General features: G+C 38.0%; 2 protein-coding genes and 1 long non-coding RNA gene across 4 annotated transcripts; 1 reads left to right on the top strand and 2 right to left on the bottom strand.

Annotated features, from left to right (window-relative positions):
* Window positions 1-60333: 60333 nt before the first annotated feature.
* On the bottom strand, window positions 60334-62965 carry LOC134491482 (uncharacterized). Its single transcript, XR_010067336.1, has 2 exons — window positions 62451-62965; window positions 60334-60631 (listed from the first exon to the last, which is right to left on the bottom strand). It is a non-coding gene; the product is annotated as an uncharacterized LOC134491482 (long non-coding RNA).
* A 27-nt stretch (window positions 62966-62992) lies between these two features.
* On the top strand, window positions 62993-127844 carry SLC12A2 (solute carrier family 12 member 2). Of its 2 annotated transcripts, XM_063295265.1 has the most exons (28): window positions 62993-63661; window positions 64007-64831; window positions 72904-73023; window positions 75598-75673; window positions 77889-77984; window positions 82249-82388; window positions 83386-83496; window positions 86549-86657; window positions 88646-88773; window positions 88854-88938; window positions 92657-92808; window positions 101525-101632; window positions 101982-102105; window positions 103180-103281; window positions 103634-103789; window positions 104994-105093; window positions 106047-106158; window positions 107342-107482; window positions 108883-108989; window positions 110940-111019; window positions 117263-117388; window positions 118307-118354; window positions 118950-119072; window positions 119176-119287; window positions 120060-120146; window positions 121384-121519; window positions 121638-121705; window positions 125267-127844. In XM_063295265.1, exons 2-28 carry the CDS (start codon window positions 64094-64096, stop codon window positions 125400-125402), a joined length of 3621 nt encoding a protein of 1206 aa, XP_063151335.1. In that variant the 5' UTR covers window positions 62993-63661; window positions 64007-64093; the 3' UTR covers window positions 125403-127844. The 2 variants fall into 2 exon arrangements, with proteins under 2 accessions (XP_063151335.1, XP_063151336.1); XM_063295266.1 differs by lacking the exon at window positions 62993-63661 and having other exon boundaries at window positions 64715-64841.
* Window positions 127845-133675: 5831 nt separating this feature from the next.
* Window positions 133676-281284, bottom strand: FBN2 (fibrillin 2). Its single transcript, XM_063295264.1, has 65 exons — window positions 281061-281284; window positions 278513-278595; window positions 274470-274568; window positions 272193-272288; window positions 262517-262612; window positions 255118-255315; window positions 249590-249715; window positions 240396-240521; window positions 238097-238249; window positions 236857-237084; window positions 234486-234623; window positions 227422-227541; window positions 225778-225903; window positions 225287-225409; window positions 224140-224262; window positions 223409-223561; window positions 221509-221562; window positions 221053-221178; window positions 218616-218741; window positions 211665-211784; window positions 209175-209312; window positions 207517-207567; window positions 205628-205753; window positions 203455-203682; window positions 200923-201048; window positions 197630-197758; window positions 196708-196833; window positions 193254-193379; window positions 192746-192868; window positions 190682-190807; window positions 189027-189152; window positions 183761-183883; window positions 182365-182487; window positions 181426-181551; window positions 180382-180504; window positions 178513-178635; window positions 176816-176977; window positions 176508-176576; window positions 175514-175639; window positions 174409-174534; window positions 172997-173149; window positions 171505-171573; window positions 170762-170887; window positions 169637-169762; window positions 169179-169304; window positions 165952-166068; window positions 163829-163957; window positions 162565-162684; window positions 160376-160501; window positions 158350-158502; window positions 157870-157935; window positions 156992-157117; window positions 156754-156873; window positions 153992-154114; window positions 153462-153593; window positions 149429-149554; window positions 148808-149014; window positions 146810-146935; window positions 145703-145825; window positions 144145-144261; window positions 143006-143134; window positions 140438-140557; window positions 138071-138302; window positions 135571-135736; window positions 133676-134569 (listed from the first exon to the last, which is right to left on the bottom strand). The coding sequence occupies exons 1-65, from the start codon at window positions 281282-281284 to the stop codon at window positions 134204-134206; spliced, it is 8688 nt and encodes a 2895-aa protein (XP_063151334.1). The 3' UTR covers window positions 133676-134203.
* Between the last annotated feature and the right edge of the window lie 7074 nt (window positions 281285-288358).

Raw genomic sequence — 288358 nt, 5'->3', positions numbered from 1 at the left:
CAACAATTTACTGTATTAAACTTGTATGCCACCCAACTCCCAATGAGTCTGGGTGGCTCACAATAATCAAACAAAGAGATTACAATAAAACCAATAAAAAATAAAAGATGGCAAGTATGACAGACCAGATGGAATGGAGCGAGGGGACTCACTCTCCCTCACCAAAGGCCTGGGTGAAGAACCAGGTCTTCACAGCTCTTCTAAACAACAGCAAAGTGGGGACCATCCAGATCCCAGGACATATGGACTTTATATAATATATAATACAGACTGTTATGTATCAAAGAAAAGCTGGTGTACTAGACAAAGGCACTAATAACCATAGCAGTTGGCCTTAAAAAGAAGTGCTGGATCCAAAACATCTACAATCTACCTTGTTCTTCAAGAAAAAAAAAGGCCTTTATCCTTTATGGATTGGCTTGTTCTCATGCCCATGAAAGTTTGAGACTCAAGCTGTTCATCAACTCTATCAAGGCAATTGTTCAGGACTAATGCAGCCTTATGACTACCAAGGATATAAGTTACAACTGGCTGAGCAATCCTAGTACTACAAATCTGATGTACCAAAGATCAAGGGGCTGAGTAGTAGTCCTTCAGTATCACCTTCTCAGAAAATTTGGCCAAACATCACTAGAAACATGATAAGATGGCATCTTTAATTCCCATATCACCTAAGCTTTTGAGAAAGATACCATGGCTAATGGTATAAACTGTCATTAAGAGGCAGTTCTGTCCAGAATGAGTGGAAATAGTATTTCTAAGAGAAGTGGCTGATTTGGGAAGAGGTTTTCTGCACATGTTCTATGAAGTTACATGCCTACTAAATGAGCTTGAGCTTAGATAATCAAGCTGTGGCAACTAATGTCTTTCCTGACTTTGCACTAGGTGTGGCATCCTGGAAAAAGCTGGCCTTGCCCAACCCTGCATATTAGATTTTGTAATGTATTCTGTGTAAGACTGCCCTCGAAAATTTCAACTATTGTATGAAGTGGAAGACTGCTGATAGACCTGCATTAGTTACAATAGCATCCTTTTTATGGCTCAAAGCATTGCAAGATTGTGAGAAAGTCCAGCATCCTAGAACCAACTGCATGATAGACTTCAGGAATAATTGGAGATGGACTACAGGTTGAGAGTTCAACAATTTCAAGAAGATGGACTCCAGACCCTTGGGTACCCAGTATGAAAGGGGCTGAACAACAATCTGAAGCTTCAGATTGTTTGCAGCAAGAAAATGCCTCCAACGCCCCTTTATACTGATGAGAGAGGTGACTCCTTCACTGATGCGATTATGTGTGCTTATGTGCCAGCAGAATGATCACAGGTTCTGCCAGATCTCTCTTTTCAGTATAGACCATGCCTTACAGGCTACATGTTCAAGGCCTTCAGTTTCTAGGATCTGGGGAAAAGGCTCCACAAGATCATCTTCTGCTGTATTGTCCACATACGCTTATGGACCTCCTGAACCTAAGATTTATCGTCTCCACTCTTTTCCTTCTTCTGATGAGAAATCCTCCAAGAAGGCATGACACTTGGCCCTCTATTAATTTTGGGGTATAATATTCTGTGCTGGATCTCCTTTTTTAAAGCCAGCTAAGTTATCTGAAGGACTGTTTCTTTTCACTATGAGATACTACACATTGTACACAGTGTGTACATTCTGCGCTGTATAGAACTGGGGACAACCCTTTTTGGTTGCCTAGGATATGGAACTTTTTTCCTATCTAGATATTTAGGCAGCAGATCAAAGCATATCTCTTTAGAAAAGCTTTCAGTGAATGGCAGTTCTGATCTAAACTCATTTTTTAAAAATTACTATGCTGCTGTTGATTTCTTGTTTTCTTAATTTGCATTCTTATTCATGCCTTATCTTTCCATTGAATTATGGATTATTCGTGTTAGCGCGAATCCTTAAAAAGCTCCCAGGACACTCTTCTTGGAAAATAATTAGAAAGATATATTCTGAGTCACCCTTCCAAGCGCTGTGACAGACTGTGACAGAGCAACTGGAATGAAACTCTAAGTAAACGCAGTAGTTAAAGCAAGAATAAATACCAGTCAGCCAGCTTATACTGTCCGAAGTTAAAAGGAACAGAATAACCCCTTCTTCCAAATACAAAAAAAATGTCATGAAAATAGACCATGAAAATGTCACTCCTCCTACACCTCATAGGGGGAGGAGAATTGATGGGTCAATTTCTTATTGTGTCTCTCTCCATGGGAAAGCCTTGGGAAAAAGCCTGACAAAATTATCAGCATGGCCATAATTTAAATTTAGGTTCCATTAAGCTCTCTCATATTTTTTTCAGGCTGCCTCCCACCCCCCAAGAAATTTCAGTTCTTCTGTCTGAGCAGGTTTTCAGAAATGCTGTTCTAATACATTTATGCTGCAGACATTTCTGTTCGCAATTTCTCAGGAACATGTGTACACTATGTTTTAATAATTAAAAGTGGAACAGCTTGAGATACTGAAAGCCCGCCAAGAGTACACCATAAAGTTCACTTTCTTCTTTTGCAAATACTGAAGAGGGAACAAGGACAGGACAGCTCAGTATACTGTATAGATCAGAGTTTCTCAACCCTGGGAGCTTCAAGAGATCTGGACTTTGCTGGGTGGGGAATTCTGGGAGTTGAAGTCCAGACCTCTTAAGGTTGCCAAGGTTGAGAAACATGATATAGATACTACACAAACTGCATAAAATGCTGCTTGTTTCCTATAGAACTCACACTTTTGCCCCCCACCCCCCAAAAAAGAAAAGAAATTCTGCTAAAAATCCTGGCAAGGACAAGTCCTCTTATAAAACAGTTTTCAGCTGTAACTCAAGTTTCCTTCACGCAGCTTCACTACAGTAAACAAAATAAATTCCCAAATTCTCAGGCAAGACCAATATTCCTTACTGGCAAGTTGAACCGGAAATCAGCTGGGAGCAAAAAAATGGAACTACTGGAGAAAGGCAAAAAAGCATGACAAGATGTTGAAGCAGAAGAGAGAGCAGGGCAGCTTGGCTTTCACTCAGCACCAACCTGTAGAGTCCCAACAGTAGCCCTTTCTTCTGGAAAGAGGGCTTTACAGACATTCAAGTCATGCCCCTTTCTCAGGAGGATAGAAGATTAAGAGAGGGTGCTTTACCTCAGCTTTGCCTATTCTTACTGGAAATAAAAATATGTCTGCTTAAACTCCCATGTTGTGTTTCCTTTATCTATCAGAATGGTACATACTGTACAGCCCACATTCCCTTACGCACTCAGAGCAGAGAGATACAGATGTTACTTTATGTCATGCCCTCATGTATGGGGTTTTACATGACTTACACACACACACCGTTCGGGGAGGAGGAAATTTCTCTTTTTACACAGTGAATATCCTGCATGGTATTTTCAGTTGCAGGCTCAATGTGACCAATTTCATTCTATTTCGGACTCACCAGATGTGGGTAGCCAGATGTTATTCTACAGAATAGAGATGTTATTCTATACCATACTAATTTTTGAGCAGTTCAACTTCTCTTAGTATACAAATTAGTCTTATTCAGATAGTTATTGAAAATTCTGTTTAGGCATTTTTGGATGGTTAAATTGCTGTAATAATCATAACTCTTCTTAGATCACTCCTCTTTATTTTCCTTGGTTTGTTGCAGGATTGGACCTTTACTACCATGAAGGACAGGCAAGCATGCCAGATATGTAATAACACATGGAAGTCTGCACCCATGTATTTTAACAATCTGGAGAGACTGGCCCCTGTTATCTGTCTTTCAGTTTCCTGAATATTTTCTTTCCCTGAGAAACAGGCCTTTGTTTTTCTACTCTTTCTCAAAGTGCTTTATTTTTATTTGATTGTGGTTTTGAGCTTACTGTACTCTATTTCTGTGAGGTGTTTTGACAATGAGATTTTGATCGTCCGTAGCCTCTCCCACTGCCTATACATTTGCACACATCTCCTGGCCATTTCACAACTAAGGCAGGTGCAAAACCCTATACCTCTCCCAAGATAATATTATCAAAAGTTTAAGCTTCTTTGGAAAAAGAAAGAAGTTGCTTTTCCATTACATTGGAGGAAAATGGTTCCCAAAATACCACAGTCCAAAAAATCAACCACCTTAACATAACACTAGAACTAGTTTTTAAAAAAATCTGAAGAAGCTTCAGTCCTAAAATCCAGCATCAAGGAATACAAACTGAAATAATAAAAAGAGAAATGATATAAAGCTGAATGTGAGGTGGCTGCCCTAGCAAGCAGGTTGGAAAAGCAGAAGCAGATATGGGCTTGGCCTGAATTCACTACCCATCCTAGTCCATTGCTTGAAGTTTCTTCTTCATATCTCTTTGATGAAAGACAGACTAGGGGTGAACCCCAGCTAACCAGACATTAGAGAGAGGGGCTCTACTATTGTGGCATAGGAAGGGTGTATGAATTTGTACGTAGGTGGTTTGTAGTTTAGGATGTGAGGGGCTCACATGAATGGTTTTCAATAGCAGGCCTGAATTATTGGATTGGTTGGTGATATGGAGCTGTCTTTGCAGCTTCCTTTAGGGTGCAAACCCTGGCAGGAGGAGTGCATGAGTAGTTACATCCCTGTAGTATTGGGATGAGGGAAATAGGGCGTGGTGGTTGTTTTACAGAGGAAGGGAGATATCCAGTTTGGTAGTGATCTTAACTTCCAACCTGATTGGCTTCATTCTGGGGGCTAAGTGTTGGGTTGCTGGAGATCTTGGCCTCAAAGTGCTGATAGTTAATCCCATGTCTGTTTGCAACAAGATCACCTTCATTCACAATTCACAACTTGGTGGTGGGTGAGGCAGCAAACCTGGCATGCATTATTGAAACCAGGCAGAAGTGATGATGTTGTCTTGTTCATTCACCTGGATGTCAGATCCTTTATCAGGCTCAATGCCAAAATAAGGGTGGCCTTGATTGTGAGAGATACCTAATCTGTGATCAAGGATTCTGTGTTAGCAGATTGCTAGGAAAGCCTTTGGCCCAGGAGAGATCAGAAAAGTCACACACCAGGCATTTCTATAAAAATAATTTTATTTACGGAAAACAAACATATTTAAAGGCTGTTTGCTGAGAGGAGAGATTTCTCTCAGCTGCATATTCTCTGCAAGCCTACACAGAAGGGAAACTGAAACTAAAACAAGTCCAGGCAAGTTCTTCCCCTTAGGCAATGCAACCATTAACACGTGAAAAGGGGACAATTAAATTCAACCTCTTCACCGGGCCAAAATGATTAGTTACCATAGTAACCTTAATCTGTAATAAAAAACATATTAACACTCCCCTTGTTATACTACAGAATAAGATGCAAACCAATTTGCTTTGTTAACTCTTTGTGTCTTGGTACAGCAAGAGGTTTGGTTAAAATATCAGCAATCATGTCTTTTGATTCACAATATTTCAACATTATTTCTCCTTTGCTTATCATATCTTTGGTATATTGATATCTGATATCGATATGTTTTGTCCTATTTTTGCAGGCTTCAGATTTTGCCATAGCAATGCAAGCTTGATTATCCTCATAAACAGTTATAGGCTGGTTCACTTCCATGCCTATGTCTTTTAACAAATGTTTAAACCACATAACCTCATTACAGGTTTGTGTTAGAGAATAAAACTCTGCTTCTGTAGTGGAAAGACCAACAAGTGTTTGCTTTCTAGAATGCCAGCCTAAGCTAGACTCAGCAAATTGAATTAAAATCCCAGAAGTGGATTTCCTGTCACTGACATCTGCTCTCCAGTTAGAATAGGCAAAAGCCTGCAATTTCTCGGTTCCAGAGGCATTTAGCTTCAGGCAATAATTCTTTGTTCCTTGCAAATACCTCATTAACTTCTTCAATGCTGCTTTTCCAGTAGATGTAGGCTTCTCTACCTGTCTACTTAAAATGGCCACAGAATTTGAGATATCTGGGCAAGAGTGATTTGCAATGTACAGTAAACTTTCAATTGCAGATCTATATTTCTCTGCCTCAGTTAATTGAATTTCTCCTATATCTTTCTGAAAATCTGTTATCATCGGAGTAGAGACTGGTTTACAGTCTTGCATATTAAAATCCTCTAGGAGCTTTTGAACTTTACTATGTTGGTTTAACAGAAAGCTCCCATCCTTCTCCCTGTGTATTTCCAAACCTAGGTAATTTGTTACAGTTCCAAGGCTTTTTAATGTGAAATGGCTTTTCATGCAGGCTTCAAAATCAAGCCTTTGTTTTTCTGTTGATGTGAACAGCGGCAAATCATCAACATAAATGCAGAGATACATACAGCCTTGTTTGTCTTTCTTCATATATACACATGGATCTGCTTTTCCTTTTTCAAAACCAAAATTCTGCAGTTTTTCATCTAATTTTTGGTTCCAGGATCTAGCAGCTTGTTTTAACCCATAGATTGACTTCTGCAGTTCACAGACTAGATTCTCCCCTTTTTCATAGCCAGGGGGTTGCTGCATGTATAATTTGTGGTCTAAATCACCATAGAGAAATGCAGTTTGAATGTCATAGTGGTGAACTGACATTCCTTGGAATGCAGCAATTTTTAACAGTAATCTAATTGATTCACCTTTAGTAACTGGTGCAAAAGTCTTGTCAAAGTCTAAATTTTTCCTTTGAGTGAACCCTTTTGCAACTAACCTTGCTTTACATTTTTGGATTTTGCCATCAGCATCCCTTTTCAGTTTGAAAACCCACCTGCAACCTAGACAGTGTTCATTGGGAGGTAGATTTACCAGTTTCCATGTTTTATTTTCTTTCAAGGATGCTAACTCCTGTTGCATGGCAGAATGCCAATTTTGTGCAATCTCAGGTGGTAAAGCATTCACTTGTTCTAAAGACTCAGGTTCTGTGAATATGTGAAATGCCTTTACTGTTTCAGCCTGAAAACGTGATGGAGGAACGCCTTTATCACTCCTCTGAGATCTGCAAGATAATACAGGGCTTAAATTTTGACTCCTATCACTTTCCTGAGAAGCATCTGTCTCATCAGACAGATCTTCAGTTTGCTTTTCTGGTTTAATGTCCTCATCAGGCAAAAGATCACCATCAGCAAGTCCTTGCTGTTCTCTTGTGGTGGTCAGATCAACTGGAGAGCTAGAATTTAATCTCCCCCAGTTTTGTTCAGCAAAAGAAGCGCTTTTGCTAATTACTAATTTCTCCCTCATTATGAACCTGTAGCTCCTTTGGCTTTGTTCATAGCCAACAAAGATGGCTTTCTTTGTTGTGGGGCCTTCTTTCCTTCTCTGTTGTTTTGGAATATGAACCCATGCAGTGCTACCAAACACTCTAAGATGGTTTACCTTTGGTTTCACACCATAAAACAAATGGAATGGAGTGTCCTGAATCACAGAGTTATATAATCTGTTTTGTACATGACAGGCAGTAGATATGGCCTCTCCCCAATACTTAAAAGATAAATGTGAATCTTTAAGCATGCATTCCATCGCATTTTGCAAGGTTCTGCCCTTTCTTTCAGCAACACCATTTTGCTGAGGGGTGTAAGGGTTAGAAAGAATTTGTTCTATCCCCTTTTCGGCTAGGAACCTTTTGAAATTGTGAGAAAGGTACTCTCCTCCTCTATCACATTGGAGTGCAGATACAGGCCTAGGGAATTTTCCATTTGCCCATGTCACAAAACTTTGAAATTTCTCAAATGCCTCATCTTTATGTTTTAAGATGTAGATAAATGTGTATCTTGAGAAATCATCAATGATGGTCATTGCATACCTCGCTTGTCCAAGACTTGGAGCAAAAGGACCAATAATGTCAGAGTGTACAATTTCCAAAGGTCTAGTTGTAACTCTGTCACTGTGCTTACTCACAGGAGCTTTTAGTGTTTTGCATTCTTTGCAAACTACACAATCTAAGTATTTGTCACAGGGTTTTATCTTTAGGTCAGCACACAGCTGTGGCATTTGTGCTATAAACTTGAAATTAGCATGACCAAATTTTCTATGCATCAGGTGTACACATTGGTCATGATATGGAGTGTTGCCAACTGCAGCCTTGCAGCTTGGCTTCCTTGCATTTTGAACAATGTACAAGGAGTCTTTTAATATACCAGCAGCACACAATTTTCCATGTTTACGTATCTCACAACCATTTTTCTTAAATGTTATGACATATCCTGTTGCAGCCAATTGTGCCACAGATAAAAGGTTTGATTGTAAATTTGGCTCATACAACACACCTTTTACAGTTTCTCCCAAGCAGGATAAATACAAGTCACCTTGTCCCATAATTTTGGTCACAGACCCATCAGCCAAAGATACACTTTGTCTTTCAGTTTTAGACAGTGACACAAAAGAGCTTTTACAATTACATAAATGACAATTGGCCCCAGAATCTAACACCCATACATCAGAATTACCCTTCTCAGCAACCTGTGCAATTTGGCTTGTCTGAAGAGCCTTCTTCTGTGTTGCCCTTGTGTTCTTCTTCTCTGTCTTTCTACTTTTGGGTCTCAAGGCACAGTCTTTCTGCAAATGTCCCGCTGAACCACAGGTGAAGCATCGCTGGCTGGCTAGCGCTGTGGCCTCAGCTTCCTTTCCCTTCTTTTCCCTTCTTTTCTGGTATTGCAGCTTTCCAGAAGAGATGGGGGGGGGGGAGATCTTTCCTCTCTCTTCTCCCATTCAGCGAGTAAGCGCTGTGTAACATACGATGGGGTGAGGTCTGCTTCAGCCATAGCCTCCAGGGTACAAATCAGTGTGTCCCACGTTTCATTCAGTGAGGACAGGATATAGGATTTTGTGAGAGGTGTAAATTCCATTCCTCTCTCCTGCAACTCAACAAACAGCTGCTGAATATGATGCAGGTGCTCAGGAAGGCTATCTCCTTCTGCAAGGTAGGCTTTGTACAGCTTTTTTGTCAGGGTAACTTTACTCCCTGCTGTTGCCTTTACATACAAGTCTCTCAAAGCATCCCAAAGTTGCTTTGCAGACTGCATACCTCGCATGTGGACTAGCTGATTGTCCTCAACTCCCAGGATAATGGTGGCTCTAGCCCGCTCATCCTGTCTAAGCCATTCAGAGCTGGGATTTTGGGGGGTTTGCTCACCCATTGGCAGCCAAAGATTCTCTCTGCGAAGATACATCTCCATCTTCAGGGCCCAATTCAAATAGTTGGTCTCTGATAGGCACTCCAGAGGCATTGCTGAGGGCTGGGAGGTAGCCATGGCTTCTTCCTTCTTTTGCAAGTCACCTCAGCTGGCTTCTTTGTCCTGTAGACTGGCAGTTGCTGGAAAATCTCCAGGTGGCTCCAAAGAAAATCTTCACAGGTCTTTGCTACCTGCCTTTAAATTGTGCATGAGTGTGGAGCTGATCTCTCTATTCTCTCTGGGGTTTTACTGGGCTGCTTACTGGGCCCATAACCTGTTAGCAGATTGCTAGGAAAGCCTTTGGCCCAGGAGAGATCAGAAAAGTCACACACCAGGCATTTCTATAAAAATAATTTTATTTACAGAAAACAAACATATTTAAAGGCTGTTTGCTGAGAGGAGAGATTTCTCTCAGCTGCATATTCTCTGCAAGCCTACACAGAAGGGAAACTGAAACTGAAACAAGTCCAGGCAAGTTCTGCCCCTTAGGCAATGCAACCATAACACGTGAAAAGGAGACAATTAAATTCAACCTGGCCAAAATGATTAGTTACCATAGTAACTTTAATCTGTAGTAGAAAACATATTAACATTCTGCTCATTAGATACTGGGTGGAGTATACATTATGTTAAGCTGAAAAACAAGCTTGGGATCTTACTGATATACCAGTCACTCTTGCTGCCCAACAAGATCTCTCTCCAGACTTTTGCAGCTGATCTCCAGGCATTGGGGGACTTCAATTTCCATGGTCCGGGATGGACTGACATAAAGCCCTAGTGTACATGATTACTATGGCAATCATGGGCTTGTGTAAGGTAATCTCAGGCCTGTCACATGTAGAGAGTCATATATTAGACTTTGATTTCTCTTGGAGTAGCTATTGCATGATCTGAAGATGGAGGACAATTCTACCACCCCATTGTCATGGTCAGACCACAAGGTGATTTTATTGTGATTGAGAGTCATCCATGACTTCTATGGGGCAATGAGAGTTGTTTAGATAGTCTGCTCCAAGTGCCTAATATCCATTACTGGTTTCCAGAGGCACCTGGGGAACTTCCCAACTCTCTGGAGAACAGCAGGTTCAGTTCCTGGTAAACAACTGGCAATTTGGGCACTGGAGTTAATTGTCCCCAACCACCTTTTTTGGAAGACAATTTGGGTTGGTGTCATGGTTAACTGAGACCTTTTGGGAACTGAAGTGCCAGAAAGAACACCTGGAGGACAAAGTCTAAAAGCAAATCTGACCAAGCACAACCTATGCAATTGCAATAAGGAAAGCAAAAAGGGCTCACTTCTCCCCCCTTATTCAGTTGATGGACTCTTGTCCAGCAACCTTGTTTAGGGTGACCAACTCCCTTTTAGAGCGGAGTCATTATAGAGGTCTCTCACCAGCCACTGTAATCAATTGCACAGCATGTTGCCAACAAAGTCACTCAGATTCATCTGTCTTGATTCCTCATGGGCAAAGTCTTTGATGGTGACTATGGCACCATCTTGCCATATTATATAGAGCACCTTTGGCCTGTGACTTCTGAGGAAGCAGTTATGGTGCTGTCTAGATTGTTTACTACCACATATAATTTAAAACCTTCCCCATCCTGGCTATTGTAAGGAACCAGTGGAAAAGTGACCACCTGGAACCACAAGATTGTTAATGCCTCCCTGCATGAGGGGGAGCTGCCAGCAACCCTGAAGGAGGCTGTGGTGTACCCTTTCTTGAAGAAGTCATCTCTGAATCCTGTAGTCCTAGATAACGACCAGCAGTCTCCAACCTTCCCTTTTGCAGGAAGGTTGTTGAGACAATGGTGGCAGATCAACCACATGATACTCTAGAAGTGGATTATTTGGAGCCTTTTCAATCAAGGTTCAGGCCAGGGTAAGGGACTGAGATGGCTTTTGTCACTGTCCTGAATGCCCTTTGTCAAGATCTGGATAGGGGTAGTGTGACTCTCCTGGTCCTTTTAGCCATCTTGGCAGCTTTTGATAGGTTGACCATGGTATCTTATTGGGCTACTTAAGGGGGTTGGGGATAGCAGATAATGGTTTCCCTCTTTTGTTATTGGACAGTTGTAGTCTGTTGTGGTGGGATATAAAAGATTGGCCCTGTGGCCCCTCATTTAGGGGGTACTGCAGGGGTCAGTTCTCTCTTCCATACTTTTTACCCTATCAAACTCACAATAATCTAAAACTAATATGCTGCACTAATACTAAAATAAGAACTATTTTTTCAAGATTTAATATGTATACAGTAAAATCAAATTTTGCATCAGTTCACTCCTGTTTGTTAATAGTATGTTCACTTTTATTTCCATTCATTTAAATGCATTTTCAGATTCATAAAAAAATCCAGTTAATTCTTGAAAATATATTAAAGTTCATCTATATTTCTTTCAGCTTACATACAGGAAAAAAAGATGCATTCTATATATACATAAGCTATTCTCAATATAATAGACATTGTAAGGAATTCATAAGTGAAAGATACAAGTGCTCTGCAAATGTTCTAAGTCTTCATTGGCTTTATTTGAGAGCCATTTGATGTAGTGGTTAAGGCATCAGGCTAGAAACCGGGAGATCGATGTCCAATTCTCAGAGACTGCCTGGACTAGTCCCTGCAGTTTTCTTGGCAAGACTTTTCAGAAGCAGTTTGCCATTGCCTCCTTCCTAGGGCTGAGAGAGAGTGACTGGCCTAAGGTCACCCAGCTGGCTTTGTGCCTAAGGCAGGACTAGAACTCACAGTCTCCCAGTTTCTAGCCTGGTGCCTTAATTACTACACCAGACTAGCTCTAGATTGATGATATTGCATCTCAGACTGTCAGACAACCTTCCCCGGTGGTTTCATATGAATGTTAACAGTTAAAACAGAACTGTTTTAACAGTTCTCTCTTTCCTGCTTTACACAGGGTAAAGGGTATCACTGCAGCATATTATTTTTAGATTATTGTGAATTGGTCATGGGATTAATTTTTTTTTGTTAGCTTTGAACTGAGACATATAAATATATAAACACAGATTTTAAGAAAAGGGATTGAAAATCAATCTGCCAGGTTCATATTTATATAATTGAACAAATAAAGTGAGATTATAAGTGAGGCATTCATGATACCATCACTTTAGTTTTACCATTTAGTATTCCTGTACTGGAAAAAAAAAAAAAGGCAGAATTTTGGCAAAGCAGACTTGATTCTGGAGCTTAAACATGTATATTCCAAGAATGAAAAGTCTCTTGATTGTGTATACACTGCATATATCTTCTAACTTTATGGGATATGGGCAAGTATGTTGACTTGCAAAGTAGTTTCTAGATTATAGATGCCAGATTACATAAGTGGAACAAAAGAGTATGACCATGCTAGGGATAAAACTAGGCTTTGGTTGCCTTTGTGGCATACTGCCCCGAAGTAGCCAAACTGACCGGTACATTCGTTATTGTTAACAGTGGATGCTGTATGAAGCATATGTACAATTAAGGTTGGTAACCTAGTTTACATCTTCTGTAGCTTACCAAAAAGCATTATGGAAAAGCATCATTTGATCAAAGCCTGGATGAATGTGGAAGTCAAATCCATAGGCCCATCTATTGACAACTATGACATATGGAACATTATGACTTGCATGTTAAGTAGAATAAATGGCAAATAGCCTGAGTTAACATATAGAGTGAAGGAAAGGAAAATAGATATGCTGTATGTCTGTAAAACTAAGAGACAGGGAAATGAGATAATGGACTTGAAAGAAGGATATCTGTTCCTGGGAAGTGGTTTATGTATGGTATACCTGTGCACATCATTTGAGGGCTGTGTATGAAAACTGCATCCGTGCCTGATAACTAGAAGAACACCATGATTATTCCTCTATACAAAGGGAAAGGTAGAGTGGATATGAAAACTGCAGCACCATTAATTGGTTAAGTGTGTCTGGGAAAGTGTTTGGCACAATTCTGATTCAAAGGACATAAGAAGTGACAATGACCAACATCTGGGAAGTGCAATGTGGCTTTATGCTGTGCAGGTGCTATGCAGATCAGATTTTTGCCTTTTAGTAGGCCTCTGGATGTATGAATATGAAAAAGTAAGTTTATTGTTTGTTAATGTAGAGAAAGCATATGATAATGTGGATAGGCTTAAATTATTAAAATGGTTCTCTTGAATATGGAACTAAAAGCTGGATGTAGAATGTGTCGAGAGCAGTATATGATGGAAGTAAAGCCTGTACAAGAATTAATAGACTGTATAGTGAATAGTTCAACACTGAGCAGGAAGTAAGAATAGGATGTGTGATGGCCTCTTGATTATTTAAAGTATTTTTGGATAATGCTTATGGTAATGTTAGAAATGTGCATACATGAGGGTATGTGCACTTTTATATGCAGATGATGCCACGTTGTTGCTTGAGAATGATTTGCAGCAAATGTTAGGGTACAACAAGATGTATGGATCTGAAAATCAATAAAATCAATGGATCAAAGAGCAAAATAATTGTGTTTAAGAAGAAAAGAGTGAAAACTTGCAAGTTAATGGCAAAAAAACTAGTGTGAGTAGATGGATTTGTGTATTTTGGTAGGATATTTATTAAATATGGGAAAATTAATAGACAAATTCCAAGACGTGAAATACTGATAAAAAGTTAGTGGACAGTATTTGGTGTATTGCAAAGAAAAAATGTCAAAAGAAACACAAATGGATGTTCATAAGAAATTGCTTCTGCTCATTTTGTTCTGTAGAAGTGAAAGGTGAGTATGTCAGGAGAAAGATGAAAATGGAATGGATTATTTAAAATGTGGTTGTGATAAAAGAAGTGATAAGTTGTTGAATAGATGTGGATTGAATATAAAAGTGACTGACCAATACAAAAGAAGTACTTTGAAATAATGGAGGATTGAATTGCAAAACAAGTAACAGTAAATGATAGGAAAAGGTTAAGGTTAAGAGGCCAAGAAAGTTGTAATTGGATGGAGTTGATAAGATTCTGAAAAAGGAAGCAGTGAGAAGTTTAAAGAACAAAAGGTAGTTTATGATTGTGATAGAAACAGGTATCGTTTGCAATATAGAAAAGTATGGAGTGATACAGTGAATGGTTTTGAACTAAACTAATTTTAGTTTACTTTCCTTCTGTTTAGTATTTCTTAATTCTCTTCTGTTCTCTACATAATGTGATGAGCATCCATGCATGAATGTATGCCAAGAATTGGCTAGATTATTAGCATACTTTATTTTAGCAACATGACAACCAGAGAACAGTTAAGATGTCAGTTGCGTTTGGCAAATTTTGCAGACATTCTAAAAGTGTCTTTAAATGCAGGCCACATAAGACTGAGAAATGACTAAACATAGAAAAGTCAAAACACCTGGTTAGACTTTACCAACTTTTCACAATCTGATTTGTTTTGCAAAGATGGGTGACTGACTGACCACATCAAATGCGAACCCATATGCATGAATTGAGTAAAGCAATTTGCTGTGATAATGTAGCTAAAGGCATAGGTGTTATTATATTAAATGTTTGAGATTCTTTAGTAAATAGTTTTGGTTTTTTTAAATTCCAAACTTACCTTTGACCCATTTGTTTAATATGTATACTCTTAGGACAGGAAATTCAGTTAGAATTAAGTTAAGAAGACTGTGAGTGCTCTTTATTTTAAATGTTAATCCTGCTGAAAGAACACTTCTCTAGCAATGAAGCATTTTGTTTATTAGCATTTTAGGCACAATAAAGAACATTTTACACAGAGTTCCATTGTTAAAATGTTCCATAGAGACTGAGGCAAAACCCAGGGATGTATAGTGTTCAAAGCTGGGGTCTCTGTCTCTTTTTCTACTAGTGGTAAGAAATTCTTATAGGAATTAATTCAACACCTCTAAACAGCTAAAAATCTTTGAACATTATTCCAGAATTGTTATTTTGCCTTTCAAAATAGACTTCAACTTGCTCTGAAAGCTTGCTTCAGTTGCCTGAAAATAAACTCCCTGATTTGCAAGTTCTTATCTGAAATAAATATATTTAATTTCACAGTCTAACAAGTAGTATCTAAATAGTGGAGACTAAATTCACAGAAAATTATTGAACATAATTGATAATTGTTTGTTATATTCAACTTCATCCATTACCTGGCTGAACCTGTAATGGAAGCAAGGGGGTCTATTCAAAGACAATCATAAGTGTTGTGGTTGCACATTTTCTCTCTCGTTACATTTTCTCTTTTTATGATGTCATTTGCACACAACTCTCTTAGCCATGTCACACAGGCTTATGACATTATCTGCCTTTACTAACTCAGGGAATCCATCTTATACTTTTCAACCTTACACCTTCCATTTTATGCTTTCCCACCAAACTCTCCACAATCTGGGGAATCAGCCCATCTCTACCATGGTGTCCACAGCAAACAGAGCTTTTGTCAAATAACAACACATGCTTTCTTATGCAGTAACAGAAGCTCTACCCCTTGTATTCTTGTGTGCAGTGTCATGTTACAAGAACAAAAGGCCCAGAATTTGCATTGCACTGCACTCCTACCCCCTCAGGACATACCCGTGGTCCCTGCCTTTGTTTAAGAACATAAATCCACATAAAGTTTGATCACATCAGGAAAATGGAGCTCCATTTAATTCTGAGCAACTGATATTTAGTGACATAGTATTCTTAGCCCAATAATTCCATAGCATTGTCAGGATTAGCAGCCCTATAGCTAGATCCTCATATTAATCAACTTAACTTCCTTTTAAAATTGGTTAAAGTAGTGGCTGTTGTCATAGTATTTACCTTTGCTTGATGTTGTCAATGGACTAAATGCCATTATAGGCCAGAGAAATAAGATGGTTATCAATATTTGTGCAAGAATCTGGACAAATGAACTGCTGCTTATTTTTCTTCTCTCTTAGATTAAAGTTCTAATATGAAGTGTATTCTGAAGCCTCATACAGCTTTATAAAAATACAGTCTGGTTGTATTGTTTTGCTATCAGCAGTGTCAGACAGAAAAATCTGTATTGGGAACAATTCATCTCAATTTTTTGCAATTATTATTCAAGCCTTTGAAAACTACTGCAGTACAACATGAATAGTCATTCTGTGTGTGTTGCTGTACCATCAGAGACTCTCAGTGTACCTATATTTATCAAATTTTATCACCGCTCATCCCCCCCCAAAGGAGGGACTCTGGACGGTTATTTTATTTATTTATCAAATGTTATCACCGCCTATCCCCCCCCCAAGGAGGGACTCTGGACGGTTATTTTATTTATTTATCAAATTTTGTCACCGCCCATCTCCCCCCCAAAGGAGGGACTCTGGATGGTTATTTTATTTATTTATCAAATTTTATCACCGCCCATCCCCCCCCAAAGGAGGGACTCTGGATGGTTATTTTATTTATTTATCAAATTTTGTCACCGGCCATCTCCCCCCCAAAGGAGGGACTCTGGACGGTTATTTTATTTATTTATCAAATGTTATCACCGCCCATCCCCCCCCAAAGGAGGGACTCTGGACGGTTATTTTATTTATTTATCAAATGTTATCACCGCCCATCCCCCCCCCAAGCAGGGACTCTGGACGGTTATTTTATTTATCAAATTTTGTCACCGGCCATCTCCCCCCCAAAGGAGGGACTCTGGACGGTTATTTTATTTATTTATCAAATTTTATCACCGCCCATCCCCCCCCCAAAGGAGGGACTCTGGATGGTTATTTTATTTATCAAATTTTGTCACCGGCCATCTCCCCCCCAAAGGAGGGACTCTGGACAGTTATTTTATTTATTTATCAAATTTTGTCACCGGCCATCTCCCCCCCAAAGGAGGGACTCTGGACAGTTATTTTATTTATTTATCAAATTTTATCACCGCCCATCCCCCCCCAAAGGAGGGACTCTGGACGGTTATTTTATTTATTTATCAAATTTTGTCACCGGCCATCTCCCCCCCAAAGGAGGGACTCTGGACAGTTATTTTATTTATTTATCAAATTTTGTCACCGGCCATCTCCCCCCCAAAGGAGGGACTCTGGACGGTTATTTTATTTATTTATCAAATTTTATCACCGCCCATCCCCCCCCCAAAGGAGGGACTCTGGATGGTTATTTTATTTATCAAATTTTGTCACCGGCCATCTCCCCCCCAAAGGAGGGACTCTGGACAGTTATTTTATTTATTTATCAAATTTTGTCACCGGCCATCTCCCCCCCAAAGGAGGGACTCTGGACGGTTATTTTATTTATTTATCAAATGTTATCACCGCCCATCCCCCCCCCAAGCAGGGACTCTGGACGGTTATTTTATTTATTTATCAAATTTTATCACCGCCCATCTCCCCCCCAAAGGAGGGACTCTGGACGGTTATTTTATTTATCAAATTTTGTCACCGGCCATCTCCCCCCCAAAGGAGGGACTCTGGACGGTTATTTTATTTATTTATCAAATGTTATCACCGCCCATCCCCCCCCCAAGCAGGGACTCTGGACGGTTATTTTATTTATTTATCAAATTTTGTCACCGCCCATCTCCCCCCCAAAGGAGGGACTCTGGATGGTTATTTTATTTGTTTATCAAATTTTATCACCGCCCATCTCCCCCCCAAAGGAGGGACTCTGGACGGTTATTTTATTTGTTTATCAAATTTTATCACCGGCCATCTCCCCCCCAAAGGAGGGACTCTGGACAGTTATTTTATTTATTTATCAAGTTTAGGCCTTATGCTCATTACACTATAAGGCCTAAACAAATCAAGGTTGTTGACTTAAAGCCAATGCGCACTCAACTTAAAGTCAGTTATTGAGTTCATATAGCACATTAAGCAAAAGTTTGTTTTATCCATGATTTGTTGAAGAAACCATCATACAGGATCTGGGTTCATACATAATGTAAGCTACAAACCACATTTTGGCTTAGTGCAATGTGAGAACACAACCTGTGCATCTTATTTCAAGGAAGCATTTAAGATTATTCTCTCTGTCAGATTTCCTACTAAAAGATCTAGTTTCTACTCAGTTATGTTAAGCCCAAATTCAACAAAGCTCTTAAAAGAATGTGCTATTTGAAACCGCATTTAACATCTGGTTTCGCTCCCATGTAAAAGCTCTAAGAAGGCAGGAAGATTCCTCACACATCACGCCCACAAGAGGTTGTCCAAGACAAATGAACTCTCACCTCTTTCTCTCATGTTACGGAATTAGCAACACAACTACAATCTAATGAAATCATGCATGCATTAAATCTTCTCTGAAACAAAACCTAAGTATGGAAGTGCCCAGAGTAGCACAAAGCACACATACTGCTTTATGTACAAGATTTTTCATACACTCTTTTGTATAAAATGTCAGGGTTTTGTTTTTCTTCTATGGAAATGGCTAGTCGCAAACGCTCTGTCAAGCACACCTCTCGATCTCTGCCGTACTTGCCAGTTCTTAAACTTGGCCTGCTGGTTTCTCTGAACAACGGAACTATGAATCAGTTTCCTACTTGGCGGTGACCTAAATATGAACATTCAAGGTTTTATTTTACCAATTTTCTGTTCTTCTTTTCCACTTGGGCTGTCAGAGCAGTTCATGCTAATTCCATTCATATGTGTGAGAATATACTTTAAAAAAAACCATAGGCTCAGCCTTGGTTCTACCCAAGGCACACTATGCCACAACTGGTGGAGCTATAAATCAATCACATCACAATCCTATATATTCACATTGGCATCTCCAAGCTAAGAGACTGGCTGGTAAACACAGGGGTTGTCCTCCAATGCAAATGCTGCGAAGAGTGCTTTCTCTTCACCTATATACTGAAGTAATTCATCAAGAAGAAATAATGACCAGAAGAAAATAGTATGATAAGATAGCTTTATATCAGAGATGGGCAAAATGTAGTCTCAACACCTCCAGACTGAACCAAGGGTGGAGGTGGGGAGTTGAATTCTTCCAAATGTTAATTGAATTCTAGCTCTTTCGGTGGCCCCGTTGGTTCTTTGCCTGGCAATATCACTCGCCGTTAAGACCATCAAGAGATTGATGGCCTATCTTCCAGGGCTTAGAATTTGCATGCAATAATGCATAAATACTCTTCACTTCATATATTTTACTGTCATCAAAATCTCCCTTATGGTAATTTATATTTACATTCATTATGAATTTATTTATATTTATCAGCTGACTTGAACCAAAAATAAATAAATTTGGTAAACAAATTGTAGCTGTAAAGATTAAACAAAAGTGGAATTAAAATCATTAGATGTGAATTCACACTGTAGTTAATATTAACAATACTTTAAAAAAACAAGCAGGGTCAGAAACCATGATTTGAAGCTAGTTTGTTTCCTTAAGTTAGGATAGTCAATCTTTTTCGGCCAGGGGATGGATTTAATATTTTGGAGAACATAAAACTCTTGGATATGATAGATACATATTAGGTATGAAATGCTACTTTTTTTTCCTATATTGATTCTATTCTTACTGTGATGTGTTTTCTGTTGATTTCTGACTAATGCCACCAGAATTAACTGGTGTGGTCAGATGAGGATATGGGAGTAACAAAAATGGAATTCAGGGTCTATAGGCTGCTCAACATTAAGTTATAGATAAGCATCAACAGTATTTTATTGGCTTCAGAAATTATGACAAAACAATAGTGAAACCTTCTGAATTTAAGACAGTGTGGGAGCATGAGTGAAGGCAGAGCTCAATTCACGGCGTGCACATATAATGCTAAACTTTAATTTAACATTATGTCTACACATGTCTGTTGGCCCAGCAAAGACAGCCATTGGATGAGGATTTACATTTTTTTTATTTTTTTATTTATTTTATTTATTTATCAAATTTGTCACCGCCCATCTCCTCTCACTAGAGGGACTCTGGGCGGTTTACAACAGAATACTCAATAAAACAATAAATATATAAAATCCCTTATAGAATTATATATCATTAATAATATAAATAAAAATAAAGTCCAGATGGCTGTATCTCATTCAGTCTTCATGTGGAAGGGGTACTTCAAGGCACTAGCCAACTCCAGGCATGACTCTTTTCTTCCCTGCCACAGGCCAAGTGGCAGAGCCAGGTCTTCACATTTCTCCAAAAGGCCAGGAGTGATGGGGCTAGCCTCGCCTCCAGGGGCAAGATGTTCTAAAGGGCGGGCGCTACTGCAGAGAAGGCCCGTCTCCTGGACCCCGCCAGATGGAATTCTCTTACCGACGGGGTCCTCAGCATGCCCTCTCTGCAGGATCGGGTTGGGCGGGTAGATGTAACGGGCAAGAGGTGGTCCCTCAGGTAACCTGGCCCCATGCCATGTAGGGCTTTAAAGGTGATAACCAACACCTTGAATTGGACCCAGAAGCAAACTGGTACCCAATGCAGCTTGCAAAGCAACGATGTTATATGCGCCCTCCTAGGGGCGCCAAAAATAGCCCACACAGCTGCATTCTGGACCAGGTGAAGCTTCCGGATACTCTTCAAGGGTAGCCCCATGTAGAGCGCATTGCAGTAGTCAACCTGGGAGATAACAAGGGCATGAGTGACCATTCAAAGGACCTCCCGATCCAGGAAGGGGCGTAACTGGTGCACAACATGAAGCTGCGCAAAGGCCCTTCTGGCCACGGCTGCCACCTGCTCTTCAAGCAGGAGCTGTGAGTCCAAGAGGACCCCCAAGTTATGCACTGGGTCTGTCTGGGGCAGTGCAACCCCATTCAGGACCAAAGATGACAAAGTCCCGGATATGGAAGAGCCTTTAACCCACAGCCACTCTGTCTTATCAGGGTTCAGCTGAGGTCTGTTGTTCCCCATCCAGGCTCCCACAGTCTCCAGGCTCCTGGAGAAGGCAGTCACAGCATCACTTACTTCACCCGGGATGCAGATATACAATTGAGTATTATCAGCATGCTGATGATACCTCATCCCATGGTGACAGATGATCTCACCCAGCGGTTTCATGTAGATGTTGAATAGGAGAGGAGAGAGAACCAAACCCTGCAGCACCCTGCAATGGAGGGGTCGAGGGTTGGATCTCTCATCTCCTATCACCACTAATTGAGACCGGCCCTGGAGGAAGGAGGTGAACCAGCACAGAACCACGCCCCCCACCCCTAACTCCCTGAGCCAACCCAAAAGGATACCATGGTCGATGGTATCGAAAGCTGCTGAGAGATCAAGAAGAGCGAGGATGGATGCACTGCCTCCATCCTGCTCCTGCCAGAGATCATCCATAAGTGTGACCAGTGCCGTTTCTGTCCCATATCCGGGCCTGAAACCTGACTGAAAGGGGTCTAGATAATCCACTTCATCCAGAACCCTCTGGAGCTGTAATGCCACCACTTTCTCAACACTTTCCCCAAAAAGGGGAGGTGGGAGACTGGACGAAAATTGTCCAATACAGTAGAGTCCAGCGATGGCTTCTTGAGGAGGGCTGTACCATAGCCTCCTTAAAGACAGATGGAAACAGTCCCTCTCTCAAGGATGTATTGCAGGATCAGTGCCGCTACATAATGAATTTTGCATGCAAGTTTTTAAATAAGAGTAACTTATTTTCCTATCGGTCACAGATAAATGAACTGTAACAACGTTTGCTAAACTACTCATTTGAAGGTAATCATTGGCTGGATTGTGTATGTCCCATTCAGAATACATATAATACTATATTGATGACATAGCATGGAACAAAATGTGCAGAATTCTAATTCGAAGTTTTTAATACATGATGATACCAATCAGCAATATGTGCTTTAAAGGAAATCAGCATTCTGTTTCAGTGGCTTCCTGTTTTGGATAACTAAGTGCATTTCCAAATTAAAAGTTTTTTAGCACTGGGCATCTGGAAAGACTGCACATTCTTCAAGGTATAACAATACTGCATAGATTTCTGTGCTGATCATTATAAATCCATCTGCCTCCAACTGTCTTGGACTGCAACCATCATTATCAGCCAGCCAGCAAACTAACCTAACCCTGTTTATTATTAATTTATTTAGAAATAGTATTTCTCTACTGCTTTTGATTGCAAATCTTGGATCTCTACAAACACCCACATATGCTTTGTTATAGCTGAAATGAAAGTTCCAATCTCCATTAGCAGCTACGTGAAACCACAATGCAGGGTTCCCCAACCTGATGCATTCCCCAATTCAATTGACAGTGCTGACTGGGAATTTGGAGATTTGATGTCCACACTCAGCTGGAAAATGTCACATTGGGGAAGATTCTATAGTGTGTGTAGCAAGGGCCAACTTGCATTTAAAGAAGTAAAAGTGTGTTTTTTTAAAAAAGGAAATCAATTTAAAATGTGACCCTGTTCCAGCATGACTGCCTCATCCGGTTAGACAGGGGCCATCCAGTCCCTTTGCACCTGAAGAAATTACCAGTAGCTTCCCATTTCTGTGGGGAGAGATCTAAGGCCTGGAAATAGTGTTTTTCAGTGATGGTTCCTATTTAATGGAACAGCCTCTTTCCCAAAGTCAGGCTGGTAGACACTTTGATAACATCCTGGAAATTGATTAAAATGGAGCTTTGTATGGACACTGCCCATACAAAGCAATAAAGATTTTACATACTGCTTCAATAATAAGTCTTTGAAGAGTAACTGGGTTGGCACTGCCTTTGATTGGTGGTGGTGATTACTCTTGTTTGCATAAGTTGTTCTACTGTTATATGTTAATGTTTTTGTAAAATTAACCACTGAGAATCCCTGGTGATTCTGGCAGTATATTTAAAAAAATAAATACATAAATTAAAATAAATAAATTTCCCTGACCAAGGAGTGTTTCTCTCAGTTTAAAAGCAGCAGTGAGAAAGCAAGAACTTTTAAATGAATCTTTCTTCTTTTTTTTTTGTCTTTGCTGGGACAACTAAAAGCTGTTTTTATACCAAACTATAAAGTCACTGAACCAAATAACTGTTTATGAAACCAACAACTGTGGTTTGCAAAAAGTAGAGACTAAAAACTTAGTAGTTGCTTTACCCAGATAATTTTTATAATATACCACATTTAATCAATAAACCATATTTAAACTATAACCATGTTTAAACAAATGGCTTAACCCATGTGTGAAACCAGTCATTGTGGGAATGGGAAACAGAACTGTGCTGAATAACTTCTGCTCAGGTAAAGCCTTTATACATGCTGGGAAGTTAGCAGTGGAATATTGACTAGCATAATTGTTAAATAAAGATTTGTTTAGTAAGCCATAATTGGTAAAGTTTATGCATTGCACCAGAGCTTATAAACACTAATGATTGGGTTCACACATCACGCTCAGATGTCCTGGCTTAGCTTGATGTATGAGGCCAAAGAGGATATGAATATTATTGCCAAATAATAATATTCATAAAAATAAGGATAAATAATGCCTCAATGTCTATTGAAATATAATGAAAACTGGAAATTTGGGGTATCATGAAGAATTCACAGCAGAGTTCTTAGACTGGATATACAATACTAGCTATCGGGCTCCATTTTTATTTTTTATTTCTTTCAATACCTACTTTTATATGTAGTTATGTTTTTATTTGAACAATTTGGGACAGTGTATTGCACTGTATGGTTAATCGATACCGTAGTTCAGTTTTGGCACTGCTGACTAAGGCTCTTACAATAAGGCTAGAGTCATAAGCACCCATTAGGTAACCAAAATGACATTGAAATGATGTAATATATGAAGATATTATACTATATGTAACATCACTTACTCCCTCTTGTCCCCCCCCCCACTGTTACTGTGGCATCTATTGCTAGAGTATAAATTTATGTTGATATAATTGTTTAATAAAAGTGTTATCTTCCAGAAATAAAAAGATAACAACATAAAAGGAATGGGTCAAGACAATGGGTCATTTAGTTCAGTATTCTCTGTCACACAGTGGCCAACAAGATGCATTCATGGAATTTACCACATGAAGCAATAGAACAATAAACTATTTTCCTTGTTTCTTTGAAACAGTTGCTATGTAAAGTTGCTATGATTTTGGACACAATAAGCATCTATCCAGGCTAGTAGGCCAAGCCCCAGTGAATCTGTAAAGTCCCCTTTTAAACTGTTTAAATTGATGACCCCCCTCCCCAACAATTTTATTTAGGAAAATCTATAAATAAAAAAGCAATATTTATCACAAGCACAATACAAGTATCAGTTAATGCAATATTATTATAACCTTAATTTTATACTACAAATGTTCACAAACAGACTTACTGTATCTGTGTAACTTTCATCAACACAGTATCTTCAGAATTAAAACAAAACTCTAAAATGGGAGAGAAGTGGGCCACTAATTGAATCACTTCCATCAAAAGTGAAAAGTTCCTATATTACAGTGATTGATTGGAAGCTAGAACTTGGTTTATAGTTTTCAACATCAGGCTGAAGTCCCTGACCTCAAATGAGATCATCCGAAGAGGTTAACTTATAGCTGCCATGGTTTTCTCTCATGACTACTCAGGGCCAGGGTTTCTGAAATGTGCTCCTGATGAATGGAAAGCCCTCACTGTTAACTTTTAAAAAGATCCTTCAAATACTTCTTTTATCAAGTTTCTAAGTCTAGATTTTACTTTTTATCTTACTTTTTATTGTAAACTGCTGAAAGATGTTAATAGTCCACAGTGTAATAGGCTTCATAAATAAATCAATGCTAAGGAAAATTGAAAACAGGACATTGTGATGGCTTTCAACTATTTGAAACGCAGGTTATGAAGGTCACCCTGTTATTGTATGTATTCCATCTGGAACCAAGTCAAACCAATAGGCAGTAGAACAGAAGATGTGGGAGTTCTTTCATCACCCATTTGATGAACTAGCCTTTACTTGCAAGAGACGTCATGTGCAGTGGCCATCACAAACATAAAACAAGACAAGCCAGATATATAAAAGAATGAAGAGGTTGGGAGTTACTGTACACACCTCAGTACATCTCATATAGAGAAGGAAGCATTTTAGAATCACCAAGAGATGTTTCTGTAGTTGCAGAAATTCAAACTGACATATGAAAGCCTATGCATAAATAAATCCACAAGATTCTTCAGTGCAGATATTCATATCAACATTAAAACCAGTAGCATCATAGCCTTGCCTCCTGATAATCATATGATTAATGCATTATTCATGTAAATCCTGCATGAAAGGGGCTAAAGAATCAGGTTGATTAATTTCTAAAATCAATAATCAACATAGCCTTGCTGATCAGGAGGTATAGGGAGATGACCTTGGAGCAACTATTCAGAAATGGTTACAACAGCGTATGCAAAAGCATGTCTTAAGCTTGGAAACAGGGAAAAAGTTAGGAAGAGATTCAGACAGACTTCTCACTGACTCCTTGAGGGAAGAAGGAAGGAAGGGAAAATGCAACCAGGCTTGCAAGATTCTGTTACAACAGCTTATCTCAATAAAATGTAGTTGTAGTCTTCTTGAGGAGTCTGTTTCCTGATCTGATCGAAGGGTTGGAAGGAGGTGTATAAAGATACTTAGGCTACTTCTACAACAAACAGAACACTTCCAACCTCTGGGAAATGGCACTGGCTGACTACTAGCGTTGTAATAGTAATCCATCTTTTGCTATGATTCTATCACAGGAATAGGCAACTATAACCCCAGGGTTTATGCAATCCCCAAGTCTAGGGCTCCTGTATCTGGTCTACAAAAATCTCCAGACAACCATCAGAAAGCAGAAATGATATGTGATAAGAATTTTCTTATCACTTTGCTGCCTTCCTATGGTTAACTAGATTTTTTCAGGCCTTAAATGGTAGCCCTACCCAAGCCCTTCAAACATACTGATGCAGTGTCTTGTAATTGTAAACTGCTCAGAGTCCCTCTTGGGGGCAAGATGGGTGGTAGCAAATATTTGAGAAATAAATAAATTTTGATGCAAAACCCGTAAAAACCAACCAACTACACCCTGTAATGTACGCTCAAACATAGTTTTAAAAAACTATACAGTACCATAAGCTCTAAACACAAATTATTTTATAAACTCTAAAAGACCAACCCAAAAGAAAATTCTTGGCTCCATTCACAAATATGACATGACCCTTTACCTGATCTACTGTTGCTCTTCCCCCCAAATTAAGCACAAGCCTTGTTCCTCATAATCACAGAAGAGTTGTTACATCTGGCCTACCTTCTGCCTTCCAGATATATTGGGGCAACAATTCCTTTTAACAAAGCTATCTTGGAATACAAAGATATATAGTCCCCAATGCATCAGATTGGGGAAAACTTAAACAGTTGTTTCTTGGCTGCTCCATGTTTGTTTAAGCAGTCAAAGAGTTCATACCCCTGATTGAGGGGAATCCTGGAGCTTAAGGCTAATCTTCAATATTATTTCTCCTGTTTATTCCTAGGCCACAGGAAATTTCAAAAAGGCAGCTGTTGTCAGATATTCTTAAAATTGTATCTATGTCACTGAATGGATGGATTGAAGAGGGGTGGGCATTGCTTAACCCTCCAGATGTTGCTGGATTGTAAGTCCCACCCTCCTTTTCCATCAGTAAAGAGCTGAGTCCAAAAACTGAGCCACTGATCACCAAAAGCTACTGAAGTGAAAACTGAATATAAAGGACCATGGAGTAGACTATAAGCAGGATACCAGAAAAAATAATAATAAGAGCAAATGCTAAGGAAAAATAGGTTAAAATTGAATCAGGGGACTAGTTTGAAGTAGTGTGGTTTGGATCCAGTTGGTCCACAGTTCCGAGGAGGTAAGAAATTCTAGAACTAGCCAGGGCAGACCGTGCTTAGCTTCTAAACCCCATGCAAAGTGAGGCAGGCGTTGCCACCTCCTGAGACTACTACATGCTGTCCGAGTGTTTTAAAAAAATATGTTTTTCCCCTTGAGGAAATGAAGAATGACAGATAGGAGAAGAAGAGATATTTTTTCTTCCTGGAGACACGTTGAGAAGAAAGATAGGATATTTCATTATCCTTCCCTCTTCTATTTACTACAGTGTGGATGGCAGCATCTCTCACCCCACCCACCATTTCTTTTCACAGTGACAGACCACAGTTAAAATCAGAAATGAACACTTCTGCTTTTTTTTGTTTTTTTGCAGTTACATAAAGACAGGAAGGAGAAGGCACATGAATACCCAATTTGTGTATATAATACTAAACTATGATGTAGCATTATGTTTGAATTTGACAGCCAGTTAATTCTTGCTACTGAACTTAAGTGAGACAATCTAATAAAAAATATAAGACTGAAGGTAGCAAACATTTAGCATGAGAAAACTTATTTGGGTTCTTTATTTAACCAGGAAATGCCCTCTTGAGGCGGCTTGTCCTGTTCAAGAACTCTCTTGAAAAATACATTACTGAGTACAGAAATAAATATTTACATTAAATAACTTATGTTTATTAGTACCATTAAAAATCTGTTCCATTAAAATATATTACACACAGCTACAAGGTTGATAAAAAAAAGTGACATTCCTTCACAGTAAGTCTGACATGACATTTACATCAAAATGTAAATGGTAGCTGCTGAAAGAGAAACAGTACAGGTAGTCCTCACTTAACAACCATTCATTTAGTGACAGTTTGGACTTACAACAGTGCTGAAAAAACTGACTTATGACTGTTCCTCTCACTTATGACTGTTGCAGCCTCCCTGCTGTCACATGATCATGATTCAGGGGCTTGGCAACTGGTTCGCATTTATGGCCATCACAGTGTCCTATGGCCACGTGATCGCCATTTTCTACCTTCCTGGCTGACTTCCGGCAGGCAAAATCAATGGGGAACAGCACGATCCGCTTAACGACTACATGGTTCATTTAACGCCCACAGTGATTCGCTTAATGACCAACACAAAAAAGGTTGTGAAATCAGGTTGGATTTGCTTAATGACTGCTTTGCTTAGCAACCAAAATTCCGGTCCCAATTGTGGTCATTAAGCAAGGACTATCTGTAAATATTACTAAACTTTTTGGTACAAGAATCTGAAACCAGAAGTGAAGCTTTCATTGCATTTAGAGGATACAAAACAGAGAGTGGCAATCGCAGTTGTCCATGGAATAACCTGCGCTATTGGATAAATACACTAAAGATGTGATGAATATAACCCTAGATCTGGACCCTAATTTTATGAAGATGCCATTCCTCTAAGAGATTGCTTCCTTTCAAAATAAACACAAAAGAATCTTATGTGTTTTCCCAAACCAGTCTAAACATATTAACTCGGGATCAAACCAATGGTTATTTGAATTGTATGGTTAGTTTTAGTAACTATGCCATTTGGATCTTAGCATTCTTTTCAGTCATGTATTTAAGCAAACGGACATTGCTTCTTGTACCATTTGTCACCCAACCCTATTTTATTTTTCTTTCACTTTCTGTAATTATATACACTGACTTTGTTCTTTAATTTTACACAAAATAAAGCTTTTTATTGCATAGCAGAAAGCACCTCTAAGTCATACTGAATTTCATGTAGATTAGAAATAATCAGGTCTTCTGCTGAAATCATTAAAACTAATAATCTTCTCAGCTTTTTGATAGACATATTAAAGACTCTGTGACCTGATTCAGATATCACACTGAGCCAACTTGTGGTTTGGTTTTGGCTTAGTTTGGTGTGAATCTGGCTAGTGTGAGTTGGTAAAGCACAGTTTATGGCTCAGTTCAGTCTATGAATTCAACCAACTGTAGCCAGGGCAACAAAATAACAAAATCTTGCTTTATTGAAATGTGTGAATTCAGCTACGGGGTCTATTTTCTACTTTCATATTTGTAATACCAAATGGCAAAAAGGACTTCTATAATTAACAAAGCAAAGCAAAGCAAAGCAAAGCAAACAAAGCAAACAAAACAACCAGAAAGTATTTGAATTTAAAGACAAGCAAATATACAGTGCTACAGCCCTCTTTGTTGTTTTTGCTATCAGTAGTTATCGGTTGTGGTTTCTTTTCAGCACTAGCTGCCCTGCTTCACTGAGATGTTGGGAACAGAAATGGTCACCTCTCAAGAAACAAATGAAAAATAAGATAGTGAACTCAATATCTATGCCTCATACACACCCAAAGTACCTATCTGAAGGTACTTCTTTGGTACTGCTTTAACAAGCATGCTCACATTTGCAATTTGGCAGAAAAGTCTGTTGACATCGGTTGTGCTGCCTCCAACCTCAGCTTTTATGTGCCTCAGCAGCAAGGCTGGTGAATAGTGCTATTCTTGCAATTTTAATTTTAATGCAGGACTGTTTCAGGTCAGCAATTGGTGGATTCCATGGATTCTTTTCCCCTTTACCCTAGCATCATCTGCCTGTGGGAAAAAGACAGCAACCAATTGCTCTCCATAACAGGTGGGGTGGGGTTGTTTGTCTTCTTGGTAGTTCCTTGATTAGAATATTGTTTTCTTCTTGTTTGTCTGGTGTTAATCCCTGATTGACAAACAATCAAGCAGACAAACAATCACCCAGAAAACAATACCCAAACAAGGAACTACCAAGGAGAAAACCACACCCCCACCAACACTGGCAGGGCAAGCTACTGCATATAAACAAGGAACAAACCCTACACTCACTAGCACTGATGATGTTACCTAGTCGGGTAATGAAACATCTGCAATCAAACAACCAAGCTCAGAGAGCACCATGGACTCCACATATACAATAATAAAAGAAAAAGACAATAAAACCAAAAATTTGTTATGGGAACATTAGGTATGTATGCTACCTTGAGCTACCTTGAGTTGACCAAAAATAAAACAAAATAAAAGTGGGATAAAAATCCAATAATAAATAAAAAGACAAGTGATCCAGACTCTATGTTTTGCTTAGATTATTGTAACACACTATGTGCAGCAGCCTTTGAAACGTGTTTAGAAAATTCAGCTAGAGTAAAACATGGTAATTCCTCTGCAGCAACATCTGAAGCAAAAATTATGATGCCAAAAGGACATCCTGTGCATGTTGAAGTCATTATGAAAATGCCATCATGTACTAGTGTCCTGACATCAGACAGTACTACTACTACTCAGAATCTCTATGTTAAGAGCTTTATTTTCCTCTAAAATGCCATTGACAATGAGGGAAGAATGTCAAAAATTGTTAAGAGTCACAATTCACTATTGACGACTATTGCCCCAGTGAAACTGTTTTCTTGCTGTAATAAATTCCCTCTTTTTCCAAGATGACTGGACCATGTTTACAACGTTGTCTCATTCAGCATAAAACTTGTGAATTTGGTCCATGCCCTGAGTTGTCCTATTTGATGATATTAGGAATGTGAAAAAAGATACACTGCAGATACACAACAGATTTAGAACAAAACCTTTTGGAACTGAAGAGATCAGCAAGAATTTCTGACTCCTATGTTGTTGTACACTTGCAACAATAACAGCATTCTTCATGCTCTTCCATTCTGATATTAGGAAAGTTCAGGCAGAACACCCAAGGGTGGATTTTTGTGTGGAAGGATGGAGTTCTGTTCAGTTGTAAAATTTCTGGGCTTGGAATTCTTCATTTCCAAGTATATCTTTTTGTACCAGGTTCTCACAGGACAAGTGTATGGGTTATCGTTAAAAAAGAAAAGTAGATCAAAATCTGCTATTCCTGACTGAGGCTACATCTCCTGTGAGTTCAGCAAGCTTACTTTGGGTGTGTTGCATGTGCCTTTTTGTCCATGAGTGCTGATCCTAATCAAACTGCCAAATTCTACATTATGGATTTAATTTATAAAGCTGATTGCAGTCTTCTGGGTTTTTTCTTTTGGAACTGCCAGACTGGAAACTGTGAAAGGGAGTATGTTGTTTTTGAGAATTCCCAGGGTCCAAAAAATCATGAATTCCAGTCTAGTGGTACAGGAACATGCAACAATTCTGTTTATAAAGCTTATGAAATTAACCAGGATGGGTTATAGGATATATCTTCCCTATCATTCCAATTCTGAAGTTCTTGTTTTCAAGAACAGTTGTGTGTACTATGTCTGATTGAGAGAGTCTGGTGCTGCCTATTCAGCAGCTGGTTGTTTACATCAACTCCTCAAGTAAGTATATAGAGTTTTGTCAAATCCCTGTAACAGAAGTGGGTAACCTGTGGCTTTCAAGATAGCACTGAGCAATAACTTTCAGCACTCCTTATCATTGACGGTGCTAACTGGGTCTATTGGAAGACTAATTGAGTAATACCTGAGAGTTATGAGACCCCTCTCCCTTTAGTGGTAAGACTTGATACATCTTTTTTTTCTTTTTATAAAATAATTATTTTGAGTTAACCACTAACTCTCACATCCATGGGATTGCTACTGAATAAGGATCATAGCCTGTGTCCTTCTACTTCTGACGTGGATGTATGCATTAAATATGTTTACAATGCTATTAAAGAATCTTTTGTCAACTGAAAGTTGATAAGACTTTCTGCTGTTATGAAAAGTAGCTTAAATGCCAAACAAACCAACTTAATTTCAAATCCAAACTCTCCTTACAGGAAAATAGGTTTCATCTTGTACCTGAAAGGTAGACCAGAGAAAATCTTACCAAAGAGAGAAGTAAGAAAGAGACCCAGTGTTGGTGACATAAAACTAAGAACATACTGTTCACACTCCCTGGTCAAGCAAATTTAGGGAACATTACTGTGAGCTCATTCAACTGAGCCAGTACAGAAGTAAATATATGATGTTTATTTAAAACACAAATTAAATTTCAAGGAAAATACAGGAAATAAATTGTAATGATTCAGAACTGTTTTCCCCTCAAAGAATAATAAATAGGTTGGTTTGGCACTTTAATACTTTTGCATAGAAACCAGAACTTCAGCAAGAAAAGCAAAAGGTATTAGATGTCAGTTGTATGGGCCCAAAATTCAATCTAAATAGATTGTTCGTTGGCATTATGGGGTTTCCTTCAGATACCAGTATTTTGTAGCATTAGAAGCTGGCACTGATGCTGATATGAATAGAAGCCAGTTTGCATTCGTTAGAACAGGGGAAGCATCTATAACTTTATTAGTAGGAGGAATCTATATACAGAGGATAAAAAGGTACCAACTGAAAAATAATGTGAGACAGTACATTGAATCAGGAAGGTTAGGTTTAAATCTCCCTGGGTGCTTATATATTCTGCCACGAATAGCTTGGAAAGACTGCATTTTTCAGAATGTAACAGAGAGTTTTAGAGGAAAGGGGAGGAGAGGAGGGAGGAAGGGTAAGGTTTGGACCCCATTGGGCATTAGCTTCATGGAACCATTACACAGAAGAAACAAACATGTATACCCTCTATCCTCACCCATTTAACGTGTATATATATGGAGAGATACATAAATGCCACACATACATAAACAAAATCTGATGTGTTTAGGCTAAAAGTATGCCATTCTAGTTTTATATAGGATACTGGAGATGCAATGGCATCACAGGGGAACTGAGAATACCTACATATGCCTGCTCTTCTCCATGTTCTGGGAATCAGCACCATCCAATTGGGTTCCTATTCCCAATGTTTTGATGGTCGTGTTTCTGTGTTACAGAACATATGAATCAGAACTATTGTGATAATAACAATTAATAAGCCCTAATTATAGTTATTTATTAATTGCTAGATTTATATATTTTTCTTTTACCATGCTTTGTTTAATTGCTTTTCTATTTTTACAGTAATTATGATTTCTATGCAAACTTCACTATAGAATACAATAAATATTCTGATGTTGCATCAGAAATTATAGAAGAGTTCTTTGCAATTGTCAAATAATCAAATACTGCCTTGCATGTTATATCATTATCACTTTTAAGAATGGCTACCCCATGGTCCAAAGGTAATGACTGCCTGTGAATCAAAATATACAATGGGGTCATTAGCTGCTTTCAAGAAAGGAGAAATGATAGTCATTGCAATCATCACCCACCATTTATGATACTGTTGTTCATGATGCCCTACTTAAGCATATGCATGGAAAGCATATGTCTACATTCTATCCACAGAATCTTGCTTGTTGCCCTTATTATCTCATCTAGCATAGCTAATGCCATAGTGGGGAAGCAGGGACAGATAACTGATATCTTTAACTTCAAGTGCCAGGACTTGTCTTTGAGAGGGATTTAGATGCATTTTTGACAAAAGAACTATATAAACATAAGCACTGTATTGCTTCAACCCAAAAATAAACGGAAGCAGTCAAGCTCTGCATTGACTTTTATGAACTCCACCTCCTTTGCAAACATGGGTGTTAGCCTTCCCCATGTGGTGCCCTTCAAATGTATCTGAAAGGATGAGGTTTGATGGTGTGCAATATCACTGTGCGAAAATTTTTTGAGAAAGCATAGGATTCCACTTAAGCACCACCATACCTGTTCGGCCTGCAATAGTTAGTTTTACTCCTTGCACTACCGGTTTTTGTCATCAACAGGCCAAAGTTGCCTATTACTGATGTAAAATAATGCTATGCCAAGATATATTCAGACTTTACCAACATAGTGGAATTTTGTAGCAATCCTGTCCATACCCAGCAGGTATAACTCAAGGATAGGATTAGTAAAAACTTTGTTAACGCTAATGAAAAACCTCAGCACAAAGCACAATATTTAGCATTGTTCGGGGTTATTATAATTCTTATCTGCCAACATTTCTTCAGAAGTTACACAAAAGCTAAAGACATTAACATATGAGTATGTGAGATAAGGGTTGAAAGTAAGAAGAAACCATTCTTCCATGTGCCTTCAGGTTCACCTTCTGTTGAGGGCAGCCAGGGCTTTACAGAATCTGACATAGCAAGAACCCAGTGATAAGCTGCCAGGCCAGTAAGACTCACGTTTTTCCTCCTCCTTTTGGAATGAGGTGGTGGCATTCTGTATTCTTGAGCCTTTGCAAATACAGCCTAAGGTGTCTTGTTTAGTAGATTATATTAGGTTATTATGTGTTTTGTAATTCTGTAACCTCTTTAGGTTCTGCCTTAGTATTACCTGCCCATAGAAATACCTAAGTAACTAGTTTTGATATTTATTCAGATTCTTCCTATATTTCTGGGGGAGAAGTGTATACCTTCTAGTACCCTATTTTCAAGCCACATGGCCTAGGGCTGATTTCTCAGGAATAAGGAAAAGAAAAAACAAGGACTGGGGGACTCAGCCTCACAGGAATGAGCCAGCAAAGAACTTCCTTGCACCGAAGGGAACAGGAATGATCAATCAAGGTCTGCAGTGGCGATAACCCATTCTGAGCACCAGTCTGTTCTCACTGCCAAACCATTGCAATCTAGACTGGAATTTTTAATGTTGGCTTCAGGAATAGCCAGGAGCAACAAAGGAGAAGAGCAGCTTAGGTTGCTGTGCAGAATTGCCCTTTGTATACTTTGTAAGTCTTGGCCACAATGGCTGAGGATGGTGGGCTATAGCTTGGGAAGGCGGTTTATCACCATCGTTCACATTTTCAGTTTTGGTTTTTAAGGCAATTATAGTTTTCATGACATTATTTTTAGTAATATGAAATCTCAGACTCAAACTTTGCTTTACTGTTTTGACAGTATAACAGTTCACTCCATAAAGCCACAGTATTGACTTTTTTCCCACAACTAACTCAATTCCAAACTTTTCTTAATCCCCATCCACTGAAGGTGCATCTGATGTATAAATCAATAAAGAAAACACATTAATTTTTTTTTTAAAAAAGACATTTCATATGTCAGGAACAATATTTTGCTGATTTTTTTTCAAATCACATTTTGCTGCCCTTTGGGGAATATATTTAATTAAATATATTTAATTAAACCATTCATTCCCAGCCTGTAGGCAAAGGCTGAAGTGACTGCAGCACATTTGAAGGGCGCTAAATTGGAGAAGGCTAATCTGAAAGAAAAGGACAAGAGAATATGATAATAAATAAGACAGGTAACTCACTCTAATCAGAATATCAAGGATGGTAAAATTCAGGTGTGCAGGCATTTTTCTGCATATGTAGGTGTCATGTTCACTGTTTCAATGTACACTGTACATCGTAGCGTTTCACATGCCATGGCGCTGATGCGCGTTTCTGTTTGGGAGGGAGCTGCTGTGAAACCTTGTACCAAGCTCTGTATCTATGTTCATTTCAATGGAATGTATTTGGGTTATGTTCTCTGTTCAAGGACTTTTCCCGCAGACCATCAGAAGCCGTTAGGAGCACCTGGGATTGTGAACTTGGGAAGATTCTATGGGGGGAGGGATCTCATTTGCACCGAGGGTTTTTAGTTTGCATTTGGCGCACTTTTATCATTCTCAGCTTTCTTGGTGATCCTGCATACTATTCTTTAATGAATCAGATATCTTTGAATTCCTGCTCATGAGTCTGATAGTGTTTTAGAATAGGCATTCATTACATAAAGCTGAGAATCACCAAAGTTGTACTGTTAGCTCCTACCAAGATTAGTTTCTTGTGAGGGAAAATAGTTAATGATGGCTGAGTCCAAGCTAACGACCAGGGGACCTGAGGAGATGGCTAGCTTGATGCCCGAGTCGACAGTCAAGAGTGGAGAACTGAGCCTCACCCCAGAACCTTCAGATTTCCAGCAGGAATCAAGTTCCAGCCCTCAGGTGGAGGAATCTGACGATGGGGGAGAACCAGAGCAACCAGCATCCAGTGAATCACCCGCAGAGTTGATCACCTGGGATGAAATGGGAGAACCCCAGCCAGGGACGTCCCAGGCGTCCTGGAAGTATCAGTTCCTGCTGACTCCAGACATAGAATCTACTACGGTATCAACAGAGAGACAGCCTAACATGCGAGGGAGGGAGGAATCTCAAACCCCTGAAAGGCTAAGAGTGGTGGAGGCCAAAATAGAATCGATGGAGTACATATTAAGAAACCTGTCTCTATCATTGGGGGGGGGGGGCGGGGGAGGCGCAGAGATCCCAGCTTCATGCAACCATCCCCCATCCTCCCACCTGGACCGCCAGTGGAGCAGGGCCGGAGACAGCTCCAGGATGAATCTCCACCCCGCAGAGCTCGACCACCAGTGTCTCCACCCCGAAGCAGGAGAACTACTGTAACCTGGGGCCCAAGCACTCAAGCAGCCGCCGATTCCGCTCCAACAGGAGTGGGGGTGAGAGACTTTTCTGTCAAGTTTGATGGGGAAACAACCAAGTTATCTTTCTTTCTAACCAATGCTAAAAGTTACATGAGGCAGTTTGGAGCATACTTCTGTTCTGAAGAGGCTAAGATAACTGCCATTGCCACCAAGTTGAAGGGTTGAGCGGCTGACTGGTATGTTCAATTAAGTGAGGCTGACTCCCCTGAACTTGAGTATTTCGAGGACTTCATGTGGGCATTAAAGCTGCATTTTGAGGATCCTCTGGCCAAGGCAAGAGCTAAGAAGGTGCTGAAGGATCTTACCCAGGGCCAACTGTCTGTAGCTGATTACACCCTGGAGTTTAAGGCTTTAGCTGGGAAAATCCCCAACTGGTCTCAGTCAACCTTAATAGAACGGTTTAAAGAAGGACTCAACCGGGACATCCTACGGTGGGCGTTGTGTAGGGACGACACAGAGTCATTGTATGAATGGATCTGTCTGGCCAGCAAGGCTGAGCATGCCCAGCATACCTTCATGCAAACCAGATGACCTGAAAAACCACCAGCCACCATGAGGGGACCCTGAAGTGCTGCAACTGCTGCCCGGCCAAGCTATAGAGCCTGGGAAGAGGAGAGAGATCGGCGCTATGCGAGGGGTCAGTGTCTCCAATGTGGAAAGGAAGGGCATCGAGCAGCTGATTGCCCAAAAGCCAAGGCTGGAGATCGAGCGGGCACGCTGCCAGCCAAATCACTCCCCCCTCTCGTGGTGGATGACAGCAGCCAAGGGCGCAGCCGACGCTGAGGAAGTATTCTACTTCTTGGGAGAGGCTGAAAATTACTCTAAGGAGCCGGTGGGAAACGCCAGCCACCTGCCATGAAGAGCACCTGCAGGCAGGTGGAGGAGGATGGGCGCAAGGATGCTATGGTGAGTGCTGACTCTCCCACTTTAGCAGTAAAAGTGAAATTGGGCTCCCGCACAAAAACTACAGAGGTCTGGGCTTTAGTTGACTTTGGGTGTTCCAGGTGTCTAATTCACCCTGATCTGGTTGCTGCTTTGGACCTGCCTAGCTTCCCCCTCCAGCAGCCTTTGATCTTCACACAGTTGGATGGTTCAATGGCGGGGGGGGGGGCAGCAACCCATTGCACTGGAACTGTCGCAGTGCAAATGGGCAGCCACCGTGAGACTTTAAAATTCGTAGTGGCACCTGTTGGCAATCCCTTGGTAATTCTGGGGATCCCCTGGTTGACCTACTGAAACCCATATATAAACTGGGAACAAAGAACTGTGACTTTTAAAGATGAGTTTTACCAAGCTCCTACAGCGGAGAGAGCTTCACGTGTGGGGGTTGGAAGGGCTGCAATCACCACACCACACCCTAACTCGGTATATCTAGAAGGCTTGCCCAATCGATACCAAGACTTTGCAGACATTTTTGGGGAAATGGAAGCAGATCAGCTACCCCCCCCATTGGAAAACTGACTGTGCAATAGAGTTGGTTCCCAATGCTCAATTGCCCAAGCCAAAAATTTATCCAATGACTCAGAAGGAGCTTGAGGCATTGCAGGACTTTATTGACAAAAATCTGTCAAGGGGGTTTATTGAACCTGCAAATTCCCCAGTTGGGGCCCCTGTGCTATTCCAGGAAAAGAAAGATGGCACACTTTGACTCTGTATGGACTATCGAGGGTTAAATTCCATCTCAATTTGCAACAAGTATGCTCTTCCGCTCATGAAGGACATGTTAGCTCATTTGTGTAAGGGCAAGATTTTCTCCAAGCTCGATCTTCATGAAGCCTATTTCCGCATCCGCATACGAGCTGGAGATGAGTGGAAAACTGCTTTTAATTGCCCACTGGGTTCATTTCAGTACAAAGTCCTCCCTTTTGGGTTGGCAGAGGCGCCCGGAGTCTTCATGCAATTGATTAATGAAGTATTACATGATCATTTGTTTAAAGGGGTCCTGGTTTATTTAGATGATGTTCTCATTTACACTGAAACCGAGGAGGAACACGAACGCCTCCTCAAACAGGTGTTAAGAAAGCTTAGAGATGCCAAACTCTATGCCAAACTTTCCAAATGTGAGTTTCACAAAACCCAACTTGACTATCTGGGCTATAGGGTGTCTGACAAGGGCATTGAAATGGACCCTGCAAAAATTCAGGCGATTTTAGGTTGGGAACGTCTCCGCACCCAGAGGCAATTGCAAAGTTTCCTCGGGTTCAGTAATTACTATCGCCAATTTATCCAGGGGTTCGCTGAGATTGCTTTGCCCCTCACTGATTTACTCCATACCAAGGGCTTGGGGGAGATATGCAAAGTAAAAAACCCTGGGGCAGTGTTGAATTGGACGCCTGAATGCCAGGCAGCATTTGAGAAGTTAAAAACCCTCTTCACTGCTGAGCCTATTCTACAGCACCCCGACCCTGAACGCCCCTTTGTGGTCTAAGTTGATGCTTCTGACTCCTCAGTTGGGGCTATATTGTTGCAGAGAGATTCTGAAAATCACTTAAAACCCTGCGCTTATCTGTCCAGAAAATTTTCTGAAACCGAACGCTGGTGGCATGTTTGGGAAAAGGAGGCGTTTGCTGTAAAAGCCGCTTTGGAAGCCTGGCGTCACCTCCTGGAAGGCGCTAAATGCCCTTTTGAGGTTTGGACCGATCACAGGAATTTGGAAGCCCTCCGCACTCCCTGGCATCTCAGTCCTAAACAAATTCTCTGGGCTCAATTTTTCAGTCGCTTTAACTTCCACTTAAAATTTATTTGGGGAAAGAAAAACTTTCTGGCCGATGCTTTGTCACGTTTACCTCAGGACCTTGACCACGTGGCAGATGTGATTGGGACTCTTCTCACTGAACCACAACTGGGCTTAGTTGCTGTCACTTGGAGCCAGACCCATGCGCAGGCAACCCCACCCCCAGCCCAGTCTGGGAAGTGGAAAGTGCAAGTTCCTTGCCAGTTACAGAAAGACTTTCTCCAGGTGCTGAAATCTGACACTTGGTTGCTAGCTAATAAAGACACTGTTTCTTTTGAAAATGGTCTGGCATGGGTGCAACACCGCCTTTATGTAACCGAAACTTTAAGACCTGACATTTTACAGCGTTCCCATGATGATAAACTTATTGGGCATTTTGGTTTTGTTAAAACATTACATTTGGTTGGTCATCAATTCTGGTGGCCTACCTTGAGACGTGATGTAAAAGACTATGTGGCTTCCTGTCCTGTGTGTGCAATGTCAAAACGTAAGGGGGGGAAACCACAGGGGCTTCCACAGCCTGTAGCCAGCCCGTCCCGTCCCTGGGACGAGATTTCTATGGATTTTATTGTGGATCTTCCTCCCAGTCAGAAGAAAACTGTCATTTGGGTTGTAAAAGATTTTTTTTTCCAAGCAGGCACATTTCATTCCATGTGCATCCATCCCATCAGCCCCGCAATTGGCACGCCTATTTCTCGTCCACATCTACCGTCTCCACGGTAGCCCCTCCCGTTTGGTCAGCGACCGCAGGACACAGTTTACTTCCCAGTTTTGGAAATCATTTTTAAAATTGATTGGCACCAAACAAGCGCTGTCCACCTCTTCCCATCCTGAGACTGACAGATCTACTGAGATTTTAAACTCCACCCTTGAACAATTTCATAGAGCATACATTAACTACCATCAGGACGATTGGGTGGAGTTACTGCCTTTTGCTGAAGTGGCTTACAACAATGCTGTCCATCAAAGTACCAGGCAAACCCCTTTTTGTGTGGTTTCTAGTCACGACTTTGTTCCCACCCCTGAACTGCCACAACCCCCTTCTCAGTCATGTTCTGCCTCTGACTGGGCTGTTAAGCTGGCTGATTCCTGGCCGGTGATTCAACAGGCTTTGGCTGATGCCCAGGCTGCTTACAAGTTTCAAGCCGATAAGCATCGTTCCTTGCAACATGACTTCAAGATTGGGGATCAGGTGTATCTATCTACCAAATTTATCAAGTCACCACAACCCTCTAAAAAACTTGCTCCCAAGTTCATTGGTCCATTCTGTATTGTTGGTCTTATCAATCCAGTTACTGTTAAATTGGACCTGCCTCACAATTTGAAACGCTTGCACCCTGTTTTCCATTGCAGCTTGCTCAAGCCTGTCCACCACTCCTCCCACTGGAATCCCCAACCTCCTCCTCCTGCCCCGATCATGATTGACGCCCAACAGCACTTTGAGGTCAAGGAGGTCATTGATACTCCCAAGCTTTGAGGCACCCTCCAATATCTGGTCCGATGGAAACACTTTCCTCATCCTGAATGGGTCTCTGCTCGCCACGTTAATGCTCCTGATTTAGTTTGCCGTTTCCACTTGGCTTACCCTTTGAAGCCTGCTGCTTAGTGTTTTCTTTCTTTTGGGGGGTAGTATGTCATGTTCACTGTTTCAATGTACACTGTACATCGTAATGTTTCACATGCCATGGCGCTGACGCGCGTTTCTGTCTGGGAGGGAGCTGCTGTGAAACCTTGTACCAAGCTCTATATCTGTGTTCATTACAATGGAATGTATTTGGGTTATGTTCTCTGTTCAAGGACTTTTCCCGCAGACCATCAGAAGCCGTTAGGAGCACCTGGGATTGTGAACTTGGGAAGATTCTATGGGGGGAGGGATCTCATTTGCACCGAGGGTTTTTAGTTTGCATTTGGCGCACTTTTATCATTCTCAGCTTTCTTGGTGATCCTGCATACTATTCTTTAATAAATCAGATATCTTTGAATTCCTGCTCATGAGTCTGATAGTGTTTTAGAATAGGCATTCATTACAGTAGGCAATTCCCAATGTCTCCTGGGTTTTTCTTAAACACCCCACTGAAAGGATATCCTGTGATCAATCACTTTTATCTAACAATAATGGGAATACAAAAGTTACATTTAACAATCTAACGTTGATAATGGTATGAAAAAAATCTATTTGAGGATGGGAAAAAGTTAGAGACTTGATCAAGGTGCATACCACTTGAACATAGAAAACATCAGTACATTAGAAAATTCACCCTGTAATTCCTCATTATTTGAGGAACTTCCTTTTATTGCTCTGAATCTCAGTATCATGTTGTTGCTGTGAATCCTATGCATATTTACATGGATGTTCCACTGATTCCAGTGGGGCTAAATTCCAGGTAAATCAGCATAGAAGGAATGAGCAGTCTGTTGCTGCCCTTCATTCAGTTAGGTTGACTCCAACCATTCTTACTATCATTTGACTGGTGAGGTAATGCTTTTCCTTTTCAGCAAAATTAGAAACTCTTGAAGTTCCCTTTGCCAATGACAGTAAGAACAGGAATTCAGATGCTTAAATTGTTGCTTCTGCTCTATCAATGGCAATGGAGTTGGAACAAATATGCCTAACTTCATTGGAAGAAAAAGGAAATCTTATAGCTCCCACTTCCCAGCAAAAAAGGTTTTAAGTTCTATATTCCACTTCTGATAACAATGAAAATGCAGCACTTTTGAACAGTGCATGCCAGGGGAATGCTGCAGGCAGGCAGGCAGGCAGGCATGTGTGTGTGTGTGTATGTATGTGTACACACACACACACACACACAGTGTGTTAATGTACCTCCCAAATATGTGTATATTTTATTTATTTATTTGTCAAATTTATCACCACCCATCTCCCCCTCAAGGAGGGACTCTGGGTGGTTTACAGTAAAAAGCAATTAACCACAATGTAATATACTGCAGGCATACCCAGTGCCTTTTGCAATATATTAATGGGGGGCTTTCCATGGGTAAAATCTACCATAGCAAACCACCCTATTCAATCTCTTGTATGGCAGTATAAAATATGATAAAATATTTCATATTTAAAACAACAGCATGAGACAGCATTTTAGGAACACTTCCATAACCATTCTTAAATATAACTTTTCCTTAGTCACCAAGAGAGAGTCAACTATGCCTTTTTAAGGTGGCAATCTAAAAACTAATAATACAGAAAAGGTACTTGCTGAAAAGGATAAAGAGCTTCCTCTACCAATTGTAAAATACATGGATAGAAATATGGGAAAAGGGCCAGCATCAGTTGTCTATGGAACCAAGAGAGATGGCAGAAAATGAGCATCAGGTTGAAATAACCACTGGGGTTTAAGGCATACAGACATGAATACACCCCAGACATTGAAGGTGTAATGGTTGCCTAACCTAATTGAACCAGACTCACAAGTGTAACTTTATGAAATCTGATTTATTGAAGGATTAGTATGCAACTACAGAGAAAGCTGAGAATGAGCAAAAGCGCGCCAAATACAAATTAAGAACCCTCGGCTCAAAACATAATACCTCCCCTCACCCAGCCGTTCCAACCACCCCCTCCCAGGTGCCAGTAACCGTCTTCACCCATCCTGGGAAAGCAACCTTGAACATTTGAGAAAACCCAAACACATTCCATTCCCTCAGCCCCGAGATAACAGTCCGGGTGTCATGTTCATCGTTCCAATGGTCTGGGTACATCGTAACGTTTCACATGTCAATTTCCTGATCCATGTCTGTCATTTGCTGGGAGGAGAATTTCAGCCGTGCCGGGCTGTAATCTCCTTACTGTTACTGAGGAATGTATGTTTGGGTTATTGCATGTGTTCAAGGTTACGTTCCCAGGCCAATGTGCAACGGTTACCAACACCTGGGAGGGGGTGGTTGCTATGGTGGGGCGAGGGGCAGGATCGGGTTTGAAGCAAGGGTTTTTAGTTTGTATTTGGTGCGCTTTTGGTCATTCTCAGCTTTCTTTGTATTTGCACACTATTCTTTCAATAAATCAGTTTTCATTAAGAACCTGCTTGTGAGGCTGAGTATGTCAGAATAGGCAATCACTACATAAAGCTGAGAATCTTAAAACTCTTACCACTAACATCCTTCCAGTATTACTGTGAGGAAACAAAGTTAGTGATGACTGAACCTACTTCCCGCTCGGGAGAGAGTGAGGATTCCAGCATGGGGGAAATGGATTCCATGGGACAAAGAAGGGAAAGGACCCTCACTCCGGAATCGGAGGAAATGTCGGAGACCTCGGACTCCAGCTCAGCTACTGCAAAAGTGGTAAAGTCCAAGGTGGTCAGGAAGGCAGAGGGAACCCTGTCTGGAACGCTCCAGGCACCTGTGAAGCCAAGGTATCCGCTGTCCCCAAATGTGACCATAATGGAGAAGAGTGGGTCGGACGTCTCCGAGGCCACTGAGAAATCACAGAGGTTGGAAGCCCGGGCAAAGTCTTTAGAAGACATGATGGCGAGGATGTCATTTGCGAGGGGCAGCCTGGACAGAGGAAGAAGGGAACATCACTACAGACGGTCGTCCCCATCTGTTTCTCCCTCTCCCCCCCCCAAGTGTGAGGAGGAAAGACCGGAGGAGGTACTGGGGGGGATCACCACCACGCAGTCCCCGGCGGGCGTCTCCATCGCCCCCGCAGCGGGCTGAGGACAGAGGGAGGGAACGAAGCAGAGATCGGAAGAGAAGTCCCAAAGTCGGGGTTACAAATTCCCGCCCCCCTTGAGAAGAAAGGTCTCCAGAGCCCAGGAGGAGAGAGGGGCGGGAGGAGAGGAAGAGCAGCCCACAAGGGGCCAGGTATAGGGATTTTACTGTCAAGTTTGATGGGGATCCCACGAAGCTGTCATTCTTCCTGACTAATGCAAAAAGTTATATGGAAGAGTTTGGGAGGCTTTTTCCTTCAGAAAGGGCAAAGATAAATGCTGTAGCTACTAAACTGGAGGGGAGGGCAGCTGATTGGTTTGTCCAATTAATCGAGATGGACGCCATGGAGTTGGATGATTTCCGAGACTTTCTGTGGGCGCTAAAAATGCATTTTGCTGACCCGTTAGCAAAGGAGAAAGCTAAGGTGGCTCTGAGGGAACTGATCCAAGGATCAAAGTCCGTGGCTGATTATGCCCTAGAATTCCAAGCCCTAGCTGCAAAGGTCAACGATTGGTCGCCAACTACTCTAATAGAAATGTTCAAAGACGGACTGAGACCCGAGTTACTGAGATGGGCATTGGGAAGGGCAGATCCGATCACCCTATATGACTGGATTCAACTAGCGGGGAATGTCGAGCAAGTCCAGGCTAAGTTCGCACAAAGCAGGAAGGGCCCCAAGCAAATGGCCATGATGAGGACGGCCAAGCCACTGGGCACCACTGGCAGAGCAGGACGTACGGCCTGGCAGGAGGAGAAGGAGAGCCGTTTTGCGAAAGGGCAATGCCTCCGATGTGGGAAGGAGGGGCACCGAGCCGCGGCGTGCCCGCAGAGGAAGACCAAGGAGCATCCGGCAAAGTCGTCAGGGAAATCCCCCTCCGTGCCCAGGAAGATGAAGGCAGCGATGGCTGAAACAGAGGCTGACAACGCCCCTTTCTATGGGGACGAAGGGGAGCTCGAGCTGTCCCAGCCGGCGGGAAACGCCAGCCACCTGCCCTAAGAGGCGCTGCTGGGCAGGTGGTAGAGGAAGGGCGCGACCACGCTTCGGTGAGTGGAAACTTCCCTACACTGACAGCGAAGGTGAAATTAGGGTCCCGGACACGAACTGTTGAAGTGTGGGCAATGGTCGATTCGGGGTGCTCGCGGTGTTTAATGCACCCTGACGTGGTGGCTGCGTTAGAGCTACCCACTTTCCCTTTGAAACAGCCCATGATCTTTACCCAATTGGATGGATCTACGGCGGGGGGGGGAAACCGGTGACTCACTCCACAGGGATGGTGGCATTGCAAATGGGCAGCCACTGGGAGAAACTGCCTTTTGTGGTAGCGCCTGTGGGGGGTCCGTTCGTCATTTTGGGGATGCCTTGGTTCGTCCAACAGAACCCACAGATAAATTGGGTGCACAGGACGGTGACTTTTGCAGATGGGTTCTACAAAGCCCCTGAGGGGGATGACGTGGACAACGGCGCTGTGGGGAGGGCGGCAGCAGCAACTCCGCATTTCCTCACCGGTCCGCTAGACAGGCTGCCGGAACAGTACCAGGACTTTGCAGATGTGTTTGGCGAAAAGGAGGCGGATCAGCTGCCGCCGCACCGCAAAACTGACTGTGCCATAGAGTTTATCCCTAATGCACAATTGCCCAAGCCAAAAATTTATGCCATGACCCAGAAGGAACTGGCAACGCTATGAGAGTTTGTTGACAAAAATCTGGCTAGGGGTTTTATTGAACCAGCCAATTCCCCGGTAGGTGCTCCTGTGCTCTTCAGACCAAAGAAAGATGGAACTTTGCGGCTATGTACAGATTTCCGTGGATTAAATGCAGTATCAATATTGAATAAATATCCCTTACCGTTAATCAAAGACATGTTAGCACATCTGGCGAAGGGGAAAATATTCTCCAAATTAGATCTGAGGGGGGCATATTTCCGCATTCGCATACGGGAGGGGGATGAATGGAAAACTGCTTTCAATTGCCCTCTGGGCTCTTTCCAGTATAAAGTGTTACCTTTTGGGTTGGCGGGAGCGCCTGGGGTCTTTATGCAACTGATCAATGAGGTCTTGCATGACCATTTGTTCAAAGGAGTCCTAGCGTATTTGGATGATGTGTTGATTTATACTGAAACAATGGGGGAACATGAAAAACTGGTGAGGCAAGTGCTCAGCAAGCTGAGAAAGGCTGAACTGTATGCTAAACTATCTAAATGTGCATTTCATAAGTCTCAAATTGACTATCTGGGTTACAGAATTTCTGACAAGGGTATTGAGATGGATCCTGCTAAGGTTCAAGCCATCCTGGAATGGGAGCGGCCACGTACGCGTAGGCAGCTCCAAAGTTTCCTGGGGTTCACTAACTATTATCGGCAGTTTATCCAGGGGTTTGCCGAGATAGCATTGCCTCTCACTGAATTACTCAAAACAAAAGGGTTAGGTGATACCTGAAGGGTAAAGAACCCTGGGGTGTTGCTTAAATGGACGCCTGCATGCCAGGTGGCTTTTGACAAACTTAAACAGCTATTCACTGCTGAACCCATTCTGCAACATCCCGATCCAACCAAGCCTTTTGTGGTTCAAGTGGATGCCTCTGACTTTTCCATTGGAGCACTTCTGCTGCAGGCAGATGAGTCGGGGTGTCTAAAGCCCTGTGCTTACCTATCCTGTAAATTTTCTGAAACAGAAAGGCGGTGGCACGTTTGGGAAAAAGAGGCTTTTGCAGTTAAAGCTGCTTTAGACACTTGGTGCCACTTGCTGGAGGGGGCTACCTACCCTTTCAAGGTTTGGACTGATCACAAGAACCTTGAAGCACTCAGTGCGCCTCGGAAGCTCAGCCCAAAGCAAATTAGATGGGCTCAATTCTTCAGCCGTTTTGATTTCAAATTAAAGTTTATTCCGGGAAAGAAAAACTTTCTAGCTGATGCCCTTTCCTGCTTGCCCCAGGATTCAAGCTCTGTTCCTGACGTGGTGGGTACATTGTGGACTGAACCCCAATTGGGTATGGCAGCTGTAACTCGCAGCCAGACTCGTGCACAGCAGCCCGTTTCACTTTCACCCCGTGCAGGAAGTTTGCCAATTCCCTCTAACTTGCAACAACAGTTTCTCTCCAAATTGAAATCTGACACTTGGTTGCAAGTGAATATGAACAATGTTACTTTTGACCGGGGCTTTGCTTGGAAGCACGACCGTCTCTATGTCCCTGACGATTTGCGCAAGGACATTTTGCTCCGTTCCCATGATGATAAAGTGGCTGGTCACTTTGGGTTTGTAAAAATCCTCCACTTGGTTCGGCACCAGTTCTGGTGGCCCACGCTAAGGCGTGATGTCAAAAACTACATTGCCACCTGCCCGGTGTGCGCCAGGTCCAAAAGGAAGGTTGGCAAGCCCCAAGGGTTATTGCAACCCGTGGCCAGTCCCTCTCACCCCTGGGAGGAAATTTCTATGGACTTTATCGTGGATTTACCTCCGAGTCAGAGGAAGACTGTGATTTGGGTTGTAAAAGACTATTTCTCAAAACAAGCCCATTTCATTCCATGTGCTTCTATTCCCTCCGCTCAACAACTGGCCCGCCTCTTCCTTGTACACGTGTACAGACTCCACAGGAGCCCCACCCGTTTGGTGACTGACAGAGGCACACAATTTACTTCCCAGTTTTGGCGGGCTTTTATGAAATTGGTGGGCACAAAACAAGCATTGTCCACTGCGTTGCATCCTGAGACTGACGGATCTACAGAGGCACTTAATTCCACACTGGAGCAATATTTGCGTGCTTTTGTTAATTATCAGCAAGACAATTGGGTTGATCTCCTGCCCTTTGCTGAGGTCACCTACAACAATGCAGTGCATCAAAGCACCGGGCAAGTCCCTTTCCGTACCGTATTTGGCCGAGATTTTGTTCCCATTCCTGAGCTGCCTCAACCAACGTCTTCTCCCTCGTCCCCTACGGATTGGGCAGCACAGTTGGGGGACTCCTGGCCCAAAATCCAACAGGCTCTGACAGATGCCCAGGCTGCTTACAAACGCCACGTAGATACCAAGCGGGCACCACAGCCAACTTTCAAAGTCAGGGATAAAGTCTATCTCTCCACCAAGTTTATCAAATCCCCTCAACCCTCTAAAAAGTTGGCACCCAAGTTCGTCGGTCCTTTCCCTATTGTGGGCCAAATTAATCCTGTTACAATTAAGTTAGATTTGCCTCATAATCTGAAATGTTTGCACCCCGTTTTTCATTGCAGCCTGCTCAAGCCTTTCCACCAATCGGATCGCTGGCACCTACAGCCTTCACCTCCTGCACCCATTATGATTGATGGTCAGCAACACTTTGAAGTCAAGGAGATTCTTGATTCTCGACAACTCCATTCTACCCTGCAATACCTTGTCTGTTGGAAACATTTCCCTCATCCTGAGTGGGTTGCTGCCCGCGATGTTCACTCCCCTCTTTTAATTGCTCGTTTTCATACTGCCTATCCTGCTAAGCCTGCTCCTTAGTTTAGTTTGTTTAAGGGGGGCAGTATGTCATGTTCATCGTTCCAATGGTCTGGGTACATCGTAACGTTTCGCATGTCAATTTCCTGATCCATGTCTGTCATTTGCTGGGAGGAGAATTTCAGCCGTGCCGGGCTGTAATCTCCTTACTGTTACTGAGGAATGTATGTTTGGGTTATTGCATGTGTTCAAGGTTACGTTCCCAGGCCGATGTGCAACGGTTACCAACACCTGGGAGGGGGTGGTTGCTATGGTGGGGCGAGGGGCGGGATCGGGTTTGAAGCAAGAGTTTTTAGTTTGTATTTGGTGCGCTTTTGGTCATTCTCAGTATTTGCTTTGTATTTGCACACTATTCTTTCAATAAATTAGTTTTCATTAAGAACCTGCTTGTGAGGCTGAGTATGTCAGAATAGGCAATCACTACACCGGGCAATGGAAACCTCCTTTCCCTGTAAATCAAACACGCAATCAGTAAATGACATGCGTCAAAAAAAGCATTAAGGCGCACGTTTCAAAGGATAAGCAGCATGAAAGCGTGTAACTAAAAGGAGAGAGCGCACATCGCGGGCAGCCACCCACTCAGGGTGGGAAAAATGCTTCCATCGGATGAGGTACTGCAGCATGCCACGAAGCCGGCGAGAATCCAGGATCTCTTTCACCTCAAAGTGTTGCTGCCCGTCAATCCTGATTGGCGCGGGAGGAGTAGGCTGGGGATGCCAGCGAGCAGAGTGGGTAACGGGTTTGAGCAAGCTGCAATGAAAAACAGGATGCAAACGTTTAAGATTGTGTGGTAGGTCTAACTTAAATGTGACAGGGTTCACAACACCTATAATGGGAAAGGGACCAACAAATTTAGGGGCCAACGTCTTTGAGGGCTGGGAAGATTTGATGTATTTCGTGGAGAGGTAAACCTTATCCCTCACCTTAAAAGCAGGTTGAGGTGCGTGTTTTTTGTCAGCATGCAGCTTATAAGCTGAGTGAGCGTCAGCCAATGCCTGTTGAATCATTGGCCAGGAATCCGCCAAGTGTGCAGCCCAATCCAAAGGAGATGAAGGTGGAACAGTGGGTTGAGGGAGATCAGGAATGGGTACAAAGTCCCTACCGAACACCGTACTGAAAGGTGTGCGTCCCGTGCTTTGATGAATGGAATTGTTGTATGCCACTTCAGCAAAAGGCAGGAGGTCAACCCAATTGTCTTGTTAGTAGTTCACAAATGAGCGGAGAAACTGCTCAAGGGTGGCATTAAGAGCCTCCGTGGCTCCGTCAGTCTCAGGATGCCACGCAGTGGATAAGGCTTGTTTGGTGCCCACCAGTTTTAGAAATGCCCTCCAGAACTGGGAAGTAAACTGTGTTCCGCGATCTGTGACCAAATGGGAGGGGCTCCCATGGATTCTGTATATGTGGATTAGGAAAAGGCGGGCTAATTGTTGTGCAGACAGAATGGAAGCACATGGAATGAAATGGGCTTGCTTAGAGAAATAGTCTTTTACCACCCAAGTCACAGTCTTTCTCTGGCTGGGAGGCAAATCAACGATAAAATCCACGGAGACCTCCTCCCAAGGGCGGCAGAGACTGGCGACAGCCTGCAGCAAGCCCTGAGGCTTACCCCCCTTTCGTTTCGACATGGCACAAACTGGACAAGAAGCAACATAGTCTTTGACATCACGTCTTAAGGAGGGCCACCAAAATTGCCTGCGGACAAGGTGTAGGGTCTTTACAAAGCCAAAATGACCTGCCAGCTTATCATCATGAGACCCCCTTAAGTTTTCCTTTCGCAAACTGTCAGGCACATAGAGGCGATTTTGCCTCCAAGCGAAGCCTTTGTCAAAAGTAACACTGTCTCTATTCGCTTGCAGCCAGGTGTCAGATTTCAGCTCAGAGAGAAACTTTTGTTGCAATTGCGAAGGAACAGCTGGCGTTCTAGCAGCCGGTGAAACTGACGCTGAGGGCAACTGCCCACGGGTTCGGCTGTGTGTGACAGCTTGCATCCCCAATTGGGGCTCTGTCCAAAGCGTCCCCACGACGGCAGGTGCCTGGGCTGAATCTTGAGGCAAGCGGGAAAGCGCATCAGCCAGGAAGTTTTTCTTTCCTGGGATGAACTTTAACTGAAAATCAAAACGGCTAAAGAACTGAGCCCAACGAACCTGCTTAGGGCTGAGCTTGCGAGGTGTGCGAAGTGCTTCCAAATTCTTATGGTCAGTCCACACTTCAAACGGACATTTAGCCCCCTCTAGAATGTGGCGCCAAGTGTCTAAAGCTGCTTTTACTGCAAAAGCCTCTTTCTCCCAAACATGCCAGCGCCTTTCCGTCTCAGAAAATTTCCAGGACAAGTATGCACAAGGCTTAAGGCAACCGGCATCATCAGCCTGCATCAAGAGAGCCCCAGTGGAAAAATCGGAAGCATCTACCTGAACCACAAAAGGCTTATTGGGATCAGGATGTTGCAGAATAGGTTCAGCAGTGAACAATCCTTTAAGTTTGTCAAACGCTAACTGGCACTGAGGCGTCCAATTGAGCACGGCCCCCGGGTTTTTCACTCTCCGTGTGTCGCCCAGCCCCTTGGTTTTCAATAAATCAGTAAGAGGCAATGCAATTTCAGTGAACCCCTGGATGAACGGGCGATAATAGTTACAGAATCCAAGGAAACTTTGGAGCTGCCTGCGTGTGCGCGGACGCTCCCACTCCAAAATAGCTTGAATTTTGGCAGGGTCCATCTCAACCCCCTTATCAGAAATTCTGTACCCCAAATAGTCAAGTTGTGTCTTATGAAATTCACATTTAGAGAGTTTAGCATATAACTCAGCCTTTCTCAGTTTGCCCAGCACCTGTTTCACCAAACACTCATGTTCTTCCATTGTTTCAGTGTAAATCAACACATCGTCCAGATATACCAAGACCCCCTTGAACAAATGTTCATGTAAAACCTCATTAATTAACTGCATAAACACCCCAGGTGCTCCTGCCAACCCAAACGGCAAAACCTTGTACTGGAAAGAACCCAGCGGGCAATTGAAAGCAGTTTTCCATTCATCCCCTTCCCGTATACGGATACGGAAATAGGCCTCCCTCAAATCCAACTTAGAGAAGATTTTCCCTTTAGACAGATGTGCTAACATGTCTTTTATGATTGGCAGAGGGTATTTGTTTAGTATCGATACTGCATTGAGCCCACGGTAATCCATACAAAGTCTCAAAGTCCCATCCTTCTTTGCTCAGAACAAGACAGGGGCGCCCACTGGCGAATTAGCTGGCTCAATAAAACCCCTCTCTAGGTTTTTGTCTACAAATTCATGCAACGCTGCCAGCTCCTTTTGCTTCATGGCATAGATTTTCGGTTTGGGCAGTTGCGCATTTGGGACCAACTCTATTGCACAACTCAGTTCTCCAGTGAGGAGGGAGCTGGTCCGCCTCCTTCTCCCCAAACACATCTGCAAAACTCTGGTATTGCTCTGGCAGGCCCTCCAGGGGGGCGGCAACGAAATGTGGGGTTGCTGCCGCCAACCTCCCCACCGCAGCCTGCGGAGCATCGTCCTCTATGGGGATTTGATAGAACCCATCCCCAAATGTCAAAGTCCGGTGCACCCAGTTTATGTATGGATTTTGTTGGACCAACCAAGGCATCCCCAGAATGACCAAAGGACCTCCCACAGGCGCCACGACAAACGGCAGCCCTTCCCGGTGGCTGCCCATCTGCATTGCCACCAGCCCCATAAAATGGGTGACTGGCTTCCCCCCCGCCGTAGAACCATCCAGCTGGGTAAAAATCATAGGATGTTTTAGGGGGAACGTGGGTAACTCCAGCGCATCCACCACGTCCGGGTGCATCAAGCAGCGGGAACACCCCGAATCGATCAGCGCCCATGCCTCGACAGTTCTTGTTTGGGAGCCCAACTTAACTTTCACTGACAACGTAGGAAAGTTTCCACTCACCGAGGGGTAGTCGCGCCCTCCCTCTACCAGCTGCCCAGTGGCGCCCTTTAGAGCAGGTGGCTGGCATTTCCCACCGGCTGGAGAAATTCGGGCTCCCCCTCCTCTCCGAAATATGGGACTCCTTCTTCTTCGCCCTCAGCTACAGACGCCTTCATCTTTCTGGGGAAGGAGGGTGACTTTCCCGACGGCTTTCCCTGACACTCCTCAGGTTTCCCTTTCGGGCATGCCGCTGCTCGGTGACCTTCCTTCCCACATTGGAGGCACTGCCCCTTCGCGTAGCGGCTGTCCCTCTCCTCCTGCCACACCGTTCGCCCTGCATGGGCTGCGGTGCCCATGGGCTTGGCAGCTCTCATCATGGCCATTTGCTTGGGACCTCTCTTACTTTGAGCAAACTTCGCATGGGCTTGCTCCACGTTCCCTGCCAGCTGTATCCAGTCATATAGGGTGGTGGGATCTGCTCTCCCCAACGACCACCTCAACAACTCGGGTCGCGGACCATCCTGGAACATCTCTATCAGAGTCGTCTGCGACCAATCGTCCACCTTTGCAGCTAATGCTTGAACTCTAAGGCGTAGTCCGCAACAGACCTTGATCCCTGGATCAACTCCCTCAGGCCCACCTTGGCTTTCTCCTTCGCTAACAGGTCAGCAAAATGCAATTTGAGCACCCACAAGAACTCCTCAAACTCGTCCAATTCTAGGGCCTCCATTTCGGTTAATTGTATGAACCAATCAGCTGCCCTGCCTTCCAGTTTGGTGGCCACAGCATTTATCTTAGCCCTCTCAGAGGGGAACAGCGTCCCAAACTCCTCCATATAGCTCTTAGCATTTGTCAGGAAGAATGACAACTTCGTGGGGTCCCCATCAAACTTGACCGTAAACTCCCTATATCTGGCACCCAGCGGGCTCTTCTTCCTCTCCTTCTGCCCAGCCTTCCTCTTGGACCCCATCGATCTTCCGTCGGGGGGGGGGGAATTTGAAATCCTGACCTTGGGATGTCTCTTCTCCCCTCTTTCTGCTCTTCTTCCTCGGTCCTCTGCATGCCGAAGGGGCGATGGGGACGACCGTCTGGGACTGCCCGATGGTGAACCCGCCTGATGCCTTCTCCGATCTCTCATCCTCACCCCCGGGGAAGGGGGAGGAGAGGGGGACGACTGTCGGGAATGGTGCTCCCTTCTCTCTCTGAGTGGGTCCCACAAAGCCAATGATATTTTCAGCATCATTTCTTCTAGGGATTGTAACCTGGCTTCCCACCCTTGTGCTCTCACAGGGGTTCCAGAGCCCTCCGACCCTCTCTCACCGGCCCTGGTTACATTCGGGGACAACGGGTACCTCAGCTTCCAAGACGTTTTTGATGTGCCTGGTAGGGCTCCCTGCTCCTCATCCCACATCACCTGTTCAGTCGGCGCTTCCTCGGCTTTCTTAACCACTTTGGATTTCACAGCCTTCCCATTCGCAGGACTGGGACTCGAAACCCCTGATAAGTCCTCCGACTCCGGAGTGGGTGCTTTTCCACTTCTCTTGGCCGTGGAATCCGGCCCCCCAGCATCCGAATACTCACTTTCCCCCGAGTAAGGAGTAGGCTCAGTCATCGCTAACTTTAGTTCTTCACAGATTGCTCTGGATAGACGTTAGCGGTAAGATTTAAGGATTCTCAGCTTTATGTAATGGTTGCCTAACCTAATTGAACCAGACTCACAAGTGTAACTTTATGAAATCTGATTTATTGAAGGATTAGTATGCAACTACAGAGAAAGCTGAGAATGAGCAAAAGCGCGCCAAATACAAATTAAGAACCCTCGGCTCAAAACGTAACACCTCCCCCCACCCAGCCGTTCCAACCACCCCCTCCCAGGTGCCAGTAACCGTCTTCACCCATCCTGGGAAAGCAACCTTGAACATTTGGGAAAACCCAAACACATTCCATTCCCTCAGCCCCGAGATAACAGTCCGGGCAATGGAAACCTCCTTCCCTGTAATCAAACACGCAATCAGTAAATGACATGTGAAGTGTTACGATGTACCAGGCACATTGAAACAGTGAACATGACAGAAGGTGCCATAGTTCTCAACCCACTAGTGGTTAGAAAGCAATTCCATACGTTTGTTGAGTCAACAATGAAGAACTTGAGGCAGGACATAAATGAATTTGACAGGACTAATTCTGTAAATGAAAACTTAGGCAATAGTAGCTCAGCTGGTACTAAAGAGAAAGGGAAAGGATATAAATATAGAGGTGGGAAATTCTGGTATGTTTTTTTTTCAGAGACAAATAACAGAACAGGAACTTAAAGTAATACCTATGTAGCATGGCTTGGAATCTTGGCAACAGCTGCAAATTATATCCATTCAACACATATTCTAGACTTTGTTTTATATTTTGTGGAAATGTAGTTTATACTAAGCAAAATTTCATAACCTAGATAAGCTGTCCCCAACCTGGTGCTCTCCAGAGGTGCTGTTATTACATTCTCAGAATATAGGGTGGTTAATGTTAGTTTTATATAAATATCTGGTACACTATCATGAATGTATTAAGGATTATCTTCATGTACATATAGATTGGATTTAGATTTATAATTCCTTTACTAACCCCAACAAATAGGCTTGTGGCTATAGTTTCGTCAGACATTCCAGCCCTAAGTTTGACATTTATTTGGATGCAGCTAACAGTCATAACCTTCTGAGAAGCAAGTTTGCCTGAAAAGACTGAGCAGTAGGTTTGTAGATTTTATATCAATTAATAGCATGGGTTTGGAGCCTAGATATTTCCTTGTTTTCCAGGACAGGAGGCTTCTACAAACTGCAAGTTTTTCAATTTTATAAAGCTATCATCCTCTAGTTAGAGGCAAGCTTACAAGGGGAGCCATGGATCAGTCCCAGATGCTTGGGATTCCTGATTCAAGTCCCACAATGTGTGACAAAAGTATTTACTGTAGTTAGGCCCATTGAAGCATGTAATAATTTAGCTTGCAAGGGATATATGATGATGTGAGAAAATGTAAGATATAAACATCAAGATCTAAAATATATATTTTAAAGAAAAGCTTTTACTTAATAATTGTGGTCCTGACTCAAAACTACAGCATGCAATTAAAAATCAACATTAACAGAACTGGAAAGCAGAAGAAATAGTAGCAATTATAAACATTGCATCATTACATTGAAAAGAGGTTTTTGGCCTCTGAATTAAACAAGCAGTGCAAATTGCTTTAAAGTGTTTCGGCCAGAAAGGATTAATCATGGAATTTGCCTGGCAAAATTTCAGAAGTCTATGTCATTGTAAAAAGCAACATAAATAGTTGTGTTTTACTCTACAAATATAGTATAGTAATGCACAATATTTACCAAATAATTTATCCATTATTCAAGAGGAAACAGCAGCTTCTAAAGCAGGGCTTTTTCTCACACTGAGACAACGACAGCATACTGCCCATCCATGTACAATCATAGTGCAACAAAAGGGAAATAAGTCATCAAAGCAGAGTGAAGTTTTGAATGGAAAATATAAGACTGGGAGTTATTTTCATAAAATGGCACAAATTTTCCTCAAGACTTAAACATTTTATGAAAAGAAATTTAAATTTTGAACATGGCTGAAATGCATAATTATTTGTTGTTTGGAGTGGAAATTTTCACTTTATCTAATGCAAAAGTGGCATAGTATGACCAAATGTATTTACTTTTAAGGGTGCATTCTTATTCACATTTGCACAAAAGGAAATCCTGTTGACCTTAGTGGAAGTTTCTTCAAAAAAGGCACAAAACTGGGTTGCTAGTCTCACTGATTTCAATATTTAAAATATTTAGAGGTGCTCGTTGATCTTTAAAGTGCTTGTTGATTTTAAGATTGTTGTTTATTAGTTTAGTTGCTTCCAACTCTTTGTGACTTCATGGACCAGCCCACGCCAGAGCTTCCTGTCGGTCGTCAACACCCCCAGCTCCCCCAGGGACGAGTCCGTCACCTCTAGAATATCATCTATCCATCTTGCCCTTGGTCGGCCCCTCTTCCTTTTGCCTTCCACTCTCCCTAGCATCAGCATCTTCTCCAGGGTGTCCTGTCTTCTCATTATGTGGCCAAAGTATTTCAGTTTTGCCTTTAATATCATTCCCTCAAGTGAGCAGTCTGGCTTTATTTCCTGGAGGATGGACTGGTTTGATCTTCTTGCAGTCCAAGGCACTCTCAGAACTTTCCTCCAACACCACAGTTCAAAAGCATCGATCTTCCTTCTCTCAGCCTTCCTTATGGTCCAGCTCTCGCAGCCATATGTTACTATGGGGAACACCATTGCTTTAACTATGCGGACCTTTGTTGTCAGTGTGATGTCTCTGCTCTTAACTATTTTATCGAGATTTGTCATTGCTCTTCTCCCAAGGATTAAGCGTCTTCTGATTTCCTGACTGCAGTCAGCATCTGCAGTAATCTTCGCACCTAGAAATACAAAGTCTTTCACTGCTTCTACATTTTCTCCCTCTATTTGCCAGTTATCAATCAAGCTGGTTGCCATAATCTTGGTTTTTTTGAGGTTTAGCTGCAAGCCAGCTTTTGCACTTTCTTCTTTCACCTTCATCATAAGGCTCCTCAGTTTCTCTTCGCTTTCAGCCATCAAAGTGGTATCATCTGCATATCTGAGATTGTTAATGTTTCTTCCAGCAATTTTAACTCCAGCCTTGGATTCCTCAAGCCCAGCATGTTGCATGATGTGTTCTGCATACAAGTTGAATAGGTAGGGTGAGAGTATACAGCCCTGCCGTACTCCTTTCCCAATCTTAAACCAGTCCGTTGTTCCGTGGTCTGTTCTTACTGTTGCGTCTTGGTCGTTATACAGATTCTTCAGGAGGCATACAAGATGACTTGGTATCCCCATACCGCTAAGAACTTGCCACAATTTGTTATGGTCCACACAGTCAAAGGCTTTAGAATAGTCAATAAAACAGAAATAGATATTTTTCTGAAACTGATTTCGGTGTTGTCCATCTGGTGAAGTCCATGTATAAAGCCGTCTCTTAGGTTGTTGGAAGAGAGTGTTTGTTATGCAGAGTGAATTGTCTTGGCAAAATTCTATCAGCCTATGTCCTGCTTCGTTTTGTTCTCCCAGGCCATGCTTACCTGTAATTCCAGGTGTCATTTGATTGCCCACCTTAGCATTCCAGTCTCCTGTGATGAAAATAACATCTCTTTTAGGCGTGTTGTCCAGTAGGTGCTGCAGATCCTCATAGAACTGCTCTACTTCAGCTTCTTCAGCATCTGTGGTTGGGGCGTATATTTGGATCACTGTGATGTTAGATGGCTTGCCCTGAATTCGAATTGAGATCATTCTATCGTTTTTTGGATTGTATCCAAGCACTGCTTTAGCCACTTGACTATTAATTATGAAGGCTACTCCATTTCTTCTGTGGTCCTCTTGTCCACAGTAGTAGATCTGGTGGTCATCTGATGTGAAGTGGCCCATTCCAGTCCATTTCAGTTCACTGATGCCCCAAATGTCTATCTGTAATCTTGACATCTCACCAATAACCACATCCAATTTGCTCTGGCTCATAGATCTTACATTCCAGGTTCCAATGGTGTGTTGATCCTTAGAACATTGGATTCGCCATTCACCACCAGCACCATCGGCTGCTAGCTGTCCTTTCGGCTTTGAGCTAGCTGCGTCATCACGTCTGGGGCTAGTTGAACTCATCCTCTGTTCCTCCCCAGTAGCATTTTGACCATCTTCCGACCTGGGGGTCTCATCTTCCGATGGTATACCGACATATCTCTGATGGTACTGATCCATTTAGTTTTCACAGCAAGAATACTGGGTGAGTTGCCATTACCTTCCCCAGGGATTGCATTTAGTCTGACCTCTCTGTCATGACCTTCCCATCTTGGGTGGCCCTTCACGGTTTAGCTCATGGCATCATTGAGGCGCTCAAGCTCCAGCACCACGACAAGGTAACAATCCTTTGCTGAAGTGATTTTAAGATACAAAAGTCACAATCCATTTTTTAATTGGATTTCTGTGCTCATAACTGAGCTGAGTTATGGCTAAAATTCTGGCGAGATTTAGGGCTGAGCCTGAACATTTGTTTATCTGTGATAATGACTATGGAGCAGGCTTAATATTGAAATTAAGTCTATCTCCCTCTTTCACTCTATTAGCCTATTTTCTATTTCCAGATTGTTTTTATCATGAGGTTCACTAGGAGGTTTGGGGAACTCTGAGCCCTGAGATAGAATGCTCATTTGAACCTTTACTCTCATTTTTTGCCACTGCTTCTTATAACAAGGCAACTTATGTGCTTTTGTCCAAACAGATCAATGGCTCAGTAAAGAGAAATGTGCTGTAAAACCTGATCTGCTGAAATAATTATTGGGGTCAGGATTTAATTTATCTGTTTTATTGCCTTACATGAAAAGAATTTATCAATCCAATCATTTCAGATATTGAACTATACTTTGCATATGGCTCCTTTTATATGTAAAAATTTAAGGCAATTGCCCCACTGCTTCCCCACAGACATGGTTACACAAATCAAAGTTAATGTCAACCTAACAACTGTAATTTGACATTTATGCCAAGAAACAGTTATAGCAAACTATAGTTAGAAAAAAGCAGGAAATAAGACAGGAAATCAGTATCTGAAAGGAAACCAAATATAATCAGGAAAGTTCACAATTCAACCTACAAGTTTTAAAATTGAAAAAAAAAGGTGTTAAGTATCTCAATTAGATTTCACTCATCATTAAATAAAAATCAATCAATCAAAACAAACATATCCATCCATAAAGGAAATCCCTATTTTACAACTATATTTAGTAATGTCCCCTTCCTATGCCAAGCACAATAGTCTTAGATCTGCAGTGCAACCTAAGGTAACAAAATATATAAAAAAACATTATAGCCAGATCCGTAAACCATTAAACCAATGTGTCTGAAGTATTTATTCACAATTGTAGTGTAAAGCACTTCAAATTGTTTGCATTTTCTTGTCAAGAAAATATTAATTTCATCACTTTGGGCTAAATAAGCTCAATTATTTCCAAAACAGTCATTCTTATTAGGCAGCTGTTTTAAATTTTATTTAGATACTAATTAATGTCACTCTCCTTATTATAGCATAAAAGTGCAGTGAGATTACTGTGTTGCTTATTAGTGAAACAGGAATTACCATAAAAAATTGCATTTATATTACATTCAATTTGATCTAAATTTAAATTAGTTTTTGAAAAAGGCATGTACCTGATACTGTTTTCATTTGATACATACATATTAGTTTGCAGAGCTAACATTGCCAGCTGAGACATACTTTCCCTTCAGTCTCTCTCTCATTCCTATCAAAAATATTGTTTTTCCATATTAGTCAGAAACAAGTAAAAATGGAGAATTTTGCACAAACACTTAATATTACTCAGGGTTATTCAGCAATGATTTTCCCCTAATGGTTCTTCTGTAATATCTATTCATTTCCATTTACTAAGATCCTTTCTAATGTATACCATACAAATGGGTTGAACATGGCGAAACAACAGAAAAGACTTTCAACTTTGTTGGAAACTTTCTATTTTCATTCCAAATCCTGACAGGAATAAAACTGTAATGCAAAACACTTACTGTAACCACAGTCCTCTTGTATTCACATTTTCTTCCTTGGATGCTGGTCCAAATATTCTGGTTTATATTTTCCATCTTCTTCACTTCTTCATGTTGTTTTAACTTAATCCATATTATTACTTCAGATCTGGCTTCTCAAATAAATGCTCTATTTCATGTTCAGAAATCTTTTTCAATACATTATAATTATAGAATATGTGATGATATATTGAATAGTTACAGAGATCATAGATTAATGTACCAATCCAAATATCAGCAAATCTAGTAGCAATATACAATAAAATCATAACAAATTTAGAATAAAACTTAATTTGGGATGTTGTACTAACAGAAGCTGCATGTATCTCAGGCTGGCATAAGTTTTTAGTCATGCCAGCTTAGCTTATATTGTTATTAAGGGGGAACATTCTCCATGTCTGTAGGGAGCTTGGCATTGCCAGAAACAATCCAAGCTTTGTGACTGCTTATGTTTTAACAGTGGCAAGAGTTTCTTGAATTGCAACACTCTGATCAACTCTGTAGCCTCTCTATGTTGAACCACTCTTGTTTATACCCAAAACTAAACCTTCATTTGGTAGTGAAGAAGCTACTGAGATGCTTCGGCATAAAAATAATACATATTAGAATAATATAAGAAAATATTTGGTATTTATATTAGCTGAATATTAACAACAGATGAAAGTATGTAATTAATAATGCATTATATACAAATATGCATGCAGGCACGTTGACACAATATGTTGCAAATAAATGCAGCTGTATGACCCATATCACAGCATATTACATCCAATTACATAGATCACACAGCAAAATTTCACACACAAACACATAAAGTTGCCACAGTTCTTTCCTCACTACATACACATATATAAAAACATGCAAAGTCTCAGCCTGGTTCACATAATATGTGGCTTATTTGATTTTAGTTTATTGTAAAAATCCACCCATTGTGATTTGTAAAACAAATCATGACTTAGTATGATCATGGTTATTACAACTTCATCAGTAAATTCCAGTCTGCTTTCTTAATGCCATTTTGTAGTAAGAAAGCAGATTCTGCCACCAAATCTTCAATCTGTCAAAAAGTGTGAGTTATATGACTTAGGTTGTTTCCAGATGACAGGCTTCTGGCTCTACCAGTCAAAAGAAATTGTGCAAATATTCCTTTTACCCGTTCTTCACGAGCATTCTGTAGGAACAGAAAAAACAAAGTTAAAGCAACCTTTGGGCCCCTTGAAAAATTGTGTGAATAAATTAGAACAATTACACACTAAATAAAAGCCTGTCTAAAGAATGTAATATTTGCTATATAAGTATTTTAAAAAGGAGCATTGAAATATAACTAGAAATATGCAACATATTTTTACCAGGTAAAGATAACTTTTGCAGTATTTTTCCATTTTTGCCATAACATTAAATGCCAAAAGGCAAAAGTTAAGATGGACCTAAAAATATTAACAAATGCAAGACAGTTGCTGCACATTAGATTTCTTTAAAAAGCTGTAATTCAGCCAGCTTTTGTGAGAATTTTATGAATTTTAATCTGAATGTTCCTCACAAGATAGATTCTCCATGCCAAAGTTCCTACTAGAACAAATTGTTTTTATCATATAATAAACAGATTCAAGCTAACAGCAATTATGGATTATTTATTTATTGATTTGATTTCTATTGCCATCCATCTCAGAAGTGACTCTGGGAAGCTTACAACAGTAAAACTATAAAACAGTTAAAACAATTACAATTAAAACACAAAATAAATACAAGATAAATATACATGGCTGCTAAGAAGCAATGTATGGATGTTAATATAACCAAGAAACGGGACCATTCACACGCTTGGGGCCCCAGGCCCGGGCACATAGCCAGGTCTTCACGGCCTTATGAAAGGCCAACAGGGTCGGGGACATCTTAATTTCTGGAGAAAGAATGTTCCAGAAGGCAGGCGCTAAGGAAGAGAAGGCACGCCTTCTAGTTCCTGCCAACCGACACTCCCTGGCTGACGGGACCTGTAACATACCCAACCTGCCCGATCAAATTGGATGGGTAGAAACAACTGGGAGAAGATGGTCCCTTAGGTAACCCGGTCCCAAGCCAGGATTAGGTGCCTATCAGTTTGGAAATCCAAACATAAGGAAGTTGTAGATGTCTTTTTCCGATATTTGTTCAATTCATTCTTATACAACTAAGCTAAATTATTTTGAAACTATTTACATGTACACTGTGTTATCTTTCCTTGAACCCACCCCAATTCTCAAATATTTGTGGAGTCCTTAGTGCTCTCTGAGGTTGGTTGTTTGCTTGCAGAAGTTTCATTCCCCAACTAGGTAACATCATCAGTGTGATTGGCTCAATGTGGTATGCAAATCCAGCCAGTATTTCCTCCCATCATCCCTTGGATTTTTTAAAAACGATCTTCCCTACGAGAACAAAGTTGTTTGAAAATCCATGATGGTCCAACTAAGGATGGCAGAGACAGGCAGGAGACCCATTTTCCACAATTTTTATGCTACACGTTGGCACAGAGACAGAAAGTCTAGAAAAGCCTTGGTTTTGTAGAGCTGCTCCAAGTTTCATCTATTTCAGCAGGAAGTTAGCTTGGAGTTAAACCTTTCTTCCATGTTCATGTGACATGGTTGATTTGGAGGTACCCCCTCCACTGAATAGGCTATAGAATTCACATGACATGTTAGCCAACCTTCCTTGACCCAGTTGAAAGTGCAGCAAGAACAGGGCCCTTACGTAGTGTTGTGGTAGAAAGCTCCTGGATGCAAGGATGTAACTCCTTTTCCTGAATGGGAGTTGTTTCTGAACCTTGGGCCTTCAGGGAATAGCTTCCACATTGTTTGTGCGCCATTGGGATTCACATGTGTTTTGAAGGATGCTCAGTTCAAAACAGTGTATTTCCTAGTATGTACCACAGCATTGTCCTATATGATTCAATTAACTCCTGTGCAGTGCCTGCATATTGTATCACTACTTACAACATGCAACAGCCACCAACTTACTTCTCAGAATTGTGGTAAGACCAATGCAAGCAGCTACACTCTTCATTACATTTCTTGTTTGTATTATCTTGTATGGACTATTTTTGTGCGGGGATTGTGTTTTTTTCCCAACGGAGGACATCTTCGACATCATGGAGGTTTGGACCAATAAAAAGCAATATATTTTGATAACTGAGAAGTTCTCAGCTGCTTTTTCCTGGAATCGAATGGATACACCTCCGCAGCAAAAGGAGATCGCTCCTTCCTTCTATAAGCCGCCCGCCTCAGCGTAAAACCTTCCTGGGCTTCTCGCAGCCTCAGTCGCGTCTAAGCGCCTCCTCGCGAGATCTTGAATCTTGGTTTTCTTCCTCCAACAGCAGAAGAGTCGGGGAACTTTCCTAGCCGCCCGCCCACGGGGAAGCAGTTGCTTCGCAGGCCCACCCATCCCCGCTTTGAGCCGAGCGTCAGTTTTATAACCCGCCATCTCCCGCGCGCGCCTTAAAGCTCCTGCTCCGTCGCGAAGAGGCGGGGGCAGGGTGGCGAGGTGAATGCCTCCTTCCTGAGGCGGCGAGAGCAGGACGTTGCTGGCTGGGTCGCCCTGCAGGGGAGAGCGGGCCACGCAGGACCGTGGCCTCGCTGCTTTTCTTTCTCTGGAAGGCGGTTTCGCCAGCTATGGCTCCCGGCGGCAACGCAGCAGGGACCTCTACCTCGAGGCGCGCTTGAACCAGCCCCGGGCCAGCATCCGCGGTCTCTAGAAGCAGAGCCTGAGCGCTGCCCCGCCCTCTCTGGGCCAGATCCCTCCCTGCTCGGGCTTGCCTCCGCCTCCCGCTCCCCTTGCAGCGGATGCTTTAAAGACTCGTCCCCGAGCCGCGCGGCTGTTAGGCGATTGACTGCCGCCGGCCCGCTCTCGTTCGCTCCTTGGCGCCGGCTTCGCTCGCCTCAGGGGAGCCGGGGGATAACGGAGGCCCCAGTGGAAGCTTTGCGGCTGACTGTCAGCGGCCGGCGTGAAGCGCGCACACGTGTCGTAACTGCTTTGGCTTATTCAGACTGAGAAAGGGAAAGTGTAAGTCCGTGTGGGATCGGCCAGCCGGCTTCCTCCTCCCCTCCGCGCTGCCCCAGGGAGCGCCGTCGCCTTGACGGCAGCGAAACGGAGGCGTGTGGCGTTGCTGCTTCCATCCGTCCGAGACTTCGGGAGACGGAGCGAGGGTGGTCCTTGTCTGTGGGGACGTGAGGTAAGAGGAAGCGGGAAGCAAGAGGACGGGGAAGTAGCGGAAACGGGGAGACCTCCTCGCTTCTTCCCTTGTCTCTGGCTTCGAGGAGGGGGATCCCTGCAGACGGAGGGGCGTGAGCGGCCGACAGCGGCGGGAGCATCATCACCTGGCGCGGAGGCGGCGGCGCTACAAGGACGGGCGGAGGGACCAGGAGGGAAGGGCAGGGCGGTTGTCTGCCGAGGCGGTGCGGCGTGTTGCCTTGCTTTTTCTCAAGGGTGGCGTAGTGGAGCCCGGCAGCGGCGGGGCGCCATTTGGTGGTTTAAAGCGCCCCGAGCGGCAGCCGACTGTGTGCTTGCTTGCTTCCAGAAACGGAGGGACTTCACTGACCCAGCCAGAGCCGCAAAAAGGTCTGTTCATCCTCCGACCCGCATTGTCGCCGCCCGAGAAGAAGCCATGGAAGCAAAACCTTTGCAGCAAGCTCCTCGCACGTCGTCCCCGCCGCCCCGCTCCGGCTCGCCGAGGCTCAAAGCTGCGGCAGCAGGGAGAGGAGGAGGAGGAGGAGCTGCTGATGCAGTATCTACAGGCGCGGAGGAAGTATCTCGTTTGCCGGCGAGTGACGGGGATGCGCCGGCTGGCACAGGCGGCTCCTCGTCGGACCCCGTGAGCGGATTGGCTCCTGCCTCTGCAGCCGCCGGAGATGGGCTGTGCAGACCGCTGGGTCCCACGCCCAGCCAGAGCCGCTTTCAGGTGGACCTGGTGGCGGAAAACTTGAGCCGTGCGGCTGTAACTGACGAGGCTAGGACGGCGGAAGCGCCTGTTGAACTCCCTGGTGATGGGTCTGGGAAGAGCAGCGAGGAAGCAAAAGGCCGGTTCCGGGTGAATTTCGTGGATCCCTCTGCTGGGGACGACAGCTCTGGTGAACTCGGAGGTGGGGGCACAGAAGGTTGCAATGTCAGCTTCCAGAACGGGGACACAGTGCTGAGTGAAGGGAGCCTACATTCCGGGGGTGGCTCAGGGGGACACCATCACTACTATTACGACACTCATACCAACACGTACTACCTGCGCACCTTTGGCCACAACACCATCGATGCCGTACCAAGGATAGACTATTATCGGCAAACTGCTGCTGGTCTAGGAGAGAAACTTATTCGGCCCAGTCTCGCAGAGTTGCATGATGAGCTGGACAAGGTGAGTGATGGTGAGCAAATAAAGAACATCTCATAACCCCATTTCGAGTAAAAGATGGGATATCAGGCTGATGTAGTGTTGTGCTGGTAGTATAGAAGTAGAAAAATACTGTGGCTTTCCTGAACTAGATGAGTTTTATCTAGGAACTTCTAAAACTGTTTTCTTTCAGCTTTCTGTCTGTCTTTATGTTACATATTGTCTCACGTTTGTGTATATTTGCATGGAGCAAGTTTACTTATAGGTCTGTAAAAGTTAATGGAACACTAGAACAGTACTTGATGTCTGGTCTAAGGTATTATGACTTCATTTCCCCCTCTCCCACATTTCTTTCTATTTTAGGTTAGGACATGGTTGGGTAGTTGCTGGAGAAACACAGTATAAAGTCTCTACATGGTGTAGGAATCAAAGGCCAGCTTGAGATGGGCCAGAAGAAATGCCTTTATCTGTATTTTATAGCAAGCATCCATATTCCTTTGCTTCTCCCCCAGTTTTCTGCTTTCCTGTGTGCTGAGATTACTTACTAATTCAAAATTCTTTGTTAGTTCTCTGGCAAGACTTACTGGACTATTCATGGATTTATAAGCTCTCTATAGGTAGATAAATAATATATGCTTAGGTTATTTTCAGAATAACATATTTAATGTTATTAAAAGCTAAAAAAGTTAATAGTGCAGGCTGCTTTAAAACTGCCTTCTCAATAGGTCAGAATTAAATATCCATTATGATATAGTATGATGAAAGGAATTTAACCTCAGCGGTTTAGGTTCTTCAACTACATGTACAAAACATATTTAAAGAGTCATCGTTCATTAGGAATTTTATTAGTGCTTATTTATATTATATTAGAAGGTTTTGATACTTTCTGACCTCTGTCTCTTGGAAAAGTGCAACATATTCTTACAGAAGACTACCAGTTGTATGGTGATGCTAGTATTTAAAATGGAATTCTGTTTTGTAAAGGTATGTTAAAGCCACTATTAATATTTCTGATTTTACTAAAGAATGGAGATTTCCCAAAACAGAATTGGGAAAGCTAAGCTATTGAAAAACTGTTTGATAAATTATAAAGATTAGATAGTTGGTTGAAGCAATATATTAAATGCTAAAAATAACTCTGGTTTTGTCTTACTGGAGTTAACAGCCTTTTGAAGATATAAACATCTGTAGCTGATACCAAAGAGATATCTGGCATGATGAATGTTGAATAGGTATTGTAGTACCTTATCCAATAAAAGCTTGCTCCAAAATCTACTTACTGCATAGTGTAGTGTGGAAGAATTATATTAGTAAAAAATAAATGCTCTTTTCCTTTAATTCAAATAGATGGTTAAAGCAAGAATTTGCAGTTAAATGTTATTTGCGTTTTGCTTACAGTACAACTATATTTTACAAATACATGATGTAGCAGCTGTTTTCATCTTATTTCGTAACGAATGGACTATAGAGATAATCAATAGATCAACATGGCATTTGGTACCATGGTTTGTAAACAATTGTTGATAGGTAAATAACAAAAACAGTACAGGTATTTGGGTATTCTGGCTCAGATACATATTCTCCTTGTAAATATCAACTAAGTATCACCATCAGATATCACAGAATGCATAATAATTTAGGTCTCAACAATATTGTTTCTTGTGAAGTTTAAAAATATATCTTGTGTTGGTTAAGTCTTAATCCCATATTTGGCATCTTATATTCTATTAGAACGTTACTACCAATGACTAGAGAGCCAGTGTGGTGTAGTGGTTAAGGCATCAGGCTAGAAACAGGGACACCGTTGAGTTCTAGTCTTGCCTTAGGCACAAAGCCGGCTGGGTGACCTTGGACCAGTCGCTCTCCCTCAGTCCTAGGAAGGAGGCAGTGGCAAAACACTTCTGAAAAAGTTTGCCAAGAAAACTGAAGGGACTTGTCCAGGCAGTCTCTGAGAATGGGACACAATTGAACGGATTAAAATGAAACCCAGTAACAAAACATGCATGTTGTGATGGCTTAAAAGTAGAACCCAAGGTTTATCATGTATGTGCTGCTTTTTCATCCTTCCAAGGAGTGAAGGGTAAGCTGCAATTAAACATCTAGTGCATCTGGAGAAATGTCTTGCTTTGGTAAGAGCAACTGAAGTTTTTGTGGTAGTATAATAATGGCTTTAAAAATGATGTGAAAACAGAATATTAATACTTCAACTTTTGCATGACATATATACTTTGTCCTCTGTTCACTTCAAACTGATTTTTTTTTTAAAAGTGTAATTACAGCATTAAAATAGTGAAATGTTAATAGTAAAGCATTGTGAATATATTTAAAGAAGGTTAGCTTTATGACCATGATATCTGTTACTGATACAAATGATCTAATTAACTCTGTGTCTGTGACTTTATATTTTTTCCACTCACAAGTATATTTCAAATTGCTCCTTTGGGAGCAACCATTAAGATTCAGTCCCATTTCTTACTAGCAATTTACTCTGCAGAATGTCACTTGAAATGTTTTGATGATGTTCCTACCCTTCCAGAATGTTTTTGAATCGAAGTACTTCAAAATTGGTGTTGTTTCAAGACTGCAACACTTTTCATAGGGTCAGAATAGTTGTGAATGTGGAACAGAGCATTTTGACTGCATTTCATGTATCTAATCCTTTATTTTCTTTAGTATCTATTAGTGTCAACTGCTTTACAGATGTGTAAGGAGTCTAAACTGTACAATTACCCTATCTAGATAACAGAATAGTGCTATGATGTGGAGAAGGGATACTTTACTTTATAGAGAGAGATATATCCTGTTCATTTGTTATCAAAGGAAAGGAGCAATGTTTCATTGGAAATGTTTATTTGAAATTCCCAATACCTTTCTTTTTTAGGCCTTGGAAGAACACTGTCAGAAAACCTAAACAGTTAGTACTAAACAGAATTAGTACTAAACCTAAACAGTCCACTGGAGCTGGGTGGCCAATAAATTTAAATTTAAATAATTACTATGTGGTAATTATTGGATTATTGTAGTAGATAGACCAATGGTCTTAATTAGGTATAAGCGTCTTCCGGTATTCTTTTGTAGACTACTTGGACAGCCTTTCTCAGTCCAAGCAAACACCTTGCATAGGTTGCAGTTATATAGGTATAATTTTTAACATGTTGCTTGAGGCAAATGATGGTAAGTAAACATATGGGAAATACTGTATGCTGTCAGTGTTTAATATACATACCATTTTATGTGGTTTAGTTCCTAAGTCTAGTCAAGCTATGAAATCAGGCTGAATTGAATGTTTGTTATACATGCAATAAAACATATGCCACTTTTGCACTGAACACTTCTGTTTGAGGGAAAGCCTGTTCTTTCCTGCTCCTATTGCTATGCAATTCTCAACCACACTTCTTTATTTGAATCTTTTCTTAGGAATTGGACCTAACACTGCCCCAGTCCTATCATTTTAGAGATGATGAGGAAAATATAAATTTTCTTCTATTGAAAATATAAATATTCAAAAATTCAGCTATTAATCTTAAAGATGCAATGTTTTTTTGAAGTTTGTTATTATATAAACTTTGTTGCTGCTGTCATTTAGTTCCAAGAAGCATAGCAGAAACACGCTTAATGTTCAGCTAGAGACATTAAGAACAATATGTCATGTTGTGCAGAGGAATTTATAAATATTGATTTCTGTCTTTAGGTTTCTAACTAGTCTTCAGAAGCCATTGAGTAAGGGACATTTCACAGAGAATAGATAGCAATAGAGTGATAAAGATGAGCATTAACTAAGATCCATAATAAGTAGATAAACTACATGATTCCATTTTTTGTAGATCTGATGGCCAGTTTAGAAAAATGTAGTTTGGAGAAAATGAAGGCCTGTCAATCCTAGGAAAAGCAGGGGCTTTGTGAGCATGCTCTGAAGCAGCTCTTCCCTCCAAATTTCAAGAACTCTGCAACTCTGTTAACTTCAGAATTCATTGAGTTGTCTTAGAGCTTTAACTAGAATTATTAAAATCTATCGGTCTTAAGTATTATCTAAATTAGATCTCAGTTCTTTCAGGAAGTGTATGCTATGTGTGTTTTGTTTGAATCTAAATAAATGGAATGTATTTATGGAAAAAGGGTATTTTTAACAGTCTTGATAGTCTCCTATCTTGAAAGAAATAAATAGGTTAAGGAAATATTATTTTTAGATAATGAACATTGTCCATTAAAAGTGGGCACTTTCAAATTGCTTAAAATTGCTTTTAATATAGTTAGAAAAATAATTTGCTAGACGTTTAGAAACAATCTTAGCAGGTAGCAGTATAGGATATTCTATAAGAATTTAATAAATTATTATTAGATAATAATATCCTGCTTAGAAAGTGGCTGTCTATTAGCATTTCTGTGTGAAAAATTCACATAGCTTTCTCATCAAGAGATCTTGCAGTATTAAGGAAATACTTTGGAGGCAGGGGAATGATTTTTTTTATGTAGCTTAGAAAAAAAGATTCTATTTATAGGTAGAATAGTTGTGGTTATGTTGCTTGTGTGAAGGCAGACTGGCGTACAGAGCTACGTGCAAATGTGGCATGTTTGAGGATTACTGTGAGGTCAAGAACTGAAATGTTAGCTGGATGGCTCATAAAAGCTTTCTTAATCACCTGGCTAATTACTAAGTTATCTAGTAACTTAAGATTGGAAGTAATCAATAGAAAATCTGTTAAAGGGGATAGATAACTAAAGAAATATAGCTAATGAAATCTTAAGCAAAAATGAATTGGTCACATTGGTTCTGCTTTACTTTGATTTTTCTGCTGTTGGAAAAGAAAATCACTGAAATTACTACTGTAGGATAAGTGTGAGAAAGCAAGTTTAAGCTACTGTACTTAACACTAATATACCTAAAACTAAATAACTAAACAGATTAGATTAAAATTATTTTTTCCTCACTTAACTAATGTGCTAAAACTTTATAGCTTTTTAGGGATTGATTGATTGAAGTGATTCCTTGACTGGGGTTCCATGAAACTGGCTATGCATATAGCACTTGTTGAGGTGCTTTATGCTATCAAGTCAGTTGGTGTTATAAGAAGGTTCAACCAAAACTCACTTTCCCTCCCTTGTCCCAGGAACAAATGCATTAATCAACTTGGCATTCATTTAGGCTTTGATATATTATATTGGCTGTGATCCCTTCAGCAACATTTTATATTAAAAGCATGGATTTTCTCATTATTCTTTAGAATATTTTAAAGTAGATCTATATTATTTGGGCAGATGGAGAGGGCTAAGTTTTGATTCAATAGTATACTTACAAGTTTATTTGTGGTTATGTATTGTATAAAACCAGTGAGTATAGTTTATTCAGTGAACCCAGATTAAGAATACAATGGCTTAACATATTGGGTAAACCCAGCTTAAAATTGCTTGCCTTAAACTTTTGGGGAGAGATCAAGTTTACAGCTGAGATAAGAGTTTATTTTGCCTTTCACTGTTAGCTACTAAACTGGATTACTTCTTCCATTTCCTTACAATATAGCATATATAGTTTATTGTATTCTTCTGATTGTAAATACGCTGTGTATTAATCAGATTAGGAAATGAAAAAACATCAAGGTCACTTGAGTAGAGGACATCTCTTCTGCCAGAGAGCATTCTGGCAATAGATGCTTGAAGAAACTATCCTTCAATCTACTAATCTTATAGTATCTAACTTGAGAATTACTAGAATAGCATATGTGAGGTTTTAATGAAAAGTAATGCCTCCAATATCAACAGATGGCATGCGTGATTGAATTTTTGGCTGGTGAAGGATTCCTTCCAGTTGCAGTTCACTGCCAAATGTGGGTTGTTGATGGTGAAGTGGGTGATGTTGATGTGAGTATTGTGCATTGCTGAGCCTAAAAATGGTGAACTGCGAAGTGCTGATTTGTGTGATCAAGAATGAAGTGGACAACCTGTGAGAGCAATTGACAAGTTTCACATGAAAAAGATGGATGAACCTCATTCAGAGGGAAATTGCTGTTTCTGGGATGCAGGTGTTGTTGTTCACACAGATTTCCTTGAATCTGGTACTACTATAATCTCAGAGCACTATACTGCAACACTCAAAGCTTTGGAACAACAAACAAAGTTAAGAAGCAAAAGAAGGAAATTTTGTTGCAACATAACAGTGCCAGATCTCACCTCACAGGCCACCCAAAAGGTAGTTGTGAAGTTGGATCTCACAGTCTTATTCCATCCATCAGATAGTCCAAATGTGGCACTGTGCAAGTTCCACCTTTTCCCAAATTTTGGAATACTTTTGTGGATATATTTTGGACTCAAATGAAGAGGTAGAAAGGTCTGTCAAGTCCTGGTAGAAGAGACAAAGTACGGAGTTCTTTTGTGATGGATTTAAAAAGCTTGTTTGTCATGGCAGAAGTGTGTAGCAAATGGTGGTGATTAATAGAGCTCATTTCAATGATGATTTTTATGTTTCATTTATTAAAATATTCATATGGATATTATGAAGATGAAGGCATTACTTTTCATTAAACCTCTTATAATAATTTTCTGTGCTATTTTAAATATTAACATCTGCAGCAGCCTTTCTCAACTAGGGTTCTGCAAGAGATTGTGATTGAAAAAAAAACCATTGTTTTTTTTAACTTTATAATCATGCCATGCTAGTGCTCACAGTAGTGGAAATGTTATGCACCTGACGTAACTCCTTGCCTGCTGCTTTGCTAATGTTGTAAACATTGTAAACATGGACTGTATAAGCTGGAAGTGAATTATATTGTAAATTTTTACAGTATTTTTTTGTGATTTTTATATAGAGGTCCCCTAAGATCTGAAAATTATTTCAAGGTTCTTCTAGGGTAAAAAGGTATAGAAAGGCTGGTCTAGAACAATGACCCTTTTGACTGACTGTAAAAGTACATTGTACCTATGAATTAGGTATATAGGTAGTCCTTGCTTAACCACAAATGAGATCAGCAACTCTGTCACTAAACAAGCAAGACATCACGTCACTGCGATGGACTTATGACCCCACTTCCGCCATGGTCATTAAGCGAGACATCAAGTGACTGTAACTTGCAATTTTACTGCTAGCTTCCCTATTGACTCTGCTTGTCAGAAGCCAGCTATGAAGTGTACAAATGGCAATCAGGTGATTGCTGGAAGTGCAAATGGCGATCATGTGATCGGTGGATCACCCACCAGTTGTGAAGCACCCAAATCTTGATCATGTGTCCATGGGGACACAGACAGTTGTAAATGTGAAGACTGGTCATAAAGTCTAGTGGTTAAGGTGCTGGCCTAGAAACCAGGAAACACTGAGTTCTAGTCCAGCCTTAGGCATGAAAGCCGGCTGGGTAACCTTGGGCCAGTCTCTCTCAGCCCAATTCATCTCACAGGGTTGTTTTAAGAACTGGCACCCTTAGTTCCAATATTGACCCAACTCATGCACCATAGGTATATGCAGAATTCAGGTTTATTAAAGACAAGTGCACAGAACAAGAGAAAGCTGTGATTGAAAAGTTAAGGCATTGGGCTAGAAACCAGGAGACTGAGAGTTCTAGTCCCACCTTAGGCATGAAAGCCGGCTGGGTGACCTTGGGCCAGTCGCTCACTCTCAGCCCCACTCACCTCACAGGGTGGTTGTTGTGGGGAAAATAGGAGGAAGGAGTAATAGGTATGTTTGCTGCCTTGAGTTATTTATAAAAATAATAAAGGCGGGATAGAAAATAAATAAAATAATACATTTTATTAATGCTTTATATAATTGCTATGGAACTTTCTGTAATCTTTTGTAGAAGTTACTGGTTTAACTATATTCTGTATATCACGCAAAGTATCTTTACATTAAAATCCATTTATTTAATAAATGAAACATATAAAGCATTAAGTTATATAAAGCTTCACTAGCTTTATAACAACAGATGCTATCATACAGTGGTAGACTACTTTTCTCCAAAGCAGAAACATTTTCTGGCTTTCTAATATTAATCAAAGTGTTCTGCTATTTAATCCTTGGTAGGTACAGTGTTATCAACATTAAACAGAAATTCAGTAGTTTAGACTTTTTCTTGTCAACCTCCCTTTCCCTTCTGATTGTTACTGTGTTGTAGGAGCTATTTGAAGATGGCTATGCAAATGGAGAAGAAGGAACTCCGACTGGAGAAGCCACAGCAACATATGCTGCTGATAGTAAAGGGATTGTCAAATTTGGTTGGATTAAAGGTGTATTGGTAAGTAGAACTTGGATATTTCAAGTAATTCTTGTCTTCTCTTTAGTGTTGTTAACAGATGTTTTAAATCAGGGGGTGTGATACTTTCATGAGTGGAAAAAAACCTTAGGACAGAACAGAACTGCTTATGAAATAGTTATTTCACTTTGGTCACTTAGCTCACAGTGTTTTTCACTTACCAGAATACCAATATTTAGTTTTACTACTGGTTTGAAATGTAATTTTTTTTCAAGTTCATATCTAAGGTGAAATAATTTAGGATACCCATCCCACTAAAAGTTGTGCAAATCCTGATTTTTTTAATCTTTTCTTGCTGAACATGAACATCTTTTCTTCAGTCTTTTTCTCATTTGCTGTCACTTCACTTCTCTATTTTTGCCTGGCAGCGTTTTTTCTTCCCCTCTTTGCCTAGCAGAGAGATGTTTTGTTGCTTGCCATGTTTCTCCTTGCCTGGTAGAGAGGGTGTGAGAGCAGGTAGGGATTCTCAGAGAGTGGTGCTGCTCATCACAAGGAGTCTTTCAAGGGCAATGGTATTCCCTATGCCTGAAAAGTATGCCAGTTGGACTGAGGCAAGTTGTGAGGCTGCTGTTTCCAGACTGTTTCTATTCCAGGAGCTTTTCCTGTGGCCCAGCATTCACATCTATAGAGCACTCAGTGCTGTGCCCTTGCTGTTTAGCATCCATGAACTCTTGTTATGGGCCACAGAAAATGGCTTGGAAAGCCAACATTTTGAGACCTCTGTCTGTTTTTCTGGTTATTTTCAGAATTATTACCCAAAATACTCTTTTTTTAAAAGACATTTAAGACATACATTTAAGACATTTAAGACATACATTTAAGAGTAACAGTAGATAGAGAAAACCAAGCTATGAAAATATTTTCATTTGTGCATCTGCATTCTTGATACTCTGTTATGTACCTTTTCTTTTGTTGGTTGGATTACTGTAATCCAAAGAATACGTAGAAAAAACCCAAATCCCATATAACTGATCAGGTCATTCTACTGCAGAAATATTCCTAGAATAGAGCTATATGATTAATAGTGAAAGGCATACAGTTTATATTATTCACTTTAAATATGCAATAAGCAACATTATGCTTAGTCATATATAATTAGCATCTTACTAATTTTTTTAATTATGCTAAATTTGAGGCTTCTGTCTTTATATTTTCTCCTTGCCTGTCCACTTATGTTGGCTTCAAAGACAGTATTGTACCTTTTCAAATGGGTTTCTGTGGTTTAAACACTGCTTACAAAACCGTTTCCAGTTTGGCATCTTGAGAAACTGTGGCTCAATACTCATGCTTTTCTTGTCATACAAAGCAAATGGTTCCAAAACAGTTGTACAGAATACAACAAATAATGCATTTTTTTGGAGTGACATTATTATGTTTGCTTTACTACTATATTTTTGGTTCATAAACACTGATCAGTCTTTTGTTGGTGAATGTAATACTTTTTTCCTACTATTTGAAATCCAGAAATGTAATACATTTGTTTTTTTTAATAATCCATTGATTAGCTGTTAATAATTATAGCTTTAAATACTTGCAGCTAGCTTTAAAAAAATGTCATCTTCTTGTATCTTGTTTTCTAATTAATTATTTTTTTATATGTATATTAGAAACTTTTGCCTGTCTTAGGAATGTCAAATAATGAACAGTATCTTTCTAGTAAGATACCAATATTATATTTATATAAAGCACCCCTTCACAACTCAGAAGACGCTTAATCCTTGGGAGAAGAGCAATGACAAATCTCGATAAAATAGTTAAGAGCAGAGACATCACACTGACAACAAAGGCCCGCATAGTTAAAGCAATGGTGTTCCCTGTAGTAACATATGGCTGCGAGAGCTGGACCATAAGGAAGGCTGAGCGAAGGAAGATCGATGCTTTTGAACTGTGGTGTTGGAGGAAAATTCTGAGAGTGCCTTGGACTGCAAGAAGATCAAACCAGTCCATCCTCCAGGAAATAAAGCCAGACTGCTCACTTGAGGGAATGATATTAAAGGCCAAACTGAAATACTTTGGCCACATAATGAGAAGACAGGACACCCTGGAGAAGATGCTGATGCTAGGGAGAGTGGAAGGCAAAAGGAAGAGGGGCCGACCAAGGGCAAGATGGATGGATGATATTCTAGAGGTGACGGACTCGTCCCTGGGGGAGCTGGGGATGTTGACGACCGACAGGAAGCTCTGGCGTGGGCTGGTCCATGAAGTCACGAAGAGTCGGAAGCGACTAAACGAATAAACAACAACAACCCCTTCACAACTTGTAAGCTATCAAGTATAGTGAGTTGCTCACTGTATAATAAGAAAGGAAGAGATAAAACAATCTCTTCAGCCATCAACCTTGGACTAAAAGAGTAATAATTTTAATGAGTTTTGCTTGCTAAAAACACATTTGTACGTATTGTTAAAGTTAGGTGGGTTCCAAGTTGCATCTTGAAAAGAATGCTTGAAAACCTGAGGTGCTTGGTTCTCCTACAGGAAATGTTTAACTTGAACTGTTACAATTACTTCAAAAATCTAATTTTAATATAAATGTTCTTTACTTTGATGCTGGTATAGGTACGATGTATGTTGAATATCTGGGGTGTGATGCTCTTCATTCGACTATCTTGGATTGTAGGACAAGCTGGCATAGGTAAGTACTTCTGAACGCCACATCTGTATATTATTTTGGCCACTGCTAAAAGCTCTGTGACTTTTAACATCTGACAGGAATCTGAATTATAGAGTTGGGTTGCTGCTAAATGCCCATAGGTTTCTCAAAGAGGGAGAACTGAGAGGTTAAACATGCTTTTTTTTTTGCAGACCTTTCCTATTTTGGGCAGTTGTTTTTGTAGCAAAAAGTGGAGATAAAAAATAACTGAAACAATAGTCCTATATTTGACTCCCAGAGTATTATATAGGCAGCTAGCAATTTTTCCTTTCCTTATTAAAAATTAGTATCTGCTATGGTTTCTACAAAAGCTGAAGTTTACTCTTCACTTGAAAAGAATAGAGAGCAATTGCTGTTCCATTTGCTGTGAACTAGCAATATATTTTATACTCTTTTTCTTAAAGAAATGTTTGCATGTTTGACATTTATGCTACTTCTGTTACTTTTATATATTGAAATCAGTTGTTAACTATGTTCCATCAACTTGGTATCAACACTTACTGACCACATAATTAGACTTTCTTCAGGTTGATCAGTTCCCAGTCTGGATCTTCAGATCTTCCAACAGTGCATCCATTGCTGCTGTAACTGAGTCCTGTCACCTTGCTGCTAGTTACTATCTTCCTTTTCCTTTCACCTTTCCCCGCATTATGGACTTCTCAAGGGAGCTTATCCAAAATATGATAATTTGAGCCTGTTTATTCGTGCCTCAAGTGAGAACTGTTGACTGATTTGTTCCATGTTCGATTTGTTTGTTTTCTTGGCTGTTTATGGTATTCTAAGAGCCTTCTATAACACCTAAGTTCAAAAGCATCAGCATCCTTTTCTATTCTGCTTCAGAGTGCAACTTTCACTTCCATGAGTGTCACATAAAAAAACATTACCTACATAATTCTGATCTTTATAGGTATAAATGTGTCATAGCATCTGACACATTCCAAGGCTTTCATTACTACCCTGCCAAGTGCTAGTCTGCAGCATATTTATTGACTGTTGGATCCTGTACTGCTGGTAGTCAATTCTAAGATGCAGAAGATATCTACCACTTCAATGTATTCAGCTCTAAGGCTGGATCATTGTACTGGTTTCATTTGTTTGGTCTTCTCTATTATACTCCCATTTTTTTTATTGAGGTCTTTGACTTTCGTTACTAGATCTTGCTGGTCATTTGTATTTTCAGCTTTCATAGTAGTGTCATCAACATAGTGCATATTATTGGTGTTTATTTCTCCAGTTTTAAAACCATGTTCATCTTCCAATCCAGCTTCCTTCAGTATATATTTGACAGACTGAATAAATAGGAGAAAGAATTCAGCCTCTGCTGACCTGAGGCCAGTGTGTTTTGCTGTGTTCCATCTGGACTGTGGGTTCCTGTTCTGCATGGCTTTTGCATTTGAGAATGAGATGAGATTCCAATTTTCCTAAAGACATATTACAGCTTGACACAACTGTAGACCTTTCTGTAATCCATCAAGCTCATAGTGATTTATTTTTGGTATTCTTGGGCTTTGTCAATTATCTTCAATAATGTCTCTTGTTTCTAAAACCAGCTTGAACATACAGTGTTTTTCTTTCCATATATAATAATCTGTTCAGCTTTGGATGATCCTAAGCATTATTTTGCTAGCAATGAAATTAAAGATACTGTGCAACAGTCTGAAGACTCTGTTAAGTCTCCTTTCTTAGGTATTGGCATGTAAACCCATCTTTTCCAATCTCTTGGCCATTGTGTCGTTCTCCAGATTTGCTGATATAGGCTAGGAACCTTCAGTAATAATTCTTTTGTTGCTTTGCCATATTTCTATAAACCATCATATCCTGTAGCCTTTCAACTTGATAGTGACTGGACGGTTGACCTAATGTTATCATCTAGTACTAAAGATTCTTGGTTTTTTCTTTTAAATCCATTCAGTTGTGTCTAGTTCTTGGAGACTGGACCAGTCCCTGCAGTTTTCTTGGCAAGGTTTTTCAGAAGTGGTTTGCCATTGCCTGATGCTTTAACCACTATACAAAACCGGCTCTCATAAAGGTTCTTATAAATAGACTTCTAAGGTAAATCGGATGTTGACATTTCAGTACATTCTGTCCATCTCTGTTTGAAATCAGTAGTTAGTTAGCTTTTGTTAAATAATATGCATTTGTTTTAGGAGATTTATAGTTCTTATAAATAATCATAAGTATTATTTTTTCCTTGCAGGACTTGCTGTCTTGGTTATTGCAATGGCCACTGTTGTAACTACTATAACAGGCTTGTCTACATCAGCAATAGCTACCAACGGTTTTGTGAGAGGAGGTAAAACTTCGTTAATACTTACATGATTAGTAGTCTTCAAATGTAGCTGATATAAATGGTTTTTAACCCAATATTTATATCAAGATTTTTTACAATAATAAATGTGATGGTGCCCTATATATGTAAATTCCCTGTTAGAAAGTATTTTCTGTGTAATTTAAAGAAATGTTAAAGACTAGGGAATATATGATGTCCATTCAACAGCAATTCGATACAGCCTGCAACAGCAACAACAAAATATTAAGCTTGCTTGTCAGTGTCAGTTTGTTTCAAAAAGCTTGTTTTTGGTGACTCGTTATAAAAAGCCTCTGTTCATCGTGAATGTTTTGCTTAGCAAGCAGGACAGTTACTTGCGTGCAGTTCTATAGTTCTTTGATTGTGAGGAAAGTTCTAGAAAATACATCAGTACTTTATCCCTTGGTCTTTTTTCCATATAGTTAGTTGCTGTGATTCTGTTCGTCTGTCTGTCTACCTATCTCTAGGACAGAGTTAGGTTTCTGTTAGGTGTTGATCACTTAAGAACTACACAGAGGCAGACTTTTTTTACAAGTGATTAATAATATTGATAATAAAGAGATTAATACTGTGCTTATTTAAGACTTCATTTTTGCACATGAATATCAGAATTGGAATCTGCAAATAGTACCAAAATATATATATTCTAAATACATTTGAATATGGCTTAAATTTCACTGGAATTCATTTAAGCATGAATGGAATTGCAAATTAAGAGGATGATTCATAAGGAACATTTCATGTAAATAGTAGAATTTCACCTTACTAAACTTTTTATAAAAATTGATAAACACTGTTTCAGTAAGTGCTCTTAGTAGTTTTAATAACTTTCTATAGTCAAAGATACTTCGTATAGCAGTACTGGATGATAAATTTATGATCTTTGAAAATGTCTTAAATAAGAATGAATAGACATAGTTTGAATATGGTAAAGCCAATTCTTATAAATATAATATTACATGGTTAATACCTTCTAACAAAAAGAATTTTTATTAATATTGTTTTGCTTAAATTAGCTAACCCAGCTAATGGTGAGGATTCTATATTCCAGCAAGATGAAGCTTTCACAGTTTTTAATTTTTCAGAGTAAAGAAATCATTTAACAATGTTATATACCTAAAGGTGATGAATTTCAAGGAAATATCCATCCATCCATCCAATTTGTCACCGCCCATCTCCTCCCACCAGGGGGACTCTGGGTGGTTAGGAATTGGATTGCTTCTTTTTGTAACTGGGTAGGCCACTGAAGATGTTTCTGTGGCATAAATGCAAAGTCAAAGGCATAAAGGAAAAAGAGTGTACTTTCATGGTTTAAAGGTAGTATGGGATTCTATTCTGCTTTATATTCCTAGGCAGTAGAATTTTGCCTGCTGTAGCTAATTGCCTAATTTTGTTCCAGTATTTATGTCATGTTATACTTGAATGCTCTTCTAGGACAAAGTTTATAACTTCTCCTGTAAGACCATATACAGGAAACCACAAAAGTTGCCAAATTTTTAGCTATAAGTACGGCTATAGGTATACTTGCAGAAGTTAGTTGGTATCCCCTTTTTATTACTAATTATTTCAGGATTGGTTTAACATGTATTTTTTAAGTTCTGTATTTGTTGTGTTTTATTGGTCTAAGACTGTAAATAAATAAAATTCAGAATTCCGCCTTTTCACATTGTGTATTCACAATAATTAAACAAATGAAATCAAAATCTTTGTTACAGTTATAGACCAAAATAAGGAGGGTGGCGTACAATCATTAAAAGCATAGAGGATTCATCAGAATAAAAATCTAGAAAAATTATGAAAAGCTAGAAGATATAAAAGATATATGTATTAAAAACAAAGTATATATAAAAAAACTAAGAGAAGGGGTAGGATCATTAGATGGGTGTAGGGCAGCATAAGAGGTTAGTATATGGAAGACTATATCAAGTTACAGAGCAGTCTAATATAGGTAGTCCACGCTTAACGACTCCCATGTTTAGCAACCTTTTGAAGTTATGACAGCACTGAAAAGCGAACTTTACAATTGGTCCTCGCACTTACAATCATTGCAACATCCCAGTGGTCACGTGATCAAGATTTGGGCGCTTCATAACCAGTGGGCACTTGCAACTCTCACAGTGTCCTGCGGTCAGGTGATTGCTTGTCAGAAGCCAGATGTGAAGTATGCAAATGGCAAAGTCAATGGAGAAGCCAGCAGTAAAATCACAAGTTGCGGTCACGTGATATCTCACTTAATGAATGTGTTGCTTAGTCCCCATTTTGGTCATTAAGTGAGGACTACCTGTATAGCAAACTAGATGCTTATTAAATCTAGTTCATAGAAGAGAACATCATCTGATGAATTTTGAGCACTGCTGCACAGAACCTGGCGACATTGCATGTTGTAGCGGGGTTGGTATCTGATAGCAACAGAGCGGTGTAAAATTGTCCTGTGTGCCCTGGGTGTTTATACAGTAATGGTGAGATGAAGCTAGTACAAATGTCTCTATAGTACAGGCACTGGAAAAGCACATGCTCTGTTGTTTCTGTCTGTCCGGAGTCACAGGGGCATTGTCTCTCTTGGTAAGGAATATTCCTGTCCTAACAGTCAGGAACCACGCTGAGATGAGGAATAAGTCTCTAGTGTTTTATTACTGCTACGTTAGACAGAAAATCCTAACAAACTGAAGAAGCATGAGAAAACCCATACAGATAAACCCCAAAAGTCAAGGTGGGTCTGTTCTGTGTCTCTTTGAATGACTGCTCAACTCCTCACTACTACGCATGCGTTTTCCCCCCTGGATAGGGGCCTCCTCCTGCTCACCATCAGTACTCATGACAATTCCTGTATCAGCCTTTGAGGATAGCTGAGGGGAGGGCATGACTTTGTGCCATAGTAAAGGCTCGTCATTGTTTAGGTACTTCAAGTTTAGTTAGGTATGCCATAGGGGAGGCATAGTACCTGTTGAATTCACTGGCAATGAAGTTTGGGGTCTTGGCTAGATCCAGTTGGTGCTCTGTGTCTTCTACACACTGTTTTTAAGTGCTTTGGCCTGATCATAGCCCATGCTGAGTAGAAGACTGGAGAGAAGCCCAGGGATAAGATTTTAGTTGCTGCTGCCTGTTTCCATGTGGACTGAAAATCATCACTCATAGTTAATGGGCATGGCCAAGGGGGAAAAAGGAAAGTTTGAGCCAATAGTTGAGTATGGTAACCTACATTCTAGCCTACTTTTCATGAAGCCAGTTTCTAGTCACAGGGTAGCATTAGAGACACAATTTGGGTCTTGAAGGGCTGATCTTAGAAATTTGGATTGTACAAGTTCTGATGGTGTAAAATTGAAGAAGGGGCCCAGCTGGGCACCATAAAGAAGTTGTGTTATTGGGCTTGGCTTCGAATAATTTGAGTGCTGCAGGTATATAGTAGCCATCCCTTGTCTTAAGGAATTTAAGGATGGCAAATGAGCTCCTCTCTGCATTTTTAGCAACATAGCCCCCATGGGCTTTCCTACTGCCAGCAGAATGAAGGGCTACCCCGAGGTATTTGAATCAGGAGACCTGCTTAGTCTTGTGGCCATCTATGCTCCAGGAATGGCTTTTGGGTCTTTTGGCAAGTGCCATAATTTTAGTTTTCTGATAGAGTTCTAGCTGGTCTTCCTTGCAGTACTGGGTTAGTGCTCTTTTAGGACCAATAGATGTTCTTGAAAGTATTGTGGGGCTGGTCCAGGTTCTTTTCTTGCCCCTGGATGGTATTTTTAGACTGTAGGGACTCAGCCATATTTAGTTAGCAGCTGCTGTTTGAATTTTTAAAATAGTGTGCATGCCATATGGTTTACTCCTTCATGTGACATTTTTGGAAAATAACTTTTCCAAAGTTATTGGAAGCCCTTGGTGTTTATGTAGACAGATTTAAAGTGTTTCTGTAGATATTAAATGGAATATTTATATATTTATTACCTGCATTGCCAGAACAAGCAATATTTACTATACATCTGTAATTCAGAAGAACATATGCTAGCCATCTAGAATGTAATGCCACTTGACCTCACATAGAAAAGAATGAGGAAAAGTTATTTATTTGTTTATTTGTTTGTTTGTTTGTTTGAAATGTTCAAGTAGGTTGCATGCATATAATTCAGGACATCCTGTCCTTGTAATATCAGTTGGGAATGTTCAACAGTGCTTGTAGGACATAGTCTTAAATTCCGTGTATAAAAATATAATTTGCATCAAAACTTACCCACAGTTTACACTCTCTCTTCTTCTTTAGGAGGTGCATATTATCTTATTTCCAGAAGCTTGGGGCCAGAATTTGGTGGTGCAATAGGATTGATCTTTGCATTTGCTAATGCTGTTGCTGTAGCCATGTATGTAGTTGGTTTTGCAGAGACTGTTGTTGAACTACTTAAGGTAAACTAATTCTTCTAGTGTGTTGTTTTGTTGTCTTTCTATTTCACAGGCTGAACTTTACTACTGTTTTCCTCAGCACAGCTCTACATTGGAATGATTTATAACTGTCAAATATACTGCAAGTGTTGATGGAAGATCTCTTATTGTATAACCAGTAGCTAATTTTTTAAGGGAGTTACAAGTCAGCTTTGATTTGATGGTTTTAGAAGTGCAGTTGACAAATATTTGCTTAGATCAAATGTGTCATTTAATTATGCTTACTGGAAAACCTATGGAGGTCTTTGACTCATCGAAGTAGTTAGGCGGTCCCAATAGAAATGATATTTATGGACCTGTGTAAAGCCTTTGAACCAGTTACCCCATGCCTTTGAGGGATATGCTGCTTCACGGTTCAAGGAGAGATGCTCTGCTCACTCAGCACCACTTTGTGAAGTACTCCTTTTAAGGTTTGAACAATCCTAGAAATAATCATAATCTGGGATTTGATGCTGTGAAGGTTATTCAGTCATTTAACATTTTTCACTTCCTAATTATTAGTGACTGTAGTTTGTGCCCTATATAGTGTGCTTTCCTTCTAAACCAGAATTGGAAACAATCTGAAGTCTGGATTAGAGGGCAGAGGCAAGTCATAGTTCATTAATGGCCTGCCTGAAGGGAAGTTAAGACAACATGAAAAATGGAACATCCATACTGGTGATTTATTTCTAAATCTATGACTTGATTTTTTAAAGTTAGTAATCAATTCAAATACATTGCAGTTAAAAAAGTTTAACATTAATCTCTATGAAGGTAATTCTTACGAAATAGAGTAAAATAAACTTCAACATTTGCACAAGCAGATTTTCTAGAACTCTTTGTATTTGACAGACCAGAATGAAATTCTGTGTTCAAATATTCTTTCTAATCTTTTTTGTCTTTGTTGAAAAATATGATTTCAGCTAGTTGCAGACTTTTTAAAAATATTGTTAACTGTTACAATTGTCTCAATTTTTTGTAGGAACATGATATACTTATGTTGGATCCAACAAATGATATCAGAATTATAGGAGCAATTACAATTGTTGTTTTATTAGGCATCTCATTAGCAGGAATGGAATGGGAAGCTAAAGTAAGTAACTCTGATTTAAAAAATGATATTCTAAAAAGTAAGTAATATATGAAAAAGATGTGCAAAACAGTAAGTATACTTTACAGAAACTGCTAGAACTAATATTCAGCCATCTAGCAATGGAACATTCTTGCAATAATTTGATTTCTTTCCATCATATAGTTATAATATAGAGATTATTTACATTGTCTGTTAACATAGCTTTTCCATTAAGGTAATGGGAGGGAGGATTCTTCAAATACGACTGTTCTGTTCCTCTAGAGCACAATTATCAAAATTTTGTTGTGAATAAATATATGAATAAGCAGCAAGATTTGTGACAGTTCTTACAAAATTGTGCCCCCCAAAAGGAAATGTATAATTCTATTGAAGGGTTTTCAGAAGTAAGTACTGTGCTTTTAATGCTGACGAAACTGCACATAGGACTGCAGCCTCATTGTAATTAAAAAAAACAACAACTTTGGCATGTATCTTTTAAATGGAGAAAAATAAACAGTGAAGATTTGTCTTTTTTGTTGACTGTATGATTGAGCCAGTTGTGAATTCAGCGTGAGTTCCTTGCATGCTAATTGTGTGGAAACTGCAGATCCTGTATGATGTAATATTTGCATAATCCAGTTTTGTAGACTTTAGTAATCTGAGCATGCTTGTTAATGTTCAGGGAGGTAGACATTTTAGCATATCTATAACAATTGTCCCTAAACCTGCTCTGGAGCATAGAAAGATATCGACAACCTGGAAAATAGAAATACAGCCCCAAATCAATATTAATAAAAGTTTAATCGTGTATTATTGTTAGTGGCACAGTCAGCCAGATGTTTTTTAGACTGGATTTGGCATTTATCCACCTATCAAGTGCTTCCCAGGGATCCGGGATAGGCAGATGCTGTTTTTTGATGGTGTTAAAAGTATTGCCACAGAGTGTAAGCTGCTCCAAGTAAAGCTGCCTTTTGCAATTGACTGATGGTGATTTTGTCAATGCTGTTCAAGTGGTGCTCCAGATATTTTGGAATTGCACTCAAGGCACCTATTACTATTGGTACTATCTTTGCTTTCTTTTGCCACAGTCGCTCTACTTCTGTCTGCAGATCTTTGTATTTTGTAATTTTCTCCAGTTCTTTCTCTTCTGTTCTGCTGTCTCCAGGTATTGCAATGTCCACTATCCAGACTTTTCTGTCTGTCTTACCAACAATTGTTAACTCTGGGGTGTTGTATGGCAGGTGCTTGTCTGTTTGAATTCTAAAGTCCCAGAGCACTTTAGCTTCTTCATTTTCTATTATTTTGTCTATTTTGTGGTCCCACCAGTTTTTGCTTGCAGGCAAGTGTATTAATTATTATTATTATTATTATTTAACCAGTTTTTGCTTGCAGTCCAATGTATTAATTAATTATTACTAAGTAATAATAGTCCATCATTATTATTATTTTATCCTGCCTTTTTATATATATAACTCAAGGCGGTGGACATACCTAATACTCCTGCCTCTTATTTTCTCCACAAAAACCTGTGAGATGGGTTGGGCTGGGAGAAAGCAACTGGCCCAAAGTCACCTAGTCATGCTTAAAGGAGGCCTAGAACTCAAGTTTCCTGGTTTCTGGACCACCAACTACACCAAACTGGTTCTAATGCTAAATTATTCTAAACATATATATTTCTGATGTCTATATGTACAGTTCATAGTAAGGTATTGTTGTCAATAAAAGGAATTCTAATATTCTTTGAGCCAGCAATTTTGTAAATCAGTCCCAAGTTCATTTAGCCCAGTTTTCAATGCAGGTCAGCGCATTCATTTTCTGGTAGCAACTGTTTTGTTGCCTACAGAATATGAATTCTTCATCTGTGTATGCTTATGAAGATTTATATCATTTTCACTTTAATCAAATTATTTAAATCAGTTGGATCCAATCACAATCTTTTGAATCCATTAGAAATGTGGTTTAGTTATGTAGTAAAATACAGTATTTTTTCCAAGTTTAAAAGAATGCCATTCAGCAAGCCCTGAAAAGGCACTTTTCTATAAGGATATGTTATTTTCAATCTAAAAATCTAAAAAAATTATCATCCTTATATTCCTTTTTTAACATACTTAAGATCTTTATATGATTTAGTTCACAAAATTACTCCACTTAGGATGCTTTCATCTAATAGAAATAAGAATGCTAGTCATGAAAATGTTTTGTAATAGAGATGACAATTCACCTAGGAATTTGCTCACATAGATGTAACATGTATTACATTTGCATTGCTTACATTAAAAACACTATATTATTGTGTTTTTAATGTGAGCAATGCAAAAGTAATACATGTTACGTCTATGTGAGCAAATTCCTAGGTGAAGACACATTCGTAAGAGCTTTTAAAAACTGGATTTTAGCATAATATAATAGCCATAGAGATTATTTACCAGTGCATTGAAGGGGCGATCATACCTTGAAGCTAATCCATATACACATGGAACAAGTACAACACATGGAACGTTGGAAAAATGTTCATAAACATCTATTCAATTAAAAACAAATCTGGTTCAATTGAAGAGAGACTGACATATCTAAAGAGCTGTATTTGTAATATTTATATGGCTGTCAACTCAGTCAAAGTGATTCTGGGCAGCTTATCCCCCAAAAGCAAAAAAAAAAAACCTAACAAAAAGACTACAAATCTGCAATACACATACCTACAAACAATAATGAAACAATAAAGCAATAAAATGGTGATCCAAATGGCAATAGCACCACCATCTAGTCTCTGAATGATGACTTTAACCTTTTGCTTCTGTTGTTAAAATCTGTCTCTGAGGCAGGGTTTTGACACGTTTGGGTAATTAGATTACTGCAGATAGTGGAAGAAGGTGAGCTATGCTTTTAGATTTGCTCAGGATGAAGGGATATTTTTGATAAGCAAACAGCACTAATTAAAAATAGAAACCACAAACCTTTATCATTTCTATTTCAGTCTTAACTAGTTGACCAATATAACTGCATATAGTGTTGGTTTAATTTGGAAAAAAAAATTGTATTAATGATGTTGATACTGACAATTTCAAAATTATAGGCACAGATTGTTCTGCTGATAATACTACTAGTAGCTATTGCTGACTTCATCATAGGAACATTTATTCCATTTGAGAACAAGAAGCCTAAAGGATTTTTTGGTTACAAAGGTAAGACAAAATTATAAAATAAAAATCTTCCCAAATGTAGTTTAAAACTTGTTATTTCACTTATGTTAGAATTGGCTACACTAGTGTCACATTGTCTTCAACTAAAATACATTATATTCTAAGGAATATATTAACTATTCCTTGTTTTGAAACATTAAGTTTGATATACAACCCAGTTAGGTTTTCTGCAAACCATTGGGACAGATGAATATTGCAACGCATTAGTGCTAAGAAGAATTGCTTTTCAAAGTACGATTTTGAAATGAATTGTGCTGTCAGAAATCCCTTTGCATCTTCCAGCCATGCCAGTACCTACTGCAGATCTCCTGCTGCTAGAAGATCCCTTAAACCTGAGGAGTGGCTTGTTGTAATGTGGATGTGTGAGGAAAGCTTCAGGGTGTGAAGAGACTCCTCATTAATTAATTTCAGTTTTATACCTTGAAAGATGACCTTTTTCAGACCCTGATTGGGAATGTGTGGGTTTTTCCCCCCACAGTGTAGGATGATAACTTACTAGTAGCCTTGGGCCACTCATCTCTCAATTGAGGATTATTGACATAATGATGGTTGTCATAGAACATGTGTGAAATTCATGCCCATTTTCCTCCAGTATAGATGTAAAAGGAATATGTCATTCAACTTCTCCAAGATACAGATATCTTAATGATCCTCACTCCTGAGATTCTTGTAACCAAGATTTACTTATTGTAAGAATACAGGTGGTTGTTGCTTAACAACCCTAATTGGGACCAGCAACTCCGCTGCTAAGGGAAGTGGTTGCTAAATGGAAATCAGAGACAAGACTGCTCAGTTTCACACCTTTGGCTTTTGTCTGTCTTCTAATCGCTTCCCCGCCCTTTGGAATGCTTGAGTGCCTGCTTACTGCCTTGTACTGTTAGGCCCAACCCAAGAATGACAAGAAATCAGTCCAGCCAAACTTCAGTTCTTTATTTGATAACACTGTATAGAAAGAATCTTGCCAGACTAAATTGACTCTTCTTTAACCTGGGAAGCTCTAGGGCAGGACTACTCTGAATCTCTGTCTTCCCACGTTCTAACTCTGGGCTGTGTTGTCTCTTGTCCTGCCCCCCTCCTTGGAATGTGCTCCCTCCTTCCTGAAAACCAGCTGTGTTACTGTAGTCAATCACATCACCTCCCCCTTCATAGACACATTCCATCACATGTACACATCAAAAGCAATGTGATTGTTCCAGTGGTCTGGGGCTGGGAGCTCCAAGCGCACTACTCAAATAGCTTACTCTTTTGAAATCCCTTCCTTTCCATTCTCTCTGGTCTGCAAGATGGAGAGCAAGGGAAGCAAGCAATTTCTGTCCGGAAACTCTCCTTTGCCTGACCCTTTCCCGCTGTCGGCGCAATCACATTGCTTTCAGTGTGCAGAAGAGCAGACAGCTTACTCTCTTGCAATCCCTTCCTCTCCCAATTTCTCTGCTCTGCAAGGTGGGAAAAAAAAAAAAAAAAAAACAGGTCACGCACAGGACGTGTACTGACTGTAATGGTGATCATGTGACAGGGATACTGAGAAGTCTGTAAATGGTTGTTAATAGGCTGTAAAGTTTTTTTTTCAGCACTGTCATAACTTTGAATGGTTACTGAACAAGCGGTCAGTAAACAAGGACTACCTGTATGTTTTTTCCACGCAATATGTCTTGCATAATTCTACAGCAGTTCTTGTGTATTTATAATTGTATTTAGTTTGTATATTTGGTTTAGTTAATGATGGGAGAAAGTTTATAGGCAATATAAGGATATATTGTCTTCATGACTTGGTTGAAGATGCGTTGGGATATGTTGTATTTGTTAAAAAAAAATCACAGCACATCTTAAAAAACCTACTTTTTAGTTTGTTTTTTCAGTTTATATGTAATCTTTCTAGCTTCATTGTAGTTTCTTCAGTGGAATAATAAATATGAACTTTACTGGACGACAGAATGCTAAAATATTCTTTTTAAAATATTTTTTTCTAATAGCTGAAATATTTTCAGAAAATTTTGGACCAGATTTCAGAGAAGATGAAACTTTCTTTTCAGTATTTGCTATATTTTTCCCAGCTGCAACAGGCATTCTAGCTGGTGCAAATATCTCAGGTGATCTTGCGGTGAGTGATGTTTAGTTATTTTGTTGCTATTCTGTCCACTGGAGTGTTCTTGAAATGCATAAATTCCATTTTTTTTCCAGGATCCTCAATCAGCCATACCTAAAGGGACACTGCTAGCCATCTTAATCACTACAGTGGTTTACATGGGAGTAGCAGTATCAGTAGGTAAGCAATTTTCACTTATAAATTATTTGGAGGTGATTTGATATTGTGTATTAAGGTAGAATGCATAGTGAGTTTTTGACATTTTCAGCACAAGTGTGTGTAGTTTTCCTAGGTTGGTTTTTACACTTTAAATTATTGTTTATCCTTCTTATAGAGACAGTCGCCTTATAATTTACCAAATATAAAATCAGTGTCTATATACTATGGGCCACCTTAAACTGATCCTCTATTATACTGCAGTCCAGTTAGTATCACAAAGTGTTTGTACCTCTGTATAGGCAAAAGAATGGAAAGCAAGAATAAACATGATAAATATTGTATATACTTTTAAAGGAGAACAAAATGAACAAGAAAACCCAGGTTGTCGTACAGGTAAAAATGGATTATAGATATTTTGAAGTTCTATCCCTTTTTCCTTACAAAACATAATAGCCATTTAAGTAGTAATTCTCCTCAAAGCCAGACATTGTTTTTGCTTCTTTTACTTTTTATGGTATTTATATCTTACGTTACTTATTTAGATTTTTATACTGCCATATACGTTGATTTACAATGTACCTCATCTAGTTGGATTTATGAGTAGTCCTTACCTTTCCAAAATACCAGATTAGCAGAATAGGATACTACAGCCAAGCATACTAAGTGCCCATCTTTTTGTAGGAAGTTATTAAAAAGTTAAATAAGACAGAAGAAGAAGAAGAATCATTGCTGAAGTCCTATATTCCTCCCCTATATCATATAAGACAAACTTTTATGTAAAAAAAAATTGTAAAATTAGGTAAAAAAACTCCCTAATTTTACTGGTGTTTAGTCAACAATTTTTTTAACACTTGTGGAAAGTGTCGCTTCTCTAAACTTGCTTGAAATTAGATTTATGAAGAACAACGATGTTAATTATTAAGATAATCTGATGCCTATATGTTAGAAAGGTGTTGGTAAAATGTTTCTTCTACCTAGTGCATGAAAAGTTGTGCTTAGTGATGCTTATATGGCATTTAAGAATAATATCATTCAAGAATAAGACATTCTTGGAATTTTGTTTCCCCGATAGAACAGGATAGAAAGTAAGGTGGGAAGATGGAGTCTGCAAAAATTTCCTCCTTCCCCTTTCCATGAATAAAATTGTCTAGTAGATTCAATTGCACTTTTGTGCATAAGGCCATTTCTGGATACCTTTTTAAACAAAAAGCATGTACTATTTCTATTCTGATGTGTATTGCAGCCTCCACAGATGCAGAAGTGTGTGTGTGTGTGTTCACATAATATCACTGGACACCGAGAAGCAAGGGATTTGTCAATTTTCCTTCCCCCTTTCCAGTTCTGAATTTGTATTAATATGTTTTATTTCCTTATTTAAATTTATTAACCATCCAACTCCAGTGTTTTGCATGTATTGTAAAGGCTTACAATTTGTAGTGCTCCAGAGTTAAATATCGGGACGAAAAGACAATTTCCAAATGTACTTATTTTTAAATGGTTTTCTTTTTGTTTAACTTCCATTAACTCTCTTTACCTTCCTATAGCCTTACTATATTGGAACTCTTCAGATGGCTGGGATTCAGCTCTCATAGTTTTCAGAGAAGTTTAGGAGATATAATATACTGTCAGTTGAAGAAAGTAGAAGGCTAGTTTGCAAAGTATTTTTAGTTAGAAAAATCATAATGTAAAAATGTGGGTCTTTACTGGTATTGCAGAAGCTAAATTAGTGTGTAGTGTAATTGGCTGTTATTTTTCCTCTCCTGCCCCTGCCTGTCAGACATTTGGAATTGTTTACTCCCAGGCCTCATTTGTTGCTGTTCCTGGGAAAGGAGCTAATATGTACATCAGCACAAGCTAAGGAGAATTTCCTTGTTTATGTAGCACGACTTACATTTGTGGCCAGAGGCCTTTCATTAAATGTGCAGGGCTAACAGCATTGAATCGTTATTTGGATGCAAATTCAGTGGTGCATGTTGATACATCAGCATGGAGTCACCACCTCAGTAGCCTTCTTATCATGTGTTCTAAACCTGACTTGTTAAATCAAGGAATGACCTAACATCCCAGGACCACATGTAATTGTTTAAACCCTTCAGGGCTCCTTCAACCATAATTGTTAAAAATCAGTATGGTTTTCTGACATTTGGAAGCAGGAAACACAACTCAATTCCAAACACAATTATATGAAAGCTTTTTTTTTTTTTTTTGTAATCAGTAGGATATCTAAAACATTCTTAGATAAATGTCCCTATAGAAATTTATCTTTGAACAATTGAGTCTCAGTAGGTTTAGAATATACATCAGTATATGTTTAAAGTTACCTTTAAAGTCTTAAATACTAATTACAATATTCATAATGGATGAGATGCTTTAGGTTTCTTTTGATCTAGTAGGTCAAGAATTGGAAAGGAAAATATTCAGAGATCTCACTGCACGTAGTACTTTTTTTTTTTCCCCTGGTAAACTTTGTCATATTGGTAGGCAATGATTTGGAATGCTGTCTCTTCACAACAGTTCTTCTACTTGTCAATATGAAATTAATTGAGGAATAGTTGGATTTGGGTATCAATTTGTTGGAGATGTGATGGACAGAAATAATTAAATACAACTTTTCTGAAATACACATTTACCATTTTATCCTCCACATCCTACCTGGGGCTGATGATGTAATTCCAGTAATGTTGTTTGGAGAAGCAGACATATGTAGATTGCTGTGAATAGCTTAGCAGGTTTGTAAAGGAAACGATGGCATGGAAAAGACCATAGTTAGTATAGGCAGTTTATATAAAAAACGGATTCATCCCCAGATGTCCATTGTGGAAAATTTATATAATTGACCCTGATGCTATGTTGGCTACTCTGGAATAGTTTGCAAAATGGGAACCCAGTCAAAAGCAGCAAAACAATAGCACAGTCACAGTGCTGGAAAACTCAAAATGGCTCTCTGAGAAACAAAGTTAAGTTTCATGATAAAGGAGTTTGTTTTGTGCTGATCTCTAAAGAAAATTCTCAGAACACACACGGAACATTCACAGCACCTCTTTTGAAGTCTGAATGTTTCCATTTAAAGTGTTTTGCACAATTCTAGAACATGTGTATGCATACCACTTGTTAAGGAGAAATACAATATTTTAAACATCTGTATTCAATATTCAGAATATTTGTTCAGATGCATGTAATCTGTTAGGAAGCATGTAGCTCATACAGTTAGTTTGAATACATTTATCCTTCATTGTACAGTTTTTAAAATCTTTGTTATGTTGGTTTTTCAACTGATTTCCCACACTTTTTAAATACCACTAAAAGATATTTTATATATTTATTTATTTACTTATTTATTTATCAAATTTGTCACTGCCCATCTCCTCCCACCAGAGGGATTCTGGGCAGTTTACAGTAAATATTTTAGTTTTTCAGTGTTTTGCAATAACAAATCTGGTAGTTTATAATAGGAATTGAGTCAGTTACTTATGTTGCATCAGTGTGTATACCTAATGGCATAAGTGCCATAAACAGGAAGTTCAACAGGGAGTTACATAGCTTTTGTAACAACTACTGGTATTAACTAATGGTGTGTTAAATGCTATATTTAAGATTTAGTTTTAAGCTGTTAATATGATTTATGAAGGTCTTTAACAAAACACAAAAGGATCTTCTTTATAGGAATGTGTTAACATAGCTGTAATGCAGTGTGCTTTTCTGCATAGTAGGTCATCTCTTCTTTATCTACTTGTTCTAGGTGCTTGTGTTGTTCGGGATGCCACTGGGAACCTTAATGACACAATTATTAATGAGCTGACAAACTGTACATCAGCAGCTTGTAAGCTGAATTTTGATTTCTCTTCCTGTGAAACAACAGACTGTTCTTATGGGCTAATGAACAACTTCCAGGTAAAGCACTATTTGTAATCCTGGGAAATCTTTGAATTATTTTCCATACCATAAATAATTTTAGAAATGGTTGTAAACTGTTCATTATTAATGTGGAGAAAGATCCTTTTGTGTTAAAATGACTTGAAATCAAATATTTAAAATGGAAAATGTTTCTCTCCTTGGACCTTTGATTGAAATCCATGCTTATCTCTGTTTTTGTATTGGTGGTTGAATTCTGTTGTCACCTCCTTAACACACATACACACACACACACACAGACACAGAGACATATATGTATGCATGTATTAAAATAGTAAAATCTAATACAAACTAAAAAAAAGTATAGAAAGAATGAGTGAAAGGTGCAAAGGAGAAGAAAAAAGAACATGGAAAATAGAAAAGAAGAAAGAAAAGTAAGAATATTGTGAAGAGAGAAAAAAGAAATATATAAAGTGACTTCCAACCTTCATCACAACAAGTGTAAATGTTTTTGTAACTTCACCCTCTTAGTTTACAATCATTGATATATTCATCCCATATCCCATCTCTTATCTTTAGACAAATCCATAAAGCATCATCTTTTCGGTCCTAGTGTCAGCAGAAAGTCCATTAAGGGTTACCAGGTACAACAACATATTTTAACTTTGATCAAATAATCCAGCTTTATATTCCTTCCTTTTACTTCTAACAGTCTTAATCTTTAGTCTATTCAAATAATGTCATAGAATTTTATTTCTTTTCATTTCTTCTTTGTCCCTTCTCACAAGATTTTTATTCCAAATTTATCTGGACCCTTAATCCATTTATAACTTTCTAGGATCAAAGTGTTATTTAGCTTTTTGCTGTTTATTTCATTTTTAAACTTATGATTAAAATTTTTCTTTCATTAAAGATTGAAGGAAAGCTTACCCGGCATTTTCAGACTTGTCGATCCAAAGGTCTGTAATAGCTTAAAAGTAGTTAACAAGCAATTTCCGAACATGATTAGAAAAGGAAGTTTGCGAACTTAGTGTCCTTTAAAAGGCACTGACACGGTTGTGAGCAATATGACTATTCCAGTGCTCATAACCCGCTGGGAACTGCTGTCTTGAGGTCTCTTTGCAAGGAGCAATTGTTCGGAGTGCATCTATTCACTGGCTCTTCGTTTTTCACCACGGTCATCAGCTCTGCTTTTCATGGAGTCATCTTCAGTCTGCCATTTCTTCCTCCAGAAATCTCCCCTCTTTCATACATTCTTAAGTCAAATGCATATTTTCGTGGGACTGTCTGGCTATCCTGTGACCCAGTAAAAGGCACATCTTCTTTATCAGGTCACCAACAGATGTAGTATGTGCCTCCATGTCTCCTTCAAAGGACCTTTTCCATTTTGGATGTACATAATTGCACATTCCTACTCAATACTTCAATTTAAATTATTTTTCAAATTGTGGACCATTTTCAGTGGCTTGCAAGTAATAACTACCTATTTCTAATCACTGGTTACAGATGGACAAACTTAAGGTTTGAAAATAGTTAAGCAGAACATTGCTTCTTATGGTGCACATTTTTTATTCTCACTGATCAAATCGATTTTGCAGCCTTATATAACAGTGCAAAAATCCTTGCAAAAGTAAGATGAATATAGATGCAAAACGCATCAGTCTCTCTTTCATAACAGCATCTCTCTCTCTCTCTCAAAAGTTTTCTTCTTCAGCTAAATTTAGCCTGAATTCAAATTATTATTACAGTAAAACCTTGGCTTAATTATCTGTTCGTGGATTTCAAATGCAGTGTACATCAATTCCAACAAATATCTTCCTGAAATAATCATTTGGATAAGGCTCATAATTTTCTTAAAATTAAGGTATATTTACATCATAAGACAAATGATGTAAACCTCTCTAGATGACAAACTTTGGGGTTTAATAGATATTTGAGAATAAGACACACCATCTCCCTCTGAATTGTCTGATGAATGAAAGTTTTAATTAAATAAGATTTGAACCGATGACTTATTCATGATTGAAAGCTTGCATGTTGTAACATACATTTCTGTAGCAAAATATTTCTAAGATATATTTTGTCTCTGTTAAAGATGTTTTTATTTGACATGTATTCCTAAATTGATATTAAGCTAATATTATGTATGATAGTAGATATGGCTCATTAAAGCAACTGCCTTTTTTTTATTAAAAATGGAAGTAACATGACCAAGAGTTCATTTAATTTGTTCCAATTTCAAAGGAATTGTTACATATAAACAATTTGTATGAAAAGGTTAGAACTACCAAATACGTGTTTTGAAAGCTTTCTGTCACCCAATTTATCTGGTTTGAAACCACTGAAAGATATATTTCACTCATTTTTTATAAACAAACAGAGAATTATCAAAATACTTAGACTGCTGAAAGGAACTTGAGGTTTTTTTTTCCCCTTGAGCAACAGCTTCTACTCAAGAAATTTCAGAAACAGTTTTATATGGTTGAGATCACCTATTCAGAGAAGCTGCTTAGAATCCTGAGTGAACAAGTGGAAGGTTTTTTTGTCACCTTACACAATTTTTGAACCTTAGTTATCATGTGCAAAGGTGGGGAAAAAAAGGAAGTGATGTCTTTCTACAAGTAAGACATCTATAGCTTGCTAGGAGGTGATAGAGTAAGTTAGCAATAAGAGAATACCTGTAACTGAACGCTGAAATGTGGAGTTCTTGGTGTTCAGTGAGCTTTGTTGTTTGCTTGCAGACCTCAAGTCTCTAAGTTTATCTGATAAAAAGAAGTTCCTTTTTATTCTTAGTTGCTGTGGAAAAGATAATGTTCTTCTTGAATCATATTACAACATGCATGGCTTTCATTTGCTCTTACATTACCCAGCTAGGTAACATCAGTATGAGTGAGTGTGGGGTTTGCTGCCTATTTATATACAGAAGCTTGCCCTTCCAGTTTTGGTGGGGGTGTGGTTTCCTCCTTGGTGGTTCCTTGATTAGAGTATTGTTTTCTGCCTGATGTTTGTCTTGGGTTGATCCCTGCTTATCTGAATGTTGGCTGCTGGAGAGAGCACCAAGAACTCTTAAAGTTAGCATTAACCCAGACCCTCACTATATGTAGGCAGATGTTTTTTCTTTAATATGTAGCCTCATCCTAAACAATAAAAAAATTACTGTACATATTTATAATAATAGCTGATAAAACCAATCGTAAATAAATTTGCATGCCCAGGGATTTTTAACACCTATTCTGATCTTCACCCTGTACAGAAGAGAACTCAACTCTCTAAGTTTATCTGATAAAAAGTTCCTTTTTATTCTTAGTTGCTGTGGAAAAGATAATGTTCTTCTTCTTGAATCATATTATAACTTGCATGGCTTTCATTTGCTCTTCATTGTTTGGTTTTGGTTTGTTATTGTTTTTTGTTCTTCATGGAAAAAAGCTTTATCATGACAGTAGTGTTAAGAAGAGCCAATTATATATTTGTGGTTGAAATTCAGTGTTTTGATCATGCAACAAGACTCCTGTAGCTTTCCTTTTTGGGATGTGTGTTTAAATTGTTCCAAAGGTTTACTGGGCCCTTCAGAACAGGTTTTGAGATTGCATTGGAAAGTGCTTTATAGTTATAGTTACATCATTCTTAGTTGTTATGTATTTTCATTTTTGTATGATTGTTATTTTTTTTAATGTTGTTAGCTACCCAGAGTTATTTGGTGAGATTGGTGACCATACAAATTGAATAAATAAGAATATATGTAAATAAATTAGTCAATGAGAGATTGGATTTGTCATCAGAGACATAGATTCACAACCTATGATTTAGCTGAATTTGATGTAATTCACCTAAGTTGCAATTTTAAAACAAATATAGTTGAAAATAATTATTAGTGATTGCTTAAAAAAAAGTCAACTTATGCTCTGATACAAATATAATAGCAAGACTACCATAATTCATTCAAGGATATTAATACCAGACCTTATTTAGGCAATGATACGTGCATAGAAGCCACAAACTTAGTTACAAAGCTTAAAAAACCTTTTCTTTCTATTTTTTTAAAATAATTATATTAAGCTTTAATAAACATTCTTTAAATTTTTTTTTTAAAGTTATTAGTATGTATAAGCTATAGTTTAAGAGAGCCAGTTTGGTCTAGTGGTTAAGGTTCTGGGCTAGAACCCAGGAGTCTGTGAGTTCTAGTCCCGCCTTAGGCATGAAAGCCAGCTGGTGGCCTTGGGCCAGTCACTTTCTCTCAGGCCAGCTTGGTGCAATGTAGACTAGCCTCCTCATGATGCACCCTGGGCAGTGTGACTTGTCACGGCTAAATAGCCTACACATCTGGCTGCTGGACCTCAGAAGGATTTCCCAGCAAGAAAAAGCAGCATGAACACCGAACTGCTATGCCATATGATAAAACAAACAAACAAACTATTGCTTATATATTCCTATTGTATAAACGGTGATTTAAAGAATAAATATAATTATAATTATATAAAAAGCTAAATTATGTGGGGGGGAACCTTATAGCTAAAGGGCAAAAAAAACCAAAGAAACAAAATACTTAAAAAGGCAGCTGAACAAAACTAATTATAAAAACCCTAAACTATATCAAATTCTAAATATAAAAGGAAAAAATAATATAAAAGGGGGAAAAGTATAAGCTACTAAATTATGACTTCAGTTTGATTTGTTATTATTAAATTTGTTATGGCCACCCACTCCAGAAGACCCTGTGTGGCTGACAAAATCCCCAAAATAATGAAAACAGTTAAAACCCACACAAGCACAAATCCATTAACCCCAGGCCTGGGAATAGAGCCAGGTGTTAAGGGCTTTCCAGAACCGCAGGAGTGTGGGCACCATCTACATTTCTGGGGGGATGCTGTTCCAGATTGTAGGGGCCACAACAGAGAAGGCACACAAGATGGCATAGTTTAATTGAAGGACCTGGAGAACACCTACTCTGTCCAAACGTGCTGGGTGAGCAGAAACAATTGGGGATAGGTGGTCCCTACGGCCCTATGTCATGAAGGGCTTTATAAGAGACAACCAGCGCCTTGAATTGCATCCAGAAACCTACTGGCAAGCAATGCGGCTCACGTAGCAGTGGCAAAACATGGGCAATAATGTGAGGTGCCTGTTATTGCTTGTGCTACTGTGTTTTGTACCAGCTGTTGCTTCCAGATAGTCTTCAAGGGAAGCCTTATGTAGAACACATTGCAGTAGTTCGAACATGAGTAACTGTCTTAAGGGCCTGCTGGTTGAGGAAAGGGTGCAACTACTGCACAAGATGAACTCATGCAAAGGGCTGCCTGGCCATACCTGCCAGATGATCTTCCAGCAAGAGCTGCGAGTCCAGGAGAACTCACAGGCTGCTTACCAGTCTTGCATGGGCAAGTGCAGCCTAATCCAAGACCAACAACGAAAGTTTTCTCCGATCCAAGGCTGTCCTGTTCGGACTAAAGAACGGCCAAGTAGAATACAAAAGGAAGTTTTGTTGTTTTAGTTTACAGTCATCTATTTAGAATAAATAAGAGTCCATAGTTCAGACAATACAATTCACTCAAGTCCACCCAGGCAAAGGATGGAAACAAGGCAAGGCTGCAGGACCAAGAGTAGCAGAAGTTCTTGGCAGTACAGCAAGAACTCAGCTAACCCTCTCAACGAGGCAGCAAGACTAGGTGTGGCTAAGGCATGTGGCAAGGAGGAGGCTTGAGGTTCAAATGCAGGGCTCAGCACAGAGAGGAGGCTAGGCTCAGCAATGGAGGCAAGGCAATGCTCTGCTGGAGAGACGAGGCAAGGCTCAATTCTGGAGACAAGGTTAGACTATGCTGGAGTGGCGGGACAAGGCTTGGATCTGGAGGAAAGGCAGGGCTCAGCTGGAGCGACAAGGCAAGGCTTGGAACTGGAGGCAAGACTGGACTTGGCTGGAACAGCAAGACATGGCTTGGAACTGGAGACAAGATTAGGCTTGATGGAGAAGGCAAGACATGGCTTGGAACTAGAGTCAAGGCTGGGCTTGGGGGAAACGACAAGGCTTGGAACTAGAAGCAAGGCTGGACTCGGCTGGAACAGCAAGCAGAGGAGGTAAGTCCATGTTGATAGGAGGAGCTGGCACTGATTCCGTGTTGGCTACAGGCAAGGCTTTGGGCTCCGGCAAGGACTCTCGAGAAGAAGCTCTTAGTTCAGTGGATCGGTTGTCTCCGGCAGTTTGCTCCCTGCACTGGTGCCTTTTTATCTGATCCCTTTTGTGCTGTTTCTCCTCTGTAGCAAATCGGGTTGCCTTTTGCTTTGCTTACTTTTTAGTTCTCCTCTCGCAGGTGCTGACTGGAGGATTCAAACCTCCCTCTGGTTTTTGCCCAATCAGTATCTGCAAACTTTCCTGCTCTGCTGAGTCACTCCTGGTTTCTAATTCCTCAATTCCTTCCAGATAAGTTTTGTTTTCCCCTTCTGGCTCAGCATCAGTTTCATTTTTGGAGTCAGAGTCAGACTTGAACCTTACACGGGCAATCAAACAGTCACTCAATTCAGTCTTGTTAGGATTGAACCTAAGTTTGTTCCTCCCCATCCCAGGCTCGGGGATGTACACTGGGTCAGTAAATTGACAGTTTTACCTGCACAGTTTTAACTGCACAGCCCAGAGTTGAGATGTAAAGCTGAGTATCAGCATGCTGATGATATGGAACCCCAAACTGGCAGATAACCTCACCCAGCAGTTTCACGTAGATATTAATGGAGTGTCATATTGTGAGACACGCCACAAGTGAGGCACCATGGGTGCAATCTCTCCTCTCCTAACAAGATCAATTGAGACTGACCACTGGGGAAGGAGGTGAACCACTGCAACCTAGTGCCTCCCACTCCCAATCTCAGTAGCTGCTCTCTGGAGCTCCTTGGCGCCTCACAGCCACTGATAGGTGCTCCAACACGCCTAGCATCCAAACAAAAAGGATCTAGCCACCAATGAACCACCACAAACAAAACAACCTCACAAACCAACACCATTACAACTATAAAACACACACAAAAGAATGCAAAACATTTGCGTATAATCCTTTTTTACAAAAGTCCAAGGTTGATATACCCAAAGTTTGTCATAGATTGAACAATACTAGATTTCAAAAATATAGTTGAACAGAACATTAATGTCTTTAACCCTTAACTGCATTCCAAGTACCTGATTCACCATAGGAATACTGTGTAATTATTAAGGAATTATAGATGAGCATGCTGATAACACAAACGTTTTATCTTGGGTTTTATTTGCTTTCTTTGTTTTTTGATGTTCTGATATTATTATTTTTATCATCAGTATTTTGTTTAATGTATGCTATTCAGAGTCAAAGAATTTTAAGTACTGTACTTAGGCAGGTTATGAGTACTCTCAATAAATAATATCTATCAGAGTTCCTTTAAATTTATTATATTTCTAGCCTAGTAAGGCTAAGAGCCAATCTTTTTAAACATGCTTTCAGGGGTTCAGTATACCCAAAAGAAAGATTTTTGCTATATTAATTGTGTTTTTAAGTCATGAGAAATATACTTAACAGTCTTTAAAGCCTTAAGGCATTGATTGGGTAGTGTAAGTTCTCCAGTTCTATATTCCAAATTTCTTATATATTCACCAAATTCAATTCTTTTTTTTCTGTAATAATAATTTGTAGATTTAGTTTCAGTGAACGCTTCTCCATGCTTTTAGGTTTTCAGAGACTATGAGGGGATTGGGGCCAAACAGAGTATGTAAGAAATATTTTAATTGTATGTATTGCCACACAACCTTTTTAGGTAAATTGCATTCCTTTTATAAAATTTTAGAAGTTTTAAAGGTGTAATTACTTAATAGTTCTTTGAGGATAATAATCTCATTAACAGCCCATATATCCCCCCCATCTTACAGCTATTTCAAAATAAGAATTGCTCCACAGTATTAATTTTTCGTGAGAAAAAATAAATACATTTAAATTTTCTGTCCAATAAAGCTCAAGTAAGTCTGACCACCTTCAGTGTTGGAAAATCAACCAAATTTGTATTATAATTGGAACCAAGAGCTTGCCAGGACTACAAGGGTACTGAATAGTAACCCACAATGGTGAATCGGTATCATTCCCATTCCAGTACATGACTGACAAATAATGTTAACAAATAACACAAGAGTATTGTTTAAAATGAGGGACGCGGTGATGCTGCAGGTTAAACCGCTGAGCTGCTGAGCTTGCCGATCAGAAGGTCGACGGTTCTAATCCGCGTGACGGGGTGAGTTCCCGTTGCTAGTCCCAGCTCCTGCCAACCTAGCGGTTCGAAAACATGCAAATGTGAGTAGATTAATAGGTACCGCTTCGGCGGGCAGGTAATGGCATTCCGTTTAGTCATGCCAGCCACACGGAAGTATCTACGGACAAACGCCGGCTCTTCGGCTTTGAAACGGAGATGAGCACCGCCCCCTAGAGTCGGACACGACTGGACTTAATGTCAAGGGAAACCTTTACCTTTACTATTGTTTAAAATAGGAAAATTAAAACCACAATCATAAGAGACATGGCTTTAAAAGGAATATTTCTGTCTATCCATTTGCTATCTCAGTCATTTAATGTAAGTTGAGTTTAGCTCCTTCCATGAAAAATTAACAATTCATTTATGAAACTGTTTAAAATATTTAAGTGCACGCAGCATAGGCATTGCTTTCAAAATATAGATATCAGTCTTGATATAGATTTCATTTTCACAACTTTAATTCTCACCTACAATCTATTTTTATTTTCTATTCATTATACAGGTAATGAGCATGGTAGCAGGATTTGCCCCACTGATAACAGCTGGTATATTTTCTGCAACTCTTTCTTCAGCATTGGCATCTCTTGTCAGCGCACCGAAAATCTTTCAGGTAAGACAGATTGTTTTCATAACTTTGATAACTGAAAATGTCTTTGAACATGTTCCATGTTAAAAAAAATTAAAATATTTTCTCAACTTGCTCATAATTTATGTAGTAAGTGTTTTTATTTAAAAAAACTACAATATATCTAATAATGCTGCCTGCTCCTGTCCATCTACTATAGTCTTCTCATGGCTTTTCAGACTAGATTGAGTTGATGATCTGTACAGTTTCAACATTAGTGAATTGTTTCTTAATGCCTGTACTATATGTGCTCAGCCCTATGTCTTTAAGAGTTGATGCCTTGATTCTTTCTCTATATGTTCCCAGTTTAATTGGTCATCTCTTTTGATCCTAGGCCTTGTGCAAAGACAATATCTATCCTGGTTTCCTGATGTTTGCTAAAGGCTATGGGAAAAATAATGAACCTTTACGAGGGTATCTTCTCACTTTTTTGATTGGTCTTGGATTCATATTAATTGGTTAGTTTAAATCATACTTTTTAAAAAAAAAACTTGTTTTAAAAATCTTCTGAAGCGTTTGGCATGATTTGCCTGTCACCACACTAATCTTTAATAATTGAAACTCAATTACGGCTTGTTGTGAAGTTTGAACTGTCAGCCCATAATTAACCGTTGCAAATAAAATACGACAGTACAATGCCTGAATTGAGCCTTATGTGTTTTATAGATACAGAATAATTTCATCAATCACATTAACTATTTAAACTTCAGAGGTTTGTCACTAGAATTTCTAATTCCCCGAATATTTGAATAATCTTTCTGTGTAATCCAGTGCCTCAACATTAATAAATGCAAAGAAGTAATTTAGCCTTGTAATTACATTATGGAAAAGCAGAATAAGATTCTTGTGTAAATTAACCTGCTTAACGGTCATAATGTGTAAAATAGTTCTTATTAAAAATGGCCTGTTCTAAACTCAAATACTTTGTTTTATGATCAAAAATCCCATTCTGAGTTCAAAGCAGCTGTACAAACACTTACCAGAAATATTCCAATATTATTTTGTCCATTTTAGAAGAATTCTAGTTGTTCCATAAAAACAATTTGGAATGCTTCTAGAAAGCTCAGAATATTTCGAACTTAAAATATTTCTAGTACAAAACATCTTGCATATTCTTAAAGTTTGGGAGGGCCTGTGTAGAACCAGTCTGAGGGACGGAGGAATTATTTATATCTATTTCATAGATATTCTGTGCAGTCATACAACTCACTAGCTATTTTGGTAGGAGATAGTTCAGCTTCATTTCAGTTCTGGAGTCGTCTCATCCTGTTATCTCAGTACAGGAAGCTTTAGCCGAAAAGCACTTTTGCCACCCTAATCTGGATTGTATATTTCTGTACGTGTGAAGAAGGCAGTCCTAATTTGCAGCACCGCTCTTGGAAGTTCTGTCTGTAGTTAATATAAATGCCTCACTTGTTAAAGGCCACAAAGAATACAAAATCAAAAGAACCACCGATACAAGTTAGCAGCTCTGTTTTTCAATAGCTGTCTAATGTAAAAATCAATATAATTATGTGTTTCTGTCTTTGCAGCTGAATTGAATGTAATTGCTCCAATTATCTCCAATTTCTTCTTGGCTTCTTATGCTTTAATTAATTTTTCCGTGTTCCATGCTTCACTGGCAAAATCACCAGGTATGGATTTTCTATTGATTCTAGTGAGGTCACAGAGTCTTTTTAAAAATATTTTTAAACAACACTAATTGTACATTCATTTTTAAAACTATAAATAGCAACAGCAGTAAAAACATAAACTTTCCAGCTTAATCAGATTGCAAATAGCAATCTGCATCACAACTTGAAGTTTTGGGAGAAAAGGCATAGTATTACTATGTATTTCCTTGCTTTCATTTTTCATTTATTGATATTTAAGAGTATGGTAACTGCATATGTGTATGCTGGCAAATTTATGTAACAGGTTTTTTGTTTACACATTGAAGGATAAGTTTTCTGTTTCTGTATTTGATTTTTATTTGCTTTTGAATAGGCTGGCGTCCTGCTTTTAAATACTACAACATGTGGGTATCTCTAGTTGGAGCAATTCTCTGTTGCATAGTGATGTTTGTTATTAACTGGTGGGCCGCACTCCTCACGTATGTCATCGTTCTAGGACTCTACATTTATGTAACTTACAAGAAGCCAGGTGGGTACATATTTTTCAGTCACTGATGGACTGACTTTGCCTGTTGCATATGTGTGATTCTTACCTTTAACACTATTTCACACCAAGTGTTCAGTGAAGTTTAGGTGAAGTAAATTAAAATGAGGATTTGGCTGTATGAAAAAGATTGAAACTGTCACTTTTCAGATTAATAGTTTTGTCAAGGGAATCAGTTACAAAAGGAAAGAAAGCACTACTTTTCAAATAATAAGTTTAAATAACTTAATCATTTTTATACTGTATATTATATGCTTACATAGCAATCTTACTTTGTAGGACTTTCCAGCTAATCTGCTATCAGTAGCTTTTCTTTCAGACCAGAGTTCCTTAATCTCCATCTCAGCAAATTTCACACAGCTTTTAAGAGAGGCAGTACTTCTTGGTTTGCTTCATGGTTATATCTGGGTTTTAGGATCAATTCATTTTCCATAACTTTTTCCTTAAGTTTCTTTTGTGGTAACTCTATTGGAAATCTGATGCTCTACTCCCTGCCTGAAGTTTCATCATTACCTCACAGTACAGCTTTTTCCCATCTCATTCATAGCTTCTGACCTCTAGGACTTTTTCAGATAAGGTTCTCATATCCTTTCCTTATGCTCAGACTAACTCTGACACTGTTACTTATCCGTAATTTTAATCTTCAATCTATATTGTCTAGTTTGGCCAGAAATGCCATTCTAATTCTTTTTACCAGTTAATATTATATTTTAATTTCTTACAGTCATGTTTAAACTCTTAAGTTTTTTTCTAATAACTATACCCATGGCAACTATTGTTAACCACCCTTTATATTAAAATTTGAAGAATCCCCATCCCCACTTTTTTATTTAGCTATTTAAAATATAAAGAGATCTTTAAGTATTAAGAATTTGCATACCTTATTATTCTTGGAGCTTGTTTGACATAAACATATTAAGCCATTGTAAGATACTGTATTTGATTATAAAAACACATTTTAGGATCAAGTAAATTACTTAGTGAAGCTGCCCATGTAGTTTATTATTTTTCTTAATGAGTGCTGAGATAATTAGTCTTAATATAAAAATCTTGAGTCTTATTATCAAACTACTTGGGATGTGGCTTGCATGATAAGGTAGAAGCATGAGGATAATCATTCAGTTGTTTAATTGAAATTAAGATTGCTATAGGGCATTTTCTGTTTCAACATTAAAGCAATCTTTTACAGATGTCAACTGGGGTTCCTCAACTCAAGCCTTGACTTATCTGAATGCTTTGCAGCATGCTGTCCGCCTTACTGGTGTGGAAGACCATGTGAAAAACTTCAGGTAACTTGGAAAAAAAAATAGCATATTGCTGGACTTGAACTATAAGAACAGCGGTCTGGGGGAAAAACTGACATTCTTGAAGTCGGATGTTTGGAAAATTGGGTTCAGCTTTAACACTAAATTGGTGTGCTCAAAATGTGTTGGTAATGCTTTTGGATTATTTCATGCGGAGTGATGTAGCCTTTTGATCTTACAAATTAGTGCCTGTTTACCATTCAGAACTTTTAAAGGGGCTTGATTGGTGATACGGTAAATAAGGTTTGAAATATGCAGAGATTATGGAATTTTATGTACTTTCTTATTGCTGCTTTGGATCAGTGTTCCTCTGACAAAGCATATATAAGTGTCTAGAAGTTCTGTTTCTAGATCCACTATGTTATTTTTTTCTGGAGGGAATAGCAAAACAATTTTGAAACTTGTTCAAAAATGTTTTTTTTTAATTACAGTCTCCCAGAGCTGGTAACATCAAGTACAATATGCAAAGCCAGTATGCAGCGAAGGTTCATAAGTCAGCTTTTATATGCAGCTGGGAATTAGCTATTTTTTTTCCTTGGGGAACTTGCTTAGTTACTGATGACTTAAGGATAATACCAAAATATTATTTAGCTCTCTGATCCCATGACAACCTGTCCTTGGTTTCTCTTTGTTTCCTTTACTTTGATGCTCTTCAGTCTAGCCCCTGACCAATAGATAAGGCCAGAATCCACGTCTTTATTTTAGTAAATGTATATTTGGGGCATTTTTTTTCACTTGGGCCAACATTATTCAAGGCCAATATCATGGTGTCTTGATATTACAACTGAATAACAAGTGGTGATTACAGTCACATGAAAAATGAGGTGCTAATTCCTTATTGTTTTCATGTACAGATACTACTTAATGGCAACATTTTAACAACAGTTCAGTGGATTGCAAAAATGTTCATGTTAACTGTTGTTTGAATCTAAAACTAGGCCACAATGCCTTATCATGAGTGGTGCTCCAAACTCACGTCCAGCTTTGCTTCATCTGGTCCATGCCTTCACCAAAAATGTAGGATTGATGATCTGTGGTCACGTACATATGGTAAGTCTCTGAATAATTGGTTATACTTTTCAAAAAATAATTTCAGTGCCTGCTGTAATTTTCCATTTTTTTTGCTGTTTTATAGAAGACTATCTAAGATAATGCAAACTGCAAATACACAGACATACACATACTGAATTTATTGCAATATTAGCTTTTTGTGGACCAGAGCCTATTTCATCAGATCTTGTAAGGGAAATAATGGGAGTGATTAGATTTAAGAAGGAATGAAAAATAAGAAAATAGTGATACTGTAGTTATCTAAAAAGAAGACTTCTTTACTACTTTTATCTTTAAAACTGATAGTACCGATCTTGATTCTTAAGAATGATAAAGGAGGTAAAGATGCAAGAGGTCATCTTCCTTTCGGATAAATTATTTTTTTTATCTTTATGTAAAATAATTGCAATGACCGTTCAAAGAATCATGTTGGTAAAGATCCTGTCATTCAATGTTACAATTAACATCTGTAGTATGATACAAATCTATCATCTTAATTCAAGGCATGGGCTGAATTCAATTTTTATTTTTAAGTTTCTTTGCTGCTGGGGGTTACAATTGAATAATGTGTCATAAAATACTAAAATGTTGTTACATTTCTGAATGTTGCCCATATTATTTTTTATATCCAGTTATTGCTTGTACAGAAAGTAACATTTGTCTTACGTAAGCTTTATAATGTAGTAATTAGTAGCGTAGAAGCATGCAGATAAGATGGTGTGTTCCTGGAGAATGAGTTCTATTTGTTAGCTACTGGGGAACAATTTGTGACAAGCCTGCCTTATACATTAATTCAAATACCACAGTGCATAGAAATACTTGAAACACAGAAGGTTTTAGGTATGCAGTTTGTGCATGAACTACATAAAGATCAACATAGTGTGTTACTCATTGATAGGGTGTGTGAAATTTCTGAATTGTTTGAGAATAATTCTCAATAGCAGGTACAGAGTTTTTTTAAATTTTGTGGTAAAAGTAATAATTTATGGTTCATAGTTTCTTCTGCTGGCTTCTGGTCTAAATAATTTGTGTTTAGGGCATTTTCTCTATTTTATCTAAGTGATACCATTGTCTTTTGAAAGAGCAGTAGATGGTCCTTAGTGAGGAATGCACATTTAAATATTTCTTCCAAAACTTTTGATAAGGGTTTGTGTGTAGATTACATTCCCCCTTCCTCTTTTAGGGTCCTCGCAGGCAGGCCATGAAGGAATTGTCAGCTGACTTGGCCAGGTACCAGCGGTGGCTTATTAAAAACAAAATGAAAGCTTTTTATGCTCCAGTACATGCAGAAGACCTGAGAGATGGTGCACAGTACTTAATGCAGGTAGGTAGTCATTCTAAAATGGAGGAGTTTTGTCTTTTGTAATTATTTTCTGAGAAATATAATTTCTATTATATACTACGCATTTTGATAGATGGGGAGGCTATATGAAATGTTTAATAAATAAATTCCATTTATAAATAGGTATTATCTATACATGTTTTAGTTACATTATAGTAAAAGTAATGTCCAGAAAATAAAAATGGTCAGGAATAGATTAATACTGTTTCTCATATAGTACATCAGAAATTGAAGCTTGACTGTTTTTCATATGTCAGAGGGTTGAGCTGAGAGATTCCAGGAAGCTCACTGTAAACCCTGCACAAAAGTGCATGATTTCAATAGGAAGACAGGTGGTATTTTCAGAATCTCTTTACAGCTTATTCTGTTTGTGCATACTGTAATTAGGTTAGACTGGGGGAAATGCTACTGTTCTGATGCTAGCCACAGCCATTCTCATGGAATACCTTTGAGTGACATAGTGACTTCAAAAAGTATGAGGGTCTGGATAAAAATATTCATTAAATGTAATGATTCATTCCTAAGGGACGCGGTGGCGCTGCGGGTTAAACTGCTGAGCTTGCCGATCGGAAGGTCGGCGGTTTGAATCCGCGTGACGGGGTGAGCTCCCGTTGCTAGTCCCAGCTCCTGCCAACCTAGCAGTTTGAAAACATGCCAATGTGAGTAGATTAATAGGTACCGCTTCGGCGGCAGGTAACAGCGTTCCGTGTAGTCATGCCGGCCACATGACCACGGAAGCGTCTACGGACAATCGCTGGCTCTTCGGCTTTGAAACGGAGATGAGCACCGCCCCCTAGAGTCGGACACGACTGGACTTAATGTCAAGGGAAACCTTTACCTTTACATTAATGATTCATTACATGTTGGTAGAAGGATTACTTAAGAATTAATAATTTTATGCTGATGTCCTATTAAATACTTTGGGAGAGTTTTGGAGACATTAACCTAAGCTTTGAGGAGATAAATGCTATCTAGGGCCGTAGATTGTACATACCAACATTAATATCTTGCTGTAGATCTTTAGGAGAAAGCAACAAAAGCACTCAAATCAGTGACAAGCAGAAATTGCTTGGAAGAGAGAAGGGCCCTTAGATTCGAGCAGAGGATATGGTGATCCAGATGCCAACCTAGTTGGTGCTGTGATACAGAAAGACACATGTTTGGGCTTACATTTGCTTACAGGGTTAGTTTTCACCTCGTTCCTCATCTTGAGACATATAGAATGCTTCTAAATTACAGCAAGAGTTAAATGATTCCCAGTGACACACAGGTCTGGGTAGGGTAGAAAAATTCCAGTGTTTTTACTTAGTCTGAATAAAGCAAATAAAGTTTAAAGATAGGCATACCATTCCAAAGTGTTGTATATACATTTTTTTTTCTAGGCTGCAGGTTTAGGAAGAATGAGGCCAAATATTCTAGTTCTTGGATTTAAGAAAGATTGGCAATCAGCTGATATGAATGATGTTGACATCTACATCAACTTACTACAGTGAGTAGAAGTAATAGCAATTAAGATGTTGTTTTTGTAACTGAATATCTATACTTGCCTTATCAATTTATGATTGTTTTCAGGAGAATTATAAGCAGCCTTTTCGGCTAATATATACTGAAATTGTCGGTAGTGGCTCAGTACAATACTGACTTACGGACCAATCTTCTAGGCATATTGATGGTTCTGAAGTGGGTAACGTATTTCATTCAGAGTCCTTTTGACCATATGCCAGAAGAGTAGAAGAAAGGGGAGCTTTTCCCCCTCTCTTCATGTTCTGGATGTTCTGGGACTTCAATTAAGTGGGTCCTGAATTGTACTGACAACTGTACATACCTTCAAATGAAAGCAAATAAAGCTCCTTTGGACTATTTACTGAGAGACTCCAAACTCTCCTTTTCAAGGAAGGTTATTGAGGTGAGCACCCTGAATAAAGTAGATTATCTGGAACTTTTTCTCTTGGGTTTCAGGCCAGGATATGGAACTGAGACTAAACTGATCACTTTTGTGGGTGATCTTGGATAGAATTAATGTAGGGGAAATTAGACCCTCCCAGCTGCTTTCAGTACTATCTTTCTAGACGGTCTGTGAAGGTTGAGAGTGGTAGGGACACTGTATAAGTGATCCATCAGTGGAGAAGTCAAGCCCTTGCACTGCCTCTTCTCCAGTTTAATATTGACATGAAGCCATTGAGAGCATTTATCCACTGGCACAGGAAGAGTTGTCATTATCTCAGGTATATAGCTCTACCCTGGGTCAAAGAGGAGATGTAAACAAGGTTCTTTTTCAATGCCTGGAGGCTGTTAGGGTCTGGATGAGGACAAACAGATTTAAACATAATCCCAGCATGACAAGAGTGGCTATGGATCCAGAAATTGACTGATTTCAATAGCATTCTGTCTTTGGTTCTGGGTTGTGCACCCTTTGTAGAGCAAGTCCACAATTTGAGGTCCTATTGTCCTTACAGCTTCTGCTGGAAAAGCAGAGTGGAGGCCATCAGGAGGACCTTCAGCACAGCTCAGTCTTACGTGGCTCGTCCTGGACCAAGAGGCTTTGTTGACCATTAGTCATGCCTTTGCAACCTCACACTTGGATGATTGCAATTAACTCTACATAGACTTACCTTTGAAGACCATTTAGAAGCTACGGATGCTCCAAAGTGCAGTGGATCAAATCAGTTAACCCGGATTACATATCTACTACAAGAGCTGTATTTGTTGTCAGAAGGTGTTTCGGCATAATTCGAGTTAATGGTCATTACTGTTAAAATGTTTATGGATCAGGACTTGGGTATCTCCAGTACCACCTTCTCCAGTGAAATCCAACGAGGACATTTGCTGCAAGTCCCAGTCCCTAGGCAGTGTCAGCATTAGGTTTTCTGAAGGCAAGCTTTCTCTGTGGCGGCTCCCTCCCTCTGGAATAATGTACCCCAGGGAGATAAGAGTGGTCATATCCCTGATACTGTTTTGGAATGTGAACAAGACCTGATTTTTCCAAAAGGCCTTTGAGGATCATGTGGAAGGATAAATTGCTCCTGGAGGAGTGGTGCTGCATGTGTGATTCGATACTGTGATTATGTACTATGGTTTTGCTTTTACGTGTGATAATTGACCGTATGTTGTAATCTGATTGTGGTGAAGAGGAGTTCTGACTAGAACAGCATATAAGCCAAAGCGAAGGGAAGGTAGGGGGGCAGCTCACGTTTTTCCACATGTTCAGGTGAATACATCTGTTGAAAGGAATGATGATTTTGGCAGTGGCTAGTCTTTGAACAAGAAGCTGAATTTAGGGTGAGCCTGCCCTGAAAGGTCAGTATTTTAGTAAGTTTTTTGTTTTGTAGGATGACCCTTGTGTGGTTTTATTGATCAAACTTGCTTGTCCTTTCAAGTTAATTGTACTAAATACCCAATTTTGATGGCTTATTGGTTTCCCCACCTTACTTTATTACAGCGATGCTTTCGACATTCAGTATGGAGTAGTTGTCATCCGTCTGAGGGAAGGTTTGGATATATCTCATCTTCAGGGACAAGGTAATCCTTAATATGAGTTGGGATTCAGAGTATTAGATTTATATCCTTCCTTTACAACAACAGCAATCACCCTTCCAATTTTCCCTGTAATAGTCTTCCTAGATATTATTATAATATTTTTTCTGTAATAGCCAAGATATACAATGTTTAGTTATAAGAAATTGGTTGAATGCATAGGTTTAAGTTATCAGCTCAGTGATGCCATTATCACCTCCATTACACTTAGCCATGAGCATTTATTTATAAGCCAAGTTGATTGATTTCTGATGTGAAAATTGAACTGTTTCATGGTCTCTGTGCATCACATATATGAATTCTGCACATGTATAGGAGTCTGCATCAGACCCTTGTAAAGCTGAGGGGTAAAAAATCAACTCCTAGCAACATTCCGTTGGTAGTATTGTACTTCATCCTGCTCTCTGCCCACGATAGCCTGTGTACTAGAATTGAGTGGGTTAAGTTCTGTTCCATTCTTGAGCCTTCTGTCACAGCCCTTGTTACTGACTTCTTAGTGATTTTACCTTTTTTAAAGCCCAAAAATGATGATAAGATAAATTTTCAAAAGTATCTTTCCTTAATCACACAATTTTTGGCACCAGTGATTTATCAATTCATTGTTTCATAGCCTGGAGCTACTGTTTCTTGCTTTGCATCTTCTCCAGTTACCTATGTACAATTTCTGTTGATTTCATCTCTGCCATCCATCATTGCTAATTTGATAAACTTGGTTCCAAGAATTAAGAACGTTAAATTAGGGATACTGCCCCCGGCAATTATCTCTTGAATTGAAAAAAATGTGCCTCTGTGACATACTAGGTCATAGTAGCCCCAGTTTCAGCATGGAGGTTATTGCATCATATGATCAAAGAATTCATCAGACTTTGGTTACACAATCTTATTGAGGTGTTTTGCATCAAGATATATATCAGTGGTGCTTCTCCCTTTTCCTGTTTTAGAATTGAGAGCAATAGATTTGTTACAAAGCAGCTGGGATGTAACTGTATAAGCGCTGTGGCATCAAGATATGCCCCACTCCTGCTTTCATGAACATGTTGTTGGTTGCCCCATGCAGTTTTTCATCTTTCCTTCACTAGACTTCCTAAGGTACAAGTTACCTTATATAAAGCATTAATGATCATTGCATCTGCATAATCTGCTCAGGTCTAGCAGTTATTCCAGTCTTTGCTTCAAAGCTAGTGGACTCTGTCATTTAATGCTTGATTCCACATACATCAAGACCTTACTTGCCCCAGATTACTAGGTGGATTCTACTAGTAAGCACACTCCTCAATGAATGATCCAGCTGGTATATTCAGAAACATACGTGCCTGTAGCCATTTTGATCTTACCAATATTTCCAAAAAGAGCTAGAGATGCTTGGCAAAGGCCTTCATCAGTTTTACTACAACAAAACAATGTAGTATTTAAGAAAAAGGTGACTGCCAGTTTCTTTTTCAGCACTACTTTATTATTGTAGATAGTGCACAAAGCATGTTTCAGCACCCTAGTGCTCTGATGGGCCAGAAGTCATAAACTAGACACTATGGGAAGCAAGTGCTGTTCTATGGCTTCTTTTTCCATTTGGAGAAAGCATCTGTTTCTTTCATAAGCACATTCTTTTTTAAATTAACAAATTAACACCATCAAGTCTATGGCTGATCATAATTGTAATTTGATATTTGGTTCTTTTTACTTTGGCGACATGTTAGCCTGTCCCATGTATCCTGTGCTTGCACTGAGGATTGCCTCTTTGATGCCAAAATAGTCACAGCACAGAAATGAAAGAAACTTTGGATAGGAATCAGATGATAACACTTTCTCTTAAGTATGTAACTCACCATTCACAATAGTCTTATTCTCAGTATCATTCAGGGTCGCATGCTTCAGCATCCACTTGCATTACTCAAGCATCTCCACTCAAATTGAGAAACAGATGTCTGGCTATTCTGCTAAGTTTTCCTTTGATTCCTTAATGTATGACAAATAGTGATTAACAGATTAGAAAATCACCAGTTCCATTCCCAGTTCATGCCTTATGCTACGATGGTAGACTGTTATTTTGAATCCTGGGTTAGGAACTTACCTCTAAAAGGGATCATAAATCCTTTATCCATGAGATACATGAGACTACAGTATATATGAAGGATGGAGGCATGTGATCTACCTTAGACCTGAGGAATCTAAACATTTATATATGTGCCAAGAAATTCAGCATGGAATTACCATTGCTGTGTCAGGAGAATAAATATGTATCCAACATTCTCAAAAATACATATTTTCAGGTCATGATCTGATTTCAGTGCAAGAACTACCTTCAATTTGGGATAGGAAACTCTTCAAGTTCTACATCCTTTCCACCAAACCAGAAGATTTATAAAATGCATGGCAAATTCATGCATTTCAGGAATTGAGATCCATTCTGATATTGATGATTATTTTTTATTTATTTTGATCCATTATCTCACCTTTGCATAGAGAAGTCATTCCTTAGACTGTCCAAGCATCTCCAGTTTATAGGCATGGAACCTGACATCTGCTCAGGTGAAGGCTTCTTTCCCCCAGAGCATTTTCTTTTCTCCATGATTGCAGAAGACATTCATCAATCTTCTGCCCACTATCACTATTTAGCTGTTTTTTCTCCATACCTAGATCCACCATAGTGCTTTTTTTGGTCCCTTCACTGGTATGCCACTCACTTTTAACTTTACAACTGACTGCCTTTTTTTTCTAGCACTCCTAACTTGCCAGGTCATTTCTAGTGCATTAATTACTATGGGGTTTTAATTACTCATTAATTTTGGCACTCAGTGAAAAATTGTTGCAGTTCCCTTTGAACTGCTTGTAATTTTCAAGGCAGTTTGAACCCATCCTTTGAAACTATTCAGAACTCATCATCATACAATCTTACAGACTAGTTGGGGAAAGTGTGTTTGTTAAAGCCACTGAGGGGCTGACCCAGTGCTCAGAGGCTGTGAAGGTCTGGATGGGAAGGAACAGGTCTGACTTAACCTTAGCAAGATGGACTGGCTTTGAGTTTTGGCCCACTGGAACTGATGGTCTGTCATCTTTGACTGGTACACAGTTTGGGGGTCCTCCTGGACTCATGGCTCCTGCTGAAGGAGCAGGTGGCAGCCATGGCTAGGAGGGACTTTGCACAAATTTGTCTTGTGCACCAATTGCACTCATTCCTGGAGGGGGAAGCCTTGCTCACAATCGCTCATGCCTTGGTCACTTCCTGGTTGGATTACTGCAATGCACTCTACACGGGACTCCTCTTGGAGGCCATCTGAAAATTACAGCTCATACAGAAGTGCACAGTTTTGGGTGCCCCTTAATTTGCTCATATTACACCACTGATGTGTGAGCTGCACTGGCTCCCAATTCTTCTCGGGGTGCAGTTCAAGGTCCTGGTTATCACCTTTAAAGCGCTGCATGACATGGGATCATGTTATTTCCAGGACTGCATCTGCCTGAAGGTATCAGCCTGTTCCACCAGATCCAGATCTCTCCCCTTGATGGTGGTCACCTAGTGAGACCTAGGAACTGTGCCTTTTCTGTAGCATCACTACCTTTCTCCCCATGATCCAGCAAGCCCTCATTCTCTTAGCAGAAGGCCTTAAAAAGCTGGTTGTCCCCTCAAGCATTGGGATAAGGTAAGGTTGGGCCCCAATTGTTAATGGGTTGGAGAGTGCTGTTTATGGTGCTCAAATTTATTTGGGCGGAGGCATTCGTTTTATTGTCTTTGGTTTTTATTGATTTGTGAGACACCCAGAACTGTGACACTTAAGATGGGCAGCTATGCAAGTCTTTTAAATTAAATACATAAGGAATAAGCAAACTGTATCAAAATGAGATTTTGTCCACTGCTTGCAAAGTCTCCTGAATGGGTGTCCATAAAATTTAGATTTTACTCTGCAGTTAACAGCATGACTGTATAACAGGTGTCTGTATAAGCAGAAAGCTAGACCTGATCCTCTGTACTTCAGAATACCTTTCTAATAGTTGTGCACCTCTCTAGTTTTGACAAGAGATTCCTTCAATTGAACCCAAGCCCCTTCATATCAATCGATTCACCTAACCATGGTTTGTGATCTCTTCTGCTTTTGAGAATCCTAGCCAACTACATAATTGTCTCAGCAGTAAACACAGGCCCAGTTACTGCAGCAAAGTAGGCCATGAATAGAGATCATTCAGGGATGTGGATCTGCACAACTGCAATGAGCCACTGTTAATACGTGTTTCCTTCTATATTGTTAACAAACATTTTCAGTATGTTTTATTTATTTTATTTATCAAATTTCTCTGCTGCCCATCTTGTACACGACGACTCTGGGCAGCTTACAAATGAAATAGCAATCAGTAAAAAACAATACAATATGAAATCAATACCGTATAAATAAATAGCAATAAAAATATAAATGTTCTTAGATGCATTGGCTCTTTGTATCCTGATCGCTCCGTCACAGCTGATGCAGCTGTGATTCTCAGTCCTTCTGTCATTCCTGAAGGAACTCGTTGTGCTTACCAGCTAGAAATAGTCCTCTGATACAGAGTAAGGCTAATTGTATCATTTGGATTTGTGTTCTCTTTTTCTGGTAACTTGGTTCATTCCAAGCAGATGTTTTCAATAGATATAAGAAATTTCCTAGAAACAGCATGTAAACCTTCAATTTGAAAAAACCTATGGTTATTAATTGAATTCTTAAGTGGAATTATATACATGCTTAGTAACTTTTACTTAGAAGTTGTTTTCCAGTTTTTAATTACCCTTACATCAAAGTTCTCAACTTCCTTTCGTTAAAGTATGTTTACTGCTGTTTCCACTGTATCTATCTCAGATTGCAGTTCAGTTTCTTTCTCCTCACATCTGAAGTCTTTAAGGACTTTCTAATTGTCTAAATGCTTGTCCCTCATTTTTACATTTCTTACAGGTAATCCTCATTTAGTGACCACAGTTGGGACTGGGAACTTGCTTTTTAAGCAAAGTGATCACTAAGTGAAACCATGACTGTGCTTATGATCTTACTGCTGCTTTCCTTTGCCTTATAGACCTGTGAAGGTTGCAAACACAAGGATTGGTCACAAAGTTACTTTTTCATAACTGTCATAACTGTGAATGAGAACTATCTGTATTTCAAACTGATCACTATGATGCACTTGTGGCAACCACCAGAAAAGCTACCTTCAAACATGGACAGTTGCCTCAGAGTTATAAGCAGGGTCCCTTTGATGTTGGCCATCCTTTCTTTATGTGTTCAGAAGACTAACATAACTGTGATTGATACTACTGTTCTATCTAAGGTAGTTTACAAGTTCTATCTAAACCAACCAATTGTCTTACCCGCCCTTGGACTTTTCTAGGCTATTTCTTAAATGAAAAGTGAACACTAGCCTTTTGTATGAATTGCACTGCCATCTTTTGGCAGTTCTGAAAACTTTATTATACAGATCATTAAAAAGGATTGGCGAGTCTCTAACACTTTCCCAGGTGGATCACAGACTAAGTTGAGCTGTTTTACCAGCTGATAGCCAGGCCACTTCCAACAGAATATTTCTACAAGGGCTAATGCCATATAGATTGTCTTCGGTCATGGGAAACCATTACTGAAACTCTAACGCAGGGTTCTCCAAAGTGGTCAATATCCATTATTGTTGTTATAATTACTATTCATAGTGCTATTAGTTAAAGTAGTATTTATTAAATTACTTTCATATAAAAATGTTTGGGATCGATGAACAATCTGAAACTTCATGCAGGAATCAGTGAGGTGAAGAGTTCAGGGACCCCTGCTCTAATGCCATGACACAGTCATAGCCACCTTTATTGTGCTCATAATTTGATGTTTCTGCATCCTTTGCACACATGCTCTTACATCCATTCTTTTCTAGCCTAGGCCATCACCAGTAATAAGCTTACTAAACACCCATGTATTTAATGTATAGAGACCATGAAGAACAATAACAGATTATTTTTCTGTGATTGTAGCTCTTCAGTTAGTCATCTGCACATTCACATAACCATCCTCCCTTCCCTTTTGCAAATGCTGCCCTGGCAATTATTACTGTGCATTCTGAACATGCTTCTCACTGAAAAACCTTAGTTATAGAAGATTCTAGTGAAACACCTGTACAGATACGGAATTCCTGTGTGTAAAAGCCCAGATGGCTCCTGGAAGAACCGCAGTTTCAAATAGTGGCCTATCCTTGCATAAATGTTCAGTAATGTATTTTTAATGTTTACAGAAGAATTATTGTCATCCCAAGAGAAATCACCAGTAACCAAAGATATTATAGTAAATGTGGACTACAGCAAGAAGACTGATACGGTAACTTCTAAGCCTGTTAGTGAAAAAGGACCTATTCATAAAGGTAACTATGTATTTAGTACATTTATACTTTTTCTAGGAACTCAAGGTAGCATGTGTAGTTCTTCACACATACATGTATGTATGCACACATAAACACACATACTTTATTATCATACCAACCCTATAAGATAGATTTTATTCCAAATAGTAACTGATCAGAATGTCACAGTTTTGTGGGTATTTGAACCTAAGACTCCCTGTTATATAATGGAATTATTGTGCAGATCTTTTTTTTTTTAGTCAGATTTTTTATACAGGGGTGTATGTTGTTAACTCAGTCTTTTCTTTCCTATTACATTGTGTTACATGTTGCAAAGTCTGAAGCTAGTGAGAGTTTTGGAACCAGCAGTATTCAGTTTAGTTGGTACACAGTGTTATTGAAGGTTATTCATAACAATTAAATGAATAAATAAAGCCTTTGGGGCACTGAGGTACTACATCAAAATGGTTGCTGTTACTATTACAGCAAGTTTGTTGATGGTAGTGTGGATTAAACTTAATAGATAAATATATTAGCTCTGCCGCCTAGTGGCATAGCTTGTCTTGAGGCAGATGTGGGACTGATCATGGGTTTTACTCATCCTTTTTCCATCTCAGGCTAATAATGTAGAATTTTAAATTCTATCAATACTTTCTCCCCAGATAAAAAGATTTGTGTGTGTGCGTGCTTACACATGCTGGTGCAAAGAGAAAGGGATATATAGGATATTTATTTCAGCCACTAAAATACGTATTTCTTTTTTTTTAATACTGTAGTGGTATAAAGAAAAGGTGTGAACATGGTAATCAATAACATTCATGATGGCATGTATTAATTCATATTTGATTCTTTCCCATAGAACGGTAAATAGTGATCCATTATCATTAATATTGCAAATAACCTTTTGATTTTTTTTGTTTATTTTTAAAACTTGTCCAGAAGAAGAAGAAGATATCAAGACTCCAACACAGCCACTTTTGAAAAAAGGCAGGCCATTTTCCATCTTTTCTGTTTAATCCATTTTACTTTCAGTGTCCATTTATTATTTCTTTCATACCTCATTTTGTACGTTGCATTGTTTATCACAAGTAGAAGATAATAATTCAGACATATTGGGGCCTTGGGTGTGTGTTTTGGCCATGATAGCTTTAGTAATTTTTTGAATGAATTTCAATAATATGTTTTCATAAATGGTTTCTAATTACAGTATAAAAAATGTAAGGCTAATATTGAAGTGCATATGCTTCATTGCACCAAAATAGCAGATAAAAGTGATACTCAGTATTTCAGGCATAGGTCAATATCTATAGATAGTGGAATCAAAATGTGCTTGACCATTCATTTACACTCCCACTCCTCTCACAGCCACCTGCACTGCATATCAGGAGTTTCAAAGGCATGCAATGTGATGATAGTCCAAAAAAGTCAAGTGTGATGCTAGGTCCATGTATTCTAGAACATATCTTCTTTATCTCTTATTTTTTTTCTATTCCTTGTAAACCAGCTTCTGCATTTGAATGGAGGTGGCTAATCGGTATTTTGGACTTCATTTTCTTCTAAATGTCACTTCTCAATTTTACAGATCCTAAGGGCCTGTCTGTTCCTCTGAACTTGGCTGATCAAAAGCTGCTTGATGCAAGTTCTCAGTTTCAGAAAAAGCAAGGCAAAAATTACATCGATGTTTGGTGGCTTTTTGATGATGGGGGTAAGACGTTTAAAAAATAAAACAAGAAAATAAGAAATGTTATATGGTTTTTCATTTCTGACACTGGCTCCAAACTGAGATTATTGGGTTTTTTTCCCTATAGGCTTGACACTTTTGATTCCTTATCTTCTGACAACCAAGAAAAAATGGACAGACTGCAAGATCAGGGTGTTCATTGGTGGAAAAATAAATAGAATTGATCATGACAGAAGAGCGTGAGTTCCCTTGGCTAAAATGATTTTTTTTTGTATTTTAATTGGTGACTTATCCAATCAGTGCATTGATATATTTATTATATAGTTTATATCAATATTCATACATTGCTTTAGAATAATCATCAATGATGGCAGTACACTGGGTGAAAAGTTTATATATAATGACACCTACGTTTTGCTGATCTTCTTCTAAGCACTTCAGCACTCATAAGGAATTGCTTCTGAAATTAGAGTGGGATGAAGAACTAATGCAAAATTATGTATTTCTTATTAATTTTAGATATAGAAAATACTCAGAAATATATGTCATGCAAAGTATTTTACCCTACTTGTTTCATAGAATGTAAAAGTTAGAAGAAATAATTTACCCTAACCCACACACAGTGCAGGAATCAACTATTAACAGTATCCCTGACAGAGGGCCATCCAGTCACTGTTTAAATGCCTCCTGTGAAAGAGGATCCACTACTTCTCAAGGCAGTATATTCCATTGTTGAATAGTTTTTGCCATTAAGATTTTTTTCCTGATGTCCACCTGAAACTGGGTTCCTTTTAATTTAAAGCTATTGCTTTTCATCCTGTCTTCTGAAACAGTTTATTCTCCAGGCTAACCATGCCAAGTGCCTCTAACCCTTCCTCATAAATTTTTCATTGTGGCTGCTGTCCTCTGGAACACTCCAGCTTATCAGTGTCCTTAAAATATGGTGACCAGAACTGGATGTAATATTCTAGGTTTCCACAGTTAATTATGATGTCCTTCTTTAACTTTCAGGATGGCAACACTGCTCAGCAAATTTCGGATAGACTTTTCAGATATCATGGTCCTTGGTGATATCAATACAAAACCAAAGAAAGAAAAGTAAGTTGCATGCAAATTTCCAATATGAGTTTTTATGGAATTTAAATGAAATATTACATTAATATTTAGATGCTACTGTAACATGATTATACAGTGAGGCTTCATTTATAAAAATAGTTTAAAGGAATTAAGGAAAGTGTAGATACGAATAAGTAGAAATAGCTGTTAGAGAAAATGGACTGAATTGCCATCAAAAACAGAATCATTAAGGACTATACAAATGTCATGCTATTATTTAGATAGAACTTCAGTGCAATACTCATTTTAATTAAAGTTATGACTGCAGTACCTCAGTAATGAAAATAACCACTTAATAAGATTTCTTATTTATACAAATAACTTTAATGTGGTTTTCTCAAACCACAATCTGAAAAAGATGGTGATACAGAAGACTACAGGTAGTCCTCACTTAATGACCACAACTGGGATGGCAACTCCATTGCTAAGAGACATGGTCATTAAGTGAAACATCACATGATTCTGCTGGACTTATGACGTCAGTTGCACTGTTGTCATAAAGCAAATCACCATGGGTTGTTAAGTGTGATGTCACATGACTGCAGCTTGCGGTTTACTGCCTGCTTCCCCATTGACTTTGCTTGTTGGAAGCTGGCTGTGAAGGTTGCAAATGGTAATCAGCTGACTGTAGGATGCTGTGACCATCGTAAATGTGTGCCAGTTGCAAAGCGCCCGAATTGCAATCATGTGACCGCGGGGATGTTGTGATGGCCATTAGTTTAAGAACTAGTCATAAATCTATTTTTTCAGTGCCATTGTAAGTTTGAATGGTCACTGAACGAGGCAATCAGTAACAAGGACTACCTGTAATAATAATCCCCTGCCCTCTAAAGTCTTAACCAGTGAATACTGTCCAGATATAAATAAGCAAGATAAAGTTTTCAGTTAATGAAAAATCCAACCTTACAGTGTACATTATAACAGACAGCAGTTTTATTTTCATTCTCAATCCAGCTCCTACGCTACCTGGGAAGACTTAGTGTCTTTAAATAGAGGTAAATTGCAAAATACATTGTCAGTCTAAGGGCTGGAAAAAATTTGCTAGGAGCTATGAAGCCTCTGTGCGAAGATAAAGTAGCTGTTGGATTCCATTTATTAGGCCTGCAGTTTTTAATGGCATCGTGACATGTGACATGCTAGTCACATGTCTTACTACAGATATTTCAGCTAGCAAACTGAGAATTGACACATTCCAACTCTGTGATCAAATAACTTTCAGCATTGCAGCCTTTGAAGAAATGATTGAGCCATTCAGACTTCATGAAGACGATAAAGAGCAAGACGTTGCGGACAAAATGAAAGAAGATGAACCTTGGAGAATCACAGATAATGAAATTGAGCTATATAAAACCAAGGTATATAGCATTCTTTTCCATACATATGTATACTTGATCTTTGCATCGGTATTCCAAATTAATTTTAAAATGGTTATTAGCCTTTCATACATCAGTAATGCTCTCATTTAACTTGCAGAGCCACCGTCAGATTAGATTAAATGAATTACTGAAAGAACATTCAAGCACAGCTAATCTAATTGTTATGTAAGTACTCTTTTCTGTGGTTCTTGGAGTCCTTTCCAATAAATATTTGAAATAACAAACCACCCAGAAAATACTATACAGGTAGTCCTCGCTTAAAGTCCATTTGCTTAGTGACCATTCAAAGTTATGATGCGTTGAAAAAATGGACTTGTGACCGGTCCTTGAACTTATGACCATCACAACGCCCCCACAATCACATGATGAAAATTTGAGCCAGCCTGCATTTACAATCACCCCCCACTGCTCCTCCATCTGACCTTCATAGTCTTTGCCTGCCTTCCCTCCGCTGGGCTCAGGCGCCATGGCTCTGGGGCTGCTTGCACCCTTGTGCCTCCTCCCCCGCCTAGCAGCACCCAGCCCCGCCATGCCTCCCCCAGCCCCGCTGTACTTGTGCTGCACTTTGCCAGCCACCCATGCACCTTCCCTAGCCCTGCTGCACTTGCCTTGCCAGCCACTTGCGCACCGTCTCCCACCCGACAACAGCCACTTATCTGCCTGCTGGTCTGCTTGTGGGCTGCCTGGAACTTGCAACTGCCTGCCAGCTTCCCCACTGACTTTGGTTGTTGGAAGCCGGCAGGAAGTTGCGAGGAGGTCCTCACTTAATGACCCGTCATCCTCGCTTAACAATGGCAACACAGACTGCGGGGATTACTGTTGCTAGGCGATGCGGTCATGTGACATTGCACTTTATGATCACATCGCTTAGTGACAGAAATTCCAGTCCCAATTGCTGTTGTTAACCAAGGACTACCTGTACTTTTGATATTTAAAAAGAAACTGTGTTCCCAAACAGTCGGATTCAATTTAGTGTCCTATTGCAGGCAGTTTATTCATGATGCATGGTGGGTCTTTTATTCCTAGAACTTGATACATCTGAAACATACAGTTTTGCATTTTCATAGGGTAAATAAAATGCTCCAAAAGAAAAGTGGTATTTCAAATTAATGCTAGAATCTTTAGAGTAACATCAATACTATGTATTTTTTTCATGAAAACATAGGTGGGTACTTGTTTCCAGAAATCTGTTTCTTAAAATGTATTCTGATCCTGCACAAAAGCCAGAATCTTGCTTTTGTCCAGAGGCAATTCACTTATTACATGAAGTCTTGAAGAGTCATTACTTCTTTTAAAAAAAAAAATTCTGTGAATAAAAAGCTGCATGCTCAAAAGTATAAGAAGTTTAGGGAGCTGAGTTTCGACTATATTGTTAGTAAGTTTCTTTCTCAGTACCAAAATAAAGCAGCTAGGAGAAAGGTGAAATTTAAATGTTCATATAGTCAAGATAAGTAGGGGCATTTTCACGCCTAAGCATTCAAAATAAATCCCATAAAAGTAGCCATCACTGAAACAGGCAAAGACGGAGAGAGCCTCAGTAGATTTAGTTTTTTAGAAAAGTTGAAATTGGCACATTCATAAGAACAAGGGACCCTGATTACTAGAAAATTCGAAAACAATGTTTTTACAACTAATAGTCAATGTGTGAAGTAAAAGATAACTATCGTAATAATAACCAAGGCAGAGTAAATCAAACTCTAAAATATATTTGCCATGACATATAGGAACATAGGTCTGAAAATGGTATACTGACAATACCCAGTTGTACATCACCACTAAAGACAAACTGGAATTGCCATTGAAAGCTTGTACAGTGCCTGGAGACTACAGGTAGTCTTTGCTTAACAACCATTCATTTAGTGATGGTTCAGACTTAGGACAGTGCTGGAAAAACTGACAACCGGTCCTCACCCTTGTGATGATTGCAGCATCCCCACAGTCACATGGTCACGATTTGGGCGCTTGGCATCCGGTTCGCATTTATGACCATTGCAGCATCCCATGGTCACATGATTGCCATTTTCGACCTTCCTGGCTGGCTTCTGGCAAGCAAAATCAATGGGGAACTGCGTGATTCACTTAATGACCACATAGTTTGCTTAACACCCATGGTGATTTGCTTAACGCCCACTGCAACAAAGGTCATAAAATTGGGTCGGATTCAGTTAATGACCGCTTCGCTTAGCAACCAAAATGCCAGTCCCAATTGTCATTAAGTGAGGACTACCTGAATTACAGACTGGATGGGATGAAATTAGGCTTAAATTACACTCTACCAATATAGAATCACTATTTGTTAATAAATATCTGCTGTCATTAGTCCTGATATTTATTCTTGACAGGGTTGTATTTCCCCAGAAGGAAGAGGTTTGTTACTTGGGCATCTGTCTGTGTTCACTGCTCCTGTGCAAGCAGCAGGTAGAAACATTGGCCAGGGGGACTTCCTCCCACCTCCACTGTTCTGATCTAACTAGACCTGTCTGTTCTGGTGATCACTACTTGAATGGACTACTGTAATGCGCTCTACTTAGATGCTTTCTGAGATGATTCAAGCTGCATGTGGTACAGAACATGGTAGCTAAATCATTGGCAAGGCAAGCTCATCATTGTAGAATAATACCAATTGTATGGTTGTTGCACTGGTTGCCAATAGGCTTCTGGGCCAAATTCATTTTCTTCAAAACACAATGTGGCACCAGGATACATGATGCAGAGCCTTGCCCAGGTTGAATCCACCTATCCAGTACAAACATCTAGAGATGCCCGCTGTAGTCTCCACTTCTCATGAGGTACCTATGGAACACACTTCTGTGGGAGGTATAGTTGGCTGCATCCCTCCCTCCTTTTCACAGGGCTGTAGAAACTGTTCTTTTCCAGTGTGTCTTTGGCCTGAGTTGACTTTGCGTGCTGTTATTAAGTGTATTTGTAATCTTCGTTTTTATACTGTTCTGTTGTCTCTATTCTTGCTTTCTTTTAAAAAGAAAAATCAGAATTCTTTGGGATTGGGGAAGTCTATAAATATTGCAAGTAAGCAAGTAAATAATTAATTAAAATTACCTTTGCCAATGTATGCCTGAATAGCATAAGAACTTGAGTGATGGTAGAAAGAATATTGTACAGGGGATTGCAGTAAAATTAATAATTCAGTTGTGTGAATTCTTGCTCGAAAATAGGTCTTGCTACTAAATAACTTGGAGGGGGATTAGTAGAAGCGGTGTGTGTGTGTGTGTGTGTGGTGAAAGGTCCCCTGTGCAAGCACCGAGTCATGTCTGACCCTTTGAGGGGATGCTGCTTTCGTGACATTTTCTTGGCAAACTATAGTGGGATGGTTTGCCATTGCCTTCCCTAGTCTCACCTTCCCCAGCAAGCTGGGTACTCATTTTACCGACCTTGGAAGGATGGAAGGCTGAGTTGACCTGAGCCGGCTACCTGAGAATCCAGCTTCCGCTGGGATTGAATTCGGGTTGAGGGGAGAGTTTTCGGTTGCAATACTGCCACCTGCCACTCTGCACCACACGAGGCTGTGTGTGTGTGTGTGTGTGTCAAATTTAAAGACCACTTTCAACAGAAATTGTTTTTGTCAATACTTCTGCTGAGCACTATTGAGTAAAACCACCATTTTATGTCAAAAGTATTTTGGATGGCAGATCAGTTTAAATTAGATTACATATGCAATTCTTATCCTGCCCACCTGTGAATAAAAACATTTTTTCCTCTTTTTTATAGGAGTTTGCCAGTTGCACGAAAAAGTGCAGTATCGAGTGCATTGTACATGGCCTGGATAGAAGCTCTTTCAAAAGACCTACCACCCATTCTCCTTGTCCGTGGAAATCATCAAAGTGTTCTTACCTTCTATTCATAAACTCTCTTGTGCAAGATGCAGCTGGGAAGAAATGGTACTTCAGTGCCTAAAGGAAAGGGACTAGGACATTTGATTAAAATATTAACCTCACACAGAGGCAGAAAGTGACAACTCTCCCACTATTCCCCTGATTCAAAAGCACATAAGGAAAGTCACTATACTCCTAAAGTTGTGGAAGTTCCATTTTTTTTTCCTAATTCTTCTGTAATTTAATCTTGCTTAATGGGGGAGGATTCCTTGGTAAAGAATAAATAAACAGGTTTTTCTTTGCTACTTGAATGGCAGCAATAAAAGTGTTTATTTTTGATCTATGAAAGGGTTATAGATTTATAAAAACCTTTTAGCCTTGAGGTGCCTTCTGAAGTTAACCAAATTTCATCCATATACCGTTTTGTAAATTTATAAAGAAAGTCAGTCTGCCATTGGCTAAAACTTTAGATCAAACTTCCTTTAGTTTCTAGGCTCTTCCATCTTACAATAATAAAGATGCTGCATTCTGGTCTTCCATCAAGGTATTAATTTGGACTGTTGTATGTTTCTTACTGTTTGGAACAGGGTGTTAGTGTGTGTCTGGTGTGTGTGTGTGTCTGTTTAAGATACCGGTTAGACCTGAAAAAGGTAAGTGGGACAACTTGGCTGTTAGAAAAATCGAATTCATGCAGTTAGCGTTGAGGACTTCGTAAGGTTCAATTTTTACTACTGAATATTGTTAAGATGTACTAATTGGGAGGTACTAATTTTCTCCAATTCCTTCCTGTCCTATGTTTTTGTTGGGCTCCTACAACTGAAGATTAACTGGCCAGATTTTATTGTGCAGCTTTGTTGTCAAGGAGCGCTTCTGTCACAGGATGCTGTCAGAGTTAGGGCTGATACTATGTGTGCCCTCTGGTTATGTCACTTTTGAGGGGACCATATAAATAAAAAGCAGTTCTGTGGACCACGTTTTGTCTGAGGCATCCAAGGGCAGCTTATTTAAAATCTGTTAAAGTTTTGCTAAACACTCAGGTTTGGTTCTCTTGAGCTTTGTTTTATTTGATGAGACAGATGTTGTATTCAAGAACTGCCCATTTGTGTGCCCTGTTTGTGGGTGTGTGTTTCAATTGCTTTATATTTTTTTATTCTATGAACTGCTTACTGAAGAATCCCTTGAGGCTTTATACAATGATTAGTAATAATGCTTATTATCTGTTACCTGTAAGTTGCCTAAAAATACTTGGCAACTTCTGGCTTTAATAAAGAGCGCCATATTAGATCAAAGATCTATAATTTCAGAGTTTGTAAGTGAACACACAGCATACTAAAACACAGCTTTCTTGCTAAGTGAGATTTAAAATCTGTGAACAAATAATTCTTTTGGAAGATCTGGTTAATGAGACAATGGGATTCTTGCATATTACGATTTACCTTCAGTAACCTACAGCTCCAAGCTTGATTATGTTTTTTTTCAGAAGTGCAATACAAGTTGGCTGCCACATGGAGTAATTCATTGCCAGGATATATTTTTCAAAGGAAATGGGAAATTTATAATAAGAGTAGTTTATTGTTACTTTAAAAAAATCATATTGCAGATAGAGTGTTGATTACTACAGAGGTTGGTGGTTTGTTGCTGTGACGAGAGAAGATGTAAAATTACTCAGGCTGAATTTCCTTTTCCCTTTCCCTCCCTTTTCCTGTTTTGTTAAGTACAGACTTAGAGATGGGTAGAAAACGGTATTGCCATCCAGGAGAAATGCAGTGGGACACTTAGCAATTTGGTCCATTCAGGACAGCCACTGTTTGTGATGTACAAAAGAAAGGAATTGCATTTCTGTCTGTGCACGGTGGCTGAAATAATTATTTTAACATTTGGATCTGTTGATGGGTACCAAATGTAGTCTGTGGCTTAACATTTTTTATCCAGTGAGAATTTCCAACATTACAAATGCAAAATGCCAAATCACGATTATAACATTATTAAAACTCTCCAGGTAATACAAACTATTAACTTGTTAGTAAATTTAGCCATTCCAATTTCTATTTAATGTAAATTTAAGTTTCTTTTGGCGCTTTTTAAAAGTTTCAATCAGTAATGACTTGAAATAGTTTTCCATTCACACTCAGCAATATCATTTTTATAAATTTAACTTTATTTTATGAAATTTGGAACTGTTTAGAAAGTAGTTGAACAAATTGATTATTTATTGTTTCATTATGTTGTCTTTCCTTTTTACACAATTCTTTTATATGCTATTTTGTTTATTTAAAAATGAGCTATGGTCTTAATTTAAAGCTTGAGCTTTGGTTGGTACTATCCACAGTCTGAAAATGTTACATCATATTTTGATAATGTATTGTAACTGTTACCCACAGTTATGGCTTTTCTAATGTTTTAACAACGTTGAGTATTGCAGTTAATACACTGTACTGAAGAAGGATCACTGCAATAAATGGGAGTGAATTAAATGCTTTTGTCTAAATCATTCTATTTTTATTGACAGTGTTTCCCCTGCACTCTCCCCCTTCCTGTCCCCATGGGCTCTGACCATTTTCTTGTCATGTCATCTGCTTTGGCTATTGCAGGTTTAATATTTCAAGCACTATTTACACTCTTTCTGTTGTTTCCAGATAAAATAACTTTGATCTGTCGTAGTTGGTCCGCTCTGTTCTCCAGGAGAATCTGCCTAAACAGCTGCTTGCTTCTGACTGACTGCACACAGGCCAGATAAGAATTACTTGGCAAGATCAGCCTAGCCTAGCCCAGCAGTATTGGTTGTCAGAGATACGGAAAGTGCACACTTTTTCTTTTTATCTGTGAATGAACTCATTAAGTTTTACAATTGTATATTTAAACTTGAAAGATCTAGCCCCATCCAGGTGATAATTGTGCCATAGGGAGGAAAGTATTCCTGATGATTCATGAATCTATACAGGATTAGGAATAATTGTCTTCTCTGTTCTAGACAGGGTGGTTCCCCTTGGTTTAACAGGTTTCTGGATAGGATATTTTTCCATTCATCAGCTCTGAATCTAACATTGCAAATCCTCCTCCTCCTATCCAAATACTAAGCTGGGCTAGGGAGAAATAGGCTGCTTTTTATTACTGTATATTATTTATTTTATTCCTTTTCCCCCTAAGAAAACAGCAACACGTGCTTAGCAACATTGTCTCTCACTACCTGCATCTTGTTGGAGGTTGAAGCATTGTGTGTACATGTGAGCATTCCACAGGGTGGGAATCTTACTCTCACCAATAATTAGTGAAGCAGGTTTTAAACTCCAGCGGAAAATGCATTATAAGGAGCCTAGCACCGAACTAGCTACATTCCATGCCCGTGTGCCTGAGGAGAAAAGGCAGGAGGAAGTAACCTCACATTAGCCACCTCTTAGACAAAGAGCAGGCAGACTGATAGGGATTTGCTCTGTGTGTACTTTATCTTACTACCCATACTGATACCTTGCGGCAGATGGATCATGAGGTACTAAAACATCAGTGCCATTGGATTTGAACCTTCAACATACATCGGCATCTTCATTTCCCAGACAGCGCATCTGGCCCCAAATGATGGCATTCACAGCAACCTGGAGGTCCTTTGCTGAGTAGCATGCCTGCAATCACTGCAGGGCTGGTTGGTTTGTTTGTGACGTATGTGAGGTATGGGGCTGCAGAGTTGGCTGGATAACCACACTACTGTTACCAGAGTGAGTAATTGGGCGAAAGACGCTGGTAGTCCTCCTCTTCTATTTTGTTTTAGGATAAGAAAGGAGAGGAAGACAGTATGGCAGAAATTGTGATATGATGGCTGGACTCCTATGTCTTGTTCAAGACCTTTGGAAGAATTGAGGTTTATGTCGGATTGGAATTTAGGCCCACAACTTAGCCTTCCATTGCATTTACTTTCCTGCAGGAAAAAGGAGCAGGTATGAACTTGCTCTCTGGACTGTACAAGCTTGCCAATTTTTTGAATATGCAATATTGTTTTATTGTCAATTTATTGCAGTTAGCACTGAGAATATTTCTGGAAAATGATAGGAAAAGTCCTTTTCTTCTCCGTCCAATTTGTTTTCCCTTCCAGCAAGGTTGCTAGAAGCAGTTTAGCTGGCCTCTCCATTCCTGTCGATTCAAGTGTAGGAGTTTGAATGGAACCAGATATGTCAAGTGGGAAAAGAGACTGAGCACATCGGTTGTCAGGTGGAAGTGGCCACCTTGTGGCCAGAATGAAATCCTACAAATTCTGCTTTTGGAGCATGGTGGGAAAGATAAGTTGTTGATGATACATTATTGAGAATTCTGTTTTAGTATCAAACTATGGACTGTACCTGACCCAAAAGACTGTTACACTTGGCATATTTTGTATCTGCCACGCACTGAATAAAACCTCAATACATCAATGCAACAAACCTCTATGTTCAACTACTACCCTTTTGGATTATAACCTGGATAAGGTTTTCAGCAAACGAAGTCATCCAGTCGAAACTGTTCTTTTAGTTCCAGCATTACCTGTACAACATTCAGGAAAATCTCTTCCTAGCATTGAATTTGTTAATTCTACAGACCTGGCAAGATTGTGCTTTCAACAAAACATGCATTGCAATGCAGATGTTTAATGTGTGATGATTTCCCCAAACCTCGGTTTCTAATGCAAAGGTTTTTTGTTTCAGAGGCCCTTACCAAACCCATATGCATGTTTAACAAACCAAGAGCTACAATCGGAACTAAAATAGTCTTATCATTTTATGATGGAGGCACACCATGCATACACACTCATGATGCAAAACATCTGAGAACATGGAAGAGTAGCTTCTGCCAGTGTCACTAGATTAAGAGCCGGGGAGAAGGGTCATTGAAAAAAGCTCTTGATCCAAATAGCGCAACCATTCTCCTGGAACAGAACTTTCAAGAACATCCTTTGCAGTGGATGTTTCTCCAGGCTTTGGGGGAAGATGTTGATGACATTGGCCCTTAAATCCCAAAGCCGGCATTTTTCAACCTACCTTGTACTGCTTTCAGAAGCAAAGGAGGCACACATTTGAATAAAGGTAGGGCCAAGTACAGCCAACTACTTGAGCAGTCTTTGAAGAATGGAAGAATGAAGTAGAACCTGATTCTGCACATTACTGTGTACAAGTTGACAACCATATAGGTTGGCCTGTATTTCCCATTATTTCTAGCTAGCATGATAATTTGTGGGAATTATGGGCCTTGAAGTGCTGCAGATACTGGAAAGTATAGTCAATCTGCTACACTTTCATGTGCAAATGCACACATTCAGGCTTAGTGCAACAGGAACAGGTATAAGAGTTCCAGCAGAGGTGCACAACGGGTGTGGTTGAAATCTGGGATTAATTTTCAAAAGTAGGGTCATTCTGACTAAATTTTAATTTACTTGGAATGGAGCAGATGGTCTGAACCCTGCCAGTCTGGTTCCTGGCCTCTACAAAATTCCAATTCCAATCTTATTTGCCAGAGTAGCTGCACCAAAAGGGGGAAAAAACTTTTAACATCTAGCTAAAAATGCCATATTGGGGAAGGAGAGAGAGGAGCGATACTAAAGTTTCCCCCAAATTAGAGTGATCCTTGCAATCAGGCCTCAAGTCAGAAGAGTTGGTTGAGGAAGTAAAGCCCAGGAATTAAGAGATTATCGTTTGCCTTGTCTCATTCTGATCTATGGAAAGGACTAGTGATTGATTCCTTATGTTGCTTTACTTCCTGATGATCAGCTCATCTGCACTGTTCCTTATAAACCCCCCTCTGGGAAATCGCCTGTCAATTTATCTGTCTCCAACTTGTTATTCGTGGGCTACTATCAGAGCCAGCATCTGGGAGGTGGGGGGTATGCAGGAGCAGAAAGATGGAGGCTGCATCATGCTTTTGACACAAGCACACACCCCATTTTTGTGTGGCGTGATATTGCATGCACCTATGAAAGGGGGCGCTCACAGCACAACAGTGCCACACTACTTTGTCATTTTGACAAAAGCAGCAAGATCCTGTAAACACCCATGACCAGAGTATCTTTGATCATATTCTGTTCCAAACAACAAAACTAGAAGCTCTTTAAAAAAAAAATCAGATATTCAAAAAGCATAGCTTAGAATCTCCAGCACTGATTTCTATGAATTGGTATACTTTGGCCCCTCATAATGAACAGCCTGTAGCAATTTTACCTTTAAATATGGTACATAAATTGGAAGTGTTAATCACTAACAGCTCATTGAATCTGTTAATAATAACTAAGGAAATATTTGCCAAGCTGAGATCACCAGTGTAAGAGGATTGCTGACCTTGAAGCCTGGTGTCTTTCTTCCTCCTCCAGGAGAAGATAGAGGATGTTTTTGTCCAGGGGGAAGCAGGAACGAGGACCCAGTGATGGCTGCTGCTGTGCTAGCCTCAATCCCTTATCGCCATTTTTAAAACAATGAACGTTCGGTCCAGATGACTCATATCCTTCTCCCTGTGATTCTGCTGGCCAAGTGTTAGCAGAAGCTTTATGAATTGTCTAACAATGCTTTGCCAGAAATAGTCATTTATATATTGCCTATTTCCCACAGGACTCTAGGCAGTTTCCTATCCCATGCAATAAAAACAGAAGAGTTGTAAGGAGACCACCAGCACTTGAGTGGACTCAGAATAAAAACCTGTTTTTAAGGTCTTCTCAAAAATCAAGTTGTCAGGGCAGCTACTGAGAAGCCCCCGCGGGGTGGGAATCCTCAACGCCACTCTCTCTGTGTGTGTGTATGGGCTCATGGGAGATCAGAGCTGTCATGACACTGACTGCTGGGGCCAAGGCATGTTGAGACTCAACCCAGGCAGGAAGCCTCCCTTTCTCAGCCCTGCTCCTGCTTTTTCCTCAGTGCTCTGCAGGGGCAGATGGGTCTTGGGGCCTGGAAATTACGATTCCCTTTTGGTCTGCATGGACTGGACATCATTGGTGATTAATTTAGGGGCACCACTTAACACAGTCTGTTAAGGATTACCAAGACATCATTCAGTTTCCCAGTATACTTTGACACACAGTGTGCAAATTGAGCCCTTTCTCATACTTTCCACCTGCCCGATTTTTCACAGTAACCTTTTTCAGTTGTGTCTCAGGAAAGTGCTACAATTTCAATCAGGAAACAATGGTAGTCCCATGAAGGTTCTGCGAAATTGAACACGAGAGAAAAAACATCCTCTCGCCATCGTTCACTCCTAATCTTACAAGGTTGACCAAACCCCATATCAAAACAAAAGAACGCAGCTACCAGAAAATAAGTTTTATTTCAGGGAAAGTGATGCTGTGTTAGTACAAAAACCAACAAAATAATATTGCTTCTTCTCAAAATGTAATTTACAAGGTTTTTTCCTTTTCATAAAAGAAAATACACAGAAAATACAGAATATGAACCAAAACAGTGAGCATAACTTCTTGCTAATTTTTGATCAGCACAGGTTAATTGAAAAAAAAAAAAAAAAAGGAAAAGCAGACATGGAATGTGCTTTGTGTTGGTTCACATGTGAGGTTTTTTTTTTTAATGTATGACCTGTAACGAGTACCAGCTGTCATTTATAGCACCATGGTGACATACACTTACTTATTAAATGGCACATTAAAAAACAATAAAAAATGCTAAGTAAACTAAATGCCAACTCATTGTACAAAGGTAACTCTTATAAAATAGGCTATGATAAAAGGAGACATATTGTGTATAACTACAGCATTAATGAACATTCTTATTTTCCAATATGCATTTTTCCCATGCAGCATGAATCGTGTACACAAATGGCAATTCTGCAGTAGCTCAGTCCTGTTTATTTCAGGATGAATCCAAGCCAGCACCACTTAGAATGAAACATCAAGCGTTCGCTTCTAAGACTATGTGATTTGTAATCAGCTGCCTACAGTAATGCAAGTACGTTGAGCACCTTTTGTTGTAGTGACTGAGGTTTGTGTGATACAGCGAGGTTACCTGAAGGAAATACAGTACGGGTTGGCCTGCGATACTAAGGATATCACAAGCAATCCAGGTATTTTGTTACAGTGGTTGCGCATCATTTCCATGACTAGTCTTCTTTGATAGAAAATCTAGTGTGTGTGGAGCATCAGCACCAAGTTTAAAGTTGAAATTCTGATCATGGTTATTTAAGATAAGGCATAACTTAAATATCTTGCTTAGGAAAAAGAAAGTTCTCAGGAAGTGTATTACCGTGCTCATTCGATCATGTGACATATTGACATTTGTTTTTTATGTTTTATGGACAACAGGCACAATACTGAGAGGAAACTTTTTCAATCTATTAGTTTCTGTTCTTTCCCCCCCCCTAAAATACCTAATACATGTAATAGTTCAAATTCATAAGATCGCAAAGAAAAACAAGTGTTTTCTTTTTCTTTTTAACACAGATTGTTAATTTCTCCATATATTACTGCATTAAAAATAAATAAAATCTCTATTTTTAATTTAGGAACTACAGCAAAATACCCAATATGCTAGACTGCTTATAGGAAAAAAGTAGCTCACATTTTGTGCCATTTAGTGCCATATATGATCTTTTAAGCACCACATTTTCTTTCTTTTTTTAAAGTGTAGTTAAAATTGAGGTTATATAGACAATATAGTAACCATGATTGTTGGCATTATAATCAAAGCTTGGGCCACAGAAAAGTTGAGGTCTATTCTGCAGTCTTGGTCAGGATGGAAGGATGCAGAGGCCATCATTTTTTGCAATTTTTGGTCTTTTGAAAAAGTAAGTCACTGACCCCTTTAAAGCTTTCAAGACCAAAGTATGATATGATATGTGAAGGGAAGGAAATCCTTCACGATGGGGGTGAGGAAGGAAGGTTTTAGTAGAGTTCAATCCAAAGTCTCATTTTAAGAGCTTCTCCAAGTTGTCCTAGGAGGTAGTTGTCCTCATGGCTTTCTTCCAATTTCTTCAGCTCTTCCTTTTTGTACAGAGGAATGCTAACTATTTCCAGTGTGTAAATACCAGCCATGGCTTTTTTCTTAGCAACTTGAAGATAACTGAGCCCGTCTTTCAGATGTATCCGGAAGGTGCTGTTATGATTACCAAAGGAGATAAGGTAGCGGTTGTGATTTGTGAGGGGTTGTATTGCGGGCATGAGATCTAATATATGCTCTTTATTGCCAAGGCCAGATACGCTGAACCTCATCTTCAATGGAAGATCAATGTCCAAACTTTCCAAACTGATCTATTAAACCAGAAATAAAAGGTGAGGGCAAAAGGCATAGGCAAACCTCATGATTTCTGTTTAGGCTTTTTTTTTTTTACCATGGATTATTTATTAATCTAATTTCCCATCATTGCTGCTTCCCTGCTACTTGGTCTAGAATGTTACCAAGAGCTCAGGCCCAGAAGCTGCGTTTCAAGGCATTTTTAAAGGCAAGCAGACATCTGCTATTCTCCCAGAAATAAGTGTAAATACCATCTTTTGTGCTCTGCTAATTTACTGGATGATTTGTTCAATAGGAAAATACAGAATTTGCATAGGGCCTAAGAAATACAGATCACTATACTTTTATCGTATCAGCAAAGCAGCCTTCCCCACACACAGCTCTTCGGATAGACTTGATTTCCTGTTTTGTTGGCCAGTAGGAGCAATGTTCATGGGTGATGAAGTCAGTTTATCTAGAGCAAGGTCAGCATGGAGTAATTCCTACCCCTGATGAGAAAGTCTCAGTTCACTGTTCTTTCATTTTAATAAAACAATTGTGGGGAGAGTGTGTGTGATCCACAAATATCCAGTAAATTGGAAATCATATTGTCATGGAGGTTTACATCATTTGGGTAATCAAATGGCACAAAATCTCATTTTACAATCATTTGTATAATGACCTCATTGTATATGCATAACGAGGTCATTACACATATTAAGACATCATTTGCATAATCACAATTAGGCAAATTACATAAACTGTAGCAAACATTTGGTCCATTGCATGCAAGATCCATTCCATTATGCACTGAAATTTCATTGCAATTATAGTGACTAATTTGTTCTATGCAAACTCATGTAAGAAATTGCTATTGACAGAATACGGTGGACAAAAGGATATTGTTCTTGATGCTAATAATGCAAGATTATTAGTAGTTTCTTTTCAAAGCCCCAATTCTGACAAATTCAGTGGATAACATTTCTTAGATCTGGTTTTGGAACAGCAAGTGCAAATCAGCTATGTAGTTTTTGCTTACCTCTGCAGGCTCAGATTGATTGAGGCTTCTTTTCTTCCTGCTGTCTTTTTGAGAGTATCCATTAATTTTACACTCATAACATGCTTCTGGAGACAAAGCATTCTCTTCACCTTGATCCATTGGTAGATACTGGCCTTTACTGAACCCCATACCTGAGACACAGTGTCTGTTGAATAACGTAATCGTATTAACACCTGAAGAAAGAACACTTTTTGTTGCCATATTGTAGGTCATAAGAGAAATTCATGATTGGTTATGCATCAGATGGAAACCCAAGTTATAATCATTTTGTGTAAACAAATTCCATGCTTTAATTATGTATTTCCTTCTCTCTGTTTTTAAAAAAGTTACTTTTCACCTTTGTCAGTAACTAAGTTTCAGGGAGGGATGTATTCCTTTCTAAACTTTTTAGTATATTCCATATTAAAAAAAATAAAAAGCAGTGGTACTAACACAAATAGAACAAAAGTTTGCAAGACAAAGGAATAAACTTCCATTTCTTTCTGCAGAGTGGCAAGCCACTGATATATATTGTGTATGTATGTGTATGTGTATACACACACACACACACACGCAGTGTGTGTGTGTGTGTGTGTGTGTGTGTAGTAATGTAAATTGAATTAAATATGATATATTTTAATATTATTTGCAAAATGACTAAATTTAGGATTTATGATGCTGCATTCACTGTGATTTTTAAAGGAGATAAAGCAGTTCTTGAGAAAAGGAAATAACTGAGTATACTTCCGGTATTTGATATCCAGATCCATCAGATCTGTAGATACCAGCACTCTAAGGTAGACCAGACTAAGAAACCAGTGTGATACAGGTCTCAAACTACTTTTATTGGATGAACTATAGGAACCGAATCTTGCAAGTCTGAATGCACTTCCCTTCTCCCTTATCATATGTGAACTAGGGAAAGGCCTGAGAGATTTTCTCAAATTAGTTTCTTGGAATGGACTTAAGCTGTGCTTGTCTGATCATTGCCTTGGTAGTGGTTCCTCCTCCTGTCCTTCAAGGCTATTCTCAATGCCTTCTACAGCAATACTGGATTTGACTGTTTTTATAGCACCAGTCTCTGTAACCTGTATGGGTACTCCTTGGGTTATGACAGCGGTTGGGACCAGAATTTCCATCGCTAAGCGATGCAATCATAAAGCACGATGCCACATGACCACTTTGCTTAGCGATGGCAATCCCTGCAGCCCCCGTTGCTGTCGTTAAGCAAGGACTACGCGGGTTTTTAAAGGAGGACCTCATGTGACCATGACATGGGAAGAGGTGCTAATGCTATGTTCCAGGCTGGCAGGGGAGAGCTATGGGTGGGCAGACGGGTGCTACAGAGTGCAGGCAGGTGCCACTGGCAGGCACTACGGAGTTCAAGATCCCCATGCTGCCCAGGGGCTCCTTGGGAGAAAAAGCGGTGGGACCAGGAGCGACTTGCAGGAGCAACTTGTGACGGCTTCCCCACTGACTTTGCTTGTGGAAAGCCAGCAGGGAAGGTCACAAATGGTGATCAAGTGGGATACTGCAACTGTTGAAATTGCGAGCTGGTTGCCAAGCACTGTGGGGACCCTGTGATGGCCACAACTTTGAGGACTGTTTATAAGTCCCCCTCATTCAGTGCCGTCATAACTTTGAATGGTCGCTGAACAAGTGGTCATAACCCGAGGACTACCTGTAGAACAGAAAGTATTCTGTGTGGTTATAAAGACATGAAGAGATGGAATTTTATTCCACCAATGAGACCACGCCAAATTCAGAATGGTTCAACTGGTGGAACAATGGTGGAGAGAAGACACAGGGTACCACAGGAAATAAGAGTATCATCTCTTCCCTAATTTAGGCAGCAGAAAAGCTCTAATGATCAAATATGCTCCTGCTGTAAAGAGCTATTCTGTCAATGGAGGTCTTACCCTGGACTCAGTCCACGGTATTTAATTTTCATCCCATCTGCATTTGTACATTGGAGATTCTGCACAGTTGTAAAGGAAGCAGTACAGCTGCCATATTATTCAGTTTCATAAATAAAGAAATTTTATGTTTAAGCAAAAGATACACGATTTGGCTTAGAAAAACTTAAAATTTGCTGGAATAGCATGCATTCCGTGCAAGCTTGATAAGGGAGAACAGTGAGTCAGTAACTGGCTGGTAGCATTGCTTAAAAAGAAACCTGATGATAATCAGCACTGAGTTGGACTTGAGCTGGACTGATGTTACAGATACATTCCTTTTTTGTGGAGGAATAGATTACAACAAAAAAACCCCCCACAGTTTCTCCGTACTGACTGTTTCAAGGCTGTCTTAAACATTCTACACTCATGAAAGCATAGTATGAAATCACAAAGGTTATTCCGCTGGGAGAAAACTAGTATTTATTAATTAATTGTGATTTGACTCTTCCAAGACAGTAGAAATTGCTTCATGTTAAAATATGTTGGTCACTCCCAGTTTTGTAAAAGAGGCTGTCATGTATCTGTCACAGTCAACTACTCACCCTTGCCCTGCTCTGTAATATCCCGGAGGGCAGCCACAAAGGTATCCACCTTCAGTATTGGAACAGCCGTAATTGCAGGGATTTTTACTAGAGGAGCATTCATTGACATCATGGCATGCGCTTGTGAGCTGATCGTAAGAGAATCCAGAGGGACACCCACATTTGTAGCTTCCAAGAGTGTTGTAGCATGAAGCTGAGCCACAAATACTAGGATTTGAGCATTCATTTTCATCTGTTGAGCAATTGATAACATTCTTTTTTAAGTATACAGATTTTATCAAGGGAGAACTTGCCAAAACAATGACTAATTCCTAATGCTCATAAACATTCCTGGTTTTCTTTTTAAGACTGGCATAGAGAAGTGGGGTTATTTTAAAGAACCCAGAATAATAGACTAAATATATTTCATTTTAATAGTAGGATTGGTATAACACCTAGCAATGCCATGGGGCAACTGAGCGTTTTTTCTCTCTCTCCAGCACAAATATATCACTTGGCAGGCTACAAGTGTCCTTCTGAACACACAGTAGTTCTACATATTGTTCTGAAATGATTTCTACTGCTTTAATGGATGCTTCATTATATAACTTGTAGTTATTATTCCCATTTCCAGAGGATCCTCTTCTCTCCCAGCACAGAATCCTAGGATTATGATCTATTTCAGAATTTTACTGAATCCTGAAATATGATGGATTGTCATGAGTACTGAAGGTGAGCAGGAGGGGGGCCCTATTCAGGGGAAAAAATGCATGCACAGTTTAGAGGCTTTGAACTTTCCTTCAAAGAAACTCAGAGCAGAACTGTCTTGAGTTTTGGGTTTATCTGTGTGGGTTTCCCACACTGTCTTTCAGTTTGGCAGGATTTTCTGTCTACTAGAGTAGTTCAGTAAACACTAGAGACCAAGATACCGTCTCAGCATAGTTCTTCACTCTAAGATAGGACATGGATAAATGAAAGTTTATTTGTTGTTTGTCAGCACTATAATGTGTGCGTGTGTGGTGTTCTGTAATACGTTTCTTCTCTCTAAAAATGACACACAAGATTTCATACTGGAAAGGATAAAGTGTAAATATCCCCAGCTGGAAGGCAAATGTAGTGCATTACTATTGCTTTGAAGAGAAAGATAGTATTGCACCCCTTTATGCAATAGTGTCTTGGGGCAGAATTCTGCCACTGAGGCCATAACACCTAAGCAACACGGAGAGGTTTTGCTATCATCACAAAAATCAACCAAAGGGGGAAGAAAGTGCTATTATTTGACTAGAGAGTGGAAGCTAAAGGTGTGTGCTTCACCTGATGCAACTATTCAAGTAGAGGCAAACACTGTTTCCTGGCTCAAAATCTGATTATTCTGTGCAAGTCCAGCTTTTTCCTTCTTGTGCCAAGGCCAGTCCTTGGGCCTGCTGCAATTTTGGACTATATGATCATGCTTGTTACAGAGTACTATTTTTAGAATTACAGGTAGTCCTTGCTTACTGACTGCCTCATTTACCAACTGTTTGAAGTTACGACTGCGCTGAAAAAGTAACTTTACGACCAATCCTCACATTTATGACTCACGCAGCATTCCCACGGTAATGCAATCAACATTTGGGCACTTTTCAACTGGCGGGCATTTATGACTGCCACGATGTCCCATGCTCATGTGATTGCCATTTGTGTGCTTTACAACTGGCTTGTGACAAGCAGAATCAATGGAGAAGGCGACAGTAAAATTGGAATTCATGGTCACGTGATGTCTTGCTTAACAACTGTGGTGACTCACTAACGACCAAATGGAAAGTGATGTCATACGTCTGTTGTGGTCACGTTATGTTTTGCTTAGTGACTGTGGCTCTTAGTGATGGAGTTGCTGTCCTGATTACCAGGAAACACACTGAGACAATGACTTGGTCTCTAATATGTATTAGTAGTACTTAACAAGAATCCTAACAAACTGAGGAAGCGTGGGAAAAACCCAGCCATATAAACCCCAAAGGTTAAGGCGGTCCCGATCTGTGTCTCTTTGAATGGCTGAACAGTTCCTCAGTGCTACGCATGCGCTTGACAGTCTGGGTGGGAGCCCCCTGCTCGCCATCCTTACTCATGACAGTTGCCAGTCCCAATTGTGGTTGCTAAGCGAGGACTATCTGTAGTATAGTATTATTTAGGCATTGCAGAAGAAAGCAATGGTAAAACATGCTGCTCAGGTTCCCAAGAAAACTTTGTGAAAGTGTCCATCTTGTCACCAACAGTTAATTTCTTCATGGCACATCCCATGAAGGAACAAGTGATACAAAATAAAGTAATTCCAGGTTTCTGCACACCATTTTTCTTTTCCACCTTACATCATTAATTCTGGAACTCTCTATGTAATGAGTTTCTTACCAATACACTGATTCCACTGGTAATGCTGGATATATCCTTGTGGGCAGCTGCATCTATAGCCACCAAGAATATTTTGGCAGCCATGTTGACATCTATGATTTCCTTCACACTCATCCACATCTATAAATAAAGATATTACAGTAAAGAAAAAGAGAAAAGAATGAAATAGCAAATAATCTACTAAATTTGGTATCTATATACTGTATAGAAGAACAATTCCATGTCACTCAATGAGCTTTTGAGTTAATATGCATAGGATTGTATTAAATTTTTTATTAGCAGGAAAGTAGATTCAAGCTGTAAAAATCCTCTGCAACTATTACAAGCCAGGGAAGGTAGAGCTTCAGTTTTTTTCATCCCCCACTTAAGGATAGGAAGGAATCAAAGACCAGGAGACAGCCCTACCCTTTGCTATTCAATTAATAGTAGTTATGAGAAGCAGCTCTTCTCTCTAGGAAGGGAGTAACAGCTGCACATGATTAGCTAGAAAGTTCAGTTTGCTTGCTGGCTGTCGAGAAAAGGAAGAGGACAAGACTCAGGTAAGTGAAAAGGACAGAAGATTTATTAAATATTTTTTACATTTCAGACACACTCCTTTATTTCCTCCCTATCGTTTGTTTATTTATTGAATTTGTAGGCCATCCCATTCCAAGTGACTCTGGAAGGCTTTACGAAATCAAAACAACAGTAAAACACAAACACAGCAATCAAAACAGCATCCATTCAGGGAAAAATGTTCCTCACGATGCTCAGAACTCATCCATCTACTAACCCAAGGCCTGTAGGAAAAGTCAGGTTTTTAAAGCACACTTAAAGATGGGGCAAGGTGGGAGCCATGTTCCAAAGGACAGGAGTTGTGACAGAGAAGGGTCCCATTAAATGACATTGCTTAATTGAGAGGACCTGAAGTAAGCCAACCCGGTTGGAATGCTCAGAATGGGCAGACATTATGGGAGACAGATGTCCTTCAGATAATTAGGCACTATGCCATGTAGGACTTTATAGGTAATGACCAGCCCTTTGAATCGTACCTGGAAGCCAACTGGCAACCAGTGAAACTCATGTAATGGTACTACGTGGCCATAATGAGGCTTGCTCATTGCTGCTTATGTTGCTAACTTCTGCACCAGTGTGGTTTGCAAGTAGCATTTAAGGGCAGCCCCATGTACAGACCATTGCAATACTCAAACCATGAGGTGATCAAGGTGTGAGTAACCATGTGGAAGGCCTCTTGATCCAGGAATGGGCACAATGAGTGCACAAACTGTTTCTATGCAAAGGGCCTTCCTGGCCACAACTGACTCCTGCTCCTTGAGTTGACAGTTAAGGAAGACCCCCAGATTGTGCACTGTCCCAAGCAAGGCAGTGCCACCCAACTCAGGCCTCAAATACCCACAGCCACTTGGTCTTGCTAGGGTTGAGCTTAAACCTATTCCTCCCTATCTACACATTTGCTTTAGGCACAGGGATAAGACCTCAACAGCATCACTTGATCAGCCACAAGTTGACAGGTACAGTTGAGTGCCATTCACAACAGATGACATCCCCTAGTGGTCTCATGTAAATGTTGAACAGGAGAGAGAGCATGACTCTCTGAGTCACTCTGAAAATCAGGGGCTTTGGGCTTGATCTCTCCAACCAACACTAGCTGGAGTTGACTTCAGAGAAAGGAAGAGAACCACCATAACACTATGTATCCTATAACCCTGCAACCGGTCCAGAAGGATACTATCTTTGATGGTATTTGCCCATTCTATTTTTCAGAAAACTGACCAATTCGAAGTATTTTTCTTAAAATATTGTAATCATAACTAGATACAGCAATTGTGGTCTAAGAATAGACCAATATATATCTTATGTTCCACTGCTATATCTGTCAGGATTTTATAGGGTCCAGAAACATTTTTTTTCTAAGAACATAACATGAGCAAGATAAACTGAAATCCAGATATGTTCTTCAATGTATATGGGTCCTTGAATAATTGGATGCACAAAGTATTCTACTATTGTATCCTGTCTTGGGAGAATGCCTGAATCTGGTGCTGAATGAGAAAATTTGTGGTAGTTTTTAATATACTGTATTCAAGATGGGACAGATAATTCTAATTTGCCCTCTTCTAATTCAAAATCACATTATGCAAAGACCCAGCTCTCTGGAAAAGGGTCTAATGCTGGGAAAGGTGGAAGGAAAGAGAAGAGGACAACCAGAAGTAAGGTTGGATGGACTCAGTTACCATGGCAATGAGTGCACCATTGGGAGACTTGAAAGAACAGGTTAGGGATAGACCATCATGGAGAAAATCTATGTGGTCCCTAGGAGTTGAAAACAACTTGATGGCACAAATCAAAAATTCAAACTCATCCTCCAATCTATATTTCAGGAGCTCTGGCACAACATAAATGATATGTTTCCAATTACATTAAGAGTTAAAAAGAGTTGCAGTGAATAATAAAGATGCCAATGATCACATGAAATTATGATATAAGCCTGACACACATAAATATTGTTAGTAAGTAATGACCTGGCAATTTCCAGAAATGCTTCCTCTGTAAGTAACTTAACTTTACCTTCACAGTTTAATCCAGTTGAATCTAGAGAGAAACCTCTCTGACATTCACAGGCAAAACTTCCAGGAGTATTTTGACAGATTCCTTTTGATCCACAAAGTGAAGGCTGTGATCCACATTCATTGTTATCTGCAAAACGGCATTTCATTTTTATAAATCGGATACCAAAAGAAAAATAATGCTATGTTTGAATTTTTGCACAACTATATTCATAATGGATATTGTCGGTATCACAAAGACTTGATATCAATCTTGAATATTATCATGGCTTTTAAAGTAGTTATAATATATAATAGAAATTATTTGTACTTATTGCTTGCTATCAGATCCAAACAATATTGGAAAATTATGACTTCTCTTTGAGAATGTTTCAAAATTTCCCTCCATGTGAGGGATACGTAATACTCGGATAACAACTGTCTTAGTTTATAGCACAAACTGTTTCTAAACCTACAAAGTTCAAATGTTGTACTAGAGGATTTGTACACTGTTATTGTTATTAGTAAGAGGGACGCGGTGGTGCTGCGGGTTAAACCGCTGAGCTGTCGATCGGAAGGTCGGCGGTTTGAATCCGCGCGACGGGGTGAGCTCCCGTTGCTAGTCCCAGCTCCTGCTCACCTAGCAGTTCGAAAACATGCAAATGTGAGTAGATCAATAGGTACTGCTTCGGCGGGAAGGTAACGGCGTTCCGAGTCGTCATGCTGGCCACATGACCCGGAAGTGTCTATGACAACGCCGGCTCTAAGGCTTAGAAATGGAGATGAGCACCGCCCCCTAGAGTCGGATTCGACTGGACTTTACGTCAAGGGAAACCTTTACCTTTTATTGTTATTAGTAACCATTATGTAAATGAAACTCAGGTGCAGGAAGGCCTGCCTTTTCAGACAAAATCTGTATTCTTCCTGTTATACTAGAAGCACAGGAGGAAGAAAGTCAGAATTTTACAGCTTTGAACTATCTATATTTCCAGATTTGAAAGCAAAGCTACTGGAAGTTTTATTATCTCATTTCAATCTTTTGCTTATTAAATCTTATTAATCTGAACTCAGAGAAGTTTATTAGTAGCTCTGTTGCTAGGGGAATCTGATAGGTGTCACATGTTTTTTATGAAAACAAAAAAACCCCAAAACTTATCTTACCTATACAGGCTGTATGATGTTGTGTGAAACCAGGTGGACATTTACATGTGAATCCCCCAAGGGTATTGGCGCAAAGGAATTGACAGTTATGCTGTTTAGTTTGACATTCATCAAGATCTAGGAGTGAAAAAAATAAGGTATTTATTTCTTTCAAAATGAAGGCAACATGATTATTTAGTCTTAATAATTAACATTGTTAGAGAATCAAAACTGCTTTTAAGTGCAGCAAATTAGCCAAAGGGCTCTCTTTCATATTTTCCTATGTTTTGATTGAACGCAATGAGTGTCACAGTGTAAATATCATCCCTTATAAAAGTGCATGCAGAATCACAATGGGTATATCTGAAAGGGTGGAGCTTGTCTTGCAATGGCACGATACTCATTTCATCATTTGCTTAGCCAATCCCACCCCATCATGGATATCTTTGGTCCTTACCCATTTTGCCCAGAAGACCCAGTTTCTGTGGTAATCAGTATTAGATTTCCTGTGTGGGCTATTCTGTGCATGGGCAGATCTTCACAAAGGATAGTTCTTTGCAGTGTAACATTCTCAGTCACAATTCACATGATGCACTGTCCACCTCATTATTCTGGTTGCTATTTTCCTTCAATATGCTGCTGTTGTTTCTTCTACTTCTTTTCAAACAAACAGCACTGTAACTTCCTAGTAAAGCAATTACATGGGTGGGCAATGATGGACAGGGAGATTAATTTATGTAAGAATTAGGGGAAAGGACTAAAGATAATGAGAGGCTGCAGTATATCCTTGCAGCTCTTGAAGGGTATATCTACAGATTATGTATATGTGCCAATCAAGACTCAACTCTAAGTGGCTTTCTTAGAGATTGCCCTTTTCTGGAATTCTCAGGATCCTAGTTTTGTTAAGACTCCATATTTTGTGCTGCCCAGTATTGTTTTCATAGAATTTGATGCTGGCAACAGGCCTGTCCTGCTGTCAGCTTGGCAGGAAGTGACTTTGGTGAGGGTTTTCTTTATAATGGGTGTGGGGTGAAGGGAATGGCAACCCTGCAAAAGCATAAAAGGGAAGTTACAGGGATCCCTGAGCAATGCTTCCTCAAGGATTTGTGTATAGGGAAGCATCTTTAAAAACCCACAAAAAATGTTCCAGAAGAATGGAATAATGGCAAAGTCTTTACACATTTGCACACAGAACTGGAATATATAAACAATCCAATACAGACACTTTGGACTGTATAGTTTTAGTATTATTGTTCACTGAAAGTTTGTGGCCATTTCAATACTTCCTATTTTATCCAGCATGTCTTGCAGTCAAGCAGAAATTGTACTGTACTGTTTGCCATATGTTCAGAGTAAAACTTTTTTTAAAACATCACCACTATGGTGTTTCACAAATGAAAAGAACTCCAGTGTGGATCCTACCTGATTCTGCCCTAATTGCAGTAGAAGTAATGCCCTTACAAGAACATTGAATCCAATGGGCCAAATTTTATATTATTAATGTTTTGATTAGCTTGTTTCTATTATATAAGAATAAATTAATAGGTTAGAAAATCTATTGAGTTACTTAATCTTTTACCTCTACAGGACTTTCCATCTTCTTGGAGGATATAGCCACGTGGACATGAACATTGGTAGCTTCCTTCAGCATTCTTGCAGATAAAATTGCATGGTTTGGGAGACTGAGAGCATTCGTCAAGATCTAATTACAATAATAATTGTCAATCTAATTACAATAATAATTCATATTCAGGTTTAATTTATTCAGTAGTATTGGATCCAAGATGAAGCCAGTAGACTATGCCTGGTAGACTAAAGTTTATTTAAAAACTGTGTTTCAGCTCTAACCAAAGACAAGATTCTTCAAGGTGCAAAAAGGCCAAACAAGTTGGAAGTCAGTAAGAGTTTCTAAGTTGTTAATTATGAATGGAAAAAATCTTTCAGCTCAATTCAGAATTAGTTCAGCATTTGAAATAAAATTTGGGAAATTACTGAGAAATGTTCTTATTTCAAGAAAGTTTAAACTCACAATATCAAATTTACAGTTCATATAAGAAGCTATGCAAGTTTGAGCCCCACATTACATTATAAAACAGAGTGATATCACTACTTTCCAATCTGCATAAAAAGTTACTTCTAAAGGCACTGGAAGAAAATACTATTTTGCTTAGAGTAAATTATGATATCAACCCTTCTTCCCAATTCTCACTTCATGAGAATCCTTTTTGCTACATTCAACAACTTAAATGGAGCGTTTCCCAAAGGGAAGTTGAACTACAGCTGTTTTCCTCAAAAAAATCCCTATTCTGTGTCCCTTTTCCAATTTGAACTATGATACAGTAAGAGAAAGAGTGAGAGAGTAAATGAGAGTTAAAATGTAAGAAAAAAATAAAATTCAAGAAGGAATTTTGCTAGGGGCTGTGGATCTCTACAAAATAAAACACTTTTTTTTATCAAAATACAGGGACTGTGTTAAAAGGCAGGAGTTACTATTCCTATTGACATGAGAAGTTGAGACTGTCTTGAATCAGGAATATAACTGCAGAGAACTTTTTATATCTGGAGGAAAAGCATATAAAAAGTTTGAGACTTTACATCATAATACCTTAAATCATAAAATGGAAAATATAGCAGGTTATAAGATAGTTTAGATAGAGGTAGAAGTAAAGGCTATGATAAAACTTACCCACACAAGAAGTACCACTAATGTCAGTCGTATAGCCAACTTTGCAAAAACATCTGAAGGAACCCATGGTGTTTATGCACTGACCATGTCTACATAAATTCGACATGACCTTACACTCATCAATATCTATGGAATAAAAAATAGGTTGTATTTTTTATTTTGGCATGTAACCATTTACAGCAAATCAAATACGTGACTCCATTAATCAAACACAAATTAATTAAATAGCCACAATCCTACGAGTTTTGGAGTTTTTTGTAGGTGCCAAAGTGCAATACCTTTCTGTCCATGGAGAAAAAGATTAACCAGTAGAGAAGCCAACACTGTTACAGACAGAATGAAAATGAGGGCATACTAAGGATTAAAAATCACTGGAAAAATTCAGGATATAATTTTTATAAATAAAGTAAGTAAGTAAATCTCAGTGTAACTGTCCCAGCAGCCCTTGGAAGGGTGATGGCTCTTGTAATCATTGTTCTACCCATTGCTCTCAAATGGGAGAAAATTTTCTATAAAAAAAGAACCCCTGCCCCTCCCTCTCAAAAAAAAAAAAACCTCAGCAGAACCTTACTACTTTTGTCTCACTCATAGCCAATAGTTTTCTCTATTAAGAATTTCACTTTACAGTCATCCAACTGTGATGCTATTAATATTAATAGGTATTATTTTTAATTATTTTCACTTCTATTTATTTCAGTGGGATTTTTAGGGTATGATAAGTACATTTGTTGATGATGCTTTAGAGAATGTATTTTATGTGGCCCAAAAAGCTTTTGTTGAGAATTAGAGAACACACTGTTATACGACAGTGAGTATCAATGTTTTCAATGCAACTAGAATATGTTATTTGGTAGGGATGTGCAGAAGAACTGCCAGTTTTGGATGGTCCATGTCTATACAGAAACATGCATGATTTGGGCAGAAGTGGTGGGGGGTGGAAAGGCAAGACCAGTAGCAGCAGCAGTTGAACAGAGGTAAGGAAAGGAAGGTGTTGGAAAGATTGGAGTGAAGGGGGCTGAGCAGATTGGTTGGTTATGCTGTGACTGTCAAGCATAGCTTCCTTGAATTCAGCACAAAATATCCTTTTGGTCTGCCCATCCCTTCCCAGAACATTCCACTGCCTTTCTTTCCCCACTTCCCTTAGCCACTGTCCCCCTCCATTGTATTCAAGAGTGGCCTTTCTACCCAGCCCACTTGTCCCTGCTACAAGAACTAAATGTTGGGAGAAGTAGAAGGAGCAGAATGACCAAAATCTGACTCTAGAAAAGAATGTTTACATGTAGAGGAGCAAACAAGCTGAAGAGATAAGGAAGTCAACTCTGAAACAGCAACCAGAGATAAGAAAGTTAACTGTCATGCAACAAATCTTATTTAACTCAGCAGCCTAACAGGTCAACAAAAAGGTGATGTGTGATGGAAGGCTGATGTAAAGCAGCTGGCAAACTGTAAACAGGAAGGCTGGACAGGGAAATGGTTGAAAGACCTCCTATTTGTGTATGCAACTGTCACCTCTGAAATCCTCCTGTCTCCCCCAGTCCTGCACATTCCCTGGCCAGTGCATACTGGAGCAAGTGAATATGAGTGTGTGTATGTGTGCATGTATGTGTGATGCTGAGACAACAGTAATTATCAAAACAACCTACAAAAGTATAATTTGAAGTTAAACTTTGCAGTAATAATTTATATTATTAAAACTATGCTGTATGTTCTCTTGAGTTTGGGAAGGTTGGACACTTAATTAACAATATTTTTTTGCTGCTTATCAATGAATAATATTCTCTATAACCTAAATCAATAGAAACAATCCATTTAAACTATTAACTGTATAGGAAAATTTCTCTGCAAATGAAATTGTTTGATAAGCAATATAGCTAAATTATACTACAATATTCTTCCATTTTCAAAATCAAGAGTATCCTTAGTTTTAAAGGCAATATTACACACCCCCATAGTTATGAAAAATTTTAAAAACATGCCCAAAGATTCCATGCAGAATACCTCTCCCATCAGTGGTGTACCCTGGACCATGTGGGCATAGCTTCTTGTACTGAGTTGTTACTAGGAGTGGGCAAATCTCACACTGGTTGCCCCACCCTCTTCCACCATCACAACAGCATTCTGATTTGGTGACAAGATTACGGCTACTAGAGGCCATCTGACACATTGTCTGTAAGACTTCAGCAAAGCAGAAACCTTGTCGGTTGTCTGTGTAATAAATTTGGAGAAATAACAAACATATAAGTAAGAATTTCATTCTGTTAAAATCATTTTACATTTTTCAATCATGATTCCTAGAGTACCCTTAGTTTTGGAAAAAAAGATTTTAACAGTATCTTAATATGTATTTCATGAAATAAAATGAGGATTTTAGCTATGATAGCAGCTTAGCACTTCCCGGTGTTTTGCATTTAGTAACTTTTATCTCAAATAATTTGATTGTTGAAAACATACCAAATGGAATAATAATTTATATTTCTTACATAAAAGTAAATTTTTAAAAAATGATTGTAGCATCCAAATAATACAGATTAAAGTTAGTCAAGATTGATTTTGTGAAAAAACAAAAAACTATTTCTGTTTCAAGCAGACACAGAAATTAAGGAATATAAATTTACTTGCCAATGCACTCAGTTCCTGATGGGCTTGACTGGAAACCTTCATTACATTCACATACGTAACTTCCAATGATGTTTATACAACGACCATTTTCACAAATACCAGGCTTACTGTGGCATTCATTTTCATCTTGATGAAACAAGAAAACAAAACAATGAAATAACACAAAAGCAAAAGGATTAACAGTAATTCCCATAATTCAAAACAAAAGCTACACTTCTGATGATGGATTTAAAAAAATCCTACTGAAACTAAAAAATCCTAGCCTGAGAAAGACAGTTATACTGAGTACAAAGTAAACATGACATGATTTATGCTTTCACTCCTTATATGTTTGTATTTCTAAAAACATTTCAATAGGAGTTTTTCTGGGGGGAGGGGGAAATAAGAATTATTGCATGACAAGGATCTGCAGGCTGATGCACCGACTTTGCTCTCCATCAGAATTGTTGCCTACTCTCCTGGTATCTCCAGGGGAAGGCTAGTTCGGGAAAACTTTTCTATCACGGTGAATGGTTCGAGTATGAAGGGATTTCCTTTTGAAACGGCAATCAAGACAGGGTTTAAAGCAATTTAACTACTTTTCAGCTAGTATGAACCTTCGTAACAGCAAGTTTTTTAGAGCACCAGGTGATTCCCCTTCAATCCTTAGCGGAAGAAGTTTTAAATACAAATTTAAGGGCTTAAAAAAAACTTTTTTTTTTAATAAACAGCAAAAGGGTGATTAGAACATTGATTTTGGAAAATTACAAATGGACTAAGGATCCAGATGTATTTGAAATAAGTCTTTGAAATTAACTGTAAGAACTGTAAGAGCACCAAGGACTCCACAACGTAAGAAATTGATTGTAATTTGTGTATACATGGTGCACTGGCATAGTATATCTTTCATATCTAAAACACAATGCATGCTATTGGACTTTTCTGGCAAATTGGTTTCGTAAATTTTACATCTTCATGTAATTTTATAGGAAAAGAGTTTCATGTTTAACATAGAAAAAAATTAAATATTGACCATCTAGCTCAGAATTATCTATAATAACTGGCATCATCTCTCCAGGATTTCAGGTTGGATTCTTCTCCAGCCCTATTAGGAAGGTAGCAAAAAGGTGATGCCTCTCTTGAATTGAACTCAACTCCTGCTGACACATGAACTTATCCATGAGATTTTCTTGGCAGCAATCAGTACATAAGTGCTTTGCTATTGTCTTCTGCTGGAACTTTTTTCCCCTCAAATTCTCAATCTAGTTTAGAGTACTGGAATTCCCTGGAGGGGAAGCAACAAGAGCCCATTTCATAGGACTACTAACCCTCACATAAGGCATAATAATAACAACTATAATAATAGTAATTATAACAATTATAATAACATAATAATAACAAAACCAAGAAGGCAAAATGGCTGTCTTCTGAGACACTAGAAGTAGCCCAAGAAAGAAGGAAAGCAAAAGGCAACAGTGATAGGGGGAGATATGCCCAATTAAATGCAAAATTCCAGAGGTTAGCCAGAAGAGATAAGGAATTATTTTTAAACAAGCAATGCGTGGAAGTGGAAGAAGACAATAGAATAGGAAGGACAAGAGACCTCTTCCAGAAAATTAGAAACATTGGAGGTCAATTCCAGGCAAAAATGGGTATGATCAAAAACAAAGATGGCAAGGACCTAACAGAAGAAGAAGAGATCAAGAAAAGGTGGCAAGAATATGCAGAAGACCTGTATAGGAAGGATAACAATATCGGGGATAGCTTTGACGGTGTGGTCAGTGAGCTAGAGCCAGACATCCTGAAGAGTGAGGTTGAATGGGCCTTGAGAAGCATTGCTAATAACAAGGCAGCAGGAGACGATGGCATCCCAGCTGAACTGTTCAAAATATTGCAAGATGATGCGGTCAAGGCAATGCATGCTATATGCCAGCAAATTTGGAAAACACAAGAATGGCCATCAGACTGGAAAAAATCAACTTATCCCCATACCAAAAAAAGGAAACACTAAAGAATGTTCAAACTATCGAACAGTGGCACTCATCTCACATGCCAGTAAGGTAATGCTCAAGATCCTGCAAGGTAGACTTCAGCAATCCATGGAGCGAGAATTGCTAGATGTACAAGCTGGGTTTAGAAAAGGCAGAGGAACTAGGGACCAAATTGCCAATATCTGCTGGATAATGGAAAAAGCCAGGGAGTTTCAGAAAAACATCTATTTCTCTTTTATTGACTATTCTAAAGCCTTTGACTGTGTGGACCATAACAAATTGTGGCAAGTTCTTAGTGGTATGGGGATACCAAGTCATCTTGTCTGCCTCCTGAAGAATCTGTATAACGACCAAGTAGCAACAGTAAGAACAGACCACGGAACAATGGACTGGTTTAAGATTGGGAAAGGAGTACGGCAGGGCTGTATACTTTCACCCTACCTATTCAACTTGTATGCAGAACACATCATGCGACATGCTGGGCTTGAGGAATTCAAGGCTGGAGTTAAAATTGCTGGAAGAAACATTAACAATCTCAGATATGCAGATGATACCACTTTGATGGCTGAAAGCGAAGAGGAACTGAGGAGCCTTATGATGAAGGTGAAAGAAGAAAGTGCAAAAGCTGGCTTGCAGCTAAACCTCAAAAAAACCAAGATGATGGCAACCAGCTTGATTGATAACTGGCAAATAGAGGGAGAAAATGTAGAAGCAGTGAAAGACTTCGTATTTCTAGGTGCGAAGATTACTGCAGATGCTGACTGCAGTCAGGAAATCAGAAGACGCTTAATCCTTGGGAGAAGAGCAATGACAAATCTTGATAAAATAGTTAAGAGCAGAGACATCACACTGACAACAAAGGTCCGCATAGTTAAAGCAATGGTGTTCCCCGTAGTAATATATGGCTGCAAGAGCTGGACCATAAGGAAGGGTGAGAGAAGGAAGATCGATGCTTTTGAACTGTGGTGTTGGAGGAAAATTCTGAGAGTGCCTTGGACTGCCAGAAGATCAAACCAGTCCATCCTCCAGGAAATAAAGCCAGACTGCTCACTTGAGGGAATGATATTAAAGGCAAAACTGAAATACTTTGGCCACATAATGAGAAGACAGGACACCCTGGAGAAGATGCTGATGCTAGGGAGAGTGGAGGGCAAAAGGAAGAGAGGCCGACCAAAGGTGGATGGATGATATTCTAGAGGTGACGGACCCGTCCCTGGGGGAGCTGGGGGTGTTGACGACTGACAGGAAGTTCTGGCGTGGGCTGGTCCATGAAGTCACGAAGAGTCGTAAGCGACTAAATGAATAAACAACAAACAATAACAACAATAATAATAGCAACAACAACAAAGCATTATCTGCTTTGGTAAAAAGATATGTAAAATTGTTGAAAAATTGAAATGGTAAATAGAGATTAAAATGAAGGTATGCCCTTACATGAATAACTATTTGAAACTTTAGATGGTTTGAACAAAGAGAGATTTTGTTTTTACATGCTAATAAGATGATTAAATTAGTTTCTAATAAGCAAAAATATTTTAAAACCCTTACTTCATCCTTGTAAATTCATCATGATCTTTATAGCTGTGTAGTAAAAGTAGTGCATTTTACATACTATAAAACCTTCTGCTTTATTCTTTCAGGTGTCTTAAACTGCAAAGCTGCAAATCCACTAATAAGAGCCAATAAAATATACCGAATCAGTTTGTTTGTTTTCCAATAACACTGCCTTGATTTATTAGCAAGATAACATAATGACTATTCATGCTCATACGACAATTTCTAAAATCGTCAACATATTTCTAAAATGTATCAACACATTCCAGTCAAACTGTATGTAAACCTCTTATTATGAGGTTTCTTTGTGAAGTACAGGTTACTTATTTTTATTTTTATAATTCTAAATCGACTTGGCAATATTCTCCTCCATCCATAGAAGTGCTGGGAACTGCAATGCTCGGGGTTGCCAGACAGAAATATATATTGTACAAGCAACTCTGTATCAATCTGTTCAATTATGCACTGTTAAGTCTTTACTGCCTGGGGTACTTGGTCCCAGTACCTACCAATGCAACCTTCTCCATCTGGTCTCCGAGTCATTCCAGGGGGACATATGCACATAAAGGTTCCAATCAGATTTTTGCACATCATGCCTCTTGATTCACAGTCATGTAGACCTTCTGCACATTCATCAAGATCTTTTTAGAAAGCAAAATAATGTGTATGTTAGAATATGCATCTGTTTTCTTCTTAATACCAGAGTTAAATGGGAAATTGGATTGCATTCTGGTTCTCATAACCTTATAAAAAGCCAGAATGAAATATAACATAGCAGTTAAATAATTTACGAGCAGCAATATTTTGCAATTAATAGTACTATAGATATTCTTTGCCTTATTATGATTTTATAAACTCTGCATAAATTCCTTAATGGTCAGTCCCATCTTTCATACAAGATACTGTAATTATAGTAATAGCCTTTTCTTCTACAGTAAATTGTCATGCTTCACACTAAAAAAATGTACAGAAGACCCTGTTCTGTAGAAATCTTATTGGCAAAGTGCTGTTAAGGTGCCAATGTGATAAAAATCCTTACCTTTGCACATTTTTTGGTCTTCTCTTAATTCATAGCCCACTGGACAGGTACATTCATAGAAACCATAGGTATTTATACAACGAAAAGCACAAAGCAAAGGGTTTTGTGCACATTCATTTATATCTAAACAACAAGACAAAACAAAATCAATACACTTACAGTTCCATAGTATATTTATAATATAATTTATAATCAATCATTTTTGCACATTTCTTAATGCTAACTGTGTGATGCAGTTATATGTGGAGATATTGGGACAGGAATTAATGAAGTCCTTTCCCAACTTCAATACACAAACTTTACTGTACTAGCCATACATAAATTTCTGACTCTGAGTTCCAACTTTGCCAGGCGGGGTCTGGCCAACATGTTGCATGACTCCACATGGACACAGCTTGTGTATTATTATATTTTATTAAATATATTGATTTTTCAATTACACCCATTCTAATAAATTAAAAAGATACCTCAACAGGAAGAAGTAGGTTCTTACAAATGTAGAGCATGTTAAGGAAAATAGGAAAAAATATTTTTAAAGGACTTTTTAAAAGTATTTCTGTCCCAGAATACCTAAAACTGCTAAGAATCATGTAATCACACCAATCTGATGCTCTTTCCTAATGTTTGTAGCAGACATTAGTGTGAAAAAGGGATTGGAGTGGGTGGAATTAAATTTCTGATGGAGCATCTTTTCTAAAATCAGTCTCCTTCCTTTCCCCACAATAAGATGAAAACTTGAATGCCCTCTCTCAGATTAAAATGACAGTGGGGAGGAGATATGGGAAGAGCTAACCATGGATGGCACAATATATTTAAAGTTTAACCCTTTCCCATTTCAACCTCTATATTTTTTCATTTATCTGTATATAAATTGCTATATTCAGCACTGATCCTCTCAATTTCTTTCCTTGTGCACTTTAATCATTTATTTATTAATCAACTTCTAATATTCAAAGAAACCAGAATTAACATTGAAATAAGATAAAACAATAAAATGTTAAAAATACAAAATATAATCAAAACCACGAAAACAATATTAAAGTTTAAAAGATTCTAAAAGCTTTTTAAAACTTGTAATTGTCCTTCTCAAGGATCTGTTGCTGAGTCAGGGTCGTTAAAAATAAGAATGATCTATGACTGTCTTTCCTAAGCCATATTAGGAATTCTGGGAGTTCCAACATCAGAAGACATCCAGTTGGGATGATTGCTTCAGGCATAAAATCTGGTGAGAAAATCAATGCCTCAGATGTTCTATAGCGTAAAATATTATGGTGGAGTGAGGAGCAACATAGACAATTCCAAAGAATTTTGCTTAGCCCTGGTTTGTCACTCATATATTTTACTCTCTCAAGCCCACTCCACATGCAGGACTGCACAGACATGAGATTATTGCCACTACTTGTGTCCCCGCAATATTGTGGGTCTTCTGGCCATCTTAAGATGAATTGATTAATTCCAGGCAGTTAAAAAACAGTTAATTAGAAAAATGCTACAGTCCTATCATCTTCTTTTTCTTTCCTGAATATTCAGATAATTACCCAGAGCAGTCTAGCAGTTAAAATATACTCAGAAGAAAAAACACACTACAGGTAGTCCTTGACTTACAACCGTTCGTTTAATGATGGTTCAAAGTTACGAGGGCCTCAGAAAAAGCGCTTTATGACCTGTACTCGCACTTATGACTATCGTACCACCCCCATGGTCACATGGTTGCTATTCGGGCACTTAGCAACCAGCTTGCATTTACAACCAGTTGCAGCATCCTGTGGTCACATGATTGCAATTTGCAACCTTTATTTATTTATTTATCTAATTTATCCCTGCCTGTCCTAACAGTCAGAAATCACGCTGAAATGAGGAGTAAGTCTCTAATGTTTATTACTGCTACATTAACAGAATTCTAACAAACTGAAGAAGCATGGGAAAAACCCAGACATATAAACCCCAAAGGCTAAGGCGGGTCTGATCTGTGTCTCTTTGAACGGCTGCTTAATTCCTCAGTACTACGCATGCGTTTTCCACCCTGGATCGAGGCCCCCTCCTGCTCGCCATCATTACTCATGACATCGCCCATCTCCTCCCGTCGGGGGACTCTGGGCGGTTTACAACAATGGATTAAAAACCATAACCATAAATACACAGAATAAAATACAGTAATAAATAATATAAATAGAGAATCCAAGTGGTGAAGAATCTAAAACAGTCCAAGTGTGGGAGGAGTCTATAGCAGCCATCCCCATGTAGATCTATTCCCCTCTCCACCCCAAGCGAGGCGGCAGAACCAGGTCTTTAGACTCCGCCGAAAGGCCAGGAGCGATGGGACCAATCTCACCTCTGGGGACAGCATGTTCCACAGGGCAGGAGCTACTGCGGAGAAGGCCCGCTTCCTGGACCCCGCCAGATGAAATTCTCTTACAGACGGGGTCCGCAGCCTGCCCTCTCTGCACGATCGGGTGGGATGGGTTGATGTAATGGGGAAGAGGCGGTCCCTCAGGTAACCTGGCCCCATGCCATGTAGGGCTTTAAAGGTAATAACCGACACCGTGAATTGCTGGTTTCTGGCAAGAAACGTCCATTGGGGAAGCTGGATTCACCTAATGACTACAGTGATTCACTTAATGACCTGTGAGTCACTTAACGACTGTCATAAAATGGTCGTAAAATCAGGTCCAGTTATGTGGTGACTCAACTTATGACTGCAACAACTTATGATGGAAATTCCAGTCCCAACTGTGGTAATAAGCACTACCTGTATAACTTACCCTCACAATTCATCATTGGCCCAGGTTCAAATCCATCCAGGCAACTGCATTCAAAACTACCAATCACATTGGAACATGTGCCATTTCCACAAGGGTTACCAATGGAACATTCATCAGTATCTAGAATATAACAGGCAGAACAAATGTTTGAAAACCAGGATGCAAGCCAAGTTCAGAACTTTAAGGATTACAATACATGCAATATATAAACAACATGTAGTACAGAATCAGCACACACCTACACAATGCACTCCAGTGTAGTCAAGGTTGTATCCCAAGGGACATTCACAACGGAATGATCCATCAGTGTTTATACAGTGTCCATTGGAACAAATACCAGGATTCTCAAGGCATTCATTGACATCTAAAAGGAAAAAGTTACGCCAAATCTTTAATTCTCTATCAAGACTGTATTATTGAACAGTAGAATTTAATTTTTTTCTGTTAAAAAAACATAGTAAATAAAAAGGGAACATTTTTAATATTCTTCAAATTTTATAATATTAACATCTGCTTGTCATTTTCATTAAAATTTCCTTCATAAAGCAGTGCCAAAAGCATAGAAGAATATCGTTTCAGTGATTCACCAGATTTATTCTCTACATGTTTGTTGAAAATATTTTAAATTTGATTGGATGTTAAAATAGGACATATGTATTATTAAACAACTTTTTTGTGTATTGTTTTTATAGTTTTATATTTTAAAATGTGAAGTGCTAATTGTTTAGTATTTTGATATCATTTTAACTACTGCAATGATTTATATATTTAAGTATTTATTAAATTTGTTTTTATACATTTTATTAGACTTTAATTTTTTATTAAGCAACTTCAATCTTTAAAACAATAAATGGGATATAACTATTTATTTATTAATCAATCATATAAACCAGTGTTAATATGATGATAATATTAAATGATAATAATAAACAACATTGTGCTACCTTAGAGGCAGAGAAGCTTTCCTAAAATAAAATTTATACTAACTTTCCTTAATTAAGTATATAAATCACATTTTAAAAGAGTTCCATCCCAATCTCAATTTCATTTAACTATTATATAAAACAAGAAGTGAATAGAGCTATTTAGTGGAGAGGTAACGAAGGAAATCAATACCTTCTCGTGTGTCATCTATTCCAGGTATCGTTCCGTGGCCAAATGGACACAGATCCTGAAAAGCAACTGTGAACGAAAATTTTTGAAACACCACACTAAAGAGAGAACATACAGAGCAATAATTTAAACTGTCTACATTAATTTAAATAAAAATTTGAACAAATTCTACCAAGGGAAGTTTCTGATTGCTCTTGTATAAGGAATGCAGCTGACTAGAGAGAACGTCCAAAATGTGATCAGTAACTATAGCTGTAATACCATTCAGCATTTAGTATAAGCCGAAAATAAAAACAAATGAAGGAAGTTTTGCTACAGTAAGTTCCAACTCAATGTTTTTGTACTTCCAATTTCATATGATGACTTGATGAGTGAGATCCAATATTTTAATTTAGGATGTGGTTTTATAAATGGAGACACTATATACTGGTTTCATGTTTTCATTTTCTGCTTTTCTTGAAAAGCTTTACAATGTTTCATTACCTTCTTCTTCTTTAGGACACAGTTCACATGGATCACCCCAACCTTCTCCTGGCATCTTGCTGCAACAACATTTTGCCTTGGTGGTATTAAATGCTTTTGGCACAGAGCACTTTCCATTCTCAAATTTAGTGAAACAGAAGCTCTGTCGAGTATCTAAGAGAGAAAGCAAAGGTCATACCACTGCAATTAATCACATATTAGGAATGAATTAATCCAGGCTTCTCACTTGGAAATATTCCTATTTAGACTTCTATCATCAGTAAGAAATAGTAATTCACCATACATTGTCATGCTTTTGATCAAGACTTAGTATAGACTTAGATCACTTTAGGCCTATTTATTGTCAATGACTAATTTAAGCGAATATTTGTAGCTCGGGGTTGAACTGTGGAGTCCTTGGTGATCTCTGAGCCTTGTTTTCTTGCAGATGTTTCATTGCCAGACTACTACCTCCATTGCCGTGCTCCATTACCTAAGCAACAAACCAACCTCCCACAAGAGGAGCTGTGTAAGAACATTATTCAGACGAGCGCTTATGCACTGCAGCAACCCCGAACACCAGAAAAAGGAAACAGATCATCTGTACAGCATCTTCCAGCAAAATGGATACCCACTCAACTTTATCAAAGAAGTGCCTAACTACCCAACCCACTACAACCCAACGAACAGAAGCTATGAAAAGGATAACACTGCCATACATCAGAAACACCTCAGAAACTATCAACAGACTGTTACAACCACACGGCATCACTGTAGCACATAAACCAACTAAAACTCTTCAAAACATCCTAAGTAACCCAAAAGACCCAGTAGCCTAAGAAGAAAAAAACAGGAGTTATCTACAACATACAATGTAAGGACTATAACAGCCACTATGTAGGACAGACAGGCAGAAGACTAGCAGAGTGCATCCATGAACAGCAACTGGCAGTCAGAAGACATGATGAAAACTTAATCTCACAACACATGGACAGACTCAACCATACTTTCAACTGGGAAACTGTGAGCAACCTAAAGCAAGCCAAATCCAAAAATGCCAGAGAATTCCTGGAAGCTTGGCACTCAGAAAAAAGCAGCCATCAACAGACACATAGAGGTAAACAACATTTACATACCATTCAAAAGAGACAATAGAAAAGCCAAAAGACCAGAACACCTCACCACCAATCAACACCCAGTTATGCAAAAATCAACACTAGGATTAACACCAGATGAACAATCACACAGCACAATACACCCTAATCAAGGAACTATGAACTCAGGTGATCAACCAAGCAGCAAACAACAGCCCAATCAAGGAACTCCCAAGGAGAGAACAACACCCCAACCAACACAGGCAGGACAAACCACGGTATAAACAGAGAGCAAGGCCCACTCCCTCTTCGCACTGAAGATGTTGCCTAGTCTGGCAATGAAACGTCTGCAAGAAAACAACTAGGCTCAGAGAGCACCAAGGACTCCACAATGACTAATTCTATATCCAACCCTACATCATGCAGCTTGCTGAGATTTCTTTTAGGTGTTGATTTGCTTAATTTTTTAAAAGGCATATATAGCTGAATTTGTTAAATTTACTCTTCACATCTATGTGAACACATCTATATAATTAATTTGTTATTATTTTAACGGTCCTGTTAACTATTCTGATGAAGTTTTAAATGGAAAGGGGAGATAGAAATGGTTTTATTCAATAAGAATTGGGACTGTCCTAACAACCAGGAAACACACTGAGACATTGAACTGGTCTCTAATATTTATTGCTAGTACATAACAGGAATCCTAACAAACTGAAGAAGCGTGGGAAAAACCCAGACATATAACCCCCAAGGGTTAAGGCGGTCCCGATCTGTGTCTCTTTGAATGACTGAACAATTCATCAGTGCTACGCATGCGCTTGACAGTCTGGATGGGAGCCCCCTGCTCGCCATCCTTACTCATGACAGGGACTCCATATTAGCCAAATTATTGTTAATCATTCATAATATTTGGGTTTATTATTATTGCCTGTCACAACCATTATACTTACCAAAACATCTTCTACCATTGTCGGATATCACAAAACCTGGGGGGCAGATGCACTGGAATCCTCCTGGAGTATTAGTGCAGGATCCGAACAGGCAGATGTTAGGATCCTCATTACATTCATCAATATCTGAAAATGTAATTAAAACATTAAATATTCTCCAAAATGCAATCCTTTGTGCCAGAGAGTGGATGGAAAATGCTGCAATACATATATGAAAAGCAGTTCAAAAACAATACATATCTTAGATAAAAACATTTTTGTTTTTATTTTGTTTGTTTTAGATACTGTTTTCATAGATAATTAGCAAAGAGCTTTTGCTGAATATAGAAAATATTAGCATTCATGTTGATTCTTTAAAAATCCAGATCCAGTGTTTAGGAGGAAAAATTGTTCATAGAAAATAATACATAGGTTTATAAAATAGTTACAGCCTTCTGAATTTCCAAGAAGTCATCATCAAGAAACAGGCCACCTGTAACTAATGTGAGTTTAGACTGAATGGGAAACTTGTGATGGTCCAAGGGTTGCTGACTACAACTTCCAGAAGACCTGGTCAGCATGGGAACAATAACTAAACTCACAGTTCCTAACTTGCCAGCCAGTTTTTCACAGAATTAACTTTCTATACGTAACAGTACAGGAAGAGTTCTGCAGTTCATGATCAACTGTCTGTCTAGTGCAATAGTGTCACACAGTGGCCATTCAGAAACATTTGGGAAGCTTAAAAACACGGACTGGACGTTATTAAACCTCTCCTGTTATCCTCAAGCAACTACTTTTTAAAATGTATGATCGCATAGTCTATAGATCTCCATTTTAACAGCACATTGTAAATTGCACAAACTATTCACATAGTTTATTAGACAACTCGTTTTGCAAATTATGTAATATGAAAAATTTTATGAATTAACTTTAATTTATTGATCATTAGTCATTTCACATAAAACATAAAAATGAAATGTACATTTTTTAAAGTGTGAATAACTTTATTGCTTCTTAGAATAGTTCTATTGATTTTCACAGGACTTACTTCAAAGCAGAAGTACCTGGGTCTGCCCTGCTTGCCAGTTTCTAGTCTCATGAGAAAGGCTTTAATTAGCATTTCTCATTCTCTTTCTTTCATTTTTATATAGCAAAACATATAGAAGTTTTCTTAATCTTCTTTTTCAATATTTTGGCTTAAAATGATTTCTCAAATCTGTTTCATAATACAATTTTGTAAAACATAATATTTATTTTTCTTTGCAAGCATCTATTATTGTATCCATAAAAATGGTGGGATAAAAATCTAAAATATCTAATAATAATTTTCTATGTCATGTTTATGTTCCGCTAAATTATTTCCTAGTGTTGAAATAAATCCTTGACAAATAAGGTTTATCTGCAACAATGAAGGCAGTGAATACCCTGCTATACCAAGATTGTAGAAAAATTATGACTGTTTCCCTAGGGGGGAAAAAGAAAGTACTAAATCTCCTTCCCCAGCCACTGATGCTTCCATCAAAACCTAAGGCATTCCATCTTTGGCTACCTGTGTGATGAGGTTCCATATATTCAAGAGTTACACCAGAAATCATGGTTTGAGAATGCAATACATCACACTACCTACTTTCAAAACTTTCACATATTCAGGAAAACATTGGAACAGTGAAATTGTTTCAACAGTCATCCTGTTGAATGATAGCAAATAAGACTTTAAAATAAATACAAATAAATATAATTGAATAGGATATGCAATGAGTCAACGAAAATATCAGTGATCAAATTAAAATCAAGTTGCTAATAAAGAATATGTGAATCTCACATATTATGATCCTATATAACTTAAAAAGAGAAGGATGGTAAATGATTAAATAATGAATAGTTCAATAGTATTACTCACTCTAATGTAAAAATGCCATATTTTGACACTCTTTTTCAACAAAATCCTGGTTTAAATTCATCTCACTCAAAACCATTAGTATTGCTTAGATAGAAATGGAACAACATGCATTCTCTAAATCACAAAACATAAGTTCTTTCTAGTTTGTATTAAATTTTGTGTTACTTAAACACCAAGGCTTTGTATGTTTCTGGTACGTGTGTTTCTGTGTGTGTGTGTGTAGCACATACTTAAATTTTATTTCTGTAAACAGTTTTATAATATTGTTACCACGTAAACCACATCCAAAAAGAAACGGCAGCCTTACCAATGCAGCTTTCACTTTTTACTTCATATCCTGGTGGGCAGATACATCTGAATGATCCTTCCAAATTTTGACATGTACCAGGAAAGCATGAGCCAGGAAGCACCACACACTCATTAATATCTCAACAGAATGGAGAAAAAAGAGGAAATTTAAGGATTCTGGGCTGAATTTATTTCTTAAATTTATATGCTGTCTTTCATCTTGGAAAACAAGGTTCATTATTTACTCATTAACAATTAAGTAGAAGTAGATATTGCTGAGAGACTGGCCTATAATCACCCAGTAGCTCTCACAGCTGAGGATGGATTTTAATTTCTGGTCATAGTTCAATATTTTCACTGCTGCACCATACCAATATACATAGGCACAATATGCAAATATTGTACAAAACTTGAATTCATTGCACTTCCCTCATTTCTATTGCTAATCTGCTGGATTCTCTTATGGTATGTTCATTTTTATAGAACCGTTATCTTGAAGAAAGGGCCATGGCTGGAAGAACTGTTAAATCTGCAGGTGAAAGGATTATCGCTCTTTGAGTCACTCTTTGAGTGAGATGGGCGGTGACTAAATTTGAAATATAAATAAATAAGTCTAATGTTTCCGAAATCAGCCCCTGCAGATAGAGCATCATCAGATCTCTTGCATGGAAATCTAATGGTCAATGTATCCTACAGAAATCAAGATAGCTACTTCAAATCTGCGACCAAAATAGCTAAGGGCAAAACCAGAATTTTCATGGAAAGGAAGGTAGTCAGGAAGAGAGAGAGAAACAGAGAACTGGTTTTGTCTCACTTCTTGAGTTCTTGATTGCCCTTCAGTTGCAGGTATACCTATCCGCTGATAGCACTCTTGAAGTCCCTTTATTGAGTTTCCTTAACTTTAGTTTTTAAGAAATGAGATAATTGAACCTTTGCCATTTCTTTCATTAATATAACATCTCATTCTAGTACTTTATGCTCAGAATTCATACTCTTCATGATTATAATCTATAATAAATCATTTTAAAAATACATTAATTTGATTTCAGCTTATTTGTAAGTAAGCACATACTGTACATAACTCCACTGGAGTTGGGTGGCCAAAAATGTAAAGAAAGAAATTAATTAAATACACAATTCTATGTGTGGTGCCTAAAAACCCATCAGAATATCATAAAATGTATGCAATGTATACATCCCCCAGTGTCCAGTGCAGCTTATTAAGTGTGTATTGCATTATAGCATAGGGTACATTCACACATGATAATTGCTTTTATACATACCAATACAGTTTTTGCCATCTGGAGTTAGTTCATAACCTTCATTACATAAACATTTGAAAGAGCCAATTTCATTAAAGCATCTTCCATTTCTGCACAACTGCCCAAAGAAGGAACTGCACTCATCAATATCTATAAATAAGCAAGAAAAAGTTAGGTATTTCTCATGAGTTCAGTACAATGGAATGCATATGTAGACAGAGTTAACATATTAAGGTATAAACATATCTAATGGATAGTGTCATGGAAACAACAAAACATAGCCTGGTAAGGAAAGAGGACTTTGTACGCGAAAAATAATCTCTCTAGCACTTTAAGAGATATGGATTATTTAAAGAAAATATGTCCTAACAACCAGGAAATACACTGAGACAAGGAACTGGTCTCTAATATTTATTGCTAGTACTTAACAGGAATCCTAACAAACTGAAGAAGCGTGGGAAAACCCAGACATATAACCCCCAAGGGTTAAGGCGGTCCCGATCTGTGTCTCTTTGAATGGCTGAACAATTCATCAGTGCTACGCATGCGCTTGACAGTCTGGATGGGAGCCCCCTGCTCGCCATCCTTACTCATGACAAAATATATTACTAGACAGTTCTTTATCTTTTAATGTTTCATACACAAAAGAAACGTATTTCAGGAGGACCAGAAATATTTGTATATACATTCTGATCTCCATCTTTTGTACATATACAGAAGCCAGAATGACTGCAGCACTTTGTGGCAGAAAGTCAAAGGGAGGCTGCTTTGAGTAACTCTTTGATTGAAGCAAAATATTCCTTCTAGTCTTTGCACACAGCCCTAATAGCTGGTATCAGCTTCCAGTATGTTATCTAGTTCAGGAAAATGCTAGGAGCAGGAAGAGTTAAATTGAGCTGAAACAGTCCATTCCCATTCACCTACTGGATAGTGGAAAATGAGCAGAGCATTTCAGTTTGGTGGAGGAAAGAAAATCTTCCACTTTCAGGGGAGGTATCGGTTGGGGAAATAGATAGCACTATTATACTCTGGTTGATACTTTAACTGCTGGCTGGGAATATTTTATTTATTATTTTATTTATTAGACAGATTTATAAGGCCCCCCAACTCACACACGGTGACTCCGGGCGGCTTACAGAATTAATATGCTGGAGGGGTATGGCAGCAAATCAGAGGATAAAACCAATCACCTTGCCTAGTTGGCTGGCACATTCACAAATCAAGACACCTCACTTTGGCAGCGATATTAAATAGATGCAACAGAGACAGGACACAGATTGGCAATGGGGACAACCAATACAGTTTGGGTTGATTTATGAATCAGAGGATAATACTTCCACTCAACAGTAGAGATAGTACTATGTGGAATTCTACAATATAGATGCCAGAGAGTAGAAGTGCAACCATGTAATTCTACTCTCTGAAACCATTACACTGACGGATCTACCGTAAAACATCACAATCTCCACCTGCAGAAACGATTCAGAAGATTCTGTGGTTAGTGAGGGTATCAAAAGCTGCTAAAAGTTCAAGCAGGATCAGCACAACACTCCTTCTACTTCTCTTCAACAAAAGGAAATCTATCAGGGCAACTAGGGCCAATTTTATCCCGAAATCTGCCTAAATCCAGACTGCGACTTCTTTACAGTAGCCACCACATTCTTGAGTGACTTGCCCAAAAAAAAAAAAAAAAGTAGGAGGATTATTTGTAATTGGTTAGAAGTAAATCTCCAAACCCAGAAAACATATTTTTAGAAAGGAACAGAATATTTGTTACTTCACATATGAGCCAATTAGGGATCTTTCTAGCAAGAAAGTTTGGTAGAATGTCCTCATATTATCTACCATTCTTATAAAGGGCTGGTGTTTGACCCAAATTGGTAGAACAGAAATACAAGAAAAGGCCACATAAAACAACAACAAAGAAATAAATGTGAAATAACAACAAAAAATAATTTATGCTTATTCTGACTAGTTAAAAGTATAATCATAAAGACTGAATAAAGTGAAATTGAAAGATTATCATACTTTTTTCTGATTATAGGACTGAAATAAATATTACACCATTTCCATGTTTTTGTTGGAATGTACCGTATCATCACTCTTTCTAAATTATAATATGCACTATTTATTCATTCTCTTACCCATACAGTCATTATTATGAGTTAGCTCAAATCCGGGATAGCACAGACAGTTATATGATCCAACTGTGTTTTTACAAGTTCCATTTCCACAAGGGTATCTTTCACATTCATCAACATCTACAGATAGAAAACATTAATACCAAACAATTATTCATAATAAAATTTAATTTTGTATTTGCTTGTTCATTTTACTAAGGCTTATATGGCTGTCAGAAAATTATTCTGGGTGCTTACACTTCTCATTACAGTTTTGGGATTAAAAACCAATAAATGAACAACAAAACTATAGCAATAGTCATCATCATCACCATCTGTCATAAAACTGTACTCAATAGAACAAGTATCATACATCTCAGGGACAACTGAAAAAACTGTCCCCAAAGGTCCTCTAGAACAGCCACATTTCAATAGTCTTCTGAAATATCAGGGAAGCCATCCTTATTTCCATGAGTATGCTGTTCCAGAGAGGAAGAGTCATGGAAAAGGATCAAGCTCAAAGTCCCTGATGGTGACATTTGCTAGGAATTAGGACCCACAGCAAGACTCCTCTGCTCACCCTTATTAGACAAGCAGATTCCACTGAGAAAAGATGGTTCTGCAGATATCCAAGTCCTGAGCCATTAAGGCTTTAAATTTGAACTTGATCTCCCTAGTGCCGTGAGTCAGTAGGGCTATGGGCATTTGATACAATGCCTTGCTAAAATGCTTTGTTCATCATTGTGGTTTTAGTTTGATTCAAATCCAGTCTACAATGGGCTGTATTAATTACACTTTACCTTATGCAGGTTTTCCTTGGGGCCCTGGACTGAACTTTCCATCTGTGGAGTCATGTTCTCCAGAGTAACTTAGTAACCATCTCAGCTACCGTTTTTGGATTTCATCAGCTATTGCTGACAGGTCGCAACACTGCTGACAGATGGTGTCATTTATTATGTGGTCTATCAATGGGAAGCCAAGATAATATGGACAGAATACATTTGGAAGGTTTCCAATTTTTGGATTTCTGGCTGTAGAACCATCTACATTTGGCTTCTTAGAGTAGTAACACGTGCTCTTAATGTAGTAACACATACTCAAGCCCTCCAAGACTGAGTGTTTTGGATCCCCTGGATCTGGGAGTTGGAGAGTTTCCATCTTTGGTTCTGAATGGAGTGGTACTGTCCCATTCAGACTTGGTGTGCAATCTGGAATTTCTCAGGGAGCAGGTGGTAATTGTGGCCAGTGGGCCCTTTCCACAACTGCATTTTGTGTGCCAGCTGCATCCATTCCTAGACCGGGATGCCCTACTCATGCTTTAGTTACTTCTTGATTGGATTACTGCAACATGCTGTATATGGAGCTGCCCTTGAAGACCATCTGAAACTTTCAGTTGGTTCAGAATGCGGTGGCACAGTTTGTTATTGGTGTAGCTCATTATACCCATGTAACACTACTACTCCATGAGCTGCAGTATTATTACCTTTAAAGCCCCACATGGCATAGAACTGAGTTACTTGCAGGACTGCCTTCTCCCAAGAATATCTATCTGATCCACACTCTTCCATAGGGAGGGCAGGCTCTGGTTTCCCTCTTTTAAGCTTTACCATGTTATGGGATCTAGAACAATGGCTGGCCCTGTGCTCTGGAACAATCCCCCCTCCCCCAATATATGACCACACTCCAACTCTGCTTACCTTTAGGAAAGCTGTTAAGACATGACTTTTCCTCAAATGTTTGGGTCTAGTTGAGTAGAGTCCTCTTTTGGTTGTTTTTATTACTGTGTTTGGTCTGTTTTTATATTTTGTATGTTATACTTATATAACGTGTATATTTTAAGTTATTTGGTTCTTTTGGTTTATTGGTTGTTATTCTGCTGTACACTGCTGAAAGCCACATTGTTTGAATTGGGCAGCTTTATAGTTCTCAGTTAACAATCATTCATTCAACGGCCATTTGAAATTATGACAGCGCTGAACGAGGAGACTTGCAGCCGGTCCTTGGAACTGGGGCCATCACAGTGTCCCCACAGTTGCACAATCACAATTTGGGTGCTTGGCAACCAGCTTACAGTTATGACTGTTGTGGCATTCTGGGGTCATATGATCTCTATTTGCAACCTTCACCGTCAGCTTCTGACAAGCAAAGTCAATGGGGAAGCCAGCAGGAGGTTGTAAATAGCAATCACATGACATCACACCTAATGATCGCAGAGGATTTGCCTAACAACTGCAATTCGAACTGCTGGAATGGTCTTAAGTCAGTGTGGACATGTGACATAACACTTTATGACTGCATCACTTAATGACGAAGTTCCCAGTCCCAATTACCATCATTAACCAAGGACTACCTAAAAATCCAGTCAATAAAATAAATAAATAAACAATTTTTGCCATATAATTTAAAGGGCTTTAAAGGAAAAGATTAGCACTTGAATTGCCCTTCAAACCAAACTGGCAACCATTGCAGCTCCCTAACTAGTGGTGTCACAAGGGCCAACCATGACACACCAATGACTACTCAACTGCTGCACTCTAAATTAGGATAGCTTCTGAATGTTCTTCAAGGAAAGACCATGCAATAGTCTTGATGTAAGTGACCTTTCTCAAAATCTCTTGGTGCAGGAATAGTTGCAGTTGGTGTACAATATCAGGCTGTGTAAAGGTCACTATGGCTAAGGTCTCCACCTGCTCTTCCAGCAGGAACTGTGAGTCCAAGAATACTGCCAAGTTGCTCCACATGAGGGAACACAACATCATCCGCGACCAAAGAAGAAATGGTATTAGAATCTGTTGGTTTCTGAATCCACAGCCACAGATCTTGTGGGAATTGAGGCTAAGCCTGTTCCTCCTCATTGAGACTCTTAAATCCTCCTGGAACCAAGACAGAACTTCAACTGGATTTACAACTGGCCAGAATGGAGATGTGTAACTGGGTATTATCAATATACTAATCTTCACCTGCCAATTGATGTTCAGTTCCAATAGTGTTATATGATTTGATTTGACTTGATTCATATAATACAGTCTTAACCAATATTTGTCTGTCAAGGAATTCTGAGAGTTGTAGTCTCAACACTCCTGGTAAGTAACAGGTTAGAAAGTTTGACATAAGACAGTTTTTAATTATAACATTTTATCTGTGCATATGGAACTTATAGTTCTCTGAGATCTATGCTGTTGCCATCCAATCTTCAGTTTAGCAATATTCTAGATTTTTAATTTAAGGATTTTATATATTTATTCATATACCCATGCACATAGTTTGATCGTGGGATGCCTTGAAACCATTTTGACAGATGCAGTAGTAGCTCCCCTCTTTATCCACACATGTGCCATGACTACATACATTCGGAATTTCCTGGCATTCATTGCGATCTAAAACAAAATATAAAACACATGATGTACATATTTATCTATGGCGTTATAGTTTATCTATTACTTGTAATTCCGCTTTTAGAATCTGATGATTATTAGAGCTATTCTATTTTCTGAATCAGCAGCCTTTGGAAAAGCTTTCTTCTCTTTGCATGTTAAAATCAATATATTAGCTATACTGAAGAAAATTACAAGGGTGCTTTCCCTACTACATTTTGCTGCTTAGGTATTTAAAAAAATGTGAAATGAAGCATACATTCAGTATAGAAAACTGGAAAATTTGTAGCTAAAATGAAAATTAAGCAAAATGCTGACCACAAGTGACTCCTTACCAATGCAGGCACCATTGGGTGAAAGTTTGAAACCTGTAGCACATTCACAGCGGTAACTACCAGGGCTGTTGATACAATCTGCATTTCGTTGACAGAGATTATCGCCATTGCTACATTCATCAATATCTGTAACATCACAAATCCATGCTTAAGAGTCAATATATGTGTTTTATCACTATGAAACATTCAGGCATTTTCTATACTGAGCAAGGAACAGTCAGTATGAATCAGGTAAAGCACTTTTATATTCCATTAATTTTAATCAAACAATTTAAACATGAATTCTACATTCCAGCTGAAATCTAAAATCTAAATGCATTTATGATCAATATATCTGCCTAGCATTTTACAGTACCTGGTATGTTATTTAAGACATAAATAGTAATTTAATTTGTTTTTTAATTAAAATATTACAACATTGTCAGGAGTTAAATACGCATCTTTGCAAATATATATTAAAATGATAACTTAATGTAATAGAAAAATTATCAGGACTATTAAAAATTATTGAATAAACCTTTCATTTTGCTTCTAGCATAGCAAATAACAGGAACATGAGCATAACACTTCCTAAGGAACACTGATGCTTACAAGAGGGTTATTACCTCCTTTTTTCTCCTAAGCAGGAAATCAGATTAGCAAAATAAACATTACCTTGCAAAATAAGGTAATACACAGACTGGCTTATATTAGGAAAAGAAGAATAACTGATAATAATGTTTAAAAGTTAATAGACAAGCTGAAGACTAATATTGCAAAAACCAAGCCAGAAATCCAATGAAATGCAATGAAATCTATTTTTCAAAGACAAACATCCTTTTCTCTTTTCAACAGACATTACAATTCTTATATATTCTAACAATTAGGCTCTCTTTTAAGGGAACATTCACAAAGTTCCAATCTAAGGGAGAATATATACCAACATGCCACAAGTATTTCATCTTGTGCATTTTTTTCTTTTCTGGCCCACTCATTTACAGTAGATTATTGTGGGGTAATGGTAATTTGGTAGTGCAATTGTGTAAAATCTGCATAGTCTTGTCAATGCATATACCCAGTTATTTGCACCAGTTTGAAACACATACAGTTCCTGTTATGGTCAGGATATACAAGAAAGTACATCACCTTCACAGACCAAGAGCAGATCATTGTAGCTAAATCCTGTAGGGCATTCGCAACGAAAACTTCCAATTTGGTTAATGCAAACACCATTTGCACAAATACCTGGAATCTCTTTACATTCATCAATATCTGAAAAATGAATATTCATTAGTCAAATGCATGGGTTAATATGCCAACAGTCCATGTGCTGTCTCAAGTTTCTTCTAGGAAGCAAACTAAAATAGTACTAAAATTTTACATAAATGAGCTGAAATACAGACATATAAAATATTGCATGGCAGTTAAAATGGTAACATACATTATTTCAATTTAATTAATATACTTTTAGCACATTTAGGAATTTTTCCAAGAGAAAATAAATCCATAAAAAGCTACACTACAAGAGTAGGGAATCAGAATAGGCTTTTCCCTTATAATAATAGTTTACATACATATGGAGATGTTTATATAGATGTAATTTATTGCAAATAAGTGACTCACTTTAATGAAAGATACTAATCTGACAGACGCTTGTGCATATCTACATATGTAAATATCTGAACATGCTTCAGTGTATAATTAAAATATAATTTAGGCAGAGGGTGTTGAGAAAACACTGTAATATCTAAAACAGTATAGAAGAGAGGTCAGAATTTTATTAATGACTTTATTTTTGGAAGGTAATTAAAAATAAAAGAGGTTTGCTTATCACAGTCTTACATTCTTAGCTTATGTAGTTTAAATAACACAATAGCTTTCACACTTACCGACCGCTTTTCCTGTATGGATGTCAAAGGTGAAACCAGGAATATTTCCACACAATGTTTTGAATTCAACTTAAGTGACAAAAAAAGGGGGGGATTTATATTTATTCCAATTCTTTTAAAAATACTTTATAGTTTTATTTTACAATCCTTATAATTATTTAATTGATCACTTTATTATCACTTGCATTAAAATTCTCCTAAGCATGAGTAAAAATTCCAGAAGGTTGTAGAAACCATCTCAAATAAAAGCCCCTTTTCTAATCCTCAGGATTTTTCTAGATGGAAAGCCTTTTCCAATTCTTGCTATTGTCTGGCTGTCATTTTTCCAAGTTTTCAACTGACTTGAAAAAAATGTCTGAGTTATTTGGTATGAGGAGAAACTCAGATCACTTCCAGAATAATCTGGAGATAGAGAGACATCACCCTTATTTTTGAGATTTGTGATGTTCAATACATGAATAAAGTCAACAAGGATGGGACACTTCTGGCTGTATATGTATATTGTATTTTATTAAGTTGTAAATACATCTAATTTTCAAAGAATTAATTATTATTTTTAAACAATATGTTATCTCATGAAACCACTGCAGAGGATTCCCATATTAGTCTTATCATATGCCAAATGCACATCTGTACAGAATATTTTTTTTATTCATTCTCTTTGTTCAAGCCATTTAATATGATTCTTTATTGTTTATAATAAAGATACTACAAACACTAACACAGATAGTGTTACCCAAGTTAACTAAATAACACATTTAATACACTGGAAAAGAACATGCATACTATAGAAAATAAATAAAATCCATTGCAAGAGTTAGACAAGTATACCATTATTTCTAAAAGTAGTACAATTATATTCCAGTAATTTTAAACTATTTTTAAATAGTTCGTTCACATCATTAATCTAGTACTTTCCTTCCTTGGGTTAGCAAAAAAAAACACCAGAATTAGAGAAGAAACAAGGAAGTATAAGAACCAGTAATTCTGAAGAAAATACTGCATTACAAACTGCACTGTTCCATCTTCCATATAGGAATATTTTCTTCAGCCACAATTAAACCCATTATATAATCCAGATATTAGCTATAATACTGATTAGTCACTGCAAGATAGGATTGCAGAAAGATATAGTAATTGTGAATTCCTGCCTTTTTTTGAATTACTCAGTTCTCCCATCAAAATGCAGCAATGGGAGAGGAAAGCATTAACCACTGAAGGAGGATGGCATTCTGATTTCAATTCCTTTTCTTTCATTGCTATCTAAGAATCAGAATTTTTATTTTTAACACATTTAATTCTACAGGAAATAAAGCACAATACTGGAAGGAAAGAAGGGTTAAAAGTTACTTTCTTCCTTGCTGCCAAGCTAACATCTTCTTATTCTAAAGCTGCCATGATACCCACACTTATTCATTAAATAAATTAAATCATGACACAAATATGTCATTCAAATATAAATTGCTCCAGAAAAACGTAAATGAAATGTTACCTGTTCCTGGAGCTGGGCATGGCTCACACAGCTTGTTCCAGGCTTTCCCAACATTGTAAGTGCAGCAGCACATTCTCTTGGTAATATTAAAGGGTAGCTCATTATCACAAGATGTTCCATTGTAGCTTCTATAACAAAAGCTCTTTCTCATATCTAAACATACAAAAATCACATACTTTTAAAAATATCTTGTAGAGTACTCCAGAAATAAAAGTTTGGGTCTGAATTAGAAACTTTTTCTGTACATACCATACTAAGAGATTTTGTAGCTAACTAAGCTGAATTTTGCATGAAACAGAGCAGAAGATATGATAGATTGATAGACAGACAGACAGACAGACAGATAGATTTCCCATGGTTTATTCAAGCAGATGAGGAGAACAGCTGGACAGGTAGGAAACTTAGCCAGGATAGAAGTATAGGTTAATTTTTAAGTCTTGAATTTCCAAAAGAAAAACTGTATCACAAGATCAAGGATGCTAAGATTCATGTAACTTTTTTTCATATTGAATCAATCTGATATCTCATAGCTCCAAAAATGGCATGATTACAAAATAGGAAGTAGGAATAAAGAAAGAATCACAAATGCACTGTTACAAAGCCCAGGATGTATCTCTACTTTAGACATGTTTCTTCCAATACTCATTGCTTCAAAAGTAATTTGGACAAAACAACGTGTAGAAAGTGTTCTAGTTTCGTTTAATTTATCTATAGGATATCTAGAGTAGATATGTAGTGGGGGTATCTGTATGTGCATGTGTGTGTATGTATGCATACAAATTAATAATAAATATGAATATATACATACATTCATATATAATATACACATTTACCTGAAAGTAAATCCCACTGAAAAACTGGAGCTTAATTCCAAGTAAATTTAACTTAGTATTAGATTGTATGTTTCCAAGGGTATATTTAGCAAACAATAGAAATAACAGCCAAGATTTGTTTTAACAAATATACCCAAGTTTAGCTGGTGAGCCAGTTTGGTGTAGTGCTTAAGACACCAGGCTAGAAAGTGGGAGGCCATGAGCTCTAGTCCCACCTTAGAGACAAATTCAGTGACAATGGGCTAGCCACTCTCTCTGAGCCCTAGGAAGCAGGCAATGGCAAACCACTTCTGAAATCTTGCCAAGAAAACTGCAGGGACTTGTCCAGACAGTCACCAGGAATCAATGCTGACTCGAAGGCACAAAATAATAGCTTAGCTGACCTTAAGTAAGATTTTCCAGTGAAACACCTCACCACATATGATGCTTCTACATAAATGCTGCTTTGGTGCAAACCCTGCTTATAGTCTCTGCATGCTATTAAGATAGCTGCATAGAAACAACTATCAGTGTAAACTGGCCCTAAGGTTTAGAAGTTTTAGAAAGTAAATATCGCACTGTGTCAATGTGAAAACGTACCCATACAGTTGTGTCCTCCATTCACCTGCATGTATTCTGGGGGGCAAATACAGGTATAGTTTCCTAAGGTGTTATAGCATGTCCCAGGACCACACACACCAGGATGTGCAACACACTCATCAATATCTGGTGGAAAAAAATCAAGCACCAAAATTAATTTCAATAAGTAAAAAATGACAAATAATAACAAATGTGCAAAAATTAAACATAGAATAGATCAAAGAAATGAAAATTACTGATATTCAAATGAAGCTGAGCTACTTCTGGGTCTACTGAACTGACTTCAGAAGTTAGACATTCTATTATGAATTTCTCAAAGTGACAATAAATAGATCTTTTAATCCGCTGTTTGAGATTTTACTCATCATTTAAAAATCAACAGTAACTACATGGTCCACAAGCTGCATCAATAGTACAATGTTTTCCCTATGCTGCATTCTCTCTAAAAATCACTGCTTGAACCTGACAGATATGCAGTTGGAAAACCAGGGACTCAGGGTACCGTTAGAGTTAACTTTTCCCTCTCTGTTGCAGGCCCAATATAGAACAGGTTCCATGAAGATGGCATTATTTTAAAAGAGAAAAAAAGAAATCAAGCAGGCATGCCAAATTTGAATCAAATGAAATTAATTCAGAGTTCGTATATTCATAAATTAAACTTAAGTACATCAATTGTACTTTACAGTGAATTATACTGTAATTGCTATAAATTAAGGTTTGAATCTTTCTTAAATTATTTGAGCTCTCTCTCTCTCTGTGTGCATGTGTGTGTGTGTGTGTGTGTGTGTGCAAGTTAGAGACCTAAATATATTTTTGAACTTGTTAGTTGAACCTACTTTTGAATAAGTTTCAGTAGAAGGGACAGAATTTGCATTCAACTATTTGGGCTAATATCAAAATGCAAAAAAGGCAGGATTCAATTTCAATTATTTATGACAAGTTCAGTAATGTGATCTGTAGAGTAGCTAGAACCCACAAGCTTTAATTTACAACTCCACATTAAATACCTACATAATATTCTCAGGAGGAAAACAATTGTGAGGCAAAATATTGCTTAAGAATATTGTTTTTCCTTTTTGCTGTAAGGAAAAATAAGATTTTTCACCTTCACAGATTCGGGTTTCTTCACTGAGATAGTACCCATGGGGACATTCACACTGGAAACTGCCAAAAGTATTGATGCAGTTTCCACCTTGGCATAGACCAGGCAATTCTTGGCATTCATCAATGTCTGCAAAGAAAAAGAAGGCCATGTTTTTTGGCTGATGAAAATTACATGAAAGACTATAGCAGACAACTTCTAAATGATTAACTTTTACTTTTGATTATAAATCTGCTTACTTTGTTCTGACAAGAGATCTGGGGAAAAACTGCAAATAAATTATTATCCAGCCAAAGTTAAAGAATATTTAACTCTCATAATTTTGGATGGAAAAATATTAAGTACAATATTAAAATATTAAGCACATTTGACTCCCCTACTGAAATCATTGTAATTAAATCATACTTACTATTAATGTCTGGCTTTATTAATTTGATTTAACCAATCCTAGTGCTTTTTGCAGTGCATTTTAATATATATCCAGTAACCCTTCCTTTTCAGTTTTTTCTACCTTCCAGCAGGAACTAATAATCAAGGAGAGAGCTGCCAATTCATATTTCTAATTAATTTTTTTTCACTGAAGTGATGGTGGAAATTCCTTACAGAATAGCAAAAGTAATAAAATTTGGACAACTAATGTAACAATACCATCTTTATTCCCTTTTAACAGTAAAACCTGCCAAATCCAACAAGAAGTTCTGAGGACCTCAAAGTTCTAAGAGGAAATTTTGAATTGGTGGAAAAACCGTAATAAATGGAAAAAGATGGATTATTACCATGAACTAACTTTTATCTTCCAATCTATACATAAAGATTTTACTGTAGCTTATGCTATGCTCTTTCAGTAGGCACTTGTTCATTCATATCCTCATTCTACATTTGAATGTACTTTCTCTCTAACCTCAATTTCACAAATCTCCCCTTTATAGGTAGCTGACTAAATCTGACACTGCTATAAGCAAAACCCATGGTGGTCACACTGAAAGAAAAAAAATACCTTCTAAGATAATTGTTATAGGATTTGGTCTGAAACCTTCGCCTCCTGGACACAGGGTATTATATTCACCTAGGGATTAAATAAAAGGACAACCAAGAATAAAACAAAGTCATGAGAACTGGTTTCACATGTGGCAGAAGCATAGCAAGGAACGTTGACAAGTTGATGTATCACCTCTGAGAAATGTTTGTTTCCTCATAAGTATTGGTTTACAGAAAGCCTTATTACATGTGTATAGCAATATTATCTGTTTTATTCCTTATTATATTAGTTATTTGTCCTCCCATCTAACAGAGTCATTTTCTTACTGCTATTTACAGGTGGGCATGTCTCGCAGGGATTCCCCCAGGCTTTTCCCAAAGAACAGCAGCAGGAAGAACGACTGACTCCAACACCAATTTCAGTATTGCAGGAGAGACTCCCGTCACCTCTTGGTCCAAATTTCAAGTAACAGTTGCCAACTCTGTTATCTGTACAGAGCAAAGGAAAATAAAGCTGTGTTGATCAGTGTGTCATCTAAAATGATACTGCCCAGACTACTTGTGAGTCAGGCAGGGGACAAATTTAAATAGATAGATAGATAGATAGATAGATAGATAGATAGATAGATAGATAGATAGATAGATAGATAGATAGCATATAACTATGGTAATCAGTTCTAATTTTATCCCTACTGTTAATCTCAGGAAGTTGTTTCAGTTAAAATTCAATTCAATTCAGTTAAATTAAAACCTCTGCGTTTTAATTTAAATTAAGGCTGTTAACACCATAAATATTCCTTACTGGGCTAAAGGCAAAATGAATGAATGAATTCACATTTATTATATAGATACTGACTATCTGCATAATATGATATTGCAAAATGATAACCATGTATTTTACTCCAACATCTCATGCATTCCATTCAGATTAAGATGCAATAAATTCATTTCATTATTTCCACAAGCTTGTGAAACAAAGTTTCGATTACATGATTTAGCTTATGTTTATTGGTGGAATGTAGGAAAAAGACTGTGGGTAATTGCACAAGCATATCAAGCTAGCAAAAAACAAGCTTGATATTTATTTATTAAAAATCAGAAAACATAAAAAAACTCGATTAACTGCCAAAATGGGAAAAAAAGACAGACAAGAGCAGGGAGAGACATGGACAACAGGCAAGAGATAAAAAGAAATTTAAAAACAACAGTCTACATTTTCAGTATTTATCAAAAGGCACATACTTTCCATAGCTGCTGGAAGCAGTACTGTGGGTAATTAGCCTAAAGGGAGTATATCTTTGTTTTTTCTGGATTTAACCCATTTATGTACATAACAGCAACAGAATAGAGATGGAAAGTAGAACACCAGTTGATCTCTCATCCATTCTGCATCATGAAGGAAACAATTTGATGGGTGGGGAGATGCATCCAGTACAGAAAGGTCTACTGTTCCAGAAATGTGTTTAGAGAAGAAACTCAATAAGACTTACATAATAGACTAGGGAACAGCTTGTTTATTGTTAATGGCTACAAAGCACTGACTACGACTATCAGGCTGTTTTTTCACCTAACCTAGCTACCAAACCTAAATATGCATTCTCTTTCATGTGAAATCACCAGGTATATCATAAAACACACTGTGCAATATTACTGTATTTATAATGTGAACATACAGTATATCACATATACCAATGCACAGTATTTTAAGTGCAGAATAAATTTTTCAAAGCTCTATTACAGTGCAGTCATGGGCTATAATTGTGGTTATTTCAAGTTGTTTTATAACCCCCTAATATCCTGCTTGTAAATCTCTTCAAGAACCACTCTGAACACAATGCATGACTTTTAGAAATTAACCTTTTTGCCAGTGAATCCCACTGGATTAGTGTAGTGCATTTAATTAAGTTGAATCATTTGTATCATGAAACATCTGTTGTCACTTTTGTTCTTGCTTTCCACAATAGACATCCAATAGTCTTCCCTTTCTACTTATGTAAAATATTTATATGTGTAATCCTACATACCAACACAGCCAACTCCTGTTGGGTTCAGCTGGAAATCTGGAGGACAGTTACATTCATATCTTCCAGGAGTATTTACACAAAAGCCATTGACACAGTTTATAGGATCAGCACACTCATCAATATCTAAAGTAAGAAATATGCATCTGAAATTTAGCTTAAGCCTTTATATTCATTTCATTATTTGTTTTCATAATGGAAAAAAAAATTCAACACACTTCCTTCTTAACTGTTTACTTCACAAAACCTAGTAATTTCAGCACAAAACTGATTTCTGAAATACTAAACCAATCAAAACTTCATTATATTTTGATTTCATATCTATATTCTAGCAACCATTAGTTTAATGAAAAAAGAAGTAAAAATTAAATTATTTCTTTAAGCAAAATCTAACTATATACAATCTAATTGAATTTCATAGCCATTATAGCATTATTATATCATATCTATAATTATCATTTGGAATAAAAACAATTTTTTTTTCTTGGGCATGTTCATCATTATACTTATGAGAATTATTTATGGTGCATATTTATTAAATATTATGTATTATAATATTGTCTGTAATTTATCAGATGTTACAAGATTTACTGAAACTAAGCTAGGTTTGAACTAAAATAACTATTTTGGAAAAAAATTTCCAATCCACTTCCAGGTTTCCAATGGTAATCCAATATCCATATAATTTTATAAATAAAAATCTGTAAGATAAGTATAAGATTTTGAAGCTGTTAACTTCTCAAGTTCTGAAACAGGTATTAAAACCTTTTCAAAGCCAGTCTGGTTCTTCACACACCAATATTTCAACATACGCATTTTTAGAGAGTTTCTTCTTTAAAAAAATGAAGAGACAGAGAGAAGCATTTTTACTGCTAATCTAACCAAATTCAAATTCAGATAGATCTGCATCTTACTAATCCCTTCATTTTGGCAGAAGAATCTTTGTTACTGGTGACTGCACTGAGGAAGATGAACATATCAAGGGTATTATGGATTGGGATCAAGAGAAGCTAGACAGGTCACTGCAGAGCTCAAAATTCTCCTTCCATCAACATGCCACCACTAGGGCAAAAAAAGGAAGGTAGCTTTGAAACTGGCATATTGATTTTCCATTGCATTGCTTTTAATTGGTGGGAAACTTTTAACAAACAGAACCAAGATGGATATTGCAGTGAGTTCCGCAACGGTAAGTTCCCCTCACCCACATGCATAGAATTGCTCTTAGGAAAACTTTTTCTGTTTAAGCTATTATCTGCAGTCACACCTACAGAATTGTTTTAAAAAGGTAAGTATATGCAAAAGCCTGGCTTCTATTAACTTTTGCCTCTTATCAATTATTTTCCTCTTCATCTTATTATTAGTTTGGGCAGCATTCAATATTTCCTGTGTCCTCAGCAACCCTCACCCTGCTCCCCAAAATTCTTCCAGTGTCCTGGAAGAAATCATGGATAGAGATGGGCATACTATTCCAGTAGTAGACAAACAGTGTTGTATACATATCTCTTTTTTATGCTAATATTGTTCTTTTGAAGACTGTTCATGATGATAGCTATTACCTAATCTGTTAATAGGAAGAATGTATAAATTTGTGTTTGTGGAAATATTTGCTGACAGTCCATATGAAAAAGAAATTATGAAGTATCAATGAATAGTAGTGCAGTGGTAACAGCTTTCTGTTTGTTTCGATAATGTTCCTGCTTTGACCTCTTTACACAAAGGACTAGTTATACACATATACATACACAAACATCCACATACATACCCACCCTGCACACACACATATTTTTATCTGTGTAATTTCATCCAGTTCTATCCAGTTCATAGTCATAGTCATAGTCATAGCCATACACACACACACACACACACACTTACCTGTACAATTTCCTCCAGTTCTGTCCAGTTCATAGCCATCATCACAAATACAGTGAAACATTCCAGGTAAGTTATTGCAAGTACCAAACACGCAGATATTCTGGAAGGCACATTCATCAATATCTGAAACAAGGGATAACGCCAAAAATGATTAGTTACTGTGTATGAATTCGATACCTACCTCAAATAATTTATTTCATAATAATGCATCAAAATGCAGATCTGTGTTTCAAAGGTCTAAGTCTTATGTGTCTATGGCTCCCTGTGGTTTTACTGGGAGGAAGTTGAATATATTAATTATGCTATACAATAACAAGAGAATGTATACATCTTAGAATACAATATTTGTATATGATATGAACATTTAAAGAAGACTAATTGAAAACTATTTACTTGAAAACATTTGCAGATCGTTTTCCATTCAAAAAAATCCAAAAGCAAAAAATTTGAAGTAATTTAAACAGTGTGTTAAAACAACTGATAAAAGCATAAATTAGAACACTGATAAAATAAAGTCAGCAATAAAAACAATGTAACAACTGGAGCTGCAATAAAAAGTTTAAAATATTACAGCAGGGATAAATGTGATGATACATCTGTACCTTGGCAGACTACAGCCATGTAACTAAATGAATCCATTCATTTTACTTTGAAATCTACTGAAAAATACATTACTATTAATACAAAACTCTTATTTTCTGTTTACTTCTCTAAGAACCATTATAAATGTAACACATTTCCATATATATACAAAGTTGTGACCAGCACATTTTGTTTTTACATGTTATTTATTAATTGACAAAAATGGTTAACCCACTGTTCAATGGAACATTTTATGTGCAAAGCCATGAAAACATCAAAGTTAAGGCAAACCTTCACTAGAGCTTCTGAAGCAAAGTTGTTCTGCTTGAGAAAAATAGCTATTTATATGTAAAGCAGGTGCTATATATTCTGCATTACTCAAAAGCTCTGCCAGTACTTGTAATTTACCTCCACATATCTGATCCAGATTCTCAAAATGAGGTTAGAGTTGTGGCGAATTACCTTGGCAAGTTCGACTGTTGGAAGCTGAAGTGAAGCCCATCTCACACTCACAACGGTATCCACCAGGAATGTTAAGACACTGCCCATTGTCACACAGATTAATATTTTCCGCACATTCATCAATATCTGTTGAATTTAAAATGTTACAGCATTAGGCATGGGACGCGGTGGCACTGCGGGTTAAACCGCTGAGCCGTCGATCGGAAGGTCGGCGGTTCGAAACCGCGCGGCGGGGTGAGCTCCCGTTGCTCGTCCCAGCTTCTGCACACCAAGCAGTTCGAAAACATGCAAATGTGAGTAGATTAATTGGTACCGCTTCGGCGGGAAGGTAACGGCGTTCCGAGTCGTCATGCTGGCCACATGACCCGGAAGTGTCTATGACAATGCCGGCTCCAAGGCTTAGAAACGGAGATGAGCACCGCCCCCTAGAGTCGGATTCGACTGGACTTTACGTCAAGGGAAACCTTTACCTTTACCTTTATTAGGCATTTATACTTTAGAAATTCATTTCATTCACTTTTTCTTAAAGGTCATTAGTAGAAAATCCAATTTTATCCTCCGATGAATATATACACCATTTTCAAAATAATCTGCATTTGGAATTTATGTATGGGAAAGTTTAGGGCTTTGATGGAACTCCATATCCAGGTTTGCATAAAAGTAAATGATGAATCAATCCATTGTCCCATGGAGTTCTGAATTCTACTTCTAAATCTATATACTACTAAAACTCTCATTGTGTTTATCAGTTTGTCTGTTTGTACCCTCAACTTAGCCCAAACAGTCCATTATATTGCAACAATTTTTGAATCAAGGTACCTAAAATTTGCTAACTTAAAGAATGCGTAAAAAATCCGGGATCCATTACTCCTGTGGAACTAAAGTTATGTCTAGTTATATATAATTCTTTCACAAAATGCTTTTAACTCTTTTTCTTACCTGAACATGTAAATCCATCTCCAGTAAATCCTTCTGCACAAGTACAGTGATATGATCCAGGAGCATTCACACACTGAGCATTTATGCTACACTGGTGTGTTCCATTAGAACACTCATCAAGATCTATTAAAGCAATTAGTAAGAAAGAGGGAAATGATAAACACGTTAAAAGTAACCATTGTTTGGCTTTCCAGAGTCCACAGAAGCAGACTGCTTGGAGAAGTTGGCTTAGAGTCTATTAGCACTGGCTCTCAATCATTAGGATATAGTTCTCTTGAAAAATGATTTGTTTTATTTCAGAGGCTTCCAAGTACAGTCTCTGGCATTTCCACTTCAACCAATAAGAGAGCAAAAGTCCTGAACCAGATATTGAATACAAACAGTCTTATAAGATCATCATTGTATCTTTAAGTCTAGTATTGACAAATTACCAGAAATGCTTTATCAATATTTATTGATAAGGAGAAACATAATGGCAATCTTCCAATACCTAAAGGGCTATCATAGGCAAGATGGTCCAGATAGCTAGCAAAAAGCATAACTTGATATTTATTTATGGAACATCAGCAAATTGATGTATTTGTTAAAATGCTATCTCAGATCTACTACCAAGGCCATAAAAACGTTTGGTGAACGCTATAGAATGGGAATGATTATGACCCCACAAGATGGTACCCTCTCAGGGAAACACTTGTGATCATACAAGTATCACTGATTGTCTTAGGGATAATGGTTATATTTGAATGTGTAAATATAGTGAAATATACAGATGTACTTTTAAAATACTGGTGAGGACAGGAAGTCTTGAAACCAAAAGAACATCTGAAATTGGAGAGAGGATGCTGTGAAGAAAGATGGGTATAACTGCTTCCTATCTGTGAAATGGTGGAGAGGACTGGGAAGATTATGGGGTTGGTTTACTGAAGGTCTCAGAGCTACCTTTTAATTTTTGTATAGAATACACAGCCTAAGATATATTGAGAAGAAATTTACAACGGACAGTGAAGGTCACCCTTTTTGCAGCAGTTGTCTGAAATTACCTTTTCGAATAGGAGATCCTGATAAATATAAAGTTGTAAAATGATAGTTTATGATATTTTCTGTGAAAATAACTACTATACCCACATATAAAATGGAAAGATTTGACTAGCCTATATGGAGAAGAGAGATTTTATCTGAAATTTGTTGAGATTCTTCTAGATCCATCTCCCAATAGTATATATACAACTGACTCCATTACTATAGAGTCAATTAGCTAGCTGGCCCTACTTCCTACTAGAGACAGGAGGAAATCCCCAGTGACCAATCAACCTATAGAATCAATTTTAAAATGAACACATAACTTATGTATGCCTTTTTATGAGGCAAACAACTATATCAATTTATCTTTACTCACCAATACACTTAATTCCATTTCCAATCCATCCTTCCTTACAGCTACATCTGAAGCTTCCTGGGACATTGAGACATAGGCCATGCATGTCACAGTTGTGGGCACCTATCTCACATTCATCCACATCTAAACAAACAAACGATAAACATTAAAATATTGAACCTTTCAGCTCACTTGTTAAGTGTTAGCTAGGCTGGTAGGGGGGCAAAGAGTGGTAGTATTGCAACTGAAACTCTTCCCACCACCCAAGTTCGATCCCAGCGGAAGCTGGATTCTCGGGTAGCCAGCTCAGGTCCACTCAGCCTTCCATCCTTCCGAGGTCGGTAAAATGAGTACCCAGCTTGCTGGGGAAGGTGGCGACTGGGGAAGGCAATGGCAAACCACCCCGATAGAGTCTGCCAAGAAAATGTTGTGAAAGCGGTGTCCCCCCAAAGGGACAGTAATGACTCGGTGTTGGCACAGGGGACCTTTCGCCTTTCAGGCTGGTAATATTGATAATGGTTTTAATGTACCACATACTGTAAGTACCGTGATTATTCTTATTTTTATAAAGCCAGCAACTGATAAAATAATTGTAGATAATTCCTATAAATCATAAAATATGGATTTAATATAGCTTTAAATATAATGGCTATTTCTTTCATAAACCTAAGAAAGAAAGAAATACAGTGGATATAGGTAATTGTAAGCAATTCTTCTAGAAAAGTAGCAACATATATAAAAGAGCCAATATAACATGAAAAGAAAACCTGCCATATCTCTCAGAGTTACATTTTCTCAGAGTTCATGGTGTGACAGAAGAAGTACAATTTAATTCCAATAAAAATATTAGTAAATCAAATATAAAAATCTCCAAGAAAAACAAACTAAAAAATTGTATGACTTGAATTAAATGCAAGAAAGGATGAATTGAAGGTGATGTGCAAATTTCATAGAAGGCATTTTTTATTTGTCTGACTTCTACTGCTGTCATCATATCTATGGAAATTAGAGCAAGGATGGGTGATAAATGAGCATGTGAAAGTCATAAATTCCTTATAAGATTTCTTGATGAGCAGATATTTGTTCTTAAAGAAACAGATATCTCAAGTACTGGTATTTCAAATTCAGTTACAGGAAGTCCTCGGTTAACAACCACTTGTTCAGTGACTGTTGAAAGTTACGATCTGGGTGCTTGGCAACTGGCTTGCACTTACAATGGTTGCAGCATCCTGTGGTCATGTGATTGCCATCTGTGACCTTCCCTGCCGGCCTCCCACAAGCAAAGTTAATGGGGAAGTCGGCAGAGAAGATTGCAAGTTACTCCAGTAAGTCGCTCACACGTTCCCCCGCTTAGCAGCAGCCATCCCCAACCCAATCACATGGCACTGCACCAACCATCCACACACCCTCCCCACCCGTCAGCAGCCACTTACCTGCCCACTGACCTGCTTGCGAACTGCCTGGGACTTGCGATTTCCTGCTGGCTTCCTCATTGACTTTGCTTGTTGGAAGCTGGCAGGAAGTTGCGAGGATGCCCTCACTTAATGACCCACGATCCTTGCTTAATGACAGCAACGGAAGTGCCATTGCTAAGCAATTTGGTCATGTGATGCCGCACTTTGCAACCACATTGCTTAATAATGGAAATTCCAGTCCCAATTACCGTTGTTAAGTAAGGACTACCTGTACACAAATTTACATCTGAAATGTATCCTTTGATAAAGATGCTTGACAACAGAATATTATAATTTGTAATATTTACAATATTTAATAGTTTAAAGGTAAAGGTGTGTTTTCTTAGGATAACTTAAAATATATGTCAGACATGAGATGTGAACTATTAAACAAATATTATTAAGGAAATTTTAAACTTTTTTCAGCATCCTTTTTGTTAAGCACTTTCTGGACAAATCACATGTATTTGCTCAAAGTTTAGGCTGAATCTAATGAGATAACAAGAATGAAGTCTTGTGAGGTCATCTAGTTCGTTCAAGCGTGTGAGCTCTGAGAAGTGGATAGGTCTAGCCCACAAGTGAGATGAGCTCCACTTGTGGGCTAGATCTTGCTCCACCTGGGTTGCTATGCTCTGCCAAGAGAGATGAGGCACCGGGTTTGGGCAATGGTGAATGCTTCCTTGAGAATGTGGGTGGTGCTGCCAACCTTAACAGTAGCAGATGTGCCCCTTCCTCAGGAAGTCATCCATCAACCCAGGCATCCCAGGCATCTATTGTTTATTTCCAATCTTTTCTTTTGGCAGAGGTTGATGAGTAGGTTAGGGGGACAGCAATTACAGAAAGTCCTGAATGAAGCACATACAATAACATAAGAACATAATACAGTTAAAACCCAAATTCAATATATGGCATCATAATGCAAAAGCTCTCAGGAAAAGCTCTGCCTTCAACTTCTGCTGGAAAGCAGATAATGTGGAGACAAAGGAACCACCAGTGGGGGACCATTCCAGGGGACTGGCCTGGTTGCTGAAAAATGCTTCCAGGCTTCAGCCCCCCTGACCTACTGTCATGTTCCCCATTTCGATGTTCTGTTAACATCGTAACGTTTCACATGTCACACCGTTTTCCGTGTATACCCGTCTTGCTCATGGCTGGGTTTTTCCATTCCTCCGCTCTGTTTTGTTTTGGAACTTTGGAATGTATGTTTGGGTTTGCACTTCTGTTCAAGGTTACTTTCCCAGGCGCGTGTAACGGTTCCTAGCACCTGGGAGGGGGTGTGTGCTGACGGGTGCTTGGGGCGGGACTGGATTGAAGGCAAGGCTTTTAAGTTTGTATTTGGCGCGCTTTTGCTCATTCTCAGCTTTCTCTGTATTTGCATACTATTCCTTTAATAAATCAGTTATCTTTAAGCCCGAGCTTGTGAGACTGAGTATTTGGGATTAGGCAACCATTACATAAAGCTGAGAATCGTTTATATCATTTCCGCTAGCCCCATCCAAAGTTTGGGTAAAGAGGAGTGCTAGCGATGATCGAACCTCCGCTTCGCGTGAGTGAAGGGAGCGAAGAAGAGCTGGACTCGACGAAGACTCTGATAGCTCCAACTTCGAGAGCGCAAAGGGCAGCACGTCGGGAGAGGCGAGATGTCCAATTGGATGATCTATTGTTAGCAGTGCAGGGTGCCACAGGGGGTGTACTCCAGCCCCAACCCGAGGTGGAAGCAGCACCGGGGAGGGGATCTCCACAGCCATCCTGGGAACCCGAAATCCCCTTATCGCTGAGGGTGGTGGTAACCAATAGACCCTTAGAAGAGCCTGTCACCCCTGCCCGCATGAAAGCAATAGAGGACAAAATGGATATGATAGTGACCCTCATAAAAGATGTCACCAGAGGCTCGGGGTCCCTACAGGAAGACTGGGAAGAGGACCCCTCTCAGCTGGTTTTCCCAAGACGGAGTTCCCTGTCATTCAGGGGAAGAAGTAAGACTCGAGCTCCCCGGCAATTGGGGGGAAGGGAGTCAAGGGCGTCCAGAGATCGGCCACCACTGGCGGCTCGACGCACGTTGTTGTTTGCAGAGCCACCACAGCCAGTGGAGCCGGTAAGGACCTTCCCACCCTTTGGGGTGAAGTTTGATGGGGACCCTACCACGCTTTCCTTCTTCATTACAAATGCTAGACATTATATGGAGGATTGGGGTCAAAGTTTTCGCTCTGAACAAGGCAAGATTAATTTTATTGCCAACAAGCTGAAGGGGAGGGCAGCTGATTGGTACGTACAGCTGTGCCAAGCTGAGGCCACGGAGTTAGAGGACTTTGATGAGTTTCTGTGGGCGCTGAAACAGCACTTTGAAGACCCATTGGCCCAAGAGAGAGCGAAGAACTCCCTAAGAAAACTTTACCAGGGAACCCTCTCTGTCGCAGACTACGCTTTAGAATTTAAAGCCCTGGCGGGGAAGGTGGAGGACTGGTCCCAGTCGACTTTGGTGGAAATGTTCAAGCAAGGGCTGGAGATGGAAATCTTCCGTTGGGCTTTGTGTAGGGACGATCCTAAAACGTTATACGGCTGGATTCAGTTGGCAGGCAGTGCGGAAAGCGCTCTACAAATGTATGCCCAGAGCAAGGAACTGAGACAAACCCGAGCCGCTAAGGGGGCTCGTGCTGCTGGATATTCAAGTCGCCCTAAACCAAAAACCTGGGAGGAAGAAAGGGAACGACGATTTGCGAAAGGGCAGTGCTTAAGATGCGGGAAAGATGGGCATCGTGCTACTTCGTGCCCAAGACGCCGACCAGAGGAACGGCCCGGGAAAGCACCGGGAAAATCACCATCCCTGCCGCGCAAGATGAAGGCTGCCTGTGCTGAACTCGACCCTCCAGATCTCCCATTCGGGGAAGAGGAAGAGGAATTACAATTTGACCAGCCGGCGGGAAACGCCTTCCACCTGCCCTGAAGGGCGCCGTTGGGCAGGTGGAGAAACCGGGCGCGACCACGATTCGGTGAGTTTGTATTTGGCGCGCTTTTGCTCATTCTCAGCTTTCTCTGTATTTGCATACTATTCCTTTAATAAATCAGTTATCTTTAAGCCCGAGCTTGTGAGACTGAGTATTTGGGATTAGGCAACCATTACACCTACTAGCAGGGCTTCTGATAAAGCAGGCAAAGAGAGATTATCCCACTTTACTAGGAAATCCCCACCCATTCTGCAGATTAGCTGTCTTGATATCAGGTTTTAACTCATCTCTTTTCCCAGCTCCACCCCAAATTACGGATAGTGATTTGTAGATGTTTTCCCACTGGCTGATGATATTTGATGGAAGGGGAAATGAAGCCAGGGGGAATCCACCAATTTGTTTGCCTTCAAAGAACTTATGCATAGACTGCAAATTAAAGCCATTAATTGCTGTACCAGCATCTGATGAACATGCCTACTACATGACTTTCATACTCTGATGGATTTACCCGTACTTGCATTGACGGATTTCCTTGTGCTTGCTCTTTGTTGTGTGATATCATGAATGGCCCCAAATCCCTACTGGAATTACATCACTTGAAGAGCTGTAATGCTCTCAGCGATGCTGATTAACAACACCCTTATTCCCTCTTCTGCAGTAATGGGCAGGGCCAGTCTGTTAGAATAATAGTCAAGAGCCTGGAACTCTCCTATAACAAACCAGACAGGCCTGCAGTTCGCACAAGGGCTGCTGCACCCCCTTTTAGCATGAGGAGGGAGCCCAAATCAATCACAATGAAAAATGTTCAGTACTTCTCCAGAGGCAAACCTAGGTTGGTTGGTTGGTTGGTTGGTTGGTTGTTTTTTTTTTTTTTTTTAAGTGTCATACCTGTGCATCCTGTGGTGCCCTTCTTGACAGAATAACCCGGCTGGCAATGACAAATGAAGGATCCTTTGGTGTTCTCACATTCTCCAAACATGCAAATGTTAGAATTTAGATCACATTCATTCACATCTGTAAATTCATAAAGGTCAGTGATTAAGTGCAAGTGTCTTATTATATGGATCTAGTTATTCCAATAAAATAGCTTTAATTAACTGAAGAAATATTAAAAAATAAAATGCCATCTATATTTTCTCAAGCACTTAATCGAGCTTGATTAACAAAAGCACTGAAGAAAGGGCTGAGTTATATATTAATGAAATAATTACATAAGCATAGTATTTGATCACATGCAGAATTATAGAATTGGAAGAAGCCATTTAAACCAATGAGTCCAATCTCCTGCTTAGTGCAAGGATTCAAATTAAAATATCCCCAACAGATGACTTTCCAGCCTCCACTTGAATCCATCCTGGGAAGGGAACCGATCACCTCCCATTCTTACTGACTCAATAGTTCATTGATCTTACTGTTTGGATGACTTTTCTAAACATTTAGCCACACACTGCCTTAAGACCAAGGACCTTTATCTGTGTTTTGCGCTCTGGGATGATGATTGAGACAAGCTTTTGTTCTGAGTGACAATCCTTTAGATACCTGAAAAGTACTATCTTAGATCAAGGCAAAATATAGCCAGGTCCATTATTACCAACATTCTACTTCTCTAAACTTAGGATAGTTTCTCTGAATCTTTTTATAATTCAGCATCTGAACAGCAAACTGTCACGCTGGAGTATGGGCAATGCAGCATTGTAACTATTTCTTCATGAGATCTGGAAACTTTATTTCTAATGTCGCAATCTAAAACTGCACTGCCCTTTTACGCCACAATTTACAATGGACCCAATTCAGCTTGTGATCAGCTTCAACTCCAAAACACTTTTCACTAATATTATAATCATGCCTGGTATGGAATAAAACTGGTGCTTTTATTCCACAAAGGCTAGAGCAAAGTACTCCTTCAAACTGTTTTTGAGCAGATTTTAAATTTTATATATGTCTTCTCAGTTCCCTCTATTTATTCATCCAAATTATAAATTGAAAGGTTAAATATACTAGGTCCAGCACCAGCTCCTACTATATTCCACTTGATATCTCAGTCCAGTTTGATGAGAAGCTATTCAAGTAAACTCAGACCAGCAATGAATCAACTTAACACACTGCTTCCCAAACCTTGGTAAATTACCCAAAATTGGGTAAAAGTGCTTTTTCTTTGGGTAATGACACACAAACCCATTAAATTGACTTGAAGTGTTTTACCTACACTGGGTAAAAAGGACTTTTTGATAAGTGGTTTTGAGTAATGAAGGAAAATGTTTGGGAAGCACTGACTTAACAGATATGCTACCTTCCCATCCATAATTAGTTTGCTAATTAGAATGACATAGGGTACAAATGAAGTCAAGATATATTATATCTCCAGCATTTGCACAAGCTGAAATCAATTTAATCTATCTCTTAACTAAAATTACAATTTAACCACTTAGAAAAAACAAATCTAAATTATTTCCCTTATTTGTATGTTATTATTTGTATGTTATTATTTTTATAGCATTAGCTTATAAAACAGAACCTCTGAAATCTGTAACTATCTTACATACCAATGCATATTTTCATGTCAACAGAAGCCATGAATCCATCGTAACAAAGGCAACGATATTCTCCTGGAATGTTAATGCACTGTCCACCATCACAGATATCTGGATTACTCTCACACTCATCAATATCTGAAAAAAAGTGGTTCTCAATATCATAATATTTAATCTTTCATTTGCCTAATAAATTTGATAAAGGCTGTTTTCCCAGTAATAAAATGGAGGAAAATTGTTCAAATACATCATTATATAATCTGCTATGAAATGCTCATGGGGGCACACATTTTTTCTTTACCTTGACTGTAGATTGTCAAACATTTTGTAGTCTTTACCAGTAATGCTATATTAAAGTACCTAAAATTCCCTTGTTTCCAGGCACAATTTTTTTTCCCCACTTGCTGCCTCACATTTCTGCAGGTAGTCCTTGCTTAATGACCCTTCATTTAGTGACTGTCTGGAGTCATGACAGTGCTGGAAAAAAACCGACTTATGACCATTCCTTCCACTTACGACCATTGCAGCATCCCTGCAGTCACATGATCACAATTCAGGTGCTTGGAAACTGTTGCACACTTACGACAGTTGCAGAGTTCCACAGTCACATTTTCAACCTTCACAGCCAGCTTCCAAAAGCAAAATCAATAGGGAACTGCATGATTCGCTTAAAGAGCATGTGATTCGCTTAACGGCTATGTGATTTGCTTAATGACCGCAGTGATTCGCTCAATGGCAATCACAAAAAATGGTCATAAAATTGAGTCCAGCATCGCTTAGTGACCTAAATTCTGGTCCCAATTGTGGTTGTTAAGTGAGGACTACCTGTAGTGACTTTGTCTTAGGGTTTATTTCTTCTCTTGGACTACTCTAAAACTCTTACTTAGCACTATCTCTATTTCATTCTAATATCTAGGGATCTGAAATCCTTTACCTAGGCTGGGCCATGCTAACCTGGAGTGATCCTTACCCTGTAAAAATACTTCCCTTATCCCTTTTATAAAGCAGTCACTAATCCAGAAGCATCTGCAGGGTGGATCAAGCTGGTCAGTCTGATGAAAGCAGCATCACGCCGAAGCTCTGCCCCTTCTGTATATATGTTGTAATGTTATATGCATGTCCAAGAGGGGCAGAACTTGCAGGTTGACAGTGTGACACTGCTTATTCATTTTGATAAAAGCAGCTGAAGTTGTGGATGCCCATGCATTTAACTCATGGCCTAGTTTAATTCCTGACTTGACTTTCCTTGATACTACAGCACCACTTTTTGATGTCTGTAGAAAATTCCCTTATGAGTTTCTTGTTTGAAATGAATAGTTCTAATGTCCAAACTAGAATTTGTGAGGAAACTATTACCTTAGATATTAAGCAAACGTTTATTATTGGAAGTTTTCAATCATTCCTAATTTAGAGCTTTTAAGAGAAAGAAAGACAGAAGGAAAGTGATCCATTCATGTAAAAAAAGAGAGCACCATTTGAAGTTACTCATGCGAGCCTTGGGCTTGCAAGGATTGTCTTTCCTCTTTTTACCTGATACTGCTACTTTATCGTATTTTACTGGAACCATACATTATTAGAATCATAATTCATCCTAATTTTACTGTGGAAGGTAAAATCCTAGTGGTCCAGCTTAGAGGTAAATAAGGAAATTATTGTAAGAATTGGGCTGCATGAGTGAGTATACGGTTACGTTTGATAAAAGAGCATAATAAGTGTAATATAATATAATTCTAATAAATAACTATTATTTATTAGATTTATACCTCACCTTTCAATCAGGAACTCAAGGTAATGTACATAGCATTCTCTCCTCCAATTTTCCTCCACAACAATTGCCCTGTGAGGTATTTGGGCTGTGACTCAGTGAGCTTCTGTAGCTGAGGGAGGGTGAGAACCTGGGTCCACCCACTCCTAGTCCAGTATCTTCACCACTGCATCATACTGGCTGTAACTTTCATGGTTCATGGCTCATTCTCTACGCCATTTTACTATATGACCATTTCTTTGTGTACAGGACTTTTTCTCATGGTTTTGTAGATGCAGCATAAGAAACACAGTTGAACTGCATTATCTTACCTGCACAGCTCCTCATATCTGGCATCAGAGCATACCCATCATTGCAACTACATTCATAGCTGCCTTCTGAATTACTGCAGTGAGTGTCACAGCCTCCATTCATAATCATGCATTCATCAATATCTAGGAAAGTGTATTTGGGACAGATGGTTAGATATGTACCTTATAAAGCATCACTTTTTTTTTGCTTCTAAAAGCTGCATTTTTATTACTTAGTTTTCACATTTCTTCCCTATCTCTATCAACAGAAGAAGGTAAGTACTTTTAGGAGTTAATTATGTCAATATTTTGTGATATCAGTTAGCAAACTAAACTAAGCTAAATAAACACAGAATATAAAATGTAGCTAAACAAAAGTAACAGAGTGTAGTTTTTGTACATAGGATGGTACACCTTCATAGATCTTGAAATAAGCTTCATCTTATTTGTTATGAAGTTAAAGTTCTGAAAAGAACATATTGAAAAATTTATTGTGAAACTGACAGATGTTAAAATTTCTAGTACTCACCAATGCAGCCTTGCTTATCTGGAGTTGCCTGGTACCCAGGATTACAGGAACACTGATACATGCCAATCACATTCACACATTTCCCATTTCTACATAAATTATCACTAAGAGAACATTCATTGATATCTGAAAAAGAAAATTGGTCAGGTTTTGAATGGGCAAAAATCTAGCAATATCATGAAAGTGGGTTCTAATATGAAGTTCTAACCTTAAGTTAATATATCCGTGTGACAAAATAACAGTAACATTTCAACACCTAAGGGTCAATTTTTTAATGTTTTAATGTTACAAGAATGGTAATATCACAGCCACAGAAAAATAGCAATCACATTACTGCTATAATGCACATTCCAGTCCTAATATACATAAAATAGATTTGACTGCATTTTTACAACATCCAACCATATGAAAGCAATTAGTCAGTGGCAAGATCCAGACTTGGAGTCTGCTCATTGTCTACTGAAAATCACAAACATTTAGCATAGCGAAGATCTGCACAACCTATTTAATTGTTTAAATATTTTTATTCTATCTTTCTGTAGCTCAAGTTGGCTAAGAAAACCAGAAATTAACAAACATACAGTACTTCAGGAATGTGAATGAAAATAAAAATCAGCTTAAGCATTCACAAGAACAACAGAAACAGCAAGTACATTTTTTTCCAATTCAAAAAAGTGTTAAGATAATGAACTAAAAGCAAATCTGCACATTACTGTACATTATTTACCCCAGTGTGAATGTTCTTAAAAGTAATCTGATTATAGTTTTCAATATGGAGAAATCAGAAAACATGTTTTGTTTCCTACCCACAGTTCATTTTCATAGATGGGCAGCTATATAAATTTGTTAAATAAATAAATCCACTTATTTGCAGTGTGGTCATCTTTACAGTGGTTATGTGGTCATATACAGTGATCAGCAAATTGTCCTTGGCTCCAATTAGAAAGTGCTTAGATGGGTGGGAACAATAGAAGGGAGTAGAGAAAAGGTGACTAGGCCATTTGGTAACCCAGGAATAATTGAGAATGGTTGCATATGATCTTTTCTGGGTCATGGGACTAGGATGGAGGGAGGAGGGAATGGGAAATTTGGCAATTTTTTCAGTAATGTTCTTCTCTAAAGTCCACAGCTGGACCCTGTCCATTTTCCAATTTTGTCTTTCTTTTTCTGTTTCTCCTACCACACCAAATTTGATCATGTTCTGCTCTATTTTCAGATAATTATTCAACTGACAAACAACTAGATAAACATAACCCTGTTACTCTTTATATATTAGTGTCTGAGAATAAATGATGAGAAGAAAGACATAAATGTCCCCGACTCTTTTGGCTTTTCGGAAGACCTTGAAAACCTGGCTTTGTACCTGGGCCTGGGACCCCAAGTGTACAAAGGGCTCCATTTCATGGTTGTGCTGACACTGATGGATTTAGTATCTCTTGGCTGTATTTATATTTAATTGTCTGTATTATTTTAACTGTTTGACTGTTTTTTATTATTGGTAGCCATCCAGAGTCTGAGAGGGGTAGCTATATAAATTAAATAAATAAAATAAATAAATGCTGTGAGAATGCTGCAAGTGTAGATGGCATGACTAGAGAAAAGCTAAAATATGGATGTAGTTTGCTTATGCAGTGACTAAGCGACTTACTTGTGTGTGAAGACTGCACCTTGTTTGATTATGGAACAAAGGTTTAAAAGGAGAAGGTAGAAAGAGTGGATGCAAAAACTATATGTTGATGCATTTATTAAGTGTAACTGGGAAGATGTTAGGCAGAATTATGATCAAAAGGATGAGGGGTGACCTGAGCAAACTTTGGGAATTGCAATGAAGCATTATTCTGGGCAGTATATGTACATGATTTTGCTTTTCAGCAGGTGATTGTAAAATGTATGTATAAATACATTTATACATAATTGATTTAAAAAAACATTCATAATTATTTAAGAAAAACAATTGTACTTTTCTTGACTTAAGACAGGATGAAAAAGCCTGAATTATAGAACAATACAGAGTTGAAGATTGGTTACTGAGTGTGGTAAAAGCAGTACATAATGGAAGTAAAGAACGTATGAAAGTAAATGGAATGCTTAGAAAATGGTTTATCGTTGACTAGGGAGTTAGACTAGGATATATGATGATCTTTTGGTTCTTTAATGTAAACATGGATACACGTTTAAGGAAAAGTTCTGGTGATGTTAGAAGTGTGTTGGTCAGGGATGTGAATGTGTGTCCACATGTGTAGAAGATATCTATACTGTTCGCTAGGAATCAAATGATTTTCAGGCAATGTTGGATAGAAGATAATATGATGCAACAACAAATATGATCTGAAAATTATTTTCAAAGATGAAAATAACTCCATTTAACAAAAAATGGAGGAAACAATTTATAAGTTACGTAGAACTAGTGAAAAATCAAAGCAAGCAAATATTTACTAAATATAAGAATATGGATGGGAAAAAATTAAGATCTACAAAGGTTGCTAGTAAAGTAGTGGGTAGTATGGCCTCCGCTGTGAAGAATGAATGTTGGTCAAAATAAGTGAAAATGCCTATCTATATCCACTTCGTTGCACGGAGTAAGAGTTTGGTATATCACAAGAAATTGAAAAGTAAATTGAATGTAATGGGAACAGGTTACTGAAGAAACATGTGAGGAAAATTAAGAAACAATATTACGGTCAAGAATTAATGGGTGATGAACAAATATGGATTGAATACAAAAATGAGTGACCAATCTGAAAGAAGTAACATGAGGTGGTATGGTTGTATAGAAAGAATGAATGAGAATTAACTTTTAAAACAAAAATAAAGAGTAAATGGACTAGGAAGAAGGGAAAGACCAAGAAAGTTGTAGCTTGATGAAACTGGAGAAATTCTCAAGAAACAGATGCAAGAAGGTTAAAGAAAAGAAGCAATGTATGAAGTAATGTATGAAATGCTGAATGCAAGGATGGTTTGCAATGATAGAAAGATAAGGACAGGTTTAATAAATCCTGCTGGTGTAAACTAGATTGAGCTATAAAGTGAATGAGTTGAGAATAGGAGTACCAAGAAATTCATGTACGGATTTGATGTGATGTTCAAAAATAATGTTATGGGAAGATTAAAGGACAAAGAAAGTGTATGAATCAGTGTATAGATTTGGTGGAAGCAAGGATGCATGCAAGGAGAGAATTATTGAAAATTATAGCGAATGGTGTTCACATAAACTAGATTTAGTTAGTTCTATTTTTTCTTATCTCTTGCCATTATTTTCTTTTGCTTGTTATTTCTTTCTTCTTTTCTGCATTTTGCATAACACCGTTTTCCCCAGACTGAAACAGCATGATGGGTATGTAGCTAATCCAAATGTTCCAGGTGAAATAATTTTTAATGCATTCATGGGTAAATTTATATTATGCTACTGCAACATTATCAGTTATTTATTTATTCATAGGTGCATGAAACTTACCAACACATTCTTCACGTGATGAAGACAATTCATGCCCAAGAGGACAGTCACACTGAAAGCTTCCTTCTGTATTCAAGCACTTCCCACCTCTACAAAGAAGGGGGTTACGTTCACATTCATCTATGTCTGAAAAGATTTTAAGGGGCAATTTAAATGCCAACATATGGAAACAATAAGAAACAATTACATTCTGAGAAACAGCCTGTTTATAAAAACAGTGACAACTTATCTCCTCTACATTTCATAATAAATAATACAGGAATCTGGATAAATAAATAATACAGGAATATTACAAAATCATATTTAAACTTATAAAAATCATGACACTTAAAAATCCAATATATTGAGATTTACTTTTACTGATATTTCTATCACAGAAATACTGTGATCATATGTAAAAGTACATGTCCCACCATTATATATTAAGAGGTTTGTTTTAGACTATAAGCAGCAAAATAGATGCAAAAGCCCACAGGCTTTTCACAAGTGGTATGTGATCTTTTGCTGTTGCTAAAAAATCCTTTTCTGTAGTTAGCCCAATATTTAGTTTAATTGATTGCTACTTGTCCTAAAACAAATACACACAATCACACAAGGACCCACATACATACAGAGTTTTATGTTTAGACTCAGTGTCTAGTGGCTTCCATTAGTCCCATAATGGCTTACTTTGTGCTATTATGGGACAACATGACTCTGGGTGGTGTACCAAATAAATCAAATAAAAATGCAAAATAAAAATAACACATACCACTAAAGCAAACTAAAACAATTAAATGATGACCAGAACTAAAATACAAGTAAAATATATTATATATAAATATATTATTGTTGTGCACCAATTATTTGAATTCGCAGTCAAAATTCTCACATGTGGGGAATTTGAAGTTGGGAAAAACTGCACAAAAACTCCAACACTCACCCATGCAGTTCTTCATCATCATAAATCCACTTTCATAGCCCTCAAAGCATTCACACTCAAAGCTTCCTGGAGTGTTAACACAGGTGCCACTTCCACAGAGATCAGGTGAGATATGGCACTCATCAATATCTAGTTCCAGAATCAAAAAAAGTAAACAATACGTTACTGATAAAACAAACATCAAATAAGTTAGCCCTGCAAGGAAGAGTCACGAATACAGTTCAAATACAGAGGCATCATGAGCCTTATAATTATTGAAACTGATTGGAGGAATGATGACTGAAACAAGAAGGTGACATTTATATAGTCAAAGTATGTTGTGCTGTAACATGTAATTTCTATGATTATTGACAGTCTATCATGTTTTATCCCTTCTCATTCCCTCAAACCTCTCCCTCTGTCTACTGGAATTATTTGTAAGCAAATGACCTCTTCCCATAAAGTGGCTAGAAGTTAACTCTATTGGGTTCCTGGGATACTGTCTGCTGTGTGGAAAATAATGCCACAAGTGTCCCAGTAGACATGTCATGAGGTCTGTAGTATGGGTGGTCTAAATCTATGCTATGCCATCCACCCTCATACTTAGACTATCTCCTGAATCTGGAAACAGGTAAGATGAACTAGTGTTCACCCTGGAGGCCCTAGTAATGTTAATCAGCATTTGCATTTACGATAACCACAACCTGACCTAGATTTGATTTTATGTTTTGATATTAATATACCTTTTTGATATTAATACACCTGTATCATAGCTGTCAATATGCATATTAATTTTATAACTTGCTCTTTGTGTGTGTGTGTGTGTGTATATATATATATATGTCTCTCTGTGTGTGTGTGTGTGTGTGTATACACACATATATTTGGGTGGGGGTGTACACAGACAGACAGAGATTGTCAGGAGAAAAACCAAAGGCTTGGTTCAATATAACAGCTTTACTGAGCAGCAAGAAGCAAATATTTGAAAACCATTATTATTATTGAAATGCACCTTTTTCACACTGCTCTGTGATCTCCAGAACACCTGACTAGGAAATATGGTAACCAAGAAGCATTCTCCTGCTGTTTTTCTTTTCTGCCCTAAAACTGCAAAAAAAAAAAAAAGGCAGAAAGCTTGCCCACCCCTAGCTAATGAATTTATAGGAAGGTAGCTACTTCTGAAATTGGGTGGACAGGAGAGGAAGTGAGACAAGCCAATCTAAATTCTAAGACTTGAAGGAAGGTTTCAAGTATGTTTTCCCCAATCTAGCAGGCAGAACAGGAAGAAAGAATTAACTTGTGCACTGTTCTTGCACAGAGGAAAGAGCAATCAGGAGGCCACCCAGGAACAGCATTCAAAGCCTCTTCCTAACCTTCTCAGCCTTACTATACATTATGAGGGAAAAGAAAGGGAGGTAAATGTGTAAAAATGTTAAATATGAGTATAAACGTATGTGTGAAAGATGAAAGGTCCCCTGTGCAAGCACTGAGTCATGTCTGACCCTTTGGGGGGATGCTGCTTTCGCGATGTTTTCTTGGCAGACTATAGAGTTTTGGTTGCAGTATTGCTGCCTACCACTCTGCGCCACACAAGGCTGTAAACTTGTAAACTTGGGCTCTATTTTAAAAAAAATGCATTATATCCACGAGATTCATTTGGGCTGGGGAAATTGGCACTTCCTCCCCTAATGAGAGAATTAACCTTTCTTCCAGTGATGAGGTGAATCTATGTCAAAGGAAAAGGAAATTCTCTTGATACATGATAGGCGTAAGAATTCAGGATAACGTTTTCTTTCCAAACTTTCAGTTAAGCTTGGCAAGGACATTTCTATGAATGCAATATTTATAAAAACAAGGAAAACAATCATTATATAAACAAAGAAATAACTGCTACAGCAATATTAATACCAAGAAAACCTTGATTTACATGTCTTGCCACACACATTTTATATTACTCTGGTGCGTTTAATTTTTACCATTCCAGAACAAACTTCTTTTCACTTTAAATGTGCAGCCACCCACAACACAACCAGCTATTCATCACTGATGTATAAAGACACTAACTAAATTTCAGATTTTTTAAGCGTTGAAGAATTATTTTTATTTTCAGAACAATGTTGAACACTGATTTATTTAGAAAGGTTGAAACCATATTTAAAGAAACTTGGCCAGCATGATGATTTAGGTAACCTGCCTTTTCCCTTGCCTCTGTGAAAGTTTTCCTTTTTTTTTTTTGACAGTAGTAACATTTGTTATTTTAAGTACAGTAGTACAACTGTAGTAATTTTAAGAATTCTTTCCAAGCACTCCACTGTTAACAAGATTCTTACCTATGCTTTCCTCCTTACATTATAAAAAGATGGTATCTGTATTTTAAAAAAGAAACACGAAGTATAATAATGACAGAAAGTTGGGACCTAGGACTATAGTGCAAAATGGACTTAGCATTTTTGAACTGTGACATTATGTGTTAAAGCAGATCAAGCAACAGAAATAAAAATGTTCTATAGGCAATCTTCATATTAGTATTATCTATCAAAGGCAAAAGAGCTGGAGAAAAGTTTGTTGCTTCTACCTGTTCCCTCATTAATTGTTCTCCTTGAAAGGGCAAAGAATCTACAACAACTGTGAAGAGAAGACAGAGGCAGGAAGCCCCCAGGGCTAGAGGCTAGCATCTATTAGAAAGTAAAAGTTGCTTTACCTCTAAGGCTAAAATGATTTGGAAAAAAATATTTTTTGCTTTTCATTAAAGTAGCCCAACTTCCCCACTCTTAAGCAGCGTACTCTCATGGGAGCCTGGAAAGTCAGCCTGCTTTAATGAATGGCAAACAGGGGTTTTCATGAGAGGTCCAAAGTACTTCTGAATTATTTCCAAAGCATGCATAACCTTACTTACAACATCTAATTCCCACACTGCAGGATTTTATACACCTGTGGACAAGCTACAGCATATTATTTTTCAAAATATTTTTAAAATGAAAAGTATACAAACAAACTTGCTTGTTTTAATGGCAAAAAAGGGGGAGGAGCAAAGCTACTCAGGCCTTTACTCTCTGGCTATTTTACCATTACCAGATTACACACAGCCTCCTCCTCCTAAATTTAGATTGTGGTAATGTTGACAAAAAAAATGCTTTAGCTTTCTAATTAACATCAGAAGTTGACCTTATCAGATAACACTTTTCAAACTTTACTTATTGCAAGATCTCTGCACATGATTAGTAGTGACAATCTGATGGTAGCAATAGGAGTCTCCCCAACTGATTAAGCAATGAAAGGCAATCCTTTGATATGGAATCCCATCTCAAATTTACCTGTACAATTTCTCTCTTCCATATCAAGTGCAAATCCATTATTACATCTACATTTGAAGCTTCCAATTGTGTTTCTGCATTTGCCACTTGTACACATGCCAGGAAACATTTTACATTCATTTATATCTGTAATAAGAAAACAGATGCATGCTTTATGTGGTCCAAGACGTTATTTATCAAATAGAAAAATACACCCCCTTTAAAAAAAATAACAAAGCTAAGGAATACAACTGGACAACTTGATTATAAGTAAATGATAAACGGTTTTAATGTTCCCATCCATTTGGATGCCTCATAATTAATTTGTAGATCTTTTCATCACAAAATAATTCTCCAAAAAACATGCACACCATTATGAATCTGTTATGAAACCATACTTCTTCAAAGTGGTTTATTCAGTTGGTTAATTCTTTTTGCAAGTCTACTTCCAATATCCTTTCAAACTACCCATAAAGAGAGCAGTGTGCTGGTATTCTACTAGTATGTCATCTCCAAATTCACAGCCACAAGGAGGTAGTTTATTATCCTCATGCAAGTGCTATTGCAGTCTGTGGGGTACCTTCAGGACTGTTTTGTCCAACCAGTTTCGACCCACTCAGTGCAAATATCCTGGGAGAACCTTCCAGGGATCCCTACTATTCAGAAGCACTGCATTTCTGCTGGAATACTCTTTCTCCAGATATATAATCAGGTCCCACTTTATAAGATTGTTTGAATTGGGATTGGGATTGCTGTTATCTATCCATCCATCCATCCATCCACTTTACATATTGTTTTTATGATGCTGTTATGGTTATAGGCATTTTAACTAATATTGTATCAAGGCATTTTAATATAATGTAGTGGAAAATACTGTAACTGCCAAGACTCATTTGATTGTGATGGGTAATAAATTTAATACATAAATAAATAGATAGATAGAATACTTCATATTTACAGAATGAATAATAGCAACCCCACTGTTGCCTCTTAGTATAACAGTGGATCAGTTTTTAAAAAAAAAAATTCTGTGAACTTTAATACCAGAATAATTATTAATAACCCCCATTCTTGAACATCTATTTTAGTGCATAGTAGACTCCAGATGTTTCATTTCTGCTTCATTATATGATAAGCAAACATGACATCATTGTTTGAAATTAGGCACTGTGCTTCTTTGTGGCTGGCAGTTAATAACATACCACTTAGATTAAAGAAGAAAATATATAGATTTATTTTAATGTAGGCAATCATTTGATTAAATTACTAAGCAAGTTTGTAGAAGTCATCATTAACATATACAGAAGGAATGTTTTTGTACAATAAACCATTTCTGAAAATATTGCCTAGAAAACTGCACACACTTGTCCATATAGTTACCAGGAGTCAAGCCTTAGTAAAAGGCAAAAACAGAAGAAACCAAAAATAAACAAAATCCTATGGAAAGCCAGCTGGTTTAGTGGTTAAAGCACTGGACTTGAGTGGGGAGACCCGAATTCTAATGCTGCTTTAGGCACAGAAGCCAGGGGAGTGACTTTGACCTCTCAGCTGTAGGAACAAAGCAATGGCAAACAATTTCTGAAAATGCTGCCTAGAAAAGAATAAAAAACAAAGGGATAGATTAAGGTTGCATGGCCAAGTCTTGGTTTCTGGGAGGGCCCCTTGATTATCCAGACAGTAGTCTGACAATTATGAATATGTATTACCTTCACAGAAAATTAGGCTCAAGAATTCACTTGACTGTATAAAGAAACAGCATCGTAATTATGGCTATATCTGATTCAAAAACCCAGAGAGAAAAATACTGAACTGAAGAAAATCTTTTTGGCTGCAATTCAATACATAAAGACTTAGAAATAAGTGCTACTGAGTGCCAGGTATAGGACTGCATAAAACTTGTATATTTCACAACTTTTGAAAGAACCTTTTGTCATCATGGATACAGTGGTAATATGTACTTTCCACACTCTCCTTTCAATTATACAATGGTAAAATTAGGCCTTACAAGGGAGGTGTATTTAGTAGTTTTCTGACATCTGTAATGAAAAACATCTGTTAGGAATGCTGTGCAGAGGAGCTGCTTAAATGTTTCTTCTCTAACCATTTTCCCAGTCAAAAGCACTTTTCTCAACTACTTCCCATATGGCGTTGGAATATGAGTTTGAGTGGAAAATATCTCTAGGAGAAAGAACTTTCATTTCTCACCAAATTTACAGTCCTTTGTAGCTGCTTCAAAAGAAGAGAAAAGAAAAAGAAAATGCTCCTTTGTTACTTGCTTGAATAATTGCATCATACAGGGTATATAATATTTCTCATTATGCTTTGGAGAAGATCTTCCAAACCCAGCAAAGAAGGGAAGAGGTTGGGCCTATGTTTATCATTACAACCATAGGTATATCTCAAATAAGGACTTCATATTTACCAAAAGTTATCTGTTAAAATTGTAGTTGGTGGATTATGAGCCCTAGGAATGGAATTTTAAAAAAATATTAATGGTTTATATGTATAAAGGTTTGTATGTATAAAGTTTAAATTAATGTAATTGTTCTTTACCTTTGTAAAATGGTCTTCCAGTTAAAATGTCCCCACGGTTGGAGAAGCCTGGTCCTCTGGGACATAACTCTTCGTATTCTTTTGTGCCTGGCTTGGGGCATTCCTCACAGTCTGAACCCCAAGCAGCACCTATAGCACAGCAACATGTGTCCATACGGAATTTTCCAGGTACAGGATGAACACAGTCATCTTCATCCCACCTCAGATAGCACTGCTCCATTCGGATATCTACGTGTGTCATTAAAAGCAGCATCACATATGAAAGTATTTCTATTTTGTTTATTTGTGCTGTGTTTTTATATGCTGTTAGCCACCTAGAGCTGCTACAGTGAGATGGGAAGTCAACCAAATCAAATAAAAAAATAATAGAAAATTGTAAATTCTGAAATGCTCACTAGGCTTTTCTCAAGTACCTTTAGTATGGGCAAAGATTGTTTAAAATATTAGGAATGAGTAAAAGAAAACCTTAGCGTTATAATGCATTATTATTATACATTGCACACATAAATTATATTCAGATGTGTCATCTAGTTTATTGCCAGCTAAAAGTAGCAGAGTATGTTAATCAGACTCTGTGTGTGTTAAGCGTGTGTGTTCATATAATGGACATATATGAAAAGTAGTATGAAAAATAAATAAAAATACTCCCATTTGTACTTAAGTCAAATAATTTATTTAATAATTTATTTATTAATTAAAGTTAATCTAAATTAAATATGAATGCAAAAGAACACAATTTCTCCCAAAACTGTGCTTGAAAGTCATGAATAAAAAATAATAAATTATAGGAGACTGTTACATTCTTCTTAAAGAAGGACGTCTCTTCTCAATATCACAAAATTTACTACACAGCAGCATATACACGGGAGGGCAGAATGATGAAAGCAGCATTGCAGGTTTGTGCTGTAAGACCTGACTATTTTGTACGTGGACTGCAATACTGCGTGCATGTAGAAAAGGAGCAGAGCTTGCAGCACAACACTACTATGATGCTTTCATCATCCTGAGAAAAGCAGGAGACTCCTGCAGATGCCTATCTTTTTGGAAGCATTATCTATTCTGAATGCATCTTTATACTGTGACAGACGGAGGAAACTCGTATGTATTATTTTGTTAATGTTGTTGTGAGACAGGCATAGCCCTGTTTTTAACTTAATTGTCACTTAGTTGTCTTACAAAATTAATTCAATATGTTTATAGCTACTTCATAAATACTGGTATCTTAACAATTACAAATATAATATGAAATTCCAAGAAGTGGGTGGAAAATACATCTGCAAATGAACGAATAAAAACAAAACAACGGCCATTGCTTTATATATATTTTTACAAAGCATTTCAGTCTTAGAAGTTTATTTGGTGGAAGTAATTTCCATTTAGTTAAGGGGCACTTCCTTTCCAATAAATATTATATATATATACTTATACATACATACATACATATATATATGTATATATGTATATGTATGTATATATATATATACAGTATGTATGTATGTATATATATATATACACACACACAGTATATGTATGTGTGTGTGTATTTTTATATATGTATATATGTATATGTATGTATATATAAATAACATTATTTTAAAAAAATTATTCTAGCACACATGTATACGTATAGTGTATTTGCTATTTCTATAAAGTTAGTTTTGTGTTCTTTTCAAAATATATATTTTTTAATACTGTATATCATTAATCTAAGATGTAACAACAGATTAAATCTACTCTATTTTTAACATATGGTCTTATTACTGTTCTGTGTTTTATATTTTGTATTCTGGTAAGGCCTAATGGCTAATCAATAAAGTATTACTACTACTACCCCTACTACTGTATTGCTTTTTTTGTTTGTTTTTGGCCACATGTCTGATTCTTGTCTTTAGCAAATCTGAATATGAAGTTAATTATGGATCTTAATCAGAAGTTAAACCTGGATACATGCACAATAGATGCAAAAAATACCTGTTCTATCCCATTTTTCTTTTGCTAGTGAAGACTTCCAAGATTCCAAGATTTGCAGATCCAGCGCATTTGGATGACAACAGAGTGGAAAATACTAACATATGCATGAGTGATAAAATCTGTGGGTCTCTTTCACTTTGTAACCTGTGTAGTGGCTTATGTAGGTAGAAAAATGCTTAAGGGAAATACTTTGAATACTCACCTAAACACACCCTGCCAGTTCCATCCAATGTCAGACCACTGGGACACTCACAGTGAAAAGAGCCTCTGCTGTTGATGCACCGCCCATTGGGACACACACCCGGGAAAACTTCACACTCATTTACATCTGATATAAAATATGCAAAACAAGTTACAATCTATTCTTATAGGCACACTATATCAGAAATAAAATATAGTGTATTTCTTACAAATAAATTACATTTTTATTTATACAGCTGTTTTTCTAAGTAAGATAATATAAGTAAATAATGTAAGTATGTACCGCAATATCTGAATAAGCTGTGAAACTTTACTTTGAATAAATAGGTGTAAAATTGCACAGTCAATACTGAATTATTTTTGAAAAATGAGAGGTGGCTGTGATGATATCAGTTGAGACTAAGGCTAGAACTTTGTTGGATTCATAGTCTTTTGTTTTCTATAGACTGTAGCTGAAATCAGGATTCAAAATGGATTCTTCATATCACTTTTGAACTGCAAAGAGTTGGGTTACAGTACATATGCTTAGGAAATATTTCTTAACCCAAAGAGTAGGTAGCTAAAGTAGTTCTTTAAAATATCAGTCATTTAGAAGACTTGCTACTCTCCTGAAAGAAGAGGTCTGCTTCTGGACTCTTGATCAAAAGGTGTAAGCTATGGACAGGGGGTCCTTTGACCAACTTTGGCTTGTGTGTCACCTGTGGCTCTTTCTGGAGCAAGAAACTCTTACAACAGTGACCCTTCCCTTTACACCTTACCATTGGACTGTTGCAACATTCTGACTTTGAAGACCACTCAGAAACTACAAGCAATACAGAAGGCAGCTGCTCATTTGCGGACAGGTGACAGTTGATTTAGCAGATTAACACCAGTTTTGTGGGTGCTGCAGGATTCCGCAGGCAATTCAAAGCCCTACATAACTTGATTCCTGGTTACTGTGGGAACTTCCTCCTCTGGATAGAACAATCCTCTACAGTCTTTTAGGGGTGCTTCAGGATCTGACCTTATAAGAAATACGGAGAGTGGGAGTCCAGAGCCAGACCTTCTCTGTTGCCACTCTAGAACTATGGAACAGCTTGCCCCAGAAGTCCAACTGACACCAATTCCACTGAGCTTTAGAAAGGTACTTAAAAATCATTCTGTTCTACTGAATGTTTGATGCTGCTTTATGCTAGTTTTTGGAGAATATCTTTACATTTATATTTATTTAACTGGCTGCTTTAATCATTTGATTTAGTTAGCTGTTCCATTATGTTGTTTTATTGTGTGCTTTAATGTTTTAACCACCCAAAGACTTGGGACAGAGCAGTATACAATTTCATCAATAAACAATCACATAAATAACTACATTTGTTGTAATGGTATTATTGCTTTAAGTTTTTTCCAACTCTTCCAAAACAAAGAGTTCTTTGTCCTGACAACAGTTAGGAGAGAAAACAGCTTTATTATTTCTAAAAGTATCCTGGAAGAAAGCAATATTGTTGACTTCCATATTATTGACAAGAAAACTTCATGGGTGTGTCTGAATAAGCCACCATGACTTCTTTAGTGAAGCAGCTGGACATAGCCAACCATGGCGGATCTCAGAAAGTTAAGCAGGATTGGATCTGGTCCATAATTAAGTGGGAGACAACCAAAAAATACCGAAGGTCTAGTCTAGACTGGAAAGTTGGAAAATATTCCCAGAAGAACCATTTCTATTCTGTTGCCAGGAAATAACTAGAACTTGAAGGAGTTGAAATCAGCTTGAGGGAAGGTCTACTATTATTCTAATATGGAGGATATTGTTCATTGGCGAATAAGTAGATTACAACAGCAATATGGATCATATAAAATGTCTTCATTTTATTTTGTGAGTGATAATACCTGTCAAATAGCTAACAAACTTACCTTCACAGGAAACACCTTTCACTCTTGCAAATCCTCTAGGGCATGCTGTATCTATAGGAAAACAATAGCAATATATGGAGAAATAAACACACAGAGACACAGACACAAACACACTTACCATGGAACAGGCTAAGTCATAGTTTTAAAAAGGGGGAAAAATGCTACTGAAGGTATTAGGGGAAAATATACTTATAGAGTGATTGTTGGAGTAGTAGAAAATAAGATTAACATTGCACATCCCACCACCCTAAATAACAAAAGGTTTATTTCACATTATATGAACTAAACATGCATTAATCATATCCAGTTCATGTCAGATTTGCATGTATTCATTCATTATTCCATTTTCCCATTTCTCACTTTTTAAAAAGAAAACTGGAAGTGTATTCAGCAATTTCCACTCATACACACTTTTTATGTAACTTTATCAAAGATTCACTTTTATGAGTATGTGTGTTTGTGCATGCATACATGTGCATATCATGGTTAGGTAGGACTTTAGATTCAAAGAGAAAAATATTTATTTATTTATTAAATGTATAAATATGTTAAATAGAAATATACAAATATTCTCTAGAGCACATGGGTGGTGCATGCAGCGGCTGTCAATAACTCCTTAAAGCAGCTGCAACTTTTTTTCAGGATCATGCAGCTCTAGCTGCTGTAAAATCCTGGAAGGATGTTTTTGATTTAAAGAATTATTGGCAAGTGCCATGTGTGTACTCATGTATACTCTGAAGCACATTTTCCCTTTGAATCCAAAATTCTGTACACACTCACATATACACACAAGCTTTGGCAGTGGTCACTAATGATCTTATCACCTCACCCATGTCATATAGTATGTAGACCTAAAGTCTTTTCTAAAAATGCTGAAAGTACATATGTGACTGCATGAAGTCCAACTGGGACTCTCTGGTATATCCATAAAACACCTGTAATGGAGAGGTTTCCTTGGCTGCCAATTGGCTCCACATATAATACATGGCTTAGGACTTGGTTACCTGTGAGACCATTTACTCCAGATAGAATCTCCCCATCCAAGGCATGTCTGCAGAATGCCTGCTGAAAGTCAGCACCTCCAGTGAGATATGGTGGGAAGGGACTTGAAGACAATCATTTCTTAGGAACACCCAAACACTAGAAATAAGACCTGCAGCCGCACCCCTGATACTTAAAAACTAAAAACTCAGCTTTTAAAAAAAGCATTTGGGACTACAGAGTGAGGGTTATTTTGATATTACTGTACTATGATGTTTTGCTGCCAAAAGTCAGAACGATTAAAGCAGCATAAAAGCACTTTAAGTAAAAATAAATAAAATATAAAAAGACTATTTGAATTTTAATTGAGAACTACATTACAATATTCAGAGAAGGATAAATAAAGGATAAGTTTTCTTCAATCTACAAAGAAGTCTAAAAATTGGAATTAGATCAATATGTTTAAAAATGTAGGCAAAATGAAGATATTCCTTTATACTCATACATACAAATAAGATCATATTGCAATAATTTTAACACAAAGTAAATTCTGTGTAGTGTACATGTTCTACTGAAGCTGAAATCTAATTATACACACACACACACACACACACAAACATTTATTTATTTGTTTGTTTGCTTAGGAGCTAAAGAACATTATGAAGTAGAAATCATACCAAATTCACAACGCTCACAAGGACTACCCCAAGCAGCTCCCAGAGTAGCACAGCATTCTGATTTCAGAGTAGCTCCATTAAGGTTCACTTCACAGCGATTATCTTGGATGTTCAGCCAGCATGTTCCCTTCAGACTATCTACAGTAATTAAAGCACAATAAGATCTTCCTAATTCTTCTATGGTAAAACATCTTCATTATAACTAAAAACAAAATAGCCACACCAGCTGATCTTGCATATAGTTACAAACTGGCTTATCAAATTTTGCTGCTATGGTACTGCTAAAAGTGAGGTGATGATTTAAACACCAAAAAACATTTGGCAAAGTACATCTAGCAGTCTTTCTTTTGAAAACTCATTTCCTCTTTAAGACATTTGCTTTTTTTTCTTCTCCAACATAGCCATACAAAAACACCTCCTCCCTCTCTCCCAACTGGAGAATACATAGTCTATGGGAGAATATAAAAAAGAATATTCACTTACTTTAATACCTTTTACATCAGGACAAGGTTTTGAACTTGTACTCTATTTTCAACATCATTAAATTAACATTTGTTCATTATGTAGTATATGCTAATATCTTAATGTAATTATGACAGCCTGAGTGGAATGAAGCAAGGGATCTCACTCTTTTGCTAAAGGCCCGATCTTCACAGCTCTTCTAAAGAATAGCAGAGTGGAGATCTGGTGGCCCACACTCTGCTGTTGTTTAGAAGAGCCATAAAGACCCGGATCTTCCCCCAGGCCTTTGCCAAGAGAGAGCGAGACCCCTTGCTTCATTCTATCCAGACTGTTGTTCATGCCGTTTTTTATATTATTTATTCCTTTTAATGGGTTTTCTTGTAATTTCTTGGGTTTTTTTAAAGAATTTTATTAAATTTCAGAAAAAGATAAGATACAGAAAAACAAAAAACTACAAAAAGAAAAAGAACTAAAAAAAGTGTGAAAACACAAGATAATCTTTTTTTTAAATAGATTACAAGAAGAAGTGACTTCCAACTTTAAACCTCAAGGATATACAGCAATTTTCCATAATCAATCCCTTACTCTATATTAAACCAAAATCACATTATTTCTATAAGTCAACCCCTTAGCGCATTGTAAAAATCACTAAATACCATTGCTCCCTCCCCTTATATTAAAAGAAAAGAAAAAGTATTAATCACCTAATCAACTCCCCCCCAAAAAATAACAATTACCCTACTCCCTTCCTACTACTATTCTATACATTCCTGTCTACTGCAATAAAGATCAAAAATAAAAGAGCATATCTTAATGGAAGTCAGAGAGAGCCTGGTTAAGATCATCCATTTCTCACACAGTAAATTATGGCACCCCCTGGGTACTTGACCAGCAAAAGTAAAAGGTAATGAGTTAAGATAACAGACAGTTCCCTAGAGAAAGTAGTGGCAGGAAAGTAAAAGTTCAGAACGGCACATTCAACATGTAGCAAAAATGCTAAAATCTTCAAACTTAGCACAAAAATACTAACAGGGAGACGATAATATACTCTCAACCCTCCTTAGTATTGGATGGAAAGCAAAATCCAAAGCTTAAAAAAAATTAAAAAAAAAATTAATCACAAAAATAATGATAAGCACCAAGAGAGATCGTTTCTCCTTAATGTAGAAAGCCTCTCTTAGGTACAAATACTTAAAAAAAAAAAATTGGGTGCTTTAGAAATAGGGTGGCTGGACTTAATGTCCCTTTAAGGCTGAAGCGTGGCTTGGAAATGGTGATGTTCCAGCCTCCCAGTGAACTCTTACCCGTCGATCGCGAACGCTGTTTATGATCTCCTGGCTGCAATTGGCCATCCGGAGGACAAATGGGTTAATTCCAAGTGTTTTCCTTGATCAGGAAAAACGCTCCTGGGCTTCAGGAGAAACCAGCCTGAGCCTGAAAAAACTGCCACGATGCCAGTTCTGCCCACAGAGCTCAAAGGCACAGCTGTTCAGTCCACCATGTCCCCACCAGAAGTCATAATTTCCAGATTTCAATTATTGTGAGTCACCCAGAGTCTTCTAGCATAGTGTTCTGGAGGCATAACTGATCAATACACCTTAATTAGAAAAATCCTAATTAAAAATTCATCCTTCTTTTGCTGACAGCAGACTATGCTTTCAGCTAGCAGAAGAAGGGTGAATTTTTAATTAGGATTTTCCCAAATTTAATAAATATATCAATAGTGAATTATAGCCTACTGTATTTTTCTCTGTGGTACATTCAGGACTCATTAAATAAAAGACAAATTCTTTTTGCAATATTATAATTGAAAACTTTTTCTGAAGTTTAATAGCATTCTCTTGAATAAAAATGAATTTTGATCAGAATATTATCAAGCAAGATATTCCTTGTATGCAGTACACTTAGCTACAGTGTATTATTTCTTGGATATTACCTTGTACTCTTCTTTTCTCTTTTAAGGACTATAGTCTAAACACAAATTAAAGAATTCATGATTTTGAAAAAAGGAGAAACCATTAGACTCACCAATACAGATGAAGCCTGTAGAGTCTAGTTTGCTGCCAGATAAACATTCACAGATGAAAGACCCAAGATTGTTCCTGCAAGCACCATTGACACAAGGACTGCTTTCACATTCATTTATATCTATAATCCAGAAGGAAACTTGTCAGACTCACTGTATGTTTCTGGAAAATACTATAATGTATGAATCTTGCCATGAATCATCTTATGCCAGAATGTCTGGAAAATGTGTTCACTGATCTAAGAAAGAGTTAAATTTATCTATAAATAAATCTATAATGCAGAGAATGTATGGCAGGCAGATAACAGGGCCTGCATAGTTTTATAAGTGCTAATTAATCAGATGCATCACATAACTTAGAAATATACAAGAATTTCAGCTGAAACAGTTTTCCAGAATAACTGCCTTGTGAAAAATCAAGAATCCATTTTAATGCAAGCAGTATGTTCCATGCAACAATATGCAATGTCCAAAACTCATTTTTATCATTTATGGCTCCATTAGGCTTTCAGATGTTTTTAAAAAACTGCAGAAACTAAATGTAACAGCATTGTGACTCCACTGACCCAGCCACATTTTGGAAAATAATATTGCAAGCATGGGAGGGCGGGGAAGGGGAATCTGTATTTTCTTTTTCACATTCTCCCCCATTTTTTCCACACTTGTTTTTAAGCAGATCTAAGTGAAGACACACCATCTGACAGTTGATATTAACTGCAGTAAGAAGTAAATAATGGAAGTTTTTAGTGACTTCATGGACACAGTTATACGATTTTATTGGCAACAATACTCATACTGTCTTTTTCCAGTATGTTTTTCTGACTTCTAAGTGGAGTCTGTCTATACCAGTCTACATGATTAAATGGTACAGTGGAGAACCTTCAGACAGGTACAGACTTGTGCTGTGACATAGGCTCAGAGTCCGTACCTAGTAACCACCATTGTACATGTCCGAAGTTCCTCCCTTAATCTATTTAAACATGTACAGTACATTACTAAGGACATGACTTCAAGATCATTCATTCCACCCCTCCCCCTTTCTTTGCTTCTTTCTTAATCAACTGGCCTTATGAATACTTTGCAGTGTTTTGTACAGTTGCTCTTTGCCTATTAGATGTATTGCCTCTATTAATTTTGAGTATTAAAAAGCCTATCTCAAGTGTGTGTGTCTGTGCATGTGTGTGTATGTGTATGTGTGTGCGTGTGTGTGTGTGTGTGTGTGTGTATATATATACATACACATATACATATATATATATATGCACACACATACACACACACACACACACTCATACATACTGTATATCCATGTCTTTTCACTTTATAACTATCACTTTAAAATGAGCATTAAATGTAGATGCTTGAAACCAAAGACAGAATAATATTGAGGCTCAGGAATGGAATACATTTTAATATATAATAACTATGTTCTCAAGAGCGGATTAGAAACTCATTTTGAATATAACCACAAAAACTATTGAGTAACGTGACAAACACATTACCTTTAATAATAAACTCATCAATTAGATTTAAAAAATATTTATAAAACAAATATCACTTCAGTCATGATATCATGTAAGCTATAAATTGCTCATATATCTTTAATAACTAGCTTCTTTTGAATCTCATATGCTATTCTATCTGCATGATCCCATCCCATATTTTGTTTTTCCAGATATTTGTTCCATTTTATGACTCTGAGGTGAGACAAAGAATGTTTGCAATAACTCTACATTTATAATTTGCATAATGGAGGAAATATTTCCATTCAACAAGATCTTTTTCTGTTAAAATTAGACATAGGCATACACAAAGAGCTAAAGCTTTTCCCCCTGCATAACAAAATATCAATAAATCAATAAATCCATACAGATAAGACATACAGAAAAAAGCTTCATACTTCATATGATATTCTTGAAGAGAATGTATTGTGATCCATAAGCAAATCAGATGGCAGTGATCCCCACTTAAGTTTTTAATATTTATTTTGTTTTTATTATGTCGGTTGTTTGCATTGTAATTTATGTGTTTGAGGGTTTTTAAATTTTCAATTTTATTGTAAACTGCCCAGAGTCCCCCTTTTGGGGGGAGATGGGCGGTGATAGAAATTTGAACAATAAAATAAATAAATAAATAAATAAGTTCATTTATTATTGAATGAACGTCATGCTTACCATACTGTAGGTGTTAATACTACCTGCATCCTCCAATAATACAGTATGTTCAACTGCCTCTCTAGATATTGAGCCATAGCACTGAAATCTAAGAACTGATAAAATGCTTTTAATTAAACTTAATAGTTTGGATAATTTTGGTGTCTTTCTAAGTTTTTTGCAGGATCAATATTTCATGTCAGTAGACTATGGAAGCACAGCATAAGGGCAGCATTCAAAATGTGTGTATTCCTGATTAACACTGCCTCTATGATTTACTAAGGGAGTTTTAATGTATTCTGGTTTGTTATCAGATCATATCAAACTTTTAATGTTTTCAGATTTTTTTAAATTAACATTATCCTCATGGGCAATTTTTCAGTTATTTGGATGGTACATAACAGTCAGCATGGACTACCATTCCAATTATTTTGATGCCACCAGGCTTTTTTCTAAGTCCCAGTTGTTTCCTTGGTGGAACACTCAAAGCAACATAGACCAAATTTTATCCTGCGCTTGTGAAAAACTCCAGAATATGGGAAATTTCTGAGTTTAAAATCCTTGAAACACTCAGAATATTTTGCATATACCTTAAATAACAAACAAAATGGAACACAACCAATTTATGATTTAATGCACCAGACATTAACATGGATCAGAATCTGTCCATTTATCCACCCCTAAATTCTATCAGCAATTTAATTTGGAAAAGAAATCAACTTGGACAAAGTGCTGAAGGCTTTCTGTTTTATCTAATCTAAATGGATCTGTGTTCCTATAAAATATATCAGAAAACATTCTGGCAATTTATCCAAGAGGGTAGGTAGAAATGGGAAATCTGGATTTATGTCCTGTAGTCATATCTAATAATTAGAAAGTGAGTCTTGTGACTTTGGCCAAGTTCCCCTTTTTGGTGGCAAGTGAATGGAAGTGTTTTTCAGTCTTTTCCTTCTCCCACTCCCTTTGACTAACTTCACACACATTTAGTGTTTAGAAACCCTAATAAATTTAAAAGATGATTGTCAGCGAGTAGAGAAGAACTGTCCTTTTAAAATATGCCTGCTGTTTAAGTGAACTGTAAATGACTGTCTTCTTGTAACTTTATGCTTCTAAACATATAATTAGTTATTATAGTCTCCAATTCAATCCTACCAAGACTGAGTGGATGGGGGTGTTAGAACCACCTAGATCTAGGGATATTCCACCTTCAGCACTTCCCCATTAAAGGGTGGTGGGAATTTGAGGGTCTTCCTGGACTCACAGCTCCTGCTTGATGAGCAGGTAACAGCTGTGGCCAGGAACACCTTTGCAGTTTCATCTGGTGCACCAGTTGTACCCTTTCCTACATTGGGGGCCCTTCAGACAGTTACTCATGCCCTGGTCACCTCACAGCTTGACTGCTGCAATGCACTCTACATGGGGCTGCCCTTTAAGATCACCCATAAGCTTTAACTGGTCCAGGATGCAGCAGCATGGGCAGTGATGGGCTTGCCTCAGTATGCCCATGTAACACCTCTGCTTTGTGAGTTGCACTGGTTGCCAATCTGCTTCCAGCCTCCAGGTGCAATTTGAGATGCTGGTCACTACCTACAAAGGCCTACATGAAATAGGGCCTGGTTACTTGAGGGACCCCCTGTCTTCCATAGTATCTGCCTGCCTGATCCAAACTGGCAGGGTTAGCGCACTCCAGGTTCCTTCAGTTAAACAATGTCATCTATTGGGTGTTGGAAGCGCACCTTCTGGTAGCAGTACCTACCCTCCGGAATGAGATTCCCCCTGACATTCAAGTGGCCCCACCCTGCTGGTGTTTTGAAGGGCCCTGACAAGCTGGCTCGTCACCCAGGCCTTTGGGGAGCATGACTAAAGATTCTTTTCTTCTTTTTCTTTGTTCCCACATGGGTTTGTCATCCCTGCCATCTTTGTTCCCTTTTTTATTTTGTAAAGTTTCTTGTTTTAAAGTTCTTAACTATTTGTAAACAACCCAGAGTTGCTGCGAGTTGGGTGGCATCTAAATTTAATAAATTATTACTATTATTTTTATTTACTAAGGCAATTATATACAAACTTATATATATTATATTATATTATATATTATATTATATTATATTATAATATATATTAGTATATAATAATAATAACATATATATATATTATATATAAGAGAAGCTCTATTCTTATATGACCTCGACAACAGTGTTGCATTTTTCAACACATTTTCTTCTTTTGTTTTAATCTGCCCTTGAATATTTTATATTTTATATATATTTTATATAATATATATCTATATTATACATGTAAAAATAAAATTTTATATATTTGCTACAGCAGTCTAGATAAGAAGAATTAAATAACATTATTTAAAATTTTAAAAATGACAATTTCCATTTCTATTTCTCATACATTTTAATACAGATTATTCAATATTTTTACACTGTTATAAGGGTTGACATTTATGTTTGCTTAGAACAGGTTTTGGGGGATTTTTCACTTAATAAAATATTAAGGAAAAATTGAAAACTATTTTCAATAGTTTTCTTTAAAATCAAACATTATAAACAACTTATTTTTCCACTCTAATTTCTATATTAAAAAACTTGGTTTAGCTGAATTTTCTCCTTCTGTGAAAGTAACTTCTTTTTTTTACTTCTTGAGAGTCAAAGCCAACATTCAAAATGTCCCTTGTGATTACATACAATGATTTATGTTTTGTTGTTTGTGTTCTGGATTCATGCATAACAGCATGAACATGTTTATAGCTAGAGCTGCTCTTTGAAGCTAAATATCAAGATAAACAGATATAGTTAGCATCTCTTTGTTGTACTATTTCAGCCTTCAGCTTTTAATAAATTCCCCATAGCACTAAAATATTAAAACACATACACAACCATCTGAACTTCTGACAAAAGGCAACTTCCAATATCCTGCAAGCCGAATTCCCTTTGCTTTGTCTCCCTAAATTCTTCTATATGCACCAAATCTACCCTGGAGGTTTTCCCCAACTCTCTGAAACAGATTTGGAGGTCCATAAGGAGAAATCTATCCATCTGGTAGACAGCTTTGGAAACATTACATGCACTACAATACTAAGCATGTTTATTTAATGCAAGCCCCAGAGTTCAACAGAACCTAATTCCATTTGAACAGATTTATGTTACATAAAATAACCCTTATAGTAATGTAATTCTTTGTTGCATCGATTTAGAAAACATGCCCGTATATTTTTTTTTACAGATATTTTTATGTACCCTGATTATACAATAGAAATGTGATTTTTAAAAGCCTTGTGAGATTTTAAGTAAGTGTTCAAGGAATTAAAATTACCTTGACTATGATGGAAACTGGGATTGTTTAGAGTGAACCAATGCGGACATTTCTAGAGTACATGTTAACCATAAGGCATGTGGAAATCATTAGGAGGGAAGTCCCATTTACCGAACTTTCGGGAGGACTCTGAGAAGTGCCACTTCATTGGTGGCACTGCTAAAATTGAAGTGTCCCTGCAAGTGAATTGAGAATTCCTATTGGCTACTGTATGTCCCTGCTAAACAGACCATTCCTTTATTATCAAGAAAGTGAGCTCCAATAAGGCATTTTCAACTTGTTGTAAAATGGTATCTAAGATTAGGTATTCCACTGGCCATAATGAAGGAATTCTAGAACAAGACATCTTGTTCTTTACAAATACGGATAATCTTATAGAAGCACATTGTTCCTGTTCAACTGTACAAAGTACCACTCCAGTTCTAGCCGCCACAACAAAACTGCTATGCCACCACTTCACTGAGCTGGCCGCTTCAGTAGATTTTGCTGGTTTTCTGAACATCCATCTGCATACACAGAACACATTAACAATTGGAGGTGCCTTACTTTTCCATGGCAATATACTGTCTCAAAGCAGATCACTTCATCAACTGGAATTGAAGCAGCTTTTTTTTTTTTAACCACTATTGTAGTGGTTAAGGCACTGGGCTGGAAACCAGGAGACAGTGAGTTCTAGTCCTGGCTTAAGCACAAAGCCAGCTGGGTGACCCTGGGCCAGTCACTCTCTCTCAGCTCTAGGAAGGAGACAATGGCAAACCACTTCTGAAAAAACCTCGCCAAAAAAACTGCAGGAACTTGTCCAGGCAGTCTCTGAGAATCAGACACAATTGAATGGATTAAAAAAGAAAAAAAATTGCTAAGTATATGTCCAAGACAATTCACATCACTTTTTTTTTTCCAAGCAGATTTCACATGCTGTAAAAGTTCAACAAATGTTAATGTTAGGTAATATTTTAGAAAGCTATCTAGATCAGGCTAACTTTGTAGTATTTCCAAAAGATTATAGTCCAAAATTCAAACCCAGTAACACAGTTCTCATTTAATAGCACAAACACGCTTCCAGGATATTTGGGCAAATATGGCATGTCCCATCTTCCGGAAACAGCATTCAGAGGAATAGTTACTCTATAAAATAATCCAATCCACCCATAACTACTTAAAAATTAATGCAACAAGTTAGGTCCCAGTTTAGCTCCAGGTGCTTCTTGTTTGTCCAAAAAAGTTATATTACTATTTAGTGAATCAGACTCTAAAATAGCATTTGTCTATTTTAACTAGTCTCCATGATTAAAAAAAATTAAAATAGAGACTTGAAAAATTAATAATGAACAGATTTGACACTTTACATTAGATTTTTTTTAAATGGATGAATTCAGACTGTAATCAAGTACTTTATATCAATTAATATTATCAGATTTAAAATTAATGAGAGAATTGATTCAACAACAGAATCCCTATTTTTCAATGAAGAATTATTACCTTCACATGTGTCAGTTTCACCACTGAATATATATCCTTTTGGGCACACACAGCTGTAACTTCCAGGTGTATTTCGACAAAGGCCATTGTCACAGAGTAATCGATTCACAAAACATTCATCAATGTCTAGAAAAGAAGTTAATAGTTCAAGTTAGTTTATATGCTAGAGAATTTGTTCCTCTATGAGCAACTTATAGAGGAACCACCATTCACCACCACCAACCATTCACACAAAAAATCTTTAAATAATGTAGTTTTTCAATAATAGACTGTCTCATATTGAAATATAATTGTGAAAAGAAAAGGGTATCCTTTAATCTAATTTATGATGTGCAGAGTTAGGGTTATTATTTGTATTATACATATTGACAGAACTAGCTTTTATTGCAGTAGATATTATACAAATATAGAAACTAAATTATTCTCACAAATAGTTCTCGTTGGGTTCAAAATGTGGAAAATGTGACTGAAACAATAAGCATTTCATTAAATTTTGTTGACAAATATTCTGTTTAATATATTATGCAAATTAAAGGAGGAGTCCTGTTTGCAGAAGTAGAAATGGTATTTACTGAAGAAAAATGAAATCTTCACTTGCCTTTGCAGCTTCCTATTCTATATCCTGTGCTAGTAAGGAGGTATGGAAGTATGGAGTGTCATGTTCCCCATTGCAAGGCATAAGTGCATCACAACGGGGAACATGCACATCAGGAAAGAGGAAGGGTCAACCATTGTCCCATCATCCACACACATAATCCCTTAAGCACACTAATCCAAAACCCATCACCAGATAATAGAAGAGCACTCAAACAGGACATGGAACCCATCAACGGATCGGGGGAACTCCCACCCATTACCCCGGGGGACGCACCTGCACCGGACGGAGGCAAAGAAACAAAGAGAAGACATCGGAGATAGCCCGGAAAACCCATCAGAGAGCGATACCGGCGCTAAGCACGATCCGGACCCGGCTTGGGGACAATGGGGGGTGGAGGAGAGCAAGGTCCACCACTAAAGTATAAACGGGGCACCCTGCTACCACACCCCCATTCCCGTCTTTTTCTCCGTACGCATTCTACCTCAATAAACTCGGAAATCCTTAGTCCCTCTAAGTGCGTCCGTGTCTTATTTGAGGTAAGGGCTACCATGACAGGAGACTCCTGCATATATCTACAACAAATTTTGGGTAATGTATATCCCAACCTCTCAGAAAGATTGGGGATGAGGAAGAAGTTGAGGGTTCCAAAGATAATTCCATTCCTGAGGAGACCCTGAGAACCCCAGGAACAAAATGGAAGTCTCAGGAGTTCTGCCAAGGGGTGTTTTTATTGAAAACATGTGGATTGATGGGTAGTTTAAAAATCAAGTAAATAAACAAATAGAAAAAAAGTATTTAAAGATAATATAACCTGGACCCCTCAAAATCCCTTCAATCTACCTTGAACCTTGACATGGTTTGACTTTCCTCCCTATCTATTACAAAGTAGCAGTGAACTCAATATCTGTAGGACAGCCTAAAGGCCCTATTCTATAAAAGATCCTGTTAGGAAAGTGTACTTGAGAAAAGGGAAATCAAAGCCAATGACCAGTAGGAGCAATAAGCTTACAAATATTATAAATTCTTCAATTTCTCTGGTCTATTGCTGAATCACATTTCCTGCTGCATCTCCTGCTTTTGGTAAAGGTTATAGATCCAAAGATCTTCAAAGGAAATAAATGTTCTCTCCCTATCTAAAAATAGGATTGCTAGGTTGTATTGAGTTAGAAGAAACATAATCAACAGCTGTTCTTCAAAAGCTTATATAAACATCATTTATACAACAAAAATCTTATTTTGTTCCACTTTTTCCACATAGTAATGTGATATATGAAACAGCTCTTCAGTCCATACAGAAGGGAACATCTGGAGTCAATTAATTATTTGCCAGTAATATGGTCCTCTGCCGTTACAGTTAAATGGGACTTCAAAATAGCTATGTATTAGCTGAAAAAATTCAAGACAAATAGTTGCAATAAACATAAACAGATAATTTTAGATAACAGCGGGATTATCTAAGCCATGAAGGTCATTCCCAGCTGCCCATCTGTATCTCTGTGGGGATGCTTTTCCAGTGGGTGGGGCTACAGCAGAGAAGGCACACTTCCTACATCTCACAAGATGGCAGTGTTTAATAGAATAACTAAAATGAATTACAAAAGGGGAATGATTCCCCATAATATAGGAAGATAATTATTATATGGTTAAATATACTATTTATAATAATATTAAATATACTATTTATATTAACAATTATTGTTGATAATTGTTACATGATATATGGTCAATAATTTATTATGTGATAGTAAGTGATTTCATAGTAAAGGACAATATTCTTTTTGTGTATTCAAAATCTTAAGTTATTATAACAGTCTCAAAATGAATCTTCATATAACATACCAACACAATTTTGTCCTGAAACATCTGATTCATATCCGCTGTTACAGTTACAACGATAGCTGCCACGTAGGTTTTCACAAACCCCATTAGAGCAAATATCAGGATCTAAAGCACATTCATTTATATCTGCAATAATAATATAATTTGTCAAAGTATATTTTTGCAGCTCCTTTTATTAAAAACAAAATGTTATATTGTATACAAGGTCATTACTTATTTATATTTAATATAAACATCAATAGATAAAATAAAAAATCTTAGTTAAAATTCTAGGGACATATACATTGTTATTTAAAAAGAGCATCATCAAAATATCCAACATACTACAATGTATTAAAACAGAATGAAACAAATAATACGTAGTTCTGAAGAAAAGTCTGTAGTCATTATAACAGTTTACATGCACAAGAGTCCTGAATGTATTTTCCGTATGTGTATATTATTATGGAACATTACCTCTTCCATCCACAGTAATTCCTACTCCTCCACTACAAAGGCCATGGAACTCAGCTTCTCGTGAGAAAATAAAAATGGTGAAGCATAATGTAAGTACAGCAATTATATTAACTTTTGATATTAAATATTTACTGAATGGAATTAAATTCCTTGAAAGTTCTCCTCTTGTTCACATCCAATTCAACATTAAATAATCTCATTCACTTATAAATAAAACAATTTCAAAAATACTTCTTAAAACAACAGCAACATAACAGAATTATGTTATTTTAGTTTTATGTCACTATAGTTATTCTAAATAAGATAAGCACACTCATGTCCAGCCATATTACTTACATGGAAACAAACCTTCTATTACTATCAATAGATTATATCTTCATTTACAGTGCAGAATAATATCTTGCTCAATTTTGCAATATTACTGTGTACTACATACCACCCAACCTCCACAGGCTCCAAAATCCCTGGAGAATTACACTACATTGTAATAGAGTAGTATCTCAGCTAATAATTTACCATTGGCAAAGCTGGTAACATATAATTTTCTGGAACACAAGTATTACTACCTTAAAAACAAGTTTGAAAGTATTTGTTTTATATTCAATATCCTCTATTTTTATATTTTAAAAAATTAAGAGCTATTACTGTTAATATTCAGAGCAATTGATACCAATAGAAGAGAATATACATAGCTTAGGATCAAACTGTGGATTCCTTGGTGCTCTCTGAGCTTGGTTGTTTGCCTGCAGATGTTTCATCACTAGGTAACATCATCAGTGCTAGTGAGTATGGGGTTTGCTCCCTGTTTATAAACAGTAGCTTGCCCTACCAGTAGTGTTGGTGGGTCAGGCTACTTGAGAGCAAACCCAACAGAGACCAAACCCAACACTCACTAGCACTGATGATGTTACTTAGTTGGGTAATGAAACATCTGCAAGCAAACACCTAAGCTCAGAGAGCACCAAGGACTCCACAGAGCAATTGATCTACAATAAACAAATACTCAGCCATATGCATGAGATTGTTAGAGAATATGAGTAAATAAGCTATTTGGAACAGAATCCAGCTCAGCATTTGAATCCAATTCAACTGCATTTAATTTTTGGATTAATTTATTATGAATGTCCTTTGTACCTGCTTGTTTAGGGGTTCTAGCAGGGGAGCGCAGCTATCATATACCCTTGACCGAAGATCAGTACTCTCCTATCTGGGATGGTCATCCTCTTCCACCGAGCGTGCAGCTTCGGGAGGGGCGCACATGCAGAGGTGAGGGAGGAAGGGGACACCCGCCTAGCCAGATCAGCCAAATCAGCCAAATCAACCCTGGCAATCAATGAGGTGACAGATGTTGCAGCCAGATCGCCCTCACATCCCTTTTGTACCTGCACTTTCCTTTCCACATTCTTATTTTGTGCTATCCTTCAATACAGACTGTTTAGTGCTCTATTTTTTACTAAAATTAAATTCATTCCATTCTGACCTTTTTATGCAAAGCAAGTTCTTTGTATATAAGCAGTGTGTAATGCACTAAGCAATATAAACCTTAAAGGGAGACAGGGATGTATGTTACTAGTGTTTTAAAGCCAAACAATATTTCCTACAGAAAAACACACATAAGTACTAAAACTCCCACTGAAAAACAAGGAGATATACTTTGAACTGAAACTGATTTGAAACACCATTGAAAACCCAGCAGAAAACAAATGTCCAAGAGCCATAATACAGTATTTTGGGAGACAGGAAAAGAAGCCCCTTCCTCTCTTTGTTTGCATTGCTAACAAAAAAGGTAGTAGATTATTCACAATAAAAACTGCTTTTAAAAATACAAGATTTATAATCTGTCATTTGATAATAATTTATTATTCATATCATTCTGAAATTCAGAATGATACCCCATTACCTGAATTCTTGGCAGGACATGGGTGGCATGGCTCTCCAAAGCCATAGTCTAAATTGGCACAGCAACATTCAGATTTTGTCACTGCTCCAGGAAAAGGGCGTACACATATCCCCTTTTTGATCCCACCGTAGCATGTGCTTCGCATATGGGTATCTAGGAGAAGATGGAAAAAGAAATACATAAATTGTCTTACTACATAATGATATAAATAAGTATTTTCACGTGAAAAATGAATTCAATTTTTACACCTTAAATTTATGGATTCATATGGAATTCAAAACTTAATTTCTGTAAAATTCCATACTAATCAAATATCAACATCCAGCCGTGGTTTATGTAATAACATTCAAGGACTGTTTCTAAGTGGGTATTCTACCTATGTTACAAGTTATTTCCTATGTATCATACTAAAGTTTATCAATTAATTTTCTGGAGAAAAACATCGAGTCCCCTAATGGGAAGAGATGGGTGGGGACAAATTGGATGGATAAATAAAAAAATGCTATTTCAGGTATGAATGAATCCATGTTTTGCTATCCCTAACATTTTGGGGGGTATAATCTAACAAATAATTGTTGCAACAGGTGATAATACTTAAATGAGCATGGCTAATTTGAAAAAAAGATTAAGCAAGGTTGGACTCAATTAGTACTAGCGGGAAACCACTAGTAAATCCCAAGGCTGTAGGCTAGACCTGTAATGTTTTCTTAATGCAGAAAAAAAATACTTACCTACACAAACACGACCATCAACTCCAACAGCTAGTCCAGGTGGACAGTCACAACGAAACGATCCTTCTGTATTAATGCAGTGGCCATTCATGCAAATACCTGGAGTCTGGCATTCATCAATATCTATTAAGAAAATAAGAAATAAGTACTCATAATTAAATTTAGTACTGCCTATGTGAACACCAATGGCTCAAAAATTGCTTAAAAAAATCAAGAATCCTATTGAGTTATATAGGCTTGCTTGATGAATAGATAATATGGCTTTTATCAGTCAATAGATTTTTCCTAGCATTTTTTAAAAAGGTCGCTGTGGTACGTCCTCAAACTTTCATAAAACCTATACCCTAATGTAGTTGAGTGCTTGGGGACCACTTTTTAGAAACGATTTTCTGCAGCCAAGAGCAGATCCATATCACCATAAAGGAATTAGAATGGAATGGAGCCGTTTTTCTCTTTCTCTTATTTGAGTTTCTGGCTTATTTTTCTTTCTGCTATTTTAAATTAAACTTATCCAAAATCTTAATGACTATATTTTGTTCCCCAAGCCAAAAGAAAAAGAAGCGCCACTGATTTCCTACTGAATTTTATTAGTGGGGTCCTGGAGATCAGTGGGATCCCAGACCGTGCACAAAAAGATTGTCTAAGAACTGTGAAGTATTCTTACTTATGTTAGAAATTAGCATTCCATATAACTAATTCCCCATGGTTGTTCAACAGCTATTATTGAAAACAGTCTGGCTTAACATTATGTGTAGCTACAGTGATGCGTCTGCTTTTAATTCTGCAATCTTATTAAACATTTTAGCAACAAAAAGGTAGCATATGCATGCTATAAATAATAAATATTTCCATTACACTTTCAAATGCAGAAACACATAAAAAATAAGAGTCACTGGGAGGCGTGCGACACATAAACTTAATGTTATTGTTGTTGTTGTTGTTAATCCCTGGAGTGCATCTTTAGCAGTGCAAGTTGCAAGCTTTACTCGGGGCAGATGCATCTTCCATTAGCAGTAAATGTAAGCAATTATGAGTCCCCCTTTGGGGGAGATGGGCGGTGATATAAATTTAATAAATAAATAAATAAATAAGTATACAACTTTTTACACAAATACTGGTCTCATCAAGATAGGTATAATATATATACCGGTACAGTAACGTCCATTAGGAGCCAGGACGAACCCAGGTTTACAGATGCACTTGAAACTGCCATCCTCATTGATACACATTCCATTCAAACACATGTTGGTAGTTGTACATTCATCATGATCTGGAAAATAATGCATTAGAGATTACAACTGAAATAAAATTTGAAATCCTTTTTTAAATCCTAAAAGATTTTCTTTTCCTATTCAGAGATAGGATTCTGATCTAATGGAAGCTCTTGATTCAGGACAAAAGGAGGTAGGCAGTTTTTACTAATTTTCCTCCTTGTGCCAATTCCCATTACCCCACACCCCAAATCCTGACAGCATTCAATATAATTTCTTAATCCCTGGAGTGCATTTTTAGCAGTGCAAGTTGCAAGCTTTACTCAGGGCAGATGCATCTCCCATTAGCAGTAAATGTAAGCAATTATGACTCAAACAGAATGATTAATTCAGAACTTGCTTTAAAAATAAAATAAGAAATGCATACCAACACAGTTTTTCCCATCAGTTGACAGTTCAAAGCCAGCATTGCAAATGCATTGGAAACTTCCATCAGTATTCACACAACGACCATTCTTACAAAGGACGCCATTCTGAATACACTCATCAATGTCTGAGAAAAGCAAATAAAAGTAAACATTTCAATAGCCAACTATTATTTTCTTTGCTAGAGTTTTAGGACTACCTTCTTCTCCTATAAATCTTGGGTATCCAATGGTTTTCTGACTCAAGAGCCAGATGTGGGACTTAAAGAGATCAGAGGTGGAGCAGCAAGAAAGAAGATGCATGTAGGCAAAGCATATAATGGGTATCTAATATAAAAACATATTTTTTAAAAAATCCCTTCAACTTTTCAAATACATTGACTCCTGATGTCATCCACCCTATCACTATTTATCTTTAAAACCACAAATTTTAACTGACCAAAAGTTGCTGGCAGATTAAGAAGGGGCCCAGGTATCCTTTTCTAAGAGATAAAATTAACTACACGAACTTAGCTATGACCCTGTCCAAGGACCAAGATAACCAAGATGCCATTCTCCAAGTATCAGTTGCCTTCATAGCCTTAAAAATAATGTGTAGTTGCAAGGAACACAATTCAAATCAGGACTCTTTAATCCATACCCACTGTTGAGGCTCTAATTTAGACTGATATGTTTTTCCCAAAACCATTTCCCCCCCACGTGGAAATAGGCTGAGGACTATTTTGAACATGTATTCTTGTCTTGAACAGGGACTTCTGCTGAACCTTGCTTAGTATGAATTCCCCTCTGGTTATGATAACTTCTGGAATAAAACAGATAACCAGATTTAGAACAATGTTCAGTTCTAGTAACCATATGCTTGCAGTGAAGACCTATGAGACATTATATTAACTGAAAACTTCCAGAGTTAATCATGGAATGCTGAAGAGAAAAGAAGCTGGATGCAGACATACAACTTAGTAATTTATTATAATCTAAATGGAGCACTCAAATCAGCAAGAGGGTTACAGCTTTTCATCTTTGAAGCCTCAGAATATCCTGGATTCACCTGAGGTCATACTGAAATCTGAGCTCTCCCAGCCAGAAGAATATCTTCAGCATCTGCTACTACTAAGAAACAAAAGTGTTGCAGAGAGAGACCAATATATGCTTGGAATCAATAGGCCTCTGGGCTATAATTTTGTTTCTATTGTCAGGATCAAAATAGGTCTAGAAGCTTCTTCAGACTTTTTCGGTCCTTTTTTGGCAAGCATTAACTTGCAAAAAATGTAAAATGTGGTTGGAAAAAAGAATTACTGAAATCTTGTTAACAGAACCAGTAACTATTTTATTGGAACTGCAATAGATTCTGTACATGTAGAATGTTGCTTTAATTTTTCATTGTTGATTCTCAAAATGAGACACATGTGTGTAGAATCACGGTTTTTCAAATTTTGCTTCACTATACCATAAATTTAATTAAATACCTGCAAACATTACATCATTGTCATGGTTTATTGAACAGACAAGACAATCTTGTTTTTAGAGTTGAAGAAGGATCAGACTCAGATCAATTATAAGCATACATGGGCTTCCATATAAATTTGATGAATACATACATATACACATATATAGAATGTATAGATGTGCAAATAACATAACCATACCAATGCAAGCCTGCTTTGTAGGCGTTCTTTGGAAACCTGTATGGCATTTGCAATAATAAGAGCCAGGTGTGTTCACACAGTCTCCATTAGAGCATGGATTTGATATGCACTCATCAACATCTGTTGGGATCAGAAAAGAATGCAATCAGATTTCATAATTTATACATAATAGTTTTTTTCACAAAATACAGCATTTCATAAACAAATACAATTAGCTTACTTCAATCACAAACTAATTCAATGTACCATTTTAAAAATGTTTTTTTAATCATAATTCTCAAACTAAAACATGCTTAATATAAACTATCCATTCACTTTTTCAAAAATAGAAAATAGTATTTTATTCTATGCAAATAAATTCTTCAATAAGGAAACAAACATAGAACTTGACATACCACTAATTATTAAGGTTGAGTACATTCTCATTTTTTTTCTGTTCTTGATTCTAGTAATCTTGTTATAAAGATATAAATGTTTTGACTGTTTTTAATATAATATGACTAGCAAACAAAGCAAAATATGGTATCAAAGAAGTCAGGTAACATTAAAGTATTCCCTAGTCATAGGTCCTTATTCTGCAGAAAAGCTATTGCTTAAGTAATTGTGGGCAGCACTGTGCTTGCAGACATTTCCTTACATTCCTGCCAGGTTTCCTGCTCCACCTGACTTAAAAAATTAAGCTGCTTCATTTTTTTAAAAATGGAGTGAAGCAACTGGCATTCTGCAGAGCAAACTGCAAGCATCCAGCATTTTTTTTTCCAACAGTACTTTTGCCAAAATCATTGTGGAACAAAAAATAATGGCTCTTTAGATATTCTTTGAAAGTAAAGATTACATGTGACTAGCCCAATGCTTTCTTTGGCATTCTGCCCATTTCTAAACAAAGTATGCCTAGGAAAAAAAGTATGTGTGCCTAGCTCGAAAAAGCGCACATATCTGTGAGAGAACACAAAGCATCTTCTCAAAATGTCACATGTGTGCATCAGCCCAGAAAGGATTATGTATTTGTTATCCAACCCCATGCTTTTCATTCACATGGGTTTAAATGAATATCCATTTATACTTTTGTTTTTGAATGAAATGCATTCAAAGCTTGAACATATAGTAACATAAACAGTGTTAGCTTTTGTTTCAGGCACAGATATTCATACAACAAAATGAGGAACATTCCTGGTCAGACCAAGAGCACAGCAAGTATAGATTCCTACTTCAAAAGGGAGGAGTCTACAGGTTGTACAATTAAAGAACACTTCCCTTGCTGAAATTTATAGGTTGGAAATTAAAAAGCACTTATCCTCCATTGTAGATTTCAAACTAGCCAACAGGTTAAAACTCCCTTATCAATTTGGTGAGGCAGTAAGCAGAAAGGATGGTATGCATAGGTATTCGCAAAAGCTGTAAACATGCTAAGATAGTAAAGCAATGCTGACATATCCTAGACTGAGAATTCCAGTTTGCATAGTTTATCGCTTCAAGGCTGAAAAACTGCTTTTCACTCCGTATTTTCTTGCAAGAATTTTACTTTGTATCTCCTTGCAGAAATGTATAAAAGTTTGCTAAACTGAGAGCCTTGGTGCTTGGCTTTGGAAAATTATTCCCCTTTCACCTTTTGCGCAGAATAAATATTATTAAATTATTGTAAACTGCCCAGAGTCACTCTTTTGGGGGAGATGGGCGGTAATTAAATTTGAATAATAAATAAATAAAATTTTATTATCTCCACCCTTGGTATGTTTTATTGGGCAAAACTGCATGCCAGGCTACGAAGCCAGAGTTTTTGGAACAACAAATTTGCTACAGTGGTATTGGAGATGCAAGATAAAGCTCAGTCTCAATTAAACAATGGTCAAATTCAAAAGGGTGATTTTATTTGGGCTACCAGATCTGGAGTGCAAAATTCAGATCAACATTAGATAGCAGCAAAGAGTGAAACACTTTTTGGTGCCATCTCACCATCATCCAGATTTTTGCAGCACAATCTGGTAATCCTAATTTCATTGCAGATGTGAGACAAATTAAGGTGTCTTAACCCCGTCAAAATTCACCTCTTGAGAAGAATGCTGTTCTATTATCTTGAGTAGTTTCATTTTAAGTAAACGGCAATAATGTTTTATTGCTATCGCTAGTGTCTACTCTCCCCTGAAATGGAAATACAGTAAGAGATTCCTAGGCCCTGAATATAGGACAGTAATGGATCTTTTAATATAGTCAGGAAAACAACCGCTATTCACTGCCTGAATATAAAGAAAATTTGTAACATTAGTTATACATCATAAGTGCAGACTCATGCATTAATTCTCCTGCAGACTCATGCATTAATTCTCCTGCAGACTCAGGTATTAATTCTATAGCATTTTCTTTTGGTATAAATTCTATTCTCTTAAAAGAATAACTACCCTCAGTTTACTAACCAGTTGGGAGAAAGCTTGCTTGCAACTCCTTTCTCCAAATTTCTTTTGAATTTCCCATTAGTGTATGTTTCTGCCCAGAGAAAGCCCTACTATGGCCTGATAATATATCCAAGATACTCTTGCAACTCCCAACTAAACACCTGCACTTGGAGCTATTCCTACATATTTCTTCCCAGTTAGTGTTTTAGTTCAGCATGAAAACATCTGACCTCTCCACTTTTTCAATTTAATCTACCACATATTTCCTTTGTTTCCTTTTCTCTATCTTTTTTATACTTCTGCTTTTCATCGTTCCCGCTCAAGGCAACTCTTTTCTATACTGAATAGATAGGTTATGCATCCTCAGATAATGAGAGCACAGAGTACTAAAACAACACTGTTCCATACTGCAAGCATAATTCCCAAATCTCCTGTTACTCCTATGGAAGAATTCTCAATGTCTGGAATCAGATTTAGGGTCCACATGGGAACACGGGCCTTCAAACAATTGTGATAACAAACCTGATTCTATGAAGTTTTGTTGTGCTGGTGCTTGTAGCTGTCTTGGTAATTTCTTCATTTATATAAAACAGACTTCAAAAATCCTATACATGCAAAAGTTTATCCATCAGGCCCCTAATGCTTTTTTTGTCCAGCTAATATTATACTCTATAGAATCTGAAGTTAGGAACATTTGTTCACATTGGTAGACATGCAGTATGCATGTCAAAATCAAAAATGACAGTTACAGCACTATTCTAATTAATACTGTAACAACACTATTCGTTTTTCATACAAAAATAAAATACTTGGCTTGATGTGGAGGTAAAGGTAAAGGTTTCCCTTGACGTAAAGTCCAGTCGTGTCCGACTCTAGGGGGCGGTGCTCATCTCCGTTTCTAAGCCTTGGAGCCGGCGTTGTCCCTAAGGACCCGTCCGTGGTCAAGCTTGCCAACCTCTATTGATATTTCTACTACATCTGGTTTGTCATGAATATGATATATGTTACATTTGGTGTATCTAATAAGAATTCCATTAACAAACAAACATGAATAAATACATTTTAAAAATTGTTATTATTGAACTCTTAATATATTGGTGGGCACAAAGTATTTATAAACCATAAATATTATCTGGCATAAACCTCCTAGCTGGCGTGATGTGCACAAGAATATGGTGGCTTGCAAGGTGGTTTCTATAGTAGAGACTCCAGGGTACATAGAGAGCTTGAGCATGTTTGAAGTTAAACTGTGCTTTGGTTGTGAGTGTGGCATACTGGCCAAAATGTACCAAAACTATCACTATCCTTTCTATTAGCAAGAAATGCTACATAAATAGAGCATTTTTATTACAGTCACTGACCAGAATAGAATACTGTTTGTATTCGGGTATGTCTAAGTCTGGTAACTTAGCCTACATCTTCTCTGTCTTACTAAAAGCTTATGTGAAAGCCATGATGAGTGGCAATGAGGAGAAGCAAAAGTGATGGCCATTCAGAAAGTGACTAAGAATACTAATTGATTAGTATCTGCTCAGAAAAAGGTCTGTCTGAATAGGTGGGTTAAATCTAAGTCTATATATACATTCAGGTGGCAAAGAAATGTAAAAGTAGGTTTACCATATTTTATTGTTCATTATATTAAAGGCTGAGACTATTGAAATATATAAAGATGATGAGAGGTTCTGAATGTGGGACAGACTGTTGTTTTGGAAATGTCAAGAACGAACTCTGGGGGAAATGGATATACAAATAAAAAAGTGAAGAAAAAATGCGCTAAAGTGAAAGTAGAATGACTGCAGGAAGAGAAGAGCATTAGAAAATAGGTTAATCCCCCCAACAGAATAAAAGGAAAATGGATGTAAGGGAAAAAGATATAAACATTACTTGTATCTAAGTAAAAAGCATTATTTTGCAAGGTGCTACAGAAGTATATGGAATTGTACTACTAGGAAGTATGAAAAATGATGCTTGGTGAAATGGTGAAGGATCAGGCTGTGGCTGAAAAATGGGTATTAAGATAATTACTGCAGAAAAATGAGGATGAGAGAAAGCTACTATATAATGTATAAAGGAAAAAAATTGCATGAAGAATGTGTAGAATAAAGTCAAAGAGAACAAGGAACACTTAAGATTAAAGTAACAGAGAAAATGCGAAGTGATTTTTATGGAAAAAAAATTTGTTCTGGAAGTGGATAAAGAGCTAAACAATGAGCATTCTTAAGAAGGAATTTGATGAAATTATTTTGAATGAATTAAAGAGAAAGGTAGCAACAGTAAATGCAAAAACTGCAGGTGTGTATTCTTAAAGGTATCTGGGAAGGTGTCTGACAGAGTTTGGATTGAAATGGTAGTAATAAGGAGCAATATTTGAGAATTGCACTGAGACCTGATACTGGGCAGGGAGTATGTTGACCAGATTTTTTCCCTTCAGAAAGTCACTGATGAAGGTATCAGTGAAAGTTTATTAAGTCTGATGATATAAAGAAAGCATATGACTTATGAAATTCTGTGAATATGGAGTCAAGCATTTGTGCTCAATGTAGTACGAACGGTATATGATGGAACTAAAGGATGGACAAGAATGGAATGCTGCTCAACACTGCAGGTAAAGGCAAGAATAAAGGTGAAGGGACCAAAAGAAAGAAGATGACCAAGGAAGTTGTGATTTCATAAAATTGTAAAAATCCTCAAAAGAGATATGAGGGAAGGTTAAAGAAGACAAAGCAAAGTATGGACATGGGGGAAGTATGGACATGGGGGAAGAAAAGACAGAAAGGTCTAGAGAGGTATGAAACCACCCAGAGTCCCTTTTGGAAGATGGGTGGTGATAAATTTGGTTAATAAATAAAATAAAATGAATGAATGGTAATGGTGGAAACTAGGCTGAATTATATTTCTTTTACTTTTTCTTACCTCATATCTTAATTTCTTTGGCTTACTATTATTTATTATTTTTGATGCTTTGCATAATGCTGCTTATTCCAGAAATGAATAGGATAGGTATGTTTGTTTGTGTGTGTGTGTGTGTGTGTGTGTACATATATATATATATATATATATGTACAAACATTAATCATCTCCATTTTACTAATATTTCTTTAGGGACGAAAGACAGAACACTTGCTTTAGTAAGTTTTATAGGTATTTGCTTTATGTTCCATACAAATATATTTATATTAACGATAAGCAAATCTCAATGTATGTATAGTACTTTATCTCCAGATTTGACAGAAAGAATATCTTCTTTCTATTCAGATCAACCAACATAAAATTAACAATTAAAATGATAATGGTAAATGATAAAGGATATTGAACAACAAGGCCCTTCCTATTCATCAGGATATTGCACAGACCACCACAAGACTGAAATCTCGTAGGCCAGCTTGGAAAACAGCCATACATCTAACATCTATCCAGTTCAACCCTAAAAATGCCTGGAGAGAGGAATCGTCCAAGTTGTCACATCGTGGCTTGGTCATTAGTGATCCCTCTTCCAAATCTCCTGGCTTTAACCTGCCTCCCTCTGTCTGGACGAAATTGAATAGAATCAGATGCGATACTGGAAGGAGTGCCTCTGCTCTGTATCAATGGGGCAGGAAAGATTCTCCTTCTTGCGACTGTGGTGCTGACATGCAAACTATTAAAATATTGTGCAAGGCTGCCCATGACGTGCGTTCCCTGACTCCTTAGAAGATCTACACGAAGCAACACCAGAAGCGATCGCTTGGATAGCTGAACTGGACATCCAGTTATGAGGCTACTACTGTATCCCTTCAGAGGTTCCGTATATAATTGTGTGGACTGTGTGTATATATTTGCCTTTCTCTTGTCATGTACTCATCATACGCTGTATACTGTATATACATAATGGAGAAAAAATCTTCTCTGTCTTTTCAGTAAACGACTAGCCAGCAAGAGTTGCATGAAATCACATTGTACTTTGACATCATTGTAATTTGCCCACCATTCCACTCTACCCTATTACCTTTCAGTGTTCTTTGAACACTTCCCTACTCTCTGAATGTCAAAGTACTGTCTTGGACACTTACAGGGGAATTTATTACAAAACACTTTATTTTGTTTTCTCTTGACAAGCCAGTTATTTCAAAACCAATATTTCTATAAAGAGATTTATGGATGAATTCATAAATACGTAGTGGGAAATACAGAGGTAGTAACTGAAGGAGTTGCTTCTGTGTGGGTTCTAATAGTTCAGTATATACTTCCTATATAAATTTGTTCACTCATCTGATTACCTAGGTATTGCAAAGACTTTCCTGTTATTTTTCTTTCCTCCAAAAAGTCTTGAGAGGCAAAGGACTGGGGAAAAAATTCTTTCATCTTAATATTCTAATTATTTTTTACCTAGCAATTATGTTACTAATTTATATAAATTTTGTAAAAAAAAAACAACAACCCTCCAACAGAAAACATTTCATTCAATTAAGGAATTTTATAAGCTTTATGTCAGTGTGATAAGTACAGATAAAAATCATTTTCATATTATCAGTTCATCTAAAACGTATCAATCAACTTCATTGTAAAGAAGGCTGCAAAAGACCCTCACAGCTTGCAAGAATGTAGTAGAATTAGAAACAAAGCATTTCTAAAACTGTGATATTTTAAAGAAGGATATAGTAAGGAAAAAAGGGTGAAATTGGAAGTTGCACTCACCAGTACAGTCTCCATTTGCATCCTGCTTATATCCCATATTGCATTCACACCGGTAACTGGAAATAGTTGGGATGCAGCGCCCATTTAAGCATAAATTTGGATGATGCTTACAGATATCTATTGTCTGATTAAGTATCGCTATGGAAAAATGTGGATACTATTAGAAGTCTGGATTGCTACAGTACCTTCATTTTACATTAAATAAAAAATAGTGTATTATTAGGTGAATTTAAGGTAATCTCAAGTAACCTACACTTTTTGAGAGGCAAGATGGAATCTGTCTTAGAATGGAATGTAGGAAGATGCTGGCAACATTTCAAATTAGACTTGACCAGACAATAAGGGTTTCAGATAGCCAGGACAAGGGCTTGTTACTTATTTCAGGAGTTCTTTCTGATATAAATAGGAATAGATGAAATTTTCAATTGACATAGGAAGAAAAACAATATTTTATCTTTAAGTGTTGTAGTTCTGTCATTCACAATGCAGTTATACTATGGTATTGAATCTCTTCAGTTTCTTACTGAAAATTTTAAGAAAGCTGTAGCAGCAAAGGGCTTCTGCACATATATTCTTTTATTTAAATTGAACCAAAAAACTACATGCTTTTTAAAGATGTTTTAGACAATATATATGGCATAAATATGGATTAGTCAACACTGTATTTCATATTTTAAAAGCTACATTTTACATATTAAAAATGCTACATTTAAGAGGGAATATACAGTATGTGTGAAATCATACAGCCTATTATCTGACTTAAGAACTTTACCTCTAAATGGCACTATTAAATTAGCACTAATAGAAGCTATGTGCCACATCACATTTAAAGTTTTATAGGAAATAAATAATATAATTTAACTATGTTTATGGAATATTTTCCTACTCTTGTTAGAATACTCCAATCATGTTAAACTCTAGCATCCAAGTTCTTGATATAGACCATGGTGCATTGATATAATGCTATACTGCATTTTTATACTTAACTCTTTATTCAATTATTTATTTTAAAGTATTTTTAAATCAATCTTCAAAGTGAATCCCCAAGTTATTTTGTTAAAAATAATTAATCTTTATTGATTACCTAGATATTGCTGGTTGGATTTAGAAGATAAGGAACAAAAAAAACAGGATATAGTTCCTGCTCAGAAAACAATTTACATTGTTTCATCTTTTTTCAGTAATAATAGAAAGGACCAGTTGAGAAGAAACTCCAGGTAGTTGCTGCCACCATTACCAAATTAACAACAAGTTGTGAACATCACCTTCCTGCATCTGTGCCAGCAAGCAAAAAAGACTCATACTGTTGACTGAAACAAGCCTAACTTTAGTGTCTTAGTTGCTGATATCTATTATTTATCTATACAACTATTCATATGCCTCCTCCTCCTAGGATGTTAGACAGCTCACAATAAATTATGGGGATTTATTTTCCTATTCCCTGTAGTTCAGTTTTTGCTTGGTTTCTTCCCTTAATTTGAGTAGAACTGCAGATTTCTCTCACATAACATTGAGATTCATAGTTTTTCATTCATTACATATACAAGAAGTGTATACTGTATGTATATATGTAACTGTGTTGAAAAAAAAACTTGCACTGAAGAAACCTAGAGCTTTGGAAATGGAAATCAGGTTCTAGTGGCATCCACCAGTGGGGGACAAGGGAGTAGTCAGACTGATGAAAGCAGCATCACAACATTGCAATGCAAGTGCTATCTCTGTTCTACATGTGTTATGTTGCCCAGATGCCCAGAATAGGTACAGCTTTCATTGGGATACTTCTTTCATCATTCTGATGAAAGCAGCTAGATACTGGATGCCACTGCTGGGTTCAGTTCTCTGTAAGGGAAGAAAATAGAAAGAGATCCCATAGTGCATGAAAACATGGGAAGGCCAAATATAGATCAATTAATATTTTCATCAGGAATTAACTGGATAGAAATTCTCCTTTTTCATATACGTACATACATACATACATACATACATACACTCTGTGTGTGTGTGTGTGTATAATTAATTTGAAATTTCACATAAAATTACATTAGTCGTTGGGTGTGAGTATAGGCTTAAAAATGTAAGGAGAATAAAAATAATTTGATCAAGCATAAATGTATAATATTACATGTTCAGTTTACCAGATGGATATCATAATGAATGGCTCATAAGTGCACATCAGCAATTGGGGTATGCTGGGAATGTAGAACAAGTTGGGAAGCAATGGGCAGAACTGATAAAAATCTAGTTTATACTGTCTGCAATGTTTCACTGAGAAAAGTATAAAGCAGACATAAAAATACACCCTATTAGTTTTAAGCATTAAGTAGAAAAGGATGTATAAAAATGTTTACTATTATGCAGTCAAGCAACTTACTCAGTCCTGTAATGATGGGGCCATTTCCTGTGGGACCTTGGCCACCAGTCCCTATTCCAGTTCCATGCACACTTGGTGAAAAGCCATTTCCACCAGGAATAGGGATGAATCCTGTTCCTCCTGGGCCAAAACCATTTCCACCTGGAATGAAGCCATTTCCTCCTGTGCCACCAGGCCTAGAACCGACTATAACAGGAATGCCATCTATGCAAAGCCCACGATACTCATCTACAAAAATTAAAAACAACACAGAAGCTTATAATCACATATTTTCCCCAAAGACGCAAACAAACATCAGTGCACTGATTTGAAAAACAGCATTTCATTGTAAGATTTACTATTCATATATAAAAATGAGTGACTGTTGAGTCGATCTGACCGGAATAAAACTACTATAAGTTTTATTAGTTCAAAATTTAGTTTCCGTTAGTTAAATGATAAATATTGGTGATAACTGTGAACATTTAAGTGTTAGATAAAATTTAAGTCTCCTCCAAGATAATTATATTCTAAGACAACATTTCTCAGGAAATGGTTATAGGCTTCTGATAAGCAAAATATTCTTCTAATCAACATAAATAGAATAACCAAGGGCAGCAATCAGAGCCAGAGCATAATGGAATGCAGATAACAAAGGCAACATTAGAACAAAGAATAATTCTGCACTGTTTCCCAAACTGGTATTCTCCATTCAGCCACTGCAATGTTGTTGTCCTACTCAGCAAGTCAATGGGCTACTAACTGAAGATGTTGAAGTTGTAATTCAATCATTTCAAGGGAAAAGAGCAACCTCTATATCAAACAACTCATACATATGCAGAGAATGTAGGAAATTATCATTTTTCTAATGCAAACAAGCAGTTCATATAAATAACAAAATTTTCTTGCTGGCTATCATTTTGTTTCAGAATCATTCTACGGACTGAAACTTTCTGTATGTAACCTCATCCTCTGAAGCTCCCACAGAATGAAAACATAAAAATTTATCATCTACTCGGTTTAATTTAATAATGAAATGAAATGAAAGCTGTTTCATTAAATGCAAATGAATAATTGTTCCTCCAAATAAATTTGGTTTTGAAGAAATACTTCTAATAATAATAGGAGAAAACTAGCTCAGTCAATAACAAACCAGAGACAGTGGGATATCAATGGATAAATACTTAAATTAAATAAAACTTTTTCATTGTTCCAGGAGTTTAACAATATTCCAACCATTTTAACAAGCTAAGATATTTACCAGAGCCTCTAACAGGACACATTTCTGGAATGGTTCCATGAGCCCAACACCGCCCAGATTCACAGCAGCATTGCATCTTGGTAAACCTCCTCGGAAGCTCTTGTGCACAGCGACCATTCAGCAGACTGGAGAAACAAGTACCTGCTCTTTGATCTGGATATTAATTTTAAAAAATTACTAATGGAGCAGCACTTAGTAAAAATATTTTCTTAACCATTATAAATATAAATATAATCAGTGAAACAGGCAATACTACACTCTGCAACTTGGGACTGACACTACTGTGAATATAGCTAAGAATGTATGGAAAGGCCACAGACCATAAAAAAAAAAGATGGGTAGAGATTAACATCTGTACCACAAAATCAGGCAACTGACATTTCCCATACTTAGTCACTGCTTAAGACTTTTCCTTCTTCACTGCAAACTAACAGTGGGGAAGAAATGATTTATTTATTTAGTTACAGCATTTATATGGCCGCCTGCTTTCAACAAAGTGAATCTGAGTGATGTAGAAAAGTAAATACAAATCCTCCCTTCTCCACACACCCCTCCAAAACCCCACACAATAACTAAAACCATAAAATGACGACCAGACTAAAATGTACTGCCACTTAACAATTGGGACTTCAGTTATCTGGAGTCAAAGGCATGGGGAAATTACTGTGAGCTGTTCAGAACAGCCATTAGCAAATTAGCCACATTTAATAAACTATTCATTTGTTAAAAGTGTCATGGGTTTAGGTTGGCAAGTCTTGGGGAAAAAGTGAGTCTGGTCAAAAGAGAACATGTGCATACCTGGAGTAAAAAAAATAATCACTTTTTACCCCATCACTTTTAATAAATTGATTCTTCACCCAATACATCTATCCTCTTCTACCTTATTCAGACTGAAAACCACAATTTAATCTAAACTTTCTAACTGAAAATCAGTACTGGATGAGACAGGTGCCATAGGCTTATTTTGAATCAAGAAAAGTATTTAAAGAATAACATATTCAGATCAATCTTTATTTTAATGAGACATATGAATGCATCTCCATAATGTTTTTCTAAACATTATATTTTTGTAATTTGCATGCTACTGTAGTCTACTTTTATTTTGGATATCTTTCTTTGACTTAGATGATGTTTGTCAGTTGGATGTTTCCAGGGGTTTTGTGGCTAGTAGTTAATTTGGGTTGTGAATTTGCCACTTGTGTTTGTGGTTAGAAGTTCACTTGGATGGATTAGCTGGCATCTGTAATAGAAGGCCTACAGCACCCTTCCGTACGGTTTTTGTACATAGAAATTTCCCTGGGATAAATAATTTAATTGTGCCTGCTAGGCTCCCAGTGAAACCATAAGGGATATGGCCAGAAAGTATATCTTTACTGTTTACCAGAAATGACAGCCATATAAGATAGATGGCAGTTTCTGAGGAATAGTACCTCAGAATTTATACCTACAGTACTTCACTCTCAAATGTTTCTGTGCCTTCTTGAAGAACCACCCTTTCAGAAGAGAAGACTTGGATTTCTTCTTCTCTTTAGCCCCCATACTGTCTGTTGATGATGGATATTTGTTTACATTCTCTGAATTTTTTATTTCAGTACAGAAGAGTCCACCAAGTTATATTGGAGTCTTTGAGCTACTAACTGAGGCATACCTATTGCTGAGGTAGTATTCTGATACAGGGTCAGAAGAGTGCAGAATGATCTCTTATAAAGAAAGGTGGGGAAAAAAGACAAAGTGTATAAGACAATAACGTTTCCTTTTTTATAAGGCAAAAACAATTGGGAATGCAACACTGCATACCATCTGATATCAGAAGATCTTGCTCTTTGGAGTTAATCAATTTTTTGACAGATTTCAAATTAAGCAAATTTTTCTCTAGTTTTGCATGAACAAACACATAAGCCACTGTTATTTTACCATTCCAAAACAAATATCAAAATATTAAACAAAAATTAATATCAGGTTTAATGAAAATCAATGACTTCATTTTCAAAATTCTGTAGAATCTCAATCAATATATAAAATATGTTATTTTATAGGAGGCTCCAAACAGTTTGTAAACAATAAATTTTTAAATTATTAAAAGAGAAAATGACTGTAAAACTGTAGAGCAATATCTGTAAGTTCTGTATTCTGGTCAATGCTTATGGATCATAACTACATTACAATAAATGCATTGGGAAAAGTAACCTCAGTTGCAGGATAGGCAAAGATTAGAAAGTTACTCCAAAGAATAGTAACTTTAATGAAAGATCCACAGAAAGAAGGGTAAAAATTGCTACTTTTTGGAATGGTAGCTTACCAATGCAATGAGAGCCATCTGTGGATGTCACAAAGCCACGTGGACAAAGACAAATATAACTTCCCACAGTGTTGGAACATTCACCAGCATCACATATTCCTGGAATGAGGCTGCACTCATTAATATCTAGAGATAGAAACAAATGAAGAATGTAGTTATATGCTTCTCCACAAAATGTAATCATTTTAAAGATATGTTTAACATGTTATTCTATATGGTATCAATTAAGGCACTATCTTACGCTCTCTCTGTGCAAGCTAGAATTCTGATTATTTGGTATATATCTACAAATACTGAAATTTCCTGCACTTCTATATCAGATTAGAGAAATAATAGTAGCAAGCATATTTAAAAAGTTAGCAAATAATGGAGCATACTCTATATAGTATAGGAAATCCTATGCAATTTGTTGTCCACAACTGTAATTTCATTACACTACAGAAAATTTATACAAGGTAAAGCTAGACTTTAGAGGGAAAGGGTCAGACACTTCTTTAACATGAAAAAGGATATTAAGTCCCATGAACAAGAAATGCATTTTATCTATGGTAAAAAACCCTACACTGATACAAAAGATCTCTAGAGGCATGGGGGAAGAAAGCCTCTGTCTCATGTCACACAAAACTAATAAACTACAATACTATTACAATGTGAAAATATACTGTAAGTGTTCTTTCTAATATATCAGAAGGAAGGACCAATATTTAGATTAGTATTTTCTTTTCCTTTATAATGCATTTGTTCTACACTGAGGACCTCCAAGTGGTTACACAAAGATTGGGATGATCTAACTGCTGGTTCTGATTTATTATGCCTTATATGCTTCGGTGGTGAGGTACCTGTAGGACCATCTGCTTCAAGTCGAACCTACTTGTCCAGTTCACATGTCCTACCTAGGAAAATTAATGGGAAATTGGAGGAGCAGGAGCCAAAGCTTCTCACCCTCTGCAGATTTCCCCAGATATATATTTTTATCAGAAATTTATCTATTACAATTTCTATGAAAGTTGCCGGATCCTGGTCAAGTGTGATTTCTGTTAGAAGACAATGGGCCTAAATTATGCTGAAGCTGGCCTGAGAATTTATGCCTTGCATAGAAGATTGCCAGTTGCCACTAACGTCTGTTCTAGGATTGTGTTAATTTGTCATGTTTTATTTGCGTATACAATACTATTGCTTGCCTTTTAGTCTTTGTTTATAATTTAAATTAAATCTAATAAATATATAAATAACTGTTAAGACCATTTTTGGAACAGGTTGCTTAGTAATTATATGTAATTTTTGTAGTAGATTGTTTTTATGTAACTGTTACATCAACTTTGTTTTATTTTAGATTACAAACTGCTAAGAGTCTTCAGGAAATATGGTGGCAGGAAGTACAGAGAAAAGAAAAAGGAATAGAAGATGATCATTATTGGAATGGTACACTTAGTAATTATTATCAGTAATTTTTATGGCAATGTATTGTTTTTTGTAAAAGTTACAACTCTGTTATTTATTTTACATTGTAAACCACTGTGAACATTCAGGGAGTCTGGCAGCAAGGATGTACAGTCAATCAAATTTCTATTTTTTTTCTTCTGTAATAAAGTATTTGTATATATTCCATAGATTTCTTGAAAATGATGCCTTCAATTTATTTATATTTTTGACCCTCTATGTTTTAAAGGATTTTTAGGCTGCAGAAACCTCACAGATATATATAAAAAAGTAAATGTAGAAAAGTCAAGGCAATTTAGTGAAAATCTGTCTAAAAAGAAAGGAAGATGGCTTATCTATGGATCTCAAAATGGATGCTGATTCCTAATAGCATTTTAAACACTGAAATTTTCCTAAGAAAGTGTATCAGGGTAGCTGTTTGTTTCATGTCACATTGTGTTAGCTATATCACGCTAATAAAGTACCACAGATTTTGGAAAGTTTAGGTCATTGCTCTGAAGGGATGAATGTTAGGAAGAATGCTTTTGTTTAACATGAGGTAAGGACACCACTGTTAAATGTTCCTATGGCTATCAAATGTACTGTTGCAAAGTCGTTTTAATACCATTCTCTACACACAGATAAAGTTCAAATTCACATGTAGAATTTTCTGGAAATCTAGATTATTTTTTTTTGGGTTGTGCTGGATACCATAAATATGCATCTGTCAGTTTCATATTCATCATTTTTCTGATGAGTGGGACTTCATGTTTGTGATCAAGCTAATTAAGTAAGTACTTAAGAGGTTTGTGCATGAGTATAACATTCTAATTACCCCTATTTTTTTCTTACACTCAGTATCATAAACATGTATTTGTTGCATTCAGCAGTACAGTGTACACAGCACCTCATCCCTGTGTCCATATTGACAAGACAGTTCATATTACTTTAAATTACTGCATCAGATGAAAGCACTTCCTTTTTTTTGTAAGGTCCAGAACTTGTATCTCAGGGATCATTTGAGGTGACAGAGCAGGGAGCCACATTTCTATGGCTTCAATTATGTTCATTTTGAGCACAAAAAAATCTGGTAATGGAGTATGGTGAAAATATGTATTTAAAAAAATGAACCAGTTTCACAATTACTTGAGGCCAAGTAGGAATAGCATACTGCTTACCTCTATCCCAGTACTCAGTCTACAGGAAGGTAGAGGATTATCATACTCCAAAGTATGATTATGCTCACAACTCTAATCTTTCAATTAGCAGGAGTACCAATACTAGTAGTATAATTTCTAAAGTAATAATACTGAATAATACCTCATACTGTAAATTATACATATAGGCTAATACTTTATTAAATCTAATCATTACATCCCCATTATACTACATAATGGGTAAGTACATACTATGTAAGCTTGGAAAAATAACCATGCGTGTGAAGTTTACGTGAGATGCAAAGATTTCTAAGTAAAATAGTGGACATCCCACCCCAAATTTTGATCCTCCTATCCAGATTATATGTTTCTTTGTCTTTTGAAAATTGCAGCCACCCTTATGAATTTAAACAGTTCATTGCCATATATGAATTGTTATTTCTGTGCCTGGCTGATGAAAGGAAAGTAAACACCGTGCAGCTGTAGGATTTGGAAACAAGGCTGAGAAAAAATATTTAAGTTTCTGGATTCTATGCAGCACAAACTGCTTCTATTTCCTTCTGCAGGAAGTTCGTTCAATCCTGACCATACTGTTGAAACTATGAACTGACTCCATGACAATCACATTATACTGTAGTAAATCTCCTCCACCCCAACCTAATTCTTCTTAAGATAATATATATTTTTCTATTATTTTCTTCAATTAAAACTGGGAAAAATTGAATGCAGTTAAACACTAGGTTTGAATGTGAAGTAGAGTTCAGTAAGGATATATTTTTGCTTGACAGTATTTTTGAGCTACTAATAAACACGGTACAAAATGCACTTAAGAATTTTAGACTTTAAAACAATAAATTAGAAAAATATATTTTTTTCTATTTTTTCTCTTTTGTATTTCTTTTCTGCACCTTCTATTTTTTATTTTTATTCTTTTTTAAGCTTGTATTAGTTTTTATTGCTTTAAATTGTAATATTTAATAAAATTACTATAAAAATACATTAAAGAACTTAAACATCTATACAGCAAAAATATGAATAAGGAGAAATGCTTAAAAGAACAGTGTTTGTACATTTCACATCATTTAAAAGTTTAAACTCTTCATAAAATAAAATACACAAGGGGGAATGAAACCACAAAAAAAAACCCTTGTTCCATATTCTTATAAACATAGGCTTCTTAATGGTAGGATATATAGAAGAATGTCCAATACAGATCTTACATTAAGGCAGATTCACACAGAAGATAGAGTTTGTTTAGTTAATTCTGCTGACAAGGAGGAGAAGTGAGCTGTGAGCAATCAAACAAGAAACATCATATTTGTTTATTCATTTCATTTTATATTATCCATTAATAGATGAAAATAAAATTTGAATTATAAATATGTAGAAGGTACATTTGAAGAAACGTAGACAAACATGTCTTACTAGACACAATTTGCAAACTCTACACTTCTCTCTTTCAAAGGTTACAGTGTTCACTTAAAATGTGTGGTGTATAAGTAGTAAATCTGTTGGCTACATTGGAAGTGGCCCCTAGCAGATGGTATGATTTTTGTCCAACATCTCTACAGAACCTCCAGAATAAATGTAAATGATACTGTTTACCAAAGATTAACAGACAGAAACTTCTTAACTGGAGAAAACATAATGGTGTAATTGTTCTAACAAGGCTAGGGATGTAAGAACTGATATTTAAGGACTGGGCATCAAGAACAGGAGTAGACAGGGCTATAAAATTGATTGTAAATTTCCAGCTGTGGAATAAGTTAATAAAAAGCCAGCCTGCCAAGAAAAACAATTTTCCTCCTTGTGAGCAAAAATTCATCTCTTTGCTAAAATACTTTCATTGAATAAGATACAATAAATAACTTGGCAATAAACTAGAACAATTTCGTAGATGCATACAAATTAACATTTATTCCTTTTTATTATTAGCAGCATTGGTATTATTACTAATAAAGCACCAAAACTGTATGATCTCATGTACAGAGACATCTAAAAAGCCTATTCTAACAGTTCCAAGCATTACTAATAAAACCAGAAAAGGAGCTAGCCAATATTCTCAACCTGGTTGCCCCCAGAATTGTGCACTAACAATTCATAGGGTGATTCTGAAAGTCTGGAAGCCATTACTGGCAAAGATTAGACTGAACTACAAAACAGGATGACCCTTCCATCACTATAGTCAGTATTTTTAGATTAACTAGAATTTATGGAGACTTTGTGGAGGAGTGTTCTTCCTAACCGTTCAACAATTGTTGAACTCCTTAATCTAGAAAGAGGAGCATTTCTCTTCAGTAATTTTTGGCATTAGCAACAAGAAATGGAATGCTGTGATCCAACATAATGTCTCTTCCACTTTTCACCTCAAATCAAATATCCAAGTGGAGATAACTCAAAATATAATATATTACTCTGGTTGAGCTTTAAATATTATTAATGAGAAGCTGCATTTAAGTGAAAAGGTTGATTCTCTTTGGGAAAAATCTTGAGAAGGAAACAAGGTTTAGAGTAGGAGATTCCAAGTCAAGTATATTTTGATTGATTGATTGATTGATTATGTACCATCAAGTCCATGTTCACTCTTAGTGATCACTCAGGTAGACCTTCTCCAGGATGATTTGTCCCTAATGTGGCCCTTCAGAACTTCCAATGATGCTCCCATCACTACTGTGACTGTGTCTATCCACCTTGCTGATGGTCGTCTTCTTCTCTTTCCTTCTATCTTTGCCAGCATTATGGACTTCTCAAGGAAACTGAGCTTTCATGACGCATCCAAATTATGATAATTTGACCCTGGTCTTTTATACCTTGAATGAGAACTCTGGATTGATTTGCTTTATGATCCATTTGTTTCTTTTAAATGGCTATCTATGATATTTTCAGGAGTCTTCTCTAATACTAAAACTAGAGTTAATTAACAGAGTTAATGCTGTTTTATCCTACTTTTTCGAAGTCCAACTTTCATTTCCCTAGAGTATTGCAAGGAAAATAATTCCCTGACCAATTGTGATCTTTGTAACCATCGACAGATCCCAGCATCTGAGTATCATTTCCAAGGCCTTCGTGGCTACTCTACTAGTGCTAGTCTGTGGCATATTTCTTGACTGCTGGTTCCTTTTCTGTTGATAGGTAAGTCTAAAGGTAGAAGGTATTTATGATTTCAATATCTTCATTGTCAGTTCTAAGATTGGTTGCTATACCTGTATCTTTAGTTTACTCTTTAAATTTAATCTCAGTCCAATTTTGCATGAGGGCAATGAAATGTTCTTAAGAACATTCCACAGCTTGACATGGTCAAGACATTCAAAAAAGGACTTTATATAAATAATGAAGCACATATTCATTTCTTTTTATAGAAGTGAAAGATTTTTATATAGATCAGAAATAATGAAGCAAATTTTGAATGCTTTTTGTATGTGATATTTTATATGTATTTCATAAAGTTGACAACCCTTTTCACCCTTACTAGGAGTAAGATGCACTAAAATCAATTGAACTTATGTCTGAGTAATACTGGAAAGATAAATGTATGGCCCAAATCACACAACAGACTGAAGATCTGATGTTACTTGAGATTTTTGAAGGACTATGTATGAAGAATTATGCTGAAATATGGTCACTCTTTACTGAAACCTTTGTGTAAAACTCTGTGTAAATATATAATACATGAGAAGTCTCTCTCTGTCTCTCTTTCTCCACACACATACTATACACATATACATACATGCACGTACGTGGGTGCATTCTATTTAATTAAATAAAGGCAATAAGAAATAAACAATATCTGAGTAAACATGTAGGTAGGTAATCCAGTTGCTTTTAATAAGTATTTTAAAGTAATGCCAAAAGCACAAACAATGTTAGATATGAGATTGTTTAGAAACCTTTAAGGCTCTATAGTTTTCCTTTAATACTACCGTATGACTACATTAAATTAAAAGCTTTCAGAAATAAAATTAAAACTAATATACAGATGCATACAATTACATACTTTTAGGTAATCTAAGTTACAGTAAATTTTGTGCTCTATATTTTTAAAGCAATTTTAGTTAGCAAGGTTGTGAAAGTATAATGAAAATACTTATTTAGATTATTGGTAGGAAAAAATACTGTAAGCATGCTGCAACATAACTGAAACTGCATGCCTCCTAGTTAAGAAACTTGGATCATTAATGTCAAAGTCATACCAAGTTAGGGACAGATCATCATGGAGAAAATCTATCTACTGTACGCGGTCTCTAAGAGCCAACACTGACTGGATGGCACATAACCAATTTTAAAAACCCTAAATAAACGAAAGGGATGTCTCAATTTAATAACAGTAATTTATTAAATTTATATGCTGTCCAACTCCCAGTGACTCTGGGACGTTTAATAATAATTTATTACATTTATACGTCGCCCGACTCTTTCTTTTTGAAATGACAAATGATGATAGAAAAAGGACAACTGGTGGTGGAAGGAGGTACAAGGAAACTGCCATTACCTGCCTGTTCATGTAATGTTGGATTTAATTCATGAAATATGTATTTAAAGTAAATAAGTAATTTTACATTTATATGAGGAACAGTTAAATGAGGATTTTCATGGCTCACCCTATAACTGTCAAGAGCAATATGATTAAGTTTGCAGTACAGGTAGTCCTTGATTTATGGCGGCAATTGGTACCTGAATTTCCATTGTTAAGCAGTGCGCTCATAAAGCACAACCACATCGCTTAGCAACAGCAATCCTCGTTGCCATCATTAACTGAATCCCATGGTCGTTAGGCAAGGCAACTTCTTGCTGGCTTCTGACAACCAAAGTCAGTGGGGAAGCCGGCAAGAAGTTGCAAGTCCCAGGCCTGCAGGCAGGTAAGTAGCTGCTGCTGGCTGGGGAAGGGAGAGGGGGTGGGGGGTGGGGGAAGTGTCAGAGAGGGTGTGCAAGGGTGCAAGGAGCATAGAAGGTTGCAAATGTTGAACATGTGATTGCCAGGTGCTTGGCAACCGATCGTAAGTGCAAACGGCTTGCCAAGCACCCAGATTGTCATCATGTGACCACGGGGGTGCTAGGATGGCCAGAATGCCGAAGACCAGTCATAACTACCATTCATTCAGTGCTGTTGTGACTTCGAACGGTTGCTGAATGAATGGTCGTAAGTCGAGGACTACCTGTATTCACATTTCCTGCATATTAAAACATTTAATATATTGTGTTACAGCTGAATTATGCCAATAATAGGTTACATCTGCTAAATTTGTAGTATCTACCTGTCTGCAGGTAGAGTGGTCTTTTATATTCTTAAGATCAGGAGGAGTCTGGTAGCACCTTTTCCAACTAACACATTTTATTAAAAGGCATAAGCTTTTGTGAACTAAAGCTCACTTCATCAGATACAATGGAGTGGCTAGGGTGCAGTAAGATTTAAATTTGGTATTTAAATAGGGTAGGAGGGAAAGACAGATTAATTTTACAGTTGCAGCTTACATGTGGACACATTACATGTACCTTATTAGCAACTGTAATTTATTAAAATACATTATGTTTCTTGAGACCTTCAGAGATAGCCTGAAAACGTTTGATGAACATGAATTCAGCAAACTCTTGCTCATTTATGCTAGCAAACTTTCTTTTTTCCAACATGTTTACTTTGGTTGCACAGTTAAAATACTTTGTTATACTTTATCCCTGATGTCAACTTGTGTCCATTCACCTGTATAAAGTCTGTCCCATTTGTCCAGAAGGACATAACTGGCAGATGATACATATATCACATTATAGGAAGAACATGTGAAGGTGCCTCTATTCCTGTGTGTGAAATTGTTGATGCCTGTGATGAGGTTGGGGGCTAAGTAGACATCTGGGATTCTATGCAAGACACAGAAACCCTAACCCTAATTCCTCAAGCCCAAGTACATATAAGTATAAGAAACAAAAATTAAAACAAATATCAGTATTATGTGCCTGCAATCCCACACCCAATCGAAGAGTCTTTCTGGTAACTTTTATTGGATATTTACTCATTGGATCTGAATGGTGATGTTTGGGAGATCTGTTTAAAAATAAAAAATGAGATATAAATGTAAAAGAAAGGAATTGAAGTGGGTTTATTAAATCAAGTGTGTAATAGATATGTTATTTCTGCTAACCCTTAATGGACTTTTGCTGATTAGGATGGATGATGAGGCTTTAAAGATTTGTTTATAGAGAATGAAGTGAGACATGGCATGAACAGATTGTTTGTTGTATATTAAGAGATGGTAATAAGTTGTTAAAGTTGTTTGTACTTGCTGGGATGGAGGGGGAGGTTACTTCTTTTTTTTCTTTCTGTTTTTTAAAAAAGTGTTTTTCTTTTTTCTTTGCATGTTTTATTTATTTATTTTTCATCTTTATTTATTTATTTATATTTCGAATTTCCATCACTGCCCATCTCCCTTGAAAAGGGGACTCTTTAAATTTAATCATTTATGGTGTGTATTAGTTTCATCTTTATACTGTAATCTTCAATAAAATTATTATTTCAGGGATCCCACATTGGTGTCTGGGGTCATTCCAAGTAACACACCAATTGTAGGCTTTGCATTGTCTACCCTTCCAGAAGGCAGTGGGATTATTCTTTTAAGCCATTACACTTACCTTCACACTTTTGAGTTACTTCATTCTGTTTATGACCAGCAGGGCATTTGCATTCATATGATCCAACTGTATTGATGCAATTTCCCCCCTGACAGATTCCAGGGATAGCCTGACATTCGTCTACATCTGTAAATAAAATAAGATAAACTAAAAATTTATCTTCCACTGTTCTTCAAAATAAGTCTTATTTGATTGCAAATACTACCTACATGGAGGATTTTCCTGCTGATGACAGTTAGAATACAGAATTAATACAGAAATTTCTTCAAAGGTCAATGGAACATTTCTATGATTTCTATAAATTCTAGAAAACATCCTTGCAAGCTTTTCTTAGAGTTTTAAAAATGCTATTTGTTTTAATTTATAAACTTTTGTGCATATGTATCCTGAGATGTATTTTTGGATGGATCCAATTCACTTTCATTCAGTTACTACACTTTAATATTAAAGTAAACACATGTATGTAAAACAATGATCACACAGAAACAGTTTCAGCGATCCAGCAACCTGAAAGAAATGTACTGTATGCTATGAAAAAAAAGAGTTTAGAACGTCTAGTATATCACTGAATGCCAAACTTTAGTTCTAAGTAAAATTGCAGGAAGTGTTTATATGTTTTATTGAAACTCTACTGAATTTATTTAAAATAATTCAGCTTTCATAATGTATCATTCAAACTGTGATAAAGCCATGTTCATATCCTGTTTTCTTAAGGCTTACCATTTTAATATATGTCCATTTTGGTACACAGTCTAAGATGTATGAGATGATTTGTGGTAGATAATAAAATTAATGTCCTTCCTAAGAAGAGGACTTTATACATGGATGTGGTCTACAATAGAATTATCTGAAAAAGTTCAGTGTCTCTTCAATAAGTGAGTTAGTATTTTGTCATTTAGTAGTTGCAACATTGATAATTTGATGAAAATTCTCTCCACCATAAAATATCTAGAAATATGGCTACCAAGGTTTTCAGAAATGTCAGTAATGCTGGTAATTTAGTACACTAACAATTTAACCCATCGAACACCTATGAACAGCCCCATCTTACTCTATTGTGTCTGAAAAATGAATGCAGTTTCACATATTGTGCATCTTGTCAAAGTTGATATAGTGCAGTATGCTAGTATTAATACCATATTGGACCATTGATTCCTTGGACTGCTTTCTGTTGTTTTACAGAACAACAAACTGGAAACAAGATAAAACCATGAGCATATATATTCTTGTTCTATGATTCCAATCACACAGGCATGTTTATCATTCAAAGACTGACAGACTGTAAGATTATTTACATGTATGAATAAACACCAAAGAGTAAATGCACAAACAGAATTTTCATGTCGCCTTCACACTGAATGTTTTAATGGATGTAAAATCATTGAGGTACTTACTAGTAACATTTCAGGAGAAATAATCAGTTGGGAAACAGCAATAAACAATAAGATGGTATGTAACCAAGTGATGTTTGTGCATTTAAAACACTATAAAATATGATCCAGCCAAACTTGATCCTATCTGAAGCATAATATTTGTAATCATTTCAATATTTCCAATAACCATTTTTCATTTCTTAGCTGTAATGTGCTGTTTTGGACTCATGCTTCAATGGGCACTTAATACATGGAGTTACTGAGTATAAGTACGTGCTTTATTTGCCAGTGTTGCTATTCAATGCAGCCAAGTGTGTCAGGAAAGCACTAGCTAGTACTAACAATTTACAGATGTTGTTAAGTAGCAAATTAATGTGCAAACAGCAATATATGAATTCTCTAGTGACAATTACTTTACAAAGAGGTCTCTGTTTGACTCCCTCACAAGAAGCTGTTTCACAGCTGAATGAAATGAAGTTATTAAATAATTAAAAGGAATTCTTGTACTCACAGGAAACAAAAATATGCTAAGTTTCCCTTTCTCCATGAAATAAAAATATTTTTGCATTAAAGAAATGTCAATGATTCTCAATCTCTGACCAAACTATAAAAATAAAAAAATGTTTTTCTAAACAAGGAAAGGCAGTGACTTGCATTATGTTAAGACTGCTCTACTGAAAACAGAGCAGGAAATTAAACAAAAAATTAGTTTTGCTATATTATGACCTGAAGTTAGAGAATCTCTTAATAGACATGTATATAAATTAGGTCTAAAATATTTCTGAACATGTCAGACAGACTTACACAATAATGCACTCGCAACAGCACTGACAGAACAGCATTACCAGAAAATATAAATGAAAAAACACATCTGCCCTTGTAAGTTTGATCAAGCAGAATCTTTATCTCATCTTTTTCTATCGTCCTCTTACTAAATCTATACTTGTTGTCTCTCCACTAGCTGAACTCCTAGGCAACACTAACAACTTTTATCTAAGATAGTTCATCATACATTGCCAAATGTTGTGCTATAGTTTCTTACCTTCAAAGGTTAATGATTGTTCAGTGCCAAATACAAAAAAAAATTGGCCTTGTTTCTTTAACTCAATTTTATTTTTATTCTTTTTATTTTTATTCTTACTTTATTCTTTCTACTTTATCTATTTCCTTTTAAGGACTGAATATTACACTTTTCATAGTGCTAATCTTGTGATCGCTATAAAAGGAAATGAAATATTTTCCATCTCTGTAAGTACAGGTAGTCCTCTGGTTACAACAGCAACTGGGACCACGATTGCCATCACTAAGCGAGGTGGTCGTAAAGTGCAGGGTCACATGACTGCATTGCTTAGAAAAAGCAATCCCAGGCAGTCTTGGTTACCACTGTAACCCCAAGACTCGTGAGTCATTAAGTAAGAAGAGGCGGGAGTCCCAGGTAAGGAGCATGGGGGTGCCATGTGGGGGAAGGGCAGGGGAGAACCTGGGAAGGCCAACACAAGCCTTGCATGAGTCAGGGGAGACTGGGGGAGGCCAGTGCAGGGGTAATTAGATTTCGACTTCTTCTATTGTCTTCTAGGGATGTCACTTTCCTTCTATTATATCTTATACCACTTCAGTTCACTAATCTTCCTAACTCAATATTCTCTGTAATGATTGGAAGCATGTTTCCAGGGTTTCAGGCATATTCTCATTTACTCTCTACAGGCTTTCACCAAACAGTGAAAAACTCTGACCTTTCATCATGGCTTGCCTGGGACTGGATGTGAGACTAATTATAGCCTAAGTACCAGTATATCCATTTTATGATCAACCTGCAAAGTATGGCATTCTGTTCCTACTTATCATCAGCTCAATACACATAATTACTAGATTTAGTTTTCCCTACAGTTCTCTGGTAGAGAGAATCCTTATGTTTTCCATAATCAGACTATTAGGAAAGCTAGAGAAACTAGCTTTAGGAGCCTGACAGATAAAAGATTAGAATATTGATTAATAGTGTACTTATTTCTTAATTAAATAAGAAATGATTGATATAACTGAAAAGAGATGGCATTACTGAAGGCCTCAGTATTTCAGCAACATGGACTACTAGAGATTTTAGGAAATGAAATTTAAAAATGTACATCATGACAAATACACAAAAATCAAAGCTAAGTCAAATCAAAGAATACAATCCTTGAAAAACTACTGAAGAACGGAAGCAGTTCACATTTTAGTGAAGTAGAAATAAATGTCAGTGAGTAATTACTCTTTAGGATTCACGTTGCATAGAATTATTACAGATATGATACCCTGTTATGAAGCCCAATCCCTCCCTCGCTTCCTTGTGGTAAGTCCATAAAGATGTAACCCAAGGAAGCTTAGAAAAAGCTTCTAGCTGTAGCTGAAAGGGCAAATCAAACTCCCCTATATTTGAAAGAAATACAGTATAGATAATCTAAAAATACAGGTACTGAAGATTTTACAGTTCTGTTTCTAAGGACAGTTCCCAATAAACAAGCTAACATAAACATTTAATCCCTTATTGTATTTTAGAATACAAACTTGGAGTTTTCTCTCAAAAATATAATTTTCATGCAAACAAAAATGCAAAATTAATCAAGTTTAGTTTCCAATGTGTGCGCTTTTCAAAATGCTTTTACTACTTTCTCACGCATTTGAATGTTTAGGTCTGTTGGGTCTCACTGCCTGAAGCATTTGAGGTATATAGCTGTATTATACAGATAAGGGGTTTTTGTGTTGCTCTCGTCCTCTGTACCCCCACTGCCCGATCCAACAGGAAACTGCTGAAATCAGTAAAGATTTGGCTTCACCCCTTTTCATACACACCAAGTCTTTAAAATCATTTGTTCTAACTTCTTTCTTTTAGATATAAATATGTTTCCAGTTCTCCTTCCCAATTTGTTGGGCACAGTCTTTGTTCAATGACTCATTAACTTTGTAACATTTTTAATAGAAGTGATGGTGGTGATATTTTAAAGTGAAAGAATGCTATATAGTCATTCAGAAACCCCAAAGTAACCATAAATAATTGTTTGGTTCTTCATGTATATTAAATTGCATAGTAGAGTACTCTTAAAGAATAAATAAAAAATAGCCTGTCAAAACATAAAGCAAAAGAATGTCTGCCATATTTTATATAAGATCTGACCTACTGTTAGTTAAGTCTGCCAAATATTATGCCATTTTGTGACAGCATTAGTGGTGCACTTAACAAATGTACTGCCTGTGGCATCCTACTGATTTGTCCTTTTCCTAAAATGCCAACATTGTTCATGGTGGTAGGCATTTGTTTACTTTATAAACACAGCAGACATCGTTCTCATTTATTAAGGGATCCCTGAAAAATAGCTGTTACATTTAGAAAAAATGATAGCATAAAAATTCCCATCAGAGGGACATGTGGCAATATCTGTCCCGTACTTTTTAGCCCCATTAAGGCATATTAAAAAAAAATAATCAAGGAGCTGTGATTGTGTAGTAAATGTTCACTAAGGAATCATCTTTTACTTTAGTATCATTTGCTCACATATCTTACTTTTAAAGCAAAGAGCATATGAACTATATGAAAGGGAAAAATCATACATGGAAAACTGATAATGAGTACTACTGTAAAAAATGCTTCCAGTTCAAACTGCTTAAAATTAAAAAAGCCCATTTTATACTTGCTTCAGTTTCCAAGTGGGCTGTTTCTATAATTTTAGAAACTCAAAATAGAGCTTCAAACATATCCAAAATGACTGAGACAGCCTATTTCAAATGCAAAAAGTTGTTTCAAACTCAGAACAATAGTTAAAATTTGAAATGGATAATTTGAATTTGAAACATTTTGCACATCTCTAACAATAAATATCCAAGAAAACTGCACAAGACTATAATGCAGAAATTAAAACTATTTCTTAATTAACAAATGCACAACACAGTTCTTTTTGCTTCATATTTTCTTTGTAGTATGTGGATCTAATTTCATTCTTTCCCAAGCACATTAATTTCATTATAACATCAGTGCAACCTAATAAATACTTGACATTTACATGAATATGAACTTATAGTAAACAGTATACAAAGGAGCAAATATCATCTGGCTTGAATAATTTGTTCTAAGATATTTCAGAGCAGTGAAATTTCTAATGTCAGTAAACTATTTTGGCTTACCTTGACATGCTCCAGTGCGAATGTTTGGGATGAAACCACGACGACATGGTTGGGGTTGAGCAGGGCACATTTCACAAGGATGGCCCCACGCACGTCCAATAGTTGCACAGCAAAGAGTCTTGGTGCAAACAATACCAGCTAGCTGGCCTTGACACATCTGGTTGTTGACTTGAATAAAACAAGGGCCTGTCCTATAATCTGGAAATTAAAAGGAAACACTTTAATGCATAGGCAGTGTTCTTCCATCCCATCTGTTTAAACACAGAGGAATCTTTCAATCTAGAAGTTCAGATATCTAATGCAATAATCTGTTCCCCATTAATGCTCATGCCCCAATAAACCAGTGATTTCTAGGGTCCAAGGGCATATATTTTCCTTATAACCATCAAAGAATTAAATTGAAACTCCAGTCTTAGTGTATCTTGTCTATCTTTTCAATTAACAGAATAAAAATCTCTACTATCCTGCTATTATTAGAAGCATCATACAATTTACAGTATGCCACATTTCAGAACGTTGCTTTTTTATTATGTTCGGTCTAGTGGTTAAGGTGCTGGGCTAGAAACCAGGAGACTGTGAGTTCTAGTCCCACCTTAGGCATGAAAGCCGGCTGGGTGACCTTGGGCCAGTCCCTCTCTCTCATCCCGACTCACCTCACAGGGATGTTGTTGTGGGGAAAATAGGAGGAGGAAGGAGTATTAGGTATGTTCGCTGCCTTGAGTTATTTATAAAAATAATAAAAGCGGGATAAAAATAAATAAATAAATAAAATGGATAACTTACTGAAAACACACACAAATATAAGCAGGTTAAAGGTGATTCGTGTGAATAAGATATTTAAGAAAGTGATCATGTGAAAAAAGTTGACCATCTCAGAAAAAAATTCAGTATAGTCGTAATACTGGTATTCAAATATTTACAAGACCAGAAATTTAACAAATAAAGGATTATAGCTTTATTTGTATAGTTAAAGAAGGAGAAAAATTATTTTACAAATTATAACCAGATTATTTTAACCTTCTATCCTGTTCTTGATTTTAAAAACAGATACTTAATGCTTTTGCACATGGTGGAGAATACTGTTAATACTGTAATTGAAATACATTCTCCCCCATCATTAGATGATGTCTATATATATTCAAACCAACATGGATATACTTCCCAGGATCATACCTCCCATGGTTTAGCCTTATGATAAACTGAAGGACACATTATCAGTTTAGGTTCTTCAGTTTGAATTTCCCTTTTTGCTGGTTATTCATTTCACAGAATTATACCATTTGAATCATATTCATTTATCTTTGAATTACTAGCTAAGTGTCAAGACTGGAACCTTGCCATGTTGTGAATTCCTATAGAGACTCCTTGTAAGCTGCAGAAGTAACATGTAATTTCCTAACATTATGTTACCCTTTTAGCTTTTCAGCTGAAAAACACTTTCATCATTATATTGAAAGATAATTTTTTTAAAAAATGAATAGAAATTGAAATTCTGTAAATGTTAAATTATGGAAAAAGTCACATTTTTTACTAACAGCCAGACTTGGATGCACCATAAGTTATAGCAAGACAATAGCACAGACCTGAATCTTGTATCAGCAACTGTCATGATAAACAAATACACTAGCACAAAAACTTAGATCAATAATTACATTATTTCAGTCTAAAGTCCTCTTCAGACAATATGGATGACCCAATTAGAACTTTATGGACTGAATTAAGAATCTCAGTCACATGAAATACCTGTAAGCATTCTTTCTTTCTTCAGATATTCAATCCTCTAACACAGGAATGATGAGAGCCAGTTTGGTGTAGTGGTTAAGGCATCAGGCTAGAAACAAGGAGACTGTGAGTTCTAGCCCTGCCTTAGGCACAAAGCCAGCTGGGTGACCTTGGGCCACTTTCTCTCAGCCCTAGGAAGGAGGCAATGGCAAACCACTTCTGAAAAACCTTGCCAAGAAAACTGCAGGGACTTGTCTAGGTGGTCTCCAAGAATCGGACACAACTGAAGTGTTTTAATCAACAAGATTGTTGATTAAAAAACAACAAAACATGAATAAGGACAGCCATTGCAAGTGATAGCTGGGAGCTAATAAGAGTCTATTCCAGATATACTTATAATGACTGCTTTTTAGAGCTAAGTAGCAATGCTTTATTTAATGCAGCAGCTCAGTAGCATTCTTCTGTATGTCATAGAATTTACTGTGCTGGTTATCCCTGTAATCTTTGAATTGAAGGAATAAGTACGTTGTCCATATATAAAATTGATTAGGGGAAGGGAAGGGTTCTGGCTGGAACTCTTTGTGTCCACTGCTTCTTCCACCTGTCTTCTTTCTACAAAATAAAGAAACTATAAAGGATAAGAAGCCGGAACAGCTGCACAACTCACAGCACAGGGAGTCTTCCATGTAAAAAAAGACTCCTCATGATACTGATAAGCTCCAAAAATCAATACATGCTAAAAAATAATAATAAAAGCACCACTGGCCAAATGTAACACTGTTTTCCTGGCAGAGTGGACATTCTAGGATTTGAAAGCTGCCACCTGTCACGACTTGTTTAGCAATAATATTTGTGAAAAGGATCTCAGAAATTGCAGCAGCTTCCCTTCTCTGCAGCAGCTCCCGCCCTTTGGAACACCCTTCCCCCAGAAGTGAGGTTAGCCCCCTCTCTTCTAGACTTCAGAAAACAGTTGAAGACCTGGTTTTGTCATCGTGCTTGGAGTAGGGAAAGGAGGAGCCACTCTTGGGGTTGGTTAGTTCCCTAGGCCTGCCCGGGCCGGTCTCGTCCCCTTTGGGTTGAATTAAATCTGCCATTACTTGGATTTTATTATATTTTATATCTGTATTTATTGATTATTGATATTATGTTTTTATTGAATTTTAAATGTTTTATTTTATATGATTATTTATTTATTTATTATGATAGATAGATAGATAAATAAATAAATAAATGGATTACAAACTTATTATGAATCAGCAGGACAATATGGTTGTGAATTGAAGTTCAGTTTAGGCTGCATTAATACAAATCTAATTTCAAAATAATGGGAATTTTCACTTTAGTCAACATTGTACAGACCCCACCTTGAGCACTGTCTCCAGCTTTATAGCGGGATGGCTTTATAGAAGATAAGTAAGGTTGATTATGAGATTATAAATAAGACCTATGAAGGAAAAATGAGAGAAATGAATGTTTAGACCTGGGGAGGGGAGGGCCTTGAATTCCTGTCCTTGAATTGGACAACTGTTAGTTGTTGACATCACTACTTTCAGAAACTCCCACACTCAGATTCTGAGTTTGTTCCATTGACAGGAAGGTATCCTAAGTACCATCCAGAGGTCTGTCTTTTGTTGAAATTCTTTTCGGATGATACTTTGAGATAGACCTTTTCATTGCATTTACAATAGTTCATACTGATAATTTTACAGGGTTCCCAGATTGCTGTCATTTTGTCATCATTTCATATTTGATCATTTTGCCAATTTTTTAAAATTCAGATGATTTAATTTGAAAGAAAAAGAATAAAAATGCAATTATCCAAAGATATTCCAAAGGACTTTTTTTTAGGGAGGGATGACTTCAACATCAGCATTTACCCTTCTATCCCTGCCATACACACACACACACACACACACATATAAATTAATTAGTACTTGAGGAACAGAAAATGATGCATGTTGCAAGCATTAGTTCTCTAGAAATTCCAGGCTGTATCAGTGTCATTTAAGGATAATTATTTTACTCATTAAACTACATTCACATACAGTTCTTAAACATTTATTGTAAAATACAGTTTCCTTCATTGTGATAAAATACAGTAATACTGATGTTATGAATGGAAAAATCAATAAAGAGTACTGAATATCTATATTATTTTAAATTCATAAATTCCAATTATTTATTTAAAAATGATACACACATACACATAAAGAGTATGTGCTCACAAGCATTGGGTGGGGGAGACTGAACAAAAAAAAACAGCAATAGAGAGATATTGTACAGCCTTTATTGGTTTGTATATGGTGTATATGGTGGCTTCTTTACAGTAAGAAGCATACCCAGGGCTGAATTACACTGAGTCATAAGCAGCCAATATAAGTAAATGCAACAGAAGGCTTATATCTGGACATAGTCCAAATGTCTTCCTTACTGAAAGCAAGCCATGTAACAACTAAGGAAAGAGCTTTTGGGGGTGATGTCCCACTTGTGGAATGTCTTCCCTAAAGAGATGTATCTGGCATCTCTATTGCAATCTTTCTGGTAGCCATTTAAAATGTTCACTTTCCCAGGCAAATTAATATGAAAAAAAATGCCATTATCTTTTGTACTTTCTAAAGTTCTCATGATTTAAATGAAATTTATATGATATAGAAAGTCATGTCTTGTTTCCAAAAAAACAAAAACCCTTCCATTTTCTCCAAATCTTATTCAAAAGAAGCAGAATGTATGTCTTTCACACCAAGAACAGAGCTAACCATAGCCAACAGTTCACTAATGAATATAAAAGTTTATATAGAAAATTGTGCCTAAGAGAGTCCCCAGAAAGCTTCTACTTTCTTGTAACATAACAGTTAAATATACTGTAATAATTTCAGCCTTTTGTCTTCAGCCTGGAAATTAGTCTGCTAGACACCAAGATAGCTGAACAAGCAGTCATGCCTTATCATACTAGTCATTCTAAGAGGCTATTGTGAAAGAAAGCTACATATGTTATATATTAAGTAAAATATTTAATTCCAATTACCTTATAAAAACATACGTTTGGTATTTAAATGCAACATAATAACTATTGGTATGATAAATTCTTTAAATTTACAATTCTGAATAGAGATACTAAGAAGTAAGCAGAGCATCTTATAAAATGTCTATTTAGCTCTTAGTCTCTCTGCTTCATATAATGTTAAACATTTATCTTTCTTTAGGAAAATGTATAGACTATTGCTGAATATTCACACATACTATTCTTCTTTGCAACCTAGTAAGACTGCAAACCTTATTAAAGATATCCTGGCTCTAAGAAATTAGGGTGAGGAGCAAACAATCCTCTTCTGCCAGCAAAAATCCGCTTCTGCCAGCGGATGTAGCAACTTTCCTTTGGTTAATCCCAAAGACACTACAATGGAGAGTTCTGCTAGCATAGATATGAGCCTCCCAAACTTCTATAGAGTCTACAGTAACATGACTGGAACAGATGTGGCTGGGGTTTTGTTTTGTTTTGTTTTAGTTTGCTGTAGGATTCTAAAGACTTTTTAAAGACTTTTTTATGGGAATGAGGACCAACCATGAGGGAAACCACTGCCATGCTTGACTTTAAGACACATTCCAACCCTCTAAAATACCAAGCAGCCTCCTTTTTTTTTCCTACTGGAGCTATGACCACTATGAAATAACTGAGCTTAGATTACACTAAGGCTTCATTTAGCCTCCTGTTGGCTTAGCTATCCCCAGGGCAGGGCAGAGCAAGGCAGTGAAGGGAAGGGAAAACTTGTTAAGTATGACAATTAAGTAGCTGTATAATTCACTCAAAAAGTATATTCAAAGGGTGATCAAACTTGTTTCTTATCAAACTGAATCAAAAGGAATTGGTGGAATACATACATGGATGGATAAACAACCCAGCTGGGGAGAAGAAGGATACCACAAGGTCTAGTGTTTGGCCCTTTATAGTCAATATTTTTATTAATGATTTAGATGATGAGATGGAGACAATAATTACCAAATTTGCAGGTAACTAAAAATTGGGAGGGATAACTAATATGGTAGAAGACAAGTAGACTTCATAATACATTTTGAAGAGAAATAGACTGAAAACAGTAGAATGAAATTTGGCAGAGACCACTGTAAAGTTCTCCATGTAAGAAACAGAAATCAAATAGGTACAGAACAGGTAATAGCTGGCTTTACAGAAGTCCTTTTGAAAAAGATCTCATAACAGTAGTTGATTCTACAGTAAACTGAGTATGAATCAACAGAATGCAAAAAAAAAAGGTAAATGTTGCTTTTGGCTGTATTAATAGAATTATAATATGCAGTTACTTTATTCTGCATTGGTAAGACTGCACATCAAGTCATCAGTTTTGAACACTATATTATTAAAGAGGATTCAGACAAACTGAAACAATTTCAGAGATGGGAAACAGAAATCATCAGAAATTAAATTCTATTAAGAGAAATTGATGTAACTAGGAACGTTTATGGTATATATGATAACACTATTCAAGGAATATCACAAAGAACTAAGACTTCTTCATCATCTTCCCAGAGTACAATATGTGTAATAACAGATTTAACTTACTACAGAAAAGTATATTCCATTTGAACAGTATGAAAGACTTTCTGGTAGTAAGAGCAGTTTAGCACTGGAACCAATTACCCAAAAAGGAGTTGTGCTCCCCCACAAGATGTATTCAAGCCTGTTAAGCAGTCATCTGTCAGGAATACTTTAGTTTGGATTGCTGCATGGGACACAATACACTGAATCATAAACTAACCGAGCATGCAGAGTTCTATTTCATTTATATATTTACTAATATTTCTATGCTGATTCATTCCCAATGTCTCAGAATATCACACACAGGGGAAAAACCAGAAGTTTACAATCAACAGAATACTTAACAGTATGCATTATAATGGCCCTGACCAACAAGGTTACATACCAACATCTCCCAAATGTGTTCTCTCAGAGCCATGTTATTATTTTTTTACATAAATTCATTAGGGAGGCAGTTCTTTATATGTTAGGATAAACTGATCCATAAGAGGAACAACACCATTGATAAGATACTTCTCCAAGTCCATATAGATGGCACTCTTTTATAGATGAGATCTTCAGCAGGGCCTCTCTCTCAGATCTTCCCAGATGAGCAGATTCACTTTGGAATAGCCAATCTCAAACATAACCAGGCCCTGAGCCAAGTATGGCTTTAAGGTGACAACTAGCACCTTCAATTGCATCCAGAAGCTAACCAGTAGCCACTGTACTTCCTGGAGAAGCATTACATGGTCAGATCATGAAGCCAAGCCTGCTGCATACTGAACCGTGTTCAGCAGGCAATCTGCTGTGAACCATGTTCACAGCATGAACCATGTTCACAGACAGACAATCCCACTCCACACACTCAAAATACCTTTTCCTCTTTAATCTGAAGCATTGTACTTCTTGTACACTGTACTTATCTTGCATAACAGAAATACAGTGATCTGCTATCTGCCCATTTGTTTAAAAAATGCTGAAATTTCCAACTGGAGTAATATCAACATCATATTAGAAAATGCTGTATTAATTGTTGCTTGCAAACAGAAGAGATCTCCCACACACCTCTTATTTAGCACTACAGCACTTAACTGGAAAAATTCTGATTTTAGGCACATTTCTTTTTGATTTTGTAGTTCTTACCTCTTTCACATTGAGGGCCTGTGAATCCATATACACATGCACAACGATTCGGCCCAATGCAGCGGCCTCCATTCTGGCATCCATGTTCACAGACAGCTGTGTTTTAAATAAATAAATAAATAAATAAATAAATAATATTTATGCTGAAAATAGTCATTCAAGGACTATTAAGAAATTGCATAGTCACAATAATCATTATTCCTAATGGAGAAGACTTAGAATAAATTGAATCAGGAGAATTTGCCTATATTAATTAATTCATTCATTCATACAATTATAAGTCTGGCAGAATAGCCAAGTCTTTTATTTCTTGAACATCATCAGGTTGAGAGCATTTGGATCTCTGGGTGGATCTCATTTCAGAAGGCAGGTGCCGCAACAAAGAAGGTATGCTTCCTGGATCCCACCAGATGACACAGCCTGACTGATGAGTCCAAAAACATACTAGGATACTTTGTGCTTGCCCTCAAGCAATATAAGTATCATTTGCAGTAGGTGCTGACAAGCCATAATCAAAAATATAAGTGGATTCTTGAGGAACACCTAAGTTAATGTTCCTCCTCATGGCCACATTGAAGTGTTACTTTATACTCTTCCATTTGGTATAAAAGTGTGCAGGCCTAAAGAGAACTGTTCTAACAGCTGAGGTCTATTGTACCTCAGTAACAAGACTGGCAAATGGTACTGTCCCTACAATTTTAATGCAGAACACATGAACAAAAGCAACTGGTAGATTACCCTGCCTTTCTCTCCAGTCACACTAACCATCACTTCCTAATGGGAAAAACAATCACCAATTACTCTCATGGGCCTGGGGGGAGGGAGGGGGGAGACAGGTGTTTAATGGCAAGTTTAGTCACCCTAGAGTTCCCCAAATAACAAGTCTTACAGGTATGGAAGAGGGTGCAGAACAAAGTGGGAAAGAGTGAATGATAAAAATCCATCCTCAGCAAGTGCTGAAGAGAATGAAAGCAGCAGCAGGAAGAAATAGCCTGTGGTAGAAGTAGCCTATGGAAAAGTAGCAGCACATATATCCCTCTCTGAGGAAGCAGCATAAAATCCATAATGCATTCACTGGGGGCAGAACCACCAACATAGCCAGCAAAACCCAGGTCTCTTTCCCAGTTAAAACACAGCTCTAATGCTCTTTCAAATTAGGACTCATCCATGCATACAAGGAGCTACCATAACACCAGACAAGCACTTTAGTGTCAGTGAGGCATTATGCTGCCAGATGCATCTGTGGGAGTCAGGCATCCATTTTCTCCTGTAATAAAAACCAGAAGGTCTACAGAGGGCAGCCCCTAGCAATCAGAGGACAGAGGCACACTCACGCTCAGTGGCAGTAAGGGCTGAGTATATTGTTGCCTGCATCATTCATTCAGCATAAAAACCAACAAAAAGAACCTTCCCAATGCTCAACACACAAAGATTCCATAGGCTCCAGTCTCACATTACCCCAAGGCTTACAGGTAAAGCCAAGTCTTTGCAGCTTTTCAGAAGGCCAGGAGGATAGGCACCTGCCAAATCTCAGGGGAATGGTGTTCCAAAGGGCAGGGGCTATGGCTGAGGAGACATGCTACTTAGATCCTGTTAGGGGCTAACATTTGAGGGAAGGGACCTGGAGCATGCCCTCCCTCTCAGATCTAGTGGAATAGGTTATACTTTCAGGATGAGGTAGCCCCACAAATATCCTGGTCCTGTGCCATTTAAGGCTTTGAAATTGACAATCATCAACCATGTAATCAATTGAACAGCCTATATCACCTCCATGACAAAATGTGTGTTGGGAGAAGAGGAAAATATTACTTTAAAACTGGAGTAGCAAAAGACAGCTTAAAATGCCTCTACTATGGGCTTAGGGATGAGATGAAGGCAATGTCGTGCGGATCTATCATTTAAAAATAATTAGCATAGCGTGTTCATGTTGCAATTAGCAGTTTGAGGAACATGCCATTAAGTCCTTAATCTATTCATATATAATCCTCCCAAAATAATTAATTTTCCATTCTATCACATAAAAATCACAATTTGGCAGTAAATTTTTGAGTGCTATATAAATTATGCCTAAGCCTTTGAGAGAACAAAGCTCATACATTCCTGCTGAAGGAACTGGATGGTATTTGAACGTTTAAATAGATATTGCAAACTTATTCCAAAACATGAACAAAATGCCTTAAAAAACATTTAGGTAAGTAGCAGTACTTATTCAGAGATTAGCTACATAGAGGAAGAAAAATGGAGAAAGGAAAGTTTTAGACCAATCATAAACTGCAGCAAGAAAGAAAGAAATGCAGGTTATGCTACATTAAAATATTCTGTCTTCAGTACTAAAATGTCAAAATACAAGTTTCACTGAAAATCGTATTCAAATATATCACTTTTTAAATATAGAATATAAAAATTATATGTGCCAAGTACAGCCTATATTTTTTTAGAATTAAGCATTCTGAAAGAATTTTCTGTAATAATTGATTTTGCACATCTGTCTGAAGTAAGAATTTCTACCATGCAATGATTAAAGCATAATTTGTTATGCTTTCTATATTCCCTAAGATTTTTGACCTGGCCTCTAAGAAAACAAGCATTTATGTTCAGCAGAACCCATTCCCTTCTCCTGCAGATCTAGACATCTCAGGGGACTTGACATTTGTTTGCAGTGCCACAGTGTCTGGGAAAAGAAGACAAAAAAAGCATAGATCCAGATAGTTCGAGGAGACAAATAATACTCAAAGTGAGGGAACTAAAGAAAAGACTGTGTTGACAAGATCAGAGTAAGTGTGGAAAAAAAACAACGTAACTCATCTACAGTGCTGAAAAAATAATGGCAACAGCTTAAAGTCATTTATATCAAGGTTCATATATGTTTTGAGGCTACAAAACATAACAAAACCTTGAGATTATGTATCTCATATGTAAAAATAGTGCTTCTAAAAAGAGAGAGTGAAAAAATATACTGTCCATATTATACTTGGATAGTAGCATTTATATATTTTATTTCATATGTTTTATATCAGGATAACTGCCTTATTTTAAGACTTCATTTATTAATTCGTTATCTACCAATAAAATAAATCAATAAATAAATTTTATTGTTTGCTGTATTATTACTTTTTTGTTGTTGTTGTTTATTCGTTTAGTCGCTTCCGACTCTTCGTGACTTCATGGACCAGCCCACGCCAGAGCTTCCTGTCGGTCGTCAACACCCCCAGCTTCCTCAGGGATGAGTCCGTCACCTCTAGAATATCATCCATCCACCTTGCCCTTGGTCGGCCCCTCTTCCTTTTGCCTTCCACTCTCCCTAGCATCAGCATCTTCTCCAGGGTGCCCTGTCTTCTCATTATGTGGCCAAAGTATTTCAGTTTGGTCTTTAATATCATTCCCTCAAGTGAGCAGTCTGGCTTTATTTCCTGGAGGATGGACTGGTTTGATCTTCTGGCAGTCCAAGGCACTCTCAGGATTTTCCTCCAACACCACAGTTCAAAAGCATCGATCTTCCTTCGCTCAGCCTTCCTTAGGGTCCAGCTCTCGCAGCCATATGTTACTACGGGGAACACCATTGCTTTAACTATGCGGACCTTTGTTGTCAGTGTGATGTCTCTGCTCTTAACTATTTTATCGAGATTTGTCATTGCTCTTCTTCCAAGGATTAAGCGTCTTCTGATTTCCTGACTGCAGTCAGCATCTGCAGTAATCTTCGCACCTAGGAATACAAAGTCTTTCACTGCTTCTACATTTTCTCCCTCTATTTGCCAGTTATCAATCAAGCTGGTTGCCATCATCTTGGTTTTTTTGAGGTTTAGCTGCAAACCAGCTTTTGCACTTTCTTCTTTCACCTTCATCATAAGGCTCCTCAGTTCCTCTTCGCTTTCAGCCATCAAAGTGGTATCATCTGCATATCTGAGATTGTTAATGTTTCTTCCAGAGATTTTAACTCCAGCCTTGGATTCCTCAAGGCCAGCTTGTCGCATGATGTGTTCTGCATACAAGTTGAATAGGTAGGGTGAGAGGATACAGCCCTGCCGTACTCCTTTCCCAATCTTAAACCAGTCTGTTGTTCCATGGTCTGTTCTTACTGTTGCCACTTGGTCGTTATACAGATTCTTCAGGAGGCATACAAGATGACTTGGTATCCCCATACCACTAAGAACTTGCCACAATTTGTTATGGTCCACACAATCAAAGGCTTTAGAATAGTCAATAAAACAGAAATAGATGTTTTTCTGAAACTCCCTGGCTTTTTCCATTATCCAGCGGATATTGGCAATTTGGTCTCTAGTTCCTCTGCCTTTTCTAAACCCAGCTTGTACATCTGGCAATTCTCGCTCCATGAACTGCTGAAGTCTACCTTGCAGGATCTTGAGCATTACCTTACTGGCATGTGAAATTAGTGCCACTGTTCGATAGTTTGAACATTCTTTAGTGTTTCCCTTTTTTGGTATGGGGATATAAGTTGATTTTTTCCAATCTGATGGCCATTCTTGTGTTTTCCAAATTTGCTGGCATATAGCATGCATTACCTTGACAGCATCATCTTGCAAGATTTTGAACAGTTCAGCTGGGATGCCGTCGTCTCCTGTTGCCTTGTTATTAGCAATGCTTCTTAAGGCCCATTCAACCTCACTCTTCAGGATGTCTGGCTCTAGCTCACTGACCACACCGTCAAAGCTATCCCCGATATTGTTATCCTTCCTATACAGGTCTTCTGTATATTCTTGCCACCTTTTCTTGATCTCTTCTTCTTCTGTTAGGTCCTTGCCATCTTTGTTTTTGATCATACCCATTTTTGCCTGGAATTTACCTCCAATGTTTCTAATTTTCTGGAAGAGGTCTCTTGTCCTTCCTATTCTATTGTCTTCTTCCACTTCCGCGCATTGCTTGTTTAAAAATAATTCCTTATCTCTTCTGGCTAACCTCTGGAATTTTGCATTTAATTGGGCATATCTCCCCCTATCACTGTTGCCTTTTGCTTTCCTTCTTTCTTGGGCTACTTCTAGTGTCTCAGCAGACAGCCATTTTGCCTTCTTGGTTTCCTCTTTCTTTGGGATGTATTTTGTTGCCGCCTCCTGAACAATGCTGCCAACTTCTGTCCAGAGTTCTTCCGGGACCCTATCTGCTAAGTCCAGTCCCTTAAATCTATTCTTCACCTCCACTGCATATTCCTTAGGAATATTAGTGAGCTCATATCTAGCTGATCTGTGGGTCTTCCCTAATCTCTTTAGTCTGATCCTAAATTGTGCAAGAAGAAGTTCGTGATCTGAACTACAGTCAGCTCCAGGCCTTGTTTTTACTGACTGTACAGATGTCCGCCACCTTTGGCTGCAAAGGATGTAATCAATCTGATTTCAGTGTTGTCCATCTGGTGAAGTCCATGTATAAAGCCGTCTCTTAGGTTGTTGGAAGGGAGTGTTTGTTATGCAGAGTGAATTGTCTTGGCAAAATTCTATCAGCCTATGTCCTGCTTCATTTTGTTCTCCCAGGCCATACTTACCTGTAATTCGAGGTGTCATTTGACTGCCCACCTTAGCATTCCAGTCTCCTGTGATGAAAATAACATCTCTTTTAGGCGTGTTGTCCAGTAGGTGCTGCAGATCCTCATAGAACTGCTCTACTTCAGCTTCTTCAGCATTTGTGGTTGGGGCGTATATTTGGATCACTGTGATGTTAGATGGCTTGCCCTGAATTCGAACTGAGATCATTCTGTCGTTTTTTGGGTTGTATCCAAGCACTGCTTTAGCCACTTTACTATTAATTATGAAGGCTACTCCATTTCTTCTGTGGTCCTCTTGTCCACAGTAGTAGATCTGGTGGTCATTTGATGTGAAGTGGCCCATTCCAGTCCATTTCAGTTCACTGACGCCCAGAATGTCTATCTTTAATCTTGACATCTCACCAATAACCACATCCAATTTGCCCTGGCTCATAGATCTTACATTCCAGGTTCCAATGGTGTGTTGATCCTTAGAACATCGGATTCGCCGTTCACCACCAGCACCATCGGCCGCTAGCCGTCCTTTCGGCTTTGAGCTAGCTGCGTCATCACGTCTGGGGCTAGTTGAGCTCATCCTCTGTTCCTCCCCAGTAGCATTTTGACCATCTTCCGACCTGGGGGTCTCACCTTCCGATGGTATACCGACATATCTCTGGTTGTACTGATCCATTTAGTTTTCACGGCAAGAATACTGGGGTGGGTTGCCATTACCTTCCCCAGGGATCGCATTTAGTCTGACCTCTCTGTCATGACCTTCCCGTCTTGGGTGGCCCTTCACGGTTTAGCTCATGGCATCATTGAGTTGCTCAAGCTCCAGCACCACGACAAGGTAACGATCCTTTGCTGAAGATTATTACTTTTAGTACATTAGTATTCTTCTATATTTACTCTTTTCAACAACACAGTAATCTGCTTGAAAAATTCTTTGTCACTAAATGGATAAAAATAAATAAATTTCTTCTATTATTAGCACAGTATAGTCATTAATAACTAAGGGAAAATCTTCCAAAGCAAGAATGAGTAGAACTAATGAACATACACAAGTCTAAAAACAGTTTTACTAACAGTCCTAAGTAGATGTAAAAACCAGTGTTAAAATGGTCAACACCTTTTCACTCAGAGACATACCTTGATCTGGGCAATTGTGTGAATTAAAAAAAAAATGCAAGTTTTGAACAGGCACGAACTTTTCTTTCAAGTGCGTATATGTTAATTTATTTAAACTTTGAATAACAGAACTTGACATTTGTATTGCTTTTATAGTAGACAATATGTTGCATTCTAAGAAGAGACTTTGACAAAAGGCAATACTTGCCTATAAATTAAAAATTTGTCCCCATCATTCCAGTTATATGCACAATTGTTCCAATAATCTACAAAGTATGAAAAAACAATGCCTACATAATAGTTGTGTTCCACTGTTACAGAACAGCTGCATTTATAACAAGTTTATAACTTCCTTAAGAAAGAGCTAAAGGTTATTTGGTTTCAGTATTTTAGGCATTTTCCCAACTAAAGGCTCCAATAGCATATGTCAAGTTTTGAAAGCATTCATTCTCCTGTGCCAAAAGAACAGATAAGTAGAAAGTGAAAAAAAAAAAATTAAGCCATGGACAAAAAGCAAGGGGAGACAGTGTGGCAGAACTGTTGTTGTCTTATATCTCAAAGTAAACATATAAAAATATATTTTTATAGCAGGTTTTCCTGTTCCTTATCAGATTTCATTAAATGAATTGTTATTGTTCAGTAATTACCACGGCATTATTTTTATATAGGTGGGTGAATTATGGCAGCAAGTGAACAGCTTACATAACAATTGACTATATTGTGATAATCTAAAAGATTATGTCTCCAAATACTTGTGAACTGAAATTCAATGACTCCAAGTGGGACTTGCTACAAAATGTTACAGTGTAATTTTATACTGTTCACATTTTAATCAGTTATGCCCTTCTTCAAGATCCTCCATCATATTCTTTTGTACCATCACTGCAACAGTCAAAAATTTAGTGATGAATTATGTTCATTCCTCATTGGGCTGTTTTTCCCCTAAATAATCTCCTGGGGTTCCGGAAAGCCCCTAAAACCTGGCTCTGTTCCCAGGCTGAGGGTAATGTGTTTGTTAATACATTTGTGGGGCCCTTGTTGTATTTGTACTGTTTATTGTTCTGGCTAATTTAGCCTGGGCTGCCTTTTTATGTGTGTTTTAACTGTTTTGTTTTTTGGGGAATTCTGTAAGCTGTCGAGTCTAATGGAGTGGGAGGTCATAACAAATTCAGTAAATTAAATTAAATTAATAACAATTCACAAACTTTTTAATACCATATTTGTGCCACATTGGTACATTATTCATTAAAAAAGAAATGGTACTCGGAATCAAAACAGCAAAGGCAGGATATAACAGCAGGAAACTGAATTTAATGAAATGATATATGGTCTAATAAAAACCAAGGAACTAGCAGAGAAAGCATAGCATGAAATAGCTAAAATCAAAGAAGAATAAAAATATTATGCCTAGGAAAGGAAAAGAAAGAAGGCTGAAAAACAGCAACAGAAATCAAAAACGTGATATGGATCTTCTGAGACAGGAAATAGGTAATTCTATTTCACTTGCATCTTATATTTCTACTCTTATGACTAAGAAATAAATTAGCAAACAACAAGAAATCATTAATTGATATTGTCCACAGAAACAAAATCAAGCCTTTGATTTAAAAAACCAGTTCCATCTCCCAGTCTTTCTCTTGTGCTCCATCACTCCTACACTGCTTTTCAAACTTTTTGCAACTCATTATTTGCCACTGTATCAAAACTGGTAAATTATTGCTTGAGTGAACCATAACTTGCTTGTAAAATGTGGTTTGGGATTCTGGTCTTACGGCAAATGACTGGCCAAGAACCTGGAAGGAAACATTGAATCTGTAACATACAGAAGGGAGGAAGTGGGTGGCTTATAGGTCCTGTCTGCCTATATTAATGATTTCATGGGAGAGACAATTCTAGTTGTTTGGGAATAGATACCTTATGTTGTTTTGATCTACAAAATCAGCTAAGCAAATACTTTAGGAAATATTATACATTCTACAAAGTTCATCTGCTACCAGATTAGTAGCTCCTATAGTCCCCTTTTTGGGAGAGATGGGCAGTGATAGAAATTTGAAGAATACATAAAATAAAGAAATAAATATATTGGTTTTTGGAATCTTTTAAATTTTATATCCTGTTTTGATAAAAAATGCCTTTTTTCGTTTCATTAGTAATCAATCACTAGTTGTCTAAAGAGTCTGTACAGTTTCAGAGGCTGAGCTGTAAATTCAGTAAATGAAGAAACACTCCAGTTTCCTTGATCTTCCTTAAGTCATAGTTTGCTACTACACTTATTTATATATGTATGGCTTTATACCTTCAAAAGAAATAAAAACAATAATCCCTCAGATATTAGGTTCAGCAGCAGTGCATGTAGGTAGTAATTCCCCTGTTTCACTATACAGGTAGGTAGTTGCTAAATGAGGACAACCTGTATAATATGAGCTCCATCAGTCTAACGTTTGGGATATTTTTAATGCAATTCTCATGCCGTCTTCCCCAAAAGAAAGGCCTGTTCATAGACTTTACCGTGTCATGCTGACAAAACCAAGCCATCAGGGCTTGCTTCTGTTCTTTATTTGTTATTCCGAAAAACTTCAGAACATGACCTTGACAACAAGCATGGCTCAAGTGTTGGAAGTGAATGGCAGAAATTGAGTTGAAATATACAAATAACACAAAACATATCCAATGATACATGATATTATTTTTTCATATAAACTAAAAAAAAGTTTGCTTACTCAAGGATTCCTTGAAATATAAAAAGTCACTCAAAATGTTCTTACTTACTGCCAATACTTTTTTTTTAACCACAGAACTTTCATTAAATGATCCTAATGCTGCTCAAACAAATTAATACTATTACTACATCTCTCCAAGAGTAATGTGTCTTCCCTGTAGCTACTCTATCTACATAATAAATGTTTTGTTCATGACCATCCATTGAACTTAATAGCTGAAAAATGCACTGAAATCAGAACTCCCATATCCAGATGAAGTAGCAGCTACTGAAAAATATCAGAAGGCTATACAACACCTGTGCTACATGCATCAGCAGGAATCATTCAAATAAATCACAGCTGCCAAACATCTACTTACGTTGCCCACAGTAAGTACCAATATATCCTTTTTGGCACTGGCATTGGTCATCTAGACAGGTACCACCATTCAGACATCTGATGTTACACTGTTGTACTACAGCAAAATGCAGACAGTTAATTGTGCACTGATTTGTTATTTTATATCAGGTAGCCAAAAAGGTGCAAGTATTAAAAAAGAATGCAATAATATAAATATAAAATACCATTAAAATATATAACATAATATATATAACATATTTTAGCATTTTGTGGCCTAGAACTTCACTTCAAACTGATTTAAGGTTTTAGTGTAAGAGACCCACAGTAAATTACTTCTTTGTAAATGCTAGTGTACATATAATTTTGAAGAGTATCCAATCGGTAGATCTCTTGTGCAGCTCTTTGCTATTAATATCTCTTTCTTACTCTTCCTCAGCACACACACATTTGTCCTTAACACATGCTCCATCTGTTTTCCTCTCTCCTCTCTCCTCAAATGCTGTTTTATTGAGTTTCTTTGCCAAATAATACATAGGGTGTCTGAATTCTGCATTAATAAACTCAAACCAACTATAACCTTTTCCTCTATAATCAGTAGGTGCTTTCCTCCACTAATTCCTTTCACTACATCATCTTGATCTCTACAAATCTCTTTGGTCTTCTATTAATACTTTAAAGCTCCTTTATCACATTTATTTTATCTTAAAATTCTTTATCATTCTGACCTCAATTAATTTCCACTTTAATTTTCTATTAACTTCACTCCAATATATACCTAAGCCTTTTTCATTGTTATTTTAAGTATACAAGTTACCTATTTTAGTTATTTACCCACTTAACGCAGTTGATATATTATTTTTCAATCAAGAAAACTTTTCCTACAATGTGGCTCATAAAAATTATAAAACCAATATAAAAATGCAATAAAACGATGGGATATTTTAAATGATCCCAAGCAAAAAAAAAGTATTAGCAAAACAGGGATACAATCAAGCAGGAGTGTCTTGTAAGTCATTTTATTGCTTACTGTATAAATTACTTGGGGTGGGGTGGGGCTTCAATCACATGGCTGTGATTGTCATTTTGACTGTTTAGACCCTCCCACACACATGCACATATACACACATACCCTTGCAATCAACTTGCAAACATTCTTAAATAATTACAGATGTAAGGAGAAACCCATGTAGGCATTCCAAACTTGTGTTATATGTCTAGTCTTGTCATATTGGATAGTAAGGACTCTTATAGCAGAACTTCAGCCACCTCTGTTCATAATGTCTAGGCCATCATCTCACTTTTTAAAAAAAGAATTAATGTAAGATATGAACCCAGTCATTGTGGTTTGTTAAGCCACAGTTTCTAGCTTAAAGTATCACATAAGACAAATGTGTTTTATTTAGTTAACAACATCATGGCTTAGTTTGATGTGTGAACTCAGCCTCTGTATATTTGTGTGAGGCAGTTGTTCTTTGCCATAGGCCACATTCAGCATTTCTAGTAACTAGAAGGATTTTTTGTACATTCCTTGCATATTCACAAAAGTCTGTTCTCGCTACAATAACTGCTGGACAAGGGGTTCAGAAAAACAGGAAGGGAAACAATGTGGATGCTTTACTTCACTTTGCTTTAAGAAGGGAGAAGGGGGTTTGTCCTTCATGAGACAACTTCAAAGGGGTGCTTCACACAAGCCATCAAAACTAAGTATGTGTTTCAAACATTGCATAGCCCTTATATTTAGGTAGCTAAACATGGGAAATGTCAGCAATATATTGTTTACAGTGGTTCTTTGCAATCAAGCATACAGATTTGGGAAGCAACTAGATAATCAGTGAAATTGGAATAGAATCAGACCATGTTCATCCATGTTCCCATACTATAATGTAGTTTGTTTGGTTTTGATTTAGTGAATCCCTAGTTGTTTGTCAGTCATGGTTTAGTGTTTACCGTGTTGTACAAACATAGCTATTTAAAAATTTCAACAAACTAAAGTTATATCCTGACTTAGCATGATCTGTGAACCCAGATAATGTGTTTAGCTTTTTGTGCTTTTAGGCATGGGCAACCAATGTGCAAATTTAGCCCTTGCTTCCAGTAGGACTGCCAACAGAAGAAACACAATTGAACAGCAAGGAAACTCTGGACACAAATCAGAACAATCAAGAAAGGGTATCTGGCTTTACCATTTATCTATTTTTAAACAGGATCCTAGAATAAACGCAATCCCTCCAACCCTAAACACCAAATACCTTTATTAAAATATGATAAAATGAAAAAGATACTATTTAGGCCTTACTAGATTTTGGTCCACAGCTTGGCAATATTTGTCCACTGGAGCAAGTGCACATGTTAGGACGAGAACAAAATCCATCACCACAACTATTTCTACAAATTGCTGTGGAAGAAAATAATATATTAGACAATTTGCAATATTACATTGTTAAATAAGCAATAAAAATATTTGTTTAAATGTTTCAAAAATATAGGATGTAGGCATTTTCCTATATTTTGAAACTCTATTATGAATTTTTATTATTTTGCCTTCATTTATATTTCCTACAATGCTCCTACAATCAGAACGGCAATGACAGCTTTCATTCTAATAAGTTTATAATTTTCACTGTGGAACAAAACACAAAATTCTATTCCAGCAAATGAGAGATATGCAAATTATATGTAGGTAACACAAAGTCAATACAGAAATCAGAATCATCCATATCATTTACATGGAAAAAACAGGGTATCAAGTTTTTACTGTCAAAATAATATCTGAGTGGGAGATATGGATGTAAGTAGGACAGGGATCTCTATGAATAAGCCTATCCCTAAACTGCTATACGATCAATGATAGCCAATGAAAGATTCCCATTGAAGAAGTTGATAAGGAAAAGATGTCTATCAGAAGTGTGATATGAAAGGGGAAGTCAAGTTAAACCTGTCCCCTTTTACCTGAATTCCAGTTCTATTTCTCCACCCAAACTCATGACTGTTATTTTGATAATAAAAAGCAGACTTATTAAATGCATTCATGTATTTAGCATCACATCTGTTTTAGCTCTGCAGGACTAATCTATTGCTTTCCAGCTGATAATGTTATCTTAAAAAAAAAACTTCAGTGATGATATTTTCCTAACCAATGCATGTTAATAGCTTATTTTTGAGATATGCTAGATTCAAGCATTGTTTAGAAGTACTAACTGCACATACATTTCTGGCTTCATTTTAGGAACAATATCATCTTTTTTCTTGGTTAACAGGCTACACTTACAAAGAAAGCATAATGAGATTTTATTGTGCTTTAGCTGCCACTTAAACTATAAACTATTCTAGCTAAGGTGCTATATAAATGAATACATACCCCAGATGCATCCTTTCTTTCACAGCTGATTTCTTTCTTTACTTCTTCAAAAGAGGTTTATTAGTTCAAAGGGGTTTATTTCAAGATACCCCTATGATAGGAATATTTTAATTAAATATTTTAGACAGCTATGGCCACATTAAGCAGAGTAATGATATGAAACAAGTTGGCACGGCTGGTATTTTGGTGGAAGTAAGTTATGGACATTTGTGGAGTTTGAGAGGTTGGGCTTCAAATTTATCCTGAGAGCCAGTTTGATGTAGTAGTTAAGGCTAGAAACAGAAGACTATGAGTTCTAGTCCCTCCTTAGAGACAAAGCCAGCTGGGTGATCTTGGGCCAATCACTCTCTCTCAACCCTAGGAAGAAGCCAGTGGCAAACCACTTTCAAAATCTTGTCAGTATTAGTCCAGGTAGTCACCAGGAGTCAACACTGACTTGAATGCACATGCATACACAAAAAACCCCTATCCTACAAATTCCACTTTTTTTTGTTGTTGCTGTGGTCCTATGCTAAAAAACATAGACCTAAACTGCCTCTATGTTTTAGAAGCCAATTTCTGATGAGGCAGAGTCTGCAAAAAAAAAAAGGAATTTGTTAGGTGCATATTGCAATCTTGGGAGTAAAACACAATAGCTTCAACTGACAAATTGTAATATAAAATCAAGGAAAAAAATAAGGAAAAGAGAAAAGGAAATCCTCATGAATATAAATGTATTATCTAAATATATCTAATGTGTATATAAATAACTGATGGTCTTCATTAAAACTGATTTACTCTATATTCCAAGCACATTCTACAGATGAATGGTTCACTGTGGATTACAAAATATGCTGTGCTTCACTGTTGTTGGCAAGTTGTATTACTTTTCAGTGTTTTGATACATGCAGTTACATTGTCACTGTGAAATCTTGACATATATGTCAACTTATCATCTCTTATATTTGGGATATTATTTAATATTATTAATATTAAATATCCCCAATTAATATTTAATATTAAGATCAGAAGAACATTATGGTAAACCAAAAAAAAAAGTGAAATATATGAGATAGGCCAGAATCGTATCTGTAGATTCCCTTATAACTGAGAATACAATTTCATTTCCAATGCAGTTGCCTAATTGCATGGAACATCAGAATGTGGCATGTAATAAATTAGCAGGATTATGCCTACAAAAGGTATAATCCTAGGGTTTCTCAACAGTTGTTTGGAATCTTTACACTGCGAATCATTATGCTGTCATGGTGAAGATCAAAGTTAAAGTCTACCCTCATTGATTTATTTGGGGCCATGCCTTTTTCCTCTGTACAAATAATCCCACAGGGTTGTTGTTTCAAAGATAAAATTAGAGGATAAAATGCTATATGCTTCTGGAAGAAAGGTGGGCTGTACCCATAAAGAATGAGTGAATAAATTGAATCTGAACAGCCATAAGTATGCTTATAGATAGTTTTCTTGGCAGCCATCAGCTTCCATGTCCTTCTTTTTCTATTTTGATTTTTTTAACTGGGAGGCTGCAGTGCATCCTTTATTTCAACTCTGGGTGGGATCCAGGGGTATTCTTAGAAAAGAGAAATTCTGGGTAACTGGTGTTCAACACTTTCTTTTGAAGCACACCCAGATGCCTGGAGGTAAAGAGGAAGTTAAACTGGGATGGTAGGATGCAAGCTGATGACAGAACTTAAGATGGAGAGCACCTTTAATAGACTGAAGGCTGTATGTGGCATTGCACTGGGCTGTATGTTTGTCTTTCCTGGTGATGGATCTCTTTTATTTGTTGATATGGTAAGATTCTTTGAGATTTATGCATGAGTGTACATGTGTGTACATGTTTGATTGTTACCTATTTGGTTTAAGAACAATATTAGGACTGTGGTAGTATTTGCTTCATGAACTGGTGAAATAACTGATAGGCCTCTATGATAACCACAACAACCAGAAGCAGACTAATTACATGATGCATTAATTGGATAGCATACAGGTGCCTTTGGGGTTCTTATTTCTCATTCAGAAACAGGCACCCATGTATAGAGGACTGATCCTATCTCTCAGACTCTACATTTCTGAAAAATCACCTTTGTCTATGCACATTGGTACCAAGGGAGTCTTTGATTTTAATCTCCATGTACATGAGAAGAGTAAATTTTCCAAGGCAAAGGCTGTGGGAAAAATGTCCCCCACCCATGCAGTAGCCTTGCTCTGGGTCAATCCATTGTGTTTACTCTACAGTTAAAAAAAAAAAAGGAGAGCAACCACATATACATAATGTAAAGTACTCTATTGTTTCCCCTCAGGCATAAGCCCTATTGTATTTAACAAGAGTTACTTGTAAACATAAACATATATAGGATTTCACTGCTAATATATAAAATCCCCCCCAAAATAGATACAATTTATATATCATCTGGAGATAATAAACGTAAAAATTAGAAGAGAGAGAGAAAAAATATTCTATCCTGTTTATGCCCAAAAGACCCTTATCATTTTTCAAATGTTCTAGAGCTGAACGCTGATCTCAACCACAGATTGTAGAGGTTGGTCTTGGTGAATCCCAGGCACAGTCCAACTAAGTTCCATGTTTTGCCAAGACAAATCAGTAGTCAAATTTCTCAGCACAATAGCAAGCTTGGCCAAACAAGCTATCATCAAGCTATTAAAATACACTTAGCAAATCTAATCTAAATCTATTATAAACTTACTACAACAAAAATAATAAATATCCTAAATAATAATTCATATTATTTGCATATCATATTATTTGTGAATTTCAAAAATGGCATTTTTGATCAAATGATTTTTTATTTTTATTACTATATTGCCAATGCTTCTGTTTTAAGAACCATCAAGCAATTGCTATTTCTTAAATACAAAGTTGAAGCCTAAAATGAGCAATTCAGCTAGAGTAAATTCATACTTTTGTTTAAATGGAATAGCTATTAAAACTCAAAGATTGCAAAATCTGAAACCAGAACACTTACGAACAATACACTGATTTCCCCCAGGGAGTGTTTTCCATCCAGGGCAACAGTAGGAGTGGAACCTGGAGCCACACACATTTGGCCTGTTGCATGCAAACAAGTGTATACACAAAATTACAGGTTATTTGGAACAGCCATTCAAATTTTTGCTCTGCAGAATAAAAAAAGTTATTGGCTACAGAAATAACAGACAAATTCATAAAGGTTTTGTATTTCTAAAAAAACAGATTCCTACAAATCTGTCCTAAAAATTAATAACCTGCCTCTTAGCACAAAAAGGGGGGGGGGGGTAGAATGAGCAATAAGGTTTCCATTTTTAAACCATTCTGAAAGCAGAGGAAGGAACAATGGATCAAATTCATGCACACTTTACTTTTATTAAGAGTGAAACATCAAAGACATCTGACAACATTTCCATCTTAAGGGAAAGAATTGCAGTGTATATCACAAGCTGGTATGCAAGTAGAATATTACAAAGACTTAAAAGTGGAAAGAATTTGTCACATATTTTATAAACTGGCATTTTTAAGTTTTTCCTCTTCAATTTGAAAAAGTATGTATCTTCATCAGGTTTTAATTGAAATGATCCTTCAGCTGTGCTTTACCAAAGCCCTTTAAAACTTGATGTCTGCTACATTTGGTACTGTTATTAGTATCATATTTATATATGTTTACTTTTCTAAAAGCCAGATTTTTTTGTTTTATTTTTACACCAGCCTCTCAAGACACATATGAAAACTTTCCAGCAAGGACCAAGGTTAAAATTAAAGAGAAACAACCATTATAGAAGTGGGAAAGGACATACAGCAGTATTCAAAAAGAATACTGCCAAGTACTTAGACTAAAAGTTTCAAAGGAAATATACTATGGTATGAAGTATTCTACCTGACTAACTGGGAAAACAAGTTGAATAAAGAGGTGGCTGTTATAATGCAATTACAAATGAACACAACAAGCAAATAGGAATAAGGTGAAGGAAAATATATATGGAACTTCCAACTAGACTTAAACTTGTGGGCAAGATTTCTACTTAGGTACTTTTAAAATAAGGAATTCTGCTTATTGTATGTAGTTCTATTGTATGTAGTAAAATAAGAAAGAGAAAATCATTATTTTCAATGCTTTAGGATCCTTTCATGAAATCACACAAATACTGTGTGAAGTGTTGCCAACTTTATGGCAATACTTCAAGCAATTAACTATTTAAAACTAGTGGAATCCAGTTTTAGGCACACAGATTTGTTGCTGCAAGGTGAAAGCATGTTTTAAACAATGTGATTTTTTCCTAGAATTGATGCCACCTGTGGGCAAATGTGAATTGCTTACATATAGGATGCTGTGGTAGATGCATGGAAATTCTTGCAACGTGTAGGCCTAGCCATGGTCTTGAGAAGGTTAATAATCAAATAAAAGAAGGATAATGGAGTTGGAAGTAAAAAATAATTTGGAAGAAACTTGATGTCAAAAGGGGCTTATGGACTGTAAGTCTGTTAATTAGACTGCAGGACTGCTTTAATCTTTAAGGACACAGAATAAAATAGTATCCTGTGTCTTTAAAGACTACAGTCTTTAAATGGCATTTTAGCCAATGCGAATATACCTGAAACCCTGAGATTTGGTCAATGGCCAACAGGCTAACATGGCTAAAGAATGAAGATGGTTATTGGGTTTGGATCAGGAGAATTTACCTTCCCAAAGAGATGGAAAGTCAACAAAAAGTTTGGGAAAGGTGGAAATAGATGAACAGAATGAGACTGAATAAACTGGAATTCAGTAATATTTAGAGGAAGCAATGTTTGTGGGGCATAATAGAGTAAGAACGAAGTGTCTATAAAGTGCAAGAACTTATGTCACAAGGTGTTTAAGGAGGAATAATAGCAGTGGCTGTACTAAAGGCATTTGTATGGTGGAACAATGCTTAAAGGTAGAAGAATGGTAAGGCTAGCTATAAGTGTCATGGAAACAGAAAAATTAGAGCATCATTTCATCTGTGAGTCATCTGGAGATTTTAGAAAGCCCTCTATGGTTCATATATGAGCCTGAAAAAAGTTGGTCAACTACATCATTGCTGTTGTGTTGTTGTTGTTGCTGTTGTTATTATTTCTCAAATTTATACTACTGCCCATCTCCCCCCAAAGAGGGACTCTGAGCGGTTTACATGTACTCTGAGCATGTAATTAAATATATGTGGCCTGTTTCTCCCAAACAGCAGCTGAGGAAGAAAACCTGTGGCTGAATTGTACTCCTTCAGACAACCCTTTCAGAGATGGAGGGTCACATAAGTGGAAGGGGGAGAGCAAAGCCAAGAAATTCCTGCACATAGCAGCAGGTCAAGAAGGGCAGGATGGCTACAGTCCTGGTCCCTCCTTGTTTTTGGTCGGGGATTAGTCGATTTAATCCCTATGAAGGCACATTTCAGCATGCCACCCCCTACCTGCTGTCTGTAGTGGTCCCATCCAGGCGCAGGTTTATACTATCTCCACTGCTGTCTGCAGCAAACAGGCCTACCTGTGGTGGACGTGGGTGCGAGCAAAGGTTGCTTTCCTACCCCCTGAGCGCGTCCTGCTGGCCTCTCCTGCGGACGCGGTTGGTGGCGGCGGCGGCGGGCGCCGTGCCTCCTTCCAGGCTCCCCAAGACAGTATAGCGGCTGCTATCTGCACCCTCCGCCGGACGACCCTGCCGCTGCTGCCCAGAGGATCCGTGCGCCCAGAGCGCCACACAGCCCAGCCAAAGGAAATAAGGCTGCAGGCAAAGCGCCCGCCGTCTCCCCATCGCGGACGGCAGGAAATCCTGAGGTGTCACCACGAGCCACAGAGTCCGACTTGCTCCTAGGGGAGCGCCCGCTGCTGCTGCTGCTGCTGCTTGCCCGCCGCCCTCCTCGGCGAGGAAAGGGTCACTCTTGCTGCCGGGCCCCTCAGCGAGACGACTCGCGGGTCGTGGCGGTCGAGGGGACTGCCGCTCGCCTTCCACGGAGCATCCTCCTCCCTTCCCCCTCTTTCCTCCTGAGCAACTGGAAGGCGCGCAAATTTCACCCAAAAAATTGGTCAGAGCAACAAGTGAGGCTTCCCGTTCTTTCGGGGGACCGGGGAAAAAAGGAAAAGGGAGGAGGGCGGGAAGCGTTTCCTGAACCAGTCTTTTTACACTGATTGAAAAGAATCCTCAGTGAACCAAAATCACTCTTCGCAAAGAAAAAAGAAAAAGAGGATTCTCTGCCTCAAAAATAAAACATTAAGTTATTAATAACAACTAAGGAGAGCGGACTCAAGCCAACTTCAACCGGGCGGGAGCTCTCCGCCCCGAACCCAGGGACAGAAAAATGCAAGAACTCCCACTACGCCGCTGCCGTTCGAGTAGCAAGGAAAGGTGGCGATCCGGGGCACGGAAAGAAGAATGAGGGGAGGAGGAAAGCGCGGATCGGAGAGGGAGGAAGGAAAGGGCAAGGGGGAGGCGATTGCCTGCCTGTCAGTGGGGCGCAGCAGCGGCGCGCCAAACACGTGGGAAAGGAGCCCACTGGAGGCGGGAGAGAGGCTGCGCCAAAGGGGCGCCGAGAGTCGGGTGGGGGAGGAGGATGGAAAAGGAAAGCCCGCGCGGCGCTAGTAAAAGGCTGAGGGAGGGGGAAAGTTTTGGAAACCGGGGTGAGAGCGAGAAGGAGCTGAGGCCGGGAATTTGGAAGGGGGCGCTGCTGGAAAAGACTGACGAAGAGGGGAAGGTGGCCGCCAGTCAGCCCGTCCGTCGGCCCGTTCCGGGAGCGCCGTGTCGTTCTCCGATGGCTGTTGGCATCTCCTTTCCACCCAAGAAAGGAGGGAGAAGGAGTTAAAAGGAGGCTTTCACCCGCTGCTACCCCTTCCCACCTCAATTCTTGTAGACCCTCGGATAGCAACTGCCATAAAAACAAAAAGTCGGGTTATCCTCTGGATTGGGTTAATTGCCGGTAAAAATCTGTGCTGTCTTTCACTAGGTGAAGTTTGAAAGAAATATATTTAGGCTACACAAGTAGCTTGTGATAGTTTGTCAGGGTCTGTGTGTCTCCCTGACATTCACAAGGGGATTTCCTAGCATTTCTTCAGTAACCTGACAGGCACAAGACACCATCCCTTGTATAAGGAACCATAGGGAGCTTGAATCCAATCCATAGCCACTGATCTCAATGAGAGCACTCAGTTCAGTCAGCTTTGATCAGTGCAGCTGGCAGCTGCAGACAGAGAAACAAGGGAGGGTTCCTTCCCCCCCCACCCACCCACCCACCCTTTTGCAGTGCTTCAGAAATATCCATGTCCAGAACTCCATTGCTGGCAAAATGATCTTGGAAATGGAACAGTAAGCCCTTGAAAAAGAAGGGCATGAAAATATCTGGCCACTCCCTTTCGCCCAACTTAAAGTTCAGGAACGCAATAGGGGGCAGGAGGTGTTACTGCAAAACAATGGATGTTTTACTCTTCCACCAGAGATGGTTTCCTTAATGCTTTTGGGGAATCCTTTCTCAGCAGTCCTGCTCAAGCCCTGGCCAATCTCTGGAATATGAGATGTCTGGGGCAGTTTATGCTATTACTCCTAAGCACCCCCTTCTCTTTAGCAGAGCAAAATTGTCATCTTAGTTTATCAGGAAGCAGAGAGCTATGAAGGGGAAAATAAAGGGCTGAACAAAAATGAGGAACTCTGTGGATGGGTCCAATCAGAGTGAGGTCCTTTTAAAGACTTCTCTGAAGTCCCATGGCAATGGATGCAATGAAGAGGAATGACTTCTCTCTCCACTGAAAACAGGCCAGCAACATTTTTCCATTCTGAATCGAATTTATTTCTTATGCAGTTCATACAATTTATCTAGTGCTTCCATCCTCTTGAATTCTAGACAGTTTAGAGATGTTAAAACAGCAATAACAATAAATAGAATATTTTAAAACTCCAGTAATACGGACATAAGAAATAACAAAAGTACGACAACAACCCTTGAACACCATCGGCATTGACAAAATCATCAGTCAGTTACAAAAGGCAGCTTTTGTCCTGCGACAATACCTTTAACACAACCAAACAGCAACATCTGCTGATCCCAGGTCCTTGGTGGATAAAAATGCCAAATCCAGCCTAAACATCTGGCTGACTGTGCAACAAACCACAATACAAATACACAAGCACACTCATAGATTCTTGTAGCTCTACAGTCCCCAGAGGCCTTCTGGAAAAGTCAAGCCTTCAGGAGAAATAAATATAGGTTATTTTCATCTTGTTTTCTTGAGAAGGTAGACAAGTTATGTGGAGAGGAGCAACATCTGCTTGCTCAACCCTTCTTCTCCAAATGAATAAATAAAGGCTGGGACTGGCCTCATATATTATGATCTCTGACTTGCAGAGTTAGAGACTGGGACTTGATGCAGCAGGTGGCCAGCCTCAGCAATCAACCATCTGAGATTAACTCAGGAAGCAATCAGCAGGTGCGGGCATGGGAGGAGTCAGGTGATGAGGAATCCAATTCCAGCAGATTATCCTTTCCTAGGATGCATTGGGAGTTTCAGAAAACCAAACAGAAGCTCTTTTCTTGGCTGCTCAAGAAGCAAAGGAACATAAACACCCATAACTGAGCCAAGTTGCATCTGAACAGGACTCCTGCAGCTGGCTTTCAGATCAGCTTCCAGATGCTTTTCAGGGGCAGTCCCATGTGGAATTCATTGCAGTAATCCACTCAGGAGTTGACCAAAGCATGAGGGACCATGAGCAGAGCCTCCCAGTCCTAGAAAAGGTGCACATAACAAAGTTGTGCAAAAACTGGCCATGGCTGCCACTGCTCCTTGAACAGAAGCTGCGATTCCAGGATGACCCCCAAATTGAACAGTGGTTCAGCTTGGGGTAGTGTAACCCCATCCAGAACAAGCGGTGGAAAATCCTTGGATCTAGGAGGGCCCTAAAACCCAAAATCTCTCAGTTTAGATAGGGTTGAACTGAAGCCTCTTCTCCATCCCGACCGCCACAGCCTCCTTATGCCAAAAAGAACTTCCACAGTATCACTAGATTGGCCAGGGGTGGAGATTTAAAGCTGATATCATTGTCATACTCATGATACCTCATCTTATACCATTGGATGACCTCACCCAATGGCTTCATGTAGATGTTAAACAGAACTAGGGAGAGTGTTGTGCCCTGAGGTAAAGTGAGGAGCTAGGTGTCTTTGCCCATCAACACTGAAACTGGCCCCAGAGGAAGGAGGAGAACTCTCCCTCCCACAACCCGATGAGCTGGTCCTGTCCTAACAGCCAGGGACCACGCTGAGACAAGGAACAGGTCTCTAGTGTTTTATTGCTGCTACATAACAGGAAAATCCTAACAAACTGAAGAAGCGTGGGAAAAACCCAGACATATAAAGGTTAAGGCAGGCCCGATCTGTGTCTCTTGGAATGGCTACCTAATTCCTCAGTGCTATGCATGGGCTTTACAGCCTGCATGGGAGCCCCCTGCTCGCCATCCTTACTCATGACAGGTCCAGAAGGATGTCATGATCAAAAGCTGTTAAGAGATTAACCATCCTTATTGTCCTCCTGCCAGGATCTTCAAGTGCAATCAATGCCATTTCAGTCCCATACATAGGTCTGAAACCCAACTTGAAGATGTCCAGATAATCAGCTTCCAGAGTTCCCTGAAGCTGTAGTACCACTTGTTGTTTATTCGTTCAGTCGCTTCTGACTCTTCGTGACTTCATGGACCAGCCCATGCCAGAGCTTCCTGTCGGTCGACAACACCCCCAGCTCCCCCAGGGACGAGTCCGTCACCTCTAGAATATCATCCATCCACCTGGCCCTTGGTCAGCCCCTCTTCCTTTTGCCTTCCACTCTCCCTAGCATCAACATCTTCTCCAGGCTGTCCTGTCTTCTCATTATGTGGCCAAAGTATTTCAGTTTTGCCTTTAATATCATTCCCTCAAGTGAGCAGTCTGGCTTAATTTCCTGGAGGATGGACTGGTTTGATCTTCTTGCAGTCCAAGGCACTCTCAGCATTTTCCTCCAACACCACAGTTCAAAAGCATCGATCTTCCTTCTCTCAGCCTTCCTTATGGTCCAGCTCTCGCAGCCATATGTTACTACGGGGAACACCATTGCTTTAACTATGCGGGCCTTTGTTGTCAGTGTGATGTCTCTGCTCTTAACTATTTTATCGAGATTTGTCATTGCTCTTCTCCCAAGGATTAAGCGTCTTCTGATTTCCTGACTGCAGTCAGCATCTGCAGTAATCTTCACACCTAGGAATACAAAGTCTTTCACTGCTTCTACATTTTCTCCCTCTATTTGCCAGTTATCAATCAAGCTGGTTGCCATAATCTTGGTTTTTTGAGGTTTAGCTGCAAGCCAGCTTTTGCACTTTCTTCTTTCACCTTCATCATAAGGCTCCTCAGTTCCTCTTCACTTTCAGCCATCAAAGTGGTATCATCTACATATCTCAGATTGTTAATGTTTCTTCCAGCCTTGGATTCCTCAAGCCCAGCTTGTCTCATGATGTGTTCTGCATACAAGTTGAATAGGTAGGGTGAGAGTATACAGCCCTGCCGTACTCCTTTCCCAATCTTAACCAAGTCGGTTGTTCCGTGGTCTGTTCTTACTGTTGCTACTTGGTGGTTATACAGATTCTTCAGGAGGCATACAAGATGACTAAGAACTTGCCACAATTTGTTATGGTCCACACAGTCAAAGGCTTTAGAATAGTCAATAAAACAGAAATAGATGTTTTTCTGAAACTCCCTGGCTTTTTCCATTATCCAGCGGATATTGGCAATTTGGTCCCTAGTTCCTCTGCCTTTTCTAAACCCAGCTTGTACATCTGGCAATTCTCGCTCCATGAACTGCTGAAGTCTACCTTGCAGGATCTTGAGCAATACCTTACTGGCACGTGAGATGAGTGCCACTGTTCGATAGTTTGAACATTCTTTAGTGTTCCCCCTTTTTGGTATGGGGATATAAGTTGATTTTTTTTTTCCAATCTGATGGCCATTCTTGTGTTTTCCAAATTTGCTGGCATATAGCATTCATTACCTTGACAGTATCATCTTGCAAGATTTTGAACAGTTCAGCTGGGATGCTGTCGTCTCCTGCTGCCTTGTTATTAGCAATGCTTCTTAAGGCCCACTCAACCTCACTCTTCAGGATGTCTGGCTCTAGCTCACTGACCACACCATCAAAGCTATCCCCAATATTGTTATCCTTCCTATACAGGTCTTCTGTATATTCTTGCCACCTTTTCTTGATCTCTTCTTCTTCTGTTAGGTCCTTGCCATCTTTGTTTTTGATCATACCCATTTTTGCCTGGAATTTACCTCCAATGTTTCTAATTTTCTGGAAGAGGTCTCTTGTCCTTCCTATTCTATTGTCTTCTTCCACTTCCGCGCATTGCTTGTTTAAAAATAATTCCTTATCTCTTCTGGCTAACCTCTGGAATTTTGCAGTTAATTCGGCGTATCTCCCCCTATCACTGTTGCTTTTTGCTTTCCTTCTTTTTTGGGCTACTTCTAGTGTCTCAGCAGACAGCCATTTTGCCTTCTTGGTTTCCTCTTTGGGATGTATTTTGTTGCCACCTCCTGAACAATGCTGCAAACTTCTGTCCAGAGTTCTTCCGGGACCCTATCTACTAAGTCCAGTCCCTTAAATCTATTCTTCACCTCCACTGCATATCCTTAGGAATATTAGTGAGCTCATATCTAGCTGATCTGTGGGTCTTCCCTAATCTCTTTAGTCTGATCCTAAATTGTGCAAGAAGAAGTTCGTGATCTGAACTACAGTCAGCTCCAGGTCTTGTTTTTACCGACTGTACAGATGTCCGCCACCTTTGGCTGCAAAGGATGTAGTCAATCTGATTTCGGTGTTGTCCATCTGGTGAAGTCCATGTATAAAGCCATCTCTTAGGTTGTTGGAAGAGAGTGTTTGTTATGCAGAGTGAGTTGTCTTGGCAAAATTCTATCAGCCTATGTCCTGCTTCGTTTTGTTCTCCCAGGCCATACTTACCTGTAATTCCAGGTGTCATTTGACTGCCCACCTTAGCATTCCAGTCTCCTGTGATGAAAATAACATCTCTTTTAGGTGTGTTGTCCAGTAGGTGCTGCAGATCCTCATAGAACTGCTCTACTTCAGCTTCTTCAGCATTTGTGGTTGGGGCGTATATTTGGATCACTGTGATGTTAGATGGCTTGCCCTGAATTCGAACTGAGATCATTCTGTCGTTTTTTGGATTGTATCCAAGCACTGCTTTAGCCACTTGACTATTAATTATGAAGGCTACTCCATTTCTTCTGTGGTCCTCTTGTCCACAGTAGTAGATCTGGTGGTCATTTGATGTGAAGTGGCCCATTCCAGTCCATTTCAGTTCACTGACACCCAAAATTTCTATCTTTAATCTTGACATCTCACCAATAACCACATCCAATTTGCCTTGGCTCATAGATCTTACATTCCAGGTTCCAATGGTGTGTTGATCCTTAGAACATCGGATTCGCCATTCACCACCAGCACCGTCAGTTGCTAGCCGTCCTTTCGGCTTTGAGCTAGCTGCGTCATCACGTCTGGGGCTAGTTGAACTCATCCTCTGTTCCTCCCCAGTAGCATTTTGACCATCTTCCGACCTGGGGGTCTCATCTTCCGATGGTATACCGACATATCTCTGGTTGTACTGATCCATTTAGTTTTCACGGCAAGAATACTGGGGTGGGTTGCCATTACCTTCCCCAGGGATCGCATTTAGTCTGACCTCTCTGTCATGACCTTCCCGTCTTGGGTGGCCCTTCACAGTTTAGCTCATGGCATCATTGAGGTGCTCAAGCTCCAGCACCATGACAAGGTAACGATCCTTTGCTGAAGGTAGTACCACTACCTT

This window comes from Candoia aspera, chromosome 2, assembly GCF_035149785.1.
Source record: "Candoia aspera isolate rCanAsp1 chromosome 2, rCanAsp1.hap2, whole genome shotgun sequence".
Lineage (NCBI taxonomy): Eukaryota > Metazoa > Chordata > Lepidosauria > Squamata > Boidae > Candoia > Candoia aspera.
This window is presented reverse-complemented; position numbering and strand designations above follow the sequence as displayed.

What these genes read in the sequence shown, in the direction of transcription:
- SLC12A2 (XM_063295265.1), top strand. Translation starts at nt 64,094, where the DNA reads ATGGAAGCAAAACCTTTGCAGCAAGCTCCTCGCACGTCGTCCCCGCCG. An exon ending in GCGCACCGAAAATCTTTCAG is followed by an intron (nt 101,633 to 101,981) that starts GTAAGACAGATT and finishes TTTTGATCCTAG; the next exon opens with GCCTTGTGCAAAGACAATAT. An exon ending in GTGGCTTTTTGATGATGGGG is followed by an intron (nt 119,073 to 119,175) that starts GTAAGACGTTTA and finishes TTTTCCCTATAG; the next exon opens with GCTTGACACTTTTGATTCCT.
- FBN2 (XM_063295264.1), bottom strand. Translation starts at nt 281,284, where the DNA reads ATGGGGAGACGGCGGGCGCTTTGCCTGCAGCCTTATTTCCTTTGGCTG. An exon ending in TGACATGAAAATATGCATTG is followed by an intron (nt 189,153 to 190,681) that starts GTATGTAAGATA and finishes ATGAATTTACAG; the next exon opens with ATGTGAATGAATGTGATCTA. An exon ending in CCAGTGGAATCAGTGTATTG is followed by an intron (nt 138,303 to 140,437) that starts GTAAGAAACTCA and finishes ATTGCTCAACAG; the next exon opens with ATGAAAATGAATGCTCAAAT.